Source organism: Dreissena polymorpha, chromosome 2, assembly GCF_020536995.1.
Source record: "Dreissena polymorpha isolate Duluth1 chromosome 2, UMN_Dpol_1.0, whole genome shotgun sequence".
Lineage (NCBI taxonomy): Eukaryota > Metazoa > Mollusca > Bivalvia > Myida > Dreissenidae > Dreissena > Dreissena polymorpha.
Genome location: NC_068356.1, coordinates 16205642 through 16493999, shown reverse-complemented (window position 1 = coordinate 16493999; position 288358 = coordinate 16205642). Strand labels below are relative to the sequence as shown.

Sequence of the window (288358 nt, the reverse complement as noted above, 5' to 3'; positions counted from 1 at the left end):
GGGGAACGCCTGCGTACTACCTCTACCGTCAGATGTGCGGAGGGGTCACAATCTCTGCATGGACGGACCTGGCGAGCACGCACTCCGCTGACGTAATCGCCGACTTACAGAGCGTCTATGCGTAAGTTTTGTTAAACTGGTATTTTCCTTAACAAAATTCCTAAGTTAATTTCCTTATTTTTTTTTGTTTCGCCATTAACCTAAAATGTGTACCTGCTTAATAATACACATTAAATATTTATCAAACTTTATGTCCTTAAAGTTCCCCTAAGGATGTTGATCTATGGACGGGCCTCGTGACCGAGACTGCGGTAGGCACCTCCATTGCCGGCCCCACGATGTCCTGTCTCATCGGTATGCAGTTCGCCAACCTGCGCAACGGGGACCGGTTTTGGTACGAAACGAGCGACGCCGATCTGAAATTCACAACCGGTAAGGCAATTGGTAGCATATGACCATGTCTTGTATCAGATAATCTATGTATTTTCCTAACCATTGCGGTCATATTAACTGTTATTTTGTCCTTCATTATCATACAAACAGCGTTAAAACTGAATGTATGTGCTCTTCATAAGGGTTATTATAAACTATTTCTTTGAAAACCCTGGTATAACGTCCTTTTGTATATTCTCATTTTTCATTTGTACGCCCGTCTTCGAACTGTGGCGTAGTTTCGATAGATTGTCAGCAGCAGTCAATTTTTTTTAATAGACCTTAAAATTATTGCTTGAAATAAGAGTAAACATGTATTAATAAAAAATGGCAGTATGTAAGACAATTCGCTTGGGTCTGATATGGGTGAAGGCTTTGTATTGGAATAAGTAAATATTAATGTCTACATTATTGACACAAATACGCATTTTTAAGAATACACAATATCTTATAATGTTTGTGACTTACCTTTGAATCTCGATGCATTCACCACAAAACGTCACCATCTCTGATGTCGGCTGTGTCCCATGTTGCAGGTCAGCTGAGCGAGCTGAAGAAGGTCACCCTGGCTCGAGTCCTGTGTGACAACCTGGACGTGGCCACCATGCCAAAGGATGTGTTCTCCACCTCCGGCTCGTGGTCAGTATACAGAGGCTTCGTATAAGTCTCGTGTTTAAATGCATATGAGCTGCGCTCTGGGAATCAGGGACTATATGAATGTGCGAATAGGGTTTCCCAGATAAGCCTAAGCAGTCCGCACATGCTAATCCGGACCGACACTTTCTGCCTAGACTGTATTTCCGTGTTGAAGAGAAAAATTAAACAAAAAAATCAATTAACGCGGAAAGTGTCGTCCCTGAATATCCTTGAGGACTGCACACGCTAATCTGTGATTTTATTTAATGCCATGTTCCCTGACAATCGACGCAAGAATGAAAAGTTCAGAAGCGGGATTTTGCATGTGTCCCAATCCAGATTCATTGAGCTGTCTGAGAAAGGCACTGTTGTACTTCCAGCAAAACACGTATGCTATATCTCGGACTCATTCCCACATAATAATAATTATTATTTCAATCAAGCTATTCATTCAAATTACTCCTGAACAAATTGTTGCACTTAAATAACGCTCATTATGTGTTTGGGAGCCAGCGTTGCAGTATTTAAACTGTTAAATCGAATTGGCAATATTTAACTTGTAGAGATACATGTCCGCATACATTATATTTACTGATCTTTTGGCATTTTTGTGAACTTCGTTATTATATCACTTTAATTCATTAATTAAAACAAAGGAAATAACGAGCTCCAGTATCGAACAGAAATAGAAATTTAAAAGGAAAAGGTTTACATATTGTGCTCGAACCACTGACTGTTGGATGAAAAAGTGTTTCCCTTAACCAATCTTCCATCAGGGCTAGAACACTATAGCATGCATTTTATATATGCAATCATAGTATTTAAAAAAAAACTGTAACGGAAACAACAGTCCAATTATTCAATATTTGCGTGTATGACGCTTCATAACACTTTAATTCTCAGTTTGTAATGAATATTACTCATAAACAAATATACATTTTTAGGGTGAGTTAACGTCATTACGGTTATTTCGCTTGCCCGTGTAAAGAATACCTTTAGTTTCGCAATCTGTAAAAAAAGGCTAGGCAATTGTCATTTCTAGACTCTGCGGTCATTTCCCTTTAAAGAGAGTTTAATCGGCATATGCGCTCATTTTCAGGGTTGACTGCTCCACCATCTCTGGAATGGATCTGAGCTTTTGGGCTGACTAGAAATGGCATGACTTCATGTAATCCGACCCTGATCAAATACACGCATGGCCATCTTTCCTGACATCATATGCCTTTAGTTGTTGTACGATTTTACCTATTAGTTGAATGTTGATATGTAATAGCTCTATTAAGTCCATATCATAGCTTTTATATTGGTCACACTCTATAAGTTATGTGGTTCAAAAATGAAAGTTTGACTGACCGCCTTTAATGATAAAAAATGTATTCGAACTTATTTTTCACTTTCTTTTTGATATCTACGATGTTGTCAAATGTCTGCAATAGCAATTCTTCTAAATAAATCAATTAACTTAACAAGTGATGTGTATACATCTTCGTGTGTTTTTCAATAAATAGTTGAACATTATCGAAATTAATTTCAATATCAAATAATTGTACATATTATGAGCCAAGTTATAATGGAAATTCTGGTTTCTCATTAATATAAAAGACATCAAATAAGTTAAAACTAATGGTTCTTGAGAAAAAAGGTAATAAAAGCTTGTCTTATGTAATTGTAATGTAATGTGAGTTGCTTGTATTGTAAATATAAATTAAATATTGTGCAAACATACACAACTCTGTAAATGACGTCATTTTGGCATTTTTATATATATTTGAGTTTTTCTTCAAACTATACATCTTTTTCTGTGTGTCTTACTAGTTTTAAGTGTTAATTTAAAGTAAATAAAGCTCTTCGAAAATAAGCAGTATTTATATATATATATTAACATTATAGTTACACATATTGCACATGTTTTGATATGTATAGTTAATAGCGCTTTAATTATGGTATAAAATATACAAAATATATTTAATGTATATCAGTACTTCGCCACAGGTGGTTAGCGTGTGGCTGTGATAATAATTAGTGAAAATAATATTTTGAATGATAAATAATCATATTATAACGAAAAATCCACTTTTCTGAAAAAAATCACTATCAAATATTTATATAACAAGGCATTCAACTCGAAATCAACCGAAAACAGGGTGCATCGCTTTAAACGGCCACTTCTTCATCAAGTTTGCCTACGGCTTCGGTCCATATACGGTTTGTGGCTGCCTGGCTGGTCACTATAATGCCATAGGGACCTCAGTGGTGTTTACTATATCTTAAATATAAAGAAAGGCAATTTATGTTCTTCTATGGTTTGCAGTGGCGAGTCCGTAAATCGCTTAACGTGTATTCACGCGTTCATAAATCTGCATCGTGGTGTTCCATGTCTACGCGTGTGTTCGTCCTATGTTACAAGATTTTTATTTGGTAAATATATGAACATTACATAGTTACTACATAGATACTCACACTAGTATATTGCCCTTCAAAACTGGTAGATATGAGCCACATTACTCAAGAATAGCATTCCGAATTAGGTCAAACACTTTCAAACCCTAAAGCTTACATTAAACTTTAGTGTTATTTATCAATGATATCTACATATAATCTAAATATGAGTGGTATCCAATTTGTACATTAAAGCGTATTGTGGTCCACCATTCGATCTTTTTTATTTTCCGCTCGAGTAAACTTCAATGAAAACCCACATATCATCTAGTAATCGTGAAGTTTGGATTTTGATTAATGCCTTCTTTAAACAGCAAAATACTTGTATGTGATCTCAACCTACACATGAACTGTCTTTATTTTCGTGAGATATGCAATGTTTGATAACATAGGTCTTGGTAAAATTATTCGATTGGAACATGCAGAGTGCGTCGTGAGATATGCAATGTTGGTAACGAATAGTGCGTTTTGAGGCTGCTTCTGTTAGTCATATGGAAAAAAATGCGACACAGTGCCTTTAATGATATAAAGGGTTATTGATGCTTTATATTTTTGCAAAAATAATAAACAGGTTCAGAAGAATTAAAATTAACTGGATTAAATGCGAGATAATTCAACAACTCCAAACTGGAATAAAAACGCTAACATTTGGCTACATGTCATGATTGAATCCCCGTATCTTTAACATGCCGACGACGATATTAGTTTCATTTCGTTATTGCATAAACATGTATTTTGATTATAAACTTTGGACATTTTCTTGTTGAAGAGTTTCATTTTTCCAGGGCCTGGCAAGGCTTGTTTGTTAATTTAGCTGCTTATGGGGCATTCTAGATACCGCCATGAATGACTGAACATTAAGTCACAAAGAGAAGTGTGCGTAGAACGTTCCATGCGTAAACAACAAATTTATGTTGGTTATGTTGAAACGTAATGCCCTGCATTAACAACATTTTGCAATTCTATCTATCTACATATACTGCCAAACGCCCTTTAGAGCATTATAGGCAGAGGGACATTATTGAGTCCGTTTCCTGGGAAGAACCAGTACTAGGTGTCTATGGAGGAGCTAATGAGAACGCTCCCCGAGTGGGGAGCGAACCTACGAACTCCCGATCGCTAGGCGGACACCTCATCCACTACACCACCGCGATCTTCAATTTCACAAACACATTCAAATTGGATAATCTGCTCACGTGAAATTTAATCAATCCCTGATGAACTCGCGAATGAACTCATAAATATTCACGATCGTACTTTTTTCAACAACATATATTTTCCAATTTTTAAATGACGTCATTGCGCAAACATAAACGATGTTGCTTTCATTCGTCAATCTCGAAATGGCATGATTGTTTGGCGCGATGTTCTACCAAGATGAAACCAAAAGTGGATAAGTCTCTTGTGGTCCTTATAGTTATGCAAGACAGACAGTTAATACACCCATGATATAAAAAATGCTTTCCAATACTTATTTGAAAAATTAACACTGACGACGTCAATGAAATTCCCGGTATTATAAAAGAAATAGTCATGATTCTGCCACACGAAAGACATTCTAATATTTATTCTATATATTGGATCTTCAGAGGGAGGAAATTATTAAAACTTCATACATTTACTCTTTTATTAAATATTTCGGCCAAAGGCCTTCTTCAGTAAACGATTATTAAGACAATTTTACATAGCGTTTTCTTCTGTTGATCATAACGGAAGTAAATACAACAAGAGGGCCATGATGGCCCTGAATCGCTCACCTGACTCATTAAGATCAGATGAAAACTATGACCTCTATTGTCTACACAACGTTTTTCTATGATTTGACCTAGTGACCTAGTTCCTGACTCTAGATGACCCAAATACAATCCCAATCCAGATTTCATCAAGATAAACATTCTGACCACAGTTCATAAATATTGGATGAAAACTGTGACCTCTATTGTCAACACAAGGTTTTTCTATTTATTTGACCTAGATTTTTACCCCAGATGACCCAAATACAATCCCACCCAGATTTCATCAAGAATTCTGACCAAATTTCATAAAGGTTGGATGAAAACTGTGATCTCTAATGTCTACACAAGGTTTTTCTATTATTTGACCTAGTGACCTAGTTTTTGACCCCAGATGACCCAAAAAAATCCCAACCCCGATTTCATCAAGATAAACATTCTGACCAAATTTCATAAAGATTGAATGAAAACTGTGACCTCTATTGTCTACAGAAGGTTGTTCTATTATTTGACCTAGTGACCTTGTTTCTGACCCCAGATGACCCAAATACAATCCCAAACCGGATTTCATCAAGATAAACATTTTGACCAAATTTCATCAAGATTGGATGCAAACTGTGACCTCTACTGTCTACACAAACAAATTGTTGACGGACGGACGCACGGACACACGCACAACGGACGCCGGACATCACACGATCACATAAGCTCACCGTGTCACTTCATGACAGGTGACCTAAAAATATGTGTCGGAGATAAACATGAACAGTTGTGGTTAAAATCCCATAGAAACAAGGGCTGTTTGTAAAACATGCATGCCCCCCTATATGGGCTATAAGTTGTAGTAGCAGCCATTGTGTGAATACGTTTTTTGTCACTGTGAATGGTGGTGGTGGTGGTGTAGTAGTAGTAGTAGTAGTAGTAGTAGCAGTAGTAGTAGTAGTAGTAGTAGTAGTAGTAGTAGAAGTAATAGTAGTTGTAGTAGTAGTAGTAGTAGTAGTAGTAGTAGTAGTAGTAGTAGTAGTAGTAGTAGTAGTAGAAGTAGTAGTAGTAGTAGTAGTAGAAGTAGTAGTAGAAGTAGTAGTAGTAGTAGTGTAGTAGTAGTAGTAGTAGTAGTAGTAGTAGTAGTAGTAGTAGTAGTGGTAAAGTAGTAGTAGTAGTGGCAGTAGTAGTAGAAGTAGTAATAGTAGACGTGGTGGTGGTGGTGGTGGAAGTAGTCCTAGTAGTAGTAGTACTAGTAGTAGTAGTAGTAGTAGTGGTAGTAGTAGTAGAAGTAGTAGTAGTAGAAGTAGTATTAGTAGTAGAAGTAGTAGTAGCAGTAGTAGTAGTAGTAGTAGTAGTAGTAGTAGTAGTAGTAGTAGTAGTAGTAGTAGTAGTAGTAGCAGTAGCAGTAGCAGTAGCAGTAGCAGCATTACAAGACCAATACTTAAGAATGATCAAATGGGAAAAGGTAACATAGCACCAGCAGTAAATATGGGGCTCATGTACAGGTCAGATTTGGAATCTCTGCTGTAAAATGAGATTTTGAATGAATTAAAGGGAGGCAAATCTGTAATAAAAAGAACATGCATAAACCGTAGTTGTTTCCCTTGTTTGAACCATGCTAAATCCTTACAAGTTTGGAAAGAATTGGATGAAAAATTTGGACTTTATTGCATAAACACCATTTTCTCAATTCAAGGGGAGGTAATTCTGTACTTCATGGACCAATAATGCTCATTTTTTGTAGGGTTCGTGTCCTCATTGATATAAAGACACTGTGCAAATTTGGAAAGGATCGGACAAAAAATGTGGAAGATTTTTGAAAGTTTTCACAAATAGGCAAAAACGAATAAACATGCAAAGTTCAACGAGCTCCTGCGGCCATTTTTTTTGACGAATCAAATTTTTTTGAACAACTTTTTCAGGGGAGCCCTCAAAGGTCATCCCTGTGAATTTTTTTGAAAATCTGATGAGCGGTTTCTGACAAGAAGATTTTTTAAGGTTTTTACCATATATGGTCATGGCGGCCATCTTGGTTATGTGATCAAATTTTTTTTAACAATTCTTTTGTCCTATGACCTAGGGATGCTCCACATGAAATTTAGTTGAAATTGGCTCAATGGTTTAGTAGAAGAAGATGTTTACAAATTGTTTACAGACGGACGGACGGACGGACGCCGGACGCTGAGTGATCACAATAGCTCACCTCGAGCTATCGCTCAGGTGAGCTAAAAATATAAATAAATGACGTAACGTTACCCGACGTGAACGTGACGTTACGCGCCAATACTCGGAAGTCGCTACATATTATGAATTATACGCTGTGTCTATATTATTATATAGATATTATACACATATACCCACATATACGCATATACACATGTATATACATATATATACACATACATATACATGCATACACACATACATAGATATATATACATATATATATATATATATACACATACACACACACATATATACACACATATATACATATACACACATATACACATGCATATGTTCACAATGTACATATACATAACATATATAATGTTTATAAAATAAACAGGTGCAAGGGAGTGGTTACAAAAATAAAGACATTTTAGTTAAAATGTTTCATGCCATAAACTTATTAAAAGACACTGTTGTTTTTCCTAACCAAGTATGTTAATAAACCACGCGGGTCTGTAAAGCTTTAATAAGCACGTGTTTGTCAAATTATAAAAATGAAAGACTTAAAAGAAATACGTGCATTTAAGATCGAGACAAAGGAATTTTTAACGGGTACATAACGATGCATATTGATTGCGTTTATATCTGTTTCGTTCTTGTTGACACAGGTGTAAACACGTAATAAATCGTAAGGACTAAACGGTCGTTGATTCCCCTGGGCAATTGTTGTGTCCGCTCGATATTTTATTCAATTGTACATTAGCCGTGCCACCATGTAAGAAATACCATCATGCCAACTATATTTACAGCTCGGTAGATTACCGGTAATGGAGCGTTATACGGCCTATTGAAGCCCTGGGGGGCGCTCTTGACTTACCGGTTTTCTTTTTTCAATAACAATTTTGACTTGGTACCTTGTATTTATGATTGCAACTCGCTCTTTTATACTTAATTGATTTTTACCAAGTCATGAAACCATTTTGCCAAAGAACATTGAAATGTTTTGATAAGTTATTCGATGTTACGAAAGTAGATCATGTGACCGTCGCAAGCGTTTATCTTTCTGGAGCTCTATTCTATGCAGAAAAGCAAATAAAACCGCGTGTATAAAACTTTTACTTGTCTGGCCAAGACTGCTGTCGATGTGGTCCCTGTATTGATGCCTCGTCATTTGCTTTAAGTTTCATTTCAAATAAAAAATGAATAAACATGCAAGTGAAGCGTTTATTTTATAATGAAGGTCGTGTACACATGTAGGTCATTCACCTGTTAACTTTTCAGCAAGATCATTCTAGTAGTTTTATTAAAATAAAATGAAAAAACAAAACAAATTAAATTGTGCGACTTCATTTTAGATCGTGGGAAAACGAACGGCCATAATTCTCACAGCTTAAATTCCTTTCTATTCGATCACCTACAGGTTAAGGGCATTCGAGTTATACCATGTTTTACGTTACTGTAACCAGTGTTTTTTGCCAACCAGTCAGTGCGCATGCGCGGAAAATCCCGAATGTAAACAATAACATTCAACTGGTCTATACACTACGATACAGAAATATTGTAATGCCATGATAGTGGCTGAATCTTAACTTCTTGTAAAAAAAAGTCTAATAAAGAGAGACAACTCAAACTGAACTGATTGTTTATAATTAACCCCTTTTGTTTCAAAACAAATCTATTTTCGGTCGTGGCGACCGTGGAGATATTGACGTAATTCTTTCGTGCGACACACTGTCCATGATGGTGAACAAATGATTTTAAAATCTTCTTCGTCTTCATTATTTTTATCGAGTGCACCGGGATTGTCTCCCATATGGCCATCGCCCCCAGAGAGACGTGTTAGTTGGTTACGGGGGATAGTGCAAGATACAGGAGACACCCCGTTCCAGAGGTGACCCTGGGTCTTTAAGTGCCCGGTGTATAGCACCTAGTACACTGCACCTCGGTTTAACGTCTCATGCGAAAGACGAGTTAGTAGGTTAGGTGCAGCGGGGGATCGAACCAGCGATCTCTGGATTGTGAAGCCAGTGTGTTACCACTAGACCACGGATCCGCTACTTTTTTAAAATCTCACAATGAATGACATATTTATGGCCCGGACAAGCTCATTTATGGCCAGTTTTTCGGCGTTAGCTGTATACGCCAGCTTTTCACCTTAGCCTGACCTTTGTTAGCGTTCAATAGAATTCAAATAAAACTTCCCGCGGCCAAGTACAGATGAATACACTTCATTGACTGCTTTGGCTGATTTGAGAATACGACCAGAACATTGGAAACATGCCCGCGTCTTTGTAACACTGTTTAACTGCGTGTTCAGCATGAAACAATGTTATATCTAATGAAAAGGCTTAAAGGGATCTTTTCACGCTTTGGTAAATTGACAAAATTGAAAAAAGTTGTTTCAGATTCGCAAATTTTCGTTTTAGTTATGATAATTGTGAGGAAACAGTAATACTGAACATTTACCATGGTCTAATATAGCCATTATATGCATCTTTTGACGATTTTAAAACCTAAAAATTATAAAGCGTTGCAACGCGAAACGATTGAATAATTTGGAGAGTTCTGTTTTTGTCGTTAAATTTTGTGAAACTACGAAGATTGCTTATATAAGGTATAAAATACGTCAAGTACGTGTACTCGGCGGAATAGCTCAGTAGGCTAGAGCGTTTTTACTTCAGGACTCTGGCAGGACTCCAGGGGTCACTGGTTCGAAACCTGTTCCGGGCAATGTTCTTTTCCTTTGTTTAATTTTATTCTTGATTTTTTACTGGAGCTTTTACGATCCAATGTTTACATTTATCGATATAAAGCATTTAATGAATAAGTTAAAAAATGCCAAAATCTGTGAAAAGGCCCCTTTAATAGATAGAACAGATTTACACTCAATCTCGACATCAATACAGTTTGTGCGTCCACCTTTTATTTTCAGAAGATTTTCAGCGTGAGAACGTTTGCACTTAAAGGCTATTTTCTCATATTTAGTACTAACTTCCATATTCCTGAAAGTATAGAGAGCAGTGGAAGCGAAGACTTACTTTAATGCATTGCATTTCAACTCGCGAGGTATATCGGGTCAATTTGCGGCCACTGTGTGTGAATGTCAGAGTTTACATTCAGGTCATCGCTGCGTCTCTACCCTATGTGCTGATCGGAGTTCGCGCCCAGGAAAATAATCGTTACATAATAAAGACGCTATAGCGTGAACTAGGTGAACTGGAATTTTCTTTAGACCAGACAGATGTTAAATGAAGATATCCAGCGATATCATATGGTATGTCAATAATAGATTCTTAATGTGTTTTACAGCAATAACATGATAAATATTATTTTTAATTAATTTAACAAGAATTATGCCATCATATTGACTAATGAATTAAGCATGAGCGCAATGATTCTCGATACTGTTAATAATCGAATCAAATAGCAACGCCAGACAAACCACTAAAACAGGTTTGTTCGAAGAACGCACGTATAAATATTTAAAATATATACAGATACTTTGCGTGTGGCCGGTTGACTCATGTTTTAATTTCACTTCCATTCTTCTTTTGGTTTTCTGTTTTGTATCTATACGTTTATGACCAGAAATATGTAATAATGTAAAATAAGCCGCATAAAACTCCGCGTATCATCCCGTATTACGTTTGCTGCAGCTAAGAACTGCACAGAAAAAAAACATTCTCTATCTTTGATCTCATTCATTGAAGTCTTTACCTTTCATTAACTGCAACCACAATCAACGCCGTATATCTTTTTTAAAGATATTTCTTGTTACTTTTGAACTCAAAGTATGACCTTGACCTTGGAGATATCGACGTAATTCTTTCGCGCTACACACGGTCTTATGATGGTGAACAATTGAGCTAAACGGTTTTATAATCTCACAATGAACGACAAGGTTATTGCCTGGACAAGCTTGTTCCGCCAGCCCACCGACATTCGCCAATCTAATAACCATTTTTTTCCTTCGGAAAAAGCGGGTTAATTATTCTACAAGTACACTTACGCCAAATATAGGTAAACATCTTTATTACATTAAAACTACATCACAATTACACAAGAAGAATGTAGGAAATATGTACATGTAACACAAAAATATTTACATGATGACTATTTCAAACAGACATTACAAAAAATAATAAGTGACAAATTATTTATTTTTATTTCAAGCTTGCATTGTGTACATTATTTCAAATACTGTAACTAACAGTACTCTTAACTACCAAAGTGAAGACATGTACATAAAACAAACCTTGGAATTGTTTATTTATAGATAAATCTATTATTATTAGCATAAAAAGGAGTGGATGTTTAAAACATCATTCCTCAACTAAAGTTCCTCTGCTTAACATTCCTGAATGTATTTACACCTTAACAATTGATGTAAGAAAAGCATGTTTAAATGTATTAAAGTATTAAATGACAATCCACCATTGCTAAAACAGAACGTGTTTGGTCAATATCCACTTCAAGCAAACATTGAGCTGTTCTTTGTTACTGAGTGTGTCAAACATAATTGAGGTTCGTGCCTTTGTTAAATTTCCATATATACATACATGTAATAATTTGTAAATTCAAATTATAATAAGGTAAACCTATCTCAGATTATTAACATAAATATGTTTGAACTAAGAAAAGGTCTTACAGCCAAGTTTGCAATAATGTTTCAAGTTTAAAGTTCTCAACATGTTTCTATTTCTTCTAGAGTCTTCCACTTAAGATGCTATGTGCAGCTCGAATTTAGACAGAAGCAACGTCTGTAACTTTGTTCGAGACGTGTTTCAAGACCTAGTTTACAACTTGCAGTCATGGTTATGTCTGGTGTGTTCATCTTGAAGAGCTGGAGCTAGAATGACTGTATCGTCGACGTCTCACTGGGGACCTGCTTCTAGACCTTCTCCGGGGAGGGGTGCGAGTTCTTCGAGGTGGTGATCTGGACACACAGCACAATCAATATATAATTATAAACAAGATTGCCATGAGCAGAGTTCTAAAGGAACTAAGCTGTTTTGAAAAAGTGCCAGCTGATTCATGAAGATTAAATAAATAAGAGGGCCCAGGGTCACTCACCTAAACAAGAGGGCCCAGGGTCACTCACCTAAACAAGAGGGCCCAGGGTCACTCACCTGAGTAGTATTAACATCAAGCAAGGGTTGTTAACGTTGTTTTGCGAAATTTAATAATGGAATATCATTTTTCGGAATTTTCCACAAATTGTTGTCCAGTTCTGAGATTATGAGAAAAGTGTCTCAGCATCTTTGGATGACCTGTTTTGCAAGAACACTTTTAGGTACCGAAAACAACTGTACTTGTTCAATAGATTGAGTGTTGATGAAATAGTTTTTGCTTAATAAAATACAATATGTTGAATTGTTATCATGTATAAAAGTCAGTTATAAAGAAGTAAATGAGTATGAGAATATGTACTAGAAATTCAACATTGATCTTCTTTTAAGGTACAAATTATCACTTGATCTTTCTCATAGGAAAAGTTATCAGATCAAAACAACTGTCAAAACTATTTGTAATTTAAATGCACACAAATCTGTAGCATAAATACATTATTTTTGCAAAACAACTGCATAACAACTTTTCTTTTTAACCTTACAGTTTTGTGTGCTTCTTAAAAGATGTGATACATTGTTGTTTTTTTACTACCAAAATGACAGTGTTTTAAAACAACCTGCAAAATTTTAAGACTCACCTTGCAAAGATATTTCCAATTGAAACATCAATAAAAACCTGCTTAAATCACAAACCTTTGGTTATCACACACAAACTAGTGACTGACTACAAAATGTAGGTCTAAAACATTTCAAGTTGTAATCTATGTTATGAATGGTGTCCAGGAGTGTTACACAATCACAACATGTCAACAATGCATGCACAGGTATAAATGAGTTTCACAGAGTAGGAATCTAGGATAAGTTAATGAAAAGTCAAATAAGATTCATATGTAACAATTCTTGTTGTTTATTGCTTTACCACTATGTTAAATTTCTGCATAAATATAGATAACAATCTGAAGTGATGGATATAATTAATTTGATTAATTCAATAATTATAATCAGATATTTGGGTTGTGGTTAATGTTTCTGAGTCCATTGCCAGTATAATCATCACCATCATCATCATCAAAATCATCATCATCATCATTGTGCACTAACATCCGCATTAAACTATAGTGTCAACATGGTTTTAATATAGTCATTTTAGGAAAACTGCCGCTACCCTGGCGGCCATGTTTTTCAACAAACCATAACCATTTTCGAACTCAGCCAGGCTATCAGTAGAACATATCTTCGGACCAAGTTCCATAGAGATTGGACTAAACATGTGACTTCTAGAGTGTTAACAAGGTTTTACTGTAGCTATATAAGGAAAACTGCCCCGCCCCCTGGTGGCCGTGTTTTTCAACGGACCGGTACCATTTCCACACTCAGCCGAGCTATCATAAGAACAAATGTTCTGACCAAGTTGCTGCTCCCTGGCAGCCATATTTTTCAAAAGACTGAAACCATTTTCAAACTCAACCAAGCTATCATTGAGACAAATAATATGACCAAGTTTCATGAAGATTGGACTTTAAATGTTACTTCTAGAATCTAGAGTGTTAACAAGGTTTTACTACAGCCACATAAGCAAAACTGCTCTGCCCCAAGGAGACAATGTTTTTCAATGAACTAGAATCATTTTAGAACTCCGCTGAGATATCATTAGAACAAATGTTCTGACCAAGTTTCATGACGATTGGACTAAAAATAAGACTTTTAGAGTGTTAACAAGGTTTTACTATAGCCATTGCAGGGTTGTTGTTTTTTTACTAAGAAAGTGAAGCCGATATTCGGCATCTTCCCCTACCAGAATTTTTCCCCCCAAAAATACAATATCCCCTCTAAGAATATCATTTTTCCCCAAAATATAATATTTTGCCCTCAAAGATATTTTTCCTTTGGGTCAGTCGACACTCATCCAATTTGTACCACGATCTCGCTCTCTCTCTCTCTCTCTCCCGACGAACACACAAAACTGGGAACCCCAGTGATTCTAAATATAGCAATGAAATAAATACGTCATGGAAACTGACCGCAATAATCACCTGACTATTTCACTGGATTCGGGCCTTGCGCGAGTAGGGTATTACATCAATTAATTACCAGAAACCAGTCGAATTTTTATCCGGGTTATAAAAGAGCCTAGATGTAAACGTGAAAACAGAATCTGTAGATTACTTACATGTATAAACATTGAAATAAACCATTATTTTTTATTTTTCTCTAAATATGTCTCTTTCGTGCTCTATTTTCCCCTTTTACGCAGCGTCCAGCGTCTTCCCCTTTTTCTAAAAAAAACCCTGATAGCCATATAAGGAAAACTGCCACGCCCCTGGCCGCCATGTTTTTCAACTGACTGGAACCATTTTCGAACTCAGCTGAGATATCATTGGGACAAATTTTCTGACACAGTTTCATGAAGATTTTGAGAATAAATGGGATTTCTAGAGTGTTAACAAGCTTTTTTTTTTATTTGACCTAGTAACCTAGTTTTTGACCTCACATGACCCAGTTTCGAACTCGACCAAGATATCTTTGGGACAAATCTTCTGACCAAGTTTCATGAAGATCAGACAATAAATGTAGCCTCTAGAGTGTAAACAAGGGCAATTGTTGACGACAGACGACGGACAAAAGATGATCTCAAAAGCTCACCATTTCGCGAGATCACGTTGTGCTCAGGTGAGCTAAAAAAGTGACAACTTGAGTATTAACACGTTCATTTGGCATAGGGACCTAGTTTTTAAGCGTACATGACCCAGTTTCAATCTCAGCCAAGATTTCAAATGATCTGAGCAAGTTACTTTAAGATTGGCAAATAAAATTCTTCACTAAAGTCACATTAGGAAAACTGCCCTGCTGGTATTTTCGACCTTAGACCTTGCCCAGCTGCAATGTTTTTTCAACAAACCATAAGACTCAACCATGAAGTCATTAAAACACGTGTTCTGACTCAGTTTCATTAAGATTGCACTAAAAATGTGACTTTTAGAGTGTAAACAAGGTATTACTTTAGCCATATATGGAAAAATGCCCCGCCCTTTGCAGCCATGTTTTTTTTATGAACCATTAACATTTTCAAACTCAGCCCAGATAACGTAAAATAAATGTTCTGACCAAGTTTCATTAAGATTGAACAATAAATGTGACTTGGGGACTGTCAACAAGGTTTTAATTTAGCCGTATAAGGAAACTGCCATGCCCCCCTGGCGGCCAAGTTTTGCAACCAACCAAAACCATTTTTGAACTCTTCCAAGATATCATTTGGACACATGGTCTGACCAAGCTTCATGAAGATTGAACAAGCAAGAGCTGTCACCATAGGATGACTTATGCCTCCTATAAACGCTTGATAGAAGTTATGAGCTTTTTTCGAAACCTAAAACGGACCCCAAGTTCAAGGTCAAGGTCATAGGGGTCAAAATTTGTGTGCGTATGGAAAGGCCTTGTCCATATACACATGCATGCTAAATATGAAATTGTTATCTGAAGCGACATAGAAGTAATGAGCATTTTTCGAAACAAAAATGCAAAGTGTGACGGACAGACGGACGGACAGTCTGATCACTACCGGTATATGCCCTCCTTAGTGGGCATAAAAATGTGACTCTTGAGTGTTAACAATGTTTACCAAACCCAAATAAAGAAAAAATATCCTGCCACTTGGCAGCTATGTTTTGAACAGACCAGGACCATTTTCAATCTCTTCCAAGATATTAATAGAGCTTTTGTTCTGACTAAGTTTCATGAAGATTTGACAATAAATGTGACTTAAGAGTGTTTAAAAGGTTTTACTATAGCCTTATAAGGAAAACTGCCTTGCTCCCAGGCAGCATTGTTTTTCAACCAACCTGAACCATTTCGAACTCGTCCAAGATATTATTGGGACACATGTAGTGATCTAGTTTCATGCAGATTGGAAAATGGATTTGGCCTTTATATTGCAAACACTGTAAATGTTGATGCTGCACGACTCATGATGGACAAAAGGCAACACACAAGAGCCCACAATGAGAACCTTGTGCACTGGTGAGCTAATAAAAATAACACTTCATACTTTTACTTCAATTTGTAAGTTATAACCTCGTTTAGTAAAAGTATATTTTTTACATACTTGCTAAAGATAATTATTTTCATGAAACTTATTAATAAATAATTTTATTAATATTAAAATACAGTTTTTTAAGAATTAAACACCAAAGTGTACATGTTAACATACTCATTTTTTTATTAAAACAAGAGATGTGTTTGTGAGAAACACAATGCCCCCTACTGTGCCGCTTTGATACATGTTTTTTTTACCTTTGACCTTGAAGGATGACCTTGACCTTTCACCACTCAAAATCTGCAGCTCTATGAGATACACATGCATGCCAAATATCAAGTTGCTATGTGAAGGGACATAGAAGTTATGAGCATTTTTCAAAACATAAACGCGAAACCTTAACGCAAAGGACAGACAGACGGACTGCTCGATCACTATATGCCCTCTTTTGGGGCCATACAGAATCTATATTGACACTAATTGATGCTATTGCTGAAACAATATACCTCCTCCTCTCGTCCCTATATCTAGGTGGCGAGGGTCTCCAGGCCCTGCCCCCTGGGGGTCCACCCCTCCGTGGGGGTGGTGGACTGCGGCGTGCAGGACGAGTGGCTGGGCGGGGCGGCAACACAGTCTGGGCAGTCACCTCTTGACCGTCAATCTGACCTGCAAACATGCAGTCGAAATTCATGACATAGTGACAATTGTGAAAGTTCTTTAACAGAAATTCAACAAGAGATGTGTTCGTCAGAAACACGATGCCCCCTACTGTGCCGCTGTACAATAATATTTCTATTTATCATTTAATAAAAATTAAAACCCTTTAATTCGAAAGGGGGCATAATAAAAATTAGGATGTGAACATTTGTATGATACTGAACAAGTATTTACAAAATGCTTGCGCAAAATTTAAGCTTAACCAATTTTCAAATGGGCAGGTAGGGTTCTGCAACCCTCCATTAAGGCCTTGCTTAAGCACTGCAGAAAATATAAACAAGTTTTTATAAGCCATGAGCCATTATATACCTCCATCCATGTATTTAACAGCTTTTTCTGCCTCTTCTGGGCTTCCAAAGTCCACATAGGCAAATCCTTTGGAGAAGTTTGGATGGGCCCTGTCTGGAGGCATCTCCAAGTGCTTGATGGTGCCATACACTGCAAAGATCTCCTGTATGTGCTCCTTCGTAACATTGCGTGTTAGCTTCCCAATATGAACTTTGGTTGGCCGAGGAGTTGGACTTCTCTTTTTACGCTTTGGTGATCTATAAGCAAAGACATGAATAAGAAACAATACTTAACAACGGTGAATAGAGATGAGCCCACTTACAAAATTTCACTGACTGACATTGGATTTTTGTGTTGTTCATTAGATTTTTTCAACAATTGTAAATAAGTTAACAGCTGGATTGATGAAACTTTATTAGAGCATTTCTATCAGCATGTGACATCTGTATAATTTGTGTTGCTTTTTATAACTTTGGCAGACACATGGACATTTTTTTTATTAAAGGTCTAAGGGACTTTGGTCGCTCACCTAAGCCGCAAAGGAACTGATGTGTTGTAAGCAAATTTTGTGCTGTTTGTGTAATAAATGTGGCCTATGACAGACAAGGCTTTTTAACAGGGATGGGAATGAATACTACAATATTATAATACTTTCAAATTGGCCGGTTATTCACATCCTAAATTTGTATTTGAATATTCATATTATGGAAAGAAAATGAGTAAGTACACACTGCATTTTTTGTTTATAGTTTAGACAATTTTCTTTCATCAGTCATTGTTAGGACAACAGCGGCCATCAATTACCGTAACAAGATAATTTGCATACAAGAGTGTACAATGTATCTGGGCAGGGGCAGTGTCTGCAGGTGCTTTGGCTATCAGTTTGCAAGAGTGTTATTAATCAACCATTTAAAATCTATTGTCCAATATAATAGCCATGTTATTCAAATTTAAGCATCAAGCATAGCCAGTTTGACCCCAAGGGCATGATTGAAACATTTTAACATTCTTTTTTCAAGACCTCTATCAACTAAATATTGTTATATAATAGTAAAGTACAAAGCCTGTAACTTTGTAAAAAATCAATGGGCCTGAACAAACCTTACACTTGATGTTCAAGTCATGTAAGATGATTAAAACACAAACAAGAGCTGTTTTAAAACCTAAAAGCAGATTTCAAAACCTAACGCGGACCCTAAGTTCAAATTCAAAGGGGTCACATTTTGTGTACGTATGGAAAGGCCTTGTCCATATACACATGCATACAAAATATGAAGGTTACATCAGAAGCGATATAGAAGTTATGATTATTTTTCCACACCTAAAGGCAAAAGTAGTGTGACGGAAAGTCAGACAGACAGACGGACAGTGCGATCACTATATGGCCTCCTTTGGGGGCATAAAAAATAAAGTCAATATCTGCAAGTGTTTAGGAAACAAGAGCTGTCAGAGGACAGCGCACACGACTATTCGAGTGCTTGACATTATAACGTAAGCCATCATGGGGAAATTGTTCATATTCAATGATTTATTAAACGATCTTTCAAAAACAAGAGGGCCAAGATGGCCCTAGTTTGCTCACCTGAGAGGAGTCGGTTCATTCAATCTTTACCAAATGTCAAACTTGACCTAGATATTGTCCAGACAAACATCCTGGTCAAGTTTTATCATTATTTTATCTGCGAGTCATGATCAATGTACCTATGAAGTTTCATGATCCTAGACGTAAGCATTCTTGAGTTATCATTCGGAAACAATTTTTCTAAGTTGAGTCACCGTGACCTTGACAGCCATTGTGTGAATACGTTTTTTGGCACTGTGACCTTGACCTTTGACCTAGTGACCTGATAATCAATAGGGGTCATCTGCAAGTCATGATCAATATACCTATGAAGTTTCATGAACCTAGGCATAAGCATTCTTAAGTTATCATCCAGAAACCATTTTACTTTTTCAGGTCACCGTGACCTTGACCTTTGACGTAGTGACCAGAAAATCAATAGGGTTCATCTGCAAGTCATGATCATTGTGCCTATGAAGTTTCATGATCCTAGGCATAAGCGTTCTTGAGGTATCATCCAGAAACCATTTTACTATTTCAGGTCACCATGACCTTTGACCTAGTGACCTGAAAATCAATAGAGGTCATCTTCGAGTCATGATCAATGTACCTATGAAGTTTCATGATCCTAGGCATAAGCGTTGTTGAGTTATCATCTGGAAACCATTTTACTATTTCGGGTCACCGTGACCTTGACCTTTGACCTAGTAACCTGAAAATCAATACGGGTCATCTACGAGTCATGATCAATGTAACTATGGAGTTTCATGATCCTAGGCCTAAGCCTTCTTGAGTTATCATCCGGAAACCATTTTACTATTTCGGTTCATCGTGACTTTAACCTTTGACCTGAAAATCAATAGGGGTCATCTACGAGTTATGATCAATGTACCTATGAAGTTTCATGATCCTAGGCCTAAGCGTTCTTGAGTTATTATCAGGAAACCATTTTACTATTTTGGGTCATCATGACCTTGACCTTTGACCTAGTGACCTGAAAATCATGGGGGGGTTATCTGCGAGACATGATCAATGTATCTATGAAGTTTCATGATCCTAGGCATAAGCGTTATTGAGTTATCATCCAGAAACAATTTTACTGCTTTGGGTCACCGTGACCTTGACCTTTGACCAAGTTACCTGAAAATCAATAGGGGTCATCTGCGAGCCATGATCAATGTATCTATGAAGTTTAATGATCCTAGGCATAAGTGTTCTTGAGTTATCATCCGGAAACCATTTTACTATTTCGAGTCATCGTGACCTTGACCTTTATCCTAGTGACCTGAAAATCAATAAGAGTCATCTGCGCGTCACGATCAATGTACCTATGAAGTTTCATGATCCTTGGCATAAGCCCTCTTGAGTTATCATCCGGAAACCATCTGGTGGACGGACGGACCGACATGAGCAAAACAATATACTCCCTCTTCTTCGAAAGGGGGGGGGGGGCATAATGAGAAAACTGCTCCCCTCCCAGCAGTCATGTTATTCAACTGACCGGAACCATTTTTGAACTCAACTCAAATTTTATAAAAATTAGGCCAAAAATGTGACTTCTACTGTGTTCACATGTTTTCACTATATACATATAGAGAAAAATGCCCCACCAACTGGCGGCCATTTTTTCACCGATCCCAACCATTTTCAAACTCTTTCGAGATATCAATAAAACCAATATTTTGACCAACTTTCATGATGCTTTGGCAAAAATTGTGACTTCTAGAGTGTTTACAAGGTTTCTCTATAGCCAAAGAGTTTATAGTTTTTCTTCTTTTTTGACCTAGTGACCTAGTTTTTGACCCGGCACAACCCAGTTTCGAACTCGGCCGAGATTTCATTGGGACAAATCTTCTGACCAAGTTTCATGAAGATGGGACAAGAAATGTGGCCTCTAGAGTGTTTACGAGCAAATGTTGACGGACGGACATAAGACGGACAAAGACCGGTCACAAAAGCTCATCAGGTGAGCTAATAAAAAAAGGAAAAAAAAATATTTAATTTTTTTTTTTTGGGGGGGGGGGGGGGGGGGGGGGCGGGGTTGAGAGGGGGTACAATGTGGGGGTGTGGTAATTTATTAGACGATCTTTCAAAAATAATAAAAAAAGGAAGAAGACAAAATTGGGGGGGTAGGGGGGGGGGGGGTGAGAGGGGGGTATAATGTGGGGTGGGGTAATTTATTAGATGTTTATAAAAAAAATTGGGGGGGGGAGGTTGGGGGGGGGAGGGATTCTGGGTAAGGGCATGGGGTTTTGTTTGGGTGGAATTTATTGTGGTATTCAAGTTAGTGTTGTTTTGTCAAAGTAATAATAAAATGTGATCATAAAATAAAGAAGTTATGGCAATTTAAGCAAAATGTTTATTTATCTTAGTGTAAAAGGGGCCATAATTATGTCAAAATGCTTGATACAGTGGTCTGCTCTTGTTTATAGGTTGAGGTCATGATGGTTAACAAGTGTGCAAAATATGAAAGCAATATGTCAAGGGACATTGAAAATAGTTGGGGTAGTACGCAAACGTTAACATTTGCTGCATATTCTAAGTGGAAAAGGGGCCATAATTATGACAAAATGCTTGATAGAGTTGTCTGCTCTTGTTTATAGGTTGGGGGTCATGTTTGTAAACAAGTATGCAAAATATGAAAGCAATTTGTCAAGGGACATTGAAAATTGTTGGGGCCGTACGCAAACTTTAACATTTGCTGCATATTCTAAGTGGAAAAGGGGTCATAATTACGACAAAAAGCTTGATAGAGTTGTCTGCTCTATGAAACTTTAATATTTGCACGCTAACGCAGAAGCTAACGCTAAGGCAGATGCTTAAGCTAAGGTGAGTAGGATAGCTTCACTATATATATTTCATATATAATAGTCGAGCTAAACAGTGCAGAAAACTGCTATTTTAGAGAAAATTTCTTAGTCCAAGGCCCAATAGCTTTGGATAAAAATCGGACTGGAAATAACTGGAACTTGATCTGTAAGTCTGTACAGTTAATGGACACATACACACAGACTGACGGACATGATAACAGTATACTTAATGCTCCCTATGAGCACTGTATGCTCAGATGCGCTAAAAATGAATGGAAAAAATGTTTAAGACATAACCATGGGTCTAGTTCTATCAAAAGACATGTACATGTTTATTCTTTATTCAAAACATTTTGAAGTAAGACAAGGATATCAGTAAAACTGATGGATGCTCCCCAATGATGCTTTTCAATATATTGTTTAACTGTGAGGAAAAAGTGTGACCTTGAGAAAATCTATTATTAGCCTCAGTGACCTTGACCCCAGTAACCTCAAACATCATCAAAAAGGTAGAGGTCCATGCAAGGTACCTACATCCCAAAATATATACCAGATCAATCAAATATTGAAGGCGCTATGAGAAACTGTAACCAAAGTGTGACCTTGAGAAAATCTTTTACAAGCCTCTGTGACCTTGACCCCAGTGGCCTCAAACCTCATCAAAAGGTAGAGGTCTATGCAAGGTACCTACATGCCAAATATTGAGAGATCGGTAAAATATTGAAGGCGCTATGAGAAACTGTAACAAAACTGTGTTGGAAAAACCGTTTTTTAGCCTTGGTGACCTTGACCCCAGTGACCTCAAACCTCATCAAAAGGTACAGGTCAATGCAAGGTACCTACATGCCAAATACGTAAAAGAATGGTAAAATATGGAAGGCGCTATGAGAAACTGTAACAAAATGGTGACAGAAAAATCTATTATTAGCCTTGGTGACCTTGACCCCAGTGACCTCAAACCTCATCAAAAGGTAGAGCTCCATGAAAGGTACCTTCATGCCAAATATGTTAGAGATTGGAAAAATATTGAAGGTGCTATGAGAAACTGTAACAAAATTGTGATGGAAAAATCAATTATTAGCCTCAGTGACCTTGACCCCAGTTACCTCAAACATCATCAAAAGGTAGAGGTCCATGCAAGGTACCTACATGCCAAATATGTAAGAGATCAGTAAAATATTGAAGACGCTATGATAAACAGTAACAAAAGTGTGACTGAAGTAAGTAAGGAACCCCAAATTGGCAATTATATGCTCCCCATATATATATTTTTGTTTCTACAATGTAATATTTGTTGTATAAACTTCACAGTTAATAGTTTTGAACAAGAGCTTAAAGATCATGTAATTAGATCTTAAAGGCATTTCAAAATGGCAAACTGATAACAAAAATCGTATTTTAATTTGAGTCTATTTCAATTCAATGGGGCTATTTTGCATGCATGTTTTACGTGTAAAACATGTAATAAAAGAAATGCAATAGGTTTTAATTTAAATGCCTGACACTCAATGGAACAAACAATTATACCAGGCAATAATTAGAAATTACCGGTATGTTAATAATAAATTAGAATTGCCAAATCGAATGGTTGTAACCTTATCCCAACCATTTTGAAATCATCCTTTTGATATATTTTTACAACTCAAGAGTAGGGCATTAAATATTTGAATACCAAAGCAAGTGGTTTGATCAGACCATTTGACGTAAGCAAATTCACTGAGGAGGGCCATTTCATAATTGAGGTATTGAAATATTTAGAGTTGTACAATTTATATAGATATAAAACGTCATTTAATTACAGGTTTATTAAATGCACTAAACTTGGATGAATTGTCATATGAAAGGTTTAAAGCAGATGAAATTATTTTGCGCCATTGAGATACGATAAACCCTGCCATCTAGCAGGTGTGTTTGATAAACACATTGTGATGTCAGTTAGAAGCATGACTGAGCCATTTCCATGGAACTTACGACATGTACACATGTATAATTTATGTTGACCTGCAAGTCAGGATTTTGTTTGATCTAAATGATTAGGACGAAAATTTGCTCTAATAATAAACAAGAGGGCCAAGATGGCCCTAGTACGCTCACCTGAGAGGAGTCGGTTCATTCCATCTTTACCAAAAGTCAAACTTGACCTAGATATTGTCCAGACAAACATCCTGGTTAAGTTTTATCATTATTGAACCAAAACTCTTGCATATGGAGTGTTTTAGTTTTTGTAAGATTTTACCTGGTGACCTATATTTTGAGTACCCCCCCCCCCCCCCCTTACCAAACATCAAACTTTGCTTACAAAAATAAATATTATGACCAAGATTCATAAAATCTGAAACAAAATTGTGACCTCTAGAGTTTTTACAAGGATTTTGTATAATAATGAAAATTTGGACAATCTAAGGGCAATAAGTATGGCATTAATTATGTGATATATATATAAAACCAATCTTTGTACCAAGTTTCATGATGATTGGGCAAAAAATGTGATTTCTAGAGTGTTCACAAGCTTTTTTACTATATATAAATATAAATATAAGAAAACTGGCCCCCCCGGCAGCCATGTTATTCAACTGACCGGAACCATTTTCGAACTCAACTTTCATATCAAGGAAACAAATGTTCTGACCAAATTTCATGAAAATTGGACCAAACATGTGACTTCTAAAGTGTTGACATGTTTTCACTATATACATATAGAGAAAATGCCCCGCCCACCGGCGGCCATGTTTTTTCATCGATCTGGACCATTTTCATACTCGTCTGAGATATCAATAAAACCAATGTTTTCACCAACTTTCAGGATGATTGGGCAAAAATTGTGACTTCTAGAGTGTTTACAAGGTTTCTATATAGCCAAATAAGGAAAACTGCCCCCCCCCCCCCCCTGGCAGCCATGTAATTGAACTGACGGGAACCATTTTCAAACTCAACTCTCATATCAAGGAAACAAATGTCCTGACCAAATTTCAAGAAAATTGGGCCAAAAATGTGACTTCTAGAGTGTTCCCATGTTTTCACTATATACATATAGAGAAAAATGCCCCGCCCACTGGCAGCAATTTATTTTCACCGATCTGGACCATTTTCAAACTCGTCTGAGATATCAATAAAACCAATGTTTTGACCAAATTTCATGATGATTGGGCAAAAATTGTGACTTCTAGAGAGTTAACAAGGTTTCTCTATAGCCAAATAAGAAAAACTGCCCCGCCCACTGGCAGCCATGTTTTTCAACTGACCACAACCATTTTCGAACTCAACTCTCATTTCAAGGAAACAAATGTTCTGACCAAATTTCATGAAAATTGGGCCAAAAATGTGACTTCTAAAGTGTTCAGATGTTTTCACAATATACATATAGAGAAAAATGCCGCGCACTGGTGGCCATGTTTTTTCACCGATCTGGACCATTTTCAAACTCATCCGAGATATCAATAAAACCAATGTTTTGAACTACTTTCATGGTGATTGGGCAAAAATTGTGACTTCTAGAGTGTTTACAAGGTTTCTCTATAGCCAAATAAGGAAAACTGCCCCCATCCCCCCCCCGCCAGCCATGTTATTCAACTGACCGGAACCATTTTCAAACTCGACTCTCATATCAAAGAAAACAAGAGCACCGCCTTGCGGGTGCAGACCGCTCATCTATTTTCTTTTTAAAGGTGAAGAGACTCTCATTGACAATCACAAAGGAGGGAGGGGTGGAGTGAAGAGGGGTGTATAGTGTGGGGTTGTGGACATTTATTACATTATATTCCAAAACATAACCTTTAAAAAAAAATATTTGGGGGGGTTGGGGGGGGGGGGGTATAGTGTGAGGGTGTGGTGGTAATTTGTGAGATGATCTTAAAAAAAAAAAAAAAAAAAAAAAAATTGGGTGGGGGTGGGGTGGGGGGGGGGGGTGGGGGTATAGTGTGAGGGTGTGGTGGTCATTTGTGAGATGATCTTAAAAAAAAAAAAAGTAGTTTTGTCAAAGTATCAATCAAATCTAATCATAAATAAAGAAGTTATGGCAATTTTAGCAAAATTTAATAATTTGACCTTGAGAGTCAAGGTCATTCAAAGGTCAAGGTAAAATTTAACTTGCCAGGTACAGTAACCTCATGATAGCATGAAAGTATTTAAAGTTTGAAAGCAATAGCCTTGATACTTAAGAAGTAAAGTGGATCGAAACACAAAATTTAACCATATATTCAAAGTTACTAAGTCAAAAAAGGGCCATAATTCCGTAACAATGACAACCAGAGTTATGCAACTTGTCCTTTTACTGTACCCTTATGATAGTTTGTGAGTGTTCCAAGTATGAAAGCAATATCTATGATACTTTAGGGGCAAAGTGGACCAAAACACAAATCTTAACCAAATTTTCAATTTTCTAGGTATAAAGGGCTCATAATTCCGTCCAAATGCCAGTCAGAGTTACATAACTTTGCCTGCACTGTCCCCTTTTGATAGTTAATAAGTGTTGCAAGTATGAAAGCAATAGCTTTGATACTGTACGAATAAAGTAGACCTAAACACAAAACTTAACCAAATTTTCAATTTTCTAAGTATAAAAAGGGCACATAATTCTGTCAAAATGCCAGTCAGAGTTACATTACTTTGACTGCACGGTCCCCTTATGATAGTTAGAAAGTGTTGCAAGTATGAAAGCAATAGCTTTGATACTTAAGGAATAAAATGGACCTAAACACAAAACTTAACCAAATTTTTCAATTTTCTAAGAGTAAAAAGGGCACATAATTCTGTCAAAATGCACACCAGAGTTATCTAACTTTGCCTGCCAAGTCCCCTCATGAAAGTAAGTAAGTGTACCAAGTTTGAATGCAATAGCATTGATACTTTCTGAGAAAAGTGGACCTAAACGCAAAACTTAACCAAAATTTTCAATTTTCTAAGAGTAAAAAGGGCACATAATTCTGTCAAAATGCACGATAGAGTTATCTAACTTTGCCTGCCCAGTCCCCTCATGATAGTAAGTAAGTGTACCAAGTTTGAATGCAATAGCATTGATACTTTCTGAGAAAAGTGGACCTAAACGCAAAACTTAACCGGACGCCGACGCCAACGTCAACGCTGACGCCAAGGTGATGACAAAAGCTCATAATTTTTTTTCAAAAAATAGATGAGCTAAAAATGTTCTGACCAAATTTCATGAAAATTGGGCCAAAAATGTGACCTCTAGACTGTTCACATGTTTTCACTATATACATATAGCGAAAAATGCCCCACCCGCTGGCGGCCATGTTTTTTCACCGATCTAGACCATTTTGGAACTTGACCGAGATATCCATAAAACCAATGTTTTGATCAACTTTCATGATGATTGGGCAAAAATTGTGACTTCTAGAGTGTTTACAAGGTTTCTCTACAGCCAAATAAGGAAAAACTGTCCCGCCCACTGGCAGCCATGTTTTTCAACGGAACAGAACAACATTTGAACTCAACCTACATATCATTAAGGCAAACATTTTGACAAAGTTACATGAAGATTGGGCATAAAATGTGACTTCTACAGTGTTTACAAGGTTTTTCTGTTTTTTGACCTTGTGACCTAGTTTTTGACCCAGCATGACCCATTTTCGAACTTGATCGAGATATCATTGGGACAAATCTTCTGACCAAGTTTCATGAAGATCGGACATTAAATGTGGCCTCTAGAGTGTTTACATACCAAATGTGGACGACGGACGGACGGACAGATAGACGGATGGAGACCGGTCACAAAAGCTCACCTGAGCAATCAGGTGAGCTAAAAAAACAAGAGATGTGTTTGTCAGAAACACAATGGCCCCTATTGTGCCGCTTTAAAATAAAATTTCAATATATCATTTGGCAGGTTTAGCAATTATCTCCCTTTAAAAGTTTTTTACTTCCCTTGGATTGTATTTTTGACTTTTGACCTTGAACTTTCACCACTCAAAATGTGCAGCTTCATGAGATACACATGCATGCCAAATATCAAGTTGCTATCTTCAATATTCAAGAAGTCATGACCAAACTTTAACGAAGGGTAAAGTTTTAGGAAAGAACAAGAGATGTGTTTGTCAGAAACACAATGCCCCCAATTGCACCGCTTTGAAGCCATATATTTAACCTTTGACCTTGAAGGATGACCTTGACCTTTTACCACTCAAAATGTGCAGCTCCATGAGATACACATGCATGCCAAGTATCAAGTTGATATCTTCAGTATTGCAAAATATATCGCAAAACTTAAACCAAGGTTAAAGTTCTGATGACAGACAGACAGACAGACAGACAGACAGACAGACAGACAGACAGACTGACAAGACAGACAGAAAGACAGGCCAAACACAATATACCCCGGATCATTTGATCCGGGGGCCTAAAAATACAATGATATTTGATTTTGACCTTTGACCTTTAAGGATGACCTTGCATGACTTTTCACCACTCAAAATGTGCAGCTCCATGAGATACACATGCATGCCAAATATGAAGTTGCTATCTTCAATATTGCAAAAGTTATCAAACTTTTACCAAGGTTAAAGTTTTGAGACAGAATGACAGACAGGCCAAAAACAATATACCCCCTCTTCTTTGAAGAAGGGGGCATAATAAAAATCAAAGACCTATATGTATTTTTATAGGTCTTTGAAAAATGTATTTTGTGAAAAAGGACACACATAATAATCTATTATCCTTTTAGAAAGTGATTACCCTATCCCCTTTTTCAAAGATGCAGATAACATTCATTAATAGAGGTATTTCTGGTATTCAAGAACATTGCTTTATTCGTGACGTTCATCAGTTTGAACATTTCAATCTAAGGTTTAACAAGAGCTGTCATAGGACAGCGCGCTCGACTATTCGAGTGCTTGACAGTATAACGTAAGCCATCATTGGGAAATTGTTCATATTCAATAATTTATTAGACGATATTACAAAAATAAAAAAAGGAAAAAAAAATTATTATTTTTTTTTTTTTGGGGGGGGGGGGGGGGGGGGGTGGGGGGCGGGGGTAGGAGGGTATAATGTGGGGTGTGGTAATTTATTAGATGTTTAAAAAAAAATTGGGGGGGGGGGGGGGGGGTAGGGGGTGGTGGGGGGGGAGGGGTAAGGGGGGGGGGTAAGGGGGGTGGGAGGGGGGGTATAATGTGGGGTGGGGTTGATTTATTAGATGATGTTTAAAAAAAATATGGGGGGAAAGGTTGGGGGGGGGGAAGGGATTCTGGGTAGGGGCGTGGGGTATTGTTTGGGTTGAATCCATTGTGGTATTCAGGTAAGTGTTGTTTTGTCGAAGTAATAATAAAATGGGATCATAAATAAAGAAGTTAAGGCAACTTAAGCAAAATGTTAAATTATCCAAGTGTAAAAGGGGCCATAATTTTGTCAAAATGCTTGATACAGTGGTCTGCTCTTGTTTATAGGTTGGGGTCATGTTGGTAAACAATGGTACCATTATTTTTATCATGTTTTATTCAGACTGCGCAAACATGTGACTTCTCAAGTGTTAACAAGGTATCAATTTAGACGTATAAGGCAAAAATTGCCTTACTACATTGTAGTGAATACATGTAAGGACAACTGCCTCACTCCCTGGTGGCCATGTGTTTAAATGAACCAAAACCATTTTCAAACTTGGCAAAAGATTAAGTTACACAAATGTATTTAGGGAGTTTCATAATGATTGGACAAACAAAGACTGCTAGAGAATGGATAAAAACTAACAGTTTCACACTTGCTGGGGTCCACTAATTATTACGCCCAAAGATTGAAATTTAAAAGCCGGTACTCCGTCCAGGTGAAAAGCTTTTTGATAATGCTGTTCTTATTAATTATGCGATAAATTGTGCTGGAGTCATCAATACTTTCACCCCTCTGGCATGAAATAGTCACAGTCCATTAAATGGAGTCTTACATAACATCGTATAAACATAAAGTGAATCAGCTAATGGTGGCAGATGCTGTAACATTTCTTTCCTAAATGGCTGCCCACATGGCGTAACAAAACTGTTAAAATGTGGCATTTTATTCTAGGAGTTTCTCTGCCAGAAAAGCCAAACATTTCAGAAAAAAGCAAATACACTTAGGAGTAAGATCAATGTTAAAAGTAAGTGTGAGTTTCAACTTAGATGGCCGGAAAATGGGACTTGGTTAACAAATGATGAGAACAGTATGCAGTTTAAATATTGAGTTGCACAAGGAATGAAAATGATGTTGTGACAGTTTTCTCGTCGTGTAAGATTTACATTAAGAAATATGAACAGTCTGATGGACCTGTTTAGCTTTGCTGAAATTGCTGATAACAACAAAATTATCTGGTCATAAATGATACAGTACAGCCAAAGCGAAACAAACGTATTTCGCGATCCGTGGCGACAAAGCAAAACGAGTCGATGCCGCGTCAGTCGTTGAAGCCGCGTCAGTATGCGGCGGCAAGTCGCATTTCGCCGCGAAACTTCGCATCTGTCCGCCGAGGCATGCCGCCGTCCGCGACATGATGCCGAGTCGATGCGATCATGAATTTTTATTTTTAAATTATTAGTTACATGTAGTTTACAAATTTTGAAAGAACAATTATAATAATAATTAAAATCATAATAAATTTATTGTGCGCGGATTGTATTAGCATATACATGTAAGCATAGTTAATGTGTCTGGCCAATTATTAAGTTTGTTTCCCGCCCGTGGCGTATGTATTTCACACACAAGCAAGGTCACGTAATTATGTTTTCGCACATACAAGTGGTCAAGGCTCCAGCATATGGTGGATTTATAAATTAATTGCATGTTGATTCCGCTATTATATTTTAGCTGATAAAATTAGCAGTTTGAAGCCACATCAATAATCAAGACGGTGACGACGTATTTGTAGTTTTGTTAATTATCAGCTTATTATAACTATTGTTTGAATATGCGTATATAAACACGTTTTATTTTGTTCATATTATACAGTTAATATCGCTACTAATTACCCGATAATCCCGTATATTCCAGTTTTAAAGCAAATGCTGGTAAATATTTACGATACACAAACATTCTCGATATTTCCTTAAGTATCAAAGACATTTTGGCATTTGTTACTTTTTATAGAGATGATGAAATAACGTCTAATCGTGGCGTTTTTTTTCTCCACTGAACACGCGATTTACGCCTGACGTGATGTTCATGTATTTTTACAACACAAAATACACCCAAACTTTCCAAACGACGTTCTACATGTCTGCATAATTTTCGCGCGCTTTTTATAAAACAAAGGATATTTTAGCACTGTTTATTTGATGCTAGAATTTGCCAAAGGACGCGTTAGCATTAAAATTCGGAAGTGTGTTTCGGATTACAAATTTAATAATGATAATCAAACGAAACATAAACAGTTGCGCGTAATTAATTCTACGCTACACATACATGTATGTACATGTAGGTGGATATCTTTTCACTCGATCCGCCGCGTGCGTATGCGGCGGATTTACTCCGCGAAAGTACGCGAGGTTAATACAGACTCGGCGTCGTTGCGCGGATCGATGCCGAGTGCCACGGCGATACGCCGCGTGAACACACGATTCGGCCGCCGCGGACTAATAATCTGGCCGTGGCGTAGCCGGGGATTATGTTTGTGCCGCTTTGGCTGTACTGTAAGTAAAAACAATGTACAAAATATGTAAAATCACTTTACTTTTATTAAAACCTGTCTGAACTGACAGTGTATGTTAAAACAAAAAACAATATTGAAAAACAAAATGTATATAAAGCATTAAAAAAGCACTGAGCTCAGGGCCCTCAATCTGTCAAATCCACGGCCGCATTCCCCCCCTGAAAAGTATACTTTTTCCCCTTTTTGGGCGAAAAATTCACCATATAGATAGATAGATGTCTCCTGATTATTATATCTCAATTCTATTTTTATTTAATCTTTTCAAACATACTTAATAATGAAATAAGCAATGAATATAGTGCAAACATGTACAAATGTAATAATTAGAGAGTAAGTAAAAAATCCCCTAAAAAGGGAAACGCCGCGAAAATTCCCCCTGCTATGGGCAGCGACCCGCTTCCCCTAAAATGGATTGAGGGCCCTGGAGCTCATAGAATTTTTGCTGGGCAACCTATTTTCAGGAGTTGGATGCCCGTCTGAACATCCATCCATGTACAGTATTAACTAGAGCTTTGTCACAGACGTGACGAATACCCCCACATATCGCATTGACACAGAATATTTTGCTGTTGTTTTCACAAAAAACAGCGGACACCATGCTCAATGTTTAAAACGCACTAAGTGACCCCGTGACCTAGTTTTTGACCAGGCATGGCCCATGTTTGAACTGGACCTACACATCATCTAGATACAACTTCTGACCAAGTGTGGTGAAGATCGGATGAACACTACTTGAATTAGAGAGTGGACAACATGCTGAATGTTTAAAACGCACCAAGTGACCCTATTACCTAGTTTTTGACCCTGCATGACCCATATTCAAACTGGACCTACACATCATCTAGATACAACTTCTGACCAAGTGTGGTGAAGATCGGATGAACACTACTTGAATTAGAGAGCAGATCACATGCTGAATGTTTAAAACGCACCAAGTGACCCCATGACCTAGTTTTTGATCCGGCATGATCCATATTCAACTTGACCAAGACATCATCTAATTACAACTTCTGACCAAGTTAAATGAAGCTCGGATGAAAACTACTTGAATTAGAGAGCGGACACCATGCTCAATGTTTTAAACACACTAAGTGACCCCATGACCTAGTTTTTGATCCGGCATGACCCATATTTGAAAATAGACATCATCTAGACACAACATATGACCAAGTTTGGTGAAGATCGGATGAAAACAACTTGAATTAGAGAGCGGACACTAAATATGGACTGACAGACCGACCGACAGACATGCTCACTCCTATATACCCCCCTAAACTTTGCTTGTGGGGGTATAACAAGATTTCACTATAGCACAAAACAAATAACCCAGACCCATCCATGCCAACTGGCAGCAATCTTGTTCAACAATGGGGTACTTCTTGTAAATTAGTTAATAACAAAGTAAAGAAACCAAAATTGAAGGCCCTTACAAACACATACCATGCATCATGCATAGAATTACTGCCACATGTGTTATTGCCTGTTAAATACATGTTTGCCTTTTAAATATATGTTTACTCATTTATGTTTTAAAAAAGAAAAGCCAGAATGAACAGCCCTAACGTGTATATACCATTCATGCAAATACTGGCCATTTGTTATGGATAATTAATCTAGCCTAATATAAACATCTCATCTTAAATCTGGTTCAAATATTATTTTATTTGTCTGGCACTGTACACTGTATATGTGACTTGAAGAGTGTTAACAATGTTTCACTATAGACGTACAAGGAAAATTGCCCCGCTACCCTGGTTGCAATTTTTTCAACAAAACCATTTTCAAACTCAGGCCAAGATATAATAAATACAAATGTTCTGAGCAGGTTTCATCATGATTGGACCAAACATTTGACTTGAAGAGAGTTTAGAAGGATTCACTATTGCCATAGTAGAAAAACGGTCCTGTGAAACAATTTTTTTAACTCTGCTTACCAGTAGATATCATTCGATCAAATTTCATGAAGATTTGACAAGTCTGACCTCCTCAGTCTTAATGAAGTTTTTATCTACTGACCTAATTGTTGGACCCACATGACCCAGTTTAAAACTTGGGCTGAGGTATCATAAGAACAAATGCTCTGACAACATTTCATGAAGATTAAACAATAAATGTGGCCTCTTGAATGTAAATAATGTAAAAGCTGTCAATTCATGATTCATGACAGAAAAAGGCCCTCATAAAAGCGTGCCATCAGCATGATGTGCAAAGGTGAGCTAAAAAGTTCATGTATCTGTCGAATGTATTTCTTAAAGCAATACTGCTAAAGTGACAACACTTTACTACAGGTTAGTGAACATGAGAAATAAAGCATTTTGCTATAATTTTGATGCATTTCTGTCTGCATTTATGGTCAATTTTGAAAACCTGTTTAGAAGCTCAGACTTGTGCCTTAAAAATATTTGATCATTTGAAACTTTAAATTCATATTAAATGAGCAAGCATGTGAATGTCATGTGCATTTATTATCAAAGCTATATGGGTGCACTCTTTTTCAATTATTTAACAGGTAGTTTGGTAGAATTATTTATGTGGAGCCATCTGTTTGACAGTGACTTAAGGACACAAGTCAACGACATTCAAAAAACACCCTTTAAACATTAAACTGAATGCCTGTGTAAAGAAACAATTTAATACTATTGGACACAGTAAAGAAGTTTACTAAATCCAGAAAAAAACTTACTCTCCACCAGACTTCTTTCGTGTGCGGGCCTGGTCTTTGGGTCTCCCACGCTCTGCGCTGCTGTCAGAGCCACTCGAGCTCGAGCTGGAGGAGTGAGAGGAACCTGAGCTGCCGGATGAGCTGCTGTCAGAGGACGAGGAACGAGACCGACTTCTAGAGGAGGAACTGTAAAAAGTTGACAAATTATTACAAACACACATTGAATCAATGACAATTTTAAGTTAAAGACTATTTATATTTCAGATTTTTATGTAAAATCATAATATTTAGGATAACTCATTATGCAAACACTTAGAAGTTCTGCATAATATTTGACACATTCAAGCCGAATAAGTTGTGATGATAATGTATAGCCTCTGACTGGCAACTGACCTACTGCTACTGTCTGAACAAGATGAAGCGGCCCTTTTCTTCTTTTCTGGTTTCTCTGCTTCTTTGCCTTTATCAGGCATTGTGCCTTACCTGGAAAGCAAAATTTAAAATGAATAGTAAATATGGCATCAGTTTCCAGCTACAATTCATATCAACATTTTTAACATTTGTATTACATATTAACGTGATTGTACTGGCGTTTTCAAAAGAAGAAAATAAATAAGAAATAAAAACAAATGTCACACAACACCAATGTGTGTAAAACACCAGCAAATGCAGCAACATATAAGAATAAATATATTTGAGATTCTTAAATTTGTGTGGTCAATGTCATGTGGTATGCTTAACTTTGCCAATTTTATGTTATTTTAAATTTGGTAAGTTCATAATCTTTCTTTTCTTTAATTTTACTAAATTGTAATTCGGTTGTGATTGAAATTCTTTAATACATTTACTATTCAAATAAAGTCTGGCTCGTGTTATAATTTTTTTTATAAAAGGTACCACTGAACTTTGGGTCTAGTTGCAATAATCTAACTCCCAACTAACAAAAAAGCTCAAAGCATTATATTAGAACAAAACTTTATTAAAGTTATTAATGTTATTGCTGCGCAGATTTTTTTCATGACTTCACGTCACAAACTCTGGTTCATGCCTATCTTTTCTTTTATGGGTAATTAAAAAATATACGTGATAATGAGTTATATTGCATATCCATACAGGGTTCTCAATAACTTTTGAGCCAACAGGCCAAAATAAGATACCAACAGGCCTTCTAGGGGGAGCGGGGGCATGCTCTCCCTGAAACTTGTAAAATTGAGCACTTGATTTCCTGCATTTTGGGCCATTTTATGGCTATTTTAATGGTCAACCAGGCACTTAAATTTGACTCGATTTTGAGCATTTTTTGTGCATTTTAAGAATTTTAGCTTTTTTAACTAACAAAAGATAAATGAAAAAAGCTCTTGGATTGGGATTGAATGGGGCCGAAATTTGGCCCTACAGGAATGGGCAGAAAAGGCCAGATTGTCCGTCTACCATGCACATTTTGCGTGACACTTCTAGCTTGAAACGTAACTGAATTAAAACAAACTTTCACAACAACAAAAACTTTGCATTAACAGAAAAAACACAAGCAATCGGGAACAAAAACTCAACATGTGATGAAAATAACGTCCAAATATTTGACTGCTTTTTGACGCCTTTTCATTGTTGTTGTTGTTTTGCTTAATAGCAAAAAAAGGACCAAAATAACTGAAAAGACAGGCAAAATTCGAAAACTCGATTGCCGATTTTCCGAATCTGAGTGATTTTCATCGGCCAAAATCTGATTTCAAACAGCCGATTTGGCCAGCTCTTATTGAGAACCCTGTCCATAGGCCAAGTGAGTCCCTTGTGTGTTAAGCCAGTAGCGCTCTATCAGTGTTTTTTTCACAAATAGGGGAATGGTGGCAGGGCCCGTCCAAAGGGAAAAAACGCTTCGTTTTTTAGGAAAAGGGGAAAATTAAAATTCACTCTTTTATATGTTATGAAGTTTATTATATGAATACACATGTATGTATGAATGTTATATTCACAGCTGATTTTCTCTGTCCTGTTTCTAAAATATATCCCAATGATTTTTTCAACATTAGTTTCAGACAGTTTAGCCTTCATGCAAACTCTCAGTATTCCTAGCCATTTTGAGTCTAATTGGGACTTTCTACTCGATAAAATGGCAAATTTGAGCATTTTTTAATCAATAAAATGGACCAAATTGGAATGTTTTTATCATCAAATATTGACACAATCAGGGATTTCAATAGATTTTAAAAACAAGGAGTCAATGACCCCTGGCCTGAAATTTTGAGGAGTCAAATTGAAAAATGTTGGGGTCAATTTTGAAGCGCAAAAATAGGTGTACAAGAATTGTGTTTTTGTCTGTTTTATTTAAAAAAAAATAATGACATAATTTGCATACAAAATGATTCATATAAAGGAACACAAGTAATATCATACTCTTTTTATAAGTAATACTATTGCTAACCCCTTAATTCCCCTTATTACTGGTATCAACTTATTTATAATTCATTTAACTGGCATTATTACTACTTTTGTTCACTATAAATTACTTGCAGTTATTCACAAGTGTCACTTCTTAGGTAAATGTATTGGCCAACAAAAATGTAGTTGTTGTTGTTGAATGAGTCGTAAATTGACGTATTTTTTCTAAGTTTTAAAGGGACTTTCTCATTGAGTTTATTTATTCCACTGTGAGTTTTTCATTCTAAAAAATACATGTACCGAGTTGCAATTTAGGTACAAGACTTTTGCAACACGCACGCTTTCCATGCGTGACAGTCGACAGCAACAATTTCGCGCTCTTATTGAAACACGGGTTTTACAAGGCATTCATGTATAGTGATTGGTGTACGCTGTTGATCGAAATTTGTACCAGCAAATAATGTGGCTGTAGAAAAACGATATGCTTCAGTTTTATAAATGGACATGATGAAATATACATGTACTGAAATTGAAGTGTTGCCGCATAAAATTGTAATACGGGTATCGTTTTCACAACTTTCTCGCCAAAAGTAATCAATTGCTCACCATAAAGGTGTGATGATGATGCTCGGCACTGTCTTTAAAGTACTTTTTAAATACCGAATTACAACTTTCACAAACAATTAATCCGAGCCGAGTTAACACAGTTCACAAACGATTGTGTAACGGTTACGATTTAAGCAATTACATTAGTCAATGACGTCACTTGAAATACATTTAAAGTTCTCAATTCGCTAGACGCTACCCGCTAATCGGCGCCACTTCAAAGGGCTGCTTTGAACTTTCATGACCACGTGCTGTATTGTGTAAACTTATTTCGCAAAAAGTGTAACTAAGTACGGTGCCGTGTTCGTTGTCGCGTTAATTGGTCTTTCCAATATAAACAATTGTTGAACTCGCAGTTTGGATATAAGTGTTGACAATTTATAATACGGGCCAAAAAGAAACTTTGAGTGTATGTCAATTAATAGTTGCTCGTTTTGTTTACAAAGCAATTAGTCAAAGGTGTTTTGTTTGAATTATGGATTATGCACCATAATTCAAAGGAATTGTTTTAACGGCATATACATGTGCTTCTAATTTCCCAAATAATGCGCATACGCACTCTTTAAACGATGACATGTTTATTGGAAGAGATTAGATAAGATAAACAAAGCCTGTGGTATCCCCTCCATGTATTGACCGAGTTTCCAATACTGGGGCATGAATGTCAATCAGAAGCATAAAGGGATTTACATCATGGAAATATGGTTAGATGTAAACTGACTGACGCGCGGGTTAAATTTTCGGTGCGTCAAAATAAATGGTCGGGTAAAAAACGAGTCATTTTCAAATTGCTCGCGTCAAACCAGGATTCTGCGTCTATTGAAATCCCTGACAATATATGCAGATACATCAGGCCTTTTCCTGGTCATTTTGGGAAAAGCATGAAATTCATCATATGAAAAGTACACTGATTTGGGATATACTAATTTAATGTAACTCTTTATAATAATTCAAAATCATATTATATTATTAATTTGTTATATACTTTGTTAGTTGTTATGAAATAAATATTTATTATAAGAGAGTTCTTTCTAAAAAAAATAATACAAAATCGGGGAAAAATATATACTCTTTTTTGAGGGGAATGGGGCCGAAATTGCCATAAAAAAACACTGTCTATTGTTCAATGTTGGCTCGGGTACTACTTACAAGTACCCCAGGTACTCTTAAATATACTTACATATACCCAGAGTACGGTAAATATACATAAACGTACCCAGTCGATATTAAGACTGTACCAAAGTTGTATTCCCATCCAAAATCCGATATCGTAAAGTGGTAAAACGCGCTTCTGATTACCGTAAAACGATATTGTTTATCTTAAGTAAACTTCTTGTTTAAAAAAACTGCATCAACATGCTTTTTAAATTCGAGTTTCGATAATATTGAGGCCATTTAACAGAAAATTGACATAAATGTGAACATAATTTATTTTAAAAAATAGCCGACAACGATGTTAGTATACTTAAAGAGTACCCGGGTACATGTAAGTAGTACCCGAGCCGACAATGACCAATCTAGCGCCAGTTACCTTAACGATAAAATATTTTTTTTTTTTTTTTCACGGGCCCAACTTTACATGTTATTAATTACGAAGCACTTTATACTGACTGAAATATGCAACAATATTGAACGCAAAGTGGATGCTTTAACTTAAGATCTGAAATCAAGTTATGCAAAACGTATATTCTAAATGATGCCGTTCGATATTAATTTAATATTTTTTGACAGAATTTGTTTACTTTTTGTGAGCGTCACCGGAAGTTAACCACCGAAATGATACATGTTCTCTGATTGGCTAGTTTTTAGGCTATTGCATATTTTGACTAATAGAATTATTCCTTGCAAGCTACATCCAAAATGGCGACCTCCATGGTCCAAACGAATGATGAAAAAAGAAAAACCGAGTTATTTAGATGTATTGCTGTTCAATTTTTTGAAATGGTACCTATTCGGAGAATTAAATGGCAGGTTGGTTACAATTAATCAATATAGTGATGCTCGAAATATTGCAATCGACTATTTAAATTTTACGCAGGAAGAGTCTATATCCGAAGAAAGCGTTTTCCGAAATATAGATAACTTGATATAAACTTATGTCAATCTATTAGGTTGGCGCAAAGAAAGAAAATAGTTGCAAAATTTCTGAGTAAAGAGTAAGACCCACATCATAAGCTTTATTATCTAAATCGTTTTTGATTGAGAGGAACAAAGAATATACAACAACATATATCAGTTCTTTCCATGACCATGGGCAATTAAACATTCCCTTAGCGGGACGCTTGAATTTCGAAATCAGAGTCCCCGGGGTGCCTGAAATTTTCCGACCAGTGTATTTTGACAGTTATTTCAGCTTAAGATCAAAGCGATATTGACTTAGCCGAAAATTTTGAAAGCCGATTCAGTCTCCGCCAAAATACTTAAATAGTCAAATTTTTACAGGACAGTAGGTCCTGTAAACTGGGAAAAAATACAGGACCTCCTCTTTTTTTACAGGACCTACCAACTACATAAATATAATATGATTATAGGTGCTACCTAATTTACGGGCAAAAGCTTTTTAAGGTTTTTTAATAACCATGTATTTTTAATAAATATATGGACATGATTGTGTTCAAAATATTATAATTGTTGCAAAAATTAAGTAATGCATCACAAAAATCAATCTTAAAACGAGTTACATGTTCCAAGCTTAAAGATCTAGCATCTTATTTGTTTTTTGTTTTCTAGCCACAGGAATTTATAGCTGGTTCGGTGTCTGTGGTATAGTGGATGGGATGTCTGCTAACTGGCAAAGTCACTGGGAGGTCTCTGTATTGATCCGTTAAGTGGGTAATTTATACCAAATTATGCGACTATCGACCGCTAACTGGTATTGTGCGTATTTGATATAAATAATAATAATGTTTAATACATACGCACAATACCTATGAGTAAGCGGTCGATAGTCGCATAATTCGGTATAAATAATAATAATAATAATAATAATGTTCAATGTCAAATATCTCTAAAAGCAACAGACGTAAGGTGTCTTCTGATTGGCTAACACTCAAGGGTCGGTGAAAATTGTACGTTGAAGTACATTACTCTTTCTACCTAGTAGGTCTTGTAGACTTTCGACGTCATGGTACGTCATTATAGACACTAAGTACAGGTCCTACCGAGGAAACAGTTTGTTTCATCAAATGTCTCAATTCAACCTGACAGCTTGCTAAAGCAGTTGCATTTAGCACACAGTACAGTAAAAAACTAGCCATTTTGTAGCAATTCTAAAATCACAGTCTAAACTGCATACACTTAGCTTTTTAGTTACAATTTGAATGCAAATATTCGAATGCATCATGTTATATCATCCACATTTTTTTACTTAAACATTCAAATAACACATAACACAGTACATATATAAAAAGGTATGTGGTATTGTGTGGAGATACAAAACACTTCACATCATTTATTTGCACATAAAATAATAGTTACAAAATAAGTAAACTAAAACACTGTCATCAACCTACATTTCAAGAATATTTACGTATATGAAATTACAAAGTGGTGTCATTGTATTACCTTTTACAAAATTAAAATTGCTTGTTTTGTACTAGCCATAAAACATTTATCATGGATTAACAAGTAACAACAGATTTATTAATTACACAATAGAACGGAAATCATATTAATTGCATTATGCATTTTCTAAACAAGCTATTTGCTACTGTTTAGAATTACACTATCTTACTAAAAATGATCACAGGTACTTAGTGCTTTTACATACTTGTGGTAAGTTTTGTATTACTAGTTTGACAATTATCGGCAGACACTTGTCGATATACAGACAAAATTTGTATGGGAACTTTCATATTTTTTCAGCATAATTGCCTTCAAATTGTTAATTTAATAACCCTTTGACATTGTTTGCACATCTGATCTTATTATACCATAGCTGATTTTTGTTTATAGATAGACATATATAGACTTTTCAAAGTTCTATAAACGTTCACACATGTTCCATCCAAGTAAACAAACAGAACCAATAAAGATCACCACAGATAATAACTGTGTGTATAGCTTGGAAATTTTGATAAATCAGGAATCCCTCCTTTGTTGATTTCTGTAAACCAAAACTGTCAGTTTTGCTGGATAGAATGGCTTGTACAGTCGATCGGGTAGTTCCGGATCTCGGGTAATTCCGAATCAACTCTATGATTTAATTAAAATATTAGTCTAAACGATATTGCCATATCAATATAACTGTGATTTTTGGAAAATGTGATCAATTTCAAGCAATAACACAGTTTTGCTTCTTATTTCAACGGTGTTTTCATTGAAAATCACACTTTGGTAACTATCACAGTCGTGTCATTTTACCGTCGCACTGTCTATCAATAACACGCGTCAACAATTAAAAGACGATTTAGAAGCACATTTCCTTGGTAAATGCTTGTACATTTGGTATGAATTTGTTTATTTATTATCATTTTTAAATTCCTGCGAGTGATTTAAGTATATGTTTATGATTTATGGAAATAAAAGCATGGACATTGCACCTCGTGTACATGTCAGTTGCGGATCAGCTGATTGGGGAAAATCTCAAAACAGTTTATTATTGTTTAAATACTGTGTTAGTAATATTTTAAAGCTCTAGCTACCACAAAAGTTTATAATATATGTATATATATATATATATATATATATATATATATATATATATATATATATATATATATATATATGAAATGAAGAGTGCCTAGTTTCTCATAAAGTTGATACAATGTTTCATTTGAATTATTTAATTATAATACTATTTTGTGACTTCAATGTCGAGAAATACAGAGAATACGATTGAATTTTGTTTATTTTGTCTGTCTTTCTGCCCTAAAACTTTAACCTTGCTCATAAAATGAAACTTTATGGACCTGGTTCTCCAAACTTTACATGTTCTTGCATCTGATTGAGATCTATTATGCAAACCAGTTATGAGGCATTAGGTCTAAGTCACAAGGTCAAGGCTAACACATGCAGTAAGCATTTGTTGAATGCATCTTGGTTTGTTTGTATGTTTATGTGTTTAGTATTTTTAAAATAAGTTATAACATTTAAATGTATAATAGCGGAGTAATAAAAAACCAGCGGAGTGCTAAAATCTGTACTCTAGAAAAAATTTATGGATTAATAAATGATGGTAATATGTTACTAGTGCTGGAAGGAGATTGGTAATATTTTAAATATTTATCCAATTTTTAATGTGCATTTATGCTGTGATTTTGCATTTCAGATAATTGTCAAGTTGGACGGATGGGTCCTAAAAAGCACGGGTGCTCTGCACAGTCATTGGCAAAGAGGCTGAAGCGGATACTTTTATATATTTTTACATTATTGTGATCCTATTATTGTTAAATGTTGCCATAATATGTTATTTACCAAACATTTAACTTGATATCTAGTATTGTCTTCCATTTCTTTACCATTATTATCCCAGAGGTACTGGTTTATGTTGTTGTTGCTTTTTATACTTTTATTACATTATTTTACATTATTGTGATCATATTATTGTTACATGTTATCATACTATGTTATTTACCAAAAAAGTAACTTGATATCTAGTATTGTTTTCCATTTCTTTAGCAAATTTATTCTAGAGGCACTGGTTTATGTTATACTTTTATGGATGCTTTTATATATTTTTACATTATTGTGATCCTATTATTAGCAAATGCATTCCAGAGGTACTTGTTTATGTTCAGTTGTCATTTTTATGCCCCCGGATCGAATGATCGGGGCATATTGTGTTTGGCCAGTCTGTCATTCTGTCCCAAAACTTTAACCTTAGTTAAAGTTTTTTGATAACTTTTGCAATATTTAAGACAGAAACTTGATATTTGGCATGTATGTGTATCTCATGGAGCTGCACATTTTGAGTGGTGAAAGGTCAAGGTCATCGTTCAAGGTCAAAGAAGCTAATCCAAGGAAGTAATAAGCTTTAAAGGGCGATAATTATCTGTACCTGCCAAATGAACAAAAAACAAAGCGGCGCAATAGGGGGCATTGTGTTCCTGACAAACACATCTCTTGTTATAAATACATTTATATAAAGTTCTGTATTTTTTAGGACCTTAGTTATAAACATATTTTCTAGTCATACATAAAATGTTCTAGTCATAAGCATATATGTCATATTTTCATACAGTTTGTACATTATTGTGATTCTATTGTTGTTAAATGTTATTATATTATGTTATTTCCCAAGAAGGTATCTTGAGTTTATCAATAAATTGCTTGTATTGAGTATTTGTGCTTGTTTTATATAACCAATAATACAGAGGAATCCATTTCAAATCAAAACATAAATACTTTCCAACAGCTTTATTCTCCTGTGTACAGTCATACACCCCATAATGTTTTTAAATTGTCAGACAGTTATTAAACTGAAACAAACGAACCTATCTGATGTTTTATTTAATACATGCATCATTTGTTTTGACAGTCAAAATAATTGTTGACAGTCAAAATAAGTTTTGAGATGATCCCTGACCTACATCTTCCAAATAGTCCGAGTGATCCGAAATTACCGCACTCGATTCAGAACTAGCCGACTTTATGCAAGCGAATAAGTTCAAATTGGCATCAGAAATGTATTGATAAGTATTAATAAATTAATATGGCCTGAAAGATGAAATATTTTGCCTCAACAATCCAAGTTTTTTGAAAGCAATTGCTTTATTTTAAAAATATTTACACCATTATTTACGTTAGTGATCCGGAACTACCCGACCGACTGTATGATGCCCAGCTCTTGCCTTGGCAGAACAGCTTCTAAAAACGGAAAACCAAATATATCTTAAAATTTGATCAATAATGCAGACAATTTATAAATGTCTTGTTTTTTGTTGATTTGGAATCTGGAAGATTTGATTTTTTACGTAAGATTGTGGTACGGAAATCCAACGGTATCGGATTTTGTGGTTTTAGGCCTAAACTAATTATAGTGATATGTAACCTTTCGGGATATCGGTAAAGTGCGAGCAGACGAGGTGTAAATACGTTAAAAACGAAAGCTAAAAGACTAAAAAGTTAGATCGGAATATCTTTAAATTTTGTGAATAAATGTGTTTCTGGTGGATAACAACGAAAACTTACCAGAATATTGCTCATGATCACACGTAAAACTTCTTTCTGAGAGCGAATGGAAAATGCGTCACAAATTCTGACAAATAAACAGTAGGGTGTCGTTATTGAAATACCGCGAGAATACTGGAAGAATAGAGATGCCAACTATAATGTTTAAAACAAATAATTTTTTAACAAGCGTTTGTGATTTGTCAGGATTATAATAACAATATGATATTGAAAAGATCAAAGCAAATGAATTCGACAGATATAATTGAGATTCGGCAATATATTAAAGACGGGTTATGTTCACTTAAATTGTGTTTGGTAAAGACTGTCACTATAGATCTATGTAGTGAACCAGTCTTCGGCTTATCCCCAATGAAGAAGAGCATTCAGGGGAGATAATTGAGTAATGACTTAATTCTGGAACGGTTGCGAAGAAAAACAAATAATGCGAGAATATTTAGTGCAATTCGCTACACAATTATGATGTCATTGATATAACTTTTCCCAAGGTATGTATTTACATGTGATTTAGCATATGTCAAAGTGTTTTTGATTTGTTCAAGGTCATAAATAGCATCGCGAAAATATATGTCGCGTGGCAAATTTTTTTGAGACGTATCCATATGTGGTATTCTTATGTAATTTTATGTCTAAATTCCCATATGTATGAACGGTCAACGCCCGCTTCGCGGGCTTTTGCCCGTATTAATAAAATAACACGAAAAGCGGCCATACATGGTACTTGTTTAGTTCGATGAAACATGTTCTGAAAACTATTGAACACATTTATCATTATAATTGCACTATGTACAAAAAGATTTAAGGAGCATTTCATTTTCATTTTGAAAATCCACAACACAGTCTGAGTCATGGTCTTGCACGCCACAATAAACTGCATTCAAAATGTCAGTTTCACTTGGCGAGCTTTCATCTTCATCTTCTTCCAACTCAACATGGCTAGTACTCGCAACAACACTGACACCTTCCTGCATACATGCCATACGTCCCGATCTCGGCGGGACAGTCCCGCTTTTGAGCCCTTTGTCTCGCCGTCCCGATATGAGACGATTTGTCCCGACATTCGTAAACTAGAAATGGCGCGGCAGAGGCCGACGCGTATCCCCACGCCGAATGTTTGACCTAGGTGTGCCCCAGGGTTGGTAATGGGGCCATGCATAGCTGAGATTGACCGTATTGTCATAAAAGAAGTTCATCATCAATTAGAAGTTTATTGGTGTAGAAATGAAGAAGTTATAGTAAAAGGCAATTTTGGGTGGGTGTGACATATGTGGGCAGGGCGCCCCAGGGTTGGTAATTGTGCCATGCATAGTTGAGATTGACCGTATTGTCATAAGAGAAGTTCAGTATCAATTTGAAGTGAATCGGTGTAGAAAAGAAGAAATTATAGTAAAAGGCAATTTTGGGTGGGTGTGGTCTATGTGGGGCGGGGGCCCCAGGGTTGGTAATGGGGCCATGCATAGTTGAGATTGACCGTATTGTCATAAGAGAGGTTCAGTATCAATTTGAAGTGAATCGGTGTAGAAATGAAGAAATTATAGTAAAAGGCAATTTTGGGTGGGTGTGGTCTATGTGGGCGGGGCGCCCCAGGGTTGGTAATGGGGCCATGCATAGTTGAGATTGACTGTATTGTCATAAGAGAAGTTCAATATCAATTTGAAGTGAATCGGTGTAGAAATGAAGAAATTATAGTAAAGGCAATTTTGGGTGGGTGTGGTCTATGTGGGCGGGGCCCCAGGGTTGGTTATGGGGCCATGCATAGTTGAGATTGACCCTAATGTCATAAGAGAAGTTCAGTATCAATTTAAAGTGAATCCATGTAGAAATGAAAAAATTATAGTAAATGGAATTTTTTGGTGGGTGTGGCCTATGTGGGCGGGCGCCCCAGGGTTGGGATTGGGGCCATGCATAGTTGAGATTGACCCTAATGTCATAACAAAAGTTCAGTATCAATTTGAAGTGAATCCGTGTAGAAATGAAAAAATTATAGTAAATGGAAATTTTTGGTGGGTGTGGCCTATGTGGGCGGGGCGCCCCAGGGTTGGGAATGGGGCCATGCATGGTTGAGATTGACCGTATTTTCATAAGAGAGGTCCAGTATCAATTTGAAGTGAATCGGTGTAGAAATAAAGAAGTAAATGTAAAATTACCTAAAAAAATGAGTGATAATTTCTGACGCGGCCCCACCCCAACCGCTATAACTTTTGACCCAGGGGTCAGATCAAAATTCCAAATAGTGCAGGGTCGCACATATCCTCATAGCTACCATGTGTGTAAGTTTCAAGGTTCTAGTGCTTTTAGTGTAGGAGGAGATAGTGGCCAGGACGGACAGACAGACAGACGGACGGACGGCGGAGATAACCACAATATCCCCACCTTTTTTTCAAAAAGCGTGGGGATAAAAACAATGTAAGGTCTATAGGTTCCCAATAAAATTCGCTATTCAAGCTCTGTTTCGCTAACACTTACCCCCGCTAATCCCTTTATTGCCCCCAATTAACAATCCGATTCTACTTATCGTGTGTACCAGTGTTGTTTATGACACCTTATCAGCGATTTATCGGCTAATTATTGATTTCATCAGGCATTCACACCATGGTGGTCTTCAAGATAGTGGTCGCTTATTGCTATCGATAGTTGTATTATAATGAAATAAATGTTGAAAATGTGTTTATTTTTGTATTTGTTTGAAACGGTTTACAAAACAATTGTTTTGTACAATTAACTCTACGTCATTAATGAGTCTTTTACATTCAATGTTTAGTTCATAAATAGCGGGATTATCCGAATGTGCAATATACCAAAATCGCAACAAACAGTCCAATAAGTGATACCCATCCTGTCTAGTGTAATTGGGTGTAATTGTAATAAAAACAACGAGGTGCAATGCATGACAGTTTGACCCTACTCCAATTAAGGTAAAAACCACGAGGTGCTATGCATGACAGTTTGACCCTACTCCAATTAAGCCGCGACAATTGACAAGTAACAAACTGCGCATGGATACATGCTTAAAAAAACATCGCAACAAACAGTAAAAGTGGTACCCATCTTGTATTGTGTTATTGTAATAAAAACAACGTGTTATTATTCATGACAGTTTGACACTACCCCAATACAGCGCCTGACTATTCACAATTCAGTTTAATCTATGTATATAAGAAGAAAACAAAATATGATTATTAACATTAGAGAAAAATAATTCGAGTAAAGCATCCATAGACTTCTTTTGTCCTTTTGTTTTTGTTGGTGTAAAAACAGTTGAGGCGTTGTTGAGAGTTAAAATGAACACAAAGACGGTTTGCTTCCACCAAAAACCTACCTCTGAAATGTGTATGGCCGCGCATTCCGTATGTAACTGATGTAACTGTTCGGTAGATAGTTTACTGTAACCCGTACTTTCAGTGTACTGGATAGCCTCCCCTGCGTTAATGTTTGCCATTGAAATTAATATAATGAGTATTGTTGTCGTAATGTTCTAGATTTTGTACTTTAAAAAAATGAATATATTCTCGTTGTTTGCTATTGTCTTATTTTATAAAACTGTTATTGTTATGTTTTAGATTCCATGCTTCATGTCAGATGTTTAATGTCTTGAATAAAAGTATCAAGAGTATTTGTTAGTACTATACTGACTACAGTAAAGGTGGCATGATAAATCGTTTTAGGTGTCCCGCTTTTGGGTCAAATGTCCCGACAATTTTTTATGGAATGTCCCGCTTTGGACCTAAAAAATTATGGCATGTATGCCTTCCTGTACATTCTTGCGTGCATAATTGACCCGCCTATGTCCATGTGGTCTCTCTGCTGCACACTTGAGAACAATTCAAAATTATGTGTAAATATTATTTTTATATGAATTAGCATTAAAGTAAATGCTTTACAGTTTATATAAAAATTAACAATGAATTTTCAGCAAATTTGTTTATCAGCCAATAATCAATAACTGGGTTAGGATCAAAGCCAGCAACATCTGATGACAACAACTCAGGGAATAATCTAGAATTTACTATCTACCAGTCCCTTGAACTAGCAGATTTTAGACAAATGAGTCCCAGGCCAAAATTAATGAGTCCACCTTGAAAAAGTATGGGTCCCACATTTTGAAATATACCAAGTAATGAAGAAAACGAGTCTTAATCACACTAGCTCAATAACTATATTTTGCATTAAACTTAAAAAAATCTCAAAAACATATCCAAACCAAAAGAACAAATTCAGGTTTATCACTATCTTGTTTGCCTTCACATAGGCTATAACATTATCTGTTTCATAAATGTAACCTGTTACAACATTTCAACCTAATTCAAGTCAATTATAATATTATTGTTAACATCCGAATTGCGAACCTGATAATAATATTGATAATGTCCGAATTGCGAGCCGTTGACTTGTTTGTTTTGGATTTAGCTTCAACACCTTATTTCGGAAGATTTTTTTCTGTATTTTTTATGACTTAGTTACAAAAGGTTAAAGCAGGTTTTTTATCCGGAGACTCTAGAAAATATCATAACACACTCTATTTGAAAGGTCGATTCTAATTGGTTCGTATAATACAGCAGCTGCTTGACTAGAGCCAATCAAAAGTCTTGTTGCCGTCTTTAAGCCTCATTCGGTTAAACTCAGCGTTCATCGCTACACTTTTGACTCATACCCAAGATGGTTCGTACTTATTGTGATTCCCGTATGGGTTAAAGGATTCGTTTCAGCAATGCGTCCGAGTGGACGCACATATTTCAAAACTATGCGTCTATTTTGATATTTGTGCTTCATAGACGCGGGACGCGCATGTAGATTATTCCCTGACAACTTGGTCTGCATTAGGCTGTTTAATGTCGTGTCCTTCATGTTCAATCTGCGTGCTGTTTTCAATTATTAATAACTATCTCGATTACGTCCATACAAATTGATATTTTTATCATTTAATAATCAGATTTATAATTATCTTAATCAGCGACTAGGCTGTCATGATTTAGACCGTCCTGACGAGCATGTGTCATATGGTAACGACGCAAAAAAATGGACCAATCAGGTGCATCGCAAAATTCCGTAGAGAAGAGCGTTGGAACGGAAAGACGCGATCGCTATTTTAATACCGCGGAAAACTTTCAGAGCCTTAAAAACATAAATAATCAACAATTTCATTTTTTTACCGGACAATCGGTCCTGTAAATTAGACCGACAGGCCGGACCTTACAAAATTTTACAGGACATGTCCGTCGGTCCGACCATGTTTGGCGGAGACTGCCGATTTAAGATCCTTTGTCGCTTTACCCAACTAAAAACGGAGCGTCACTGTATTAGAAAATCAATATTGGCCAATGAGAGCTCAGGCTTTGTATGAGCGACAGCAGACGGCAGGCATTACTTGCAGTTAAATCATAAAGACAACTCGTGACATACATGTAATTGCCACAGAAATCTTAGCAAGTTACCGTAATCCTCGTGGACAACGTGAATTTCATGCATAATTCCATCAAAACATTTATTCGACTCGTAAAGTGTTTAAACAAATTTTCTTGAATTCATAAAGCAACTGTTAATATTTGTTGAAATCTCAATAATTAAATTTGTTATCCAAAACCCATTCCCGGGAGTAAGTCGATGTAAACGCGTTTTTAATCCGAAACACACTTTTGAATGTTAATGTTACCGCAACGTTGAAATATTCTTGCTTCAAATAAGAGGTGCAAATTTATTTTGTGTCAGATCTTTTTCTCAATTAAAAAGAGCACAAAAATTATGCAGCATCAGTGCTTTCCACAGGCAATTTAACGCTAAATGGGTTTGAAAGGGGGCAGCGTGGCGCTACAAAAAAGGGCATGTCGCCGCTCCACGCTTAAACGGCCTGGAAAAAACACTACAGTTACTTAGAAGACTGATGATGGCAAGCGGCTGTAATCCTCGTGGACAGCTTGAATTTCATGCATAATTCCGTCAAAACATTTTATATGACTTGTAAAGTGTTTAAACAAATTTTCTTTGAATTCATAATGCAACTGTTAACATTTGTTGAAATCTCAAATGGGAATAATTAAATTTGTAGTCGATGTTAAAGCGTTTTTAATCTAAAACACACTTCCGAATGTAAATCTTACCGCAACGTTGAAATATTCTTGCTTCAAATTAGCAGTGCAAATTTATTTTGTGTCGAATGGTTTTCTCAATTAAAAAGAGCGCGAAAATTATGCAGCATGTACTACATCGTGTCATTTGCATATAAAGCGTGCGTGTATTGAGCGTTTTAAAAAGCACACAACATGTCAGGGGATTGACGCATATTTCATCAAATCTATAAATAGTCACTTACAATTTATTTGATATTATAGAAAATGGTATGGTTTGTGTTAAAGAAATAATTGAGAGCTTTTATCGTAAATATTTACCAGAAGTGATTTATAAAAACAGAATAAACAGGATTTATATCGGTTTATAAATAGAAACTTGAAAAGTAGTACATGTAAGTATAGGTATACAGTAATAGAGTCGGGTTGACACGGATGTATTGGGGAATCGTTCGAGTTGGGATTTTACCATCTAGACTATGCGGGAAAGTTTTAAAACAATTAAACAATATATATTTTTAAACGACTGGGGGATTTTCTTGAAGAGTCATAGCGCACCAAATGACGTCTTTAGAATCATAGATTTTGATGAATTTCGGTAGGGTAAGTAAATCCAGTTCTATAATTGTTTAAAGGCATTTTGAATTAAAATATATATTGGTGTATGCAAAGGAGTTATTACCATGTATGTTAGAAAAATCATGGTTATTTTTATCAGGGCTTTTCACCCTTATATAACAAGGGCTGAAATTTGGCCCCTTCCCAATTGAAAATAAGGTCATTTTTTCCCAAATTTGAATAAAGGAATTTCCCAAATTGTAAAAAAAACACAAAAAAAAACTTTTTTTTTTACTTAGACATATTGGGCATCTCCCAAATTGAAACATATGAGCTCTAATATGATTAAGAATGCACCACAGCGTGTCTTGTAATACTTCTGCACAATGAAAAGACCCTTTTTCAAAAACTTTAAAAAAAACACGGTCTTCCCAAAATGAGCAGTTATCGCGCATGGCTATTTAAAGTCGACGATGCAGGGATTTGTCCCATATTTAGCACTTTATTTACAAATTTCTTTAAAGGTTTGCCAGTGAAAAAGTTTTTGCACCAACAATTATATTAACAAATGTCCCCGAGTAAAATATCCGCCAGGGTTTCTTAAAAAAAATTGTATTAGAGTGGTGAAAAATTTGACTTTACATTCAACACAGGGGTTTTTCTGCCTATTTTGGGAAAAGGAGTCTGACCAAATTGGGAATTTTTTATCGACAAAATTGTCCATTTTGGGAATTTTGGCTGCAATGAAACGGCTCATTTTGGGAAAACATTGTGAATTTATCATGCTTAAATAAGTCAGAGGTTTAACAAATATTTTTTGTTATGTTGACATTTAATGAAGGTAAGCATCAGATGAGTCAGTTTGGTTTGTGTGAATGTGCTGTGAAATGAGGAGCACAGCAGGTTCATGGTGCTGAATCCTCGCTAAACCACAGCAGTGCTTGTTGGTATGATACACATCAGCTTGACAAGTTGGAACATTAATAAACTAATAATCATAAGTAATAAGACACTTTTTTCTAAAAAAAATAAATGTTTTTTTTTTTTTTTTTGGAAATTGGAAATTTGTGTTTAAATTTTGGTTTGGGATCAGGTCAGTTTGCATTGGGAATTCCTCCGTTTTTTTCCGGAGGCGCAGACAGTGCTGAAAAAACCCTGCAACATGTTGATGAAAAAATGATATGACATGGTGCAGTACAAAGATGTTGAGATATGACATGATTGCAGTTCATTTATAAACTTAAATGCTCACTATTACAGCTGATGTATGTCCACTCTGATGCATAGTAGATCATTTTCATTGAACTTTGAGGTTTTATAATTATATCTGTTCTGAAGCTAAGTAAATTTCCAGCTTTATTTGTATCCTTTTTTTTATTGTTTGAAAATCATTGTAAATGTAAAGCATATGATTCATACAGGTAAAAATCTACGTCAGGTAGGCAATCTAAACAGTAATAATAATATTTTCTTCCTATAGTTCCAATTATGGGTAGACTTTCATAAATCTGAACTAAATTTGATTCTATTAAACATGGCTTCAAGTTGACAGCTTTGCAAACATCTCCGACAATGCACTCGTGTAAATATGTGTTTCTTTTCGTTCATTTTGGTAATGATATATGCAAAATGTAATATAATATAATTGTTGATGCAAAAACCTTTTCACTGGTATACCTTTAAAGAAATTTGTAAATAAAGTGCTAAATATGGGACAAATCCCTGCATCGTCGACTTTAAATAGCCATATTTCAATAAATCCTGAATAATAATAACCAGGATTTTTCTAACATACATGGTAATAACTCCTTTGCATACACCAATATATATTTTAATTCAAAAATGCCTTTAAACAATTATAGAACTGGATTTACTTACCCTACCGAAGTTCATCGAAATCTATTGACAACTTTTCCTAGCACATCCAACTTTTCACAGCATATCGGGTTTCCGGGGGTGATAAAGCTGAGAGTTGAATTATTGAAACTATGGCATGATGGTGAATGACGAGTACTAATTAACAATTCAGTTAATCATATGTTAAACAAAGCCAAATTTTACAAATGTGTCATATTGGGACTTATAATTTACCTAAAAACTACTAAAATATATCAAATAAAGAATTTGAAAGTCTCATCCAAATATTTTTATTTAAAATAAGAAGATAATATTTTCATGTTTAGATATGTAGTCGGCATTGGCTAAGCTTTTACATGGCCTTTTTCTCATTACACAATCATACAATTACTAATATTTGACCATTGACTTAAATCAATAAAGTGATTATTTTTGTTCTATGTAAGCAAGTATCATGTGTCATGGTTTGAACTTCAGTGTGAACAGCCTTTAGAAATTGACATGATGGACCAGCAAGCACTGCTTTCCCTCACAGTGAAGAGTCCGCTGTGTCAGCACTGCCCACCCTCTATATTCTACCAGAGGAGCTTCATCAAGAAATTTCTCAGCTTGGTAATTGTAAACTCAGTTCCACTCAGAAACAAAGTGAAAAATGCAACCAGCATAAAACAAGAGCATCCTTCAGGTAGCTCGCAGGCTGTTCTAGCTTTATGCTGTTTGCTCTCATATAGGATTGGAAATGAAGCCTTTATGCTGTTTGCTCTCATATAGGCTTGGGAATGAAGCCTTTATGCTGTTTGCTCTCATATAGGCTTGGAAATGAAGCCTTTATGCTGTTTGCTCTCATATAGGCTTGGAAATGAAGCCTTTGAAACTTGAATGTAGAAAAGCTCTTTAATCTAATATTATTAACTAAGGGACAGCAAAGTGTCAATGTGTGTATCAGCTAAGTAAAGGTATGTTAAAAACGTCATAAGAGTTTATATGTTATCAAATTATATGTTTAGGATTTGAAAAGATTGCTCCTGTTTAAAACAATGTTGATGTTCTTAATTAATGGATAGGTCTTAAATATTTTGTGTCAAATTGTGTACATGATACTATGACTGACTCTGACTCATAATAAAAATGCTTTTATGTGACAAGAGTTAAGTATTAGTTAAATGGGGCACAACAAAAAGACATGGAATTATTGGCTGATTAACATATTTTTATGCTCCCTGAAATAAAATTTTGGCGGAGCATATAGTTGCCAGTTTGTCCTTCCTTACTTACTTCCTTACTTCCATCACACTTTTGCTACCATTTCTCATAGCACATTCAATACTTTACCAACCGCTTTCATATATGGCATGTAGGTACCTTGCATGGATCTCTACCTTTTGATGAGGTTTGAGGTCACTGGGGTCAAGGTCACTGAGGCTAATAATCCAAAAAATGGTTGTTTTGTTTTTATGGCTAATAAATCACTATCAAATGTATTTTCTATGCATCTTTGACAAAGTATGATAAAGCAACCATTATTTGAAAACAATAATTTAGTTTTCTTTAGGTATATTGATTAATTGTTCTTAATTCTGCCAAACATAATTTTCTTTCTTAAATCATCTTGATGCGAATTCAATCTCATCATGCAATAAATTTGTCTTGTACACAGTTTTTATAAGGACCTTTTCACAGATTTTCGCATGTATTGAAATTTGTCATTAATTGTTATAAATGTTAATATTGAATCTAAAATGCTCCAATAAAAAAAACTAGAATAAAATTAAAGCATGAAAAAAAAGTAAACCTCAACTGGGCTCTAACCACTGACCTCAAGAGTAAAAGTCTAACCCCTAGACAATTTGGCCATCTGTGCTCAATGAGTGCTGTATTTTATACTTTATTTAAGCAATCCTTGTAGTGTCAAATATAACAACAACAATACAACTCAATAAATTTTTCGTTTTTGCGTTGCAACGCTTTATAATTTTCAGCTCTTTAAAATTGTCAAATTATGCATAGAATGGACACTTTAGAGCATGTTAAATGTGCAGTATTACCGTTTCCACACAAATATCATAACAACAACAAAAATTGGCAAATCTGAAACAATTTTTAGCTCGACTATTATATATGAAATATATATAGTGGATCGACTATTATATATGAAATATATATAGTGGAGCTATCCTACTCACCCCGGCGTCGGCGTTCCGTGCCGTTAGCGTGAAAATATTTAAGTTTTCGTACTACCCCAATTATTGCTTTCATATTTTGCATACTTGTTTACCAACATGACCCCAACATATAAACAACACCAGATAACTCTTTCAAGCATTTTGTCATAATTATGGCCCCTTTTTCACTTAGAATATGCAGCAAATGTTAAAGTTTGTGTACTATCCCAAAAATTTTCAATGCGGCTTTACATATTGCTATCATATTTTGCATACTTGTTTACCATCATGACCCCAACCTATAAACAAGAGCATACAACTGTATCAAGCATTTTGACAGAATTATTGCCCCTTTTATACTTAGAATATGCATATTATTGATAAATCCATGTTTTAGTTTGCGTACTACCCCAAATATTTCCTATATCCTTTGACATATTGCTTTTATATTTTGCATACTTGTTTACCAACATGACCCCAACCTATTAACAAGAGCAAACCACTGTATCAATTATTTGACATAATTATGGCCGCTTTAACACTTAGAAAATTGAACATTTTGCTTAAATTGCCATAACTTCTTTATTTATGATCACATTTTATTATTACTTTGACAAAACAACACTTACCTGAATACCACAATGGATTCCACCCAAACAATACCCCACGCCCCTACCCAGAATCCCTCCCCCCAACTCCCCCTCCATTTTTATACGCCCGTATAAAATACGGGACGTATTATGTGAAACCCCTTGGCGGGCGGGCGGGCGGCGGGCGGAAGGCATCACTTTGTCCGGACTCTAATTCAAATTGTATTCATCCGATCTTCACCAAACTTGGTCAGCTGTTGCATCTAGTTGATATCTAGGCCAAGTTCGAATATGGGTCATGCCGGGTCAAAAACTAGGTCATAGGGTCAATAAGTGCATTTTCAAAGGGGCCACTTTGTCCGGACTCTATTTCAAATTGTATTCATCCGATCTTCACCAAACTTGGTCAGCAGTTGCATCTAGTTGATATATAGGCCAAGTTCGAATATGGGTCATGCCGGGTCAAAAACTAGGTCATAGGGTCAATTAGTGCATTTTCAACGGCGCCACTTTGTCCGGACTCTAATTCAAATTGTATTCATCCGATCTTCACCAAACTTGGTCAGTAGTTGCATCTAGTTGATATCTAGGTCAAGTCCGAATATGGGTCATGCTGGGTCAAAAACTAGGTCAAAGGGTCAATTAGTGCATTTTACTTTGTCCGGACTCTAATTCAAATTGTATAAATCTTATCTTCACCAAACTTGGTCAGTAGTTGCATCTAGTTTATATTTTTATTGTTTCTTTACATAGACGATTAATTTGATAAACTGTGACATTGGAACAAAGGAAAACAACCGTGAATCTTACTTTGCGTGAACAGGTGTGTGGGGGGTGGTAAATTTAGCCACTTGACGAATAATTTATGATTACGTTTTCTTGTAACAGCATCAGTTTTTAGGTGGAAATCGTTAGTATTATATATATTTATGTGATATTATTTAGTGCTGTTTATATTATGGGCTAAGGTTGTACTTTTTAATGATTATTTTTTTATTTCAATTTTTCCTGTATTGATTTTTTTCAAAATATTTGGTTAATGTAGTATTATATTATGCTGAAAAATATAAGTAAATTCTTGGAAAAAAATCTTTCTTTTGCTATAATAAAATGCATTTAAAACTGCTTGGAAATGCAATCTAGAAGGGTCTGAAAATGATTTAAATCAATTTTTGTCCAGGGGACTTAGCCCCCCTTTATCCCCCTGACAAAGGCGCTGCCCCTTGACCCCGCTGGTGGCCTGCAGAGCCAGACCCCTGGCTTGTTTTCAGGATTGGCAATCTGGTCCTGTTATGACCCCTGTAATAATATCTAGGTCAACTTCAAATATGGGTCATGCCGGGTCAAAAACTAGGTCACTTAGTGCATTTCAAGCATTTAGCATGGTGTCCAAAACCTTCAAACGGGCGTATCTTGTGACAGTTTGGCACTCTTGTTTTTTTCTTTTAAACATCATCTAATAAATTACCCCACCCCACATTATACCCCCATCTCAAACCCCCCCCCCCCCTACCTACCCTCAACCCCCCCACCAATTTTTTTTTAACATCATCTTATAAATTACCCCACCCGACATAATATCCCCCTCTCACCCACCCACCCCCCCCCCCCCCAAAAAAAAATAAATATTTTTTTTAATTTTTTTAATTTTTGAAAGATCATCTACTAAATTATTGACTATGAACAATTTCCCCATCATGGCTTACATTATACTGTCAAGCACTGAATAGTCGAGCGAGCTGTCCTCTGACAGCTCTTGTTTGTTAATTTTGTCAATATCCAAAAGTGTAATAACAATTATTCTTTGCAAACCTGTTAAAGTATAAGTTTCTCTGCAGTTAGAGGACTATGGCAGTGAGATTTGTGATGACCTGTACGATGCATACACAGAACTCCTGCAGGAGACGGATGCAGAGGAAGAGGACCTTTGCTATAAAACATTCACTCTGGTGTGTACACCCCAACACGGTAATCAACCTTTGCTATAAAACATTCACTCAGGTGTGTACACCTCAACACGGTAATCCATCTTTGCTATAAAAAATTCACTCTGGTGTGTTCACCCATACATGGTAATCAACCTTTGCTATAAAACATTAACTTTGGTGTGTACACCCCTACACTGTAATCAACCTTTGCTATAAAGCATTCACTCTAGTGTGTACATCACTACACGGTAATCAACCTTTGCTATGAAACATTCAGTGGTGTGTACACCCCTACACGGTAATCAACCTTTGCTATAAAACATTCACTCTGGTGTGTACACCCCTACACGGTAATCAACCTTTGCTATAAAACATTCACTGAAGTGTGTACATACCTACACAGTAATCAACCTTCCCTATAAAACATTCACTCTAGTGTGTACACCCCTAGAGGGTAATCAACCTTTGCTATAAAACATTCACTCTAGTTTGTACACCCCTACATGGTACCGGTAATCAACCTTTGATATAAAACATTCACTTTGGTGTGTACAGTGTACACCACTACATGGTAATCAACCTTTGCTATAACACATTCACTTTGGTGTGTACACTTCTACATGGTAATCAACCTGTGATATAAAACATTCACTTTGGTGTGTACACCCCTAAACAGTAATCAACCTTTGATATAAAACATTCACTCTGGTGTGTACACCCTTACATGGTAATCAACCTTTCATATAAAACATTCACTTTTGTGTGTACACCCCTACATGGTAATCAACCTTTCATATAAAACATCACTCTGGTGTGTACACCACTACATGGTAATCAACCTTTGCTATAAAACATTCACTCTGGTGTGTTCACCCCTAAATTGTTACATGTATCAATTTTTTCTATAAAACATTCACTCTGGTGTTTACAATCCTCAATTGTTATATGTATCAACCTTCGCTATTAAAACATCCACTTTGGTGTGTACAAACCTACACAGTAATCAATATTAGCTGCAGGAATAACATGGCTGATGTGCTGCCCAATGTGTTGGCAAATGTTACATTATAGAGAACTAAAAATAAATTTTATGCCCCTGGATCGAAAGATCGGGGGCATATTGTGTTGGGCTGTCTCTCTGTCTGTCATTCATTCATTCATTGTGTGTGTCCCAAAACTTTAACCTTGGTTAAAGTTTTGCAATAACATTTGCATGATTGAAGGTAGCAACTTGATATTTGGCATGCATGTGTATCTCATGGAGCTGCACATTTTGAGTGGTGAAAGGTCAAGGTCATCCTTCAAGGTCAAAGGTCAAATATATGGCTTCAAAGCGGCGCAGTAGGGGGCATTGTGTTTTTGCCCTGTTTGTTGGTTTGTTGGTTGGTTTGTGTGTTTGTTTGTGCAAACTTGAACATTTGCTATAAATTTTGCAATATTGAAGATAGCAACTTCATATTTGGCATGCATGTGTATCTCATAGAGCTGCACATTTTGAGTGGTGAAAGGTTAAGGTCATCCTTCAAAGTCAAAGGTCAAATATATGGGTCAAAATCGCTAATTTAATGTACACTTTTGCAGTAATGAAGATAGCAGCTTAATATTTTGCATGCATGTGTTTCTCATGGAGCTGCACATTGTGAGTGGTGAAAGGTCAAGGTCATCATTCAAGGTCAAAGGTCAAATATATGGGGACATGGTGTTTCACAAACACATCGCTTGTTTTTGAATTGTATTTAGTATTACATGTATTTACAATGTACATGTACTGTCATCTTTTTAACCAAGTTTTGTACAATTTTTAGACAAACAACAAGGCCGTCACCATTAAGGAGTCAGTGAATATGATATCATTTGGAACAACTGGTCTTAGTACCTGGCAGGTAATGACACTATGAGCTTCATAAATGACTGTCACTGCTTCAATTCACTTTTAAATAACATACTGTGAAACCATTTATTTTCGTCAGCACGAAATTTCGTAATTTTAAAAAAAAATACTATTTCGTCAGCACATAAATTCGTCCATTTCTGGTATTGAAAAAAAAAACGTCCGATTTGTTTGTAATGTTTGTAATACATGTAATACGCGGTTGCGAAAAAATCGTGCTGGGGAAAGAGGGGTGACACTTGGTAGTCACTTGCAGGAGGTGGGCCTTGTTTGGCATATGCCAATTAACAAGTCTGTTATTTCAGGTGATAGTAACTGTCCCTTATTATTTTATGTCATTGACACGTTCTTTGTTATGATTAGCGGATAAGTTGGACTGAATAACCGTTGACGAGTGTTTTAAACAACGAAGCCAATTGCCAATTAGTCTTTTTCCATTACAATCACGGACAACCAAACACAAATCAATATGTTCTTTATTAATTTGTAATAAAAGCGCAGAATATATTTCAGTTAGGTGTTGATCACACATCGTCATATTTTAATTGCGTTTAATAGTATTGTCTTTAATCCGGATTCGCTGCGTGTTGGCTGTATAATCTGCAACACCCCTGAAAAACACAATACACACAATGGGTAATAAAGTTGTTAACAATTAGCGCTAATCAACACTATTATACCTTAACGATGTCGACGCATTCGATACAGCGTTATTGCATTCGCGTTTTACAGGAAATGTCAGTTGTCAGAACACTGTATAATGTACACCCCTTTGTGTCAAAACCAGATTTAACTTGAGTGTGAATAGTCGACTGTTTCATGTTCTTTGTATCAATACCATCCGGGTATCTGTACTATAAGTGTACCAGTCTACAAACAAGGTGCGCGCTTCCGCATATGGGTAATCGGATGTTCAAAAAATTGATCTGAGGTTTAGCGTTCACGCAGTCAAACGCATTTAGCAATATAACTCGTTCTTTTTTTCACTATTTCTTTACTTGCAAAAAAATACTAGCGGCTTATAACTTACCTTGCAATCTTTTTTTTCTCTCATTTTGCGAGTGTGCCAGTGTTAACTCGAACCCTGTGTATATGCGTGGATTAGGCTGGATTTAAATGCCTCATGCCTACGGTAATTCAGTCTTATTTGTTTCATATGGGACATGATTGTTCGTTAGGATCTTGAATTCCTCCATCGGTCGAAGGACGAAAAAGATGAAAATTAATGTCTGACGAATAATAATGGTTTCACAGTAATCAGATATGCCTAGTAGAGGAGCTTTCAGTTTAACATAATACTATTTCTAATGTTTTTCTGGTAATTCTCATATTGTTATCTTATGTATGGCTGTAGAGCAAGGTTATGCTAACACATTATTTGGGCGACAATTAACGATTCAAATTGTACTGTGAAGCATAATTATATATTCCCACAAACTAAATTTAGGGAGGTATATAGGAGTGAGCTTGTCTGTCGGTCGGTCCATATTAAGTGTCCGCTCTCTAATTCAAGTAGTTTTCATCCGATCTTCACCAAACTTGGTCAGAAGTTGTATCAACATGATGTATAGGCCAAGTTCGAACATGAACCTTGTCGGGTCAAAAACTAGGTCATGGGGTCACTTAGTGCGTTTTAAACATTCAGCATGTTGTCCGCTCTCTAATTCAAGTAGTTTTTATCCGATCTTCACCAAACTTGGTCAGAAATTGTATCTAGATGATCTTAAGGCCAAGTTTGAACATGGGCCTTGCCGGAACAAAAACTAGGTCACGGGGTCACTTAATACGTTTTACACATTGAGCATGGTGTCCACTCACTATTTCAAGTAGTTTAAATCCGATCTTCACCACACTTGTAACTAGATGATGTGTAGGTCAAGTTTGAACATGGGCCATGCCGGGTCAAAAACAAGGTCATGGGGTCACTTAGTTTGTTTTAAACCTCACCATGTTGTCCGCTCTCTTTGTCCGCTCTCTTATTCAAGTAGTTTTTATCCAATTTTCACCAAAATTGGTCAGAAGTTGTATCTAGATGATGTCTAGTTCAAGTTTGAATAAGGGTAATGCTGGGTCAAAAACTAGGTCAATGGGTCACTTAGGGCGTTTTAAACATCACAATGTTGTTCGCTCTCTAATTAAAGTAGTTTTCATCCAATCTTCACCAAACTTGGTCAAAAGTTGTATCTAGATGATGTCTAGTTCAAGTTTGAATATGGGTCATGCCGGGTCAAAAACTAGGTCACAGGGTATCTTAGTGCATTTTAAACCTCACCATGTTGTCCGCTCTCTTATTCAAGTAGTTTTCATCCAATCCTCACCAAACTTGGTCACAAATTTTATCTAAATGATCTCTAGGACAAGTTTGAACATGGGCCATTCCGGGCCTAAAACTAGGTCACGGGGTCACTTAGTGCGTTTTTTAACATTCAGCATGGTGTCAGCTCTCTAATTCAAGTAGTTTACATCCGATCTTCACCAAACTTGGTCAGAAGTTTTATGGAGATGATCTTAAGGCCAAGTTAGAACATGGGCCTTTCTGGGTCAAAAACTAGGTCAAGGGATCACTTAGTGCGTTTTAAAAATTGAGCATGGTGTCCCCTGTTTTTTGTGAAGACGTCATGCAAAATATTATTTGTCAATGCGGCATGTGGGGTATTCGTCACGTCTGTGACAAAGCTCTAGTGGAAGCTGAAAGTTCGCTTTATTTTCAGGCTTCTCAGCATTTAGCAGAATGGAGTATCCAAAATAAAGAGTTATTAAGTGGCAGGTATGTTATTGAATTAATGTCTTTCAATCAAACATTATTATGTCGAATAAAATTAAAGCTGTAAAATATTAATAATTGTCCCATAATAACCAAAAGTCATGTAATGTTTTGTGTGTGTTGTACTGTTAATGGGATCGTTAACAATCCCCAAAACTTGTGTTAGTTTTCTTTGCATCAAATATCAGATAAATTCTTGTAGACTTTTCAACGTACACATTTATTTTTGCTTTTTATGTACGATCCTTAATTCTTATTGCAAAAATGTGTTCACACTTTGATGTTTTGTTGTTGCAGACATATTCTGGAATTAGGGTGTGGCTTGGGGATGCTGGGATTGGCAGTGTGCCAGGAATGTGGTGTACGGACGTACACGTTCACTGATCACAGTGCTAATGTACTCCACCTGGTGGCTGACAACATACACAGGAATCTCAGTGGAGAAGAAGATTGCTTTGATAGTGATGTGACTGAAGAAAAACAGCCAATAGGCACCTGTAATAGTCATATTGCTAGTACTGAAAATGATAATGCTTCTCGTGCATGTAAAAGATCCATCAACATAAAAATGCATTTAAGTAAAGAAAGTGTTATGAGAACTTCCAGTGATGCTATTGAATGTACTGAGGATGACTCTGTGGAGCAGAGTGCAGAGTCTGACTGTGAAACACACAGTAATTGTAATAGTCTACTTGACCTGGAGTTTGTGCTAAATGGACCTCAATGGCATGCTCTGAACAAAGACGTTTATGTGCACACTAGCAGAGATATGATTCAGGTGGGTAGACTTGACTGGGAGAGTGTCACACAGGAGGATGTTGACAAATTTGGACCAATAGATGTGTTGCTGGCTGCAGGTTAGAATTGAAGGGCTTACTCTTTTGAAATAAGGCTTTATGTGTGTGTGTAAAGTGGTGTTCGAGATGAGACTGTGCATTCTGCACAGATTTATCAAAGGGGACGACAATCTGTCTTAACTGGATTTGCCCTTAAGAGACTATCTTTAAAAGTAAAATACCATTAAAAATGAAAGTTTTGTCCCTGGTTAGCCTCTGCCAACTGCACAGGCTTATCTGTGACAACAGATAACACACATGCATTAAGTCCCGTTTGCCTAGAGCGAGGCTTATTTAAAGTTTTCTGTTTGTTTTCAGGCTATTCACACTGATATATCTGTTCGATTTCGGGGGAGTAGAATACCTGGTTTTACAATTAAAATTGTGTTGTCTTGGTCCAGACTGTATATACTGTTACATCACCTGAACTTCAAATGAATTCTTAGTTGTAATTTTGTGTCTTTGTACCTTAAAAGTGTGCTCAGCTGGTAAATTATTTTGGAGCATTTGTGGAAAGTCTATCAGGCTTTCACAAAGAAAAGAGAAAAATAAATAGACCAAACTTAAGCTATTATTGTGAAGCAACTTTTGTCTTTCTCTGTCGCACTTACCTGCTGTGAAATTCAAAGATATTTAACAGCTTTTTTGACATCATTTTTTTCTACTGACAAATAAAAAAATCCTTGTCAAATATGTTACATTTTCACCACAATGTCACCATTACTCTTGCTCCCATATTTATTTTTTACCTTTTTTATTTATTTTTATTTTTTATTTATATTTTTTATATATTTATTTCCTTTAGTTAAGTTTAGTATATGTCTTAAAAACTTTAAGAGGTATTGACATTTTATTTATTGATTTGAAACTTTTTGGTAGGATGATCTGATAGAGATTTAAATTTTGCGCAAGAATCATAACTCTTGATCCATATTTTAGCTCGACTTTTTGACTGTTTGTTGTGCGCGTTAGCTTCTGCGTAATGCGCTGTTTAAGGTAAACATATAACATCTCCATATCACTGTTCCTTCTGAATGTACATGTATTCAGTTGAACCTTAAAACATGTGTTCAGGGTCATTTTGTGAGGTCATTGTCCAAGTTCCATAACTCTAACCAGAAATTTAGCGCATTTATGTCCATTTTCATTCAGGTTAACATATGCATGCGTCTTCATTATTATGCCCCCCTTCAAAGAAGAAGGGGTATATTGTTTTGCTCATGTTGGTCAGTCCGTACACCAGATGGTTTCCAGATAATAACTCAAAAACGCTTACGCCTAGGATCATGAAACTTCATAGGTACATTGATCATGACTCGCAGATGACCCCTATTGATTTTCAGGTCACTAGGTCAAAGGTTAAGGTCACGGTGACTCGAACCAGTAAAATGGTTTCCGGATGATAACTCAAGAAAGCTTACGCCTAGGATCATGAAACTTCATAGGTACATTGATCATGACTGGCAGATGACCCCTATTGATTTTCAGGTCACTAGGTCAAAGGTCACAGTGACTCAAATAGTAAAATGGTTTCCAGATGATAATTCAAGAATGCTTAATCCTAGGATCATGACAATTCATAGGTACATTGATCATGACTAGCAGATGACCCCTTTTACCAGTAATTTTCAGCTCACTAGGTCAAAGGTCAAGGTCACAGTGACTCGAAACAGTAAAATGGTTTCCTGATGATTACTCAAGAATAATTAGGCCTAGGATAATGAAACTTCATAGGTACATTGATAATGACTGGCAGACCCTCATTGATTTTCAGGTCACTAGGTCAAAGGTCAAAGTCACAGCGACAGAAAACGGATTCACACAATGTCTGCCACTACAACTGACAGCCCATATGGAGGGCATGCATGTTTTACAAACAGCCCTTGTATCTCTATATCCACTTCAGATACATGTATAAAAGTAGACATGTGTAAAAGGTCTTGGAACATTCATGGACAAAGACCTTTAATTTTGACAATCTTTTCATCATTAGAAGCTTCCATTATTTGTAAACTTGTTATTGTAACTGAACTGCCAATGCCTTCTTACAATTATACAAAGCATGTGGGAGTATTTCAGGCATGCATATGACAGTCCCTGCTAAATATTTTTTTACTTTTTATACCCCTGGATGGAATGATTGGGGCTATGTTGTTTTTGGCCTGTCTGTCATTCTGTCCCAAAACTTTAACCTTGGTAATAAATTTTGGATTATTGATGATAGCAACTTGATATTTGGCATGCATGTGTATCTCATGGGGCTGCACATTTTGAGTGGCGAAAGGTCATGTTCAAGATCATCCTTAAAGGTCAAAGGTCAAATATATGGCTTCAAACCAGCGCAGTAGGGGGCATTGTGTTTCACAAACGCAGCTCTTGTTGGTTAATACATTTAAAGTTTCTTTGAAGACTATTGCTCTAAACAGTTGCTTGAACATGTTAGACTCTTGTTCACATCTAACTCACCTGGATCTGTTTCTCATCAGATGTTGTGTATGACGTGCGTCTCATTCCTTGCCTGGTGCGGGTGCTAAAGCTGTTCCTGTCCCGTGACCCACACTCCCATGGGGTACCGCCTGTTGCCTACATTGCTGCCACAATACGCAGTGAAGATACCAGAGACCAGTTTCTCATTGCACTTAGTGAGTTAGTAATTTGAGTCTTGATTTGGGTTCCCTTTAGTTGTCCCTGATTAATCTGTATGCATGAAGCCCGGTTTTCCTACAGGGCGTTTTATTAAGTTATGGGAATAAATTTTATACTTAGATGTATGGCCTCTGTTAAGGAAGCAGATAGGCCAGTTTCATTTGATGAAATGTATAATGAAGTAATGAAACTTGCCTAATAATTGATGTTAATACAAACAATTAAGTTTCAAACAAAAAAATACATTAAATGTTGTAGAATTTTAATTTCACATTATGGTACATGAAGCTTTGACAAAACAGTCCTTCCAAATCTGCATTGTTATGGTAACTGTACCAGATTCAAGTTTATATATTCACCCTTTGCATGCTAGGAAATTTGTCATCTGCTAAAAGGTCGTCGGCTGAATTTCTAAAATTAGCATTTTTTTGATTTTTCAAAGAAAACTATCAGAATAGCAAACAGTTTGGATCCTGATGAGACGCCACGTTCATCTTGATCCAAACTGTTTGCAAAGGCCTTCAACATTCGGTTCCAGTACTTTAAGAGTTAATATATGAACTGTTGATAGATCGTTGTAACTGACAAAACATTTCTTGCGTATATTATTTATCATATTTATTATCTGTTGTTGGTTTTTCTCATCCAACACTTATATATTGTTCATGCTTTTCAGGTTCTGCCTCATTGAGTTACATGCCAGTTGAGCCTTCCTCACTACGCTTATTCCACTATGACACAAGTATTCCTATTGAAATTATCAAGATCACTGTGTGACCTAATTCTGATACCTGAAAGAACATATTATCATTACCTCTAGGCTACCTCTTGCTTTGTTAGATGATTTTTAGCTCGGCTGTTTTCGGAGAAAAGCCGAGGTATTGTCAAAGCCAGCACGCCGTCCGGCATCCGCTGTGCTAAAACCTTGACATTTTGCTCTAAAATCAAAGTGCTTCACCTACGAGTTTGAAAATTGATATGTAGATGCACCTTGACGAGTTCTACACCCCACACCCATTTTTGGGTCACTAGGTCAAGGTCACTGTGATCTCTAAAAAAATAAACTGACAAGCTTTCATTTATTCAAAACTGCACCTGCAGCCGAGTGTTGGCACCAGTTATGCGGTGCTCTTGTTTAAAATAATATTTTTTGTTGTTGTTCTATTTCAAGACTTGCTCAGAGTGAAAACAAACTTCTAAACTGATTTTGTTACCATTTTCAGACATGTTCAAATTACAAAAAAAATCTTAAAGTATTCTTAACTGAATACTTTCATGTGATTATGAGAAATGCAAAAGAAAAACTATATAATTGCATTTGATTCTATATACATGTTTATTGACTTGGTTTGTCAAAAAGTTAAAAACCTTTTAGCATGTCCTTTGTGTACCATAGTGAGGCAAACTGTAATTTATGCATCTATTGCTGAAATGTGATACTGAATGATACAATGTTTGTATGTTTATAATTTATGTTTAATTTTAAAACTGATATTGTTCAACCAGCATAGAGGAGTAATTGATTATTTTAAATGTAATAATAATATTGTCTTTAAAGATTTTGTTTTCAAGTTCTTTATGTAAGTGTACTTTATAATCTTATAATATGTGCCTCTTCCAAGAAGGAAGGATATGTTACATGACACCTGTCTATAAATTGATCATTTGTTTATGAATTTCATTTGTTCCCACTAAATATGCAGAAAATGCTTAGCAATACAACCATGCACATTGTATGCCATTATTATTGAAGAGATGAGATAATGGCAGACAGCAGTAAAATACTGTCCACTCATTATAAGTTAATTTTTATAGATGGGGAAGTTAAAAAAAGAAAATAAAAAGCTGTAAATTTTCATTTTGGGCTGGTTTATAAATATAGGGGGTCGACTTCATACAAAATTCCTGCAAAAGAAGAGGGGGTGTATATCATGTTTTACAATCATCTGTGGTACGGAAGTTTTTTTTCGAGGGTTTAGAATGTACAATTTTTTTTTAATGTTTGAATATGCTGAAAGGGACCTCTTCACAGATTTTGCATGTGTTAAAGCTTGTCATTAAATGATAATTAATTTGATATATTTAAACCTTGGAACTAAAAAGCTCCAGTGAAAAACAAGAATAAAATCAAAGAAATAATAAAAAGTACCCACAAATGGGCTCGAACCACTGACCCTTCAAGTAAAAGTTTAGCACATAAAACACTCGACTATCCGTGCTGATAGTGATGTGTATTTAACACATTATATAAGCAATCACAAAATATAACAATAACAATAGATCTCTCCAAATTATTAAATTGTTTCGCGTTTGTAACTCTTTCTACATGTAAATTATCAGGGTTTTTTTAATCTTCATAAGATGCATGTAATAAATATTTTAGAGCATGGTAACTCTTCAGTTTTACTGTTTTCTGATAAATATCCCAACTATAACGAAAGTATGCAAATCATAAACCAATTTTTTCAATTTTGCCAATTTACCAAACGTGAAAAGGTCCCTTTAAATAACTTGTAAGTAAAATGTATGTTGATGTCCTGTTACATTTATGACCATGGTTGTAAGTATTCAATGGTATTATATTATGTTGTGGTGCTTTTAAAATCAGTATTTTTGCGCTGATGGGGTTTGTGTATTTGTTATTATAATTTAATGTTCAGTAATGTGCAAAGAAATAAAAGTATTCAAAAGAAATGTGAACTTCTTTTCAATGTTATATTAAATTTAATAGTACATAATTTTTCAGTTAAAGTATTTATTTGCTTAATTTCATTATAGTATGTGATCTTCAAATGAATTGTTTCACTTTTTAGAATTTTCACTTAATGAACAATCTTTGGCTTGCAATTTACATAATTTTTCAATTCATTTGTTTCATTCCTTTGGTTTATTTTTAGCTAACCTGTCGAGCGCAACAAGCTCATGGTGATATTTGTGATTGTCTTTTTTTCAGCCATTTGCCTTTTTAACACTCCAGACACATTTTTGTCCGGTCTTTATTAAACTTGAATATGATATTTGTTCCAATGATATATTTGCTGAGTTGGAAACCATGTCAAGTGAGGTAAAAAAAAAGTAAGTCACAAGGTAAAATTACAGGGAAAAAAATAACATGCTAAAAGTAAGATTTATAGTCCAATCTTCATGAAACTCGGTCACCACATTTTGTTGTAATGATATCTGAGTCCAAAATGGTTTCAGTTTGTTGAAAAACATTGCCTTCTTGGGGTAGGGCAGTTTTCCTTATATGGCTTTAGTGAAACCTTGTGTACACTAGAAATCACATAAATTGTCCAATATTCAAGAAACTTTGTTAGAACATTTTTTCTAATGATGTCTTGGCTGAATTTGAAAATGGTTCCAGTTTGTTGAAAATCATTGCCGCGAGAGGGGGGGGGGGGGGGGGGGGGGCAAGGAATTTGTTACTTTTATGATTTAAGTAACACCTTGTTAGTTCAATCTTTCTGTCATATGGTAAAAAAATATCAAAATACCTGGTTTTGTGAACTTAGGGTTAAATATATTACAAGTACAGAAAAATGTCACCCCTTTTCAAAAAGTCTTAAGTTATGTAGAACTTATTGATTTAATGACCATTTTACAGATTTCCATGTAATACTTGAATGGTTCATAAACTACATGTATGTTCTACATTGTCATAAGAGAAATACACCTGTGAATATACGCCATATATTTGTCATTGTAGAATCTACTTGTACTTTTTGCAATATTACCAATAATCCTATTCCACAAAAAAAATTGAAAATATATGAGCAGTTGTCTGAGAAAACCAGGCATAATGCACGTGTGTAAAATTTAGGACATGATTAGTCCGTGCAGTCCGCTTCTAGCTGTGACTCTTTAAGAAGTTTTTGTGTAAAAGGTCTATTCTAAAGGAAAATCTAGTTGCAGTTGAAAGTGTCATCTATGATAGGTTTTAGCACATTGCAAAACTAATCAGGAAATATTTTAATAAGCACATACATTAAGCCTGTTTTTCCCATCCACCCCCCTTCCCACTTAATATATTACACTTTAAAGAAAACATTTTATTCATGAGTTTTGATTTGACCTAAAAATGAAATTCTGAGGAAATGTTTTTCGTTTTGTTCATTTAGCTAATTTTTTGGAACAGATGAATTATTTGATCTGAATGGCTGTTACTAACACGTTTAAATAGACAACATACATGCATTCATTTGGATTCTTTAATTACGTCCATTAAGTATATAATGCAGAGTTAGTTTGAAACAAAAAGTCAAATGATGCCGTTTACAAATACATGTATAATTAAGAAAGTTCATGGATACACATGTACATACATTTTAACATAATCATAGAAAACTCCCATTGGTACAATAAGATTCCCTTTATCTCTAATTAAGATGGCACAATTAAGATTAAGGAAGTATATACGTAAATGTTTTCACCTGTATGATAAAAGTACTCGCATACTCAATGGTAAGTGAAGCGATCATACTCGGCTCCATATGAATGACAGAGCAACTCCATCTACACACATGTGCTATCAGTAATCTTACAACAACATTTGCTTAGCTAGATATGTAACAGACAAGGGATACCCATCGCAAATATTTGCACAGCACATGTCACTAAGACTCGTTATTGTAAGCTTGTTTTTAATTCAGTATATGCACATTAAATGTAAACTAATAATAGAATTACAAACATTTCGGAGGTCACAATTTTATTTCCATGAGCTATGTTAATTGGAATATATATAATTTAGAAATGTCAACATTTAATATAGAAAACAAAATGTTTCCTTATGATAATCTACACATTATGATGGTTCCAGTGTGATTGACCCACCAATGAAGAGCAGTTGAGCCCATAACATTTCATCAGAAAAAAGTGCCCTTTATTACTTTTATAATTAGACAAAATGGAAAATACATGTAGGAGGGGGGCCTTGAAATGTATAAAAATTAAAACAAAACAGAGTATAAAAATACTTACAAAGTTACTGTCAGTGTAAGTTGAAACAGCTCACATAATGTGATGTTATAAACTTTAATACCAACATGAGCATGTAATAATGTTAATAAACATAAAACACCAAATGAAATAGCACATACTGGAACACTTTTACAGGAAAGTCAAGAACAGAAAAAAACACTAAATACTGCGTTCAATAAACACAGATGTCCATGGTGAAAACCTTGTTAGTAATGATTCATTGGACAATCTGAACAAGTCTTGGTAAAAAAAAAAGAATTTCGACCTGACTTCGTATAAAAGAAGGTGAATGTCTAGATCACAATTAAGGCAGGTGATGTGGATGTGTTGATAGTGTTCACAGACATCAGCCACCCTAGTGCTAGGCAGGTGATGTGGATGTGTTGATAGACAGACATCAGCCACCCTAGTTGGATGTGTTGATAGTGTTCACAGACATCAGCCACCCTAGTGCTTTTTAAGCCTATCAGTGCTTTTTAGGAAGAATGATTGATAATATATGAAATGCATCATTGTAGGTAAACCAAGAATTTATGCCATCTGAATAAGTCTAAGTCTGAAAGTAGGTCATCGTCATGGTCAAAATGAGGTAAGGGTGTCAAATAACTTCTTCAAAATTATCTGAAGTACAAATACTTCAATAAAATAAAAATGTTATTTTAAAATTATACCATAAGAAAATATTATTTAACATTGGGTTAACAATTTAACATGATATTCTTAATTTAACATGTTATTCTTTAAAAAATAAATGCGTGTACAAATGTGTGTTACATGATCAGAAAATGTGCCGTATTAACATAAAAGGATGGCTAGCCTCACATTCTATATAATTATTATTCTATACACTTGTAAATTATTTATCCATGCAAAGTCCTTTCCATACCCTCCAATACACAAATATATATTTATATAACTGCCAGATTCATATTTTATTGTTGATCATCATAAATACATGATGAATTACTTATCTTTCAATGATATTTATAGAAAATGTAAAACAGTATTTGGCCATACTAGGAGAAAGGCTCTTTATTCTAGATCTATTCAAATATGCATTCAGCCGTTAACTGTTCTTACTTCTCTTACAACAGTGTATTAGTTCTTTCACTGAACAATAAACCCTTGTTGTATTTCTCAGGTCTTTCCCTCAGACTTTAATGTCAAGAGCCATGTCCAAGAACTGGAAGGAGAATGCAGTACAATGTTAGTGAACAGATACTGCTTGGTAATCATGCACAAAATGGGAGAAAAAAAGATTATCAACCGCATTAATTGATGGACCATCCACCGTACCATTTTTTTAACGTAGGCATTTTTTCACGCATACCACCAGTCCATGTAGTATGTATCACAAATGACATTAAAATTACATAAAATGGCTATCTTGGCAGCGAAAAACATGCTATTTGGAAAATACCTTCCTATACCTGAGAAGAGAGTAATATTATGTAAAAATTGTAGAAAAAATACTTGCGTAGCCATTTTCTGTAGTGCAAATTGGTTTTAAATTTTAATAACATAGTTAATGTTTGTAAAAAGATGCTGCAAAATAATTTTCATACAACAAGTAAGGCTACAATAACGTTACACAAGCCTGCAAATGCTTTCGGAAGAACAGCCCAGGTTCATGTTCAGTTGAATTATTGTAATTTAAGCTTTAAAAGAGCCACATATTACTGTAAATTACAGCCATAGCACATTAGAACATCACACAACAATGTTATAATTATCACACTGGAATTCAAAATTGGCATGAGCGGTCTGTTCTGCTATGATTGAATGAAAAGTCAAGTTGCTCCAGAGATAAGGGTTGTGTCCAAAACCATTTCTAAGAACTGAAAAATTAAGAAACAAAAGGAAAATACACACACAGTTGTAGAACTATTGCTTTTTTCTGCATGTGACTTAGATCAAGAAAACGTAAGTCTTGGACCTCCAAATTTTTATTAAACATGTCAATGCAAACATTATTTTAATACTATTGCTATTACACAGATAAAGATAGCCTTAATACGATGATACCCATAATGCAATTTTAATTTATACCTTTTTGGTATAAAGAAATTAAACCTGGGTGAAATGTTTACAAAGAACTTCAGTATTTTCCTGTTGCTAAGGGTCAGTTATGCATTTATTTAAAAAAAAATGTGTGGGGGGGATATAGGTACTGATAATCTCTTGCAAAAGATAAAGGGTGACTGTAAGTTGCTGATTTAAGATCCAGACAGTCAGCAAACCCTCTGTGTATTTGACCCTAATTTAAGGTCATACCTTTTTGTCTTAACTTTGAAGACAAACAAGTTCATTTACAGGTACAATTTAAAATCCCTTGGTCTAAGCATTAAATGTCACTTTTACTGAAAAGCCCACTTTTTCCAGCGAGATTATTCAGTTTTTTTGTCAATTTTAACATTTTCCACTCGCATATATGGACACGGTATTTCTATTATACATACCTCTTCATAACTGATCCTTATTGTTCCATTCATCTGGTTATCTTTAGCTCTGAATTTGTCAGTCAGAGTTTTGAGCAGCACGCAGGCTTGAATGAAGTCGTCAAACTGGATGTGGCGTGTCCCGCGACGATCAAACACCCTCACCACCAGGTCACAGAACTGAGGGGACCTGTATCATACATGTAGCATTAAGTTAAAAGCACATTCAGGGCTTGTTCTCTTCTCATTGGAATAAAGCCCTGTACTGTTGTTGTTTTTTAACATTGTTTTAATAGTGGATTTGGGAAACATTAATAAGCTGTTTTATTTAATGGGGCAGGATTTCAAAGAAAATTTTCATTGGGAAGAGGAATTTGATTGGTCTCTATTATATAAGATGAGAAACCCCTAAGCAGTGTAAATTTTGTCCCCAGCAACATGATTTGAATACACTTTAGCACAAGACCACAGTCTGATGTAAAATACTCAGACTAGATGCTCTGAGACGTGTGGTTTCAAATATATTTTTAGTGAATAACTATACAAGTTTTTATAAATCATGACACACCTAGGGTGTGATGAGATTCGACTTCAAGGGAATGATTTGCATTAACTTTCTAGAGGACAAGTTAACATTGTTACACACCTAATACTTTACCTCTGACCATTGCGGTTCCTAAGGAGTTAAGTTATGTACTGTTTATGTCTATATAAATCAACATATAAATGTGGCCACTTGCCACTCGGGGTAGGCCAGTTTTGAGACGATTTGTGAAGTTTCTGCTTTTAAAATCTTTGTTTATATCTGGTTTCATTCTTATACCGCGGAACAGAATTATTTATCAACTTTGAAAGGGGGTCACCTTGAATAATAACTTTGAAGTTTCATAAAAATCTGCCAAGCAATTTAGAATATGTAATTTAGAAAAAAAACACCAGCAGATGCCGACAGACAGCCACCCAGGGCCCTCTTGTGCCGTTTCCTTTTTATGAGGGATTTTTTACTAACTCTCTCATAACTTCATGTGTACATGTTAGCATAAAATAGCTTTTTTATAATTTAGTATATTTGACACTCAAATTAGACTATAGTGTAATGATAATTTATAAAGTGAATGTCAATATAATAAAGAGGTGAAACTCCTGTTGCTCCAGCAGTATTTCTCTCCCATTTTACACACATACATGGTGCTTTATTTATGGGAAGTTACCATTTTCAGTGCTCAAATAATTATTGAAAAGACCCATTTTCTTCTCTCATCTCGTTACTAAGTCAGCCAATATGTTTAACAGTTTTTGACAGAATGTCTTCAAATAAATACAATGTATGAATATGCTAGGGAAGTCTTTTTTTTGGCTAATGCTGTTTGACTGAAAAGTTCATCATTTTTTAAGAATAAAGCAATCTTTTTTTATTATTAAAGATTTTTTCTTTAAATTTGCATTATGAGACATTTTATCAACTGGAAACCGTGTTGATGCTAAAATCAAGCAGGTGCGGGGAACGTAATATTTCCCATCTAAATCTGTATAAATAAGGCTAGACAACACTTACAATTAAATATCTGTTCAGGGTTACAGGTTGTTGATTTTTTTCCAATTAACATGACATAATTTAACGATCAAACTTACAAGTTGTAACCAAAACTTTGGAACGCTGTTGTAAGTTCTCTGGAATCTATGTTACCAGATCTGTCTGTGTCAAACCTGTAAAACAATGTTGAATACATTTAGTTTATTGAATTGGTTTAAAAACACAACACAAAAATCCAAGTACACAATTTATTTGCACACAAAATCGTCACTAACTTGCTTTATAAAATTCACAAAAAGAATAGATTATTAAATAGACTTTGTCCAAATATGATGAGGAATACCCACAGATGCTGTTTTAATGTAGAATAGTATTTTAGAATGTCTAAGTTGAAAGGGGCATAACTTTTGCAACCCTAAACTGAGAATGATAAAAATAGCACTACAACAACTCCATATGAGGAACAATTGCTGCAACTTTTAATGTTGTACTTTGAAGTCTATAAGAATTCCTTAAAAGAATTCAAAACAAGTTTTGGTCTTTGGAAAGACAGACGGACAGATGTCAACTGATTCTGAAATTAAATTATACCACTTGTTTGTTTTTGCTTGAATATATATGTAGAGAACAGTTTTTTCATGTGAGAAATTACTACCTGTCGAAGCATGACTTCCAGTCCTGAACATACTTCCATAGAGCTGCAAACTCCTGTACGTCTATAGTGCCACTTCTGAATATGAAATGTTAATGTTCTGTGTTTTTACATGCTGGTTATATCAGCACACAAAAAAGTAAAACTTACCAATAATGCAAGCAAATATATTTTGTAATTTAAAATAAAACCTGAATAACTTTGATTCTTTAAATGAAGGTTTCATTGAATACTATATAAATGTATTAAAGTTATTGTTGTTTTTTAATATCGCATTAGAAAGCAATTTAATTGCCAATCACGGTATTGGCAAAAGAATATGATGCATGCACGAGACTTGTATATTACACCTCACCTGTCCTTGTCAAACATGCCAACCATGAGCCGGCAGGTCTCCGAATTGAAGGGAGACCAGTTGCCATTGTGCAGTGCCAGACGAAGCTCTTCAGACGTTATCTTTCCATTTCTGTCTCCATCAACTGACTGTGAAAGACAGAGCATTAACACTTAAGCAATCATCTAGAAAGTTATTTTGCAACCGGAGAGTTTTAAAGCACACCTTTCTGTAACATACGAATGAATGTTAACACTTTATGGATCAATATTGTTGTTCAGATTTCAATAAAATGTTATTCTTATCTTCAAATAACGTTACTTACCAAACTTTGTGTATGCAAATAGTTCCTATTCTTTGAATCAAGCTGGTTAATAACATATACACAAACTATATTTGGATAGGTCAACCTACAGATATCTCAGTGATATTATTGAACTCCCACCAATTTCAAGATAACACAATTCAGCAAATAATATATATGTTCAAGTAGCGAGCATGGAACAAATAACTACAAATGGAGATACCTGAAACCATGTCCAGACTTCTGGGTTGACCCCAGGAGGTGGTTGTGCCTGTCCCCCGTAGCCAGCCATGCCCTGCTGCTGGAATCCCCCATATCCTTGGGGTGCCCGGTACTGTCCTGGTTGACCGTATTGCCCTTGCTGACCATATTGTCCAGGCTGACCATACTGTCCTACAGAAGGTGAACCATACTGTCCTTGCGGAGGCTGACCAAACTGACCTGCTGGACCTTGTGGTCTGTAAACCTTAAGTAACAATAATTGTTATATGTATTGGGCTATCACATTGATCAATATCACTACTATCTCTATTAACTTTACACACAAGTAGCACACAACATTCATAAAAAGCACAAAAAACATTTATTATAAAATTTTGCCACAAAATTAGTTTAAACCTATTTATTTTTTCGCTAAATTGCATCGAAAGCCTCAGGCTTATTGAAATGCTCTCAGGTGTGTTTGCTGGGCCCTTGAACCAGTTATTAGTTCTTTAGGGTAGATCTAAAGAACACTCCCACAGTGGGGATCGAACCCATAACCTCCTGGTCGCTAGGCGAACACCATATGTGCGGAAACCTCACAACATTAATTTGTGATTGAATAAATCATAAATAAGCATTTATTTATCATCATTATCATCAATAAATTAAATAACTTCAATAAAATCAAAGTCATGCAGAGAATGCCACATGTTACTTAAACTTAGTAATATTCATCTTAAAAAAAAAAGAAATTCAATTGGACATCAGATGAACACGGGGTGGAATCATTGCAACCATAACTCTCGTGTTATGTGCGTAAAATGTCGCAATGCAGCTTCCGTTGTGGTGGCTATTCAAACAAGAGCACCGCCTTGCGGGTGCAGACCGCTCATCTATTTTCTTTTTAAAGGTGAAGGGACTCACAATTTCAATCACAAAGGAGGGAGGGGTGGAGTGAAGAGGGATGTATAGTGTGGGGGTGTGGACATTTATTACATTATCTTCCAAAAAATTTTTCGGGGGTGTGGGGGGGGGGATTCTTGGGTGCGATGGTTGGACGGTATTTCAAAAATAAAATAATAAAAATAAATATTTGTGTTTTTTAACCGTTTCAAAAAAAAAATGGGGGGGGGTGGGGTGGGGGTATAGTGTGAGGGTGTGGTGGTCATTTGTGAGATGATCTTAAAAAAAAAAAAAAAATTGGGAGGGGGGGGGGGATTAGGGGAGGAGGGGGGAGGGCACGGGGGATGGTTTGGGTGGAGTCTATTGTGGTATGTCAGGTAAGAGTAGTTTTGTCATAGTATCAATCAAATCCAATCATAAACTAGTAACCTGAAAATCAATAGGGGTCATCTGCAAGTCACGATCAATGTACCTTTGAAGTGTCATGATCCTAGGCAAAAGCGTTCTTGAGTTATCATCCGAAAATCATTTAACTATTTCGGGTCACCGTGACCTTTGACCTTGTGACCTCAAAATCAATAGGGGTCATCTGCAAGTCATGATCAATCTACCTATGAAGTTTCATGATCCTAGGCATATGCGTTCTTGAGTTATCATCCGAAAACCATTTTACTATTTCGGGTCACCTTGACCTTGACCTTTGACCTAGTGACCTAAAAATCAAAAGGGGTCATCTGCGAGTCATGATCAATCTACCCATGAAGTTTCATGATCCTAGGCATATGCGATCTTGAGTTATCATCCGGAAACCATTTTACTATTTCAGGTCACCGTGACCTTGACCTTTGACCTAGTGACCTCAAAATCTATAGGTGTCATCTGCGAGTCATGATCAATCTACCCATGAAGTTTCATGATCCTAGGTGTATGTGTTCTTGAGTTATCATCCGGAAACCATTTTACTATTTCGGGTCACCGTGACCTTGACCTTTGACCTAGTGACCTCAAAATCATTAGGGGTCATCTTCAAGTCATGATCAATGTACCTATGAAGTTTCATGATCCTAGCCCCAAGCATTCTTGAGTTATCATCCGGAAACCACCTGGTGGACGGACCGACCGACAGACCAACCTACCGACATGTGCAAAGCAATATACCCGCTCTTCTTCGAAGGGGGGCATAATAAAGAAGTTATGGCAATTTTAGCAAAATTTAATAATTTGACCTTGAGAGTCAAGGTCATTCAAAGGTCAAGGTAAAATTCAACTTGCCAGGTACAGTTACCTCATGATAGCATTAAAGTATTTGAAGTTTGAAAGCAATAGCCTTGATACGTTAGAAGTAAAGTGGATAGAAACACAAAATTTAACCATATATTCAAAGTTACTAAATAAAAAAAGGGCCATAATTCCATAAAAATGACAACCAGAGTTATGCAACTTGTCCTTTTACTGTACCCTTATGATAGTTTGTGAGTGTTCCAAGTATGAAAGCCATATCTATGATACTTTAGGGGTAAAGTGGACCAAAACACAAAACTTAACCAAATTTTCAATTTTCTAAGTATAAAGGGCCCATAATTCTGTCCAAATGCCAGTCAGAGTTACATAACTTTGCCTGCACAGTTCCCTTATGATAGTTAATAAGTGTTGCAAGTATGAAAGCAATAGCTTTGATACTGAAGGAATAAAGTGGACCTTAACACAAAACTTAACCAAAATGGGAATGCTATTCGATACGAATATTAATATTGTTTACAATTCTGGCAAAATTCTTGAGAAAAATCCGATATCCTAACATCAAGGACTTTACAAAGGTTGGTTTATGTGATGTTGACAATGAACAAGTCGCATATTTTTACGATATTATTATATTTTTGTACAGAAAATCCCGTTTTATATTCGTTTTTTTAATTACTATGCTCATCTACACAAAAATTTGTAACCTCTTCTGAAAAGAAGGCGTTTTACCTGTTGTTTTGAAAATGTTGTGGTCGCAAGCACATGTTGTGGTCGCAATTTATTGTTGTGGTGCTGATGAGAAGTAACTTATATAGAGACAAACGTAAGGAAAGTAATGTAACATTAGATCAAAGGTTGATAATTGTTTTATTGAAAAAACTGTAATAATACAATTATGTTGCATGAAAACCACGCATTACGACCACTCATAGTAAAGATTATTTTAATTATTTATTTTGTATTGCAGATGTGAATTTTCAAGGGAAGACAAAAAAAAGGATTGCGGCTATCCAGTATCAAATGGATTTCCTACAGTACAAAAGTTCGTGGAAAAACATCTTTAAATCGAACGTTAAATACCAGAACGCCTGTTAAAAAGGGTTGTGGAAAACAATTTGGTCCAAATAGTTGTCAGAAAAAAATTCCTTTCTCCTGCATTGTAACGTAGTAGAATATTGTCATCAATCCCCAAAATTAGTGATATTATTTCAAAACCCAAATTAAAAGGCATACAATCAATTCATATTTTGCCAAAGCTTAAAAAAAAATTGGCATTTAATTCACTTTAACAATCAAATATTTCATTAATAAATAATGCCAGTGAAGAAACATATATATATTTATATATACAGTGATGGTGCCCAATTGTTTGAAAGCGGAGCGGACATTAAAGATTCATCTTTGAAACAAATGCTGTTAACAAAACAAAACCTTTTAATGACAACATACACCATCTTTTCTAAGAGGTGTTAGACATATGAAAAGAACACAAAGTAAAAGCGGACTTCATAATATTTCTGACGTTGGTAGCCCAAAATTTCCCGATGGACAATATTGCATTTATTTTGTTCCGAGATGTTGTGAATTGGTTTAACAATAACGATACGCGTGCAATGCGTTACAGTGATACAAGCTTTAATTTGTTTTGGTTGGGCAACCGATTATTTGAGGAAAGCTCATGCGTTTCATGGGTGGACCAAAAACTAGACGCAATTTTTATGTGGAAAAAAGCAGCTGTCTCCTGCAGATTCAAAAATTAATTTAGCCTGTCCATCTGGGGTTTTATTGAATAACAATCCTGTGCACTGTGAACTATCAGGTGGTTTAGATCCTGGTATTATAGACAGAATGATAACTCTTGTAGCCAACAATATGACTGCGTCTTTATTATACGTTATAGTGTTTAATGGAAAAAATAAACGTGGAACAGACACTAACTTTATCGGATTTGAATCCGAAACATTGGTGGAGAGAAAGTTAAAATTATACCTTTATTTTATGCGACATATTACCATAGTTATACGCAGAATTAGATGTTATTAAATAAACTTCTATTCATATTATTTGTTTTGTCCTTTGTTTTAAATTCATGACTCTTGTAAGAAGTGTTCTCTACAAATCATGTGTTTTTTGCTCTTTTCGATATATGTTTTTTAAATACAGGAACATGAAACATTGCTTTTGAAACCATTTAAAAATGTAATTAAGGTCCAAAAATTTGTTTGTTTCCACTTACCCGACCAATCCTAATTTTTCGTTCCGACACGTAATTTGTTTGGTCATTGGAAATCAAGTTTACCGCGAAAAAAATCTTTGTTTGTTTAACTTGATTATTGTTATAAAAATTATGACTGTGCCATCTTTGAATTTTATATAATTAATGTTGCAAACACATTTAGAAGACCTTGACAAGTTGGAAATAACTTGCATAGGTAAAACAATCAAATGAAAAAAGTTTCGCCTTCCTACCTTCCATAATTTTTGGCAATGTTAGTGGAAAGAAGAAAACCTAATAGAAGAGTGTGGTCAAATTTCAACCTTGAATTGCATTTTGATATGTACATTTAAATTTACTAAGTGATAATTTAATCAAATATCAGAGGGGAAAGATGTGAAAGTATTGAGCAAACTTGCATATATTTCAGGGGGTTTTCTGCCTATTTTGGGAAAAGGAGTCTGATCAAATTGGGAATTTTTTATCGACAAAATTGTCCATTTTGGGAATTTTTGCTTCGATGAAACGGCTCATTTCGGGAAAACATTGTGAATTTATCATGAGTCCGTGGTTTAACAAATAAATTTGTTTTCATTTGTTATTTTGTCTTCTTTATAAAAACACATTCAATATTGGCCATGTTCAACGTTTATTCAAGTACTGCAGTTTTGTTTTTCAGTTACAGTTACACTCTGAGATAAGAAATGTACAGTCAAAAACTTATAGCAGATATTTTTGACCAAAACAAACACTGGTTAGTCACACAAGTTACAGCATAATTTTTCTCTGATTTCTGTTTTTGAGAACATCACACAGCTTCTCCAATGTTTTGTCATTCAGGTGCAGGTAAGCATCAGATGAGTAAGTTTGCTTTGTGTGAATGTGCTGCATAATGGGAAGCACAGCAGGTTCATGATGCTGAATCCTTGCTCAACCACAGCAGTGCTTTTTGAAATGATACACATCAGCTGGACGAGTTGGAACATTAATAATCTAATAATCATAAGTCAAAAGACACTTCTTTCTAAAAAAAAAATAATTTTTTTTTTTTTTTTTTGGGGGGGAAATTGGGGGAAAAATTCGGTTTGGGATCTGGTCCGTTTGCTTTGGGAACGCCTCCGTTTTCCTGAGGCACAGGCAGTGCTGAAAACCCCTGTATTTAAGACAGTTTAATTTAATTTCATATGGGACGGTAAACCTGATAAAATTAAGCGAACTCAATTAATTCAATCAGTAGAATATGAAGGTATCAAACTAACAGATATAGATTCATTCCTGAATGCAATCAAATGCAGTTGGGTTAAAAGATATTTAGATAATACCAATATGAGCATATGGAAATTATTCTAGAAAACATATGATGGCAATTCCTTACTTTTTGAATGTACATGTAATATCAACAATATTTTAGATGAAATCTCAATTAAAAACATATTTCTATTGAATGTTCTATCGGCATGGTGTAAAGTTACTCATAACTTAGAAACCAAAATAAACAGTAAAATCATTTTATGGAACAATAAAGACATAACTACTAACAATTAAAGTTTTTCTATAAATAGTGTTTCAAACTAAACATAAAATTTGTAGATCTATTGTACGACTACAGAATAAACGACTTCTATTCTTTTGATAACTTATGCTACATATTCGGAATGCCTACAAGTAATTTCCTGATGTACTACACATTGATCAAAAGTATACCCATACATATTAAAGCTGTTATCAATATAAATAACACACCATGTACTCAAAAAACATTCATAGAAAACAGAATTGCAAAGGAAAACAAAACAAACAAAATATTTTACACACTTCAAATTAAAAACCACAAAAATCTCTAAAGCTCAAACTAAATGGCAAAACCTTCTTAGAGACAAAGAATTTAATTGGAAACAAACATTTGTCATGCCATATATACAACTCTATGGAATCAATTGACAACCTTTCAAGAGAAACAACAATTAAATGTTAAACTATCTCTTTTAGAAATCAGTTTAGGGGTAAATACCTTCAAAATGCAAGACGTTAATAACGCTGTGAACTACATAATTATATTAATGAAATATTTTATATTCAGCATAAAATACAGAAAACAAAAACCTACAATGAACTGTTTTATCAATTATTTAAAACTGAAGATTCAAATTGAAAAAGAAACAGCCCTAAACAATGATACTCTTTATACATTTGAACAAAAATGGAAACGCATTAAACTTTCATAAACAAGTCAAGTATGCTTTCTACCCACTTTATGCAACTCATATTTATTCCTTTTTTTTCTTCTAATCTAAAGGAAACCACAAGGTCAAAAAAGTATATATTAGCATATCTTGTATAACATGTTTGAACATTATTGCTGCTTCATGATTTCATTTTTGTTTTGTGATCATATACATGAATACATTGTGTGCGTATGGAAAGGCCTTGTCCATATAAACATGCATACCAAATATGAAGGTAATATGTCAAGGGACATAGAAGTTATGAGCATTTTTCGAAACCTAAATGCAAAGTGTGACGAAAAGACGGACAGATGGACGGACAGTCCGAGCACTATATGCCCCTTTTTCTTCGAAAGGGGGCATAAAAATGTTATTTAAACTTTTCAACAAATTTATACTATAATAAGTATTTATTTAAAAGTGATATATGTATAAAGACAATTGATTTCAAGTTCAAAATTAAATACTCTACTTGTGTATGCCACTACCTGCTGTTGTGGTGCCCCAGACTGCCCATATCCTGCAGGGGCTCCATACCCCTGTGTCTGGCCCTGGACCTGCCCCTGCCCATAGACCTGGCTTGCTGGGGGAGCTCCTGGCTGGTAGCCTTGCGGCGTCCCATATCCACCCTACAATGGACAAGTTATTATTTTTAAGATGCTTACTCACTTGTGAAAATATCATATTCTATTATCACTCGTGAATTAACATTCATATTCCACCAAATCCAACAAATATCCTATATATATTTATATATATATATATATATTTTATATAGCATGACTGGTGTTCCAGTGGGTTGTTTGCACAGGTTGATTGTGTGATGATGTATTTAACAAGCCAGATGTGTTAAATGTAAACGATATTCAAATACTTTTCCAATATCTGGTCAGTTCATGCCATTCTCATATAAATGCATGCAATAATACATTACTTTGGTGTTCAATTGGGTTGTATTGCACAGGTTGATTGCATGATGTTTCACCAGTAATATTTGTTGAATGTAGATTAGTCTGTATTAAAAAATCTATGTGACATTTTTTATTTTCAAAGTACAGTGGGTTTTTTCACCATTTTGGGAATGGAGCCAGGTCCTTTTGCATTAGGAAAATTTGCAGCGTTTTGACTAAAATTGGGAAATTAATGTTTGTGTTGTTTTGCTAACAAATGCTTCAAAATTGAGGATACAAGTGTGTCCAGTATTATATTTACTAAGGTTGATCTTATATGGATGGGAGATGAACAAAATATTGAGATCTTTAAAAAAAAAAAAATTTTTTTTGGAAACCTTCTTTTGGGAATGTTGAGCTCCCATTTGGGAAAAAATATATACTTTTTTCCATTGGGAATGGGTCTGTTTACCGGACCCGATTTTGAATGAAAAAAAAACACGGAAGTAAAATAATAACTTTTCAGTATCTCAACATTGACACTACAGTCATGTAACTGTCAAAACTTAAGAAGAGAGATTACACAAACTGGATTTTTTGGTATTGGTGTGCATGTATGCTTGCTAAGATATGATTTTGAGGTAGATTTGTCTGCTGCTGTGATTTTATAACTAGTAATTGCTTAGGAAAAGCTTGTGACATGTCATAATTGCAGAATTTAAAAAGAGGGCATAGCAAACTTCTTTTTCATGTATGCCATATGCTTGTTGAGTCATGGGTAATTGTCAAAAAGTTGTTTCATCACAAATATTTTATAAATACATGTCTTTGAATCATTATAACATTTTTTTAACTTTTAGTCTTTATTTTCGGTGCATTTTTTTCAAATGATTATTGACTGTGATAAAAATAAATTATTAATTGTGTTGAGCCGAGGATACCGTAATTGTCAAAAAGTTGTTTCATCACAAATATTTTATAAATACATGACTATGAATCATTATAAACATTTTTTTAACTTTTGGTCTTCATATTTGTTACATTTTTTAAAATGATTATTGTCTGTGATAATAATAAATTATTAATTGTGTTGATAGTGTCAAACCGCCATCTTTGAAATATTTTCTGGATGAACCTTGGTTTCTGGCTATTCCAAATTCAAGATTTGCATACTATAAATAGCCTTAAAACTTAAATTGCAGGGGAGGTTTATTTTCTGTGAAAAAAATGTCAACAAAGGATGAAGTATTGAATATACTCATAAATAAACGATTTGGTGTTACTTAGGAGCACTATAAAAACCATGAACTAGAAATGGCGCGGCTGCGGCCGAGGCGTATCCCCCACTGCAACTTTTGACCCAGGGGTCAGATCAAAATTCCAAATACTATATGCACTGTCGCACATAGCTACCATGTGTTTAAGTTTCAAGGTTCTAGAGCTAATAGTGTAGGAGGAGATTGTGGCCAGGACGGACGACAGTAATAACCATATAATCCCCCTGCTCCAATTCGAAGCGTGGGGATAATAAAAGAGGAAACATTTGATAAGAACATACTTAGGTCTGATGAATTACAATAAATTGACCTGTTTTTGTTGCATTTTTGATAAGCAAAACGATGGTTACGGTGTAAAAACTTTCTCAACAAGGACTTGATCATGTGGGAACGTTCTTTTATGTAATTTAATGTGATCTCTATTAGCACGATTTATCAACAACCCAAGACTCAACAAGAACCTACCATATTTTTTGACTTCACACTTGACAGTGTTGCCAGTAGATCAACAGCCAAGCCTTAGAATGGCTAGTGACAATTTGGGGATAGTAACATTCATTTAATGTAGTTTAAAGCAGTGGTACTAAACTGCTTATGAAAATGTAACATTAATAAAATATATCCTATGATCGTGACGTTACCTATTTCTGATAGACACCTATTTCCGATATTGCGCATGTTTTTGTTTACTACATGACGTCACAGGTAAACAACTTGCAAGCAAGTGCGTTCGACATCGGCGATTTTTTGTGATCTCAACAATTTTGTGAAAATGCTACGAATTAAGGTAACAAAGTTACTGAATACAATTGTATACGTTTTTAACTGGTTTCTGCTAAATACACTAGGGACATAACCAATAATATACCACACTGGTGTTGTATGATGGTCATACGCAGAGCTTCAGATAAGGATTTAGTCTAAAGGGTATTTTACTCTCCGATATTATTGTTAAAGGGTATTTTACTCCTTTGTTTCAGCCATAAAGGGTATTTAGGAATATTGAGGGGTATTTTCAATTTCCACAGAACACTGACATAGAACATGGCATGTTTAATCTAGAAATATTATTATTTGTTATAAATAAATGCAAACAAAATAAATTTAAATGTTGATATGAAGAGACTTTCTTTAAATTATTCAACTGGCATGTTCTTTCTCTGCAGTTTGATGGTCACTTATTATGTCTATTAATACTGTTCCTTTGAATGTTTGCAGAACCTACATTGGCCCAGATACTTTGAACCTTTTTATTAGTGCAAATTTTACAGGTCAGTCTTATTCATGGGCTTTCTTTATTAATGATTAACCAATGGTATTTTCTTTCCTCGATTTCAGAGTCATTGTGACAATGAGATTGCCTTAAATTAGTTTCACAATTCTAGAAGCATCATAAGATTTATTTCTAGTGGTATATAGTAATATACAGAAATTTCCTGCAGGAGCCGCTGTTTGTTTGAAACATTGTTCGTTTCTCGAACCTAGAAAATGATGGTCCTATATTTTGATTTCAAGCTTATTTTGGTTGACTTGCTTTTGATTCAAACGTCAACTTACACTAAACATTCATCTGGGTTATTGGTTTAACCGGTTACGCAGTTTAGTCAATTAAAACTAAGTACCAAGATTATATTGCGTAATGTTACATACTGTTTCAATTTTCTATGCGTTTTTTTTTTAATTTGCAATGCATAAATACGCAGATACGCATCTTATCTGGAGCTCTGGTCATAAGAGTCATATCTCCATCGAACTCATTGAATGGGCAAAAGAGAACAGAATAGTACTATTCGTCCTACCACCTTACTGTTCCCATTTTTTACAGCCCATGGATGTCGGTTGTTTCGGTCCATTCCAAAAGAAATACAACCAGGAATGTTGAACATTCTCCAGACTGCACCACCAATGTGTGACCCGGTACGATGTTTGCAAATTGGCGTGCAAAGCATACACTGTAGCTCTGTCGCCTGTCAACTTGCAAGCATCGTTCAGGAAGACTGGAATTTATCCGTTGCAGAATGCCATTGACGCGGTGACTAGTCTAGGCGATGCCATAGCTGTATGCAGCCACCTGCAAAAACTGGCTTCTGATGCGGATAACATTATCCAACATGAACCTGACATTAACGACGTTGCAAAGTTCTTCAGTGACTTTTCCACTGAAGTTTCGAAGAAAGTGTCAAAACCCCGCCGAAATATCCACAAGGTTGTTGGTGGCAAAGCAATGACGGAAGATAAAGATAAAAAGATAAAGATGACGATGTGACGGACAATGAAAAATTTTGCGTCTGCAAAAGTACTACTGCACTTAAAAAGATGGACAGCAGGAAATTGGAAAATTAATTTGGATTTAAAACTACACAAAAGAGTTCAACATCTTTAATCACAAACTCCACAAACACCATCATGACCAACAGTTTTCCACATAATAAACTCACACAAAGTCTTCAGTCACAAACTTACTTCCCTAGTTTCAACATGTTGAATATCAATCACCACTTTGCTTTCGGAAAGCAACAATGACGATGCAAAAGAGTCACTTGTTATTAAATTACTATCATTGACAATGGAAGGAGTTTCAATGGGAGGACTTGTACTTGTTGAAGATGTTTGTTTATTAAATGATGCTTGCTTAATAAAAATCAACAGTTTTTGTTTGGCCACATTTTTGCTAAGGAATCTTTTTCAAGTAATATTTCGAATTGTGTTTGTTTTCCATTAAGCCGAATCACAAAACACTTAAATTTCATCACAAATATAATAAGCGCCTGAACAACACAGAGAATATCGGGCACATGAATAATGCCGACGTTATCCAAATCGTGGTATAGTCTAAAAACTGGATCGGACTACGCTTTGTTAAAAATCGAAAAAGCTGATGTCATTTGCTTTTCTTCCCAATAGGGAATTTTTTAGTAAATTTTGGGAAAAAAGTATGCTTTTTGCAAATGGAAAATTCGGCTATAAAATCGGGTAAAAAAAGTCTCTTGCAATTTACACTTGGGCTCAATGTGACAGTGTTTTTTTTTCTCTGTTTTGGGAATGGGGCCAGGTCCCTTTGGATTGGGAAAATTCCAGGCGTTTTGACTAAAATTGGAAAATTAGTGTTGTTTTTATTTTCCTTAAAAAAAAGCTCTAACATTAAGGATACAAGTGTGTCCAGTATTATATTTTCTAAAGTTTAACTTATATGGATGGGAGATGAACAAAATATTGAGATCTAAAAAAAAATAATAATAAAAAAAAAAATTCTTGATATATACTTTTTTCCATTGGGAATGGGTCCGGTTACCAGACCCGATTTTGAATGAAAAAAACACTGTGTGATGCATGACAACGCTGGACACACCTAAAATACTGCACACCAGTCAGAGTAGTCAGGAGAAACACTCCTTTTAAATGCCCATGTTGTTAAATTAAAAAGTTTTTTGTTTGTTTTATGTTTCAATTTCAATGAATATTGTTTCTTTATTGAATTTGTTTATAATCTAAGTGCATTTGCACCGCTGTTTCGTAAGTCAGTGCTTGAAATGATGTCACGATCTGACTATTCATGAAACTATTGGAAACCGGTGTCGCACTTTCTGTTTTACAGGTTTTGACGTCGGTTTGTTTTTATTGTTAACTTGCCTTATTTTGGCTTGTTTGTTCCCGTTTTTCATTGTTAATTACACTACGAACATTAATCTTGATGAGGCAGTATCAGAAAAGACAACAATAAACACAGAAAACTTTTTAAGGCGAGTTGTATTGTTAAATTATCGGAAACTGGTAACGCTAGGATACTTCTTACAAATGATTATAAAATAAGGAAGGAAAGTTGACATGGTAAAGGATAATGAACCGTATATCAATCAGTTCTGGTTGAACTTAATGGCAATCTCAGTATAATCTCTGTGTCATTTACATTCAATAAATGATTAATTCCACTGCAAGTCAAGCCTTTTTAGTTTTTTAAAGGTTGTTTCACTGTTCACTATGGCTATTGGCAGTTTGTTTCACTTAATGATACTTACATACTGGTTTTGCTGCCCTCCCCAAGACATTTTTGCCTTTATTTTAAATAATTTTGCTTGACAATAAGTAAGTTTTACGCTTGTTCCAAAAATAATTCGCGAAATTTCAAAATGAATATCTTTCGACAACAATATACAGTAGGGTTGTGTTTAGTGCACACTCTACCAAATCCTACTGGGTTACATTAAACACTTATGTAATACCTTCATATATTTTTAAAACACAAATTATTAATTCGCATGTTACTCAAATTTGTTTTAACTACGAATGAGAAATAATAATATAAATAAACACGCGTTTCTACTACGAATTAAGTACTTAAAACAAAAAAATAAGTGCCTATTCCCGCGTTTTAAAGCTGTTAAATAAGGTAACTTTAGTCTTTACCTCAAAACTATGGGGGCATATAGAACTGCCTTACGATAATCGCATTAGTTTCGCAATAATTATCTTTATTACATTGTTGTTGGCGACCGTTAGTCTCGAGATAAAATTAATTTCATTGCGTCCGTTGAGAATGTCACGATTGTTTATTTAATGTCAGGTTGCTTGTGTCGGTGGGTTAATTTTACAGTGGCTCTGCAAACTCACTCGGAAATGGCAGTCTTTTTCGCGTTTTGCGCATATAAAGCGGATTTCACTGACAGCAGCAGGTGTCTGCCACTTCTCCGTGTGCGCCTTTCATTGGCAAGCTCGCGGATCCTCCGCTTTATATTAATAAATGTAAACATTGGATCTTAAAAGCTCCAGTAAAAAATCAAGAATAAAATTAAAAAAGGAAAAAAAAGTAGCCGGTACCATGACTCGAACCAGTGACCCCCGGAGTCCTGGAGTTAGTCTGAAGTAAAAACGCATAAGCCCTCTCGGCAAATCCGCCGGGTAAACACAGGTGTAAGTATTTTATACCTTATATAAGCAATCTACGTAGTTTCGTAAATTTAAACGACAACAACAGACCTCTCCAAATTATTCATTCGTTTCGCGTTGCAACGCTTTATAATTTTTAGGTTTTCAAATCGTCAAAAGATACATATAATGGCTATATTGGACTATGGTAAATGTTCAGTAATACTGTTTCCTCACAAATATCAAAACCAAAAAAACGAAAATTTGCGATTCTGAAACAACTTTTTTCAATGTTGTCAATTTACCAAACCGTGAAAAGATCCCTTTAATAGTGAACTTTGTACTAAGGAGGGCGGAATATTGAAACAAAGTCATATAGTTCACGTCCAAAAGCTTGAACCAAATCGATCAGAATCGTGTTAGAATCGAAATAATATTATTTACATTATTCTAATATATTCTTCGCACTCGTGATTTAATTCCTACGAATCTATACTCCTTACTGTGGGTTATTCGACAACAAACCATGATAGAAAACCATTATTTCCTAAGTAGAGCTATTCAGGTTACAACTTTACTACATGTTAGCGTAATTCATAACGCGGTAATATTCCTGTCAGATCTACCAATTTATTTTTCGCAATATCTTGCTTAAACGAATGTTAACACAAAGATGGTCAATTTACTTTATATTATTATTATCTGCTAACGTAAATCGTAACATTTTCATTCTTCTGTTACCACGGCTTATTTTAGCTAACGTGGAAGAGCACCGAACTTCAAATGTATGGATCGCGTGTTCGATCACCTGCCCGGCCCAACTACTTGGTGATAAATTGGTAATCCAATCCCTAAGTGTACTTTAAACCTATTTATTTTAGCTCGATTGCACTGAAAGTAAATACTACTTATTTGAAACGCTCTCGAGTCCGTTTCCTGGGCCTAGAACCAGTACTTGGTGTCTTCGTGTGAGATCTAAAGAACGCTCCCAAAATGGAGATCGAACACGTGACCTCCCGGTCGCTGGGCGGACACCATATACATTACATTCTTCTGCGACAATTCTTTCCATACCTCTTATTTAAGTTGGGCAATTTTCAGCTACTTCCATAAGTTTGCGCTCTTAGCACTGGTAAAACAGCTGGCACAGTAAAAGTGTGAGTTGGTTTACATACCACCGTTATGTTACTGAAATACTGTTGAATACGACGAAAACTCCAACTAAACAGACACATAAACACGGTTTCGATCTTTGGTTGAGGTTTTGCAGCAACGAAAATTTCGAATGCAGTGCTTGAGGTGGGTAATGATTTTTAAAATGTGCATACATATATAATGAGACCTGCATTTGACTAAAATCGAGGAAATCTTTTGCATTTTGTTCGTCGTTCTTGCATGCGTGAACACTCTTTTTATTTTTAAATACTTATCAACATAAACACAGTGGAAAGTTTGCATGAAACTTCAAACCAAATTATCCAAAGTATGCATGTCTCAAATCCCCGCTCAAATCGGTTGTGCCCATCGGGTCACATGGTTTAATTTTAAATAGCACAAACAAATCCCATTTAATCCGCATGGTCTAAAAAGTTCATGATTTGTATCCTACATACTAGACGTTTATCTAAGCCGATTACGAACAATGTTGAAAGTATTAATCTTGAGTTAAAAGGCCACAACCCTGGATTTACGGGCTCATCACCGATCAACTGATTTATTTGTTAACATGTAGAGCCAAAAAAAAATCATCCGAGCAAAACCAAAGCAACTAACAAAACATATTTATTTATTTATTTATTTAAGCGAAACGTATATAATTTTTATTAATTTGTGTGTGTGTGTGTGGGGGGGGGGGATTTAACAGAAAATATACGTCACTCGAGTTCTTTCGCTTCCGTTTACACGGTGCCTATACCACGTGTCTTTTTTGGATCTGTGTTGGGAGAATAAAGCGCGACCCAGTTAACATTTTAAGGGTCTCTTTTTAAATATTTTACAATTTTTATTGGAATAAAGTGGAGAGCACGCTCATTCGTAAGAGTTTTATATAGGTATAATGATCTTTTAAAACAGATAAGTATTTTTTTCGTAATGTGCAACCACCCGTTTGAACGGTTCGGTTAGAAAAATGTCGGATTAGTGAGGGGACTTCATATTACAAACGCGCGGTTGCACTTTTTTAATAACCAACCTACCAGCCACAGTTTGTAAATACGTGTAAGTTTAAAATAGGACTTGGGGACAATTTAGGCGGTATGCTATGACGGTTTAAACCGATTTAATGTGATGACTTTTGAACACTTTTTACGGAATTCTAAACATCAGGTTTGACGTCACTTTCTTGACTTAGTTGCTTGAGCTTCTTCTTGAGCATATGGTCTCGGCAACTGCCCTCAAGCGTAACATGTTTTGGGCTGTATTCTTTAGCTCTCCACATGACATGTTACAGTTCTCCATTTCTTCCTCACAGGATCGCCTCCAGGTTATCTTATGGCGTCCAATTCGTCTCTTGCCCTGTTAATTCCAATATAAAGCCGGCCGTGTGTTGTCCTATTGAGGTTTTCGCAAGGTGTGACCAATCTACATAAATTTCATTTTGGCAATATGCTGTTCAATTGATACTGATTTGCCTGTGTCCGTAAGTCGGTGTTCTTCACTTTGCCTGTCCATCTGGCCTTGCGGATGTTTCGAAGGCACCTGTTAACGAAGACTTCGAGCTTGTTGGTTGACTCTCCAGGTCTCAGCGCCGTAGAAGAGAATTAATGTGGCGTTGCTGTTAAAAATCCGGAGTTGAGTGTGGCACGTTGTTTGTTTTCTTTTGCATGTGTTGGAAGCATTTGGAAATCAAGCACACGCCATCCGCAAAGTCGAGATCACAAAATGCGTGTGTAAGGGTCCATTGGATTCCGGACTCCTTTTGGGGGAGGGGGGTTTTCACCCGCATGACTGAGTACTCCACGAGCAGGAAGATCTTCGGTGACTGTAAGCATCCTTGACGCACTCATGTAGTCACCTCAAAATCTTCTGACAGTTTACCGTTATGGACCAACTGGTATGTTCCATCCTCGTGCAGTTGCTGGAGCAGGTGCAATATGTTGGCGGGATTCTATAGTGATAAAGGAGTCTCTGGTCTGTCTGTAAACATTATCGAACTCTTATCGGAAGTCAACTAAGTTTAGGTACAGCGGTGACTCTGAGCGTAGCAATCTGGTCCATACACGACTTGTCTTTCCTGAAGCCAGCTTGGTCAGTTTGGAGTTTCATGTCAACTGCATATTTAAGTCGTTCCAGAATGATGCGGGTTTGTACATTTCTTAGCACTGACAGTAGCACGATGCCTCTCCACTTTCGCAGAGTCAAATGTCCCCTTTCTTTGTTTCAGCTTATGTCTTTTTTTAATCAAATGTGACTCTTCCTTTTGCCCAGACTGTCTGCATTATAGCATGTAAGCTTTTCTGATTGTGTGGCGGAAAAGTTCGTTTGTATTGCTTCTGGTGTAATTCCGTCTGGTCCGGCTGCTTTGTTGTTTTTTAGAGCATAAAGGGCCTGCAGGATCTGAACTTCTATTAGGGGGTTGGTGTTGACTCTGAGTGTCTGCAGAAGGGATATCCGGCCCCCTCATGGTTGGGTCGATTAAAAAGGTCCTTGAATGTCTGACTCATCGTTACCACTGGTTTTACTCCTTGGTTATTGTATGTCCCTCGCTCTCTTTGACTACCGTAATTACTCTATGTTTTCGGACACTCTAAGTTTTCGGACACCCCCTTTTTTAGCAAAAATAATTATGTTTCGTGACTCTTAATTTTCGGACACACGAGTTTTCGTACATAATTAATATCTCTAAGTTTTCGGACAGTATATTTTACAGCGTTATTTTACCAAATTTCGGTCCTGTTTTCGATATCTAATGACACTTCGATCATGGGGGTTTACAACCGGATTAACATCATAAAACGTGGCAGGTGCATGCCTGAGGGCAACGGACCAATACATTTGCATTATTGGGTAAATAACCTTGTTAACCGGTATTAAACATTGGTTTCGCCCGATAGCATAAGCGTTATGACAATTATCAGGGGTAGTGCCAATTAACAAGTTCAATTATCTACCGCAATGGTATTGCCGATTCTCAGTAAAATAGCTGTTACAAATAATAAACGCTTCAAAGTGTGATGAACCGTATTGCAAGTTTTACGACCAATAGAAGGTGTAAGACAACAACTATCGGAAACGAACAAACAAAGAATTCATAGGTTGCTTTTTTATTGCGTTAATTACATGTTCATACTAGCGAGTATCGGTATATCACATGCTCTTCTTTGAACTCGTTGGCCACAGTACAACCTTGTAGTAACTTTCTGTCAAATAAATTAAGCTTTTTTAATTATTTAAAATGCAATGCAAACATAACTGTAATTTATTCTATATGGTATTTTACAAGCGCGTGCTATGACCGGTAGTCGTTGATACAATGGACGCTATTTTCGGACACTTCAATTTTCGGACACCTGTATTTTGAGAATATTTTTTGTATCTAAGTTTTCGGACACGAATACAAATAATTATTTTTAAGTGTCCGAAAACATAGAGTAATTACGGTAGTCTGTTTTGGTTCGACTTCATTGTAGAGAGGATTCTTATACAGAGTGCTTTTTAGCTGTCTATTCTGCTTCTGCTGCCAGGGTGTCGTAGAATAATTTCTCTTCTGCCTGTCATTTTTCTTTACTTCTTTGTTCATACTAGTGAATTATTCTTGGGGCACGTTATTTTCTTTTTTCCATGTGTTGCCGTAGAGCAATTGTTTTATTGTTCTGTTCCTTTTCCCATGTGACTTTTTGTCACGTTTCTTTCCATGTGTCCTTCAAACAATAACAAGATTCTTTCAGTTGCATTTCTTCTGTCATCAAACCTAAGACTTCAAAAACGTTCTTAAGAGAAACTGAGAAGGTGTCCGTAAAGCCTGTCTCTGTTAGTCCTTGTCTGTTAAATCTTGCATGAGGTCTAGCTGCTGCTGTGTCCCTGAAGGTTCCTATCTTGATCTTGATGACTCCATACACAAGTTGATGGTATGAAGCTACATCGGCTCCTATTTCGGATATCCTCTCCTGCAGGCGGTGTCTCCGCTTTCTTGTAATCTGTCTGGATCCTTGCATTGTCATCTGGTGCGATCCAGGTTACTTCGTTTATGTCTTTGTGTTGGAACGCGCTGTCGCCAATGACCAGGTACTAGTAAAGTACAAACGTCTCCGAACAGCTAGCCATTTTCATTAATATCTGCGAGGCCCTGAGTACCCATGATAAGTTCTGATTTTACTAACATCTTCAGATTTTTAGCATCGGATCGTGTCTTTAACTCACACGTACTTTTCAACTAATTAATTATGAATTTCAAAATATGCTATTGCCGCTTAAACGTTAGTTGTTACGCTTACGATTTAGTTATTGCTGCACTTTTTATTTGTAAATATCGAACTCGACTGAAGTTTTCTATTGGGATCACAACATGACGGAATATCCCCTAGCTTAACAACAATATATACGGAACACCCTAAGCAATAGCTTTTCATTATCATTGTGGATAAACTATGAGAGAACTACATGTATATGGATTAATAGCACTTGTTTTCCATTCCGCTTTGTGAAGACATGTTCATGGTATTTAAGAAGAGTGTTCAGAAATATAAGAAAGCCCACCTAAATGTAAAGCACAAGGTATTTTGCATAAATTTGAAAGTTTCGGTTCTAATGCTAACACAAACGACATAGATTGCTATAAATAATCAAATGACAGCAACAAATGAACTTGTGAGGTTCATTTTAAATATAATTTGTTCTGATTGGTGTAGATGCAAGACAATAAAGCCGCCTTTATATAAGGAAATAAACATGTGCCCTCATTTTGCAATTCATTAGGATGGATGGGACGAACAGAAGTCATTTTTCATTTTACGTATGCATTCGCGGATTGTTATTCGATGACAATTGTGTGGCTGCGAGATTTAAACAACGAGAGCGCCGATGGCGTTAAGGTAGTGCACCTCTAATGGGCACATATCCAAATATAATCTAATTAATTATTTTCTTAATCAGCATCATTTCACTGAACTACATGCAAATTTGTAGGTAGGCTTTCCATGCTTTTTAAAAAAATATACCGATTTTTTCAAAACCACCCCCACGCTCGGCTTTTGTCCAGTTTATTTTCACCCCTGGGGTATATAAAAGTTCCATAATTCATTCAAATTTCCAAATATGGGCATGCAGTTGGTGTGTACAGATGCTGTAAAGGTGTTTAAAGTTTAAACAAGATGAAATAAGTATTCTTTTACAGACATTTATTTTTTACAAATTTTTATCTATGGAAGAGCACCATGAAATGTAAGTGATTTCAGCCAAGTAAAAATTGGGTCGGTTAAAAACAAAGTGTCATAAAATTCAAAATAGTATCATTTAAGTCATATTTTAAACTTAGTTTTTACAGAAACACTATATACAGCAAATATACCAAGAACTAGACAGATTTACCGTTTACTTTAAAAAAAAAAAAAAATGCAACATGCATGGTTCGTATTTTCAACAGTAAATCACCCAATTTCGCCATAACGTTGTTTTAATTTTAATAATTGAAAAATGTGCATAAAAATTGCAACATATTTAACAATAAATATAGCTTATATGCCATATTAAATCAAATTACGTTAGAAAATAAATAAAACGCGTCGCAAAAAAGTATACGTCGTCGGCAGGATTCGAACCTGCGCGGGAATATCCCAAAAGATTTCTAGTCTATCGCCTTAACCACTAGGCTACGGCACCTAATAGTAGGCTCTTCAACCTTCGAAGAAATCGCGGGAAATCATTAGAGGTGCACTACCTTAAAAGCATAGGTGCAAGATACAGGGAAGAATGGCGTCACGTGGTATAATGTAGTTCGATATCGCCATCCGCGAGTTTCTCAAATCAATAATTTCAAACAATTACCGACTATTTAAATAGATAATCTTTCCATTTACATCAGTGTTTGAAACGCTTATGAAAAATAATTACCCAAGCCTTTCAAAATTTAAGCACGGACAGATCTGTATCGATTCTTTTCTCTATTCTTTTCACAAATGAAAATAGACGCTACCCTATTCGTCTGCGTCAAGAATTTGTCGTAAAACTTGTGGTAAGCGTTTGATGCAGACGTGCACAACAGATTGAGTTCTGAATACAGATTTCTGAATGCAGATTTTTATAGAAACTCCTCACAGCAGTTACTTCCCTTGCTTCGCCCGGTCAGTAACTTCTAGTATAAGGGAGGCCACTGCGTAGGAGATTGAGATTTATAGTGCAGATAGAATTGTTTTACGAACGAAATTTGTTTTAGGTTATAAGAAGATTTTTTGACATAAAACGGTCTTAGAAAAATTCACTAAAAACGGTGTCAGCAATATTCTTTTAGGCGGGAAAATTGAGCAGTGATGTTTGGCTGATCACCGCTCTTGGTTAAATTGCTCCTAAATATAGGAAATAGTGACAAAAAATAGTGATTTTTGGTACCAGACGATAAGTTAATGTGTCTTTAACATATGGTATATATTTTTATCTTCACAAAATGGACGTAAATAGTGATATTCAGTGGATATTCAGTGGAATTGTGTTTGTTCTTAGCTAAAAAATTTGACATTTTTAGTGCATTGAGAGGGTCCCTGGACATATTGAGCCAATTTAGAATACAAAATAACAATAGGATTAAAATCTCCTCGTCATTGGATTATACATCTGCAATACAGTGATAATATATTAATACCCCATTATGAGTGGTAACGGTAAATCTGAACAACCCAAATTAAATTTCAAAGGACAAAAGCCTCAAACTAAACCAGCTAACAAGAAGCAACGTGCTGATTCAAATAACAGTACAAATACCAGCATGGATGAACTGTTCAATATTAACACGCAGTTAGAAGCTATGACTGAGGGGCTTAGGGAATTGAGGGAGGATCTCAAGAGTATGTTAAAGCGAGAAGAAATAGAAGACTTAATACAGAAAACAGTATCAGCGATAATGAGCAAAATAGAAGAAACAATGTCCAAAAAAATCGAAACCGAAGTTGCTAATAAAACTCAAACATTACATGAAAAACTTGCAGGCCTAGAATTTGAAAATGAACAGTTGAAGCAAACGGTTTGTGATCTAAAGACCAACAACACAAAGGCAATTAATGAGCTAGATATACTTATTGAGAAAAATTATGAAACAAGCAGAGAAGCTCTTAAACTGGCAAACTGTAATGAACAATACTCGCGAAATAATAACGTAAAAATTATGAACATTGAAGAAACATCTCATGAATCAGAAGCCAGTCTCATTCAAACAGTGTCAAATATCATGAAGACAGCAGCAGATGTCAACCTAAAGCCAGAGGACATAGTTGCCATACATCGACTTCCATCCAAGAAGGGGACCATTAGACCGATTATCATCAAATTGAGAAACAACAATGCGAAGTCCGCAATTATGAAGAAACGTACCCCGATGAAAACGAAAGGATACAGGCTTGTGGATGATGTGACCAAGCGTAATCAGGGTCTTATTAGCAGGCTACTTTTACACCCCGAGATAAAGAACGCCTGGTTCTTTAATGGTGCCGTCTTCGGGCAAACCATCTCCGAGGAAAGGGTCAAATTCGATATTTTTGACAATATAAACGACACAATCCGTGATTTCCGGAGTCGGAGCAGGAAGTTTCAAACGGGAGAGAGTGTTTAGACGTTGCCAAGAAATGTCCTACAGACTGTGGATTTTTGTACTTTTGTATACCTTTTAATCGGTATGTAATTTCCTTTTTAGCCCGCCGTATATTATAATGACTATCACAATGATATTGAAAACTTGTTTGTTCTTAACGTAAAATAACATTTGTTCACCTTCTATTGTATACATGTAACGAACTCAACTGTTATTATACTATATAAATTGTAACGTATTTTACCATTTATAAAATGGTTCACTGTACCAATATATTGCCTATATTATTTTTTTCGCAATATAAAACATGAAAAATACAAAAGAAAAACATTAAATTGTTCGCAGCGGTTTTTTTTGCAACGGGTTTGCACTTTAAATGTTAATCCCCATTGCTGTAAACTAATGGATTTGTTTCTCTTGTATAAACATACTGTTAAATTCCTTAAGTGTATCGTGGCTCCCGTGAATAACTGTATTCATAGTAGCAACAGTAAATCTATGCCATTCTTAAAGGTGTGTTACTGAACCGGCTACTACCATCAATACTACCAACACTTTCATGACTTAAAAATATCTATAAAATATTAAATTCTTTTTTAACTTTAATATATCTAAGTATCAATCATCAAATAAAATAAATAAATTTAGAATAAACAAAATCAAGGAAAATTAATATGTACTTGTTAAACATTATCTTGTCAGTTCGTTATAATTGTTCATACGAGAAACATATCAGTGTATGTTTTGTTGATGACCCATGACATGATAACACCCAAATTATATCAATTTACAATAACGGTAAAAGCAGCAGAATGCGGAGGATTAGCAGTCTGGGCTTGTTCAATTATTTATCTTTGTCGTCTTAGTTTTCAATCAGAACACCGTTATGATTATATTTGTTCTCCTTTCTGTTTAATTTGTCTGCACGATGTTCTCACTAAATATTTATGATTGTACAGATACTAGATATAGTCTTCTTACACAAAATACTTTACTTACTCAAACTTTCGGTATTAGATAGATGGGAAATAGCGAACTGACTGGGTTGTTTTTATGCTAATGTATATTTAATCTACGATGTTCTCACTAAATATTTATGATTGTACAGATACTAGATATAGTCTTCTTACACAAAATACTTTACTTACTCAAACTTTCGGTATTAGATAGATGGGAAATAGCGAACTGACTGGGTTGTTTTTATGCTAATGTATATTTAATCTAAAATACCAGTCTTGAAATCTGTGTGACGTATACGCAATGTCCTTATTCCAGGTCATAACATACATGCCTACCCAGATAGTATAGTCTAGTTAAACGTCAATCACACATACTCTATGTTTTAATCTATAGCTGATCTTGTACACATGTTTCGTTGTATGTATAGCTTAGCTTTTTATATATAACTTTACATTGATGTTGTGTTTTATAAAAACCCTTTAAACACAATCCGGTAGTTATTAAATGTAATTGAATGTTTAAGCTCCTTGAATGTTTAAGTAATGATTTAATACAGGTATTTTTGTCGCTAGTATTTCGCATACCTAGGAATGCACTTGATCAGTGTTACTTTGTATGTCTGATGTAAGCCAAAAAGCTGAATATGACTAAATAGCTTTTTTAAGGATCAACGTTTTCCATAAAAGCGCGATATTATTGACCTATAAAATAATGGTAATGATATTTTAAACTTCTTTGAGCAAATTAAACGAAATAATTCATGCTGACAATCTATGATCTATAAACACAGTTTTATTTTCGACATTGTGTTGAACCACTACTTGTTAAACAGAATCTGGCATATCATAACATGCGATTGTATTGCTTTATTGTCTAACGTGTCTGTTGTTTTACACTTAAATTGATATTATGTTTTTGACAAATACTTGTCAAAACATAATCCGGTATATCAACAGCTGTATTTGTATTGTTTTCATGTTTTTTAACTCTTTTATTTATACAAATCTAACATTGATATTGTGTTTATAAATACGTGTTAATCAGAAATCGGTTTATAACTAAATGCATTGTATATTTTTCTTTTTAAATTTGTATATTAAAATAACGGATATAGCATAAATATGAATATTCATTTTATGTATAATCCCTTAAATATACTATGTAGCTAAAACATAGAATATCCATATTACTTTATATATATATACAAAATTAACATTGATATTGTGTTTATCAATATTTGTTAATTGAAACCCGGCGAATCACCAAATGTACTTGTATATGTATTGTGTTTTTGTTTAAACTTTTTTATAATAGATATAGTACAAATATGTATATAGAAATTATGTAAAAACCCCTAAGTATGCTCCTTTGTTAAAACATATCATATACCTATAACAGTGTCACCTTTATAATGAATATACATAAAGTCGAAAAACATGGTACGTTTTTTTTTTAAACGTACATACCGAAAAGTAACATCTTATATTTTTGAGTGACTTAATCACTCAAACTTATATAATACATACTTCAGTGAAATCATTATTAAAACTCATATCCACTTTTTTTGTTTAAAATCCCATTTTGAGAACATTAGATACTGATAATTTATGTCTCATATTTAGGGCAATTTACCTTGCACAAGCACATTCGCTTGTTTGTTTGTTTTTTGTTTTTTTGTTTTTTTTTCACACGTTGTATTTGATATTTTCTTTGTTTTTATGTTTTTCTGTTTGTTTGTATGAAGATAGGATGTTTTTTGTACATCTTTTGTGTAAATGTATATATATTTACAGTAGGGAAACCAACTGGACATGTTTTCAAATAGAAACTAACTGGACAAGCACACACAAATTAGCATTTACATCACCCTACACCTCTTTAAATGATTAAATTATGCACTTTGAATGTCAAAGGGCTAAGCAATAAAGACAAACGCATAAAAATCTTCAAATGGTTAGACGAAAAAAAATATAGTATATGCCTAATACAAGAAAGTCACTTGACACATACTTTAGCACAAACCTTAAAAGATGAATGGGACGGAGACATCTATCTCAGTGGACAACATACTAATAAACAAGGAATTGCCTTTCTGATAAAAAGTAACATAGGGATCACAGTTGATAACCTTAACGAAATAATAATTGGCAGACTAGCAAGTATAGATATCAAAATACATGAAACACAACTAACATTAATCAACGTTTACGGTCCTAACATAGATGACTCCACATTTTACGAAACATTACAATCCATTATAATTAATAACCAAGATAAAAATATTATAATCGGTGGTGATTTCAATACTGTCCTGAACCCAGTATTAGATAAAAAGAATGGAAACCTTTATACTCATCCTAAAAATAGAAATATTTTAAATAACATAATTGAAAACTACAATATGATAGATATCTGGCGTACAGTACACCCAAACGAAAGCAAATTCACCTGGCACTCAAACACAAAACCAACAATATTTTGTAGACTAGACTATTTTTTAATATCTGAATCTCTTTGCAACATTATTGACACATGTAACATAAAACCAGGATTTATGACTGATCACTCTCTAGTTGAACTTAAACTGCATAATATACAACCTGAAAGAGGCCCAGGATACTTTAAAATTAACAACAGCATCTTATTGGATACACAATATCAAACACAAATAAAACAGGAAATATTAAATACAGTTCAAAATAATAAAGATGCAAATCCAAACACCTTATGGGAAGTAATTAAAGGAAATATACGTAACACAACAATTAGATACACATCATTTAAACAAAAAGAAACACACAAACTTGGATCTGAAACCATCAAAACCATTGAAACACTTGAAAAACAATTGCATCAAACAAACACAAATGATACCACCGACATTGAAAATGAAATAACATTTAAAAAACAAATATTAGATGGAATCTATCATACACGTCTCAATGGAATAATACTAAGAGCGCGTGCACAGCATGTTGAACACAATGAAAAAAATACAAAATACTTCGCAAACATTGAAAAACGTAGAAGTGAACAAAAAACTATACACAAATTAGTAGTCAATGGCAAAGATATAACAAACATGACTCAAATACTAGAAGAACAACGTTTATTTTTCGAAACCCTCTATAAAAGAAAACATGTTGAAAAAAACACCCTTTTTAAAAATACACATCATGCTTTAAACGAAGAGGAAAAACAACTGTGCGACGGATTGCTTAATGAATATGAATGTGGATTAGCCCTAAAAGATATGCAAAATAACAAAAGCCCAGGATCTGATGGCATCACAATCGAATTTTATAAAATATTCTGGAATGATATAAAAACACATCTAATTAATTCACTAAACTATTCATTTAACAACGAAAACTTAACTACGCTACAAAAACAAGGTATTATATCACTTATTCCAAAACCTGGAAAAAACTTAAAATCCTTATCAAACTGGCGCCCGATTAGTTTACTAAACAATGATTATAAAATTGCAACTAAAAGTATAGCAAACAGAATAAAAAAAGTATTACCAGCAATCATTTCAAGATCTCAATCTGGTTTCATAAAATGACGTTACATTGGTGAAAACGTTCGTCTTATCCAAGAATGCATAAACTATTTCAACAATTCAAATAATCCTGGTCTAATATTCTTTGCAGACTTCGAAAAGGCATTCGATTCGCTTGATCATTCATTTATGTTCTCTTGCTTAGAAAATATGAACTTTGGTGAAAGTCTCATTCAATGGGTCAAACTATTCTATACCGATATTAACAGTTTAATCATTAACAATGGCTTCTTTTCAAACAGTTTTAACATCGAACGAGGGGTTCGACAAGGATGTCCACTCTCATCATCGCTATTTATTATCTGCATCGAGTATCTATCACATCACATCCAATCAAATAAACACATAAAAGGCATATCACTAGAACCTGACGAAGAAATCAAACAGTCCCTATTTGCTGACGATGCAACTTATTTTTTAAACGACAATTACGATTCTTTCCATAACCTAATAGAATCGCTAACCCTTTACGGAATGACATCGGGTCTGAAACTAAACAAAAGTAAATGTACTGTGCTACGAGCAGGTAAATTAAAACAAAATAATGTCCAATATAACAAAGAAATGAAATTTAATTGGACATCCGATGAAGCCACAACGTTAGGAATTACTTTCACAAATAATGAAAAAGATACAGTTCTTAAAAACATACTACCTAAATTACAGAATTTTAAAAACTGCTTAAAATCATGGCATCACCGTAAACTTACACTTATCGGAAAAACACAGTATTGAAAACGTTTGCACTTCCTAAATTAATTTATGTATTAACAGTCCTCCCAAATCCACCAAATGATATTATTAACGATATAAAATCAGCAATATTTAATTTCATATGGGACGGTAAGCCTGATAAAATAAAACGAACTCAGTTAATTCAATCTGTAGAAAATGGAGGTATCCAATTAACGAACATTGATTCATTCTTGAATGCAATCAAATGCAGCTGGGTTAAAAGATACCTAGATAATGCCAATACAAGTAAATGGAAATTATTCTATCAGAAAATCCTAAAAAAATATGGTGACTCCTTACTCTTTGAATGTAACATCAGCAATTCTATCTTGCATGAAATTGCAAACGAAAACATATTTCTGTCTGATGTTCTATCAGCATGGAGTGATGTCACGCATAACCTAGAAACCCAAACAAGCAGTAAAACTATTCTATGGAACAATAAAGACATAACTTCAAACAATAAGACGTTTTTCTATAAAGATTGGTTTGAACGAAGCATTAAATATGTCGACCAATTATATGACTACAGAATTAAAGATTTCTACTCTTTTAATGATATATGCTACATATACGGAATACCTTCAAATAATTTTCTGAAGTACTACACATTAATCAAAAGCATACCCATACATATTAAATCTGAAATCAATACAAATAATACACCATGTACTCAAACAACATTCGTAGAAAGTATACTTGGAAGAAAAAACAAAACAAATAAAATATTTTACACATTACAAATTAAAAACCCTACAGAAAACTCAAAAACCCAAAATAAATGGCAAGTCCTTTTCGGAGTACATGAACTTAATTGGAAACACATATTTACCATGCCATATAAAGCAACTATTGAAAGCACTCTGAGAAATTTTCAATATAAATACATACATAGAATTATAGCTACAAATAAATACCTCTTTAAATGCAAATTATCTAACTCAAATCTGTGTGACTTCTGCAGTGAAAACATCGAAACTATAGAACACCTGTTTTGGGAGTGCAAACACATCCAGCCTATTTGGAATCATTTAACATCTTTTCTTGAACAACAGCAACTAAACGTTAAACTATCTTTCTTAAATGTAAGTTTCGGAATTTACTCATTGAAATCAAAAGATTGTAATAATATTGTGAATTTTATTCTTATAATGATGAAATTGTTCATCTTTAACATGAAGTTAAAAAAACAAGTACCAAATTTTAATTGTTTTATCCATAGTCTTAAACTTAAAGTCCAGATTGAGAAAGAAATAGCCCTCAGTAATAACACATTACAAAACTTTGAACAAAAATGGAATCGGATTAAATTCTCATGATGTTTGTCCACTTATATACATTTCACTCTAATGTAAGTTTATCTTTCTAAAATATTTTGGTATGTTTTTTTTTCAATCTTATAAGATCATTTTGAATATACAACGAAACACATAAGTCCAGTATGTTTTCTTCCGACTTTATACAACTCATCATTTTCATAACAATTCTTCTATTATTTTTTTCTTTTCTCTTTAAAAAAATACATATTAGCATATCTTGTATAACATGTCTGAACTTAATTGCTTTGTACAATCACTATGTTGTATATATTCATGTATACATTGTATGTATTATATTGAATAAAAAAAAAAAATATTCTTGGAAGAAAACGTTAGAAAAACGTTTCCAAAAAAAATTTGTAAGAATGACCATATACTAAATTAAATAGATATTTCGTCTGATTTTTGATCAGGTAAGGCTTCATAAAGGGCAACCGATGGATGTGGATTTTCGAAATGTGGTATATACCATAAGCATAGGTGCGTAAACGCACCTATGCTAAAAACGGGACAGCCTTCAACAAACAGTTTATGTCTAACGGAATGCAAGTGTTGATATCAAACAATATACTGAAAACGAGTGCACTAAATGAATTGAGTAACGTGTAAAAAGTTCTATTCTTGCACTGATAAAGTTTTTTTAACCTGGTGCAAATGTTGTTTATTTTATCGATGCATACATATATGCCGTTTGCCGACTTCAAATAAGCAAAAAGAGATTGTAAGAGAAAATAGTTAGAACGTTAACCGAACTAACAACTCATAAATAATTATTAGTAACTGATGCTAACATTAATATTAAAATAACTTATTCGCATATTGTCGAAATTAAAATGTTCTACCTTTTTGTTTCATATTTAAAAAACTACAAGAACTCAAATAGGCGAAAATTAACACTACTCGAATGCTGACAATTATTTTTTTTATGATTAATCATCATAAGAAAATGAAACTTACTAAGCCTTACAACGCGAAACGATTGAATAAATATTGTCTCTGTTGTTTACGTTGTATTTTGTTACAATACGTGGATTGCTTAAATAAAGTATACCATGCAAATATTCCTGCACCACCCGGATGGTCAAGTGGTTTAAGCGAAAGCTTTTTTATCCAAAGTAAATCAAAGTAACTGTCCAAAACAACTTAATTACTGGTGAGCCCTTTTTTGACAGTTGCATTCGAGCCAGGGATATGTGTCTTAAATACTGTGTCAACATAGTGAACATTTATGGCAGTTATTTTTTGTTACTAAATAATGAAAATGTACAGTAATTACAACAAACTTTGACGCTTGACCTAACAGAATCACATTGAGGTCGTCGTTGAAATAACAAGGTCTTAAAATAGTTATATTTATTTATAAGATAAAAAAGCTGATCATATGACGTTAAACAATCCATTGTTGCCAATGGTCAATTAATAACATTGTGGATTTAAAAGATCATGACCGCAAATACTAGTGCGTCATTCATCGTTGACTGCCTATGCAATATAAAGGACAATGAATGGATTGCATAAGGCTAACCATACGGTCTAAATCCTTAACTTTGACCCAAATAAATAGAAAGTGTATGGCAGCATAGGGTTGTCTTACCTGACGATCACACACTATATTTGCCAAACGATGTACTACTTATTACGATTATATTCTCCTGTTATGTTTTATTGGTAAATCTACATTTGTCTTATGCTCAATGTACTTCATACCGGGACTGCTTGGTTATCAAAAAAAATACTTTTACCAAAGTTTATCACGTGGCCCGTTAATAGTATAAATTCCTAAAACGATGTGCCCAAAGAATTCCGCAATAACAACAAAAACGCGTCTTTTTAAATAAAAAATACGCTTACGTTAACCATTACACGTCGATTGCCCTATCAACTTACTTGTGCGTGAGAATATCCTGTATCTCACTATGCGAATTACATCTCGGTAATAAATTTAGAACGCATTATGTAACATGTTTATAACCCCATGACTAAATTCAGTGAAACTGAAACATTGATATAATTTTTCGGTACTTACAGTCCAGTGTTTCTAACATATACCGTGCATGGAAAAACATCGTGAAAGCAATCCAAAATTGGGTCGTCTATCCGCGTAAGAAGATCGTTGGAATTATAATTCCGAGAAAAAGCTAGGTTACGTTACTAATCCGACCATATTGCGTTTGTGAGTATGTATCTGTAAAAAATTCCACCATTATGTACTTACCTCGTATTTAAGGTCATCTATTAGCTGCTGCCGTAAGCATGTTCACTTGAAACTTGTAGTCCAGCTACATTAGGAATAGTGTGAGGACCAATAGGTTAACCCATTTATGCCTAGTGGACTCTCCCATCCTTCTAAATTATGGATGTCTAGTATATTTATTTCTATATTTAGAATATTTCGTACAGAAATTCCTCTAAGCAAACAGCGCAGACCCTGATGGGACGCCACATTATGCGGCGTCTCATCTGGGTCTACGCGTTTTGCCATGGCATTTTTTCTAGACGCTATGCATAAATGGGTTAACTGCTCTCTGTACTATGAGTGAAATGCATGTGATTTTGAAAACAGCAAACAATCATAGTAACATCATGAAGTACGCCATCCTTATACATCTTTATATTTTAATTAAAAAATAAAATTTATTGTACAAAGTTTAACAGTTCATGTGGACATGTGATGAAAAGGTCTCAGTTATATTGACATATCGAATATAGCTATTGAACTTCGTAGTTGAAACACGGGTCTTCGATCTTTATTAGGGTGCATAATCAACGGGGTTTTCGGGGATTTAGTTAAAACCTATTTATTTTAGCTTGATTGCATCGAAAGCCTAAGGCTTATACGCTCTCGAGTCCGTACATTCAGGGATTTACACACGGGCTGGACAGAACGTAATCAAACCGTTAAGAACTTTATTTTTGCAAACATTTCAAAGATATTGAAATATTTGCAAAAATCTATATGCATTTATTAAGTGTTTTTCTTGCAGTTAGTGCCGATATCTTAAAGGGATCTTTTCACGCTTTGGTAAATTGACAAAATTGAAAAAAGTTGTTTCAGATTCGCAAATTTTCGTTTTAGTTATGATATTTGTGAGGAAACAGTAATACTGGACATTTACAATGGTCTAATATAGCCATTATATGCATCTTTTGACGATTTTAAAACCTAAAAATTATAAAGCGTTGCAACGCGAAACGATTGAATAATTTGGAGAGTTCTGTTTTTGTCGTTAAATTTTGTGAAACTACGAAGATTGCTTATATAAGGTATAAAATACGTCAAGTATGTGTACTTGGCGGAATAGCTCAGTAGGCTAAAGCGTTTTTACTTCAGGACTCTGGCAGGACTCCAGGGGTCACTGGTTCGAAACCTGGTCCGGGCAATGTTCTTTTCCTTTTTTAAATTTTATTCTTGATTTTTTACTGGAGCTTTTACGATCCAATGTTTACATTTATCGATATAAAGCATTTAATGAATAAGTTAAAAAATGCCAAAATCTGTGAAAAGGCCCCTTTAAGATATAAGAATAAATCATTGAATTATCATACGTCTGAAATCGGTGACAAAATTTCACGTTGCGTGAAACTTAACATGTGCAATGAATGAAGTAAAAATGGGATTTTTGGATAAGAACACATTCTTATTAAATAGAGTAATTCTGATGTATTTCGCATTGCCATAAGCAGCATTAAAATCTGTCTTTTATGCACTCGTTGAAATTCTTAAGAAAAGTTGTTTAAAAAAGTTATTTATGGTGCCTGTTCCATGTGACTTTTTATCATGATCTGTTTTTTAAACAAATAACACCGGGGTTGAACAACTTGTATCACGTGACCGCAAAAGTCAACGCCGGTTGAAGAAACAGTCTGTGATCTTGCACATTAAGGTAAGTTTTGTTGTCTTTTCATATGATTAAAATTTAAGTTTTACAAAAGCGATAGCCTATGACACAGTATACTAAATAAACTTTAATTTGATATGATTAGATTGCCTTTACTGTTTCCACTTTCCGAAAGCACTTCGACACAAAATTCTGCTATGCAATGCAAACGCTAGTTGTGTATGTGGTTTTGATGATTTTCTTAAAAAAGATTGCTTTAACGACTGAATTAGTATGATTTTACTCTTCAATTTAATATATTTAATAACATTCATGACAAAAATAGCGGTGAAATTTGAAAAATATCTTATTATTTTATTTTGTTTTGTTTTGCAAACGTAGGTTGGTATTTCGTGTGCTATTGGTAATGGCAAACTCAGGTTGCGATAATATTCAAAGGATAATGAAACGCACACTGTACACATGTTTGGAAGTCTTCAAACTGATGTTTACTAATACGAAAACATTAACTATACAATACAGTATGTGACTACGGAACTTCAATTGCAGACATTTGAACAGAGCGGGAATATGCTAATCAACCCATTTATGAGAAGCATGATTTCAACATAATCACTTACTTAAAAACCATTCCTCATTGGATTTTTTGTTTTAGTTTGCTTGTCACCAAAGAAGTATTGTAGGCGACACATCTTAACAGCAAGCAGTTAACGATTGTCCGCATTTTAGACCTCATTATAATCTTATGCGTAGTCTCAAAGTAGCAATAGTACGTACTCGTTGCTGCCTATATAAGCATTGGATGCAAAGCTCTGCCACAACAAAGCGTCATTACTGTCGACTTTATACACAAGAATCCATTAATTAAACTAGTCTGTAATCGACATTGTTAGGAGTTATTATACGCTCAATTGCTTTTTATCTGTGATAAATGAAATTCTAACGAAAAATTGGCGGAATTCTTCAATTTCGTTTTCCACAAAACATCATTTTCTTTCCAAGTTGATTTGTGTCCGTTAAAATACTAATGGATTTATTTTTCAAATATTGTGTCGCATCCAATCATATGCGTTTCTTATGCCTTTTGGTGTAGTCATGAAAACTTTTAAAACGTTTTAGAAATATATTTTAACAAATGGTCATTCTTAAATTACAGAAACATGACGCTTGTGTGTGAAATTTTTGGGAAGACATTTAAATCGGAGTGGGGGTTAAAGCTTCATGGTAAGCGCCAAAGAGGGACTGGACGATTCGTCTGTCGTGAAAAAATATTTTGCACAACACAGGCGTTCAACAGACACAGATGTATATTTTTCATATACAACGCTAGGTTCTGTAGGTTTAAAAACTAAATTGCAATTCAACATTCTCACTGCATTCTTAGCGAAAGTATGTTTTTGATAACCTAATTACAAAGCGCTATTTGAAATGTTTTTTTATAGTGTTTTCGAAATTAGACGGCTTAAAAATAACATTTAGTTACTAGTTTCGTGCATATTGGTGTGTCCATTATAGTGTATAGTTTTTAACGACAATAATAGCCCAGATACAATTTCAATGCAAATAGTCACTGAAAAATTAGAAATTACACGGCATAAATCCAGTATACGTAATTGGACCCTTACAAATATGTTTAATGCGTATATTGGATTGTGTAATTCGCAAATACGCGTTTACGCGCCATATCTGGAGCGCTTCTGACGACCATCATTTTGTTAAGTTCCATATTATTATGGATAATATTCTGTGTTTTTTCTGTATTTAAAAGTAATTTAACAGTTCCATTTTTAAAATTAGATGCCGCATTCGTGGTGTTGAAAAGTCGATCCCCTGTGAAAATGCGGCAAAAGGATTTCAACGAAAGATGACCTGAATCGTCACGTCCGGAGGGAGGTAGCTGCAAAGCAATTTACCTGTTTAATTTGCAATGCAGCACTCCGAGAGAAAATTTACCTTCAGGCCCACATTAACACCCACAATGGAGAGAAAAACTGTGTATGTGATATGTGTGAAAAGAGGTACAGGCACCGCAGTAGTCTATCAAAGCACAGATCTGCAAAGCACCAGGCCTAGTCATCTGTTGCATGACGATGGTATGACCAAGAATTATTTTTAACCCTTTTCCTGACATATGTCTTACCAATGTGCCGTGATTATTATTTTTTTTAGTGATAATACAGACTGTAAAACAATAATATATAGTATTACGCGTGATTTTGCATCCGAAACATTGTTTTCATATCGTGTATCTTGTGTTGTTTTGTTTGGTATTCCTGGTTTTTGTTATGATTATTGTTGATATATTTATTATTCTGATTTAAAGACAGTATGATAATGGTTGATCTCATACGAATTATTGTGTTCATTATTGCTCATCTGTGATAACTGTTGATCTCAACCTATTAATTGTGATTTATAGTGATTATCTGAGATTAGTGTTGATCTTATCAAATCATTGTTATTAACTTATTTATGTTGATTATCGGTGACGATTGTTTATCTCACCCAATCCGTTGAAATATACATTTGTAATCTGTGATTTTTGTTTATCTAATGCGAATCAATATGCTTAAAATATATTTGCGGTGATGCATCTTTGTCTCATTTGAATCATTGTACGAATAGTTAACAATTACTTTTAAATTTGTAATGCCTTATCAAGTTGCACATAGGCCAGTTTTATGTTTTGCGCATAAGCCAATCGTTTCTTTTAGAATTTTGGCCGTCGATCTGATTATTACGTGTCTCATTGCGATACGGGCTATTCATTGCAGCAATAAAAACAATTAACTGCAGATTTTTTGCGTATGCCACTATCTCAACCAACCTGCGTTTATCATAATCCAGCTTCAGCAAACTGTGTTTGCTCAACCAACCCGCGTTTGTATATTTTTGAAATAGCAAGAACTGCACAAATAAAATATAAAAACGTCATTTTTTTTTATCTCAAATACAATAAATAAACAAAAATTTAGCATCGTGTGCTCTCATCTTTCAAGCAATATGATTTATTCGTGAATCGAAAGTAAACAAAATATGAAATCAAAATGCGTTTGCATTGAAAATCTAAATTTTGTGTCGAAGTGTTCTTAAAAACTGCAAAGCTTCGAAACAATTGCAATGCGTCTTAATATGCGAAAAGGTATGTAGCATATGTCATAGGCTTTGTATTTTTTTTTACATATTTACATATAAAAAGATGAAAATTAACTGACGGAGCGGGATTCCTGATGCATTTCAACAACCTGCGTTGACTTGTGTGGTCACGTGACAAAAGTTGTTCATCCCCGGTGAATAAGTATTTTTTCACTTAAGTGCAACCGCGCGTTTGTAATGTGAAGTCCCCACACTGATCCGACATTTTTTTACCGTTCAAACGCGCGGTTGCACTTTACTGAAAAAACACTTATTTGTTTTTAAAGATAATGATTCTTACGAATGAGCGGGCTCTCCACTTCATCCCATTATAAATAATGAAATATTTCAAAAGAGATCCTTTAAAATGTTAACTGGGTCGCGCTTTATTCTTCCAACACAGATCCGAAAAAGTCACGTGGTAAAGGCACCGTGTATAAATCCAAAAAATATAAAAAGATGGAACCCAAAAAGTTACATGATGCTGCACCCTGTTTATCATGTAGTGAAAAGGTCATATAAATAGAAATATATCGGACAATATGGTGTTACCAAAACATCACAACATGGTTTCAGAAAACATTATTAGCGCCGAAATTTATTTGAATTAGAGGACTTAAAATAAAATCGGATTCATATAGAACAAATAACTACATTACCAAATATCGCTCTTAAAACAGTTCCAATTTACCTTCGTAATTGGAGAAATTTAAAAGACATTGAAACCTTAAAATTTGTTTACTTAAAAAATCGCCTTCCTAGTACGAGAAGGGTAGAGCATTAGCCAATCATGGACGCTTATCGAAGATGAAAAGTACACTTTGACGTATTCAGAAAACTTTGAAAAAAGCGTTACGCTCAAAGTAATTCCAATCTTCGCGCGTAATCAATTCTGCAAAGAAGTTGAAAACAACGACAGACATCAAACAATTTGTGACAACATTCAAGATGAAAAACAAACAACTTTCGTTTCAAACAAATCACGCAATATGAGATGATGAGATCAAATCGAATTTTGTTTTGAATAAACTATGGTTGCTATGGAAGCATATTTGTGCCACTACTTACCAGATGAAATAATGTGAAAATAATGGCGGATTTCGCGAAAAAAAATTTTTTCTCGAAAACAGATCAATTTTCACGAAAATAAAATAAATTATGTTAACACGAATTTTTGCCTGTTAGTGCTCTAAACTGCCACCACAAAAAGATAAATTAAGTAAATCACTTTTCTCGAAAACAGATAACTTTTCATGTAACCTTGGAAATAATACATTTTCAAAAAAGAGTAAAATAACGGAATACTTTTCTTGAAAACTTTTCACGAAACCTTACAAAATTCGCGAAAGTTGCCAGATCTAAAAATAGATGCACTTCAGAGCCTTTAACGTGAATACCATCTTGGCCTTGTTTATTTGACTTGAGGGTTTTAAACATGAGATGTCAGCATATATGTTCATGTATACTTGTGTACTGTTAGATTGTGTTTTATAATTGCTATGTTTTTACAATTCTTATAGAGCACATATTAAACCACGGTATCTTAAGTGTGGATATTAATTTGTTCAAATTTGGATATTGATTTCAAATTTCTTAATGTCAGATTGACATTACATGTGTAAATATTTGGATATTTTTATATATAACATAGTTTGTTTAAATTTTTCCAGATTTCATTTCTTACACAATGAAAGTGTATATTTTAGCAATAGTGTCAAATGAACAAATTTAAGACAATTGAAGTCATTTTTGATAAGGCTGACAAACATTAATATTGTAAAATTAACTATAAAATACATTTTTAATTCACCCACACATTGCTTGATAGCTGGTAAAAATATTCATGCTAATGAAAGGGAAACTGTGTCCCTTTATGTAAAACGGTATTTTTTTTAAGATTTTATTCTTGAGAACAAGGTTAAAACTTAAGTTTTCTGATTAAAAACTGTATACTTTTAGTAACATTTAATAACATATTAATGTATACTTTTAGTAACATTTTATCAAGCAAATTTCATTTAACTTGGCACAAATGTTCCCCATTATTTGCCTATGTGTCGCGGTTTACACCCAAGTTCCTACCTCCAAGGTCAAGGTCACACTTATAGGTAAAATGTCCATATATGACAATATGATAGTGTTTCGTGTCCGGAGCATAACTTAGTCATTTATCAAGCGAATTTCATTTAGCTTGGCACAAATGTCCCCCATAATTAAACGATGTGTCACGCTCAACACCCTGGTCATTACCTCCAAGATCATGGTCACACTTATAGGTCAAATGTCTATATATGACAATATGATACAATTTTTTTGTGTCCAAAGCATAACTTCGTCATTTATTAAGCGAAGTTTAATTAACTTGGCACATATGTTACCCATTATTTAACGATGAGTAACGCTTAACACCTAGGTCCCTACCTCCAAGATCAAGGTCACACTTATAGGTCAAATGTCTATATATATGACAATATGACACAAGGTTTTGTGTCCTGAGCCTAACTTCGTCATTTATCAAGCAAATTTAATTTAATTTAACTTGGCACAAATGCTTCCCATCATTAGATTATATGTTGCTTTTAACACCCAGGTCCCTACCTCCAAGATCAAGGTCACTCTTATAGGTCAAATGTCCATATATGACTATATGGTACAATGTTTTGTGTCTGGAGCATAACTTCGTCATTTATTAAGCGCATTTCATTTAACTTGGTTCTAATGTTCCCCATCATAAGACTATGTGTCGCTCTTAACACCAAGATCCCTACCTCCAAGGTCAAGGTCATTCTTATAGGTCAAATGTCCATATATGATTATATGGTACAATGTTTTGTGTCCGGAGCATTACTTTGTCATTTATTTAGCGCATTTCATTTAACTTTGTACTAATGTTCCCCATCATTAGACGATGTGTCGCGTTAAACACCCAGGTACCTACATATAATGTCAATGTCACACTTATAGGTCGAATCGCCATATATGATACAGTTTCATGTCTCATTCGTGTCTGGAGCATAACTTCGTCATCTTTCAAGTGAATTTCATTAAACTCGGCACAAATGTTCATCATCATTGTCCATTGTGTTATGCTGAACAGCCAGGTCCCTACCCACAAGGTCAAGGTCACACTAAGACTTATAGGTTAAATCTCTATTTATGGTACAATGTTTCATGTCCTGCCTGCGTCCGTAGCACAATTTTGTCTGCGGAGTTCTTGTTTTTTTTTTGTTTTGCTTATTAACTTTACTTTTTGATAACATTGATTTCACATTGATTGCTATGCTGTGATATGACAAAAAGTCTGTCTTATTTTAAATAAATAATTTCTAAAATAAACATTGTCATTATTAATTTTATTTGCCCTTGCTTGAATTAATCATGGTAATGTGTTTTAGCTCTACTTTTCGACGCATATTGAGTTATTGTTGTCAGACCATTGTAGTTGAGGACATCAGTCTTGTTTAAGTGTATGACTGGTGTCCATTTTTCAACAACTATCAAAGGTTTTCACCTCTCACTTTAAACACTTGCAGCCAGTTGTGTAAACTTTGATAAAAGTTATCATTGGTTATCTTTTTCAATATCTCTGTTTTTTTGATAATTTAATTTTGATTTCAATTGTATAAAAAGATTAACGAGACCATCACATGCTTTGGATATTGTTTTTTTTATGTTGTTAAACTTAACCAAGGTCTTAACCAATTTGGACAAATTTAAGCAGTGTACAAAGATAACCGGCGGATAAGATATCCAAGTTTTATACAATGGGCTGTTGTTAACTATCAAAAGGAGAACACAAACTTGCAAGACAGATAATCCAAAAAATATTTTTGCAGAATTATGACGCATGTTCAACGTAAATTTTTCACTTAGATTTTCATTTTATAATAATAATCTAGCACTGCCCTGAGAAAAGTCGAGTGTTTGGATGTCGAACGGTTCTTTTTAAATATCATTTTGATTACCATCAAACAAATTCAACTAATACAGCCACCTCTGACTTACCTTTGCACTTTCACATACTCGGTGTAGTTGTACCTTAACAAATAGTTAGTTGAACATAACTCTTGATGTATTTATCCATATATACTGGTGTGTTTGAGGTATGTTACTCAAAGGTCAAGGTCACATGAAGACTACTGCATAATGAAAATATAAGTTTGGATATGAAACACTCTTATTGTATGACATAAAAATGCTATTCTCACCCCACATTGGCGGAACAAGGCAAGACAAGAAGTGCGTTATGACAACCCCTGCATTCAAGGTAACACGAGAAAATGACACCTGACAGCCCTCTGACACGACTGCAAGATACAATGATATGAAATTTGACAGTCGTAATGAGTCAGTTTCTCTCGTTTATCTTTAGTCTTTACAGAACCGTATCAAGGCGCACCTTGTGTTGCCTTGTTCATACCGTATGCCCAAACAATTTATAACTATTTGACAGTATAAGGGCAATTGCCACACATGGGCAGAACAGAAGCATTCCACCGTTCATATGAAATTTGGAAGTGTTACGCAAACAGTGCAGTGATCCAGAAATTATATTACCAGACACTCTACCCTTCGTGTAACACTACTTCCCACATGACGATATTGTTACCATATACACCGTAACCTGGTTTGTGTTGTTTTCTTAATTTCATGGTGTTCATATCAAATAAAGCTAGCATTTTGGTCACATATTTAAATGATATTTAAAAGCGAAACTGATAAAATATGTATTGTTTTATTGACACACAATCATTCATGGCAATGACAACGCATACAAAGCCAACAGCTTGTTTAAAACTAGTACTTGCTCTGCTTTCAGATACAACTATATCTATTGATTGACATTTTGTCAACCAAAGCACAAGTTAGCCAGCTTGTAAGGAAGTATCATTACGTTCATTTTTGTTTCATTTCCATGTTAAACGAGGCGTTCAATGTACATGGTTATTGCAGCAAAAAGCTCTGTTCCTTCTTCTCTGTTTCTAGGTGGGTATTGAAGATTCGAATCTCCGACAGCTGCTCTTGCAATTGTCAGGAACTCTTGTGATACACCAAGTTCTGGAGGGCGTTGAGAATACTCCCGTTCCACATACAGTCCACTCTCGTTATCTCGAAGTCGGCGGGAATAAGAAAATATATCGAGATAACGAGAGTTCGAGATATCCGATATGGCGTTTTTAAAGAAAAAATAAGACGAATATTTACCTTGTTTTTAACAAAAATAAACCTTCTAAGTGGTCTAACTAAAGCCGTCACCGTGTGGCAGAATACTCTCTACCTGATATACATGTATACGCGTTTTTACGAGGCATGATTAAATTTAAATGCTTAAAATGACGTTTTAAGTATTACATAATTGCATGAACACATGCGGTTATAATTTTTCTAAACTGTCGAGTAAACATCCGGTAATGTTGCTATTTATAGTAATGATGCAATTGACGTCCAATCAAGACGAGGGTTTTCCATCTGAACATGCGTAAATAGCGTTCCAGAATACTGAACATTTTGTAGTTTGAAATGCAAAGTTCAATCAGTTATAAAATAAAAAATTAGTCTTTCGGCCTTTCGGCAGGCGGTGCATTAATTGCAGTTAATTGATGTTAAAGTGACAGTTAAAGTGACAGGCCTTACTCAAGTTTTAATTGCTAACGACATTACACACGTGTGATCATTGATGCAATCAACGGATCGATTTCCTACCGAACAGTATCGGGAGCAGCCGGGCGAAGCGGGGCGGTGAAGTATCAAAGAAAAATTTTCTCACCTTTTGCCGACACTGGGACAGTTATTTGCACTTCGAGATAAATCACAGTAAATACATGTAAAATCTGGACTCGGGACAAAATTTTATATCGACATATCGAATTATTCGACATAACGAAAATCGAGATATGCGATGTTTATTTATATAGATAAAGAAGGAAAAAAGTTGGGACATTGAGCTTACTTCGACATATCGAGAATATCGAGATATCCGATGTCGACATAACGAGAGTGGACTGTAATTTAATTCCCTATTGTCAACAAGTGGTATTTTACAATCTCTTGCACCATATACTTCTGGCTGAAAGAACACCAACTCAGGTTTTCCTGCACGACATGAAATTCGGTTATTTCGACGAACAAACTTCATTCTGGGTCCGGTTTAATGAGAGCGACCATGGTCGGGCGACTATGGTTGTACCAGCGAATAATCGTCGTGCGACGATAGCCGTGTTTAATGGAGAGCGACGGTCGTCAATCGACCGCGCGTTGTTCGACATATTGTCGAGCGACCGCAGTCTACCCCTCACACCACGACTGCTCGTCGCTTGACGCTTTGTCGGCATTGAAAACCCGTGCAAAATGAACGCGGATAGTTTCGAGTTTAATCATGGCGGCCTCCATGCGACTTGTTCATCGAATGCGAAGACATTTTCGAAGAGAGCGAGTTTTTAGAGATAGGTTGAATCCATTAGACATGTACAATGATGATGAACTTTTCCGTCGATTTCGCTTACCAAGGAGAGAGCTATTGGAGCTCATAGACACCTTTGCTGTAGATCTAGAATACGTTTCCGAAATTTATACAATATTGTATCATCAATATGCGTATTTCCCATCCAATACACGGATGTCTCGAGCAAGGGAAAGTAATACATATCAGTAGTTTAGAAGAAATGCACTTAATTGATTTACCTTAATAACAATGGGATAAATATGTTTTATGATGCTAAACGTCGCGTCATTTATTTTTCTCCCGGCTTATAAAGAGTAGTATTAATACAAGAGAGGAGTGCAAACTGTTCACTGAAAGTTAAAGGTTAGTCCCACAGGAAGGCAATGCGCAAATAATCCCGTGTTTATGTGCACCAATATCATTCAATAAACTGCTCATTAAGGGCAACTTTCTTTGGAACTTATCTTGGCCTATAATTCGCAAATTGTACACGTACGTTGAGATGAATTCAGTTGAAGGCACTGATTTTACATTCAACGTGTCCCGTTGACGCATTACTCTACATATGGTCCGTGCTCTGTAAAAAGGGGGTATAATCCATGTGCGTAAAGTAGCGTCCACTATTAGCCTGTGTAGTCCGCACAGGCTAATCAGGGACTACATTGTGTGCCTAAAATAGACTTTTGTTAAGAAGGCACTTTCTTTAAACGAACAATATCATAAAATCGGAAAATATCGTCCCTAATTAGCCTGTGCGGACTGCCTAGGCTAATCTGGGACGACACTTTACGCACATGCATTTAACCCACTTTTGACAGAGTACGGCTCATATTTATGCTGAACTATATGGAATGACAACATACATGTATATTGATAGCATTCTTTTAAAATTGTAAAAATACACCATGGTATAAAAAACGGCAATACTTATACCATACGCACAAATGATTTATACATGCAGTAAAGTGTAAAGTAAAATGGTGTTGATACTTTGTTACATGTGCACAACTTTAATGTTACTCCAACAATAGCTTCATCACTTCGTGTTCATATAATAGAAACAGTACCAATTTAATTTTGTAATAACAATATTGAATAAGTCATATAACCTACATCAATATTAATAATGAATAATGGCTTTTAGAAGAAAGAATTTGTGGTTACAACGAATGAAGGGAAAGACAGAAACAAATATCAACAATTAAAGGATAAGTATTTTCCCTCATGAATCATTACGTCATTTTTGTAGGTTGAGAAATAAATGATATATTTATAAAGACATCAATAATAAAATTAAATCACAAAAATAATGCTAAAAAACACCCGGATTACTATAATAGTTTCGAGTCATCAATAACCAGACTAGTATCTTAAATACAGACAAGATAAGTGTAAGTAAACTTTTTTGTAATACTGACAGATGCTTCAAATATTCATTTGATTAATCTCCTAGTACCGACAGTACGAATTAATGACGTTTTTTTCAGATCAGATGTGAAATATATCCTGTATAAAAATACCGTTTACTTTAGACAAAACAGCATGGTATCAATAAAGCAAATCGCAGATATGTTGACAGTATTATAAAATATGCAGGAACGAACTCCCCGAAATACAATTTTCTCCGCACCATGTACCTAGATTTCCCATACATATTATTCGAGTATGTGTATCAAGTTGAAGTGAAATTTACAATGGAATATGAATAATTAACAAAACGATCATTGCCCAGATAAAGTGTCATAAGTTCAATCCTATAAAATAGAAATATCAACCTTATTTAGATAGATTCTCATTATATGAATTTTGCAGACGATAATGCAATTTATCAAACCTTTAAGTGCACTAATTATTGGGCAGATTTAGAAGCCAGATATAAAAGAACATTTTAACAAAAATGTCTCAGCAGTATGTCCATATTCATTAGTGAATTCCAGAGCTGATTGCAAACTCGTTATTTGGTTTTAAAGAATTCCGTAGACATCCAGACTCCACAATGCAGTTTTTGCACGCGTTTTCCTCGATCTACGAGCATTATTCATTCGATCCTTCATTCCGTCCGATTTGTCGAGCGCACTAATTCATATTGGTATATGGTGAATATTCATATAAATGTACGGTCTTTAGTACCAACATCTTGAAACTGCGTTGTCAAGTATGTTTGAGGTTCTGCAACTTTGACACGCGAAAGGACATTGTCCAGAGACGCGTGAACCATAGTAGTAGATTTTATTTCATTGCGTCAGATTTTGTATTTGAACTGTGAACACTTAATGAATATTATTACAAACACACCTTTGACGAAGAATCCGCAAGCGAATTCTGTTTAAAAGAATAATATCATATTATTTTAACAAATTTAAGATTTACTTTTCGTGATATGAGTTTTCGCACAATAAATAAAAAAATGTTGATGGCGGAAGTGATAATTTTTTTTTAAATAGCGACTACAACGACCGCAGTCGACTGACCACACAGTCATGCGACCACAGTCGCAGCAAATTTCTCCGTGAACGCGACAATTTGTCAGTTGGCGGCCGACAACCGTCGGTCGACCGCACAGTCGCGCGACTACAGTCGTGTTTTGTAGTTTTTTATTAAACCGGACCCTGGTCTTTACTAATGACAGGAAGAAAACAGTATCTAATGCATTCTAAGTGCACACTATCAGATGTGTCCAGTATTCCGAAATCACTCATCTTTAAAATGGTTCATCCAGACATTTCCACACATTTCTCTAAGACTTCGCAAAAACCTCTTAATTCTGACATTTCTGTTAGATGAAACATAGACGAAGCTTAGGATCCCCTGGTACTGATCTGCGTCTGTCCATCGTAATGCCATTTGCACATCAAGAACAATAGAATTTTCTGTACCGCGGTCACCGTAAACCGGAACTGGAATGCAATTAATTTCCATAATGTAGTCTAAATAAAAGCTAGATATGTACATCGGCTTTTTGTTAGAATCACAACATTTCAGCCACAACACTCTACGGGAACATTGTTTATATAAATTCTCCGCCCTAACCTTCCCGCCTGCCTTAATGCAACACCTTGTGGATCAATGAGTCCTAAAATTAGACGAACCATCTCAAATGAAACTGCAAGTCCATGATTAATCAGGAGTCTTTTACGCATTTGCCGGTAACCAGTATTTTCACCGGAAGCTGATAACTCAAGCAATATTCCTTAAATAATTTCTTCGAGACTGTGCTGACTTTGGCCTCTAGTCAGGCGGTAACGTCTCAAGACTCGAAAAATCGATCGTTCGCTTGTTATTTTTCCATGTTGTATGGCCATAACTCCAAGAGTTTCACGTCTAGAATAACCTCTCTGACGATACAAAACAATAAGCTGTGATGATGACATACCCTGAAGATCGGCGTCCTGAATATCGTATGCGGGCATGATCTGGAATTACCATAAAGAAAATTAGAGATCCATTATTCAAATAAAAAATCCAAAGGTCTAACAAGTGGCTTTCCAAAGGGGGATATTGGTACTGTACCGGATTCGACCTTTGAACTTTAAATGTGACATTGACACTGTATAGACTGTTGCATTAATGCATACAGAAAAATCGCACAACCATTTCTCACCCAGTAATTTCCATTTTTGTGTCTGAAAATAAATATGTAAAAACAGCTACATGTATTTTCGTCAACAAAGATGCATTAACATTAAAAATAAACAATAAAAGGAAACTTACTACTTGCTATATTATGCACGTACACTCCAGTTCTTGGTCTGTAGGATAAAGACAATGTTCACCGATTGAAGAGCATCTATTTTTATATAACTGGCATCTTTCGCGAATTTATATTCATAATTTCATGAAGTTATCTTATTTCGAGAAAAGTTATATGTTTTCGCGAAATCTTCCATTATTTTCATGAAAATGTTATCTGTATGTGTTGGCAGTTTAGAGCACTAACATGCATAAATTCGTGTTATATTTATTTCCGTTAAAATTTATCTGTTTTCGCGAAAAGAATTTCTTTTTCGCGAAATCCTCAATTATTTTCATGTTATTTTAAGTTGTTAAGTGGTGGCACAAATATGCGTCCATAATGATCTTAGCTAACTGGAAAAGAATGTTTATTTATACATGCGTATTTGTCATGTGTGTTACAAGCTCCATTTTACACGTAGAACTAGAGCGTTTTCTTAGTTATCAAGATTTTACAATGTTGTCAAGAAGCTTCGACTTATACAGCAATTTGATATTTATACTTGTTCTTTTAATCATTCTCAATCCATGCTACGGACAGTCTTGCTTGGACCTCCGCCGGATGAGGACTGAAATGCGCAACCCAGCACCAAATTTTAGCCGCCAGTCGTGACGTGTTTGTTTAACAAACGCAGTTCCTTGTTTGTAGTTTTTAAGGACGGTGCAGAAACTAACATGCAGTCCGTGATCTAAATCTGTGAAATGTTGATATGAAATCAATGGGCATCTACCTTTCCTCTCAAGTAACCTTTAAATGGAACATTACAGCCGTAAATCAGTTAGACATAAGCGGCACGTTTCGACGAATGCAGCCCAACTGAACCATATGAAGTAAATGCATAATAATTCGAATGTGGAATTATAAGGTTTCGTGTAAAATGCAATATATTTTCCGGAACACAGCCGAAATCCCACGTGAAATATGCAATTTTTGAAGTAAAAACAATCAAGTTAAAGCTCTATGTATTCGATAAAAAGCATAAACATTCAGTGTATGGTCTTTTCTCAAAAATGACATATTGTTCCATAAGCGTGCATTCCAAATTTTACAATGTTTAATACGTTTATTAAAGAACACATACACTTCAAAGCTATCTCCCGGTAGGTATTAACATTTTGCAAACACGTACGGCGTCAAAATCAATTTAAGTTAATCGAAACTAACATGAAGTCAAGGCTTCATTTACCACCAATATGTTCACAGTACATTCTTATCACATGTATTGGAGTTTACTACTGGTTCCACGCATATGGTCAATGTAATCGGCGAATCGAAAGTTAAAGATCGGCCTTCCACCGATGGAGATGGAGGTACTGTGCTCTTGGAGGGTCTCCTGCATTACTAGTATCTTCTCAAGGAGGATGTGGAACAGGGCGTGGGAGAGAAGACATTTCTTATGGACGCCCACTGATACCCTGAAGAAATCACCTATCCGTCCATCTGGAGCCTTTGTATCACATGCCACAAGTTTATTGTTTGTTAGTGGGAAAAGTGTCAGCGGGACTGAATGGGCATTAAAAGTGTTATATCGACGATGTGAATTTCTAATTTATCTATTTCAATATAAATCTTGACCAAACTGCTGACAATATTTCCCCTACATGCGGTGAAGACTACAGATGTTAACATTCTCATTCAAAATGTTGTTTTAATATGGTAAGTAATTACTAGTAATCTACATGTATTTATACTTTTAATCTGTTCCATTTATACCTAGGATTTCGTTAATTTTAGAATTGCTTTGGGAAAAGCTTTGTTACTCACGTTCAAGAGTCCACAAACAACCCAGAGAAAACCAATCATTACGGAACGTATTTAAACTAATGAACTTTAAATTCATAAAGACGCGTTCATTTTCTAGCACAGCAGTGCGCAATTGTATAACCCTATAATAGCATTATGGACGTTAATCTTGACGCATTCATTTTCTAGAACAGCAGTGCACACTTGTTAAAAATTGTTAAAAGTCACAATGCTATTCTCTCTGAATCACGGACTTATAATAATTACGGAATAGATATCAATCGTTATGTATGCCATAACTTGTATTGCAAGTTTAGACACTGAAAAAATGTCCGATGGTATTTCAATCGTAAAAAATAATTGTTGTAATATTGTTTGACCCAAAATGTTTGTCGTTGAATTTCGATATTTAATTATATAATTATATAAAACAGAGAAACAACTTCTTTGTTTTTAAAAAAATCTATTCACTCAACGTTTCGGTCAATTTAGACCTTCATCAGGAGTAAACATTTTGTTATTAAATAAAGGAAATGATGTCACAATCACATGACGTCAATTGCAACAACGTCAAAGTGTTACATACTATTTGGCGTTAAAATTAACATATAACCAAAATAATATACAACATCATTATAAAAAGCATACAGTTCATATATGCATATGTTATCTAATTAACTAGATTATTAAAGTAGGATCAGTTATGATACAAAATTACTGGAAAAATGCAGTTTGAATGCGAAAATGTTAAATGAACCAGTAAAAACTACCTTAAAACTAGAAAATTAGAAGAGAACTTTAGAATTCATACCTAGGGGAGCTATAGTTCCTAGGTAATGCATCCAAGAACATTATTTTAATAGGCGTTTCCAGTTATTTTGTATTTGTTCAATAGGAACAAAAGAAAAATCATCAATGCTATGTCCAGCCGAATTAAAATGTTCTGAGACATTAGTTAAACAGTCGGGAAAATGTTTAATGTCAAATTTATGGCTATTCATTCTTTGACTACATTTTTGATTAGTTTGATATTTAATTATGTCATTGTCGGCTTTATTTTTGGTCTTACGATTCACCTATTGCTCATATTGTCGATAGCAACATATTTCAAACAGATACTTCCAGTTGCCAAGTATCTACGGTGGCAGAGAGGTGACATTCACTACTCTTATTTTAAATTGCACACCTCTTTTTTCTATCTCGTGGCCGCGACTTACTATCTCGTGGCCAGGAGTTAGAAAAAGAGCAGTGCAAAACTAAATAAAAGAGGAGCGCAATTAAAAAAATAGCGGTGCAGTAAATAAAGGAAGGGTGCATGTAACAAAAGAGGAGAGAATTTTAGCTATCTTGAGATCCCGACTTAGCTAACTCGTGGCCACGAGTTAGTCAGCCAATCAAATTGTTCCACATGGTCGCCCATGGTGATCTTTATACAAATGGAAGTAATTATCAACAAAAGAGGAGATAATTTTAGCTATCTCGAGATCCCGACTTAGCTAACTCGTGGCCACGAGTTAGTTAGCCAATCAAATTGTTCTATATGGTCGTTCATGGTGATCTTTACACAAATGGAAGTAATCATCACAGTATAAGTCCGCTTTGGTCAGCTATATATATATATATATATATATATATATATATATATATATATATATATATATATATATATACATGCGTACAGAATATTTGCAGATGTTACGCAAAATTTGATTGGCTTACTAACTCGTGGCAACGAGATGGCAAAAATTCTCTCATCTTTTGTTACATGCACCGTTCTTTTATTTTACTGCACCGCTATTTTTTTATTGCACTTCTCTTTTATTTAGTTTGCAATTCTCATTTTTGCATCTCGTGGCCTCAACTTAGTAACATTTTAACTTATAAGTGAGATATTCAAGTATGAAAAGTGTTGGGTTTGAAAAGTCTCAAATACACTTACAGGTAAGCGGAAATTTGCCAAAATGCGCGCTTTCGCTGATGAATATTTATATGAGCAGTACATTTATAAAAATTAGTTTTATCCTATTGAGAATAATATTACGTTTCACTTTTTTCAACGTGCATAAAGATGAAACGCTATTCTTACTATCGATTGTACCGGGGGGGGGGGAAGGTTTTAACTTCCCAAATTTTAGTGTCCCACTGAGACTTCCGAAATGTGACCCATTTTTATACAGGAACTCTGATAAAGAGGATCCGTTTTGATGCAAGATTTTTGAAAAACAGACCCATTTGTATACGATACCATTGAGAAAGTGCCATGGACCCATTTCAATACAAGAATTTTGATAAATTGGACCCATTTCAATACTAGAATTTGATAAAGTGGACACATTTCATACTAAAAATTTTTTCTCTTTCATATCAATACAGTATTCTTATTGAATTTTCTAGTATATGTTTATTTGTAAATTTCATATATGTATCATACAAATTTGCCATTTAAAAATATGTGTGTCTGTCTGTCTGCCTGTTTGTCTGTGTGTCTGTCTGTGTGTATGTATGTGTGTCTGTCTGTCTGTCGCATGTTGTGTGGTGAATGAGTGGAGACCGGTGAACGACGAGCAAGTAAAATGCGCCGGTCAATAATATCGTTGCAAAGTAATATATTGAATTGCATAACGAATTCGTTTTCAGAGCACATATTTCCGATTCGAAATGCAAGAAATTGGCCCAAGTGGCTTATGATACAATACGGTGTATTAATAAGGCGCTCAATAACACTGACCAATCCATGCAGCTATATAAAGCGATTTCCACAATGGATTTAATGCAAATTTTATACGTTCTTAATGCCATTTCAACATTTCGACACAGTCCTAATTGGGACAATATCGGTTACTTTTTCTTTGACCACGTAAAAAAATCGTGACCAAACTATGGCCAGGTGACCGCTAAGACACAATTCAAACAGCCAAAATCTTGGCAGCATGAGAGAAAACGCATTAACATTAATCTCTATTCAAACAAAATAAGCTTGGAAGCTTTTGTGAAAATACAAATTTATCAACTCGGATTAATTGCTAACTCACGTGGTCTCGCTGTGATGTGGCGATTGGCATGTTGTCAGAACGGTACCAATATAAAGTTCTGTACTGCAAGGTTTGGACACAGATCCTACTCGCAATCCATTGACGGAAGAAATAATTTGGAAATCTTAAGGTATGAAGAGTTTGTAGTTTTTTCATTGTGTTATCAAACAACAATTATTAAATTTATGTTCTGTTATTACTGTTGCATTTTTATTAAAGGTTGGTATTTTTCTGACTGCATTTTGTGAACCATAAATCAAGTTTAGCACAGAAAGGTATAAAACATTGCTTCATTTTTTTCCGTTTGTTATGCTTTCATCCGTATTTTAACTTTATTTTGTTGTTGTTTTTCCGTATAAAGTGAGTGAAAAACAATTGGCATTAACACTGCGAAGCAAGTTTTTACATGAGCTGAATGCAATCGTAGATTTATACCTATTAACAACGATTTGGCCTTGATATGCGATTGGGATTGAAAACGCATGGTTTAAAAGCAACTCACAATTGGACGCTTCAACTATTTTTGGAGATAAAACTAATTTTAAAATTGTAATAATATTCTTTCTCAATTATAAGAATTGTGTGCATTGTCTATAAGTGACGATGTGATTCTATAGATAATATGTATACGAACAAAATTGAAAATAGGTTTTTGGTGTACCAGTAGATATATATAGTTTCGTAACGAAACGGACTTTCTTAGTAGCAAACTTTTTATCCTCCATTGACAATGTTCTTCAAAACAAATTTTGACTTTTGCTACGTTCATTAAGTGTTTAATTGTATCATACATTTCTGGTACCAGGACGGTTATAAGTAATATAACATCCATCCGATCACAGTAAGTGTTTTCTACCTGAAACTACGTTTATACAAAAGCGCCATAGTATTGACACGGTTGCGTCTGTTGTGCGATAATATGTTATAGAAATGAATACATTCTGCAACACAATTGCAAGACATTTTAGCCCGTCTTTGCTCGCCACAGTGCGATTTTTGGCATTGTTTAACCCATTTATGCCTAGTGGACTCTCCCATCCTTCTAAATTGGATCAATTTATTTCCAAAATTAGGAATGTCTAATATATTTCTTTCATTATTAAGAATATTTCTTACAGAAATTCCTTTAAGCAAACAGCGCAAACCCTGATGAGACGCCGCATCATGCGGCGTCTCATCTGGGTCTACGCTGTTTGCCAAGGCCTTTTTAGGCGCTAGGCATAAATGGGTTAAGGTCTTTATCCATTCGGTTTAAGGTCCATATTCAATATTTGGACTGCACAGGCTAATCTGGGACAACACTTAACGCACATAATGATCCGTAAACCAAGAGCGCGACTCATGGGTTAATGATTTTTATTAGCATTTATGACATAACTATGTAACCTATTGTAAAGATATTGAATATTTATTAAATATAGTCTCATTTTTTTCATAGGTTATTGAGCTAAGTTACTTTGTTAACTATTATATTTTATATAAAATATAAATTGGAGAAAAAATTGTTGTAGAGAAATTAATTCAATTTAATGAATAAATTTATATGTTAACTTGATGTTGAACCTAAAATAACAACTTCATTTTCTCTGGATGATACATTTAATTTCTCTGTTGATATCGAATTCGTGCACACACCGATTCAACATTTCATTGTGATTGTGTATGCTATCTTTTACTACGTCAAAAATAGATTACACGTTTTTATTACATGGATCCATATGTTGTAAAGTTCCATGGTATTGTGTTGGCATCAACATATTAATTTTAAACTATTAATGTATGTAAATATGTTAAAGAAGCCTAATTAATTCGAAATTGCAATAATCAATACCACTTATTGACGTAAGTTTTCATTAATGAATAGTTTTCCTTACTTCTCACGAAATAAGTATGTATTACTGGTCAGTCATTGATATTATGTGAATTAATTGATTTCCTGTGTTTGTGATTTTTTTCTAAATTGTATAATATATACTATTGTAAATAAACGTAATAGTTTATTCTTTCTGCCTTTAAAATCAGTATTTTTCTTCTTTTTTCATATTTTGTTTTGAAATTTCATTGGATGTACACACACATATATTATATTTTTACACGTGATAGTGCTTTATTTATAATTGTCGGCATGAAAGATGATGAACGTATGTTTAAGTCTAAATAAAATGTCTGTTCTGTTCTGTATTATAACAAACGTATACGTGCACTTGAACTGAACCGTATCTTTTATTCGAAACTCGCGCGCTGTGGGTTTTTCCATTTTCTGAGCGCGCGCGAGAGGTACAAACATCGTCATTAATACAGTAATGACCAGTAACGTCGATATCCGATTTGCTTCCCATTCAGTAGTGAATAATAACTATTTAAACGACAGTAGCGTTCCTTTTAGGAAATGTCAGACTTCAAGTCTTTTGTTATTATTACTATTATTAATAATAATTACACATAACAAATCCAACACTGATATACATGTATGTCAGACGTTTTATACAGGATTGAAGTCTAAATACACCGTTTCCGCCTTTACGAATGGGTCCAGTAGCTAGCATCCTTAAAGACATGAACAACAGAATTTTTCAGCTGTATGGGAATGAAGGAACCTATACAAACGGCTTGACATATGCAATATTTCTTCTGAAAAACATTATTCATGTTATTGTTTTTTCGTTATAGATATAGCAAATAAAAGTAATGTATGGTAAAGCTCGTTAGTGATGTGCCTTCTATTCTAAAGGTCTTACTCTTTAGAGAATAATTTTCTTTAATTTTCAGATTAGATTAAAGAAAAGCATCACCATAGAGCTATATCAATAGACATATAACTATCCAACTGATATAGAACGATATATTTGTTCTAGTACTACGAATGGACTGAGGATAATAAGGTTTTTGTTGTTTGGTACTTGTCTATATGATTTTAAATATATTTGAATAGTATAATATATATACGATGGAGTCAATGTCTTGATAGTTTCGTTGGCAAACTTTCATTACAACTGAATGCCCAGGCCTACGCATAGTCCATATAAACGGACTCCCAGAGCCTTTAATTTTTGCTATGGCGGCTCTGGCAGTCCATATGCACCCCTTCATAAACATGTGTGCAGTTCAGCGCAGCGAATCCGTGCGCTTCACTAAACAGACGTCGTTCGAGACAAATTGGGGAAAATAATGAATAAACTTCATAAACTTTATAGGCTGGAGCACATAACCCGACGTGCAAAATATTGGCGTACTGCGACCTAACCAATATTGGGTCAATTTTCCAATATGGCGGATACAGCGTACATAACAAAACTTAAGTCAATAAAATCAATTATTTCTTGCTTTAAAGGTACCATTTAGATAGTTTTTGTGGTTTAGATAGTTAAACTTTAATAAGTTCTTGCAGTTTCAGTGTTCCTTAACCCTTGCATTGTTGATAACATTTTGCACCCATGGACAAGAGAGAGCGTATTGCAACTCGAAGCAGCCCATTGGGCTATAAAGCTTAGAGTTGAATTATTGCAACTAGCCTTCGAACAGGAATTATGCGATTACATAGTTACGTGACCGAAGCTGTTTACATGTACATGCAGCATTATATCGTGTTGCATAATATTCTTACATATTAAACACGATCGAGATTAATTCATCTAAAGAAAAATGATTAAATCATGGTATTTTTTATCAACTATAACGAACGTTTGAGCAGAACAAGTGGTGTTTACTGTTCAGAAATAAAAGAAATTATTGATTCACCCTCTTTTAAAATATGCTACTCAGCTTTTGTTTGTACCTACCGCGCGTGTTCAAATATGGGAAAAACCCAGACTGTAGAGTTCCGAATAACAACTACAACTGTATTGCGTTTTGTCAAATTTGCAGATGAAACTAGGACTAACGTTTTTGGTGTTTGGCGCAGCTTGCCTGATGGTGACTGCTCAAGAAAAGGTAAGCTGAAAGAGTCTACAGTAAGCAATACATATTCCGTAGATAGACCTTGGTGCTCCATTACTTGCTTTTACTTTTCGTTAAACATTATAATTTATATTCACATTAAATACGTAATTATTAGAAAATAAAACAATATGAATAACACGTGTCAGCTGATGAGTATTACATACAGCAATTATATTAGTTGTAACTTTACTTGGGGTTAAGGTTACTTTGTAAGAGAAGGGTTAACGTGTACGTTTTGCAATTGAATTCAAATTCAACATGGAGATGCTTTACTTCGAACGTTTTGTTCTTCGAAATATAATTGATAATTAAGTGTAAGTATAAGTTCAATACAGTCCGGTATATTCTTAGATTAAACTAGTTATGATGAAACAACATCTTGTGTGAAGCCTTAAAATTCAGGAAATATTTCAATTCAATTTTATATTATTTCTTGTAATATCTTTCGTGACAGTAAAGTAACTGATTGAAATTATGTATTGAGTTTCACACAAGTAATGGATGGTATAACAAAAATACACAAAAAGAAATTTTATAAAATAGCTGCCGCACGTGCGGCTGTATTACCATTGCCATAACATGTATAACATTTTATTGCAGGCTACCACCAATGCGCCCTTACCTCAACCGGCTACTGAACAAAATGTACCAGTAGAAACAAAGCCATCACCACCTCCAAGTGCTAAGTCAAGCGACGTACCAGTAGAAACGAAACCATCACCACCACCAAGTGCTAAGCCAAGCGCAGCTACCCCACAAAAGCCTACCCCACCGAAGCCTACCCCACCAAAGGCGCCTGCTAAATCAACTTTTAAACCAACAACTAAACCGAAGCCAACCCCACCAAAGGCGCCTGCTAAACCAACTTTTAAACCAACAACTAAACCAAAGCCCACCCCACCAAAGACTAACCGACCCAAGCCTACCCCAGCGAAGCCTACCCCATCAAAGGCGCCTGCTAAACCAACTTTTAAACCAACAACTAAACCAGCACCCAAACCAACACCAACTCAGCCAGCGACTAATCAAACTGTAAATCCAGTGGAAGAAGGTTTCGATGACGTGGATCTCGATGTCGAATTGACGGAGAATGAAAAAGGTGACTTGAAAGATTTCTGCGGCGTAGCTCTGGGTGGGAGCACGATTAATATGACCGATTTGGAGGAGGCCTTGGGCAAAGCCGGCCAAGTATGCGACAAAATTATTGCCACCGTCGAGGAAAGCTCTATAACAAGCGGCGATGTCGAGCAACTTCTACTTGAAGTAGGTGCTGTTGTAAATTTTAAACGTAGACACGTCTACAAACAACAAGGTGGCGAATAACGTATAAATCTATTGTATTGCACACACCGGACGGTCATGAGTTTGTGGAAAAAGTTCTTGCATACTCTTTTAAAATTCAAACTCTTCTTTCAGCGTACGAAAAGATCATTCCCATTCGCTCTGATGCCGTTCATCACCGACAGTAAGGCATTGATTACATTAGCCTTGGGGGAATTTGTCAAGGGCTGCGCTGCTAAGGCAGGGGTGAAAATCGATGACCAGGTGAGGCATATACAATTTGTATTCATAACGAACGATTCCCTCGAACATTTGGAAGACTAGTTTGTAGCTTTGCAATCAATATATTACTAAATGCATTTCATTAAAATTGTATTTTAACTGACAAGACACTTATCGAGTGCCTTTAGATGTCAATTTTTTTAAAATAATACATATTTTTTATCAGTTATAATGGATGTAAAGTAATCCAGTTTGGTTGTTTGTCTTACAGATCTTAAAGATCGCTCTGCCCGAAGTCATGGGCTTCATTGGATACGCGTGCAGTAAAATGCAGTAGGTCTTTACAGGACTTCCGCTTACCCGACAGGATCAGAACAAGGACCCGCCCCGGCAAAAATCTAAATAACAATTTCTGTCTCTTCTACTTCGAACGTTGCTATCCTTTCGAGTTCAAGTTAATGTGTTATATTGACTGGGAAAAAACAACGTATGACGCCTTTAAAAGGGTTGAATTAAACGTACTATTGATCGATTATCGATAGTTAAGTACAACATGAAAACTGAATCTTCAATATATTGCATGTATCTGTTTTTTTACTAACACTCTCACTTAAGTGTGCCTTTATTGCTATCTATTGTTTTCCTGAAAATAAAAAAATCTTTAACTATTTCATATAATTCTTTGTTTCGTTTCAATAGACAAAAAAAATATACATTTGTATAATGGATGGATTCAGATTTCAAACTATAAGCCGCGCTTTTGGACAACCCAGCTGATTGCATGTGCGTACAGTGTTCGCACATGCTTATCAGGACCGACTCTTTCCGTATGGGTTATTTTCTTGAAAGGAGGTTTCTTCTTAGCGAAAATCTAGTTAAGGCGGATATCGTCTTCTCAGATAAGCTTTTGCACAGACTAATCTGGGAGAAAACTTTCCGAAAATACATTACGCCTGTTGTTTTTTTCTCTTCTTGTTTTGTTCGCGGCTTAAATGAATTCCCATCTTACAGACAAGCAAAAAGAACTGTTCAATCATAACTTTTTATTTCTTACATCGGCGAAAACTGGTGACACGAGGATACTGGTTTGGGCAAAATCACTATCACTAGAAAAATTAAAACTACGGGACGCATGAAACACATTCAGCATTACAATAACCTTCTGTTTTTATCAAAAAGCATTGTGCTCAAATGTGCCATTTACAATTCGCAATGAGACTTTTAATGACGAAAATTGGTCTTATTCCATATGCGCCCATCATATATATAGCCCACTCAGCCTGCGCATCTCTCAGTCTGGTCAGGAGATACATAATGATATCATAACATATTGAGTGGCTTTATAGCGAACAGCATGGCCTGACCTGACTGCGCAAATGCACATGTTGGGTTTAACAAACGCTGGCCGAAACGCATAAGACCCATTTTCGAATGACGCGGCTATGAAGGTTTGATTTTAATGTGTCGAAAAACTGCGTTTAAATCAAATATTAACATACTTTTTTTCGATAGTGAAGAAATATAATCATAATAAGGCATGTGAGGACACATATGATGTGCACTCCCGTAGTATATTTTGTATCTACGTACACCAAAGATTTATAGATTACATTATATTTCTATAGGTATTTGCTTACACTAATGTGTGCTTTGACAATGCTAACAAACATTTCATGCGTTGAATATGCAACTTACAAGTGAAAAAAAAACACAATAGTTAAACTTTTGATTTCTTTTTATTTATTTATTTAGAAAAGTAAATTGCAAACTTTATTTCCAAGTCTGCGTATACGCCGACTACATTTTTAAAAGATATTTCTTGTTATATTTAGTTGCTTTCGGTTTTAGCGATTATAAAGCCTTTTTGAGGTCTCATAAGTATGCCTGTAGTAATTGGTGAACTCATGTCCAAAGGTTTATAAATTGAGAACTGTGAATATAAACAAGCTTAACCTTCTACTAAACTTCTACTAATGCGTTGCTAGTAAATACAAAAGAGCGCCGATATCTGTTGAGAACAAAAGAACGTTTCCCAGAGATGGAGATTGCCGTGCAACTGTACTCTCCCTTGTTTATCGGCAGCCGCATCTATTAATAGCCTCAGATTTATGAATGAGCTGAGCAAAAATACTACGTCACGAAGACGCAGCAGAAACTGGACTATTTTAATCATTCATAAACAATCTCTTCCGCGACACTATGATACAATCATTGTTTATTGATTCTTTTTTATATAAGCTCCGTTCGAAACTATTACATTTAACACGATATTCATATAATGTTTCCATTTGTGAATGAATATAGTTGGAGAACTCAAACCTGTTGCATACATTATAAAACTCTTTCTCTTGCGGATACGGCGCGTGTGGCGTTAGTAGGCTCTCCGTAGATAAGGCGAACCGACTTGCATTTTTAGGTCTACTGCTTATGCCTCCGAACGCAATCGGCTCTATAGTAAGACATGTTTTTAATGAAAATTCAATACTGCTCCAGCAGCTGGAGTTTCACTTCTTTATACTGTCTTAACAAATTTGCGAGATACGGGATACCTCAGTAAAATATAAATCCACTAGATATATCGCGTTTTGTCCTAATCAATCTAACAAATAAACCGAAAATCCCTGTGTATACATTATTAAATATAACAATCCTACATACCGTCTCAGTTTTTTTTTCTTTCTCAGTGATGCGAGAGCAACACGATGAGTGAAACAGTAGCATAGTACACATATCCACACTTCTAAGATATTATATGAACATCATATATCCGGACCAACAACTATTTTGACTAGATACTAACAATAATTATTTTTAAGTCATCATTTGCTTGAAAACGAACATAAATTAATACAAAAAGAACCAATTTGGAGACTTTTATCATTATATAACTACCTCCCCTGCAATAGAAAACATATAAGGAAACTCGCATTCTACGAGCCATTGAAATTCAATATATCTTTCTCCCCAAAAAAAATTGCTGGTGGAATTCATTTTTAATTAAGCTGTATATCCGCATGTAATTAATAAAATACGAGTTATAAAAAGGCATCCCAAAAAAATCTCGCGTTTTACTTAATAAATTACCTCCCCTAAGCCGATGGGACTATCAAAAATACGTATATAAACAAAACGCGTTCTTTACATAAGTGATAATAATGCGCGTGCCCGTGCCATTCGCCCTTCAATTACTTACCAAATTTAGTACAACGTATCTACAATAGGTGCGAATAACTTAAACCTCTGTAAATAAGTAACCAGGATAAATATACCATACATATAATAATATAACATGTATCCTGACTGCCCGACCCGATCCGTGGACTATGGTTATTAGGGTGCCTCCGAGCGGGCCACGGGCGACGAGTCACTCAGACGAATGCACCTAGCCATTTTATCCCGGCCTATGCAATGCGGTGATATACAATCGGACTGTGCCCTGTGAGGATGCCATGGACTGGGGCGGGCTGCTATGCTGCACAATAAAACATAGTAGAACAGCAACAACCACAACAATCTTTGACACAATGACGGAGAGGTACTCTCTCTCAAATTTAACGGTCATCTGTGACCACTATGTAACAATATGGACGAACTTGAATCCCCCTTTTGAAACCAATAATAAATCGGGTTAACAGTATCCAAGTTCCGCGAGACCCCCTCCCCTTTGTGCTGGTCCTCTTATTATTTTTTCCGCTGCATCCAGCACGCAGCAACCGACGACAAAGTATGTGGGGGAGAGCACACAGACACCTCACCTCCACGGAGGCCGCAGAAAGTGCGCACGTAGGTAACCCACTTGAGATACCTACAGTGCAACTCCTATAGATGTGAATATTGTACCATTCATGTATTTTCCCATATGCATAATACACAAATATGTTGAATTGGAGCGTGTCGGCTGTGATGATAGGGCATGCCAACCTTCTCCCCCCCCCCCCCCAAGCAATATGTCTCTGCCGTCGCGACCCACCCAAGATTACCAAAAAAGATGAAGGTATTTATTGTATGTTATTTCTCTTTGAATTGCAGTGATCGGAATCACTAATTGTAGTCCATTTTGTATACTAACAATTGTAATTTCCTATGTAGCTGGATCGACATGTTCCAGACCAGGCCACGATACTAACCGGTCATAATACAATAACACATAGGACTGCTGCCTTTGTCTCCATATATACATTTTAACCAGAAACATCAACGTAAGCGCCCTCCCTAATACCAAATACACTATTACCTCAAACTCAGCCCCTCTCTTCTTTCATCAAATAAATGATCTATCAAAACTAGCCTGACCCTTACAACACCACAGTGCCATAAGACACTTAACACAACAAAAAGAAAGAATATATATAGAAATTGTCTATGCCCCCAACGAAATAGTCATATCGGCCCAATCAAACACACGTAGTCTCTCTCTTCTATCATGAAATACATGATCTTTCAAAATCTAGCCTGTCCTTCGCAACACCATTCAAACAATATTCCAATAGCAACAGAGAGAGCCCACGTCACCACAAGATATGACACAAGGCAGCAGAAATACATATGTACCAATACTAACACCATGTACTAATATGTCTTCCGCGTTAAACGGGGGTGCAGTGTATCGGTGCTATACACCGGGCACTTAAAAGAACCAGGAGCGTCTCTGGAATCCTGCTCGAACGCCCACTTACACCTCTATGGGGCGGAGAGCACAACAACCACACATGGATAAATGAAAACTAAAAGCAAGGCCATAAACTATAATATTAAGTAAAAGCATAAAATATATGATATAACAACGGCAATCTTAGATTATTTATTATAATTTTACCTATCCAATCGTAATAGCAAATATAACATAAAAATAAAATAAATACAGCCCAGCTTGATACATGGTCTGGATGTTCGGCAGGCGGGTGGGAAAGAACGATGGTGACTCCGGATGGGGCTTTGTGGAACTCTTTGGTCGGTTCTTGGCTGATCTGTTGTCGCGCGCAGCAAGAGGGTGGATGAGGGTGCTTGCCTCGAGGGGCTTCAGTGGTCGGGGGTCGGGCCGGGGCCGTAAGTGGGCGCGGGGGCGGGGGCTTGGGCTCGCTCGGCGTGGGTGCGCTCGTGCGGGGGCGGCGTGTTATGCGCTCTGGGAACTGCAACGAGATACAGCCCTTCACGACTGACCGACGGACGTAAATAACCGACAAACAGCTCCACTTCCGCTCCAGACAAATGCACAACAATCACATACCACAGACTTTACACAAACATCTACAGATCACCATCACGGGACCCGGAACACACGGGTGTGGCACTCGCATACTCGTCGCTCGTTATGAGTGGTGTGTGTGGGAGTGTTATATGTGTGTGTTTTGGGTCTTACTCTCCGGGTGATGATGGGGTGTGGGTCGTGTTGAGTGTCTTGTATATGAGTAGTGTGCGGGACACTCCGCGTGATCCGCACCTCATCATCACCATTATACAGTAGAGTGCACATTAAGGTCTCATTGGCCAGCGTGCACTGAACTCTCTTAAAAATAAAAATCATTTGGCGAATACCCGGGCAGACGGGGTAAATTTGACCTACTCTGGCTCAAAATTAACCTTTATCACCTGAAAGGTCACAGGGGCAGGTCGGGCTACAAGGACCTCGTGAAGAGGCCAGTAGGACCTGTAAATAAACTCTGATACACACACACACACACATTTTGAGCAACGACATTAGCTGGTCTCTAATATAGGGTATATGCACTATATATGTACACGTTTTGAGCCAAACATAATCTGAAATAAACTCTAAATCTTTATGTGTACAATAACAACCATGGAAACAAAAACATGAACAAAAACAGTAATTTCTTTCAGCAGGAACAAGAAAAATAAAGCAATATTTTCTCGTGTTTTCAGCGCGAGCGCCGTACGCCAAGGGGTAGCCGCCCCAGCCCGCCAAGCGCTGCTAGCATATTCCGCCGCACATGCGACCAGGTTGAAAGAATCCCGCTTGACGATGGGCTAAGTGCGGCTGATGTTTAATACATGTACACAATAATTGAGCCTTGATCTGTAAAAAGTAATTTCATGCATATGCGTATTGTCGTTCCAGATTTGCCTGTGCAGTCCGCATATGCGTATTGTCGTTCCAGATTTGCCTGTGAAGTCCGCATATGCGTATTGTCGTTCCAGATTTGCCTGTGCAGTCCGCATATGCGTATTGTCGTTCCAGATTTGCCTGTGCAGTCCGCATATGCGTATTGTCGTTCCAGATTTGCCTGTGCAGTCCGCTTTTATGGAATTTTTCGTTTAAACAAATTCTCTTCTTTAGTTTTACGGATCATTTTAATTTTCTGCAACTATATCTATTCATACGACACACGAACACTATCTCAGATCCTAATAAAAAGACGAATGCTTCGGTTATTGTAGGAAAATATGTACGAAATATCTTCGTCACAATCGGCTCGGGGCGCTAATTTGGATTTGCTGCATTTTATGAAATTCGTCTTCAATGTATAATTTTTCTTGCCTATTTTGTGTTATTGTAACATATTTTTTATCAATATATTACAATTTAACAAATATAAAAATCGTATAGATTCGCTTCATCGAACACCCACTGGAAAGTGCGTCCCTGATTCGCATAATTATGCTTTTTTTGTAACATGAGATCATCCTTGAAAATCAAACAATTTACCATAAGCAGATGCGTGAAGTAAGGTAGAGCCACTGTAATGATTTCCCGCAATTTCTTCGAAGATCGAAGAGCCTTTTTACCTGTTTACTTATGGATATCTAATTTAAGTAGATACTAATGTGAAGTTGTCGTGGCCCAGTGGTCAAGTCAATTTATTTGTAATTTGATTTATTATAGCATATAAGCTATGTTTATTTTTAAATAGTAGTCCGGTTTTCCAGCAATAACACAACAATTGCAATAACTACCTGTATATACCAAGCTTTGCATCGAAGTACAAAATGTTCATATTTTCACTAGCGCCATGCGCTCGCGAAAATATAAAAACAATAAACGGTAAATCTGTCATTTTCTTAGTATTCTTGCTGTATAATTTCAAAATATTACCTAAATGATACTATTTTAAATTTTAAGAAACTTTGTTTTAACCAACCCTATTTCTTATTGGCTGAAACCACTTACATTTCATGGCGCTCTTCCATAGATAACAAGATATATAAGAAATAAATGTCTGTAAACGAATACTTATTTCATCTTGTTTTAACTTAAAACACCATTACTGCATCTGTACACACCAACTGCATGCCCGTATATTGAAAATCTGGATGAATAATGGAAGGGGCACAAATAATCTAGACCAATGCCGAGCGTGGGGGTGGTTTTGAAAAGACCAGTATATGTTTTTAAAAAGCATGGAAAGCCTACCTAAAAATTTGCATGTAGTTCAGTGAAATTATGCTGATTAAGAAAATAATACATTAGATTATATTTGGAAAGGTGTCCATTACAGTGACTCTACCTTAAGTTGCATTCCCTTCTAGTGGAATTGCACTGACAAACAACAGCAATGTGATATTTACGTGATACATGGATATAAGTTTCTTATTTTAAACTGATACTTGTCATACACTTTGACACCGAACACAATTTACAAAACGCTTAATTGACTAGTTTTATTGATTTGTAAAAATCAAGTCTGCGCCACAGTAACGCACAATTCTCTTCAAGCTCATTTTATTTAACTCAATGAAACAACACATTCTCTCATCCCATGTCCTTGTCATTTCAGAACAAGGCCCAGGAGCTTATCGACATCCTCGTCCGCTTCAATGCAGTATATGACGTTCTGGATTCTATCTAAACCGGCTGGAAGAACCTACACCAGATATGAGCAAAGTTACTATCGAAATCCAACTTCCTTAATACTTTTATTTTTAAGTGTTTTTTTTTAAATCAATAAAAATATATTTCAATCATATTGCGTAATTTCTGTTCATTCAAATATTCCATAGTCTTGCTTATGCCTATTTAATGTACTTTCTATTCATCATGTAACCACTTCAGCAGACCAATAAAGAACTCCACATCAGCAGACCTATTATAAACTACATTTCAGCTGACCAATTTAGGGCTACATTGCAGCTGACCAATTTAGGGCTACATTGCAGCTGACCAATTTAGAACTACAGTTGCAGCTAACCAATTTAGAACTCCATTGCAGCTGACCAATTTAGAACTCCGTTTCAACTGACGGATTAAACATTCCATTTCAGCTGACTTAATAAAAATTCCATTTCACCTGACCAATCAAGAACACAGGTGGTAAGCGTGTGATCTTAATTGGTTAAAACATCATTTGCAATGAAACATTATCACTTACTGAAGATTTCATACTTGAATCGGATCAGATCGTCGACGAGTAGGTCATGCGAGTTGTGTATCGTGTTATTTCTTAAAATTTGACCTTTGAATTTTGATTTTTTTCCCCCCAGATAAGTTGATTTTTCGTTATAATTTGATTATTTTTCATTCAAAATGATGTTGTTACTAATTAATATTATAGCCACACACTAACCACCTGTGATTTAGAACTGTGCTTGGCTTTCCTAACTAGATATCGGCAGTATACGATTGACGTTTGAAAGATATATGTATGCGCTGGTATATACTATTATGTGTAAGAAAAGTTCGATAACAATTACATAGGATTGTGTGAAGATGAGACATGATGAAAGAAAATTTACATCTTGAAGGAGACTGTATAAATGTTCACTCTAAACTTTTATGCACAAAAATGTCTTACTTGACATGCATAACAATAATATGTAAAAGAGCAAAAATTAACGGCGAAAACATATTTTCTTGGAGTTAAAATAAATTGTCAAGCTTAAATAATATTAAGTTATTTTCATCATTATCTATATGCTATTTCATTAATTACTTACAAAAATATTGAAGCAAACAACAACATTTTTAACGCGGAATGATCGAAATTCAAAATAAGAGACATCGAGTTCAAGCTTATGAAACGTTATCTATGTTTGTGGGAATTCAGGCGTCAACCTCATGGAATAAAGCTCAAAGAAATATGACATTAAATCGCATTGAGACGACATAAAGAGCCAGTCCAGCCAGTGAAAAGAAAACTTACAACGACAAATCAAATGAAATAATCTGACATACGAACCATAAACAGTAAGTCAACCAGTTAAGAATAACCCTGCAAAAACGTTAATTCTATTGACCACAATAATTTCTTTCGCGATTTAGTGTCAATGTGCAAAGATGTAAAAATAAAGGGTAAAACTTATTCTGTATAACAGGTTAGACCAGTCGACGGCATACGCAGTTTTCTTAAAAAATAGCAAATTAAAGTTCACCCTTCGGAAAATTATTAAAAATCATTCAACATACAGAATAAGCTTTTCAAAACATTGTCATGTCATTTGTTTTCCATCGTCAAAAAGTTTATTTGAAAATAATAAAGCCTTCCATAGCCATATGCACATTTCAAAACATAACTCAATCAGTTCCGGTTAACTTTTTGCTGCATTTATCCCCCTGTTAGCACAATACAAAAGCTTTCTTGATAAAACTTTGTTAATTTATTCCTTTACCTAATGTTTACCGAGGACACTTATCATGTTGTTTTTATTGGGGCATTATGGAAAATTATATACAAATTAATCGGAACTGCTGATTATCCGGAACTGGTTGACAAACTGTAAGCTATTATTGTTAAATATAACGAGTATCATGTAAGTAAGTAAGTAAGTAAGTAAATATTTTATTAAAGTGACATGTGCAAACATATACAGAAATAACAACAGACAATTACAAAAAGGCATGCACCCGGCCCAAACGTGCCTATAAGTCACAGAATACATGATAAAACATTAAGCATGAAAACAGTAAGCGATTCAATGGTCAGTAATATAGTCAGTATATCAAGAATGATCGATATGGTCATATCACAAATTCAGACGTCAATCAAAATATATATATTCTTCATTCTAATTAAGCAAAATATATGTGCTAAATTGTCATTAAGTTAAGTAAATTAGTATTTTCCAGCTAAATCACACTCCATAATATGTATCATATAATATCAATATGTATGATAAATTCTTGCTGGTAAACGAGCAAGAAAAAAATGCCACATTACCGTAACGTGTTTTTACGGGATATATAACATGTTTCACCAAATAATTATAAAGACCATACATGTAGCATCCGTTAAATCACAATAAAGTACTCAAATATATCAAAGTTAGTCTTATTTAGAAGAAGATCAAAGAATTTAGAGATACTTTTTATATGGGCTAAATTCTTTGGAAATTTTGAAAATTCTTTCCAAATATTACCAATATAAAAAGTAGTTTAATATTTGACAGCGTCAACAAGTTGGACTAATATCAAAGTAAAACCATGCGCATGTCTTACACGGTAAATACAGTCACAACGGTACAGACAGTCATTACAACAAAGCAATACGTTGAGCGTCAGAAAACAGATCCTTGCATTTCTTGTCCCAGATATATTCAGCAAGTCGATCGGTGTTCTTCCCCTTTGAAATAAACTTGACAGACCAAAGAAGTAACATTGTTAAAACACTGCGGATTATCGCTTCTACTCACTTATTTATATTATCAATATTAAATCGACATGTTTACCAAGGTCAGGGTAAGAGATTTAGCCCTGCTTCTTCGGCATCCTCGGGTAAGCAGGTTACGTTAAATAATAACAAACATAAAAGATGCTAAAAATGACTTTTAACTGAAATAAACTAAAAAAGAGTAATATTACCGAGATCGCGTTGGTTATACAATTTAATTGACACAACGTAAAGGTTATACAGCCTTCTATAATCAGACGAAGTTTAAGTTTAATATTGTGAACATACAAGGTTGAGAGGCATGGTTCCGCATCAGCGATTTAGCTGTGCTGTATGATTTGGCTTATGTATAAACATTCATATGGTGTTGTTCCAATGCACACGTTGAACTAATGGTTTTAAAACTGTATTTTTCAAAATAAATTTCAAGAATTGTAAGCACAAAGATTACGGGCGCCCAATGCGTTTCTTTTTTGTTTTGTTTATTACCGTCCCTCTGCTAGTTATTCGTTCACAAACATTAAATAGCGCTAAATGAGCTAGGTCACAGGTTCTACATGTTACGCCGCTCCTTCATAAGCCTGGTTCGGTGAAAACTGGGTTTAATGCTGACTGCGTAAGGTGTCATCGCAGATAAGCCTGTGCAGTCCACACAAGCTTATCAAGGACGACACTTTCCGTCTGTACAGAATTTTCGTTAAGAAGGACTTCATTAAAACGAAAAATTCCGTAAATGCAGAAAGTGTAGTCCGCAAAGGCTTATCTCGGATGACACTACGCAATTGCATTAAGCCCAGTTTTCCAAAAACGAGGCTTAAATATCATCTCTGAATTAGTGGCTTCACTTCAGTCATTGCATGGTTGTAAAGTAGGTAAAGTTTATACCTAGTTAACTTAAAATTCACTTTTTTGCGGGAAATGTCATGTACAGATGGTACATTTAATACTTGAGTTCCTTACATGTAATACTTGAGTTCCTTAAATCTTCATAATACAATTTTTTTTTCAATAAACGTCATATGTAAGGTACAGAACTGTTTTGTCACGACGCGGTGCCATGCATCAACGCAAACGAGCAAGATCTACGAGATACGTCACTACCGAATGCACGTGCACACCGTGAAAACATTCCTCGAGATGGCTAAACAGTCGATGCCGGTGCGAACCTCTTATTCTAAAATGGTTGGATTTTGGACCACGGAACTAGGAGACGGGATCAACGACATCGTCCATATTTGGGAATATGGTAAAATAAACCACGCACACGTATATAATCGTTATTAAGTACAAAAGTAGTGGTATGCAGCGCCATGTGTCCACACTTGTAAACTGCTTTTGTTTGTAATTATGCTTGTGCAATATAACTTAGGAATGTGTGATTTGTTACAAGATTGTTTAAATGAAAAGCAGTTTCAAAACGGCGATCTTATCATATGAGTGTCGCCCAAAGTTTGATGTCCGTGTCTGGTCGTTTGTGATGTCAGAAAATGCATTGTCACAGGTATATGTGACAGATATCGTCCATTAATTCCAATTAACAACACTATACAATACAAGTATTTTATAAGCTTTTGAACTAAGCAGAGGATACGTGAATTATCACCGCGCTGTCTGGTTCCAGGAAGCCTGGATGAACGGCGTCGCGTGCGCCAGGCCCTGGCGACCGACCGGCGTTGGCAGGACGACTTTATCGCGCACATCATGCCAATGTGTCTCATGCAGAGGAACAACGTCCTTCAATGCATGCCAGGCACAGACATCGTCTATCCGAAACCAGATTCGGGTATTAGTTCTCATGTGCTGTCGTCCATGTGCGGACTGCAAGGCTAATTTGGGACTACACTTAACGCATAAGCAATCATTCTTATAAAATCTGGGACGATATTTAACTCACTGTCAGTCATCCTTAATCATGTAATGTTCCAGGCTACTCTACTACTTTTCGCTGCCGAACTGCAACACTCTTAATTATGAAATAAATAAATAATGGAAATGGGTGGTACCAATGAGATGAGGAACGGTTAACAATTAAAACAGTATCATGTTCTTGTATGTAGCAAGTAGCAGAAAGTGTGCAGACATACTTTCTGAGGCAGTGTATGTAGCTAGTAGCAGAAAGTGTGCAGACATACTTTCTGAGGCAGTGCATCTTGGAATTGGATATCATCATCTTAAAAATAGGGACATAACATTCCCATTATATACAATACAAGATACTTTGATACCGGTAGTTAGAATTTGTTCAATTGTATACTATATGAAATGTATGTGACTATTTGTACGATGATACTATCCAATTCATACAATTATAATATGCTTTTATAAGTAGTCGAAGCATGTTTATAAACCAAAGTTCATGCATAACATGTGTACCGTATTCATGCGTGTATTTTATAGGGTCATATGAGCTGCAGGAGGTTAAATACAACCAGAACCTGGCCAAGGCTGCAGACTGTGTGAAGGGAATCAGCCGACCTGGGTCACAGTTGCTTGCCTGCTGGAGTAATGTGCTCTCAAGGCAGAACCATGGTATGTCTGCACTAAATATAATATGTACTAGATATGAAAAGTTGTTCAAAATTGTAATAGCCAGCTTAACTAACAAGCTGTTCTTTTATCACATAAATATACCAGTTATAACAAGGAACATATATTTTTTTAATCATAACAGCTACATTGGTATTATTGTGAATGACATGTAGGTATGCTAATACTTTAGTTCCATAGAAAATACATATAGAGTTTTGAAATACTTGTACAAACAAGATTTTTGTCACAGACAAAACAGCAGTCCTTTATGTTGGAATAAGAACAGTTACATTCACTTGGTTTAAGTACTCCATGGCAGGATGCAGAATATAGTTTTCAATCATTTCTGTAACCATAACATCCAAATTTTGTTCTGAAAAAAAAACAACAACATACTAAGATAACATTTGTATTCCTTATATGGTAATCTTTCCACATACAGAGTTTCATCAACTTACCAAACAAGAGGCAGATACAAATTACTTCATAAGCAATGTCTACATATCATTCTCAGATTTGTAGTCCAGGCTCTTCCAACTTACCTTGCTAGCAAAGTCTAAATTTGTGAAGCAGAATAATAATAAAAATAATGCTTTGTCGGAAGCCATGGTGGAAATTAATCTCAAATTTGATCTCAACAAGAGATGTGTTCGTCAGAAACACAATGCCCCCTATTGCACCGCTTTGAATATTTTATTTTATTTGGACCTTTGACCTTGAAGGATGACCTTGACCTTGAACTTCCACCACTCAAAATGTGCAGCTTCATGAGAACGCGGCTTTGAAATTTGTTTGGGGTGAGCATATAGTCGCCGCTTCGTCTGTCCGTCCGTCTGTGTGTTCCTCCATCCGTGCAAATTTTTTGTCCGGGCTATTTCTCAGCAACTTATGACCGTAATTCAATTAAATTTTATGGGAAGCTTCACTACCAAGAGGAGATGAACATTTTATCAGGCGGTTCAGGTCGGATGATTTTTCACAGAGTTATGGCCCTTTGAAATTTTCCATTAACTGTACATATAGTGCAATTCTTGTCTGGGCTATTTCTCAGCAACTAATGACCGAAATTCAAATAAACTTTATGGGAAGCGTCACTACCAAGAGTAGATGTGCATATTATCAGTGGGTTCTGGTCGGATGATTTTTCACAGAGTTATGGCCCTTTGAAATTTTCTATTAACTGTACATATAAAGCAATTCTTGTCCGCGCTATTTCTCAGCAACTAATGACCGTAATTCAATGAAACTTTATGGAAAGCTTCACTACCAAGTGGAGATGTGCATATTATCAGCCGGTTCTGGTCGGATGATTTTTTACAGAGTTATGGCCTTTGAAATTTTCCATTTTTTGGGGGGAGCATATAGTGGCCGTTTGTCCGTGCACAATTTTTGTCCTGGCTATTTCTCAGCAACTAATGACCGGAATTCAATTAAACTTTATGGGAAGCTTCACTACCAAGAGGAGATGTGCATATTATCAGCCGGTTCCAATCAGATGATTTTTCACAAAGTTATGACCCTTTGAAATTTTCCATTAACTGTACATATAGTGAAATTATTGTCCGGGCTATTTCTCAGCAACTAATGACCGGAACTCAATGAAACTTTATGGGAAGCTTCACTACCAAGTGGAGATGTGCATATTATTAGCCGGTTCTGGTCAGATGATTTTTCACAGAGTTATGGTCTTTGAAATTTTCCATTGTACATATAGTGCAATTCTTGTCTGAGCTATTTCTCAGCAACTTATCACGGGAATTCAATGAAACTTTAAGGAAAGCTTCACTACCAACAGGAGATGTGCATACCTGACGGTTATGGTCGGATGATTTTTCACAGAGTTATGGCTCTTTGAAATTGTCTATAAACTGTACATATAGTGCAATTCTTGTCCGGGCTATTTCTCCCCAACTTCTGACTGGAGTTCAATGAAGCTTTATGGGAAGCTTAACTACCTTGAGGAGATACGCATGTTATTAGTGGGTTCTGGTTAGATGATTTATTTAGAGAGTTATGGCCCTTTGAAATTTTCAAGTTGCTAAACCATCCATCATATTATTTTGCCTAATGTTATGCCCCTCGAGACGTTTCCTTTTATCTAAATATATAGTGCAATATTGTGACAAAAAAACAACTTTGGGGAGCATAACCCGTCTCCGACAGTTTCTTGTTTTTTTTTAGGATGACCTTGACCTTGAACTTCCACCACTCAAAATGTGCAGCTTCATGATAACGCCGCTTTGAATTTTTTTTTTTACCTTGACCTTGACCTTCCACCACTCAAAATGTGCAGCTTCATGAGATACACATGCATGCCAAATATCAAGTTGCTATCTTCAATATTGAAAAAGTTATGGCCAATGTTAAAGTTTTCAGACGGACAGACGCCCTATATTTGACATTTGACCTTGAAGGATGACTTTGACCTTCACCTTTCACCACTTAAAATGTTCAGCTCCATGAGATACACATGCATGCCAAATATAAAGTTGCTATCTTCAATAGTGAAAAAGTTTTGGCCTATGTTAAATTTTTGGACGAACGGACAGATGCCATATATTAGACATTTGACCTTGAAGGATGACCTTCACCTTTCACCACTCAAAATGTGCAGCTCCGTGAGATGCACATGCACGCAAAATATCAAGTTGCTATCTTCAATATTGAAAAAGTTATGGCCATTTTAGTTTTCTGACGGACAGACTGACATACTGACAGACAGTTCAACTGCTATATGCCACCCTACCGGGGGGCATAATAAAAGTCAATTGCAGGGTAGGAATGTTTAAAATGTGCTATCTTGTTTTAAAGGATTGTTGCTCTGGCACCACAAAGAGTTGGACAATATATTGGAAACACAATCGCCCGTTAAAGGTAAACATTTTTATATTTCAGTAATATTTAGTCTTGTATGGTACATTACTTTTATACTCTAAATACAGAATTCTTATCACTAGTGCATTAAATTGTTGACACAGGGAAATATTGCCGCTATGTAATTGTGTATGCGAACACAAATGTTTTAGTTTTTTTCCTTTTCAGAGATAGAAATTAAAAAGAGAAAACTCTTAACTCCACAGTCCTTCTCAGTAATGCGGTAATCTATAATTATGTACATACACCAGGAGTAGCAGTCAGTGCAGGGCAGCAATAACATCCTATGATCAGAGAAATAACTCAATACCATTGCATGGAAGTTTCTTGTAACTGAATAGAAAATTAATTAAAAAATTTATAAGTTGTTCTCTGTCAAGTGCATTCAAAGAAACTTGTGTTTATTCAGAACAAGAGATCAACCAACACAGCAGTATGAAATGCAAGGTCAAGGTCAAAACTACAGAGACAGAGCAAAAAGAAAATTAAATATTTTACAAGATCAATACATATATATATCTATAGGGTATATTGGTGACATGCATTTTAGTAACGTGTATACAAAAAAGATTTACAAGTTTTGATTTGTATTCCAAGTGGGCACTCGTAATTTATTGCATGATTGGCGATTAAACAGTTAAAAAATCAAAAAGATATTGGTTTTATGTGTTTGTAATTTATTTATTGAACAAACAAATTTTCTTTGTCATTGTTATGCAGTGATACAAAATGAGGTACAAATCCTGTAAATATCCAGTATACAACACTAGGCTACCGTTGTAGTATGCAGCCTGATTACCAGAAGAATGAAAGGACATAACAAGTTTAGAAACAGCAAGTACAATTCAACACGTTCAAATATCATTTTGATGTACAAGTTATGTAATAGAAGAAAAATCAGAAACTGATTCAAACACATATAAAGCACTGTTAATAACAATGCTCTGTGTCATAAATTACTCCCAATATATTCAATTATTATGCAAGTATTTACACGATTATTTGACAGACAGAAGTAAAACTCAAACATTTATGTTAAATAATTATGAAAACTCTTCAAACTCCTGCCATTCCAAATCATTATAATTATTTAAAGTTTATTGAGATAAGCAAATGTCAGCACATTGCCTTGTAAATAAAATCAAAATGCAAGGCTCTGTACACAAGCAGATCTCTTAAATGTGGCACCATGAGAAAAACAAATATAAAAAACCTGCCATTTGAATTAAACACTGCACAGATATAACTAAATTATACAATTCAGCAATTGATAATGTGCAGTGATTAAACATATCATGAATGGAGATATTGGAGATTTCATGCATGTATAAAAACAACTAATAATAATTCTAAAGTTTCAGAAGCACCAACACCCTTCTTTGCTGTTACATTCCCACCACCTTACTACTTTGAATCCCGATTACTGCCTATAGACAAACATAAGAATAGTGCAAGAGAATACTGCACATAGGCATTAATAAACGTCATATCGAATGGATTTAATGTCTTTGCCAAAACAAAACAAGAGATGTGTTTGTCAGAAACACAATGCCCCCTATTGCGGCGCTTTGACCTTGACCTTGAATTTGCCTCACTCAAAATGTGCAGCTTCATGAGATACACATTCATGCCAAATATCAAGTTTCTATCTTCAATAATGCAAAAGTTATGGCCAACGCTTTGATAGAAGTTGTGAGCATTTTACCATGCAAAATCCTTGAAATGCACTGAGTGACCCCGTGACCTAGTTTTTGACCCGGCATGACCAATATTCGAACTCGACCTAGATATTGTCTAGATACAACTTCTGACCAAGTTTGGTAAAGATCGGATAACAAGTATTTGAAATAGAGAGCGGACATGAAAAGTGTGACAGACAGACAGACTGACAGTGGCAAAACTATATACCCCCATTTTATTCGAAAGGGGGCATAAAAATGGCTATTTTATTTATAGTACTAAAAATACATTTTGAACAAAAATATTAACATCAAAAGAAAAACCAAATAGTAAACATTTTATAGTCATTAAACAAATAACCACAATTAATAAATGCAGGTTCTAAATTCGTTTTTTGTACATACACCATGTTATAAATGCTAATTTAATTGCCCAAAAACAATACTGGCAATGGTAATAGTTTAAAAATTTGATAAAGAAAATAACAACACTTCACATACTTGATTTGAAAAAAAAAATATGCCAACACAATCAAACAGAAAAACCGTCAACAAGGCCACAACAGTCTTATTCGGAAATTAAAACACCAATTCAAAGTGTATTTATGTCAGTCTTGTTATAATTGAGCCTCGCTCTGTGAAAAGAGGGTTAATGCATAGGCATAAAGTTTCCACCCACACACTAGATTTTTGTCAAGTACAGTCTTCTTTAAACAAAAAATACAATAAAATGTAAACTGTACATTTATGCAGATGCATGTAACCCGTTTGTCCTAAAGCGCCTCTCAATGTGATGTTTATGAAGGTAGTCAGTCTAGATCTCCTTCATGGCGTGGTTCATGAACTGAGAGAACTCGTACTGATGTCGCTGTTTGTTGCCCGCAGCAGCAGAAGCCTCAGGATTGCGCCCAATGTACCTGAAACAACCACAAAGTTAAAACTGTTAAAAAACCGGAGGTACCCTCATCTTAGTATGGCATCTCATACAAGCACATAATTATCTTGCCCAAAAGCATTCATTTATTAGGTGCTAATAGTACTGAGTACCATTGAAGGCAAAGTTAAGAAGTACTATGTACTTCAAGTAATCAAACCAAGCACTCTATTTTAGTTTATACGTGTGTCAATTATCCCATGCCATTAAAAAGAGCTATTGCAAGAATTTGTAACATGTAAGAACTTACTGCAGAGGTATAGAAATGATAAATGGATACAACTCTGTACTAATCGTAATGTAGAAAAAGATTATGAAAACAAGAGAAGCGTTTGTCGGAAACACAATGCCCCCTATTGCGCCGCTTTGAAATAAAATTTCAATATATCATTCGGCAGGTTTAGACATTGTCTCCCTTTTATAGCTTATTACTTCCCTTGGAATGTATTTTTTGACTTTTGACCTTGAAGGATTACCTTGACCTTAAAATTTGTTTTAGATTATATCCTTTAAAAAAACATTACTTCCCTTGTGAAATGATCTGTACCAGCCAAATGATATAAAATAGAAATTATCTCCCTTTAAAGCTTGTTACTTCCCTTGGATTTTGTTTTTTGACCTTTGACCTTGAAGGATGACCTTGACCTTTCACCAATCAAAATGTGCAGATTCATGAGATACACATGCATGCCAAATATCAAGTTGCTATATTCAATATTGCAAAAGTTATGGCCAATGTTAAAGTTTTCGGACGGACACACAGACAGACAGACAGACAGACAGAGGGACTGACAGTTCAACTGCTATATGCCACCCTACCTGGGGCATAAAAATATTAATTAACCCTTCCCCATTCAGGAGAAAGGTGTAAAAGGCTATGTGCAACCAGCAAAAAAACAGATCAGCATGTCAGAAACTCTCAGTCTGTTCAGGTTTTATGCTGTTTGCTGCTCATCAGTATCTATGGGTTGAAAATGAAGCCTTCACAACTTTAGTCTAGTAAGAGAGGTCTTTAATTTGATTTAATTTTCAAAGTAACAACGAATGGGTCAAATGTGTATCTGATCGGCAAGGGATTAATGAAATGTGCAACCATTTGAAAAAACTGGCTTAATTTATGTGCGTAAAGTGTCGTCCCAGAAAAACCTAGGCAGTCTGCACAGGCTCATCAGGGAGGACATTTTCTGCCTTAACTTAAAAAGCAAAATAAAACAAGGGCTGTTTGTAAAACATGCATGCCCCCCATATGGGCTGTCAGTTGTAGTGGCAGCCATTGTGTGAATATGTTTTTTGTAACTGCGACCTTGACCTTTGACCTAGTGACCTGAAAATCAATAGGGGTCATCTGCCAGTCATGATCAATGTACCTATGAAGCATCATGATCCTAGGCCAAATTATTCTTGAGTTATCATCAGGAAACCATTTTACTGTTTCGAGTCACTGTGACCTTGACCTTTGACCTAGTGACCTGAAAATCAATAGGGGCTATCTTCCAATCATGATCAATGCTCCTATGAAGTTTCATGATCCTAGGCATAAGCATTCTTGAGTTATCATCCGGAAACCATTTTACTGTTTTGAGTCACTGTGACCTTGACCTTTGACCTAGTGACCTGAAAATCATTAGGGGTCATCTGCCAGTCATGATCAATGTACCTGTTTTTATTTCATGATCCTAGGCATAAGCATTCTTGAGTTATCATCCGGAAACCATTTTACTGTTTCGAGCCACTGCGACCTTGACCTTTGACCTAGCGACCTGAAAATCAATAGGGGTCATTTGCCAGTCATGATCAATGTACCTATGAAGTTTCATGATCCTAGGCCTAAGCATTCTTGAGTTATCATCTGGAAACCATTTTACTATTTCGAGTCAATGTGACCTTGACCTTCGACCTGAAAACAATAGGGGTCATCTGTCAGTCATGATCAATGTACCTATGAAGTTTCATTTTCCTAGGCCTAAGCGTTCTTGAGTTATCATCCCGAAACCATCTGGTGAACGGACCGACGGACAGACAGACCGACATGTGCAAAACAATATACCCCCTCTTCTTTGAAGAGGGGCATAATAAAAGCAGAAAATGTTTTCGCTGATTAGCCTGTGCAGACTACACAGGCTAATCTGGGCCGACACTTTACCCAGGTGCATTAAACCCTGTTTTCTCATAGTTAGGTTCAAGTATTTAAGTGTTACTTACTCGACTTTCTTCAGTAGATAGTTCTCCATGGGCCTGTCAGAGTCGGCAATCTTCCTGAGCACGGTCCTCATCCTGGGCTCCACATACGACCAGGCGCCCATGTTCTTGTGCTCCTCCTGCACCCAGGCAAACTTTGCATTTGGGTACCGCAGGATTTCCTGCTTCACCAGGTCAAATGGGAACGGCGAAATCTGAAACAAGGAAGCAAGTTGTTGCCTGGCTGCCTTTATTAACAGAAAAATACAGTTGAATCACCAATTTTTGCAGAGGTCTAATTTTTCGCAATTTTTCGAACTTGCCGATGTGCTATTTTATGACCACTTGAAATATTTACCCATTAAACAATTACCGGTAGTCTGTTCTCCATAAGGTAACCCTTTGTCCATATGTACAGGATTAATTATTTATAAAATTTACATATTTTTTCCATTTATTTACATCAACATTGTCTTATATCAATATTTAAATTACTCCCATTTATATTTGAAAACAGAAATCTTTTGGATTTTATTTCAAATCAAATGAAAGTGTAAAACTTCAAAATTGTAAATACCTATCCAAAAATACATTTTAAAGGACTTCCACACTAATTGTTTTGTACAATTAAATTGCAAATAGCTGTCAAAAATATTTTCTCTATAAAAGTGAACATTATGTTATCCACATGGAAATGTGGGTGTTTTCATTGCAATATGATAACGTTGTAGTGCAGAAAAGATTGATTTCTTGATGTTTGCACAAAGGTTTTGTAAAGTTATGACATAGTTAATAATTGCCTAGCCCAATGACTAGCAAAACTGATAAATTATCAGTTTTCATCTGTCTGAATCTTTAAGCACCTTTCCACTCTGCAGGTCACATTTTTGTCCAATCTACATGAAACTTGATAAGAATGTTATCTTTACAATATGTAAGTCACCAGGTCAAATCTTTAAAAACCCACATAACCACTCTAAAGGCTTATTTGATGACTGCAGCTTAATGAAACTTTGCCAGAATGTTATAGCCATGGAAGGTTTCACTAACTATGTGACCAGGTTAAGTCAACAACTAAGACTGTACCTTGAACTCTGATGAAAGATTTAAAGCCATTATGATCCTCCTATTCATAAAAGGTGATATGAGGCAGAATAACACATGAATTTACATCACAGGCGACCCTTTGGGACATTTTGAACTTTGGGGCATGTTTGTAAAGTTTATTTAGGTTTTTCACCATTTTCAATAGTATTTCAGTCATATAACAGCAGTCAGTTAAGCTACTCACTCTTTCCTTGGTTACCTGATTTAAGTTCACATACTTTTGCCTGTAACTGACAACTGCCCTACTTCAGTCAGATTTCCTGAAGAAATTGTTTTATTACCACTCACTTCAAAAGTAACATGGCCTTGCCAGCCCAGGAATCAAAGACGCAAACCTCAAATTTATAATCCACAATTTCTATCCACTTAGCTCACCAACCTAGATGCATATTTTTTTCAGGAATATCAAGATAAACTTCTGTTAACTACTTTCAAAAAAGTATAACTTTTCCAGAAGTTAAAATCACTCTTAATTCTTTAAAAAAAATTATTGCATAAAACAAGCACCATTCTTACTCACCTGCTCAATTCTCGTAATGGCGATGGTCTCGTCTCGGTTCATCTTTTCCCGTTCTTTCATCAACTCGTAGTACACCTTGCCTGTGCAGAAGATGAGTTTCTTCACGCCCTCTGGCTTCTTGGTGCATACGCCCTTGTCCGGGATCAACCGCTGGAAGCCCGTGCCCTCTATCATGTCTTCAAAGCTTGACCGCGCTTCAGGGAGACGCAACAAACTCTTTGGAGTCATCAGCACCAACTGGATATTGTAGAAAAAGTAATGAAGAGGGGAGAATGGTATTGTTCATGCTTGTTTTATACTAGTAGTAATGAAATTTGAGAGAACATTTTTAATCCCAGAATAGATTTTTGAAAAAACTCTCAACAAGAGGGCCTGAAAGGCCCAAAGTCGCTCACCTGAGATAAAAAGAAATGACCTGTTCTTTGCAGCCCAAGATATCAACGAAACACAATAATGTTCTAACCAAGTTTCATGAAGAATGAACAACAAATGGCCCCCTGGCGGCCATGTTTTTTTAAACAGACCTGAACCATTTTTGAACTCTTCCAAGATATGTCCAAATTTCATGAAGATAATGTGTCTTCAAGACTGTTAACATGTTTTCACTGTTTACATATAAAGATAACTGTCCCACCACCTGGTGCCCATGTTTTTCCACTTATCACGACCATTTTCAAACTCGTCCAAGACATCCACATAGCTAATGTTTTGACAAAATTTCATGATGATAAGGCAAAAAATGTGACTTCTAGAGTGTTCACAAGCTTTTTTACTATATAAATATAAGGAAAAAGACGCCCCCCCCCCCCCCTGGCGGCCATGTTTTTTTACCGATCCAAACCATTTTCGAACTCAACTGTCGTATTCAGGTGTGGAATTGCTGTCTTGTTTGCTTACGCAAGTGAACCGGTCACGGGATGGTTACGGGTTACTAGTATGTTACTTTGTGAGCACTTATGTAATGCGGAAATATTTATTCGACAAACGCTTATTTCTGGTCAGGATGACAATGCTGATTGGTTGTAATTCAATTAACTAAATGTATTGCCGTTTACTTAAATATAATTTTAAAAACATATTATTCAACAGTGGGCTGTTTTACACTAAACAATTCAGAAATATGAAAATGTATCTATTTTATATTTCATTTCATTAATATTGTGCATCATTCATTACCGTTTTATTTTCAATTTTCTGACATTGTTTTAATACATAAAGCCTGAAAATGATTAAATCTTGATAAATGAACTCAGCAAATAAGAAAGGTAAATCTTGACTTTGAAGGTTATTCTGATTCTATCTCCAGAAACTTATAATTGAAATTATTCCTTTATTGTTTTCATAGAGTATCCATTTGATATGTATTAACATATCTTAAATATGATTATATAGAGTGAATTATTATGGAATCTTGTTTTGGTATGAAGTTCCTATTTAAATAATTTAAATTACATATTTTTTGTTAATTGTTAAAAACATGCGTTTAATACTCCTGTGAAATAAAATATATCAATTTTGTTCAGGGCAACTCATGCTGGTTTTCTAACTGTATCAGACACTACCTGGCTAAGAGAGCTGAGTGGTAAAAAGTTACACACTGCAATGATCAATATCTGCAGGGAATTTCTAAAAGATGGCTTATCAGTATTAGTCCCCATTAGATTAATGTGTTACAAACTGATAACAAATGTGACAAAACAATAAGTACAGATTTACACAAGAAATTACAACTGAGCCAAAAATGTCATTATACTAGAAAAATATGCATTTTGAAGTATTTACCCTTTAAGTGTTTTGAAACCAAGGGGTCTAACAAATTCTAGAGCAGAAGTAAAAATAGATTGGGAAACATGACTCAGCAGGTTAAACATGGGAGATAGATACTGCAAAATTGTGTAAATGTTGTCTTTCGTTCAACTATCTCTTAGTTGATAGGCTTACCATAAGTAATAATGACTAAAACAGTTATGTTAATTATGAAAATTCTGTTTTATGAAAAATTCAATAATACAGTTAATGGTACATAATAATGACATAATAAAACCAAACTTTACTACACAGGAAACAAATGTTCTGACCAAAGTTCATGAAGATTGGGCAACTGAATTAAAAAATAATTTTAAAGAGGTTATGAATTAATGGTGTTTTTTAATTTTAAGAATCTATATATTATTGCAAGTTTAATATGCAAAATAGGAAGGATATTAACTTAACATTGTCTTCATTGTAAGAATACATTACAGCAGCACTTTATAACATAACTAGAGTGTTTACAAGGTTTTACTATAGTCATATATGAAAAAATGCCCCGCCCCCTAGCGGCCATGTTTTTCAACCAATCGGCATCATTTTCAAACTCGTCCAAGATATCATTAAGATGAATGTTCTGACCAAGTTTCATGAAGATCGGACAATAAATGTGGCCTCTAGAGTGTAAACAAGATTTTAATATAGCCAAATATAGCCATAAAAGGAAAAATGCCCCGCCCCTTGGCAGCCATGTTTTTCAAGCAAAGGCTACCATTTTTGAACTCATCCAAGATATTATTGGGACAAATCATCTGAGCAAGTTTCATGAAGATTGGACAATAAATGTGGCCTCTAGAGTGTTAACAAGGTTTTACTATAGCCATATAAGGAAAAATAACCCGCCCCCTGGCGGACATGTTTTTCAACCCACGGGCATCATTTTCGAACTCACCCAAGATATTATTGGGATTAATCTTCTGACCAAATTTCATGGAGATTCTGCAATAAATGTGGTCTCTAGAGTGTTAACAAGATTTTACCCCTTGGCAGCCATGTTTTTCAAGCAAACGTAACCATTTTTGAACTCATCCAAGATATCATTAAGACCAATCTTCTAACCGAATTTCATGAAGATTGGACAATAAATGTGGCATCTAGAGAGTAAACAAAGCAAATGTTGACGTTGCACAACAGACGGCGGACAACGGACAAAAGGCGATCACAAAAGCTCACCATGAGCAAGTTGTGCTCAGGTGAGCTAAAAATAAACATTTCCGGGTAAAGACGAAAGCTTTAAGTAGTTTATGGAAACTTACAAATAGGTGAAGATGTAATAAAGTCAAGGGAGATGAAAAAACTGATACAACATGCATACATTAATTTTCTATAAGGCACTTTGTTTTAATACAGAATTGTATCAACCAAGCTTGATCGCTTTTTGAGTACTGTGAAACCATTTATTTTCGTCGGCACAAAATTTCGCCCTTTTCATAAAAATTACTATTTCGTCCGCTCTTAAATTCGTCCATTTCTGGTTTTGAAAAAAAAACAACGTCAGATTTGTTTGTAATACATGTAATACGCGGTTGCGAAAAAATCGTGCTGGGGAAAGAGAGGTGACACTTGGTAGTCACTTGCAGGAGGTGGGCCTTGTTTAGCATATGCCAATTAACAAGTCTGTTATTTTAGGTGATAGTAACTGTCCCTTATTATTTTATGTCATTGACACGTTCTTTGTTATGATGTCAGGTGTTGATCACACATCGTCATATTTTAATTACGTTTAATAGTATTGTCTTTAATCCGGATTCGCCGCGTGTAGGCTGTATAATCTGCAACACCCCTAAAAAACACAATACACACAATGGGTAATGAAGTTGTTAACAATTAGCGCTAATCAACACTATTATACCTAAACAAAGTCGACGCATTCGATACAGCCTTATTGCATTCGCGTTTTACAGGAAATGTCAGTTGTCAGTACACTGTATAATGACCACCCCTTTGTGTCAAAACCGGATTTAACTTGAGTGTGAATAGTCGACTGTTTCATGTTCTTTGTATTAATACCATCTGTGTATCTGTATTATAAGTATACCAGTCAACAAACAAGGTGCGCGCTTCCGCATATGGGTATTTGGACGTTCAAAAAATTGACCTACGATTTAGCGTTCATGCCGTCGAACGCATTAAGCAATATAACTAGTTTTTTTCACTATTTCTTTATTTGCAAAAAATACTAGTGGCTTATAACTTACCTTGCAATCTTTTTTTCTCGCATTTTGCGAGTATGCGAGTGTTAATTTCGAGCCCTGTGTATATGCGTGGATTACGCTGGATTTAAATGCCTCATGCCTACGGTAATTCAGTCTTATTTGTTTCAAATACGGGACATGATTGTTCTTTAGGATCTTGAATTCGTCCATCGGTCGAAGGACGAAAAAGGCGAAAATTAATGTCGGACGAATAATAATGGTTTCACAGTAATTGAAGCATTAAGATTTTTAGACAATTGGACAATTTTACCAATAAAAGATGTATTTTACTCCCATTCTAAAACAAAAGAGTAGAAATGAATTGTCCACAATAAACACAAAATTATTTGCTTAAATGCATCGCATAAAGTGTCATCCCATATTAGCCTGTGCAGTCAGAATAGGCTACACAGAGATGTCACTCTCCGCTTTATTCCCCCTTTAAAGGAAATCTCTTCATAGCAAAAATCAAGGTTAGGAAGAAAGTGTCGTCCCTGATTTACCTGTGCAGACTGCATGAGCTTGTCTGGGATGAATTAGGCCTTGCATTCCCAGAGCAAGGCTCATATGGGTTCAACACTTACTGGTTTTCTGAAAGGCAGAGCAATCTGTCTCCTCAAGGCATGGAAGTAGTTGGCAGGAGTTGTCAGGTTGCCCACAAACCAGTTGATCTCATGAAGCTGCTGGATCTCAAAGTCATCGCTCTCTTTCTACAATTAGATCACAGACTGCAGATTGATTTACTGTATACAGTACCATTTTGAGACTTAGCTTAAATCACTTAGCGGTGGAAATTGTTTTTCACATTTCACAAAAGTATAAGACTGCGGCAATGAATCAGGCTTTTTGTACCGATAGATCATATTGAGGTACAAAGTCAAAGTAAAAAAGTACACCAAAATCACACAACACACCATTGAAATGAATATTCTAATAATCGGTACTTAAAGATCATTGTGATTTTATTTTCATTTTCATGAATAAGTATGTTATTAAATTGATAATATGTTGAAGGTGTTTTTTGAACACTTTTGTTAAAACCTGTATTTTTACATTATGTCAAAATCATAAGACTAACAATTTAAAGGTATTACTACTCCTACCATCAAATTAATTACATAACAAACACATTTAAAACAAACACAGGAATTTGCTTAGAAATAGACCTCTTCACCAAGGTGACCAACAGAAACCAACATCGATGTAAGAAAAGCAGGAACAAAATACAAATCGGAAACATGCTTGCTATATTTATAATTAAAGTGAAATTAAGTGGACAGTTTGAAACATAATTCAATGTTATACTGACATGTCAAAAAGCTTTGGAAAACTATAAGAACAGAGAACACTCAGTGTCTGACCAAGTGATGAACAGTCTAAGAAGAACATAAGGCATTACTATAGCATTAACAACTGTAACAATTTTTCACAAGCACAATACTGCTACTTGATTAAACATGACAGAACATTATGCATTAAGTACAGTGAGTGCCTTCTCTGTGAGATGTGTACATGTATTATGTTAAGTGGATTGCAAGGCTTATTAGCTTGTTTTACAAGCGTCACTAGTTTGCTGTATGGACAAGTGAACAAAAATAAAGACTGAGACCTATTTACAGGGGGGGGGGTATGCGTATACAGGAGCTTACCGCGTTTAAGTGAGAAAGTTGGAGCAAAACTTCAAAGATGGCATCGTTTTAGTGTTTTTTGAGAAGGAGTAGCGGATATTTTCACCCGATAAGCCAGTTTATATTTATATTTCTTTTAAATGAATAAGCCCTTTCTGCTCTATGGTGTTTGTGCTCTCCTCGGTTTTTTGTTTCAATACCGTAGACGTCGGAATAAAAAAGTTATTGAAGCAAAACCGTCGAGAAAGTTGTTGTTTAATTTTTTGACCTTCGAGATGTTGGATGTTGGAATATCATTTTCTCTCATAATAAACAGTATTTGTGCATGTTTACAGTAAAATATAACATAAATCACGATTATTTTTTAATTATCTCGACACGTTTCTATGTCTATTATTCATTTAATGCCGGATTATAACGGGTTTACCCCATTTATGGAACTTAACTTCCTTTTAAGCGCATTTTGGGACCTGACTTTCAAATGACAAACAGCTCCTTCCTATGTTAGAAGGTTATATGCGAAATAACTGTCGTGAATGAATTCCGCATAGGTGCGAATGTTTTTAAGAAAACATTTTCACTTGAGGAAATCAAGAGTTATCTTTTTTCTATTAATTGTTATATTATTAATTTTTATTATTATATGTTTTATCGCGTACTTAACGCTAATATTTAGTGTGTGTAATATAAGACATTCGACGGTATTATTAACACAATGTAATTCTTACCTGTTTAAAAAACAACAACATATGGACATACTTATGTTTGAATATGCATCAAACGGAATACTATGCCTACTAAACCGATTACTATGCTTACTATTTCCTGATATCAGGACGCCAGTTATATATGTTGAGGATGCCAAGATTAAAAAAGACGGCGTAACGAAGTGTGTACCGCTCTAGACAGCGATAGGTACATGAACACACACCAATCAAACAAAAAAGATTACGTCGAAGTACCACGCCAAACAATCACATATACGTGCAACATAAGTGTAATGAAAAGCAGAAAATGGTAAAGCCGGTTCGATATTAGTATAAGGTTGCTGTAACCAAATACTGCCATTTTTGCGATTCGGAATACATGAAGCAATTTGGAATACCTGACCTCTGCTTAGAAGATGAATATCGGTGGATGTTTTTTATGAAAACTTAAATATTTATTGTTTATTTAATACAATGACATTTGACGCGTTTTACCATAACGATACTGATACATGTATGTGACACATTTTTGACGACCTTCTTTTAAACCAGTTCTGAGTTGGTCACTATATTATAATCGCAAAAAGTGATTTTGTAGTGGATAGAAAGATTTGTGCAAATGCAATACACGACATGATTTCAGTAGAAGTGATCAATATATACATGTATTTTTTTTCTTCTCTTTTATACCAATGTGAATACATATTATTTAAGACTGTTGTATTGAGGGAATAAAGCATTGGTTCACTTTGAAAGATTATTTCGTTTGTTCCTAACATTGCCTTCTAATCGTAAGAAATGTTAACATGTCAAATGCCTAACAAATTCATTCCAACCCAAATCTTTTTTTATCATGTATGTAAGTGATGAATACAACTGAAAATATATGCAGAAACATCGTACGAAGAAATGACGTAACACAGATAATGGTTTATTTTCATAAAAAAGTGAGAAACTAGCATCATGACATATACGGAACAAAACGTGTAATTAAGTAGCACTCATAGCAATTATATGTCAGACGTGTCTATGTAGAAATAACAAGGACTGTTTGTAAAACATGCATGCCCCCCATATGGGCTGTCCGTTGTAGTGGCAGCCATTGTGTTAATACGATTTTTGTCACTGTGACCTTGACCTTTGACCTAGTGACCTGAAAATCAATAGGGGTCATCTGCGGGTCACGATCAATATACCTATAAAGTTTCATGTTCCTAGGCAAAAGCGTTCTTGAGTTATCATCCGAAAATCATTTTACTATTTCGAGTCACCGTGACCTTGACCTTTGACCTTGTGACCTCAAAATCAATAGGGGTCATCTGCAAGTCATGATCAATCTACATATGAAGTTTCATGATCCTAGGCGTATGCGTTCTTGAGTTATCATCCAAAACCATTTTACTATTTCAGGTCACCATGACCTTGACCTTTGACCTAGTGACCTCAAAATCAATAGGGGTCATCTGCCAGTCATGATCAATCTACCCATGAAGTTTCATGATCCTAGGCGTATGCGTTCTTGAGTTATCATCCGAAAAACCATTTTACTATTTCGGGTCACCGTGACCTTGACCTTTGACCTAGTGACCTCAAAATCAATACGGGTCATCTGCAACTCATGATCAATCTACCCATGAAGTTTCATGATCCTAGGCGTATGCGTTCTTGAGTTATCATTCAACAAGGGACAAAATTGTCACAAAACCAGGTTTTCATTGTGAAAAAAAAATCTGATAAAGGGAGAAAACTCAAACTGAACTTTTGAAATGACCAAAAAAAATTAACCCCCTTTGTAAGTTTTTTTTTTTTTTTAAATCTATTTTTAGTCGTGGCGACCTTGACATTGGAGATATTGACGTGATTCTTTCGTGGGACACACCGTCCCATGATGGTGAACAAATGTGCCAAATGATTTTAAAATCTCACAATGAATGACATAGTTATGGCCAGGACAAGCTCATTTATGGCCATTTTTGACCTTTGAACTCAAAGTGTGACCTTGACCTTGGAGATATCGACGTAATTATTTCGCGCGACACACCTTCCAATGATGGTAAACAAATGTGCCAAATGATTTTAAAATCTGACGATGAACGACATAGTTATGTTTCGGACAAGCTCATTTATGGCCATTTTTGACCTTTGAACTCAAAGTGTGACCTTGACCTTGGAGATATCGACGTAATTATTTCGCGCGACACACCGTCCAATGATGGTGAACAAATGTGCCAAATGATTTTAAAATCTGACAATGAACGACATAGTTATGGCCCGGACAAGCTTATTCCGCCAGCCCGCCAGCCCGCCAGCCAGCCAGCCAGCCCGCCAGCCAGCCAGCCCGCCAGCCCGCCCGCATTCGCCAATCTAATAACCAGTTTTTTCCTTCGGAAAACCTGGTTAAAAACCATTTTACTATTTCTGGTCACCATGACCTTGACCTTTGACCCAGTGACCTCAAAATCAATAGGGGTCATCTGCAAGTCATGATCAATGTACCTATGAAGTTTCATGATCCTAGGCCCAAGCGTTCCTGAGTTATCGTCTGACAACCACCTGGTGGACGGACCGACAGACCGACATGAGCAAAGCAATATACCCCCTCTTCTTCGAAGGGGGGCATTATAAAATAAAACAAACAAAAAAACACACAATACATTAGCTGTACATGTTTTGTTTGGTTCGTTTATTTATTTGATTTTTTAGTCCGGCTCTGTTGAAGGTCTCTCTTTGCATATTCTACATTTAAATCCTGTGGTCCATGAATGGGAATGGCATTCCAGTCTTCCGCTAATTTTAAATTACAAATTCTGCAATGAAAGATGCACTTATTATCGCCCTTTAACCTTTATCATCTGAAAAGACAGTAAAAGAATGGTTAAAGAAAATTTCATATCAGAATAAGGTCGACACGTCATAAAATATATTTAATTAATTAAAATATTAATGAAAGGGCTGATAAACATTCTATTATCTCGTACATCAGCCAACCCACAACCAATCTTCTTTAAAATCGGTGAATTGATTCAGTTGGTCGGCAGGTTTTTTGTACAGCATTTTTATAATTCTACAGTAAAATGATTAAGAAAACACTTATATTGCACCACATAAAATGCTATAAAACTATAATATTGAAGTACACATATAAACTTTATTATAGATGGGTAGGTATTTCGTGTCAATCTCTTTGACACATGAAAGAGCTGTTGGTCATTTGGAAGTCATGTTATGCTGCTTAAAATACGTATAGATGCTTAACTTAATTTAGATTAAGCAAATTAAAACACTAGGTATTTGCCAAGATTCATAAGAGTCAAATATATACGAAAAGTAAAAGCGTAATCGTGTGCAGCGAGACTTGCTCATATAGAATTGAACCTTGTATTTCTTTCTTTCAAAATAATTTCATGTCTCCGAACTAATATGCAATACGCCCGGTGTTTTTTATATGCGAATTAATGCTCCGTTTTAGATCCATAATTAATGAACGCCTCAATATTTTCAAAACTTAACACCGGATTAATGTTCACCGACATTTTTTCATACAGATTTGATATAAATATTATAGAGCTGAACAAAAAAATACATTAAGACCTGTTTTCCCAACACATGCGCTGGACATAACACCTTTAAAAAACGCAATACCAATTCCAGTACTTGTGCACTTAATTAAATGTAAACAAAGACTGTTGAAATCCGTGCGTGGGAATTTTTCTTGTAACCAAGAGCGATGTCAACGGTCATGAAGCGTTTCATTCCTAAATGTATATGTGCATTAGGTGTCAAAACCAGCATCACCGGATGTAAAATCTATTTTTAACCTGGCATATTATCTGCTGCTGTGTGCACCCGCCAATTAGTTTAAAATGGATTCCGAACCGGTAAGTTCGATTACATAACATCAGAACATAATATCCCTTCCAAAAAGGGCGCTATGCTGCTTAATAGTACATATTTATTGCAAAAAAGTGAAGCTCCACACATATAATGTAGCAGTTTATAACAATATTAGTTATGTTTCATCTTTTGTAACGTGGCTTGAGGTTTCGTATCTTTGAAAAGTATGAAAGAGGTATACATTTAAATAGAGGAAATGTTCTTTAAAACATTCATATAAATGGTAAATTCATTCACGACAGAAAGTTCGTGTATTACCTTCTTACATGGGTATGAGCTGTGTTGGTCATTTGGAAGTCATGTCCCAAAATGTGCTTAAAGGAAGTAAAGTTCCAAAAAGAGGGGTTAAACCAATAGTTTTTGGCAATAAATTAAATATCAGAGAAAAAACGGCGTCGGGAAAATGAAATAATAATGATTTTAGTTATATTTTACCATACACGTGCATCAATACTGAGTATTATAAGGGAAAATGATATTTGTACATCCTTTTTCTCGAACGTCACGTAAGAAGACAACAGATTTGTGGACGTTTTTCCTTCAATAACTTTTTTATCCCAACGTCTACAATCTTGAAACAAAGAACCGAGGGAAGCACAAACACCGGAGAGCCGAAACAGCGTATTCATTTAAAATAATTATAAATACAAAGGGGCTTACCGTGTGAAAATATCCTCTCTTCCTTTAAAAAAACCCAACAAATGACGCCATCTTTGAAGTTTTGCTCCAACTTTCTCACTTAAACGCGGTAAGCTCCCGTATATGCATGCCCCCCTGATTTAGATAGTTTGAATCAATCTGTATTAGCAGTTATATGAAAGGCTTTCATCTGATTGATTAGCTTGTTTACTTTTTGTGATGGTTAATATGCCCCCAAAAGCTGGTTTTTAAACTATAGCAAAAAGGGACTGCAGTTACAATCCACAAATAACATATGTTTGAAACAAGCCAGATTGTTGTCTGAAACAGTCTAACAAAAAAATAAACAGGAATAAGACAGGCAGTGACACATGCCCATACTGGATATAATTGTCAGGGGTTGGGGATCATCTTAATTTATAATAAATAAATACTAGTAAATAAATAAATAGTACAATAAATAAATTCAAAAACAAATTTTCATGATCTTGGACATAGAATTGCGACCGTGGCATTTTATTTAGTAACATAACTGTATATGACACATCCTACGTTCATCAAGGGAATAATACTTTGTGCTAAGATAAGCTAAAAATACAAGTAAAAGGGCAATACTTAACAGGTCAATGCAAACAATAGATGAATAACCATGCAGGAGTACTAATTCCTGTACCTCATTGTATTTTGAATTAAATGTGGCATAGGTCTGAAATACAAAATCAAGCTTTGAATATTTTTTACGAAAATAAAACAACTTTAATGACTAGGTTCAGTGAAAACACAACAAGTAACTTTTTTGTTAAGTATGTGATTGCGATAATCTAACACCATGTAACTTTCACTGTAATTTTAAAATTTGCATATTTAATTATGGCATCAATTAAATAAAACTGTAACAAGTATCCAACTGAATAATTCAACAGGCATCTAAATTGTTTGCTGAACAAAAGAATATTCTGTTTCTACAAAATATGCCAATTTGTAAACCCTTATCATTTCTAAGAAAAACTACAAATGGGTCACATACACTGATGTCCAAAATATGTATATTTTAAAACAAACAATCCACTTTTAAAATCAACAGCGGAAACTATGTAAAAGAGCATTATTCTGCCATTTTAAAATCCCATAATGCTCAACCAAGTTATCAACCTTAAACAGGTACTTAGACTATAGCCATATAAGTAGTATGCAAAAACTCAAAGTGTTCACTGTGATCTTAAATTTAAGCAAGCAAGCAAAATGATTGTTTCAAGTGACACATAATGTTGTTATAATTATTATTTGTGCAAATTTATTTTAAGATTCCATCATGCAAACAAAGTTTTGGTCTGGACATGAACATTTTCTTCCACTATATACTTATAAGGTAAAACTTCACATGTCCAATGTCACCTTGTGAGATAATTCTAAATTCTATAATGCACAACAACGAGTTATTTCAAGAAGATGTTTAAAGATGTCAATGTTTAACTCTATTGTTGCTAGGGTGACCTATATATGCAGCGGACCACAACAATTTAAACAACTTTGAAAGAAGTCCATCAAAGGATCATTCCTGACAAGTATTGTTAATAACTGCCCCGCTGTTAAGGAGAAGATAGGATAGAATATGCATATTTGTTTTAAAAAGGTTCAATTACCGGCCAAGACCCAACAAATAGGGAGGTTTTAAGGATCATATCACCCTTGGAAGGAAGTTGCGCTGACTAAAGCAGGATTGTGTTACAATCAAAAAAGTGGTATACCCCATCTGACTTATTAACCTAGGAAAACAAGATTCATGAAATTGTTACTAAAAAACAAAATCAGTCCGTAAAATTAAATATACATTTGCATAAAAAATAATATAGAATCAACTATAAACAAGAGGGCCATGATGGCCCTGAATCGCTCACCTGACTAACCAAATACAATCCCAACCCAGATTTCATCAAGATAAACATTCTGACCAAAGTTCATAAATTGACCTATTGACCTAGTTTTTGACCCCAGGTGACCCAAATACAACCCCAACCCAGATTTCATCAAGAGAAACATTCTGATAAAATTTTATAAAGATTGGATGAAAACTGTGACCTATATTGTCTACACAAGGTTTTTCTATTATTTGACCTAGTGACCTAGGTTTTGACCCCAGATGACCAAAATACAGTCCCAACCCAGATTTTATCAAGACAAACATTCTGACCAAATTTCATGAAGATTGGATGAAAACTGTGACCTCTATTGTCTACACAAGGCTTTTCTATTATTTGACCTAGTGACCTAGTTTTTGACCCAAGATGACCCAAATACAATCCCAACCCAGATTTCATCAAGATAAATATTCTGACCAAATTTCATAAAGATTGGATGAAAACTGCGACCTCTATTGTCTATACAAGGTTTTTTTATTATTTGACATAGTGACCTAGTTTTTGACCTAGTGACCTAGTTTTTGACCCCAGATGACCCAAATACAATCCCAACTCAGATTTTATCAAGATAAACATTCTGACCAAATTTCATAAAGATTGGATGAAAACTGTGACCTCTACTGTCTACACAAACACATTGTTAATGGATTTTCTATTATTTGACCTTGTGGCCTAGTTTTTGAACTCAGATGACCCAAATACAATCCCAACCCAGATTTCATAAGGATAAAAATTCTGACCAAATTTCATAAAGATTGGATGAAAACTGCGACCTCTATTGTCTACACAAGGTTTTTCTATAATTTGACCTAGTGACCTAGTTTTTGATCCCAGATGACCCAAATACAACCCCAACCCAGATTTCATCAATATAAACATTCTGAACAAATTTCATAAAGATTGGATGAAAACTGTGACCTCTATTGTCTACACATGGTTTTTCTAATAATTAACCTATTGACCTAGTTTTTGACCCCAGGTGACCCAAATACAATCCCAACCCAGATTTCATCAAGATAAACATTCTGATAAAATTTTATAAATATCTGATAAAAACTGTGACCTCTATTGTCTACACAAGGTTTTTCTATTATTTGACCTGGTGACCTAGTTTTTGACCCCAGATGACCAAAATACTATCCCAACCCAGATTTCATCAAGACAAACATCCTGACCAAATTTCATGAAGATTGGATGAAAACTGTGACCTCTATTGTCTACACAAGGCTTTTCTATTAATTGATCTAGTGACTTAGTTTTTGACCCAAGGTGACCCAAATACAATCCCAACTCAGATTTCATCAAGATAAACATTCTGACCAAATTTCATAAAGATTGGATGAAAACTGCGACCTCTATTGTCTATACAAGGCTTTTCTAATATTTGACCTAGTGACCTACCTAGTTTTTGACCTAGTGACCTAGTTTTTGACCCCAGATGACCCAAATACAATCCCAACCCAGATTTCATCAAGATAAACATTCTGACCAAATTTCATCAAGATTGGATGAAAACTGTGACCTCTACTGTCTACACAAACAAATTGTTGATGTTTTTTCTATTATTTGACCTAGTGACCTAGTTTTTGAACTCAGATGACCCAAATATAATCCCAACCCAGATTTTATCACGATAAACATTCTGACCAAATTTCATAAAGTTTGGATGAAAACTGCGACCTCTATTGTCTACACAAGGTTTTTCTATAATTTGACCTATTATGTGACCTAGTTTTTGACCCCACATGACCCAAATACAATCCCAACCCAGATTTCATCAAGATAAACATTCTGACAAAATTTCATAGAGATTGGATGAAAACTGTGACCTCTACTGTCTACACAAACAAATTGTTGACGGATGCACGCACAAGTACGCATGCACATACGGACGCCGGACATCACACGGTCACATAAGCTCACCATGTCACTTTGTGACAGGTGAGCTAATAAAAACAAATTGGTAAACACAGTGGCTGGTGAGTTATGATATGTATATATAAATATGAGTCTGGTTTTTTACTTGTTAAGTTTGATCTAAAACAATGCTGGTGCTGATACCTTTTTTTAACGTTGTTTGTGTAAATGCAGCTGAGACGCATCAATTGATTTCATAATTGACAAATATCAGCTTTTGGTTAGCATTTCATTGTTTTAATTAAAAATGTGCAAATAACATACGGAAAAGGTCATAATAAAACAATTATTGACTAGAGAACCATACATGTAGCATATAATTCTTTAACCAATGGCACTCCAGCAAATAAGTGTATAACTTGACATACGGAACATTTCCCCCCCTTAACACTAGATGTTAAACAAATTGCTCCTATTGTAAAACTCAATAAGATATGTTTAAGTATCATGTATTTGAAAGACAATAGCAGCATAATTGTGTTCCTGTAATTATAGACATTGGAAAAAATAAATAATAAGAAATTCAAAATGAACAAAATGCAGCCTGAACATTGTGAACACAAAAATATTTCATATTTGAAAAAGCCAAGACAAGATGCTTGCAACAAAACTGGAGTGTAATAACACGCTTTTACTCAAAACTAGAAATTAGTAACAGGTGCCCACACAACACAGACATAGAGAATATTATGTGAGTTTTGGATAAAGATCAAGTTTATCATGCGAGGTTTAGAACCATATTACCATGGTTCGCGCCGAGAATGATGAACTTGATCTTTATCCAAAACTCACATAATCTACTCATTCTTTTATTTCCTCCCTTTTTCCATTAATAAGGATAAAATATCATTTTTTTTATGATTTTATATTTCCGTAGTTGACAAAAACATAGTCTTTAATTTTTGGAAAAACTAAATTTCTGATCTAAAAATAGAGATAGTATAAAGCTTAAGTTTATACGATCCTTGTTATACTATCAATTTAAATCTGGTAATAGGATAAAAGTCCATTTATATATTCTACTGTGGACAAAATGACAACGGGCCATAACTCTACTAAAGCATTTGCAGCAAAACTTCCATTCTTTGCATCATATACACATAAAGGACATTCTTTTTTTTACAATGATCAACTAGTTTCTATTAAGCTCATTTAACTGTGCATGTTTGAATGAGGTACATGCAGTAGTTGCAGAGAACTTGAAAACCCAAATTTTGGACAGAATATTTAATAGTCAAAACTGACATCGCTCACAGTTCAGCTAAAACTTTTGAAAGCCGAAATTTCGTTTTAACAGTCATTTACACAATAAAGTAATTTAATTTTACAAGTTTAAAATGCGACGGGCTAAGTTGTTAAAAAGGAGCTGAAAACAAATGCTTGAGGCATATTTAAGGACATAAGGACCGACAAACAGATAAGGGCATTGCTTAATGCCTCCCAATGCTGCTTGGGACATACAAATATTAATGACGTTAAGGGATAAGCATTCATTCACAAGAAGGCAGCAGAGTGTGCAGACTAGCTTACATACCGGGAAATGGTCTTGGTCATCATTGCTCATCTGCAGGAATCGCTCGAGTCTTGCACTTGAATGCTCAGGACCCTGACATACAATAACACGAGGCAATGAGTCAGGAATCTGGGCTGATGAAAAATGTGACGTCATAAACATTATTAGAATTGTCACTGTTCTGCCTTTAATACTCCCACCCGCAACATGTCACTTCGTAAAAGGGCATTTTCAGTTAAGTTTAATGAACTGGTTTATCAAAAATGCAAGCTTCTAACCTATGAAGTTTTATATTGATGCCTCAATTTATAGTCAGGATATTCCCTGGCCAAAAATGCAGCATGAACATTCGCAAGGGCAATAACTGAGAAACTATGAAAAGAAGAGTAATGGAATTCTTATTCATTGTGGTTGCCTTATTGAAATCTACGAACACATTAAATTTCAAGTTGATACCTCTTATAATTTTAAACATATTTTTCAAACAATTTTTATGTATACAAACTAATGAAGGTCAATTGAAGCAAGAATTCTGGCTTTTGTGAACTTAACATCCTCATAATGAAATATACCTATATAGGCAGTGCTCTGTGAAAAATGGGGTTAATGCATGTGCATAAAGTATCGTCCCAGATTAGCCTTGAGGTCCGCACAGGCTAATCAGGTATGACACTTTCTGCCTAAACTAAATTTTTGCTAAGAAGAGACTTTTTTTCCAACAAAAAATATCATAAAAGCGGACAATGTTGTCCTTTGTTAGCTTGTCACAATTGAAATTCTTGTATCTGCCCAAAAGTGTATTTGAAATATGAGTATGGTGTTTTTTGTTGACTAAAATTGCAGCTCTTTATGAATACTTTAGAAATCATAGACAGTAAACCAATAATAGGGAATTTCGAGAAATAAAGAGCGATTCAATAATACATTAACATGCATATCTATGCACATGAATGCCCTGCGAAACATATTACTTGCCTTTGTTTTTACATTTTTACTAAAATACAAGTACCTGAAAAATACCTTATTTTAGAGACTTGAACTTATTAAGTATAAGGACCAGTTGCTAGGTTATATTTATATACTATTTCAATACTGCGGTTCAGGTTTTACACCCAATAATACCGGTATACAATACACTTGTGCTGAAAGTTCAAAGCACTAATTATGATCCAATTAATCAGGGAGTAAAATAAGAAGTGCCCTTTTCAATTACTTATATCCAACAGTATATTTATATATAGCATAAATCTGATATAAACATTATCAATTTTGTTGTTACCATGCCCTCATATCCATGTGGAAGAAGTAGCACAATTCCATTCTGCCTGACCCACTTAGCCTGACCACTGCTGATAAACTGATCGATAATACACTGGGCCGTGTTGGCAAAGTCTCCAAACTGGGCTTCCCATAGAACCAGAGAATTGGGATTAGACATCACATAGCCCAGCTCAAATCCTGAAATACAGTACCAGTCAAATATTGTACGTTAATTGTAAAAAACTGGTAAGCATGTGATCTCTCTTTGCTGTTTTCCATATATTCAAAACAAAATAAGGCTTTTCAGAGCAGGGGCTAATAACCTGATACAGCATAACATTCTATTTAATATTAAGTCTCAGTGCAATTAGGTTAAAAAGGGGCGTAACTTTATATGAAAAGGAAGACTTCATGCACATTTGATTTTTCTTTGTAGATATGTGTGTAGGAAAACCTCTTCTCTAAAGTTTATGTCTATGGACAGACAGACTTTCAGACTTACATTTACCCCTCCATACTTCAAAACGAGGTGAGTACAGTGGAACCCCTCTAAACCAGACGCCTCAGGATCGAGAGGAAATTCCGGTTTAGAGAGGATTCGGGTTTAGAGGGGACATTGACTTTTTTTACTTTCAGACGGTCAATTACATAGCCTAATGTGCAAACAACACTTTCATCAAATTTGCATAGTTTATTTATGTATAACATTCATTCATATTGCATCACATAAGAAAAAAAACACGTCACTTAATCTGTTGATTCAGAAGCAATATCAGTAACAACATAGATCAAACAGTGCACCCTGAAATACAAACAATTTTATACATGCATACATGTGTTTGGTGAATCAAGTTTCTTTTCGCACTGAAAAACATGTACACGGACTTTGTTGCACGATATCCCCGATCGTCGACTCTCCTATCTGATAGATCTCTGACAGCATCTTGAGTGTAGGTTTGGCAACATCTCTTACTCTTTTATCAGTTTGATTTTGTCTTCTAGAGACAATTCCACGCGCCATCACTTAGAAGGAGGTTTGGACATTTTTAGTCTTAGTAATCTTAATTACCAATTTGAAAATCTAAACGAATATCTAAATGCAACTGCTTCAAGAACTCTGCAAATCACCATTTTATATGACACTAAGTTAGCAATTGTAATAAACAACACAAAATTAAATAGCATGAAGATTATTTAAATTTAGCACGGCTTCCTATATCAAAAACAAAACACACCAAACAAAGAACTCTATGTTTGTTTTCAGTAATTATAATCAGTATTATAACATCTATTGAGCGATATGTACATCACAGGACAAGTGTCTCTAAATTGTTTTGCCATTTTAACAGTTTGGAAATTTTTCGACCACCTTTATTAATTTCACCTGTCTTTAATCCGCTATTCACAACTTTTTGACACTAGGTATGAGGTGCAATAAACCGGCTCTGATCGGTTTAGAGAGGTACAATTACGTATGGAATTACCCAATTTTGATCCACATAATGACCGGTATTTGGAATTGAGGGGATTCCGGTCTTGAGGAGATATTTTACGCATGGTTTTATAGGGAAAAAAATGGAACCGAACAATTTGTCCGGTTTAGAGAGGATTCCTGTATAGTGAGTATCCGGTTTAGAGCGTTTCCACTGTATAATAAACATTTCACAACTTCACTTGTTTAAAAAAAAAAAGAAGCAGATAAAGCTGAAGTAAAAGGTTTATGAGCATTTAAACCAACTTCAAATATCAGACCAATGTCAAAGCCCAATACAGTGAGGGGTTTTACCCAGCACACAGTGCTTGTTCTTACCTAGCACTCCGTACTCGGAGAGAGAGCTGTTTTCCACTGTGTAGGGGGCCTGTCCCTTGTAGATGTGGTTGAGAGCATTGTACCTCACCTTGTCCAGCGTCTGGTGATGCAGCACATGGTGACGGTGGCTGCAACCAATATGCACTGCATGCCAAAGCAAGCCTTGACACGCACAAGCTAGATGCATCAAAGTTGAACTTAAGACACAAGTCCAGGTTGCTTTGTTTTTTTAGTAAAATCCTTTAGTAAAGATCAAAGCAATAATATATGTTTTATTGAACATTTCTTTAACAGAAAATGCTTAGAACCTGTTTGGCAGGACATTATACTTTCAAAATGCATACATCCTGCTAACGTACATGAACAGGAACTTTGCGCCCATTGCAATATTATTGAGAACTGATGCATGACACAGACATAAAATAATCACTGTTAATAATGTCAAAATGTAGAAATAAAAAGGGCAACACAAACAGAACTCATATCATAAAATGATCACACATCTCTGAATGCATAAACTATTGTTTTATTTTATATTAAGTGTTTAATCCACTCTTATATGCCATTTTTGTCAAATTCTTTAAAAAATAAGTTAACGCCTTTGGAGCCCTTTTTGATGAAATTGTCTCTTAAACAAACCTCCATATTGCTCCTTCATCATTAACAAAAACGCATATGCACAAAGCATACCATGTCTGTTTACAAAAAAGTTATTTACAAAGCATTTAAGCAATAATTTGATACATAAAACATACATAAAATAGTCCCAGTGCTCCAAGTAGGCCTCAACAGAAGTGCACAGAACCCTGCCACAGAAAGATATAAACCTCCCCGGCTTTACCCCCCCCCCCCCCACCCCATGACTTTTTTTATCTGATCACATTATTATACAGGACATTTCCAACTAACTTTCAATAAATTTATTAAACTTTCACAGTGGAACTAGTTTAATTTGATATAGAGATGACCACACCAGCTTAAGTGCCCCTTTTGACAAATAAGTACCCTAACCTTTTCAAATACTAACTGGAGCACTGTAGTCACATAGTTACCAACCTGAAAGTTCCTCTCTCAACATCCTGCCCACTGAGTCTGACGTGGATGCCCTCCTTGAGCAGGGAGCCAAACGCCAGGGCCTCCCCAAGGGCCCAGTCAACTGTGCGGTTGTTTACCATCTCCATACGCGCCTTCAGGATACGCTTCAACCCTGAAACAGCAATAAAAAGAGATGTTTTTTGGTGGGCCATTAGAACAGTTTTTCTTGTCATATCACTATGGTCAGTAAACCTACTCACATTTTTCCTAAGCAAGCATAGCCAATCTATTGCTTTAAGCGCTAGGTGCACACACTTATGACAGTAACTAACACCTTGAATCAAAGGTTGACGATGAATGACTGTGGAACAAACTTCATAGCCAATAAACCCACATAAATGATTCCCAGGATGCCATTCCAACGCTCTATTAAATGAACAAGCCAGGCCCAGCATGCCACAGAATTAGCCATCATCATAGTAATCTAATATACTGGGCACGTGAAAAAAAACAACATTCAAAGCTTAACCTTAGTCAAAATCTTAACAATAATGTCCCATATCCATACAATCATAAAAGTAATCAAACATTGCTAGAATTATCATCCTCATTTTCTGATATGTCCACTGAACCAAAAACTTATTTCCGAGCTGAAACATAGCTCAAAATCAAACTAAAACATATTTCATCAACCATTCCTACCAGGGTGTATAATCAAGTCCCCAGGTGTACCTACCAGGATGTATCACAAAGGTCCCAGGTGTACCTACCAGGATGTATAACAAAGTCCCCAGGTATACCTATCAGGATGTATAACAAAGTCCCCAGGTGTACTTATCAGGATGTATAACAAAGACCCCAGGTGTACCTATCAGGATGTATAACAAAGTCCCCAGGTGTACCTACCAGGATGTATCACAAAGTTCCCAGGTGTACCTACCAGGATGTATCACATAGTCCCCAGGTGTACCTACCACGACGTATAACAAAGTCCAAAGGTGTACCTACCAGGATGTATCACATAGACCCCAGGTGTACCTACCAGGATGTATAACAAAGTCCCCAAGTGAACCTACCAGGATGTATAACAAAGTCCCCAGGTGTACCTATCAGGATGTATCACAAAGTCCCCAGGTGTACCTACCAGGATGTATAACAAAGTCCCCAGGTGTACCTACCAGGATGTATAACAAAGTCCCCAGGTACATGTATACCTATCAGGATGTATAACAAAGTCCCCAGGTGTACTTATCAGGATGTATAACAAAGACCCCAGGTGTACCTATCAGGATGTATAACAAAGTGCCCAGGTGTACCTACCAGGATGTATAACAAAGTGCACAGGTGTACCTACCAGGATGTGTAACAAAGTCCCCAGATGAACCTACCAGGATGTATAACAAAGTCCCCAGGTGTACCTACCAGGATGTATAACAAAGTCCCCAGGTGAACCTACCAGGATGTATAACAAAGTCCCCAGGTGGAGGGCTGCTGAAGACGCTGCCAATGTGCTGGAGAATGTCCTCCTTCACGCCAGTCTTGGGCAGCACCATGGCCTCCCTGGAGTCAAAGAACCCGTGCCAGGGGGAGTCCAGCCAGTCCCTATAGGACACCGTGCTCTCCTTTTTGGACAAGACGTACGCCTCCTCACAGATCTTGTCATACTTGCTCACCTCCTCCTGTCCAGGCAGAGAAAAATTTGTAGAAATGCAGATATATGGAGGAAAGAGTTATTTGCAAATATTTACCACAATTTTCTGAGTAAACAAAAGAAACCATTAAAATTAATTGCACGCCAGATTTATGGAAGTGGGTCAATGACCTCAAGATATAACCCCGAAAACATGTTTGAAATTTCAGTTGAATTCTTGTTGTAGAAGAGTGATATCTGTACTTAATGCTTAACAAAAGCATTCAGCAGATGCTGCTTAAGACAAATTGGTGAGTTGTATAGCTCGAACTATCTAATGAAAAGTCAAGCTAACAAATCCCTGATCAAATAGGTCAAAAGTTCTAAACATCAGTGAATAAAGTTCTTAATTGAGTCTTGCTGTTGGAAACATGAGCTTTATTCATGGGTGTAAAGTGTTGACCCAAATTAGCCTTTTAATTCTCCACAGGCTTATCAGGGACAACACTTTCCACAGGCTTATCAGGGACAACTCTTTCCACAGGCTTATCAGGGACAACACTTTCCACAGGCTTATCAGGGACAACACTTTCCACAGGCTTATCAGGGACAACACTTTCCACAGGCTTATCAGGGACAACACTTTCCACAGGCTTATCAGGGACAACACTTTCCACAGGCTTATCAGGGACAACACTTTCCACAGGCTTATCAGGGACAACACTTTCCACAGGCTTATCAGGGACAACACTTTCCACAGGCTTATCAGGGACAACACTTTCCACAGGCTTATCAGGGACAACACTTTCCACAGGCTTATCAGGGACAACACTTTCCACAGGCTTATCAGGGACAACACTTTCCACAGGCTTATCAGGGACAACACTTTCCACAGGCTTATCAGGGACAACACTTTCCACAGGCTAATCAGACAACACTTTCCACAGGCTTATCAGGGACAACACTTTCCACAGGCTTATCAGGGACAACACTTTCCACAGGCTTATCAGGGACAACACTTTCCCCTTAATTGGACTTCTACTCATAGAAATTTCTTTAAAAGAAAAATACCATAAAAGTGGACTTCACAGGCTAATCTTTGACAACACTTTACGCACATGCTTAAAGCACACTTTTCACAGAGTGCAGCTCAAAGAACCTGACTTGCCTCATACTCCTGCTGTGTGACAATGCCCTCCTTCATGAGTTTCTCTGAGTACTGAGCGAGCACTGTAGGGGTCTTAGCAATCCTCTTGTACATCAGCGGCTGGGTAAACATCGGCTCATCTATCTCATTGTGACCATTCCTTCTGTATGACACCTGCCAATACATAGGTACACAATGTTTTCTGACGTGTCTGAACAAATCTGTTTCTTCCACTCTTTTATTTTACAAAACATGTAGAATGGAAAATTACGACATCCATGTGGATTTAAAAATCTTCAAAAATATTACGCTATAAATGATTTCCAGAACTATGTATTAAACCAGGTGCTTGTGTCAGATTCAAAGTAATCAAAGCTACAAGACTGACATATGATAGTGAAACAATCTACTATCCTCATTTCACTGAATGATTAAGCAATTTGAAATAATTGTAAACACCCACAAGGTAAAACATAACATCTGTCACATTTCAGAGTTTATATATGATCAATGAGATTACAACATTAATATAATAACCTAGATAAATCAATGTTGCGGATATAATAATTTTATTCACAGCAGTTTCACGCTAAACTGGTGCAATTCAACTCACCAAATCAATAACAACATCTTTGCCAAATGTTGACCTCCATTCGGCAGCGACCTTTGCCACATACATGACAGCCTCTGGGTCGTCTGCGTTCACATGGAAGATGGGAGCGTTCACCACACGAGCCACGTCCGTGCAGTAGGGAGAGGAACGCGAGGACCGAGGGTCAGTTGTGAAACCAATCTGCAGATCATCAATTGGAAGATTGTTAACTTTTACAAAAATGTTAATGAAAATGAATGTATGCCTGGTACTATAGATTTGGCTTGTAAATAAAATAAATTGGCTTCTAAGGGTTCAAATATGGTCAAGAATAAAGAGAATAATTCTGTATTAAGCATCTAATTACACCAGAATAAAACAAGAGATGTGTTTGTCAGAAACACAATGCCCCCTATTGCGCCGCTTTGAAACCATATATTTGACCTTTGACCTTGAAGGATGACCTTGACCTTTCACCACTCAAAATGTGCAGCTCCAAGAGATACACATGCATGCCAAATATCAAGTTGCTATCTTCAATAATGCAAAAGTTATTTTAAAACTTTAACCATGGTTAAAGTTTTGGGACACACACAATGAATGAATGAATGACAGACAGACAGGCCAAAAACAATATGCCCCAGATCTTTCGATCCGGGGGTATACAAAATATATAGCCTTTTATATAAAGTTATCTTCTTATCATATATTTTTTGTAAGAGGATTTCTGATTGGATTTCTGGTCCTGGGTAAACATTAAGAAGACACCTAGTGACTGTGTTTACACACAAGAACCTTGCTCTGGGAATACAGGGCTTAATGCATGTTCACAGTGTCATCCTGGTTTTGCCTGTTCAGTCCACACAGGCTAATCACTGACGACATTTTCCACTCTTACGGAATTTTGTGTTTTTAAGAGTCTCTTTCAAACAAAATTGAATTTAGGCAGAGAGTGTTGTCCCTGATTAGTCTGTGCGGACCGCACATGCATTGCGCACAGTTTTCTCAATAAGTGGCTTACCTGGTTGTTGGCCACAATGTGAACAGTGCCATGTGTGGTATACGCTGGCAAGTCACTCAAGTGGAAAGTCTCATAAACCACACCCTGCCCGCTGAATGCAGCATCTCCGTGCAGCAAGATGCTCATAACCTGCGAACAAGAACAATGCTATACTTCACTACTGAATTTTACTTGCAATCACATGCCTGACAACTAATTAGTCATTTGCGTAACAGAAATAACGGCAGTATGTGTATGATGAAGAAAGAATACAAAAATGATAACATTTTGTATTATGATTTAAAAGAGGACCTTGTTTGCTATTTTTTATTTTTGTTGTTAGTCATGTATATTAAGTTCTATGTTAAAGTACATTGTGTATGATTCATCTTGAGTGTAACTTAGGTAAATACATTGCACTTAAGGAAAACTTTAGATGCACAAAAATAACAGGCAACTTTACAAGAGCACCTTATAACGGGTGCCAACGCTCGGCTGCAGGTGCAGTTTTGAATAAATGAAAGCTTGTCAGAATGTTTTTTTTTAGAGGTCACAGTGACCTTGACCTTTGACCTAGTGACCCAAAAAAGTGTGGCATGTAGAACTCATCAAGGTGCAGCTACATATTAAGTTTAAATGTTGTAGGTGGAAGCACTTGCATTTTAGAACCAATGTTCAAAAGGTTAACAAAATGTTAAGGTTTTAGCACGACGCAGACGGCACGACAAGCTGGCTATGACAATACCTCGGGTTTTCTCTAAAAACAGCCGAGCTAATAAAAACAAGAAACTGTCGGAGACGGGTGATGCTCCCCTAAGTTTTTTTTGGTCAAAATATTGCACTATATATTAAGATAAAAGGAAACGTCTTGAGGTAACAGTAGTTGGGTGGGACAAGAATTTTTTTATAGAAAATTTAAAAGGGCCATAACTCTGTGAAAAATCATCCGACCAGAACCCGCTGATAATATGCACAACTCCTCTTGGTAGAGAAGCTTCCCATAAAGTTTCATTGAATTCCGGTCATAAGTTGCTGAGAAATAGCCCGGACAAAAATTGTTCACGGACGGTAAGACAGACGCACACACGGACAGACGAAGCGGCGACTATATGCTCCCCTCAAAATAAATTTCGGGGGAGCATAAATACACAAAAATATAGAATAATTGTAATACATCGCACTACAATTTGGGGAAAAATCATTCCATAGGTACAAACAACGCTTACCAATTGGTCATACCAATAATAGTTTTTTTCCAAATAATTATAATTGATATTATATGAGATTTTCAAAGGCTTTAAATCCGGTATGTTTGCCAAGATTTCTGGGTTTTGCTAAAATCTCACACATTGCTGTGAACACTCTATTGTTTCAGTCACTACCACAGATTACCTTCTTCCCCTCCGTGTCGCCCCTATAGAACTGTTCAGCGCGTGTCTTTCCCTGCACAACTGGGTCAACGGCCTCAAGGTGGGAGGGGTTGGCCACTACGGCAATCTTGATCTGCTTGTTGGTCACACGGTTCAGTCGCTCCACTGACATGCCCAGGTGGTACTTCACGTCCCCTGAGCCCTCATCAGCCGCCTCCAGTTTAGAGTCGAACTGGCAGAAGATCTTTTCCAGCGGTTTTCGACACACGTTAGCCAACACATTCAGGCGGCCTCTGTGTTAATGAACAGTTAAAGAAAATTTGAAACAAGAGCATCGTCTTGTAGGTGCAGACCGCTCATCTATTTCTCTTTTTAAAGGTGAAGGGACCTATCTCAATTTCAATCACAAAGGAAGGAGGGGTGGAGTGGAGGGGGTTTAGTGTGGGGGTGTGGTCATTTATTTCATTTTCTTCCAAAAATGCAAAAAAAGAATGCAACTTTTTGTGTGTGTGTGTGTGGGGGGGGGATTCAGGGGGCTTGGGGGGGGGGCTTGGGGGATGGTTTGGGTGGAGTCTATTGTGGTATGTCAGGTAAGATTAGTTTTGTCAAAGTATCAATCAAATCTAATCATAAATAAAGAAGTTATGGCAATTTTAGCAAAATTTAATAATTTGACATTGAGAGTCAAGGTCATTCAAAGGTCAAGGTAAAATTCAACTTGCCAGGTACAGTACCCTCATGATAGCATGAAAGTATTTGAAGTTTGAAAGCAATAGCCTTGATACTTCAGAAATAAAGTGGATCTAACACAAAATGTAACCATATCTTCAAAGTTACTAAGTCAAAAAAGGGCCATAATTCCATAAAAATGACAACCAGAGTTATGCAACTTGTCCTTTACTGTCCCCTTATGATAGTTTGCGAGTGTTCCAAGTATGAAAGCGATATCTATGATACTTTAGCAGTCTTGGCCGTAACCCGCTCGACCGACGACCGGGTCGAGTGATTTTTGCGTCGGTCGAGTGAAAATTCTAAGCCGGTAGCCCGATGGGTCGAGTGCTTTTTTCGTGTCCGAACTTAGTAACGAGTCCGAAATAGCTTCATATAGATGCTTATTCAAGACTACATTGGTTATTTCCCTTAAGCACTTATTGATTAGACGCTTATTGAACAGTGTTGTAAGTCGATCTCACGAGACGCTATAACAATTATTATTACTTGGTAAAGAACTTGCGGCAATACATTTATTTATATGTATTTTCTGTGTTATTTTGAGGGCGCATCGCACAAACATCAACCACAAAATGAGAATGAAGGTAGCAACACAAAATATGAACAACAAAACAAAAATTCCAAATGTCATTGAAAAATAATCAGTCTTGGCTTCGTTTTGATGTCTCAAAGTATTGAGAAATTTGATTATGTGCCTGCATTGCTGACTTGCTGGTATGTGCATGTCATACATAATGTAAAAAATATGCAATAAAATATCAAGCACTAACTTACAAGTATAGTTTTTTTACAGATAAAGTTTATTTGTCAAGGAACAAATCCTGACAGTAAATTCAAAGGTGTATTATACTGCATTTTAGATGCTGGTACAATCGGCAAATCGGCGCTAACCATATGTGGCTTAGGCAATAAAGATACTGCTACAAATGTGGTTTTAGATTTAGAATACTCATAACTTTGGGCAGCAAAGTTGCCTCCTTGTGCTACGTTTTTCATGCACAGGTATTATTGCTAGTTTGACATTTTATTTTCTTTAATCAGATATGTGTTTTGAAAATTTATATCATGTTATACAATGTTTTTTTTTCAGGCCACCTTAAGGAGCATACATGATATGTCAGACCTGAATGTTGGAGACTCAGATGATGACCATGATGGAATGGAGATGTCAGGAGACCTTGTGTTAATTTTTTTGTAAGTTATTAACTGTGAATAAAAACAGAATCAAGTGTTTATTGTTCTATGTTTCATCAATACAAACATAGTTACAAATGTAACAGAATTATAACTTTTAATTCGGGCTAGTTAAAATTGATTCGGGCTAGTGAAATTTCAAAGCTGGTAGCCCAGCCAGGCTAGTGCTTAAAATAAATGCCAAGACTGCTTTAGGGGTAAAGTGGACCAAACACAAAACTTAACCAAATTTTCAATTTTCTAAGTATAAAGGGCCCATAATTCCGTCAAAATGCCAGTCAGAGTAACATAACTTTGCCTGCACAGTCCCCTTATGATAGTTAGTAAGTGTTGCAAGTATGAAAGCAATAGCTTTGATACTTAAGGAATAAAGTGAACCTAAACACAAAACTTAACCAAATTTTCAATTTTCTAAGTATAAAAAGGGCACATAATTCCGACAAAATGCCAGTCAGAGTTACATTACTTTGCCTGCACAGTCCCCATATGATAGTTAGTAAGTGCTGCAAGTATGAAAGCAATAGCTTTGATACTTTAGGAATAAAATGGACCTAAACACAAAACTTAACCAAAATTTTCTATTTTCTAAGTATAAAAAGGGCACATAATTCTGTCAAAATGCCAGACAGAGTTACATAACTTTGCCTGCACAGTCCCCTTATGATAGTTAGTAAGTGCTGTAAGTATGAAAGCAATAGCTTTTATACTTAAGGAATAAAATGGACCTAAACACAAAACTTAATCAAAAATTTTAATTTTCTAAGTATAAAAAGGGCACATAATTCTGTCAAAATGCACGCCAGAGTTATCTAACTTTGCCTGCCCAGTCCCCTCATGATAGTCAGTCAGTGTACCAAGTTTGAATGCAATAGCATTGATACTTTATGAGAAAAGTGGACCTAAGCGCAAAACTTAACCGGACGCGGACGCCAAGGTGATGACAATATCTCATAATTTTTTTTTCAAAAAATAGATGAGCTAACAAATAAATAATGTATTCATAGCCTCGTTTTGGGAAAACTAGGCTTAATGCATGTGGGTAAAGTGTAATCCCAGAATAGCCTGTGCAGTAATTTTGGTTGAAAAAGGCATAATTTTTATAGAGGCTATGATGTTCATTCTATAAAAATATTTCATTTGCACAAAAAAACAAGTGCTGTCACCATAGGATTACATATGCCCCCTATAAACACTTTGATAGAAGTTATTGACATGCACTAAATGACTCCATTACCTAGTTTTTGACCAGGCATGACCCATATTCGAACTTGATCTAGATAATGTCTACAACTTCTGACCAAGTTTGGTAAAGATCGGATGACAATTGCTTGACTTATTGAGCGGAAACTAATCTGGACGGATGGACTGATTGACGGTCGGTGCGATTTTAATATGCCTCCAGGACCTATGTTCTGGGGGCATAAAAATACAACAATTTTAATGTTTAAAAACACTTGGTACAAATCTAACTGAAGCATGGTACAAATTCAATACAGTTTATTCAAACCATCTGTTGAGAAGGTACTGACCTGTGCGGCATGCCAATCACGAAACTCTCCACACCGAGGGCACTGGAGCTATCAATGAGGGTCTTCATGGACGGGATGAGCACCTCACAACCCTCCAGACCAAACCGCTTCTCCGAGGACCACTTACGTGCCAGGAACTCCTCAAACCTTGAACAAGATGTGCATAGGCATTATTATTATAGGAGAAATGGGAACACTGGGCTTAATGCAAGTGAGGAAATCTTTGTTTTAAGGAAATCTTTTCTAACAGAATCCAAGTTAATAAGGAGCGTGCCCTCCCTGATTAGACTGTGGGAAATACACAGGCTTATCTGAGAAACACTACACATATGCATTATCTGAAACAACACTACACATATGCATTATCTGAGACGACACTACACACATGCATTATCTGAGACAACACTACACACATGCATTATCTGAAACAACACTACACATATGCATTATCTGAGACAACACTACACACATGCATTATCTGAGACGACACTACACACATGCATTATCTGAGACGACACTACACACATGCATTATCTGAGACAACACTACACACATGCATTATCTGAGACAACACTACACACATGCATTATCTGAGACGACACTACACACATGCATTATCTGAGACGACACTACACACATGCATTATCTGAGACGACACTACACACATGCATTATCTGAGACAACACTACACACATGCATTATCTGAGACGACACTACACACATGCATTATCTGAGACAACACTACACACATGCATTATCTGAGACGACACTACACACATGCATTATCTGAGACGACACTACACACATGCATTATCTGAGACGACACTACACACATGCATTATCTGAGACAACACTACACACATGCATTATCTGAGACGACACTACACACATGCATTATCTGAGACGACACTACACACATGCATTATCTGTGACAACACTACACACATGCATTATCTGTGACAACACTACACACATGCATTATCTGTGACAACACTACACACATGCATTATCTGAGACAACACTACACACATGCATTATCTGAGACAACACTACACACATGCATTATCTGAGACAACACTACACACATGCATTATCTGAGACAACACTACACACATGCATTAAACCCTTTTTTCCCAGATTGAGGCTCCTATCAATCATGAATTGTTGATGTTGACATGAAAACCTGGTTACAAAGGTTTAATTTTGGTCTTATATAAAGATCTTGAACTCTGAAGCGAAGTGTTTCAAGGGAACAGGTCCATTATCCCCAAGTTTAAAAAAATATAAATATGGGCAAGACAGAAATGCATACATATATATGGAAATACAACTTCAACTTTGCATAAGCGATTTTTTATAATTATGAAATTAAATGTTTATTAATAAAAAATGTCTTCCAATATAAAGATGTAAACTAATAAACTTACAATTGTTTATTATTCCTTGATAACTAAGAAGAGAAAAGGGTCCATACATTTATATTCATTAAAATCAACTATCAATAAAAAAACAAAAACAGGTTATGTGCGAACCCCAAATATAAAGAGTGATTATAATACTCTTTGCACTTTGATCTAATAATGCAATTCTTATACCTCTGTGATCTGAGAAGCCTTGCAAGCATGAGACGTTTTTCATCAGCGTGGATGTTGAGTATTCCTGGAGTCTCAAACTTGCGCTTGATCCAGTCTGTCTGCTCACGGTTGTTAATGAACATGAACTCCACACCAATGTGGTTGCAGTAAATGTTCTGTAATATAACATGTATATTAAATAATTTTAAAGTAAAAAGCCCTTCTCATTTAAAAAAAAAAAAATTAGGACGTAAAACACTTTTGAAATGCACATTATGGTGATTTTGGAACCTTTTTTAAATATAGAATAGTCGGTAATTCTTAATAATGGTGTATTTGAAACACTAAAAGAACATTTATACTGTAAACATGAACTGAATAGATAAGAAGGATTTGCATGTCAATGCAATATACCATTTAACACCTTATCATGCTTACAAAAACAAGCAAACAAAGACAAGGCTGAACTTTTTCATTCTTTCTTCATAACAGAAAAACACTAAACAAGAGAGATGTTCGTCAGAAACACAATGCCCCCTATTGGGCCGGTTTGAAATTTTATATAATTTTTTTTAACCTTTGACCTTGAAGGATGACCTTGACCTTGAACTTTCATCACTCAAATTGTGCAGCTTCATGAAAATGCCGGTTATTTTTTTTTACCTTTGGCCTTGAAGGATGACCTTGACCTTGAACTTCCACCACTCAAATTGTGCAGCTTCATGAGAATGCTGGTTTAAAAAATAATTATTTTTTATCTTTGACCTTGAAGCATGACCTTGACCTTGAACTTCTACCGCTCAAAATGTGCAGCATCATGAGAATGCGGCTTTAATTTATTTTATTTTTTTGACCTTGAAGGATGACCTTGATCTTGAACTTCCACCACTCAAAATGTGCAGCTGCATGAGATGCACATACATGCCAAATATCAAGTTGCTATCTTCAATATTAAAAAAGTTATGACCAATGTTAAAGTTTTCGGACGGACAGACACCATATATTTGAACTTTGACCTTATAGGTTGACCTTGACCTTCACCTTTCACCACTCAAAATGTTCAGCTCCATGAGATACACATGCGTGCCAAATATCAAGTTGCTACCTTCAATAATGAAAAAGTTAAGGCCAATGATAAAGGTTTTGGACGGACGGACAGACGCCATATTTTAGACATTTGACCTTGAAGGATGACCTTGACCTTCACCTTTCACCACTAAAATTGTGACGCTCCGTGAGATGCACATGCTTCCAAATATCAAGTTGCTTTCTTCAATATTGAAAAAGTTATGGCCAATGTTCAAGTTTTCGGACAGACAGACGCCATATATTTGACATTTGACCTTGAAGGATGACCTTGACCTTTCACCACTCAAAATGTTAAGCTCTATGAGATACACATGCATGCCAAATATCAAGTTGCTATCTTCAATAGTGAAAAAGTTATGGCCAATGTTAAAGTTTTTTTCGGGCGGATGGACAGACTGACTGACATACTGACGGACAGTTCACCTGCTATATGCCACCCTACCGGGGGCATAAAAACTGTTATATAAGAAAAAGAGATGTCAGTAAAAAACCAGTATCTGCTGCACAGTTCTTCATCACTGCTCACACTTATCAATGACCCATTGTTTGTTGCCTTGGTTACCTTGAGCCTACTGAGAATCTCCCCCAGAGGCAATGCTTTCTCCTCACCGCCGATGTACGTAGAGTCTGGCAGCTGGAACACTCGGTTCATGTCCGCTTGATCTGCAGAGGCATTGTGGTATCTTACTTACTCACAAGTAAAGGACAGTCTGACTTGAGGACACTTGATATGCTCAATTACAATTACAGTAGGAGTATCTGTTCAAGTTTTCTGTTCACATATAAGTTTATTTGCAATTAATGTATGGCTGTAATTGAAGATTTTGCATGCACTTAAATGTCTTCAAATTTTTAATTATTGTTAGCCAAATGTAATATTTGACCTACAGATATGAAAAACATTGTCATACATTAATTATGATACTTCTTGTTCTGCAAATAAAGTGATTTTTAGAAGGCTTATATAAGTCATCCAAACTTCCTGCCCAATCCATGAATTATCTCTGTGTCAAGAAATAGCTTGAACGTTTCTATGAACAAATATGTTGAAACAAGAAACCGTCGGGGACAGGTGATGCTCCCCAAAGTTTTTTTTATCACAATATTGCACTATATATTCAGATAAAAGGAGACGTCTTGAGGGGCATAATTTTGGACAAAATAATACGATGGATGGTTTAGCAACTTAAACATTTCAAAGGGCCATAACTCTCTAAATAAATCATCTAACCAGAACCCACAAATAACATGCACATCTCCTCAAGGTAGTTAAGCTTCCCATAAAGCTTCATTGTATTCCAGTCAATATTGGGGAGAAATAGCCTGGACAAGAATTGCACTATATGTACAGTTTAAAGAAAATTTCAAAGGGCCATAACTCTGTGAAAAATCATCCGACCATAACCAGCTGATAATATGCACATCTCCTGTTGGTAGTGAAGCTTTCCATAAAGTTTCATAAAATTACCGTATTAAGTTGCTGAGAAATAGCTCGGACAAGAAATGCACTATATGTACAATGGAAAATTATAAAGGGCCATAACTCTTCAAGGTCAAGGTAAAAAAAATAAAAAATTCAAAGTGGCGTTTCTCATGAAGCTGCACATTTTGATTGGTGGAAGGTCAAGGTCATCCTTCAAGGTCAAGGTCGTCCTTCAACGTCAAAGGTCAATTTTTTATATTCAAAGTGGCCTTCTCGTGAAGCTGCACATTTTGAGGGGTGGAAGTTCAAGGTCAAGGTCATTCTTCAAGGTCAAGGTCATCCTTCAAGGTCAAAGGTATTTTTTTTATTTATTTCAAAGCGGCGTTCTCATTAAGCTGCACATTTTGAGTGGTGGAAGGTCAAGGTCATTCTTCAAGATCAAGGTCGTCCTTCAACGTCAAAGGTCATTTTTTTTTATTCAAAGTGGCCTTCTTTTTTGGGGGTGGGTGGGTATAGTGTAAGGGTGTGGTGGTAATTTATTAGATGATCTTTAATTAAAAAAAAATAATGGGGGGATTGAGGGGGGTTTCGGGTGGGGGGGGGGGTATGTCAGTTCAGAGTTGTTTTGTCAAAGTATCACTCGAATCTTATCATAAATAAAAAAGCTATGGTAATTTTAGCAAAATTTAATAATTTGACCTTGAGAGTCAAGGTCATTCAAAGGTCAAGGTAAAATTCAACTTGCCAGGTACAGTACCCTCATGATAGCATGAAAGTATTTGAAGTTTAAAAGCAATAGCCTTAATACTTTAGAAGTAAAGTGGATCTAAACACAAAATGTAACCATATATTCAAAGTTACTAAGTCAAAAAAGGGCCATACCCGGTAATTCCGTAAAAATGACAACCAGAGTTATGCAACTTGTCCTTTACTGTCCCCTTATGATAGTTTGCGAGTGTTCCAAGTATGAAAGGAATATCTATGATACTTTAGGTATAGTGGACCAAAACACAAAACTGAACCAAATTTTCAAGTATAAAGGGCCCATAATTCCGTCAAAATGCCAGTCAGGGTTACATAACTTTGCCTGCACAGGCCCCTTACGATAGTAAGTAAGTGTTGCAAGTATGAAAGCAATAGCTTTGATACTTTAGGAAAAAAGTGGACCTAAACACAAAACTTAACCAAATTTTTAATTTTCTAAGTATAAAAGGGCACATAATTCTGTCAAAATGCCAGTCAGAATTACATAACTTTGCCTGCACAGTCCCCTTATGATAGTTAGTAAGTGTTGCAAGTATGAAAGCAATAGCTTTGATACTTAAGGAATAAAATGGACCTAAACACAAAACTTAACCAAAATTTTCAATTTTCTAAGTATAAAAAGGGCACATAATTCTGTCAAAATGCCAGTCAGAGTTACATAACTTTGCCTGCACAGTCCCCTTATGATAGTAAGTGTTGCAAGTATGAAAGCAATAGCTTTGATACTTAAGGAATAAAATGGACCTTAACACAAAACTTAACCAAAATTTTCAATTTTTTAAGTATAAAAATGGCATATAATTCTGTCAAAATGCCAGTCAGAGCTACATAACTTTGCCTGCACAGTCTCCTTACGATAGTAAGTAAGTGTTGCAAGTATGAAAGCAATAGCTTTGATACTTTATGAAAAAAGTGGACCTAAACAACAAATCCAACCAAATTTTTAATTTTCTAAGTATAAAAAAGGCACATAATTCTGTCAAAATGCCAGTCATAGTTATATAACTTTGCCTGTACAGTCCTCTAATGATAGTTAGTAAGTGTTGCAAGTATGAAAGCAATAGCTTTGATACTTAAGGAATAAAATGGACCTAAACACAAAACTTTACCAAAATATTCAATTTTCTAAGTACAAAAAGGGCACGTAATTCTGTCAAAATGCAAGCCAGAGTTACATGTATCTTACTTTTACTGCCCAGTCCCCTCATGATAGTAAGTAAATGTACCAAGTTTGAATGCAATAGCATTGATACTTTATGAGAAAAGTTGACCTAAACGCAAAACTAAACAGGACGCCAACGCCAAGGCGATGGCAATAGCTCATTTTTTTTTTTCAAAAAATAGATGAGCTAAAAATCATCCGACCAGAACCCACTGATAATATGCACATCTCCTCTTGGTAGTGAAGCTTCCCATAAAGTTTCATTGAATTCCGGTCATTAGTTGTTGAGAAATAGCCGGACAAAAATTGTGAACGGACGGACGGACACATGGACGGACGGACAGACGAAGCGGCGACTATATGCTCCTCTCAAATTTTTTTGGGGGAGCATAAAAATGATTTATCAAGCACATACAGTAATAACTTTACTAGTAAAATAACTTTATTTCATTTTCTCATTTAGGCGTTTAATAATGCATCAACTACTTTTCTATTGACTTGAGGACAATCTGTTTACAAAGTTATATGATTAAACTTAAGAGAAACCAATTAAAAGGTAAGTATTCAAGGAGCACATTGACGGCAAATAAAGTATGATAAAAAAAGAAATCAACAGTTATTCAATCAATATGAATAAAATGTAAATGAAGTATCGCTTTAAGTATCCACACTATTGATAACTGTTCTGTAGCACTGAAAAATGTTCAATGAAGTGTGCATGTTTAGAAGGCATTTGAATCAAACAGGAACCATGTATATAAAGTGTTCGTCCTGATTTCTTTCATAGTTCAACAAATTATTTCATGTCAATGTTACTATGTGTCTATATTTAACATAAATACTTTTAAAATGCCCCTGAAATGTGTTAAAAATATAAGTTTGTAACAATGCAGCAGAAAATTGATACAAAGGATGATAAAATCAAAATATTCTTTAAATGTAACAGCAAACCTTACGTCAATATTGCAAAAGGCAGGCAGTATGCAAACAATGTCTGCATCAAGTGACCAATAATAATATGATACATTCTTTTGTGTGCATCTAGACACAATACAGTCACAGTCTACAGGTCCCATAAAAAAACCTAAAATACTTTGATCAAAACTACAGACAAATAAACAAATTTAGTTTGTTGATGTTTTATTGAAAGTGTTATTCAATTACAAACTCTTGTTGGTCAGACAAATAGATAAATTGTGTATGTAGTTCGATTGCACGTATATTGCTGGAATGCAGATAAAATGCAGCTGTAAATAGATAGGTATTTGGACCAACAGTATGCATTAGAAATTATAATACAACATACATGTAGTTGTCCTTCCCTACAGACCAAAAGCAAAATTTAGTGCCTTTATTTTAACACACAATTGACATACATCACTTATTTCTGAATTTTTGAGCTAACAGCATTTTACAAGAAGGTATGTAACATGTACTTCCAATATGCAACATACATGTTCTTACCAGATATTGCTGGAAGGATTTGACAATAAATGCAATCCAAGTAAACTATGATAATGATTGACAACCAAATAAATTATAAGCGGAAAGAAATACCTCATCATGCATATGATGGGTACGTGAATATTATAAAAGCCCATTCTAAGATTGAGTGTTGACAATTTGTACTGTTATTTGACCAAATATATCTATAACAAAAACTAGTAAACTGAAACTGTATTCAATTGTTTCCCTTTTAATGTTCAAAATAACTTCAAACGATCGCCTAGCACTTTAAACGCATGCACTAAATTTGCACTCAAATCATAATAACCACATCAGACCATGTTAAGATTGATACCAACAGTAGACGCTTTTTTCACAATTAAGCATTCAAATTAATTATTTGAATACTTCTTGAGTTTTGTCAATCATCAGATTTCAGATGAATTCAGTAAAGGGTGTTGTAGAATTTGGTATGTCCGCAAGTAAGCTAGTTTTTATGTTCAATGTTGTACAGCACATGATCCCTGAATGAATATGTCTGGATTGCATTCATTTTCTTTCTGGGAAAAGCAAATTCATAACTATTGATTCCTGATAGAAATCATGCAAGAATCTCATACTCAGCTTTTCCAACAGCTATGAGTGTCATTGAGTGAACAACAACAGTAAGGAATTAGACCACTTTACCCTAGAAATGTCCCTTTATTTTGTAAAATGATTTTGTGAACAAGATTGCCAACTTGTCACAAAACACATCCATTTAAAGGTCTGAGTGACTGGGGTCAAAATGACACCCAAGATAGGTATATGTGAAAGCTATCAATGTACATACTTTCAGTACAATTTCCCCATCGAGTTATTAGGGGAAAACCATAATCTTTCAACAGGCTGGTTATCAAGCAAGGCCGAAATTGTATGCCCACAAACATATCACCAAGTTGCATGATAATCCAAATTAAGATGTTGAATTTAGAGAGGATAATTTGAGCATTTTTTGTATATTTCAAGGATCATAATTCAAGGGCCTGGTCTAAAACATGGTATAGATATTATGCGAAGAAACATGAGCACCATGTTTTATGATGATCTAATCAAACTATTTGAGATAGAGAACAGACAAGGTCATAATGGACATGTTTTCTAAAAAATCAAAGGCCATAATTAAGTTAATTAAATGCTTAAATTCATTTTGTTTGTAATCAAACAATAATACTATCGCCACAAACATTATCAAAACAGTTTCATGATAATCCCACGTATATTAGTTGACATAATTAATGGACATTTTTTTCCTGAACACAGCCTGCTGCTACTCCTGATCACAGCCGGCCGCCCACCAACTGCAGGTGTTCCCATAATAAGCCAGGGTCTTAAAACCGGCATATAACAAGAGCACCGCATAATGGGTGCCACGTTGGGCTGGGAAAGCTTACAGATTTTTTTTTCAGAGGTCACAGTGACCTTGACCTTTGACCTAGTGACCCAAAATGGGTGTGGCGTGTAGAACTAATCAAGGTGCATCTACATATGAAGTTTCAAAGTTGTAGGTGGAAGCACTGTGATGTAAGAGGCAAAGTAAAAGTTTTATATTAGAGGTCACAGTGACCTTGACCTTTGACCTAGTGACCCCAAAATGGATGTGGCGTGTAGAACTCATCAAGGTGCATGTACATATGAAGTTTCAAAGTTGCAGGTGGAAGTTCTTTGATTTTAGAGCACATGTAAAAGTTTTATATGAGAGGTCACAGTGACCTTGACCTTTGATCTAGTGACCCAAAAATAGGTGTGGCATGTAGAACTCATCAAGGTGCATCTAAGTATTTAGTTTCAAAGTTGTAGGTGGAAGCACTTTGATTTTAGAGTCAATGTTAAGGTCTTAGCACGACGTCTACGGCGGACGGCTGACGACGAGCTGGCTATGACAATACCTCGGGTTTTCTCCCAAAACAGCTGATCTAAAAATTGTTAGTCACAACATGTTAAAAACAATACTGGTTAGAACTAAAGCCAGATACCACTTATTGTTGTCCTATGCCAATCAACAGAGCTCCAGAATAAGCTTCTAACAAATAACATATTGTACTCTTTATCTTTTGTCTGCTTGTGATGAAAGATTTTATTCTGAATACATGCATACAATTATTAATAAATAAATTATGCATGACTTTGTTACAAACATTAAACATTAAAATGATTAAAATGACTGAGAAAATTATCTTTTCATGAACATGAGAATAATTTAGATTACCCATTATTCTGATTATCCTCACACATTTTGAGTAGGTGTTGGACATTATATGTGAGCAACTTACATGTAGACAAAGTATGGAATTTATCATGTCTTGGTTGCTTGTCATAATATATTGCTCATCTGGAGGGCTGCATTCAAGGAATAGCACTGTTTCAATGGGTTTAAAAACACCCAGGTAACATACAGGTAAGGTTACACATGCTTTTGAAAAAGAGAGCTGCACATTTACAATACATAGGGTGTAGTCTTGCGAGTCTACACGCTAGTTACATCATGTTTATATATACACATAATTTCTAAAAAAAGCAAATAATATTTAAATAAGTTAATGTGAAAAGTCTCTGTCATGATTGCATTTCATTTCCTTTTTTCCCTTTTTTTCAAGCAGACACAATTTGAAAGACAACAAGAGCTGTCACCATAGGATGACTTATGCCCCCTATAAACGCTTGATAGAAGTTATGAGCTTTTTTCGAAACCTAAACACAGATTTTGAAACCTAAACGCGGACCCTAAGTTCAAGGTCAAGGTCACATGGGTCAAAATTTGTGTGAGTATGGAAAGGCCTTGTCAGTATACACATGCATACCAAATATGAAGGTTATATCTCAAGGGACATGGAAGTTATGAGCATTTTTCAAAACCTAAACGCAGATTTCGAAACCTTAACGCAGACCCAAAGTTCAAGGTCAAGGTCACAGGGGTAAATAAATGTGTGCGTATGGAAAGGCCTTGTCCATATACACATGCATACCAAATATGAAGGTTATATCTCAAGGGACATAGAAGTTGTGAGCATTTTCCTAAACCTAAACGCAGATTTTGAAACCTAAACGCGGACCGTAAGTTCAAGGTAAAGGTCACAGGGGTAAAAATTTGTGTGCGAATGGAAAGGCCTTGTCTATATACACATGCATACCAAATATGAAGGTTATATCTCAAGGGATATAGAAGTTATGAACATTTTTCGAAACCTAAACGCAAAGGGTGACGGAAAGACAGACAGACGGACAGACAGAAGGGCGGACAGTCGGATCACTATATGCCACATTTTCTTCGAAAAGGGGGCATAAAAAGATAATTTAACATGTAAATGTACAGCTTTGCAATGAGTTAAAGGTATCAGAGGGTCACTAGTATCTACCAAACTAAATTAAGCAACTGGTCTATATCTATGTCCATAAAATCAGTCGACAGATATAAATATCCAAGTAAAATATCTACAATAAAAAAAATTATTACCAAAAAATCTGATTTAATTTGATTCATGCTTTGTTTTTGTACAAGGAATATCAACAGAGAGACAATATAGATAGAGTCAGTGATGGTTTTATGAAAGATAGTTCCAGAAATAACTGAAGGTCCTATTAGATGGTTCTGCACTGAAGTGCTGCAACACTCAGCTACATACTGACTTCTCTTTTCATAATGCCACATACTGTAATAGTCTTCTTCCAAATGCAGGAAACATTTACTTAGAAATATTCAAGATCAAGAATATCAGAGACACCTTGAGACAGAAAAAGAACTTATATTTCCAGCATTTCAGTACAGTGCCATTCTCAGATTTATTAGCATCCTAAAACTATACGAGTTCTGCTCTAAGAAAATGGAGCTTAATGTATGTTCATAGTGTTATCCTTAAATAGCCTGCAGAGTCTGCACAGGCTTATCAGGAACAACACTTTCCACATAACGATGAGTTTCACAAAGAGACTTTCTTTATTTTAAATGAAAGATACCAAAAAACTCATTGTGATATCTCTGATTAGATTGTGCAGATTACACAAGCTTATCTGGGACAACACTTGCCATAAACCCCGTTTTCCCAGAGCCACGCAAAAATAATAGAAAAGAATAATAAAATAATCAAGAGTTTTACAAGGTGCGCAGTTAAAATACAATCAGTGATTTAACAGTGACAGCTGCAATATGTGAGTGTATCATATCATTGAAAAGTTACAGTGAATCAGTCTGAGGTTTGTTAAGTTTTTCCTCCAGTAGGGAGCCACATGTCTTAGCTTTGTCTGTTAAAACAACACATCCAGCATAGCACATTGCATGCACATCAAAACCAAGCAACATGATAAGAGTCTTTCTGAGCAAACTCAAATGCCCAATACTTAAATGTATCTTACCAAACCTCTCGTTGAATTTGGGACTGTGAATATCATCCATAGAAGGGACACTTATGCCAAGCGGATCTAAATTGCAGGAATGATGACCTTGCAGCTAAGGATACGAACATTCAAAGCAGTCTTTCATAACTTGTTAAAGTCTGTCATTCAAAAATCGAACCAAATACTCAATTCAGCATATCTGAATTTCGTTCAGCATAGCTGAATTTTCTTATAACATCCAATTGTAACTAAAGTAAACAAACAGAATTCTAGCTGAAATCAAATGCTGCAATAAAACTTGTGGTCAAGTCAGTGTTATTTGATATAGGTAAAGAAATGCATGTCTTAGAAGAAGATATATATTTCTTTTACTATACATTTAACAGAAAACAAGTCGATATGTAATAATGCAGAATCATTGCAATGTGTCTTAACAAAAGATGAAAAGCACTGTACACTACACCATAGCTGTGGATTTGTGAAAAAAAGAGTTAAATTTTTAGAAAATGGATTTCAACTTGTGAATTCCTGAACATACTTGACTCAAATCAAAAACCTAATTTATAATGATTTGCAAACACAAAATGACCTGTTTCCTGTTATCAGAATGTAAGAAAATGGGTTTAGCTGGAGAAATACTTTTTTTGATCCTCATTTTCTATGGTCTCCCCAAAAGTTCTGTTTTACAAAAAAGCAACACAACATTTGGAAACGACACTGTTTGACTCATTTTATTCTGCAGCTTACTGTTCACCATTAAGTGTGTGCCTGTCTGTAGACACAGACTTTACGGCAGACATTGTCCATAATTGTTCAATGTACAACTTTTAAACTTGAAAGGATTGTTTGCTACATGTTACACATGGTGTGCATATGCAATGTTTATAATTTTACTTTTAAAAATACAAAAGAAATGGCCCCTTTTCAACTTTGACATTCTATTAAATCATGATTATTAATACACACTGTAGCATCTTAGAAACCGCAAGGTAACATGGTTTCAAATTGATATGTAATAGCATAAAGTAGTCCTTTACGAGTTTTGTTAAATAATGCCCCTGGGGTACTTACACACTAGCCAATCCCTGGATATTACAAGTGCTGGATATCATAGCTTAAAATCTCCCCCCCCCCCCTGACCGAAGCCAAAAGGTCTAGACATCTGTGGCCCTAAACACAATTAGTTCAAATTATGCACAAGTGTAAAAGAGGTCACATAAACCTATTCCAATGAAGGCACTACCCTCTGTGCAGTGATTGTAAAGTTCAAGGGAGAGTACATGTAAATTCTATTTGTTGCTTGTTTTGTGGGTTAAACTATATTTATATATATCTATATTTTTCAAGTCATTCAATTAAACCTTCATGCCATGACCATGAATTGTAAATGCCAAATACAAAAATTTACCATGCAGCTATCAATTCATTTCTTAGTTGTGGGCCTTTGAAATAAGCCATGAGCATGGCTGCTTTTAGAAATAATTCCTGTGACAAAAAGGTTCAGAGGTATTTTGAGATGCGTCTGTAATAATGCTCTAGCATGTACTGGAACAGAAGTCATGTTTTGGTTGCTTGTTTGAGATAATTTTGTTCGCAGTTTTTTATCATCACTGCAGTCAGTTGAACCCTCACACTTTTCCTGAGTAAGCTGGTTTAACAGTACCAAGTTTACATTCACATTCCAATAACTGCCCGGTGCATGGCTAGGATCAGACGTAGGTGGAGAATGACCATCAAAGGGATTTCATAACCAAACAAGTTATGTGTTGTTTCAAGCATACTTTAATTACTCCAAGTTTTTTGGAAACTTAATTTTTAGAATCCCTCTTCTTTAACTAAAATAATTATTTTTTGTGACCCTAACTTCCCAGATTTTTCCCCTTACTTTTAATGACTTAGTGTTTTGGCAGTTGCCTTTTATCCAAAGTCATATCACCGGTATTTGCCTTGATCCCACGACATATAAAACCTGTGTTTTACAACTAAATGACTTAATGACTGTAATAAAACCTGGTAGATTAATACAACAACTCAATGGACCATTAAGTTTGCTTTATTTGGGAAAATAGGCAAACATACTCAATACAGGTTTTTACATAATAACTTTAAGCAGTTACGCAGTTGAAATGACCTTTGTAAAGAAGCCATTAAGATCTGCTTCATGTTTTCACAGTTTTTGTGTCATATCATTTCAAGAACAGCTGATTGCGTTAATTGAGTGCCAATAACAAAAGTATATGAAAACCATCGCCTCGTGTCAAAGATTAATAGACTATAGACTGACAATCCTACGAGCGTGTAACATTCTACCCAATACAAACTCATATGATATGGTGACACTATTGCTATCAGCGGCAAACACCCTCGATGACGAGACAACCAGGAGTATATGTAACTTCATTCATATGTGTGTTACGTAAAATTAACTGTAATGTGCTTTAAAACAAACAGACGTCTTGTGGATCTCTTTATATATAATATTCATATGTAAATTATGGTTTATGTAAATAGTACTTGATTCTATATTCATATATGTGAATGTATATTTGCTGCTTTTTTATATTGTATGTTTCAAAATCACTGAGAAGTGGAAATAAAGAGTAAGAGTATATAAATAACACACTGGAAAGTACATTTATCAATTAATTTTATCAGAAACAATAACAAAATATTGTTATTCACAATCAACCATTCTAATTGTTTTATAATTTATGCAAAAAGTATTAATCTGATGCCGAAAAAATGCATTAAAATAATGCATTCAAAAAGGGCTTCATTATTTGGTGAAGCATGTACATGTCAAAACAAATAAACCAACTACCCATCTGTTTTGTTTTTGAAAAGCAGATGAGATTTAAAAGATTTGATTTCTCCAGCCTAAGTTAGTATATAGTTTTTCAGTCACATGCTGGTTAACTATTGGAGGTTTCATAGTCCAGATGCCCAATGAGTATTTAAAACAGCAGCTGCTACCTAAATTAAAGACAAAACTAATGGTTTAATAGTACAAGAACACAGATGCAACAAATAAAACACAAACACTGAAACAAACATCAACAATCTCCCCAATCCAACTGCCCCTGTACGAGTTACATGTAAAAGAGCAGTTTGCCACCTGCAAAAAGTTTGTAGACAGGTTTTTGTCCAGGAAGAGTGAAGTGTCCAGTGAAGATTACACATTATATCCTGTGTAGATGGGATTATATCATGTGTGTATATGATTACATCATGTGAATATGAATTTGTGTCCTGTGTTGACGGGATTATGTACTCTGCTGATTTTTGAAGATGGGATTATGTCATGTGTAGATGGATTATGTCCTGTGTAGATGGGGTTATGTCCTGCATAGGTAGTATTATGTCCTGTGTATATGGGATCATGTTCTCAGTGGGGGGTTTTTACATTCAAAATCGGGTCTGGTAATCGGTCCCATTCCCAATGGAAAAAAGTAGATATTTTTCCCAAATGGGAGTAAAAAAATATCAATTACCAAATTTTTTAGATCTCAATATTTTGGTCATCTCCCATCCATATAAGTTCAACCTTAGTAAATATAATACTGAAACACTTATATTCTCAATTTTAAAGATTTTTTTTAGCAAAACAACAAAAATCATTTCCCAATTTTAGACAAAAACGCCACACATGTTCCCAATCCAAAGGGACCTGGCCCCATTCCCAAAATGTTGAAAAAAAACACTGAGTTCTGTAAAGATGTCCTGTGTAGGGAGGATTATGTCCTGTGTAGACAGAATTATGTCCTGTGTAAATGGGATTATATCCTGTGCTGATGGGATTAAGTCCTGTGAAGATTGGATTATGTCCTATGTTAACAGGATTATGTCCTTTGAATATGGGATTATGTCATGTGTTGATAGGATTATGTCCTGTGTTGATGGGATTACGTCCCGTTTAGATGGGATTATATCCTTTGATGATGGGATTATGTCCGGTGTTGATGGGATTATGCCCGGTGTTGATGGGATAACGTCCTGTGTAGATGGGATTATATCCTTTGATGATGGGATTATGTTCTGTGTATATTGGATAATGTCCTTTGTAGATTTGATAATGTCCTGTATAGATGAGTTTCTGTCCTGTGTAGGTAGGGTCATATACTTTGATGATGGGATCATGTCCTGTGTTGATGGGCTTATGCCAAGTGTAGATGGGATAACGTCCTGTGTAGATGGGATTATGTCCTGTGTTGATGGGATTTTTCCTGTGTATATTGGATAATGTCTTTTGTAGATTGGAATATGTCCTGCGGTGCGCCAGCTAGGTTTTAAAAAGGACAGGGGGGCTTTTTCGTCAAAAAGGAACTTTCGACGCGCGGTATTTTGTCAAAAGGGCACTTTCGAGCGCGCTGGCTTTTCCTGAATGCTTCCTGTTGCATGTTAATTTATATGTTTTTAATAATTACTAGAATATATTATTCCCATTATTATAAAACCATTTAAAATATAATGTCTACAATGAGAAATCAATTAATTACTTGTAATGTAACAAGAGCACCGCCTTGCGGGTGCAGACCGCTCATCTATTTTCTTTTTAAAGGTGAAGGGACTCTCATTTTCAATCACAAAGGAGGGAGGGGTGGAGTGAAGAGGGGTGTATAGTGTGCGGGTGTAGACGTTTATTACATTATCTTCCAAAAATGCGAAAAAAAAAAAGAAAAAAAAAAAAAATTCGGGGGAGGGGGGGGGGGGGTGGTGGTGGTGGGGTGGGGGGGGGGTTCTTGGGTGCGATGGTTGGACGGTATTTCAAACATAAAATAATAAAAATAAATATTTGTTTTTTAACCGTTTCAAAAAAAATAAATAATTGGGGGGGTGGGGTGGGGGGGGGGGGTAGAGTGTGAGGGTGTGGTGGTAATTTGTGAGATGATCTTAAAAAAAAAAAAAATTAGAGGGGGGGAGATTCGGGTGGGGGGGAGGGTGTGGGGGGGGGGATTCTTGGGTGCGATGGTTGGACGGTATTTCAAACATAAAATAATAAAAATAAATATTTGTGTTTTTTAACCGTTTCAAAAAAAATTTGGGGGGTGGGGTGGGGGGGGGTATAGTGAGAGGGTGTGGTGGTCATTTGTTAGATGATCTTAAAAAAAAAAAAAAAAAAAAATTAGGAGGGGGGTATAGTGTGAGGGTGTGGTGGTCATTTGAGAGATGATCTAAAAAAAAAAAATAGGGGGGGAGGGGGGGGGGAGGGCACGGGGGATGGTTTGGGTGGAGTCTATTGTGGTATGTCAGGTAAGAGTAGTTTTGTCAAAGTATCAATCAAATATAATCATAAATAAAGAAGTTATGGCAATTTTAGCAAAATTTAATAATTTGACATTGAGAGTCAAGGTCATTCAAAGGTCAAGGTAAAATTCAACTTGCCAGGTACAGTAACCTCATGATAGCATGAAAGTATTTGAAGTTTGAAAGCAATAGCCTTGATACTTAAGAAGTAAAGTGGATCGAAACACAAAATTTAACCATATATTCAAAGTTACTAAGTCAAAAAAGGGCCATAATTCCGTAAAAATGACAACCAGAGTTATGCAACTTGTCCTTTTACTAAACCCTTATGATAGTTTGCGAGTGTTCAAAGTATGAAAGCAATATCTATGATACTTTAGGGGAAAGTGAACCAAAACACAAAACTTAACCAAATTTTCAATTTTCTAAGTATAAAGGGCCCATAATTCCGTCCAAATGCCAGTCAGAGTTACATAACTTTGCCTGCACAGTCCCCTTATGATAGTTAATAAGTGTTGCAAGTATGAAAGCAATAGCTTTGATACTGTAGGAAAAAAGTGGACCTAAACACAAAACTTAACCAAATTTTCAATTTTCTAAGTATAAAAAGGGCACATAATTCTGTCAAAATGCACGCAAGAGTTATCTAACTTTGCCTGCCCAGTCCCCTCATGAAATTAAGTAAGTGTACCAAGTTTGAATGCAATAGCATTGATACTTTCTGAGAAAAGTGGACCTAAACGCAAAACTTAACCGGACGCCGACGCCAACGCCGACGCTGATGCCAAGGTGATGACAATAGCTCATAATTTTTTTCAAGAAATAGATGAGCTAATAAGAGATTCATGAATTTTTTACAAAATTTTAAGGGCAGGGGGGCCCTAGGAAGGACAGGGCGGAGGTTCGGGAGGGCAGGGCGGGGCTCCCTCAAATTTAGGCTTAGCTGGAGCACTGGTCCTGTATAGATGGGATTAAGTCCTTTGTAGATAGGATTATGTCCTCTGTAGATGGGATTATGTCATGTGCTGATTAGATTATATCCTTTGATGATGGGATTATGTCCTGTGTAAATGGAATTATATCTTTTGCTGGGGTGATTATGCTGTGTGCTGACAGGATCATGTCCAATGTTCAGTGCAAGCCCAGCATACCTACCTATGCTGTACGAATGCAGATCTAGTTCTTTGGGAACTTCAGAGCATAAATCAGCATCAGCAATCCCTAAGGGATCCAGATTTCCTATATTGTGGCCCCTGGTCTACAAAACAATGTTGACACATTAAATAATTGTATAGCTGGTTTGGGGTTTTATGTACCTGAAATAATACAGAAGAAACTGATTCAATCATATTTTGACATATTCCAAATAAAATTTACAGGGCTCTAGAAGATTGAGGCTTATAACACATGTGGGTAAATTTCTGCTTAGAGAGTATTTTCATTAAGAAACACAAAACACCATAAAGCAGAAAGTGTCGTTCCTGATTAGCCTGTGCAAACTGAACAGGCTTATTTTGGACGACTCTATACCAACACGCATTTAACCCTGTTTTCCCAGAGCCAAGGTTCATATGTTTTGTGCTAGATCTGTGGACAGCAAAGGCTAAAAATTATATCTGGGATCTCTGGATGAAACTTAACTACATGATATTGGGATTAATGAGTTAAATGCTGAACTCTATTTTTCAGATAAAGTCCTTGATATGTAAAGATGAAAACAATATCACTTTATTTTGTATAAATCAGGTATGGTTTTGCAGAGGTTGAAATTCTAACGAGACTTGTTTACAGATTGTTAAAATGACAATTATCAGACTTTTTGTCAAGGATTCAGAAAATAACAGAACACTGAAAAATGTAGGGAGCCAAATAACACTAATGACATCATACATACAAACCCAAAATACACTTTCTTTTATGAATAATCATCATTTGAGACTGGTAAAATTATTTATTGTTACAAATGCAAATTAATTAAATTTAAATAATTTGGAATGTTTCTAATGTTTTCTTTGAATTGTGTAACAACATGTGGATCACTTTTATAAAGTATAAAACTGTATGCAAGTAAAGAATAGTCAGAATGGCTGAGTGGTTCATGTGATGGCCTTTTAATTCAACTTACTATGGTTCCACCACTGCAGGGGAGATTTATTTTACAAATGTTCTAAAATTATATTCTTGTAAATATAATGAAGCTCTACAAATGTGTTGATAAAATCTTGCCATTTAAAGTATTTACTGAGTCAAACTTAAAAAAGTCCCGTATCTGTGAAAAAGGCCCTTTAAATCTTACATAGGTCCAGTTGATGTACAGCCAAAACAATCTTAAGTTTTAACCTTAATCTATTAATCATGAATTGATAATGCCTGCGAGAACCATGTGATCATAATTTAAACCTAGCGTCCATATAGTACAATCATATTAACACCTCTTTTCTGTCAAAGGAGCCATTGCAAAGTTGTTTGTTTTGCCTGTCTTTTACCATTAAATTTGGAGTTCTTTTTGCTTACAAATACTACTGAGAGGAGAATAAACAAGAGATGTATTTGTCAGAAACACAATGCACCGCTTTTTTTAACCTTTGACCTTGAAAGATGACCTTAACCTTTCACCACTCAAATTGTGCAGCTCCATGAGATACACATGCATGCCAAATATCAAGTTGCTATGTTCAATATTTTATAAGTTATTGCAAAACTTTAATATATTAAAGTTTTAAATTTTTTACCTTTGACCTTGAAGGATGACCTTGACCTTTCACCACTCAAAATGTGCAGCTCCATGAGATACACATGCATGCCAATTATAAAGTTGCTATGTTCAATATTTCAAAAGTTATTGCAAAACTTTACTGTAACCTTAAAGTTTTGGTACAGAATGACAGACAGACAGGCCAAAAACAATATACCCCTGATCTATCGATCCGGGGGCATAAAAAGGTTAAACATTATATTTATTAAGAGTTGATTAATAGACCTGAGAAGTGAGATTAACTTAATGTTGTGATTTATAACTTCTTTTCTTGGAAATCTTCAATTGGAAATTCTTGGCAGTTATTTGGAAAAAAATAAACTTTAGAGATGAGGAATGGGGCAAAAGTTCTGACCCAATTAGACATCAAAATCAGATTGGCAAAGATTTAAGATTTATTGGCAAGTTTCGCGCTGTATTGGGCTCGCCAAAAAAACAAAACAACAATATTCATGTCCAAAACAGTATATAAATAATTATTCACAAAGCCTGGATTACAGTTAACAGATTCATGACTTGTATCAGTTAAAGTCCTGTGTTCAAATGGTACACAAAACAGGCTTTTTTCACTTTTCAATTGACATTACTTTAGACATGCGTGAAGTTGAAATTTTTAGGGTCAATGTACTTCTTATTGGGAAAAGTGTAATCGTCCTGAATATTGTTAATAACATTTGAAAAAAATCAGGGATTTGACATGAAATTCACTTTTTGATGCGAGCAATTTGTACTTTTTCCACTTCTTTTGTAGTTATCTGCATTACATCATTTAGAAAATATAATAATGCAAATGTTACCGAAAAGCTAAATCAATAATCATGCTTAGAAACAGTTGCAGAAATGAAATTAGTATGCATGAACAAAATAACTCTGTGCTTATGTATTTTGATACATGGAAAATTCATCTGACCCCTTGCAGTTTCAAGCAAAGAATGATGTTACTGATGGTTTTCAAAATCTAATCATTACAACTTCTGCCCCTTTCATATGAATGCTGCAATCTGATTGGATAATTTGTTCATGTGATCGGTTTTTCATTTTCCGATGAACCCACTTCGTATGCAAATTTAATAATGAATATTCATGGAGCTACTTTCTGGTCATAAACAAGTTGCCAAAATGACGTTATGTTTTTCACGAAACTTAATGGCATTGTTTTTTATTGGTAAATAGCAAAATGACGTTATATTTTTTGCGCGAACTTCAACGATATACCCATTTGACGGAGTTGAAACCGAAACTAAAATAGATTCATACGCTAGATTAAAAACAACTTTTAGGACCATAACCACAATAGAATTTCAGCTTTAAGATCATTTTGAGTTGTAATTATAAGAATTGAATTATCATTTTTCTGCAATTCATCAGTGTATGAACTGTAAGGAAAAATATACCTAATTTAGGCGTAATTTTCCCAACAGTTCATACACCGATGAAATGCAGAAAAATGCTATTCAATTTTTAATTGAAATCCTTTAATATTGTTACAAACAGCCATAAAATAGATAATCCTGCATATAAATTCAGTAAAACAATGATTGCCTCCTAAATTTTTTCCTTTTACACTGTACAAATCTATTTTGAAAAATCTCATACTTAAACCATCTTTGGGGATTTTGGGAATTGATTTGGAACTAGATTTGGGAAAGTGTTTTGAAACTTTTTTCCTTTGGGAATACCACCCCAGAGCTGCTATAAAAGCAGCCAACAATAGTCCTGCAAAATATGTATGACCCGATTTTGGATCAAAATGTTCAGTTCAATCTTCGATACTGACTAGAGATTGAAATGAAAAGCTCTCGCTGTAGAAAATTTAATCCTGTAATGGCTTCCAACTATGTAACAAGTAAACAGTTGGCTCAAGACGTAAACATAGAGAAGGAAAACTATAAATTATGTGAATAATTTTTTTGCGTTGAGAGCTGATTTTTGAAATCGGGAGACAGTGTATGGATTTGATAAGGACTATAGACCCCTAAATTAAATACAGTTTGTTTCCTCTGTGACAAGATAAGCAATCTGACAATGTTTCATCAAGATTGAGTCATAAATGGTGATTGTAGTGGTAATTGTTATTTTCTTGACCTTGTGACCTAGTTTGTTTCCTAGGATAACATGGCCAAATAACAGTTCACATAGTATAATTAATAAGATACCATGAATAAAAGGACTTTTTTTACAAAATGTTCTTTAAAAAACCCACAAATGGCATTAAAAGGGTTTTTCTTATACTAAAAAATAAAACAAAAATACTTGTAATACTCCAAAATATATGTTATACATAAAAAAAAATGTTTTCCGCTTGCAAGATTTGGAACACTAAGATCTTTGGGAGAAAAATCTAAATCTTTTTCTCTAGGCAATTCAGACTGCAAAACTTTGATACATTTATTGTTTGTAAGTTATACAGGTTATTGGAAAATTACAGATAAAAAGCATTTAAACACGTTATGATTTATCTATTTTTAATTATGATGGCATCAAAAATAATAATATTTGTAATATTCATATTTGTTTGTCATTCTTCAAACGCGTGTTTGTTATCGGGTCCCTCTAAAAAGTCAATGTACAGTAATTATTTACATTACATTAATGATGAATATCTACTTGACCTTGGCTTTAATGTCTAACTAAATTCTGCAATAGGGCATTTGTGTATGAGCTGCGATCTAGGAAAACTGGGCTAAACACATGTGTATTACTATTAAGTATCGTCCCAAATCATATAAAAATATTAAAAACAGACATATTCTTCATCGCAGCAAGTATGTTCCCGTCTGCTGCCACTTCATGCTGTTGAAATCAGGAATGTGCAATATATTTTATATTGTATTATCAGAACTTTTTAAACCAGTGTTAAAATATGTTTGGCGCTCATGACTTTCAAAGAAGAGCATTCTGATATGTATGTTGTCACGATCATTTGGTCTGCAAGCTCAGTATTTAATTTTTACATGGACATGACCTCTAAAACATCTTCCTTAATAAACTTAAGTTGTACAAAAATGTTTTAATTATCACCAACAAATAATAACACAGGAATTTTTCCTTCAAAATGATGAATATACTATAATTAAAAATTAATGCATAATAATCAAACCACAAACAGTACACCAGCATCAAGGGGTGTGATTTCCAGAAATTATCCTGGACAACACTGTCCTTTCCACACACAAGTTAAAACTAAATTTTGATAATTTCCAAATATCAAAATTAATGCAGGATAAAAATGCAAAGATGAGTGCAAGAGAACATTTTGTTAAGGAAACAAGAAAAAAAAACACCCCAAAATGTCAGGTAAGATAAACATGTAAATCATTTGTAAAAGCATGTTACAAATCTTACATTTTTCAAAGCAACAATCATCGTAGTAAATCATATTCAACTGTAGTTTATATATTAAATACTAAATAATCATAAAAAATCATAAAAATACTTGAATAACAAGATACATGTTAAATAATTTAATATCAATAAATAGCTGTTTTTGTTTTAAACAATTAAGTCCTTAAAATAAATAACTTTACTTATTGAACAAGATTGGACATAAAGTTAGATGATGAATACTATGAAAATCACCAGTACTTCTTCTAATATAAAAACCATGTATTGTACTGTTTGCAAAGCAAGAAACTGTCAAAAAGCACCATGAGGCAGAACAGCGCTGCTACCTGTTCTTAATAAGTTTAGCTTGTTGTACCAAAAGAAACATGTACAATCTAAAAACACAGAAATCAAATTAAGATTACAATTATTTTTTTTCTTATAAGTTCCAATGATTGGAATAGAAAAATTACATAGAATTATTTATTAACTTTGATGAAAACCTTACCTGGTAAGATCTGATGATGGTCTGCACAGACAGATGATCCTCTATCAACTTGTCAGTGACCGGCTCCTTTGAGGTCAGTTGTGTGCTGGTCTGCTTGGGCACCAAGGTTATCCCTGCCGTTGATGATGACGGAGTCAGGGATGGCGGCCTCACGTGTGCAGTGCCAGGCGCTGCGCCCATGGTCACTTGCCGAAAGTACACATCCCAGGACTATAACAATCAGCAGTAGCAAAAATCAAAACAAGCCCATAATGAGTGTCTTGCATTTACATTATTAGTTAACTGTTAAACCAAATGCATTTAGGAAACATTATTAATTAAGGTTACTTAGGCATATCTCTATAATATTAGAAGCATCAATTCTATCCCAGTCTTTCTTTAACTGAAGGGAAAATTCTTTTTGGAATGTTTATATACAGCACTATTCTTTTTGTTGTCAAATCATAGGTTAAACAGTTACACATAAATTAACACTTAACATATTACAATTGTTTTATTCAGTAAAAAATTATTTTTCCCATCAAAGTGAACAAGGCATTAGATAGTAAATATTTTCATACCGATCTTAAGTGTTAATTGATTTATGTTTAGCTATTTTTATGACATTATAATCAGAATACTAATTGCAGGCCTTTTCCCCTCCATTTTGGAAACGCCAAACTGGATTTTTGGAAATTTCCTGTCTTGAAAAAACCCATTTTGGGAAACAAATTAATCGTAAAACTGGCTCAATTGGGAAAAATAATCGCATGTAAATAGAATTTCTTATATTTCAAAGAAGCCGTTGACTGTTTAATAACGACTATTTTGATAACATATAAAATATTTACTAAATATTATAAACATGTTTGATAAGTGCAGGTTTTTTAAAATCTGATTTTTGGGAAAGGGCCTGGCCTTTTTTGATAAGAAAAAAAAATGGCACAAAACGCCGGATTTTAGGGAAAATAAGGAAAGTCTTAAATAATCAATATTAACATATTTTACTGTTTTTAAAACAAATTCAAGGCAACAGATAATTTAATTTAAGTATGCAATATTTTTCTATTTTTTACACTGGATTAGGTAAACTTAAATATTTAAAGGTTTAAAAAAAAAATTTTAATTGGGAATTTTTTTTCAATTGGGAAAAATCAACCAGATTTGCATTGGGAATGGGGCCAAAATTCGGACCCGTGGCATAGGGCGGAAAAGGCCTGAATTGGTATAAAACTGGTAATTTCGCATTTGAGCTTAATTATTCCTTCTTAACAATACAGTCAGTCAACCAGTTTAGAATCACCCGCCGAAAAGCATTAATTCTTTTGACCACAATAATTTCTTTCGGGATTTAGTGTCAATGTAAGAAGATTATTTTGTATGATAACAGGTTAGGCCAGACAGCATAATGCAGTTTTTTGTCAAAAATAGCCAATTAAAGTTCACCCTTCAGAAAATTATTAAAAATTATTCAACTTACAGAATTAGTATTTCAAAACATTGTCATGGCATTTGTTTTCAATCAGAAAAAAGTTCATTTGAAAATTATAAAGCCTTCTTTATCTATATGCACATTTCAAAACATAACTAATTCAATCAGTTCCGGATAACCTTTTGCTGCATTTACCCCCCCCTGTAAGCATAATACAAAAGCTTTCTTGCTAAAACTTTGTTAATTTATTCCTTTACCTAGTGTACTGGTATACCTTAGACACTTATCATTTTGTTTTTATTGGGGCATTTATATGGAAAATTAAATACAAATTAATCAGAACTGCTGATTATCCGGAACTGGTTGACAAACTGTAGATGATAAACAAGAGACTTAACAAGGCAAATGTTGACGCCGCACGACAACGCCGCATGACAGACAAAAAGTGATCACAAAAGCTCACCATGAGCACGTTGTGCTCAGGTGAGCTAAAAACGCAGGAAAATTTGCTTATTCAATTTGTGTAGATAACACTTCTATTAAAACCTCTAGGACAGATGATATTTCTTCTGCCGCAATTTTTATTAGGTATAATGTGTTTCTATCAAAAAGCTGCTTTTGAAAACCAATGTCACAAAAATCTGAAATTTGCAAGGTATTAGAAAATATTGCACATGATAACCTTTGACTTCCCTCACAATGTCCAGGGCTTTTTTTGCCCGATTTTATGGCTGAAATTCGGCTATGTTCCCAATCCCAAAAAGTATACTTTTTTCCCATTTTTTTTTTGTTTTTTGTTAGAAAGAAGTGTCTTATGCGCACTTTATCTCAATTTTAATTCAATTACATCTAACAAAGTATTATATGATTTTGTTCTTTTCATTTGAATGATTATAAAAAGTAATATCAAATTTAGTATTTCCCTAAGTAATCAGTGGACTTTTCTTGTGGAAAAAAAGGCTAATGAATTTATTTTCCCAATTTCATGAAAATGCCGATAAAATTCCCAATTCCAAAGCCATGGGCGATCTTCCTAAAAAGTGAAAAAAAAACATGATGGCGCGTGTACTTCTGAATCTTTTTAAAGAGCGGCCTTGGTGTCAAACAATTTGTTACGATGAATAATCATTGTGAGTGAAAATTAATTCTATAGATAAAGATGTTAAGATACAGTTTAAGTGATTCACATGTCTGCAGAAGTGTTAGGGCAAACAAAGAAACCATTCTATCAAACATGAAAATGTAAGCCAAGCACAGAAAAATGTGCTTTTAATTCAATATGGCTATATACTGATCTTACAGAAGTATTCTATAGATTTATTTTTAACACTTTTTTCATCTCAATTTCACAATTCCCTACTAGCATGACTGCTGAACTAAATATTAAAAGAGAATTTGGCACACTTCTTGTAATAAACTTCAAGCCTCGAATACGAGTAATGTCGAAGTTGGTTAAACTTCACTTAAACTGAAAAAAGCCATTTATACTTTGTGAACACTTTTTGGATCCTGCTCCCAAGACTTGTACATCTCCTCTACGTAGATGGACGAGCTGCCACTGAGGAAGGGCTCTGCAGCTGCAGCAGTTGCATAATTCCTGCCTTTATTGGTACCAGCTTGTGACGAACAGGCACGACATGCTGTCAGCTTGTACCCCTCCCACAGCTGTGGCCTACTGCCAGCAGTCCACAACGTCTTTAAACGAAACATATTAAAACGTTCTCACGTGAAAGTGTCGTATGTTGTGAAACAAACGCCAAAAAGATTTAAAAGCCAGCCTCGCAGGTGGCTGTTTGGATTCTGACAAGTGACCTTGATGTACCCCAAATCAAACACAAGTACACTTGACGATTTAAATATCCAATTATGGTTCCACTTGAAGAAAGTACTTGCAACTTAATACTTCAGTATGTCAAAATGTTGGTATCCAAACACGTAATGAATTTTCTTTAAAGTGCCACCTGTGGAAATTCCCACCTTGACATTCATGTGTAGCAGGGTCGACTGAAAAGACACAAGATAAAATCATTTACTGATACGGAAATCAGAACATATAACGGTATAACAAACATGTATACAGCATAACGTGTACATTTAACAGACCAAAGGCTGCGAATCAAATCAAAAATGAACAAGATCGTCATTTTACCGTTTGTTTCAACACTTTTTAATACCAATGCGGTTGTTGATATATGACGTCACTTTACGTTGAAAGATCACAGATGATTGGCTTATCAAGGCTAGCGGGGCATTCCCAAAAAAGTATACCGGTCGAACCGGTCCAGGAACAAATGGGAAACAAAATAAAACGAATGGACACATAAATTATCCGTATTTTGGGTAATCGTTCGCGCAAAGACTTGATTAGTTCCGAGCAAAAATCGTTTATATTCTTTCATATTCCTGTTGTTGTTACACGTCCATCCATGATGTATAATTATTTGATATGAATTTCTGACTGTAAACTATATATAGCATGTTCAATTATGTTGAACATAACAGTGACTTTGCAAAATTGAGTGACATACTGGAAATCATTTCCCATCAACTGGAAGTGTTTTACTTGTAATTGAAGTTAATAACGTTACACCTAAACGGATGGTAAAACTACACAAAGTCTGTGGGTCTGTCACTTGTAATGAAAATAAGTTTGGATATAAGGACCACTTTTTTCATACCCAGTGATCCAAACTTTCCTCATCAAGTTATTTGCCCTTGAACATAGCCGACGTAGCCACGCCAAGTAATTAATTGCGTTTGCTTGAATCTCTACCTGCAGAGACACCTTCCAATATTACAATATTAACAGACCCAGACTCACGTAAAAATGATTTCTTCCAAAAATAACATATTTAAATCTTATTTTGCAATATTATTTTCATATATCATATTAGCAGTTTGCAAAATAATAATAATTAATTTCACTATTTCAATAGTTTTGTTTAGTTTTCTGTTCGATCTTTCCAAATATAGGTTTCTTTTCATTTGGACTTTTAAGAAATTTAACCGGTAACCGGAATAAATCTTAATCTTATTAAACTAAAGAAAGCATTATAAACAGGTTATTTGTTGATCGTTATATCTATGTCATCATAGTCTCAGCTTCGCCTATGGTCCCGATCAGCAAGCGTCTTGGATCCGGGTGGGTCTCTCCAGATGCCCAAAATTTCTTGCCCATCGTCTAGCATCTGAACACCCAGGTCACGGTGCCATGTGTTTCTAGGCGCCTGTCCCTTTTCCATTGTGGGATTCATTTGAGAGCTTTTTTTTGTTGTTTTTGATGCAGGCCTATCCATCGCCAATGATGATTGTTTTCTTCCAGGAGATGCTAATTTGGTTGTCTCCACAATTATTCGTTGGGAATCTCGTCTGGTTAGTGGGTCTTGAGGATTTTTCTTAAGCAGGTGTTGATGAAGACCTGGATTTTCTTTATGAGGGTGACACTGGTTCTCCAGGTCTCTGATCCATATGTGTGTTTAGGCTTCATGATGTTATTAAAGAGCCTAATCTTGATGGTGATATAATTTTCTGTCAATCCGTTGTGTATTAATGGTCTACAGAGGGAGTCTCGGTCAACCTAGAAGAACACCTTCTCCTAGTCAAGTAATTTGACATATAGGGGCGAAATCGACTCCATGGATGTTTAAGCATGATGCATAGTGTTGCGATTAAATCCGTGCATGATCTCCTTTTTAAAAAGCCGGCTTATTGGTCCCGAAGATGCGGGTCTACTGCGTCTTTCATTCGAGTTAGCAGGATGCGATTTCCTGGGATGGAAAACAGCGTGATTCCTTTGTAGTTGCAACAGGAACTGAGGTCGCCTTTTATTGAGAGCTTCATGAGGTATCCCTCTGTTAAAATTTCATTTTCTTCCCATATTTTGCTGAAGAGCGGAAAGAATAGCTTCACACTTTTCACGAATTGAGCCATAAGCACTTCTGCCGACAGGCTTTCAGTTATTGCAGATTATCATTTCTTCAATATCTTGATGGCGATGCTGATCTGTCCCTTGGGGAAAGTGCAGCACCTCATTGGCATAGCGCCTGTAGCTGGCGGTACCGCCGGTTGGTTTTTAGGAGCATGCTTGTTTATTACCTCCTGTAAATGCTTAATCCACCTCTTACTCTGCCATTCGTCATTTTCTATCACTCCGCCATGTTTGTCTGTTTTGGTCATTTTCTGGCTTGTAGAACGTTCCTTTTAATCTCTTGGTGATGGAGTACATGTCTTTTGTTCTGTTCTGATGTGCTGCCTCTTCAGCATCTATTGCCAGCGTCTCTAGGTTGTTGCGCTTGTCTGCTCTTATATTTCGCTTGACGTTACCTTTGCCTCTTTGCAATCTTCTTGTGCTTTCACTTCTGCGGCTCGTGTTCGTCTCTTGTTGTTGGCACTTGCTTTCTTTTCTTTCATTAATTTTCTGATGCGTCTCTGCTGATATCCACTTCTTGTGGTTGTACGAATTGGAGCCCTGTACTTCCTGACATGCTAAGGTCATTGCTAATTTACCTTTTTGCCACTCCTGTGTATCGTCTCTTCTTCCAGCAGCTCCTCTAAGACATAAAACTTGTTGGAGAGAGTGACCTTGCACTCTTCTTTCTTCAAGTTGTCTTTCAGGGTAGTGGTGTTTAAACATTGGATGTGTCCCTAGTCAAACTCTTCTTCTGCTTCAGTTTCAATCGGGCGACAAGATGACGATGGTCCGAAGCCACGTCTGCTCATCGCTTGACACGTACATCCTGAAGAGAGTGACACAAATTCCTTGCGATGCACATGTGGTTGATCTGGTTCTCCGTTGACAGGTCTTGTAACACCCAAGTTGAATAGCGTTTCCTTATGTGGTGGAAAACACTTCATCCGATGACCTGGTTATTTTTGGCGCACAAGTCGGCGGATCTCTCACCGTTGTCGTTCATCTCGCCTAGCCCCTACTTCCCTACGATCTCCTTTTATTATAGGTTGTCATTGCCGATTTTGGCGTTGAGTCAGCCTTTAGAATGATTATATTTTATAGCTTTGTGGTAAGGAATAAAAGCCGACGGTTATGTTTCCGTCGATGAAGCCCTGGTTTCCTTCCTCAAAAAGCGAAACATCGTCGTGCCCTTTATTCAGGCTTGTATTGTATGATTATTAATAAGCCCACGTGAGATTTGAGTTACAGAATACTGTAAACATACTATTTCAAAATGAATTATAGCGTTGTTGGTTTAAAGTTTTATTGCACCGAAGATATGTTTAATGAAATAATAGCGAGAACTCATATAGTACATCATTTGGTAGAATATAGTTGACATCCGTACAGGCCTTTACAATTCGTCACAATCCCGTGTTGCGCACGTACTGTCCGGGCTGTTCTAATTTTGCGGGAGTCTGCAACCGTTATCACTTTGTATTTTTTATCCATGTATGTTAATGCACTGGTACTTTACTGGAATATAAGACAATGTAGACGTGAAATTTGTGTGTTGCCGTTGTTGGCAAAGAGTTTGAATAGTCGCAAGTAATGAGCGTTAGAACTGTATAATGTAAACAATTGATTTTCCGCTTTAACTTAAACAACTTCCGAGTCATCACAGAGGCAGGTCGGCACCAAATGTAGTCGTGAAGACGCGGGAACGACCTGTAAATAACCTACAACAAAACACACACTTCCGAGTCTAACATGTTTTGGGCCGTTTCTAGTGGGAGGCGGAAAACTACAACGGGCGAGGCATGGTCAGGGTTGATAACCCCCAAAAAGGGTGAGGGTACGGGTTAGGGTTAGGGGTCGGGTTAGGGTTGGGTTTAGGCTAACCCAAACCCTAACCCGACCCCTAACACTAACCCTAACCTAAACCCGAACCCCCCCCCCCTTGCGCAATACCATACCATGCCCATTCTATACATAGATGGTGACGTCACTACGTTATTGTCACCTCTATACTTAGACGCATCACGCACCTCCATTTGGAGGCATTTATGACTACGACACAAAGAAGTCCGCGGATGAATGAAGAATTTGCTTTATAAGTAAACTTTCATGTTATGATTATAAAGTTTTTTTTGTAGCGGATCCGTGGTCTAGTGGTAACACACTGGCTTCACAATCCAGAGATCGCTGGTTCGATCCCCCGCTGCACCTAACCTACTAACTCGTCTTTCGCATGAGACGTTAAACCGAGGTGCAGTGTACTAGGTGCTATACACCGGGCACTAAAAGACCCAGGGTCACCCCTGGAACGGGGTGTCTCCTGTATCTTGCACTATCCCCCGTAACCAACTAACACGTCTTTCTGGGGGCGATGGCCATATGGGAGACAATCCCGGTGCACTCGATAAAAACGAAAAACACACACACCAGATTATAAAGTTAAGTATTATTTTGTTCAGTCTTACGGTCTTATGTTAGTATCAATTATAATTTTCGTTAGTTTTCAACAATTTCGCTCTTTATTCATTTTTTTTAAACAGAACTTTCACTTTCGGTTGTATAACAACATGTATCCTTTATTGACGAAAGTTTGCAATGAAATAGCGTTTTCAAAACCGCTTATAAAGTTTCAGAAGGTGTGTCTGATGCATATTTTGTTTTGAAAAGACACAATGTCATAGCTATATTGCCGACTAGTATGGGAACAATTTGATATTTCATATTTGCATTGCAAGAGAAGTTCAAATTGACTTGTTCAGTTTGTTAAATTTTGACACCCTTATTATATATTTTTTTATAAGTGCCTGATAGATTTCTTTCTTTAAATAATTGAAATCATTGAAAAATTTAGTAAAAGCACAGCATTGATGTTCTATGATGGTCATTTTTAGTGGAATAGCATGTTACAATAAAACAATTTTAACTATTGTATTCATGAATTTAGATTAGGTGTCATTTTTAAATGGGGGTAGTAATTCATTATATGAGATTAGCTGAAAAATAAATAACACTTTGATGACTTACCATAGTGAAATAAAGTAGCATAGAATATGTTGCAGGTCATAAAATGTAAAACTGAAGTTCAAACTCAGAAGAAGCTTTACAAATATTTTACACTGACAACACTGTTGATTTTCCAAAAAAAATCCTTCCTATCTTCCTGCCCTAGTTTTTTGGGGAAAATTTAAATATTATTAATATCATTGAGTTAAATTATTAAAATATCAATATGTTTTGATTACATTAGCTAATTATAGTATTATATTATTAATAATGAAATACTTTGCAAGGAAAGTCCAATTCTGTTTTAATTAGTCTTAATTAGCTACTAGTAAAATTGAAAATATCAGTGACATCCAATAATTGGTTTATATGCGTGTGAATGCATATGTTTTTTTGACAGTTACATAGTACCCTATTTAATTGTATAACAACAAATAACTATAGTTCCACAACCCAGCCCAAGTTTACACAAACTGAATTAATTCATCAATTGATCCTATTTAATTATATTAAAAACAACATGTGTAACATTTTGAGAATATCCCATGTATTCCTCTAGTATTCCTTTAGTACACCCAGGGTTGGCACCAATCGACCGCCCCCGGTTTTAACCGGCGGTTTTTACCTGTCAATACTCCCAAATTTGTCATTACTGGTCAATACTGGTCGATTAAACTTTACCCCCAATTTTGATTAATATTCCATGCTTAATTAACAATATTGATAATATAAATTAAACAGACATGTTGCCAATAATGTCTTAAGCTATTAATACCCACTATTTTATACCTGTTCATGCAAATAAGTCAAAGTTGGTCAACTGGATTTTTCTGGTTGATTGATTTTTTTTTCAATTCTAATGAATCATGTGCTTGATTCAACACGAACCTGTCAATTACTGTGTATTAGTTGTTCCTCATGCCCCACTGTCCCCAATCTTCTCACAGTCTTCTCGCCTATACAGGTTAGGGCATCCAAAACTGATAATAGGGTCTTAAATGGCACCTTCTTGACACAACCCTTACTTGTCATGTATTCTTGCCTGGATTTCTTTAAGTACTTTTTAAACAAAATAGTGAAAAAATATTTTATTTTCCATTGATATAAAAATTTAAAAAAAAACATAATTAGAAATAATTATTAAAAGAAAGTAGAGTAGACCCACAATTGGTAAACATTATTTGTTGGCAAAATCAAGAACTTTGATTGCTTATTCATTTGAAGACCAATTGAACTTTAAAATATGAAAACCCTCTTAATACAGAAAGGAGACAAGTTAGAAGTAACTATTAAATTAATAGCAAGTTATCTCCTTTTGTGTGAGTGAAATGAAATAGCCTAAGGGCAGATTTGCTTCATTGTCACTTTCAGAGACATAACACTGCATGCATATTATTACCAATTAAGGCTTAGGGGCCAGATTTATGACCCTAGAAACCACACTAGTTCTGTTTGTCATTCTGCCTATCAAATAGATATATCAATAGATCAGTGAAATGATTTATTATTGTTGTTTTTAGGGAAGCCTCAAACAAATTTTACCAATTAAATAGATCTAATTAGAATTGTTTTTATAAGTACCTGAATTTTTTCTTTCATTTATTGAGATCCTTGAAAAATTGAGTAAAAACACAGCTTTGATGTTCTTTGATGGTCATTTAAAGTGGAATAGTTGTGATTTTTAATGAAGAATAATAACTATATCCAAGTTTTAACTGAAACACAAATTATTTTTAATAAATAAATATCATATTGGGATATTTATTTTGAGACAAGTAAATAAAATTGTTATGTAACATTTCAATTATAATGTCCCAATACAGCTAGTGTGAACATTTTACATTGATTTGTAGTACTCAGGTGTTACCTCTCAAAAATATTCTTTAAAAATTAAAGGAAACTCAACGATGAAAATATTTTCAAAAAGCAGGCAAATAATAGGAAAGTTATGTTTTCACTAATATTAAGTAACAACACACACCTACCATTGAACAATATATCAGGCACTTATGGTGCAATATACAAGCATTAATAGGATTAGCAAGTGTATATAACAAGATAACAGCTATTGTATAAAGGGGTACTTATGGTGCAATATACAGGCCCATTAATCAGCATTGATGATATTAGGTGACATCTTTGAAGGGGGATAGTCATTCATAAGATGAGAGTAGCACATTATCATACAAAAACATTTTTATATAGTTTATCACTGTTTTAATTATTATTAATAAATTGCTTTGAATTTACCTTTTTTTAATTCATAAAGTTATTAATTTTTCCTTAAATTCCACAAATTCATTTAATAAAAACGGGTAATTGTGTTTTGTGTTTCTTATATCAATAAGTTTTTATTACATTTGTTAATAAATTATATTATTAATAATGAAATAATGTGCAAGGAAAGTTCAATTCTGTTTAAATTAGTCTAAGTGAGTTATTAGTAAAAAATAAAATATCAGTGACGTCCAATTATTTGATAATAAACATATGAATGCATGAAAAAAATGTTGACAGTTACAAAGTAAATATTTATTTATCATATTTAACTGTTACAAGGAAAACAGTTTCGAAATTAATTTAAATTGGATTTTACCATTTTTCAAGTCATCAATTGACCATATGCAATTGGATAAAAAACAACAAACACTACATTTGCACAACCCTGCCCAGGTTCACTCAAACTGAAATAAGGTGTTAATTGTGTATTCAAAACGAGTCTTGATTACACATTATTCTTGGTTGCATTTGTGTTGAGCAACATGTATAAGATACTCAGTAAGATTTTGAGGATATTCCATGTATTCCACTAGTACACCAACATGCACTTACTAATGATTTACATGCAATCATTACACAGTTAAACCCTCCAAAAAACAATTCTAAAACCAAAAAACCATACAAGCTGCTTCATAGATATTAAAAGTTAATTAAAGACTTCATAAACAAAATAATAATTTTGATAATAAACAAAGATTATACTTCAACCGAACAATTATAAATTTATTGGGGGGGGGGAACATCTGCACTAAAACTAAAATGGGGGGGAAACGTCTGGGGAGGAAACGTCTTTGGGGGGAAACGTCTTGGGAAGGAAACGTCTTGGGGGGGGGGGTCTTGGGGGGGGGGAAATGACAGGAAACCATTCCCAAAATGGTTAAAAAAAACACTGGCATATACATTAAAGGGATCTTTTCACGCTTTGGTAAATTGACAAAATTGAAAAAAGTTGTTTCAGATTCGCAAATTTTCGTTTTAGTTATGATATTTGTGAGGAAACAGTAATACTGAACATTTACCATGGTTTAATATAGCCATTATATGCATCTTTTGAAGATTTTAAAACCTAAAAATTATAAAGCGTTGCAACGCGAAACGATTGAATAATTTGGAGAGTTCTGTTTTTGTCGTTAAATTTTGTGAAACTACGAAGATTGCTTATATAACGTATAAAATACTTCATGTATATGTACTCGGCGGAATAGCTCAGTAGGCTAAAGCGTTTTTACTTCAGGACTCTGGCAGGACTCCAGGGGTCACTAGTTCGAAACCTGGTCCGGGCAATGTTCTTTTCCTTTTTTTAATTTTATTCTTGATTTTTTACTGGAGCTTTTACGATCCAATGTTTACATTTATCGATATAAAGCATTTAATGAATAAGTTAAAAAATGCCAAAATCTGTGAAAAGGCCCCTTTAAATGGAAAACATACAATATTATGTCAAGAAAAATAAAGCTGTAAAAATCTCACCTGCTTGTCTTTGATGTTGCTATTAGCACATTCAGCATTTTCAGTATCTACTAAATAAATATATGAAAGTGCCAAATGTCCAAGATACCATGACGTCTTCCTCAAAATGTTAGATCCTTCGAACTCCATTTTATTTTATCCCTGACTAATCCTCTCACACATTAGGCCTACATGTAAGATTTCTTGTAATGTTCACAGCGTTTATTTTAAATCGTTTACGTTCTCAAATTTCAGCAGGTATTTAATTATAAATATTTATTTATGATTTAGATTTATTTACTATTTCGAAGATACAGTCTTGCAACATGTTTAGTTAGTCTGAGTTACGTGTTTAGTGATTCTTACAAACAATAGACTGACATGAAAAGTGGCTCCTTTTGAAGCACAAACTGCATCCAACTATATATTACAGCTGGCCCGGTTTGATGGGGCCTGTTTTTGATAATAATTAATTACCATTTTTCACTTCCGTGTTTATTATGTTTACCAACGCCATGATGGAAAAAAGTCCGTTTCCCACAATGCTTAGCGCGCATTCACACAGGTCAGTAAAGACCGGTGTGACACAATGATACCATGCCTCGCCCGTTGTCGTTTTCCGCCTCCCGTTTCTAGTAAGCTAAATAGTCTGTACTGTATGGTCTAGTTTTTTACTATTTTGAACGGGTTATTAATTTTTGTCTTAATAATAGACATTTATCAGGCAGTATTTTTGTGAACCATTCTGTTCCAAGCCGAGGCGTTGCGATCAACAAGCATGGCGGCCACAGACCAAAATTCCAACGCTGTCATCCAAGGATTGGCCCGTCATTTAAATTGCCTGGGCGAAGAAAATAAATTGGCTCGGCGAAAAGCACTTGAAAATATTAAGAAAGATACTGTTGGTAGAAAGCCATCGATAGATGAATCAGAAACCAAACCAATTTTAAATGAAATATTGAAACCATTGTTAAAATCATTCTCAGATCCGGTGGAAAAGTGCAGAGAGCTTTCTCTGGAAATACTAAGTCAGTTTCTGCGACAAGTAAAAGACCCAGAAGAATATCTGCCGTTTATAATACCTGTTGTAGTGCAGCGTCTGGGGCAGCAAGAAATAACGGAATCTTCTGAAGAACTGCGGTTTCAGTTGGTTTCATTTATGCAGGAAATTCTAGAATGTTCTGGCAAAAAACTTGCTGTTTACTTGGATGATATTGTCAAAATTTTACAAAGAACAATTTTAGATCCTTATCCAGAAGTTAAGAAAGTTAGTTGTCAATGTCTTTCTATTGTTGCTAAAACAATACCAGAATATTTTCAACAGCAATCAGAATCTCTAGTAAAACCTCTTCTACAATCAATAGCACACCAACATGCAAAAGTCAGAAGCATTGTGGTCTATACAATAGGTTTGCACAAATCTATGTTGTCCTTTTGTTAATGTGTATTTCTAAGTTGTAATTTTAACTTGTGTTTTTCACATATAAACAAACTGCATATATATTTAAATATAAACATATACGCTCTGATTAAAAAATTTAGATGTAAATTTTTTAATACAATTAAGCAAATATTTTACTGGCAATATTCCAGGAGATGCACTTCAATATGGAAATGGAAAATCAGTTGACACAGTGGTTTCACACTTGGCCCAAAGGCTGTTTGATCAGACACCAGCAGTTCGACTAGCAGTAACAAAAGTGGTGGGAAACTGGATGCTTGATTTGATGGATCGCTATTCATTTTGGTACAAGCTAATTCCGCTTCTTCTTACAAGCCTGTCTGATGACCAGCCTGAGATAAGAGACATTGCAGACTCGTTATGGCATGATGTGGGTTAGTATTGAATGATCATGAGTAATAACTCACATTCAGCTATTTACAAAGAGCGGGGCTAAATCTTTTGTAGCAATCAAAAGTTTGCTCTGTCTTAATTAGTGAGAATAGCTGTGTTGATTTCACAGTTAGTTTATACTTGTACACTGATATCTGTCAGTTAGCAAGGGAAATTACTTTGCAAAAGACTGGACAATATGTTATCTTCAATTTGTCTGCTTTTACTAGAGCACATAGATATGTACAGGAAACCGCAACATCAATACTTTTAAAAAGATTTTATGTAATTTTAAACTAAAGCTTAATTAAAGAATAATAAAATTAAATATGCTTATCAAGTTATGGCAATATTGATGACTCATATATTTAAATACCAAATAAAGAAACTTAGATGTATTAACACTGCACTGAATTATTTGCACAATTAGTATTTATACATTTGTATTTGCATCTTATGTGGCAATAATTTGTTAACACTATTACAATTAAGTTAATTAATATCTTACTGTGTTTTTACGGATTAATTAGGTATGAAGTATGCCAATGAAAATGAAGAAGAGCTAAAAGACAAGATGGATTTTCCAAAGCAAGAATACAGTCACTATCCAAATGGAGGTATGGTTTTATTGCCATTTGAAAACCATATTGTTGGTTTATCTTAAATTAATGGTACAATAATTTATAATAAAACAAACATTTTTGTAAAGTTTTAATGAAAACTTTAATTAATTACCGTCTTGAAACTGCTTCAAAATGTGTACTTGGTGCTTTTGATATATTATCTTTTATTGAGCACCTACATTGTAATATATTCTGAATAAGTATTGTGAGTTGTTGTAAAATAAAGTAAAATATATAAAATAAAGTCACCAGAGAATGGTTAAAAAATCATTTTTAAACAAAGCAATAACTCTTATTACTCAAGTTTTTGGACACTATTTTTTTTATTTTATTTTTTTGTGTCCGATAAATTTTGATACAGAAAATATTCAAAAATAACAGGTTTCCGAAAATTTAGAGACACAAATTAAATGTCCAAAATTATAATTATATTGAAATAAAAGCAATAAATCAATGTACAAAAGTGCTTATACTTAAAAAAAACAACACAGCTTTCCTTACACTTGCCTGAAATGATACAGGACAAAAAGGGAAAACATTAAACATACTGCTTCCTTAATAGGAAGATATGATTTAAAATGCTGTTGGGTAAAGCAATTGTTTTTTACTGGTATACATGGTTGTTTACCCAATTACGCAAATGTTATGGTCCATTGCCCTCAGGCGTGCGCCTCCCAGGTTTTATGACCCTAGTCCGTTTGTAAAAACCCATGATCAAAGTGTCACAAGATAAGAGAATACAGTGCCGAAATCTGGCAAAATAGCGCTGTTAAATATACTGTCCGTAAGTTCTGAATGAACTGAATGATGTTGTGAAGACGCAGGGACGACCTGTTAATAAACTCTTAATTACAACAACTGTTAAATAATTAAGAGTCATTAATGATAGATGAAAACGCTCATGCCTGAAGATTAAGAAATAGAACAATAATTATTTTGGCCAAAAAAGAGGGTGTCTGAAAACTTAGTGTGTCAGAAATCTTAGAGTAACAACGGAACCTGCTTTCAATAATACTTCACAGTTCTGTTGAGGATACTGTGGAAAATTTAAAATATGCTGAAGAGATTTCAAAATAAGTCAATATAAATGTTCCTTTGGATGCTCTTTTTTCTGTAAAAGTAGAAGTACTTCACTTGAATAAATTTATCTATGATAATGTCCCATCAAGATGTTTCATAAAATTGTAAGATTGTTGTGATAAAGCTGCATGCCTTTCCCTGGCGTATCTACGGTTTTCGTTAAATGGACTAACTACCAAAGTGAAATGGTATACAACTAAAATTTATATGATTGTGTTCTTCTAATTTGAATTATTATAAAGAGTTGTATTCAACTTATTTTTCTCTCAAATCAGAGGACTTTTCTACATAGAATATTTCCTATCCGAAATCACACTGTTTCGCAAAATTGCCTGCATTCAGGAGTTTTAGCACCATTTCAGTTGCATTTTTTGTTGAACTCAGGCAAGTTATACAGGGCTGTTATGGCCCTCTTGTTTGTGTAAAGTTGGTAAAGTTTAAAGAGTCGTAGTCTGTGTTAAGTAAGATGATAAAAAATAATGTATTGTATGAAAACAACTAATATCCTTTCCTTTTTTTGTTGTGCACATATAAATACATTAAATAACTCAAAGCGTCTGTCTCTCAACCCTCAGACACAACCTGTAAAAGCAAGAGGAAAATAACAAAATACTTGTCGTCAGGTTTAGTAAAATAGGTTACATATCAATTTGTTATTATCAGGCCCTTAGTTTGCAATTTGACCAGTAATAGTTAAAGATTACCCAACCTTGTGCCCAGTTATGGTTTTTGGACTTCTGCGGAAAGTGCAAATAAACATTACCCTTTGGGTGATGTTAATCAGTGTCAGTGTCTTAAATTTGAAGTCAAAGGCATTGTCAGTCCGTCTTTGCCTCTGTTACAAAATTTGTTTTTAGCGAGGGATATCAATTTAACGAATTGGCTTGTTTTTATTTTTTAGTGGAACGTCCCAATCTTGGATGCAGAACCTTGATGTTTCGAAACATGTCAAAAATACTGCCAGCTCTTATGAGAGATATCACTGATTGGGTTGTTGAAACCAGAAAGAAGTCTGCTGCATTGCTGTACCATATACTTTTGAACGGTGAAGAATACATCACACAGCACATGGAAGTCTTGACATCAGGCTTGTACAAAGCCTGTGCTGATGATGAAAAGGATGTTGTTAGCAATGTAAGCATTCAGCTCTTTGCTGAAAGCATTTTGATGCAATAACAGAATTGTACTATGTGAAATATGAACTGTGTGAGGATTTGTATGCGAGTCAATTTTCTTCTTTCCTTTGCCTTTATTTAAACTTAGAAGATTTGACAAAGAAATAGCTTTTGTATTGAAATGTTACCTTGTATCAAGAACTCATTTGGGATTTAGTATGGAGTGTTTCAGAGTCAAGGTCAAGTTCACATATACTAAATGCATGTTCATCAAGTATCATCCCAGACTAGCCTGTGCAGTCCACACAGGCTAATCAGGAACAACTCTATCCAACTAGACTTGATTTTTGTGTAGAAGAAGTTTCCTTTAAACAAAAACAACATACAATTGTCCAAGATTATCCTGTGCTTAACCCTTTGCATGCTGGGAAATTTGTCGTCTGCTAAAATGTCTTCTGCTGAATTTCTAAAATTAGCATTTTCTTTCATTTTTTTCAAAGAATACTATCAGAATAGCAAACAGTTTGGATCCTGATGAAACGCCACGTTCTGTGGCGTCTCATCTGGATCCAAACTGTTTGCAAAGGCCTTTTAAATTCGGTTCCAGGACTCAAAGGGTTAATATTTTCTTCTCAACTACCGTTCTTGAGAATGCATTAAACTGTTGAAATAACATTTTATACTTCTATATCCAGACTGATTTTATTGTTTGTTGTCACTGGGGGTGAAGTTTTTTATAAAATAAGGGATGAAACATAAATTAAGTATCTTACAATAACTACCATTAATTCAGAGGTAGACACAAATTTGTTTCAAGAAATGTTGTCTTTTTATTTAATTTTTGTTTTTACAGTCAACATGATAACAGGACAGTTATCAACATGATGTATTAATATCTATTCTTTAGGCACTAAAAGCAGCAGAGCTGATAGGCTATTTTGTGGATACAGAAGTCTGGAGTAAACTGATTCTTAAAGGTGTGAAGACATTACAGAACCACTCAAGTATCATGGTGCTAGCAGCTGTCATAAGGGGAACGGAAAAATCTAAGCTTATGCCACATTTGAACTCCATATTGGACACAGTCTATACACCAGACATCTGTCAGAGTGTAGTGGTAAGAGGACATTGCCTTGTCAGGAATTTATTTAAATGTCACTAATTTAGTTTGATTGTTTAACATTTTTCCACAATGTGTTTGAAGCATCATAAGTTTGTATGAAAAATAATTAAGATAATTAATTAACAAATAATACAGACGATGGGTGTTTTTAGCTTGACTTTTGAAAGAAAAGGCAAGCCATTCTACTCTACAGTTGTCCTTTTCAGTGCTAGAGTGCTAGAGTAAACAGATTTTGGTCAGCCTGAAGGATTTCATTCAATTTCAAAACATGTATTTCCCCATATTAAAATGACCCATAGGCCATGTTTAGTATCATGTTAAAATGACCCATAGAAGAGTTGCGGGAAATTCACATGGAATATATTTTCACACAAAAAATAAAAACGAGCATTTTGTTTTTCGTCTAATCTATGTACCAGACCACATCTTGCGTTGAAATTTTGGCTATTGCGTTAAGGAACACTGATTTTTTATGTGTTAACTTTATTTTACAAATCATTTGTTGATTTTTATTGTTTATGGGCTTTAATATGCAAATATTTTGTAGCAAAACTCCCGCCTTGGGAAAGCGCTAGGAATGGGTGGAGTCACGGTCGCTGTTACCTAAAATAGCAAACTGGATTCAACTGAATTTCTTGAGATCAAATTAAGTTATTGAAATGAAACTTATTCAGAATACTCTTCCTTAAAATATCTGATGCACACTAACTGTTCTGATCAGTTAAGTTCCTTCTGGTTTTAGGTGAGCGGCTTAGGGCCTTTGATCCTCTTGTTTACATTGTAGAATAATGAAAACACTTTTTTCCAGCCTATGTGAAACAAATGTATACTTTTTAAATGTCTTTATTATATACAAATATATGTAGAACATCTTCAAAAGTACCAAATACTGTACAGTGTACAATTCCCATACTGCCTTCATGCAGGTGCCAATGCAGATGCAGATTCTGTCCTGCATGGAGTCAATGCTGGTTGTGTCTGATACAGACCTCCTCGCATCAAACAAGTCTCCACAGACCATGTTCAATATCCTCCATACGGTATTGGCTCTACAGCAAGGAGACATCATCAAAGACAAGGTTTGTGGATGAATTGTTAATGTTTTAACCAGTTATGTTTAATTAAGCGACCGTTTATGGCAAGCCTGAAAATAATTTCATTATGTGTAAACTTCAATTAAGTTAAAGGCTTTTTGTATGTCTCTTTTCAGTATTTTTTGTGTAACTTTAAAATAAATGTATTAATATTTCTTTGAAAAATGTCCCGCTTTATGCCTTTCTTTGACCTACAGTAGTTTTTGCTGAACGTTGTGAATGTATCTTGAAGCTATACAAGAAGAACACACATAATTCACTTTAATGTTGGTTTTACTTGCAATAACCAAGTTGTTTGGCAATTTGAAATTGAATTTTTACGCAGTTAAATATTTCTTTATATATTCATCACTTCCTTTTTTTATACCCCCGGATCCATAGATCAGGGGTATATTGTTTTTGTCCTGTCCTGTCTGTCTGTCTGTCTGTTGTCTGCCTGTCTGTCTGTCTGACTGTCTAACACTTTAACCTTGGTTAAAGTTTGATAACTTTTGCAATATTGAACATACTAACTTGATATTTACCATGCATGTGTATCTCATGGAGCTGCTCATTTTTAGTGGTGAAAAGTCAAGGTAAAGGTCATCCTTCAAGGTCAAAGGTAAAATATCGTTGTTTTTTTCTTTCCTAAAACTTTAACCTTCGTAAAGTTTTATCATAATTTTTTAAATATTGAACACAGCAACTTCATACTTGGCATGCATGTGTATCTCATGGGGCTGCACATTTTGAGTGGTGAAAGACCAAGGTCATCCTTCAAGGTCAAAGATTAAAAAAAATAAATTCATTTCTTCATTCAATCTGTTACTTACTTCTCATGGAGCTGCACATTTTGAGTGGTGAAATTTCAAGGTCAACCTTCAAAGTCAAAGGTCAAAATATAAAAATCATAAATTTTCATAGCTTTTTTAAAACTGAACACAGCAATTTAATATTTGGCATGCATGTGTTTCTCATGGAGCTGCACATTTTGAGTGGTGGAAGGTCAATGTCAACCTTCAAGGTCAAAGGTAAAAAAATTAACAAACATGCATTTTCATAACTTTTTATGCCCCCGGATCGAATGATCAAGGGCATATTGTTTTTGGCCTGTCTGTCATTCCGTCATTCTGTCCCAAAACTTTAACCGCACAGTAAAGTTTTGCAATAACTTTTGAAATATTGAACATAGCAACTTGATATTTGGCATGCATGTGTATCTCATGGAGCTGCACATTTTGAGTGGTGAAAGGTCAAGGTCATCCTTCAAGGTCAAAGGTAAAAAAAAAGCGGCGCATTAGGGGGCATTGTGTTTCTGACAAACACATCTCTTGTTTTCATCTCAATTACCAACATTCTTGATAAGGCGCACAATGGCATAAATTTGCAAATAAAATCATACAGATTGTTCTGTGCATATCAACTCAGGAAACTGTGCAGGAAATTAATAGTCAAACATTTGTGGTTTGCGAACCGATTTTCCAATAGTAAAAAGGTGACCATGAAATAAATAGCCTTTCAAAACAACAAATATTTAAATTACTTCAGCAATTATAGTCTGGTATGTGCTACTCCTGTTTGCTGAGATTTGAAGATTAATGTTTATCATTTCCATGTTCCTTTTCAAGGTAGCTGTCTACTAAACTGCAATATTTTTAGAATAATATTCTCAATGGAACAATTTGTGGACACAAGTAAAGAATGTTGACCTAGACTTCAAGAATCACTGTAAAACATCACATCATAATTAAATCTAGTGTGAGAACATGGCTGATTTTCCACGTTACAGGTTCTAGAACTGATAGGTCATTTGGTACAGCTGGAGTCCCTCCCATCCCGGCTAGAGCTGTACAGAGTCCATATGAAGCCCCTTCTGGGCAGCTTTAAGGAGACATACCCTGTCTGGACCACCCACTCTGTGGAGAGACTCGTGTTTGATGTGGCTGTCATGGAGGCAGGTGAGGAGAGTGTATGGGCTGGGAAATACAGTCTGGCACTTACTTTTTAGCTCACATGTCACGAAGTGACATGGTGAGCTTGTGACTGTGTGATGTCCGGCGTCCGTTGTGCATGTGTGTGTGCGTGTGTCTGTCAACAATTTGTTTGTGTAGACAGTAGAGGTCACAGTTTTCATCCAGTCTTTATGAAATTTGGTCAGAATGTTTATCTTGATGAAATCTGGGTCGGGAATGTATTTGGGTCATCTAGGGTCAAAAACTAGGTCACTAGGTCTAATAATAGAAAAACCTTGTGTAGCCAATAGAGGTCACAGTTTTCATCCAATCTTTATGAAATTTGGTCAGAATGTTTATCTTGATAAAATCTGGGTTGGGATTGTATTTGAGTCGTGTGGGGTCAAAAACTAGGTCACTAGGTCAAATAATAGAAAAACCTTTTGTAGACAATAGAGGTCACAGTTTTCATCTGATCTTAATGAATTGGTCAGAATGTTTAATCTTGATAAAATCTGGGTTGGGATTGTATTTGGGTCATCTGAGGTCAAAAACTAGGTCACTAGGTCAAATAACAGAAAAACCTTGTGTAGACAATAGAGGTCACAGTGTTCATCCAATCTTTATGAAATTTGGTCAGAATGTGTATCTTGATAACATCTGAATTGGGATTGTATTTGGGTCATCTGGGGTCAGAAACTAGGTCACTATGTCAAATCATAGAAAAACCTTGTGTAGACAATAAAAGTCACAGTTTTCATCTGATCTTAATGAAATATGGTCAGAATGTTTGTCTTGTTAAAATCTGGGTTGGGATCAAATTTGGGTCATCTAGGGTCAAAAATTAAGTCACTAGGTCAAAGTTTAAAAAAACTTGTATAGACAGTAGATGTCACAGTTTTCATCCAAACTTCATAAAGTTTTGCCAGAATGTTAATCTTGATGAAATCTGGGTTGGGATTGTATTTGGGTCATCTGGGGTCAAAAACTAGGTCACTAGGTCAATTAATAGAAAAACCTTGTGTAGATGAAAGAGGTCACAGTTTTCATCACATCTTAATGAAATTTTGTCAGAATGTATTAATTAATGCGATCTGGCTTGGGATTCTACATGGGTCTGATAGAATTTAAGTTGATGTAGCTAGGTTAGTCATGTGAGCTATTCAGGGCCATCATGGCCCTCTTGTTAGATGCAGTATTATTATGGCTGAAACGGTCCCATTGCTGCTTGTTGAGCAATCTAGAGATGCAAAACTATTGCAAATCATGTTACACTGCAACTCCAATATATCACGGTCCGTTATATTGCGTTGTTCAATATATCGCGAATCGGCTATGGCTCCCAAAAATCTGATGAGCATAATCTCTAAATACATGTAACATGCTTTAAAATCTGAGAATTTGAAGAGATACAATCCGTTTCAAAGTTGTATTTTACCCTTTTTTCACCCACCTTAATTTCTGTTTAATCCGACATTCATAATCCTGTTTTAACCAGATTGTTTGCTCTCATTGTACACCTCTCTAGCACTTGTGTACTGCGATAAACAATAATCCAACTTGTCAAACATCACAGGTCATTTTGGGTGTTAACCATTCTCTATTGAATTTGCTTTGAACTGCCGAAACGCACCAGTAAACACATGAAGGTGTATACAATTATAACTGTAATTGTCACAAGTCAATACTGACCTATCTCAGCAATCTTTGCGCTTTAGATACAGTGTAAATTATTTGCTTTTAATTGAGAGGTGAATCATGTCCCTCAGTTTGTCAAACTTTCCATGCTTTTCATGAGGTGAATGACGTCATTTTGTAAATGGGTCTAATTTGTGCATGCTTTCTTGAACAATAACATTTGACAATAGTGTTTCGGATTACAACTTTAATTATATGCATTTAGAATACTTACATGGAATAATGATTTGTGTTATACCAATGAATAACATATGGATGTAACAACCAAATCAATATGGTAAGTAAATAGTGTGTTTTGAGATTGCCAAACTATGCTAATGCTTACATATACATGATGAATAACTTGACAATTTATATCGCGCTCCGTATATATCACGGTCGCGATCTTTGGATCCCTTCAACCGCGATATATTGGAGTTGCAGTGTAGAAAACAGAATTATATAAGAAATGGGTTGGCTGGAATTCTGGATGGCTTAAACTTTTGTCGTCGTTCCTCTGGAGTTGGAGCCATTGGGTTTCCACTGTAGTTTTATAAGACTCATTATGGAAAAACTGGGCTTAATCCATGTACTTTTTTTGAAGGCCCAATCAGGGACAATACGTTCCGCCATAACAGGATTTTCATTTAGAAGAGTCTTCCTATAAAACTAAAATTCCATGAAACGGGAAAGTTTCTTCCCTGATAAGCCTCATCAGACTGCACAGACTAATGTAGGACGACACTTTAAGCCTGTTTTTTAACAGAACAAAAATTATTTATAGTGATATAATTGATGATTAATTGATCTTAAAAACAGATGCATTCTTTGTTTGTATTCTGAATCTGCACTCTATCTTTATGTCTGCACCAAGTGTTATTATTATAAACTAAAAGTATGTGAAATTTACCATGTTTCATTTTATTTTGAAAACTACAGGTATTTAATGAAAGATAAACATAATTGTCAAACCAAAAGTTAAATTTGCTTTCAAAATTATAATTGTAGAGTTATCATTTTCTCGCTCATTAGCATTGTTAAAATGGCTATATGCAGTCAGCATAAAACTGGAACAGTCTGCTAGTTCATTACAGGCTGTTCAGGTTTTATGCTGTTTGCTGCTCATCAGTATTTTAGGATTGGAAATGCAGCCTTTAAAACTTGAATATAGTAAGAAAGGTTTTTATTTTAATTCGATTTCTAAGGGACTACAAATGGGTCAAATGCGCATATTTGTTGTTTTTTAACCCTGCAGGCCCAGTGGTGGGTGACCTCTTAGATGACGTGATGCCAATCCTCACTGCCAATTTTCACCCAGACAAAGAGCCAGAGGTGCGCCTTAAGTTCTTCTCCCTGCTCTCTCACCTCATGATGAACCACAAGACCACTGTGGACTCACAAGAGAGGTGGGGGCACAAATTGAGCCTTTGTCATGAAAAACTGGGCTTAATGCTTGTGCTTAAAGTGGCTAATCAGGGATAAGGATTTCTGCCCTGGATTGGTTGTTATTGAAATGAAACTTCCTTTCAACAAAAAGTTCCTTAAAAGCAGAAAGTTATTTTTCCTGATTAGCCTTTGTGAACTGCACAGGCTAATTTGATATAACGCTTTAGGCAGAAACATTAAGCCTAGTTTTCCCAGGTGGCTTACTGTGTGAATGAAAATCAGGGCTCACCTAAAATATTGCAACTTATTGATAAATGATTTTGATAAACAGATGTTGCATATTAGTCCAGAGTTAAGGTACAAAACATTTATGTTTACAAGGAGTATTAATTTAAATAATTTCGCTTTGCCATAGGACTTATAATTTTAAAGCTTTCTGTCTCAATAATCAAGCATTCAGCCTATGAAAAACAGACACAAAATGCTCACTTTTTGGTCGAATTTGTAGCCATTATTTAGTCAAAATCCCATTTGCAAAAATTTATTAGTATCTTAAATTCCTGTCTCCACGATCTATGTCATATTCCCAACATGATGATTAAAAGCCCTGAAATTTCTTTTGACTTAGTTATACAAGTTGATAACAATCTTTGGATCTTGGGCCCCATGACTATGAACCTTCTATGACTCAATCTTAGACTGATTCTCACAATAGAATAGTAAATAGATAAAAATAAACATATGATGTACATATTCTTTGACAATACAGATTTGCTGACTTTGCCGAGATAGTGGTTCGTGACATGATTCTCCCCAACTGTGTATGGAAGGCTGGCCGGGTTGCAGCTGCCATCAGAACCACAGCAGTGTCCTGTGCCTGGGCATTATTGCAGAGTGGAGTGCTCACTATAGACAGGGTGAGACTATTATACTGACTTCAAAGAAATTACTTGTTATGTCATGAAAACCATATCAGGCATTAAATAGTTTGTTTTGTCCCCTACCTGTGAAACCGGAGGAGACTTATGGTATGCACACCTTCTGTCTGTCAGTCAGTTCGTCACATTTTTCTGGATCCTGGGATAACTTTAAACGTTCTTCATATTTTTTCATGAAACTTGAAACATAAATAGATGGCAATATGGAGATTATGCACGTCATTTCATTTTGTTCCTACATCAAAAATTCTGGTTGTTATGGTAACACATATAAAAAATAATATTTTTTTACTGACAATGGTGGAGTTTCACCGGTACCATATTGCTTGGCAATCTCTTGTTTAACTATATTATACATGTTATATCATGAAAACCGTATCATTCATTAAAAAGTGTTTTTTAACTACACTGTTACAGTGTCTTTATTTATCATTTTAACATTGCATTTATTTAATTATTTTTTTTTAAATAAAACAGACAACAGTGATGACCACATAATCAACAGCTAAATACTAGGAAGTTAGGTGAAAAAACCTAGACAAACAAAGTTAAAAGCAAACAAATATTTTAAAAAGACACACCTTTCTACAATAAATACTTTTTAAATGGCTAAACACAGCCAATCAAATCTTGTCAATTTAGCCACGTTCTGAGGATTAATGCATGGTTCTAAAGTGTCATTCCAGATTCACCTGTGCAGGCCACACAGGCTACCGTAATCAGGGAAGAATCTTTCTGCCTAGACTGGATTTTTGTTTACAAAAGACTTCCTTAAAATGAAAATTAAATATGAGAGAAAAGTGTCAATTGCTCTTGCCTTTGCAGCTTGAACCAGTTTTAGACTACTTCATCACGCAGATGCTGGCCTGCATGGAGGATGACAACAAGGGGACTCGTCTGGTGGCCTGCAGGGTCATGACCCGAACCTTTGACCTGGCAGGGGGGCGGGTCAACCAGGACCGTCTACACAACATGTACCTCGAGCTACTGAAAAGGCTGGATGACAGCAGCGACGAAATCAGGCTCACCGTTGCAAAGACTTTCCTGGCCTATTTGGACTGTTTTGAGAAAGCGTATGATGTTCAGCTATACAGAGCCCACTTGGAGGCGATGTATAAAGGCTTGCTGGTGCATTTAGATGATCCTGATGAAAGGATTCAGGAAGCAATTTTAGGTACATGATCATTTTAGGGAAGTTATTTGAAAGAACAATTAATACAATAAGCATGTTTACACTGGCGAATTTATAATGTTTAGCTTGATTTTTTGAGGAAAGGGCAAGCCATATTTTAATTGCCCTGGCATCGGCACCTCAGCTAGGTTTTATTGGTATACGTAAGCTAGCTCCTAAGAAATGGCTGGAAGGATTGTATTCAAACTTAAAACATTCATACCCCATATTGATATGACCCCTTTGGCCAAGTTAGGTAACTTTTGTTTAAAGTTAGTCATAATTAGTGCTGCAATAATATACCGGTATATTGCGATACGATTTTCATCATACCGGTACGAACATTTTACAAAAATGTATTCACATTTCATCCAGAAAAGCCATCCGAAATAATGATATCAAGGTAAACAAAACAAAGCGGTGTAAATAAATTTTTACGTAAAAATAGCATTCTAAAAAGTGTATTATACGGAGAAGCGTTGTTACACGGGAGCATTTGTTCGATGCTTTTGAACAGATTATCGTTAAATTAATTGCGCACAACTGTAAATGTTTTGCTCAATTCTGAATTGAGCATTATTAAATTTGTAATCCAAATTTCGGAAACACGCTTCCAAATTTTAATGCTAACGCGACAATACAAAATTCTAGCGTCAAATAAAAAGTGCTTTATATTTTGTCTAAATAAAAAGTGCGCGAAAATTATGCAGACATGTAGAATGTCGCATGGAAAGTATGGGTGTATTTTGTGTTGTATTAAAGCGGGAACATCACATTAGGGGATTTACGTGTGTTCAGTGGGAAAAAAACGCCCCGGTTGGACGTGATTTCATCACATCTTTAAATAGTAACAAATGCCAAAATGTATTTGATACTTAAGATAAATTACAAATGTTTGTGTTTCTTGTAATTTTTGAGCACATTTATAGTAAATATTTACCAGAATTTGCTATAAAACTGGAATGTACGGGATTATCGGGTAATTGGCAAGTTATAATTCTGGTACAAGTTAGCAATATATTTCGATATATTGCAATACAGGTTTTTGATCTGACAATATATTGCAATACGGTTTTTGGCGTATTGTTGCAGCACTAGTCATAATTATGGACTTTTGACTAAGTTTGGTTAATATACCAGGTAGTATGAACTTTGTCCAAATTTTGGGCCTTCTTGTACTTTGAAGTTTGTATTTATACTTCATTTGAAGTTTTAAGTTTTTAATTAAGCTTAAAATCTCAGCATTGGTTTAGTGATTTCACTCAAATTTCAAGTCGTTTTACACTTTAAATTTTTACATAATGATTTTTAGCTATATAGACACGTTACAGCTTTTTATGAATACTTCCAATCGGATTGTATTTTGGGTGTGTTAGGTCAAGGGTATTATTAATTTATAAAGCCAAATGGATTACGCTTACATTTTAAAGAACACATTGGGGTATTGTAATGAAACAAAATGGCATAAAGGTCAAGTTGATGTTTGGTAAATAGAGAAAAAATGTTCCTGCTCATAAACTTGAGCAAAAGTTCAGCTCTTGTACTGAAACTAAGTATATGAATGCCTAATATCCAGATCTTGCTTGTGGTGTTTACAATGTCAATATTTCTAAACAAAAAACTAGGGCTTATGTACTTCAGAAACAGATGCTTCTTTCATTTTCAATGTGAATTGATTCATACAAAATATTTAATCTGCATCTATATTGTCTGCTGCAAATGCACCAAAGGTATAAATTAGTTAGAAAAGGCACAACCCTTCAAATAATCTTTTCCTTTGGTTCTGCATCCACCAATTATTATAGGTTATTAGACGTTTCACTGTACAATACCGAGATATATTTGGACAAGCATAATGTTTGACGTCATATTGAACGAGCCGTTAGGCGAGTCCAATATGACTTCAAACTGTGTGCGAGTCCAAATATATCACGGTATTGTACAGTGAAACGGAGGGGACTTATGGTTTGCGCTCCCTCTGTCTGTCTGTCCGTCACACTTTTCTGGATCCTGCGATAACTTTAAAAGTTCTTCATATTTTTTCATGAAACTTGAAACATGGATAAATAGCAATATGGAGATTATGCAAGTCATATCATTTTGTTCCTACGTCAAGAGTTCTAGTTGCTATGGCAACAAATAAATGTTTTTATTTTTTAACTGACAATGGTGGAGTTTCATCGGTAGGGGACAATATTGCTTGGCAATCTCTTGTTGTTTATTCTTTGTCTTGCAATAAAGAAAAACAAGTTGTGCATGGACAAATGAGAATACATCAAATTGCAGCATTTAGGTCCTCAAATGCAAAATTGTGTAATTCGGTTCTGAGGACATGTCCCTCCCAAACACTTAAGAGGCCCTTCACAATTTCCTTGGCAAACCCTGATCACCACATAATTCACTTTAAGGTTTTTTATCTGCATTCACGCACAGTTGAACAATCCTTCATTTCCACATAAAAAATTATTGTTTTCCATCTGCATCTCTTATGGTTGAACACATTTCTCACCAAAATTAATAATGTCGAGGCTTTTTATTTGAGCCTCGTTCTAGCAAAACTTTGCTTAATGCATGAATATAAAGTGTTGTCCCTGAGTTGCATGTGCTGTCCGCACAGGCCTATCGGGAATGGCAATTAGCACCGGAGTATTCCTTTAACAGAAAAATTCAATTAAAGTGAAAACTGAACATGCTAACCTGGGACACACTTAACGCACATGAATTAAGCCCATTTTTCCGAAAACGAAGATAAAATAATGCTTATGTTTTCTATCAACAATCTCAGCCCTCTATTTCTTCCATGGATTGCAGGTGTGCTGAAGAAGGCTGGGAGCCTATTGCCAGGAATGTTGCTCCAGGAGGTACAGGGCAGCAAGCACAAGCACCGCTCAGACCAATACTGTGAGGAACTCATTGCCTACCTCCAGTCCCTCTCCACTACAGCCTCATGAGAGCCTTTGTGGGGATTATCATGTTTGGCTGAGTTTCATCTTGTTTTTTTTTTCATTTTGACCTTATAAAAAGAACTGGAAAGGTGTGTTCTAATTACATGTATCATGTATGTATGTCATATTTCATCTTGGATATTAGTGTTGTTCATGGACAGATGTTGTATTTAAAAAAAGGACATGATTATTTTAATTGATCTAAAATGACAAAAGTAGAAGATTGGATTGAATCTGACATCTTGTTACCAGACAACTCCATACATGTATTGCTGTTTATTTGCTGCACAATATGATTTCATATTTCTTAGTAAAATAAAAAGAGTCTCCAAATAATTATGAGAAACTTTGTTACAATGACAATCAGAGACTACATAAAATATACATGTTTGTTTCAATCTTATAATTTGTTTCATTTGAAAATCACATAAATGTAAATTATATTCCATCAGTTCTTCTTTAAAGGGTACTCTTAAGTTATGTACGTTTTTTGTTCAACATGTAAACATCCATAAAATGAGGTAAAATCCGAAAATTTCTCAAATTATAAAAGCATTCACATGGTCAAGCTGCAAAATTATCAATATTTGTAGATAAACTAACAAATGTTTTATTTATTTGTTCAAATTGTATGTAAGTTGTTTATTGTCTGAAAATATGAAATCGAGTTCCTTTTAAAATTGCATGATTTTATTGTGCATATTTCTAAATAAGTATTTGTAGGAACAATCCTTAACATGTGCTCATGTCTTATTGTAACTAATAATTATAGATTATTAGATGTTTCACTGTACAATACGGAGATATATTTTGACGAGCACACAGTTTGACGTCATATTGGACGAGCCGTTAGGCGAGTCCAATATGACTTCAAACTGTGTGCGAGTCCAAATATATCACATATTGTACAGTTTAAATGTCTAATAAGCTTTTTATTCTATATCCCTTTCTTTGGCTCTTTGTTTCATTTTAATTTTGATTTGAAAATGCTTTAATTGCTTCTATGCTATTTTCAAGACAAGCACCCGTGTGAGTCGATTATAGTATATTCGGATTCTTTTTCTCTGTTACTGCTTTTATCGTTATAAAACAATTGCTTAGTGCACTTGTACTCAACTGTCCAATATTGAAAAAATACAGACTTTTTGGATCCAATACCGGAAAATATTGGACAGTCAAGTGGTACATATGAAGAATGCTGATTGGATGAATTTATTGGATATAGAATAATAATATATTATGTGACATTTTGAGAATGATAAAATTGTATTTAAAAAAACCTACCACTGCAATTAAAACTGAGCTTTTGTGTGTGATTAAATTTATGTGCATTGCACTGCCAAATATTAATCATTTTGTATTAGTTCATTTACATAAATAATATATGGCATAATAATGTTGAAAGTGTCAAAACCATGAAACGGTAAGCATAGATTTGTTGATGTCTCAACTACTGTCAAAGTACTGCCCTCAGTATAATTGTTGGTAATGACAAAGGTCTGTCCGTCTCTCTGCCTGACCCGAGACACAACCATGTGCATGCCATACATTTTAACAACTTTCAAACTTGTACGCATTGTTCTGTACGGTAGGAGTTTGTGAAAAAAACTATTAAGGTTTACAGATTTTATATTTGTATGTAACATAGTATTGTGGTTCCAGTTTGTTCAAATTATGACACTAGGGTAAAAACTGACCACATCCCTGGGGTCACATTGTTCATACAAATTTGTACAGCACAATAAATTTAAACAAGAGTGCCAAACTGTCACAAGATACGCCTGTTTAAAGGTTTTGGACAACTTGATAACATTACCACGACCCATATTTGAATTTGACATACATATCATCTAGATACAACTTCTGACCAAATTTGGTGCAGATCAGATGAAAACTACTTCAATTAGAGAGCGGACACCATTCTAAATGCTTGAAATGCACTCAGTGACCTCGTGACCAAGTATTTGACCCAGCATGACCACTATTTCAACTTGACCTAGATATCATTAAGATACAACTTCTGACCAAATTTGGTGAATATTGGATGAAAACGACTTCAATTAGAGAGCAGACACCATGCTCAATCCTTGAAATACACTAATTGATCCTGTGATCTAGTTTTTGACCCTGCATGACCCATATTTGAACTTGACCTAGATATTGTCAAGAGACAACTTCTAAATAAATTTGGTGAAGATCGGATGAATTCTACTTCAATAAGAGAGCTGACACCATTCTTAATCCTTGAAATGCACTAAGTGACACTGTGACCTAGTATTTGACCCAGCATGACCACTATTTGAACATGACCTAGATATCATTTAGACACAACTTCTGACCAAATTTGGTGAAGATTGGATGAAAACTTCTTCAATTAGAGAGCGGACACCATGCTCAATGCTTGAAATGCAGTAAGTGGCCCCTTGACCTAGCTTTTGACCCGGCATGACCCATATTCGAACTTGACCTTGATATTGTCTAGATACAACTTCTGACCAAGTTTGGTGAAGATTGGATGAAAACTACTTCAATTAGAGAGTGGACACCTTGCTAAATCTTTGAAATGCACCGAGTGACCCCATGATCTAGTTTTTGACCCGGCATGACCCATATTCGAACTTGACCTCAATATTGTCTAGATAAAACTTCTGACCAAGTTTGGGGAAGATTGGCTGAAATCTACTTCAATTAGAGAGCGGACACCTTGCTTAATCCTTGAAATGCATTAAGTGACCCCATGACCTAGTTTTTGACCCTGCATGACCCATGTTCGAACTTGACCTAGATATTGTGTAGATACAACTTCTAACCAAGATTGGGGAAGATCGGCTGAAACAACTTCAATTAGAGAGCAGACACCATGCTTAATCCTAGAAATGCACTTAGTGACCCCATGACCTAGTTTTTGACCAGACATGACCCATTTTAGAACTTGACTTAAAAAATTGTCTAGACACAGCTTCTGACCAAGTTTGGTGAAGATTGAATTTAAACTATTTGAATTAGAAAGCAGACACTGCTGTGGACGCCGTCCGCCCGCCTGCCCGCCAAGAGTGAAACTATAATACGCCCCTTTTTAAAAAACTGGGGTATAAAAAGGAACCACTGTGTGCTATTTGGTATTTAACATTGTAATGTGGTCCTCTACATTTTTAAAACTTTGCACCTCTAATTAAATTGGCCTGGCCAAAGTTTTATTTTAACTTGATACATGTAAACAGTTGCTGCATCAGGGGGTATTCTTGGTCATAAATGTGTCAAAATCTAATTTGAACAGAAAGTTCCTTTATAGCAATAGGTCTTCTTTGCCTGAGCAATTTAAACAAGTGTGACTTGCTCTTGAATATTCAAAATTCGTATCCATCATAAGCATACAAGTTCAGTTGTGTACATGTAGTACTAGTACCCATTATTTTTAACTGGAGTGAGTTTTTATTCTGAAATGAGTATAAAGCAAGTAAAAGTTCCAGTGAATTCAAGGACATGTCACTACTTTATGATACTTATTTTACAATTCATCTGAAGACATTTTATGTATGCTTCTGATGGAGATATTTACTGTTCCATAGAAATTTTAACTGCACTATGTTACTGTAATATATAAAAATACACGAGCCATATAAATGATTGAATATGAACCTGGAAGTGGACTGAATAAATCGCCCCTATTGGTGCAAAAAGGTACCGTGTGCAATTGAAATTAGAATGCACATGGCATCTTTTTCATATTTGTACAGTACAACAAAAATGAAAGTGTTTTCTGTTTTTATGTAACAACATTTCTTAACAAAACAGTAAAAGCATATAAATAAATGTGTCTTATTCTATGCAAATAATTAAAATAAATATATTTAATCAATCAACTTCTATATAAAATATTATGATTATAATTTACAGTATGACTTGTGCAATATGGACACAACCTACAATATACACAATTGTTTATATCAGAATTACTAAACATATTTGTAGCAATAAATCACAACATTATATTAGGAACAGATCAAATATCCTTCTAAAAATGAAACAAGAAACAGTTCAAAACAAATTACAGCGACAATCATTTTCATTATGTCCTAGAATTTATTAAAAACACTTGCTTTTAACTAAGTATTACATAAACTAAGAGTGAAAGAAATGGGATTTTTTATGTTTATCTTTGCTCAGCTAGGAAAAAAGTGCTAAAGGCGAGCTACTTTGATCAACCCATGTTTATTGTCAAATGCATGGTTAACCTTATTCTTGTTTTCAATCTAGAGGTCACAGTTTTTTTTCTCAATCTTAGGCTATTTTGTGAATCTGGGTCATTTACATCCAAAATCTAGTGTTTGTAAATAATAGTTCACTTGGTCCAATCTTAGGAAAAATTTGTTACCATTCTAGAAGCCATTTTTTTTACTAAATCTTGATCAGAATGTTAACTTTGAAAATATCAAGGCAAAGCTCAAATCTGGACCAAGTGTGCCAAAAAAAAGTATAAGTTAAATCATAGATAAACCTTATTTTTTTTAAAAGAGTAATTAGCTACTCAATATGAATGAAACATTGTCAGAATGGTTGTTCTTACGATGAAATCTAGTGCTTTCCAATCTTTGTCAGATTGGGTCAAAAACTAGGTAACCAGGTCAAGTTTTTGGCAATTTATGCACCTTGCACTCAGGTGAGCATTTAAGGGCCATCATGGCTCTCTTGTTACATATATAGTGTTCATATATTACAACTAAATGTACAGTTTGCAAACAAAATAGCACAGATTTGTCTTCATAATTTAAAATCTCTAAATTTGCCAACAGTTGCATTTATTCTGAATTCTACCTTATTATGTGCATCATCTGTAACATTTCATGTGTTTTTACAACTGGATGATTATCCAAAATTAGGCCCTCTTAATGTTTTAACATGCTATTTTTTGTATCATGTAAAGAACAACTGTGTGATTTCTTTTTGAACCTTTTAGGATATTCTTATTGCATCTGAAAATATGTATTTTATAAACTTTTGCATATAAACATTTCATTAAGATCCATGGGCCCCTTCTGAAAATGCAAAATGTAGCTTAAGTGCAACATATGTGACAGTGTTAAAGACAACTATTGAAAAGCACACACACAAATCATAATTATCACTATTTATCTTAGTTGATTTTATATTAACAAGATATGTGTCAATAGTGCACAAATGCCCCTCTCATTCCACTTCTGCCTCAAAACTCCACATACGGTACAAAAATCAGCATTGATCTGAAAGCCATGCAGATAGACTCACACACCAAAAATCAGGAAAGTATCTGAAAGCATGCTGCAAAATGTCCGGAAAAGTGTTATTTTAAAGAAAATTTCTTGGTCCAAGGCCTGTAACTTTGTCAAAAGTCAATTTATCGTAATGGAACGAACTTGATCTGCAGGTACACCCACACACAAGTAATTAGGCTTATTATCTTATTATCATTAAGCATTTAAGAACAAAATCCGAAAACAGAATGCCAGATGGACAGACAGACTGCTATATGGAATGTGAAAGCACATATACTGTATCGAGGATATACCAGTATCCAAAGTAAAATGTATTCTAACATGATACTTGCTGACATTTATCTTCAAACAAAAAGCAAAATACTTGTAAAATGACTGACAGCATGTAAAATATAGTTGTAGCAAAAATTACATTAATTCCTATGAAATAAAATCTGAATCAAAATAATTTTGACCTACTCAGTCAATAAACATTTCATTGTCATTTACAGCGAGGCTATTTAACCCTTTGCATGCTGGGAAATTTGTCGTCTGCTAAAATGTTGTCTGCTGAATTTTTTAAATTAGCATTTTCTTTGATTTTTTTCAAAGAATACTATCAGAATAGCAAACAGTTTGGATCCTGATGGACGCCACATTCTGTGGCGTCTCATCTGGATCCAAACTGTTTGCAAAGGCCTTCAAAACTCGGTTCCAGCACTCAAAGTGTTAACAAAACAAGCTTGTCTTGTTTATTACATTCCTACACACCAGAGCCTTTTATCTGTGTTAATTGACTAATAAAGAACAATAAATTGAAAGTTAGTTCTTCATTCCAGACTATAAATCTATCCAAACTTTCACAACATTAAACAGACATTTTTATACATTTATATTTCGTAGTTTCTAAACTTCCTCAACATCTCAGAAGCTGGTTCACGTTGCCATGGGGTGCTGGGTACTGTCTTCATGCTGTATCTATCTGCAATAGCAATTGTGGAGAGTATCAATAGTTGAAAACAAATATGAGAGTTCTATTTGACTTTCATGAAAAAAAAAATACTTATGATTCCTTGTACCTGTTAATTACAATAATTAGATTGATAATTATTATGCAATCTACATATAAATTAGGATAATCACCTTGATAATTATGATGCATTGTACATTTAAATTATGACAATTTCTTGATAACTTTGATACAATGCACATTTAAATTATGATTATAACTGTGATATTTGTATGCAATGTATATGTAGATAAAGATAATAAACAAGATAATTATAATGCAATCTACATGAATATTAAATAAAAGTAATCTTTTAAAAATATCACCAAACATAAGGCTTGGTGAACATAAGATGATTGACATATGAAACAGGACTGCATTTTTTTTAGATCAATTTTTCACAAGAGCTGTCAGATGACAGCGCGCTCGACTATTCGAGTGCTTGGCAGTTTAACGTTAGCCATCATGGAGTTTGTTCATATTCAATAATGTATTAGACGATCTTTTAAAAAAAGGAAAAAAATAATTAAAATTAGAGGGGGGGGGGGGGGTTAAGAGGGGGTATAATGTGGGGTGTGGTCATTTGTTAAACGATCTTTCAAAAATAAACTAAAAATATAAAAAAATTGGGGGGGGGGGGGGGGGGAAGTGGGGTATAATGTGGGGTGTGGTAATTTATTAGATGATATTAAAAAAAAAATTGGGGGGGTGAGAGGGGGGTATAATGTGGTGTGTGGTAATTTATTAGATGATGTTTAAAAATGTTTTTTTTGGGGGGGGGAGGTTGGGGGAGGGGGAAGGGATTCTGGGTAGGGGCGTGGGGTATTGTTTGGGTGGAATCCATTGTGGTATTCAGGTAAGTGTTGTTTTATCAAAGTAATAATAAAATGTGATCATAAATAAAGAAGTAATGGCAATTTAAGCAAAATGTTCAATTATCTAAGTGTAAAAGGGGCCAAAATTATGTCAAAATTCTTGATACAGTGGTCTGCTCTTGTTTATAGGTTGGGGTAATGTTGGTTAACAAGTATGCAACATATAAAAGCAATATGTCCAAGGATATAGGAAATATTTGGGGTAGTACACAAACTTTAACAAAGATTTATCAATAATATGCATATTCCAGGTATAAAAGGGGCAATAATTATGACAAAATGCTTGATAGAGTTGTCTGCTCTTGTTTATAGGTTGGGGTGATTTTGGTAAACAAGTATGCAAAATATGAAAGCAATATGTCAAGGGACAATGAAAATAAATGGGATAGTACGAAAACTTTAACATTTGCTGCATATTCTAAGTGGAAAAGGGGCAATAATTATGACAAAATGCTTGATAGACTTGTCTGCTCTTGTTTATAGGTTGGGGTCATGTTGGTAAACAAGTATGCAAAATATGAAAGCAATATGTCAAGGGACAATGAAAATAATTGGGGTAGTACGAAAACTTTAACATTTGCATGCTTACGCTAACGGAAACGGAAACGCCGACGCCGGGGTGAGTAGGATAGCTCCACTATATATATTTCATATATAATAGTCGAGCTAATAAATCATCTACAAATTCTTAACTTCTAGCATAATTTGGTTAGTTATTGAAAGACTTGGCCTAGATATTATGTCCTCTAACATTTTCATCTTGAAAACGAAAAAATGGTCAAGCGCAATAACTATGAAGTTCCAGACAAAGCTTGAATCCACTCTTAAGATGTGCGCACAAAAATTTGATAAAGTTCCATGGAAAGTAAAAAGAAAACTCCAATACAAAACAAGAAATGTGTTTGTCAGAAACACTATGTCCCCTTCTGCGCCGTTTTTTTTTTTTTGACCTTTGACCTTGAAGGATGACCTTGACCTTTCACCACTCAAAATGTGCGGCATGTGTTTTTTTCAGAAACACTATGTCCCCTTATGTGTCGCTTTAAATTTTGTTTATTTGACCTTTGACCTTGAAGGATGACCTTCACCTTTCACCACTCAAAATGTGCGGCTCCATGATATACACATGCATGCCAAATATCAAGTTGCTATCTTCAATATTGCAAAAGTATTCATAAAATGAGCGATTTTGGCCACATATATTTGACCTCTGACCTTGAAGGATGACCTTGACCTTTCACCACTCAAAATGTGCAGCTCCATGAGATACACATGCATACCAAATATCAAGTTGCTATCTTGAATATTGAAAAAGTTATTGCAAATGTTAAAGTTGGAGCAAACAGACCAACAGACAGACAGGGCAAAAACAATATGTCCTTCACTATAGTGGGTGGGGGACATAAAAACTGAAAAGAGCAATTTCAGAAAATCCAAATGGCATACATTCCAAGAAAATATAGCTGGTTATGGACAATGGCTAAAATATCATGTTAACAACAAGACAAGGGACAAAATTGTCACAAAAGCAGGTTTTCAATTTAAAAAAAAATCTGATAAAGGAAGACAATTCAAAATGTGCATTGTTACCCCCCTTGTTTCAAATTCAATATATTTTACTCGTGGCAACCTTGATAAGAATTTGAAAAAAAAAGTCTAAAGGGAGACAACCCAAAATGTGCATTGTTACTGATTGTGCATAGTTACCCCCCCCCCCTTGTTTCAAAATCAATCTATTATTAGTAGTGGCGACCTTGACCTTGGAGATATTGATGTAATTCTTTCGCGCGACACATCGTCCAATGATGGTGAACAAATATGCCAAATGATTTTAAAATCTCACAATGAACGACATAATTATGGCCCGGACAAGCTCATTTGTTGCCATTTTTTACCTTTAAACTCAAAGTGTGACCTTGACCTTGGAGATATCAATGTTATTCTTTCGCGGGACACACCTTCCAATGATGGTAAACAATTGTGCCAAAAGATTTTAAAATCTCACAATGAACAACAAAGTTATGGCCTGGACAAGCTTGTTCTGCCCGCCCGCCAGGAAAACCTGGTTAAAAACTCTTTAACGTGGAGATCGAAACTGTTAATAGCAAGGTGACAAATCTTACAATATGATTATTATACAGAGACAATGCTGAAGAACAGTAATTGTGCAATTATGCCATAATGTACCTGTTGCAGTGAACACATCATTCAAGTCTTCACATTTACTGTCGATCACATGTGAATGTGTTTGTTCCATTTCTGCTAAGTGACAAGAACCCTCAAGCATGGTCTCTTTCTTGGGCGTGGCCCAGTGCATGGACTGAAAAAAGGCACACAAAATACAAACCCTTGAAACTCTAACAGGTGATGTCCTAGCTCTCTTTATTTGTAAACAAGTAATGACAATCATATAAATAAAATCATCTGAAAATTTGGATTCTAACAATTTAGCATACAAAACAATTACATTGTCCATATATCATTTATAAAGACTGGATACTGCATATATACATGATATTTATGACTTTGTTAAGCTATCAATATAAATAAATTAAAATTGTGAATCAATTTCTTTCCTCACAGTGTGCACTGCCCCTCTCATGTTACACCATTTGCTGAATGGAATGGAGATTCCAGAATGCCTCCATTTGTCATAATTCTGACGTTTCTCATCATCTGTCAAAACATCTTTAGCGGTTTGTATTCTTTCAAACTCTGCAGCTAGTGAGAAAGTAAAGAGAGTGCTATTATATATAAATGCTGACATATTGAAACTGCAAGTAATATTTTGTTAGGCTCAAGTATATCTTCAAATATCCAACAACATCTTAATGACTTGCTTGGTCAAAATTTACATGAATCTTGTACGTACACAAATTACTCAAATTTACATATGAGCAGAAACTTACTATGATTATCTTAATATTAAACCATGTATACTTTACTTAGCCAATACTCAAGGCCATTGTGTTGTAGGCCACACAAGGAAGCAAATATTTGAAAAGGTGATTAATAAATTAAGTATGTATGTACAACGTTGAAAAGTTACAGTACAAATGTACTCTAAATGAGAATGACTTTGTCATTTAATTTACATACTTGTAACATGCTAAATTGAAATCTTAAACTACAGTAAGCCTAAAGCCCAGTACTGTTATATTATGATTGCTTGAATTACAAACCTTTGTCAACTTCACCTGGGTGTTTATCTGGATGGCAATGGAGAACTCTGGCCCTGTACTCAGCAATGATCTGCTCTTTCTGAACATTTACGCTGACATTACAACTCAGAAATGTTAGTAAGTTCCAGAATGCAAGTACACCAGCTTATTAACCCTTTCAGTGCGGGAACCAAATTTTGAAGGACTTTGTAAACAGTTTGGATCCAGATGAGACCCACAGAACGTGGCGTCTCATCAGGATCCCAACTGTTTGCTATTCTGATAGTATTCTTTGAAAAAAAATTGAAGAAAATGTTCATTTTAGAAATTCAGCAGACGACATTTTAGCAGAAGACAAATTTCCCAGCATTCAAAGGGTTAAATGAGCATCATTCTGGGAAAACTATGGCTTACTGGCATGAGGGTATGCTGGCGTCCCACATAAGCATGAGCAGTCCGTTTATCAGGGATGACACTTTATGATTCAATGGATTTTTTTTAAGGAAGTCTCTTCTCTTTTAAGAAACAAAAGTTTCTGTGGAAAATGTTGTCCCTGATAAACCACATTTAAAGCAAGATTATACCATTTTAATATGTGTTAAATTGTAATATATTGATAAAAATATGTTACAATAACACAAAATAGGCAAGAAAAATTATACATTGAAGACGAATTTCATAAAATGCAGTAAAGACAAATAAGCGTCCCAAACCGATTGTGACGAAGATATTTCCTACATATTTTCGTACAATAACCGAAGCATTCCTCTTTTTATTAGGATCGGAGCTAGTGTTCGTGTGTCGTATGAATATATATCGTTGCAGGAATTTAAAATGAACCGTTAATACAAATTGAGATTCACATCGTCCATGCATGATATACATGCTGGCGAATTCGACTGTACAGACATTTTCGATTTCAGAATTAAATATATGGCTTATTTCACATTTTTCTACACATGTTCTTCTTAACCTTTATTTTAATTTAAATTGAAATATATGTATAATAAGTGTTTCACACATTTTATAAAAATTCCTCAATTTTTGACAAAATCGTATAGTCTCGCTAAAAATAAATGTTCTTAAAGCCAGGCTTAAATGAAGGGGAGAGTCCAATTGAGCTTCTGATAAACATTACAAAACAGATTTCTTTTAGATATTGAATATCTGAAAAATATTAATAGATTATCATGAAACTGTTGTATTTGCTTAACATTTCCATATAAAACAAGCAAATTCGTTGAATTGATATCCCCCACCAATATGCTTCTGGAAAAAAAAAGTGTTATATTTGACACTCAGCTGAAAAAGCATTTTAAGATACAAAAGGCCATAACTCTGTTATTTACAGATGGTGTACAATGCCATTTGGCGTGCATCATCCTCGATCTTATCCATATATATATATACTCATACCAAGTTTCAATGAAATCCCCCAAAGCACTTCCAAGATATGGCTCTGGACACAAAAGTGCCGGACGGACGCATAGATGGACATATGGAAAGACGGACGGACAACGCCAAAACAATATCCCTCCGCCTTTGGCGGGGGATAATAAATAGTTTTGAGCTAAACCATTGATATGTTACCATTTACGTAATCAACAGGTCATCAATTGACCAAAGTCATGGACGTGGCTATGTCATCTCTTAGTTCTTCTTGAATGCTCTTATCTTTTATAAGTACATACGTACAGCTACCCGGAGGGTCAATAGCTGGGAGTTGGATTATTTTAACTATGACTACATCTTTAAATTATAGAAGGGTTCAATTACTGAGGTCAAGCAATTATTAAAGCATTCACGTAAATTTAGAATATTAACATTTGTATTCTCTTCTAAACAATATAAATTAGTTCTCAGTTGAAAGGGAGTTTCTCAAGCAGGTGTACTTTTGCCATTTACTTAAATTACTAAATGAACAATGATCTGTCAAAGTCAGAGCAATGTGAACGATGCATTTCATGGATAACTTACTGATGATAGTTCGTCACATCCTAAGATTGCATAAAAGTCTTCGTCATTGTCTTCAAAAACGTCGATAAGAAGTTCGCTCATGCCTGCTTTACCAACAAAAAATGCAGTCTAATTATGTTGGAATCAATTAATTGTTACAAAATTTAATACATGGTAAGAACCCAGGGGAGGTTATATTACAAATATTGTTTTTATAGCCAGTATGTACAATTATGATTTCAATATATTATTAATCATATTAATTAATTATAAAATATTTTAATAAAAGCATTTCAATTCAGAAAATTGATAGATTTGATTCAAAAATAAAATTCAGTTATATTTAAAAGCTTATCCACCAGGAAAGAGTCAAAATGGCAGACGAAGACTCTGTTTTAAATCCCGCGAAAAGGATCAAATTAAACGACAAAGACAGTGCCGATGGTATTGACATATAGCCGTCATGTATACAAGCTTTTACAAAATATTGTAAATATATGCTCATAGTAATCGAAGTAATTTAGGTTGTTGTAATCTTCAGTGATATGCAAAATATATTGATATTGGGTCAGATTTGTTTGTGCATCTAGGTTAAAAACCACTAAACTAGGTAAATACTTAACGATTTGTGTTTCACCTCGAAATTGAAGATCAGCAGTCAATATGTTATTCATGTTGATCTTTATTTTTTACTCAAATTCCAGTTTTGTTACAATCTGCATTACATTTTAAAGCAGTACAATAGTCTCTGCGCTGTGGTCTCAAGTAAATTATTGTTGGAATTAATATATATATATATATATGTATATATATATATATATATATATATATATATATATATATATATATATATATATATATATATATATATATATACACTGTAACTCCAATATAGTGCGGTCCGTTATAACGCTCATTCCAATATAACGCGGGGGGGTGCTTGGATCCTGTTTTTTCTCCAACCTTCCATTTCTGATTCAAATCCATGTTATGCAACTTCATACATTATTTTCAGAAAATTCAAAGAGGCCAGCGAACACAGCTTGATTGCTTTATCCGTCCGTTTAACTGATTTTAATCGATTAGAGGTTAAACGACACTTGACAGCTAATTGGTGTTAATCTGTTGTGTAATGTCAATAAAGGTGTGAAAACTCGCGAGTCCGTGTTTATAACATGAATTCCCTATCAGAGCGGTTCAGTGCGCTAATTTCAATAAGGCAAGTGCAAGCGGAATAATTATCAAATTAAAGTTATTTAAAACGATTACCTGTTTATGTTTTGTATTTATCGTGTATTGTATTTCATTGTATAAACTATGGCTGTGTAAGTGTGTTATCGTTTATTATATGCTACACATGCTTGATAAATAAAAATATCTGTGTGTGTGTTTAATGTTTCAGTACGTATACGAAAAAGAAATTTAAAAATCTTGCGTTTTATTAACATGCTAACGCAGTGTAATAGTTAACAGAGATGCACTTAAATTTGTGCCCGTTCAGGGTTTTTTTTTACTAAGAAAGTGACGCCGATATTCGGCGTCTTCCCCTACCAGAATGTTTCCCCTAAAAATACCATTTCCCCTCCAAAAATATAATTTTTCCCCAAAATATAATATTTTACCCTCAAAGAAATGTTTTTTTTTCTTTTGGGAAGTCGACACTTATCCAATGTGTACCATGTACAACGATCTCGCTCTCTCTCTCTCTCTCCCGACGAACACTCAAATCTGGGAATCCCAGTTATTCTATATATAGCTCTTAAATTACGTCATGGAAACCGGGCAACTAATCGTATTAATCATGTGACTATTTTACTGGATTCCGGTCTTGCGCGAGAAGGGTGTTTCGTCAATTAATTACCGGAAACCAGTCGAATTTTCATCCGGGTTATGTGAAAGCCAAGATATAAACGTTAAAACAGAAAAAAGTCTCACAATTGGCGTTCATACACGAACAAAATAAAACGTTCGGACTCGGAAAATATTAATTGCGTTGACGCATTTTTTAAGAATGAATCATCAAAAACCGTTGAAACCCAGCAGGATTCGGAGGTACATGTAATCAACATCGATTAATACTGTCGGATTATTGTGAAAGTGAAAGTAGACAATCGGCAGCTGCCGCAACTTTCCCTTCTAATACTGTAGCAGATCTAGATCGTCAACCCATTCATCATGAAATTGAAATCATAATATTGACATCGTTCTCCGGCCCCAGTTGAAAACATTTCCCATTATTAGATCTACACCTGCAACTTTATTTAGGACTTTGACTTTAATATCATACTTGTTCATGTGTTTAAGAACAAAAAGGTCAGAGACATGCCTCTTTTTCTAAAAAAAAACCTGAAGTCTGTAGGTGAGTTATAGACATTGAAATGAACAGTTTTTATTTTTTCCCCAAATATGTCTCTTTCGCGCTCGATTTTCCCCTTTTACCCAGCGTCCAACGTCTTCCCCTTTTTCTAAATAAAAACCCCGCCGTTATCAGAAAGTCCACGGAAAGCACGTTTTTAACATGCTGCGTATGACGTAATAAAATATTTCTTTGTACATGTATCGTATTGCATTCAATCAAAATTTGAATTCGCTCGTCCAATGAAAGCTGTGTCCCATAATGCACTGTACTAATTTTTCTGAAAATGGCGTAGGCATATGAATTTGTTTACGAAATTCGTAAACATATTTCTTGTCATAAATGTTTAACATTATTTTTTCGTAAGTGATTTTGTAATTATATCGGATTATCGGATAAATGTGCACATTAGAAAAGCGATATGTATACTGTTATCGTTCGATTCGGTTTATATGCATGTATTTGCGGATGACAAAACAGCATGACAATACACAGGACCTATATTATAGGCTATACATTACCTGTTTTATAGCCCTCTTAAATAAATAAGCTTAAAACTTATGACGCTGTCCGTTTATAATGCTGTTGCGTGGCTTGGACCCCGTCTTCCGCGTTATATTGGAGTTACAGTGTATATATATATATATATATATATATATATATATATATATATATATATATATATATATATATATATATATATATATATACATAACATTGTTATATTACAGTTTGATTACAGTCATAATAATTTTTACAAAAAATAAAACCAATATTTATATATTTATCATGTAAAACATATGCGCCTATTATATGCTGTGTAATTGTAATTCTGAAATTTGGCTATGAGTAAAGTTGTCTTTCAGAAACTGGAGATAATTTGGCTATAGATGACAGAAAAAACAAACCTCATGGTAACTCTGACATAAATGATGTCGCCAAGGGCACAAATGAAAATGGTAATTGTTTCTTAATCTTAATGTGTGCAGCATGTATATCCAATTTGTTCTTGTTGTTGGAAGAATACTGTTGAAGTATGTGGCACCAGTGCTCCAGCTAGGATTTGAAAAGGGCAGAGTGGGGGGCTATTTTGTCTAAAGGGCACTTACAACGCCGCGCAGAATTGTATCAAAAGGGCACTTTCGCTGGCGTATCTGGAATGCTTCCTGTTGCATATTAAGAATATATTATTGCCATTATTATTGAACCATTCAAATACAATGTCTACAATGAGGAATTAATTAATTAGGATGTAATAAGAGATTTATAATTATCAAATGTATAAAGAAGGGGAGGGTTTGGTCTCGGAAGGGCAGGGCGGGGCTGTGTAAGGGAAGGGCTGGGTGCCCTTCCATTTAGGCCTAGCTGGAGCACTGCGACACTGAGTACAGCAAAACTTGTGTCACTTGCAATTAAGTTAAAATAATGTTCTTCTAAAGATAGAAACACATTTATACTTTTTTTTTACCAATGTCACGCTACATACTGGTAAGTGGTCTTACATATTTTTTTGGTTGTTATGAGTTTATCCATGTTTCAATTTGTAATCAATCAGGAATTGCAAACCAAGAACACAACCCTGACCCTGAGGATGTTGATGCTGCTGAGAACGATGATTCTGCTGATGATGAAGATGACAATGCCAGTGATATCAGTAGCATCAGTGGCCTGTCAGAACTGAGTGGAGAGGAGACATGGGCGGCAAAGCCAGCTGGTATTTAGCTTTAGTGTATTTGCTTGTACTTCTTATTGTTCTGTAATAATTGAATGTATTTTCTGTACTTTAAAGTTTAGAAGATAGGTTAAGTTAAAAAAAGTAAGTCAAACTTATTATTCAATAGACATATTAGGCCTGCAGGGGTGGCAAAATCTAAAAAACTATACTTGTCCACACACAACCATTTAGGAAATTTAACTTGTCCATTGCTGAACTACACATGTCTGTTAATGTTTATATAAATTTTAAACGCATTTATTGATTAATGTAAAATAATGTGGAATAAATCAAAATGAGTATAATTTGCTTATTTTAGTTATAGTTGTATTTCCATGGTACATTCATTATAGGAGTATATGTGTTGTGTACTGAGAAAACTTGTCATAATGCTTGTGCGTAAAGTGTCGTCCCAGATTAGCCTGTGCAGTCCACAGAGGATAATCAGGGATGACACTCCGCTTTTATGACATTTTTCGTTGCAATGAAGTCTCTTTTTAGCAAAAAATCCAACTGTGGCCTAAAGTGTCGTCCCTGATAAGCCTGTGCGCACTGCACAGGCTAATCTAAGATGACACTTTCCGCACATGCATTATGCCCAGTTTTCTCAGAACAAGAATTAAACAATATAAAGACTATCTCAAACTTTTAATCTTGCAAAGCCATGTTTTAATTATCTTAGTTTGATACTTTTATTTTCGTCTGATTGTAAAAATAAAAAAACAGTCTGTACACTGTCTAACAGTCGGGCCGAATGTTGAAAATGCGGCATGCTCCCGGTCTCTTACAGAATAAGGGAGATCACTGCGCGGGAGAGTGCCTGTATTTTTGCTTGATTGCTCCGCAAATAGCACTGACAATGTAATCGCGTGTCTACATCCGGTTTTGTAAAACTTAATTATGGCGTTAATGCAGTGTATTTTTTTGTATTCCTGACCCGACTGGTTGTCCACGGACAACTTAATTGAAAAATATCAGTTGCTCAGACAAGCAAATGTACGACTCAGGCAACTCGAACATTTGATTTCGCCACCCCTGCAGCTTAAAAATTTGCAATTTGTACATACAGGTTTGTTTGGTAACTTAGGAGCACAGCCACATGTCAATTATGTAAATAAAAATAAAAAGAAGCTAAGCCAGACTGGATGCAGACATGGATATTGATAAACTGTCTGTATGTTGGTCATTTAATATGTTCAAAACAAAAACATATAATCACATTATGAGGAATAACAGTATGAACTCATTTTGCTTCATTTATTTCGCTGAAAAAAAGTTGAATGTGGCAATATAACATAATGTCTTGTTTACCTGCAAAAACTTGTCATAAAAAATGACAGCTTTGTTTACTGTAGGTTCCATATCGTGGGTGTACAGATGCATGTCAGATGGAGTGGACCCAAGGGAACTGCTTGGCAAGTTGATGCCTAGGGGTTCCTCGCTGGCAGAGGAGCTTGACGAGATCACCATGTGGAAGCTGATAGTGAGCATAGTCAGCGAGCCACCGCCCCGTCAACGGCTCGACATGTACACCACCCTCGAGCACGCCCAGGAACTGCTGTGTCATTGTAACAAGATCATGGTGCTCACTGGGGCTGGGGTGAGTACCTGATGTGGTACAGGGGTGTCTATGTTTACCTTGATTTTTGTTTGAGTTTGAATGCAAATTTAACAGTATTTCCGTCTTATAACTCCTTGCAGTTCACCTACTAATACAGTTAAACCTTATCTGGTAACCTTTGTACAACACATTTTGAAAACATATATAATAACAATATGCTTTTCATGTTAAGAATATGTTGTACTTTGTTCACTGGACAAGTCTTAAATATATCACCCATGATGATTTAGAGATTTCACACAGAAAATAAGTTAAATTAGATTAACATCATCAATTTTGTCATTTCCAGGTTTCTGTGTCATGTGGCATTCCTGATTTCCGTTCCAAGAATGGCATCTATGCTCGCTTAGCAGTAGACTTTCCGGACCTGCCTGATCCACAAGCCATGTTTGACATCCGCTACTTCAAGCAGGAAAAAAGGCCCTTCTTCAAATTTGCAAAGGTTGGTATAATGTTCCACTCAACAACAAGGGCTGTTTGTAAAACATGCATGCCCCCCATATGGGCTCTCGGTTGTAGTGACAGCCATTGTGTCAGGGTTTTTTTTTAGAAAAAGGGGAAGGCGCTGGACGCTGGGTAAAAGGGGAAAATCGAGCGCAAAAGAAACATATTTGGGGAAAAAATAAAAACTGTTCATTTCAATGTCTATAACTCGCCTACAGACTTCAGGGTTTTTTTTTAGAAAAAGAGGCATGTCTCTGACCTTTTTGTTCTTAAACACATGAGCAAGTATGATATTAAAGTCAAAGTCCTAAATAAAGTTGCAGGGGTAGATCTAATAATGGGAAATGTTTTCAACTGTCTGGGGCCGAGGAACGATGTCAATATTGTGATTTCAATTGCATGATGAATGGGTTGACGATCTAGATCTGCTACAGGAAGGGAAAGGTGCGGCAGCTGCCGATTGTCTACTTTCACTTTCACAATAATCCGACAGTATTAATCGATGTTGATTACATGTACCTCCGAATCCTGCTGGGTTTCAACGGTTTTTGATGATTCATTCTTAAAAAATGCGTCAACGCAATTAATATTTTCCGAGTCCGAACGTATTATTTTGTTCGTGTATAAACGCCAATTGTGAGACTTTTTTCTGTTTTAACGTTTATATCTTTGCTTTCAAATAACCCGGATGAAAATTCGACTGGTTTCCGGTAATTAATTGACGAAACACCCTTCTCGCGCAAGACCGAAATCCAGTAAAATAGTCACATGATTAATACGATTAGTTGCCCGGTTTCCATGACGTAATTTAAGAGCTATATATAGAATCACTGGGATTCCCAGATTTGAGTGTTCGTCGGGAGAGAGAGAGAGCGAGATTGTTGTACATGGTACAAATTGGATAAGTATCGACTTCCCAAAAAAAAAAAAAACATTTCTTTGAGGGTAAAATATGATATTTTGGTGAAAAATTATATTTTTGGAGGGGAAATGGTAGTTTTAGGGGGAAAATTCTGGTAGGGGAAGACGCCGAATATCGGCGTCACTTTCTTAGTAAAAAAACCCCCTGTGTGTGAATATGTTTTTTGTCACTGTGACCTTGACCTTTGACCTAATGACCTGAAAATCAATAGGGGTCATCTGCCAGTCATGATCAATGTTCCTATGAAGTTTCATGATCCTAGCCATAAGCGTTCTTGAGTTATCATCCGGAAACCATTTTACTATATCGGGTCACCGTGACCTTGACCTTTGACCTAGTGACCTGAAAATCAATAGGGGTCATCTGCGAGTCATGATCAATCTACCTATCAAGTTTTATGATCCTAGGAATAAGCGTTCGTCAGTTATCATCCGGAAACCATTTTACTATTTCGGGTTACCATGAACTTGACCTTTGACCTAGTGACCTCAAAATCAATAGGGGTCATCTGCGAGTCATGATCAATGTGCCTATGAAGTTTCATCATCCTAGGCATAAGCGTTCTTGAGTTATCATCCGGAAACCATTTTACTATTTCGGGTCACCATGACCTTGACCTTTGACCTAGTGACCTCAAAATCAATAGGGGTCATCTGCGAGTCATGATCAATGTACCTATGAAGTTTCATGATCGTAGCCATCAGCGTTCTTGAGTTATCATCCGGAAACCATTTTACTATTTCAGGTCACCATGACCTTGACCTTTGATATAGTGACCTGAAAAATCTTCAATGTACCTATGAAGTTTCATGATCCTAGGCCTAATTTCTTGAGTTATCATCCGGAAAACTATTTTACCATTTCGGGTCACTGTGACCTTGACCTTTGACCGAGTGACCTCAAAATCAATAGGGGTCATCTGCGAGTCATGATCAATGTACCTATGAAGTTTCATGATCCTAGCCCCAATCGTTCTTGAGTTATCATCCGGAAACCACCTGGTGGATGGACCGACCGACAGACCGACCGACTGACATGTGCAAAGCAATATACCCCCTCTTCTTCGAAGGGGGGCATAGAAATTAGGGGCACTCATAATACTGATTTTTTCATATATATTTCCATCTGAATATCAGTGATCAGACTTCTACGGAAGCACAAGCAGCCAACAATTTCACCGGTTACTAGCAATCTTTGCACTGGCTACTTTTCCCCGAAATATAAATTTCAAACAGACGCATGCATTCAACCACGTTTTCCTAGACCGAGACTCATGTTATGTTACGTTTTCAGGAGATCTTCCCAGGTCAGTTTGAGCCCTCCACATGCCACAAGTTCCTCAAGCTGTTGGAGGACCAGGGCAAGCTGCTGCGCAACTACACCCAGAACATAGACACTCTGGAGCAGGTGGCCGGCATAAAAAATGTCGTCCAGTGCCATGGTAACTGGGCTACTTACATTTATTGCTTTATTGTAAAAGCTGTCGATACATACTGGTTTGAATAAATTATCATTGAAATATTTGCACATAACTGTAGATGCTTTGTTGAATAATAAAATGAGCATAATTAAATGTGTAATGCGAAACAAGTTCCAGCTTCATTTCAGCAGTGCCCATGTATTTCATGTTAATCTTGTTGATAACCCATAAAATGCATGCAAAACTTATGGTGCATGTGTAATTGTGGATGTATTGATTTTTGCATACACGCTTTCTAGTGCAGAGAAGATTGAGATCTTTTGATTTTTATTAAAAGTTTTGTAGTACATTTAAACAAAATTATACTGCAAACATTTTGAATTGACATTTCATCTTAATTATTTTCAAATCAAACACGCTGTATCTTTATTATTACCGTCTTTTACTATAAGTTATTACTGAAACAGTTATTGTACTGTATACTGATTCAACGGAAAATCCTAACAAAACTGGAATTAGTGTTGGTTGTTATGAAAACACGCTCAGAATGCGATGTTTTGACAACATTGTTTAAAATGTGAGAACGCAACTCTTTGCCAATATTGTCAATAATTACAGGTAAAACTTTGTTCTGAATCTCATTATTGTTTAAATAAAAGGTTCTAAAAAATATAATGGAATATATAATGCAATATAAACATATAGGGCTGTTACACTCTTACAATGTGATTCATTAACTATGACACTAACATAACAGGATGCTAAGATAATGGTTTTTTATAATAAACCAGAGGTTAAACAAGCAGCCATATATATTTATGCAAAATAGAAAATAGCGCTTTTTAGACTTTACAATAATTAAATTATTTATTACTAGAATGGGTTAAAGGCCCTATAAAGGTGACGATCCGTAATTATTTACCGATTTTTAAATATTTTTTTCATATTTTATGTACACAGGTTATCAAAAAACAATATATATATGCTATTGGACATTACCATAAAAAATCAGCAATACAATTTGTTTTGAGCTCAAAATACAGTGTCCTCCAAGTCAAGTGTGTTTACAAACAATCAGTTTATTTACATCACCGTTTACTCGAAAAAGTGAAAGTTACTCCGGTTACCAAAAATATATCGTTGATTTTAATCGTTTTCCTGTTTCACTCACAAAGTAGGTCTCTTCTAAATTGTTAAAACATTTGTAGTGATCTAATAAGTTTCTTTCTGCCTGTAAAAAGTTGGTTAAAATAGAATTAAAATTAAATTTTCTTTCGGCTATTTTTAGCATACGTCACCACTTTGAGGCTACACATCACGTTAGTTGCAAAGATGTAAACATTTCTTCCAATTATGGAACGTGTATTGCTTCCATAATTTTTGACAATGTTGCACCTAAGCTGTGTAATTAGCATTTTTTATGCAAGAGTAAATGAAATCCGGAAAAAATCAAACCAGTTTATATGCATAATAATTGGATTTGTCACCTTTATAGAGCCTTTAAATTTGCAAGGTGAGATAACAAATGACAACAAATTTTGAACAGCAGTCACTAAGAACTTCAATAACAGGAAAATTACGGGACACGGTATATAAAGTGTCTTAATTTTTGGACTCCTAGAAGTCTGTTCGGACTCCTAAATTTAAAAAGTAGGGACTCCTTACTCATATAAGTGAATGTCAAACAGTGATCATATATAATGATAGAACAATTTTATTGTGTCCTCATTCCCAAAGTTTTGGAAATAAACACACACAAAAACTGTTTTACCAGTATGCACCAACTATGGCGCTTGTTTAAAGGTCAATGTCACAATTTTGAAATAGGCTTTTAATGTAGCATCAGTTACTGATTGCTTACACATACATGTACCTCCTATATAGCTTACGTTTGGCATTATTTAAGGAACACTACACTTGTTTCTGTGTTCATTGACATATAGCTGGGGCATCTCTGTCCATCAGACAGTTTTAGCTTTTCTAGTTTTTAGCTCGATTATTATATATAAAATATATATAGTGGAGCTATCTTACTCACCCCGGCGTTGGCGTTAGCGTCTGCGTTAGCGTGCAAATGTAAAAGTTTTCGTACTACCCCAATTATTTTCTTTGTCCATTGACATATTGCTTTCATATTTCGAATACTTGTTTACCAACATCACCCCAACCTATAAACAAGAGCAGACAACTCTATCAAGCATTTTGTCATAATTATTGCCCCTTTTATACTTAGAATATGCATGTTATTGATAAATCTATGTTAAAGTTTGCGTACTACCCCAAATATTTCCTTTATTGCATTTATATGTTGCATACTTGTTTACCAACATGACCCCAACCTATAAACAAGAGCAGACCACTGTATCAAGCATTTTGACATAATTATGGCCCCTTTTACACTTAGATAATTGAACATTTTGCTTAAATTGCCATAACTTCTTTATTTATGATCACATTTTATTATTACTTTGACAAAACAACACTTACCTGAATACCACAATGGATTCCACCCAAACAATACCCCAAGCCCCTACCCAAAATCCCCCCCCCCCCACAAACCCCCAACGCCTCCCCCCCCCCCCCCCCCCCCCCAATTTTTTTTTTAAACATCATCTTATAAATTACCCCACCCCACATTGTAACCCCCTCTCACCCCACTACCCCACCACCCCAGATTTTTTTTATGTCCCCCACTATAGTAGTAGGGGACATATTGTTTTGCCCTGTCTGTTGGTCTGTTGGTTGGTTGGTTGGTTTGCACCAACTTTAACATTTGCAATAACTTTTGCAATATTGAAGATAGCAACTTGATATTTGGCATGCATATGTATCTCATGGAGCTGCTTATTTTGAGTGGTGAAAAGTCAAGGTCAAGGTCGTCCTTCAAGGTCAAAGGTCAAATATATGGGTCAAAATCGCTCATTTAATGTACACTTTTGCAGTATTTCAATATTGAAGATAGCAACTTGATATTTGGCATGCATGTGTATCTCATGGAGCTGCACATTTTGAGTGGTGAAAGGTCAAGGTCATCCTTCAAGGTCAGATGTCAAATATATGTGGCCAAAATCGCTCATTTTATGAGTACTTTTGCAATATTGAAGATAGCAATTTGATATTTGGCATGCATGTGTATCTCATGGAGCTGCACATTTTGAGTGGTGAAAGGTCAAGGTCATCCTTCAAGGTCAGAGGTCAAATATATGTGGCCCAAATCGCTAATTTTATGAATACTTTTGCAATATTGAAGATAGCAACTTGATATTTGGCATGCATGTGTATCTCATGGAGCTGCACATTTTTAGTGGTGAAAGGTCAAGGTCATCCTTCAAGGTCAAATATATGGGTCAAAATTGCTCATGTAATGTCACTTCTGCAATATTGAAGCTAGCAATTTTATATTTGAAATGCATGTGTTTCTCATGGAGCTGCACATTTTGAGTGGTGAAGGGTCAAGGTCAAGGTCAAACGTCATATAGGGGGACATTGTGTTTCACAAACGCATCTTGTTTCCTTTTTTTTTTTTTGAAAGATCGTCTAATAAATTATTGAATATGAACAATTTCCCCATGATGGCTTATGTTATACTGTCAAGCACTTGAATAGTCGAGCGCGCTGTCCTCTGACAAAGGTAATGGGGGCTTTATAGAGTCACTTTGTCAGTCTGTCTGTCTGTCTCAAAATTTCTTCCGATCTTCGCCAAACTTGGTCAGAAGTTGTATATAGATGATGTCTAGGTAACATTTGAATATGGGTCATGCCGGGTCAAATACTAGGCCACTGGGTCACTTAGTGTGTTTTTAACCGAAAGTTTGTCCGGACCATAACTATGTCATTATGCCCCCCTTCGAAGAAGAGGGGGTATATTGCTTTGCTCATGTCGGTCGGTCTGTCGGTCCGTCCTCCAGATGGTTGTCAGATGATTACTCAAGAACGCTTGTGCATAGGATCATGAAACTTCATAGGTACATTGATCATGACTCGCAGATGACCCCTATTGATTTTGAGGTCACTAGGTCAAAGGTCAAGGTCACGGTGACCCGAAATAGTAAGATGGTGTTTGGATGATAACTCAAGAATGCATACGCGGCCAACAGGGCGAACTCTGAACAATATAACTGAAGCAACTAGTCTGTAATCCTTAATCTATAATTATCAGTCCAATGAAACATCATCCTTTGAGTAAAATAAAGTGGATCAGTAAAAAATATTATCAGAATATGATTTTTAGCCGGATTTTTTTCGAAAAAATCTCGGCTTATAGATTGATGTTGTCGGGGGGGCGGGCGGGCGGGCGGGGTGGCGGCGTGCTCGAAAATGTTAAAGTTCTTATTTCATGGTATAACTTTGGTATGCTTGGACCTAGAGCCTTCAAACTTGACATGAAGGTTGGCCAGGATTAACAGATGACCACTGGTCATTTCAAGGTCATTCATTTGAAGGTCAAGGTCACTGTGACCTTCAATATAAAAAATGTTAAAGTTGTTATAACTTTGGTATGCTTGGACCTAGAGTCTTGAAACTTGACATGAAGGTTGGCCATAACTAGTTAGTAACCACTGGTCATTTCAAGGTCATTCATTTGAAGGTCAAGGTCACTGTGACCTTGAATGTAAAAATGTTAAAGTTCTTATTTCATGGTATAACTTTGGTATGCTTGGACCTAGAGTCTTCAAACTTGACATGAAGGTTGGCCAGGATTAACAGATGACCACTGGTCATTTCAAGGTCATTCATTTGAAGGTGAAGGTCACTGTGACCTTCAATATAAAAATGTTAAAGTTGTTATAACTTTGGTATGCTTGGACCTAGAGTCTTGAAACTTGACATGAAGGTTGGCCAGAACTAGTAAGTAACCACTGGACATTTCAAGGTCATTCATTTGACTATCACAGACTATCATTCAAGCTTGGATCATATTTATGTGTCCAATCTATCTGCTAGAACTGGTGTGATAGAAACCTTTTGGAGTGATCATAAGGCTGTCTGGATTTCTGTGTAGGTATGTGAAAGCAAAACAATAAATAGTATTATTTCATCTAAGTTTATTTTCTTACATTTGATAATGAAATTGATGGAAACTTCAAACAATATGTTACTAATTTGCTAATAAAAAAATTGAGATCAAACTTTCCTAATTGTCAATTCAAGTTCATATTTGTGACCTTAAATGTTATTGTTGTTCATGTATATGCATGCATTCAAAACATAACACAAGGTTTGCTCATGCCTTGAAAAGTACTTACATTTCATTTTGACCTTTGAACAATATTTCAGTAATTTAAGTATTGCATTGACAAAAACACGAAAGGTACTTTCCTGTCATTTAAATCAAAAATCCGGCTTCAATGCGGTCATCTCCGACCGCGGAACTCTTGTTTTTGTATATTTTGTATATTAAATATTTTGTTAATGTTTAATTTTGTTGATTAATATAAATATAAGCAGGACAGGGGAGGTAATACACTATTATATTTTTCCTATATACAGTGGAAACAAATGCAATAAGTTAAAATTTCATGTTTAATGAATAGAGGATATCACCCCCCCCATTTTTTTTTAAACATCATGTAATAAATTACCACACCCCACATTAAACCCCCCTCTCACCCCCCACCCCCCCTACCCCCCCACCCCTCCTACCCCACACCCCCCATTTTTTTTAAACATCTAATAAATAACCCCACCCCACATTATACCCCCCTCTCACCCCCACCCCCCCCCCCTACCCCCCAACCCACCCCCACCCCCCAATTTTTTTTTTATGTCCCCCACTATAGTAGTTAGGGACATATTGTTTTTGCCCTGTCTGTTGGTTGGTCTGTTAGTCTGTTGGTTGGTTGGTTGGTTGGTTGGTTGGTTTGCGCCAACTTTAACATTTGCAATAACTTTTGCAATATTGAAGATAGCAACTTGATATTTGGCATGCATATGTATCTCATGGAGCTGCACATTTTGAGTGGTGAAAGGTCAAGGTCATCCTTCAAGGTCAAAGGTCAAATATATGGGTCAAAATCGCTCATTTAATGTACACTTTTGCAGTATTTCAATATTCAAGATAGCAACTTGATATTTGGCAAGCATGTGTATCTCATGGAGCTGCACATTTTGAGTGGTGAAAGGTCAAGGTCATCCTTCAAGGTCAGATGTCAAATATATGTGGCCAAAATCGCTCATTTTATGAGTACTTTTGCAATATTGAAGATAGCAACTTGATATTTGGCATGCATGTGTATCTCATGGAGCTACACATTTTTAGTGGTGAAAGGTCAAGGTCATCCTTCAAGGTCAGAGGTCAAATATATGTGGCCCAAATTGCTTATTTTATGAATACTTTTGCAATATTGAAGATAGCAACTTGATATTTGGCATGCATGTGTATCTCATGGAGCTGCACATTTTGAGTGGTGAAAGGTCAAGTTCAAGGTCATCCTTCAAGGTCAAATATATGGGTCAAAATTGCTCATGTAATGTCACTTCTGCAATATTGAAGCTAGCAATTTTATATTTGAAATGCATGTGTATCTCATGGAGCTGCACATTTTGAGTGGTGAAGGGTCAAGGTCATCCTTCAAGGTCAAACGTCATATTTTTAGGGGGACATTGTGTTTCACAAACACATCTTGTTGTTTTTTTTAAACATCTAATAAATTACCACACCCACATTATTACCCCCTCTCACCCCCACCCCCCCCACCCCCTCCCAATTTTTTTAAACATATTATAAATTACCACACCCCACATTATACACCCCCTCTAACCCCCCCCCACCCCCCCCTTTTTTTTTTTAAACATCTAATAAAATTACACAACCCCACATTATACACCCCCCTCCCTTCCCCCTACCCCCCACCCCCCACCCCCCCCCCCCCCATTTTTTTTAACATTAATAAATTACCACACCCCACATTATACCCCCCTCTTACTCCCCCTACTTCCCCTACCCCCCCACTCCCCACCCCCCCAATATTTTTTTTTTTAAACATCTTATAAATTACCACACCCCACATTATACCCCCCTCTCACTCCCCCTTGATCATGACTGGCAGATGACCCCTATTGCTTTTCAGGTCACTAGGTCAAAGGTCAAGGTCACAATGACTCGAAATAGTACAATGGTTTCCGGATGATAACTTACAATAGGTCAAAGGTCAAGGTCACAGTGACAAAAAACGTATTCACACAATGGCTGCCACTACAACTGACAGTCCATATGGGAGGCATGCATGTTTTACAAACAGCACTTGTTTATCTTTAGATTTTAAAATGACTTGGTGCATTTGTTCACCATCATTGGACGGTGTGTCACGCAAAAGAATTATGTCGATGTCTCCAATGTTAAGGTCAGACTTTGAGTTAAAAAGGTCAAATGCTTGTCCAGGCCATAACTTTGTTGTTTATTGTGAGACTTTAAAATCATTTGGCACATTTGTTCACCATCATTGGACGGTGTGTCGCGCGAAAAGAATTACGTCGATATCTCCAAGGTCAAGGTCACACTTTGAGTTGAAAGGTCAAATATGGCCATAAATGAGCTTGTCCAGGCCATAACTTTGTAGTTCATTGTGAGATTTTAAAATCATTTGGCACATTTGTTCACCATCATAGCACGGTGTCTTGCACGAAAGAATTACGTCGATATCTCAATGGTCAAGGTCACACTTTGAGTTCAAAGGTCACAAATGGCCATAAATGAGCTTGTCAGGGCCATAATATGTTGTTTCATTGTAAGATTTTAAAATCATTTGGCACATTTGTTCACTGTCATTGGACGGTGTGTCGCGCGAAAGGATTACGTCGATATCTCCAAGGTCAAGGTCACTCTTTGAGTTCAAAGGTCACAAATGGCCATAAATGAGCTTGTCGGGGCTATAACTATGTCGTTCATTGTGAGATTTTAAAAATCATGAAGCAAATTTGTTCACTACCATTTAACGATTTTTCGCACGAAAGAATTATGTCGATATCTCCAAGGTCAAGGTCCCACTTTGAGTTCAAAGGTCAAAAATGGCCATAAATGAGCTTGTCCGGGCCATAACTATTTCGTTCATTGTGAGATTTTAAAATCATTGGCACATTTGTTCACCATAATTGGACGGTGTGCCGCGCAAAAGAATTACATCGATATCTGCAACGTCAAGGTCACACTGTGATTTCAAAGATCAAAAATGGCCATAAGTGATCTTGTCCGGGCCATAACTATGTCATTCATTGTGAGATTTTAAAAATTACTCAGTACATTTGTTCACAATCATTGGACGATGTGTCATGTGAATGAATTACCGGTATGTCGATATCTCCACGGTCAAGGTCACACTTGGAGTTCAGAAGTCAAAAATGGCCATAAATGAGCTTGTCCAGGCCATAACTGTCATTCATTGTGAGATTTTAAAATGACTCTGTACATTAATTTTGTTCACAGTCATTGGACTGCGTGTCATGCGAAAGAATTGAGGAGTTCAAAGGTCAAAATGGCCATAAATAATAATGGCATAATAATTCTTTAAAATCGCCTTCAATAAGATGCTCTTGTTTTGTGAAGACAGCATGCAAAATAGTCTGTGTCAATGCGGCACGTGGGGGTATACAAAGCTCTAGTTTATTATCTAGTCTATTCTGAAGTTAGTTTATTGTAAAAGTTGCATCAATTTTCTTATTGAAATTTAAAGAATGTATGGATATTTGATAAGATGTATTGGAATTCTAATTGAACATAAGAACGTAACAAGTAAAAATGCAAATACATGTATAGTGCATTGTATCAATTTTAAAATCTCCCCCTTTCATTACAGGCTCTTTTGCAACAGCTACATGTATGGCATGCAAGTTCCGTTGCCTAGGAGAGGACATTAAAGAGGACATTATGAATCAGGTTGGTTGAGTACTTCCTGAGCTTAGGGTTTGAATTCAATTCTGATGTATAGTAGTGTATGGTTGGAACTGTTATATCGATGGCCCATTTTAAAGGTTATAACAGTAAGAAGTTTCGAACAGAAAGTAATAGTTTGTGCATTTGAAGTTGAGGATCAATTTTGTTAAGTTTTCAGCTCAAGCAGGAAGTTAACGGTCTTTTATTTGTGTTTGCATCTTGATAAAACTACAGATAAAGCAAGCATGCATAGACACCTTGCTTAAGATTCTATTTTTGGAGTGTGTGTGTCTGTTTCTAAAAATAGAAAAAGAGTTTTAATTACAATAACAATTACACGAGTTTAGATCTAGATATTGCACTGATATTTAATGATCAGGTAGTTCACACGAAGACCTAGATATTGCACTGATATTAAATGATCAGGTAGTTCACAAGAAGACCTAGCCTTGGATTGCTTGTGGGCCAGTTGTGTCAAGGTCAATTTCTTTTTTAAAAGTCTGTAAGTTGTGGTAAGTTTGCATGGACCTGATGGTATTGATGAATTGTATTGAATAGCAAGCTTAAAATGGACACCTATATAGCAGTGGTATTTGGAGCATTTAAATGAAAGGTCAATGCCACTGTAATAATATTAGAAAAAGGCTTACTGTAAAAATCTTCAGTTTGGATGGAGATGTAGCTTTGAAATCTTGTGTGTAAGTAGCTGAGATGACCTCGCTTGAAATTTCATTTGAGGCCATTAGGTCAAAGTCTCTGATACTCAAAATAGAAAAATGATTTCAGTTAACTAATTTGATTTTTAGCTCATCTATTTTTTGAAAAAAAATTATGAGCTATTGTCATCACCTTGGCGTCGGCGTTGGCGTTGGCGTCGGCGTCCGGTTAAGTTTTTCGTTTAGGTCCACTTTTCTCAGAAAGTATCAATGCTATTGCATTCAAACTTGGTACACTTACTTACTATCATGAGGGGACTGGGCAGGCAAAGTTAGATAACTCTGGCGTGCATTTTGACAGAATTATGTGCCCTTTTTATACTTAAAAAATTGAAAATTTTGGTTAAGTTTTGCGTTTAGTTCCACTTTTCTCAGTAAGTATCAATGCTATTGCATTCAAACTTGGTACACTTTCTTACTATCATGAGGGGACTGGGCAGGCAAAGTTAGATAACTCTGGCATGCATTTTGACAGAATTATGTGCCCTTTTTATACTTAGAAAATTGACAATTTTTGTTAAGTTTTGTGTTTAGGTCCATTTTATTCCTTAAGCATTAAAGCTATTGCTTTCATACTTGCAACACTTACTAACTATCATAAGGGGACTGTGCAGGCAAAGTAATGTAACTCTGACTGGCATTTTGACAGAATTATGTGCCCTTTTTATACTTAGAAAATTGAAAATTTGATTAAGTTTTGTGTTTAGGTCCACTTTATTCCTACAGTATCAAAGCTATTGCTTTCATACTTGCAAGATTTATGAACTATCATAAGGGGACCGTGCAGGCAAAGTTATGTAACTCTGACTGGCATTTGGACGGAATTATGGGCCCTTTATACTTAGAAAATTGAAAATTTGGTTAAGATTTATGTTTTGGTCCACTTTACCCCTAAAGTATAATAGATATTGCTTTCATACTTGGAACACTCACAAACTATCATAAGGGTACAGTAAAAGGACAAGTTGCATAACTCTGGTTGTCATTGTTACGGAATTATGGCCCTTTTTTGACTTAGTAACTTTTAATATATGGTTAAATTTTGTGTTTCGATCCACTTTACTTCTTAAGTATCAAGGCTATTGCTTTCAAACTTCAAATACTTACATGCTATCATGAGGTTACTGTACCTGGCAACTTGAATTTTACTTTGACCTTTGAATGACCTTGACTCTCAAGGTCAAATTATTAAATTTTGCTAAAATTGCCATAACTTCTTTATTTATGATAAGATTTGATTGATACTTTGATGAAACTACTCTTACCTGACATACCACAATAGACTCCACCCAAACCATCCCCCGTGCCCTCCCTCCCCCCCCCTCCCCCCTCCCCCCCCCTATTTTTTTTTTTTTTTTTTTTTTTTTTTTTTAAGATCATCTCACAAATGACACCACCACACCCTCACACTATACCCCCACCCCCCCCCCCCCCCAATTTTTTTTTTTTTTTTTTTTTTTTTTTTTTTTTTTTATTTTAAGATCATCTCACAAATTACCACCACACCCTCACACTATACCCCCCCCCCCCCCCCCCCCCCCCATTTTTTTTTTAAAATGGTTATGTTTGAAATACCGTCCACCCCCATCGCACCCAAAAACCCCCCCCCCCCCCCCCCCCCCCATGGCCCCCCCAACCCCCCCCCCCCCCGCCCTGATTTTTTTTTTTTTTTTTTTTTTCGCTTTTTTGGAAGATAATGTAATAAATGTCCACAACCCCACACTATACACCCCTCTTCACTCCACTCCTCCCTCCTTTGTGATTGAAAATGAGAGTCCCTTCACCTTTAAAAAGAAAATAGATGAGCGGTCTGCACCCGCAAGGCGGTGCTCTTGTATAATGAGGTTTTGCACTGATTTTATGCGTATAGGATTTTTCAATTTAGACCTTGCATGGGAGTTCCATTTGCCAGGGACCAGTTGGGTCAAGATTATGGTCACTGTTTCGAAAAATAGAAAAAGAAAAATAGAAAAAACTGCATGTGCTCGATTGCTTTAGTTTTATGGAGGTATTAATCTGAAATGTTGTATGCGACATATTTATTATATGTATTATTACTGTATGTTATGTAGCTTACATGCATTTCTAGCCAGAGAATGCATTTGGGACCTCATGGATCAAGGTCAAAAAGAAAAACTATTTTTGAAATGCTTGTTTTGTGGCGTTGCCACAGTTGCTCGTTTCTTAATATATTGTAGACAGATCGTTTTTTTCAATTAACTTTTTTGTCAAATTTAATTTCATTATCCACAATGTATGTTGCCTGTTATGAATTTGGGGAAACTGGTTGATGTATAAACCAGTCTGAAAGCAGCACATTTGATGATGATAATTTCATAATTGTAACTGTTTCTTTAGGTTGTTCCTTTATGCAAGAAATGTGATCCTCAGACACCCATGTCAATTTTGAAGCCAGACATTGTCTTCTTTGGTGAGAGCCTGCCTGAGCATTTCCATGAACAAATGAGGCAGGACAAGGAAGAATGTGACCTACTTATCGTTATTGGATCCTCATTGAAAGTTAGGCCTGTTGCTCTAGTACCTAGTAAGTGATTTTATGATGGTTTTGAAGTTTTTCTAGTAAGATATCTAAAAGAAAATGATTATTGGATGAAACTTTGTAAATGAGCCATGTGAGGATTGTGTCAGACATTGAGTTTTCATCAGAGTCCAAGGTCAGGTGGCTTTTACTAGGATTGTGTCAGACATTGAGTTTTCATCAGAGTCCAAGGTCAGGTGGCTTTTACTAGGATTGTGTCAGACATTGAGTTTTCATCAGAGTCCAATGTCAGGTGGCTTTTACTAGGATTGTGTAAGACATTGAGTTTTCATCAGAGTCCAAGGTCAGGTGGCTTTTACTAGGATTGTGTCAGACATTGAGTTTTCATCAGAGTCCAAGGTCAGGTGGCTTTTACTAGGATTGTGTCAGACATTGAGTTTTCATCAGAGTCCAAGGTCAGGTGGCTTTACTAGGATTGTGTAAGACATTGAGTTTTCATCAGAGTCCAAGGTCAGGTGGCTTTTAGTAGGATTGTGTCAGACATTGAGTTTTCATCAGAGTCCAAGGTCAGGTGGCTTTTAGTAGGATTGTGTCAGACATAGAGTTTTCATCAGAGTCCAAGGTCAGTTGGCTTTTACTAAATTAGAACAAAACTAAATAATGGAATTAAGAAGCACTTACATTATTACGAAAACACACTTGACTATATATTTTGTGTACACATGTACACACAGGCCAATGCTTAAAAAACAAATATTCATTCTCATCTGACAAATAGATGTAATATGCATTAAGTGCATTAGAATAAATATAGGGTTATATGAGCGTTATAGTGCACAATATGTTATTCCGGGACTACTATACTATATAAGCCTTGTTTACTTTACTGCAGCAGTTAGGGGGCAGTAGGAGTCACGCTATGGTTGAGTGGATGATTGTTCAATTTGATTCTTATTGTTGATGGAACTACTTTACCTCATCCACCTAGCAAAAAGTCTGATTTACATCACCTACCTTATCTTCAGTCAGATTCACAACTTCTACATTCCTACTTTGGGGTTCATATCACCTACTTAACCTACAGTCTGATTCACATATCCCATCAAATCTACAGTGCGACTTATACACTGTCTCATTCCCATCACCCAATAACGGACTAGAATTTATTGTAAATGCATGGTATGTTTTTTATTTACATGTAGTTTATGAAAAGGATTTATAATTAAAAGCCTGTTTTTAAAATATATTTTGATTGATGTTGGTTATTGCCAATCTGTGATATTGTAGCCTCCTTACCAGCAAATGTCCCACAGATTCTCATCAACAAGGAAAGGCTGCGTAACCAGAACTTTGACATTGAGTTGCTGGGAGACTGTGACCTGATAGTGGGTGAGCTGTGTCGCAGACTGGGTGAGAAGTGGGCGTCGCTGGCCAGGCAGGAGCCTATGACCCAGATTGACAGGTCAACCATTGCCACACCCCCAGTGTCCTCGCCTTCCTCTCCAGGAAGGGAGGAAAGTCTGACAGAGCCAGAAAGGAAAAATGTGATTTCTGAAAGTGTACGGACAGAGAACAGAACGGTTGCAAAAGAGGAGAAGGGCAGTGCTGACAATAATGAAAGAAATGGTGAAAAACATATATGTACTGAAAGCAAAGATCTCCCAAAATCTGGACAAGAATGTGATGATAGTGGCAACAAATCTAATGACCCAGTTTCCTTGATAACAGAAACCAGTTCTGCTGTTGAAGGAGATCACATAACCAAAAAATTTCAATCCTCGCCAGAAACACAAACTGCTGTAGAATCATCTAGCTTATGCAATAAACTTAATACTGAAACCTCAGGCTCTCATAATGTTGACACAGCTGAATCAAAAAGTGATCTTGGTTCTGAGACTGTTAGTGAAAAGCCATTAGAGACTTGCTCTGTTAGTGATACTCAGGTCCCAGGATCAAGCAAGGACTCTTTCGATGGTCTCAAAAAAATGAAGAATAAAATACCAGTTTACAGTTGCAATATCGCAGATCTGTTGAAAGGTATTTTTGTGGTTTATATATCTTTACACATTTAAAATCTTTATTTAATAAAAGTTTTGAAGTTAATTCTCTTGATCAAGAAAATTTGAAAATATTCAAAGAGCTATATTGCTTGTTACCTCTGTATGTCAACGCTCCTTAAATGCCTCCAGACAACTGATGCACAGTAAACTGTATTCTATTTTTCAGCTGACCAGTTTGCTTCATACCTCCAAACAGATATGTTTTCCCAATGGCTGAGTACAATTTGTCCTATCGGGTGTGGCATGCAGACAGTGAACATGACTTCAGTGATGAAGATCATGACTTTGATGATAAAGATTATGACGATGATGAGGCCATGTCTGATAGTAGTGACTACATTGACCTTACCTCGAGTGACGAGGCAGACTCGCCGCGCAAGCAGAAAACCAAGGAAGGCCCAGATGGACATGATGCGGATTCGAGTATTGTTATAGATTCTGATGGAGATTGAACATGTAGTTAGTGCTTTAGAAAGAAAGAATCTTCAATATCGGATTTTGGAGATAGTTTATAAATGAAAGGGAACTTTTTAGCAGTTTCCCTGTTTGAAGTTTGTACCAGTAAAGGTACCATTGACAAACTGATTTTTTTGGTCAATTTTTCCAATTCAAATAATGTTGTAAATTTCACTTCTTACTGTACCCAGATGAGACTTAATTTTACCTTATTGACATTTAATCTGGAAAAAAGGGTTATATGCATGTGTGTAGTGTTTCCTCAGATTAGCCTTTGCAGTCTGCAAATTAATCAAATCAATTACTGAAGTAATAAAATTGTCCATTAATCAATGAATAAGTCCAATGACAAGAGGTACGCTTGGTTGAAGTCAAATGATTGTTAAGTACAAAATTGTCAAACAAAATGGCAGACATTGTCAGCAAAGTGTGATTATTGTCCCCTATAAACAGTGGTGCCCAATGAGTTGGCATTATAAAACCTGGACAAATGTGCTTATTCCAATAGTATTTTTATATATATGAATTGTGTAAAAATGCTACTCTTTGGAAATGTGAAGCCCAAAATCGGCCTTAGTTATGTTAGGTGAAAAACCTGTATATTTTTACAATATTTCATTAGTGATTGATGTTTTATTTTCATTGGAAATGCATGCATAAATGTATTTACATCTTTGCATAGTAAAGGGGGTAGACTGGACTCACCATGGATCTCTGTCCTTCTATCCATTGACCACAACTTTTATGGTGGGTTTTTTTCCCAATGATATCTTTGACGCTTTCAAAAAGGTGCCTGTTGGTTGAAAAACATGGCTGCCAGGGGGCAAGGCATTTTTACTTAAATAACTATAATGAAAACAAATCAGCACTTTAAAAGTCACAATTATTTCCCAATCTTAGGAGCATTGGTCAGAGCATTTGTTTTAATGATATCTTGGATGAGTTTGAAAATAGTTCCAGTCTGTTGAAAAAACATGGAATTTGGTCCTTATATGGCTATAGTAAAACTTTAAAAGTTAAATTTATAGTTCACTCTTCATGAAACTTGGTGAAAACATTTGTTCTAATGATATCATGGGCTGCCCAGAACAGGTCAGTTCCTTTGTATTTCAGGTGAGCGACTTTGGACCTTGCAGATCCTTTTGTTTATTTTTGGGTAATTTAAATTAAATAATACACAACATAAATCTTATATTCGACTTGTTTGAACGTTATTTATTTCTGTTTCACAATCATGTATGAACTCAAACGTCCAGAAACATATCCCTTAAGTGCACACCCATCGTTATTTCTGTGTGAATGAATCTTCCTCAAATTTGTGAGTAATTTAAGCTTGTATTCCCCTTATCAGAACATATAAAGTGCGTCCAATGATCTGTGTAATGCATTTGTCAAAGACACTCAAAGAATTCAATACATATCCCTTGGGTACAACTTTAACAGATTCTGTTACCAAACTCATCTTTAAAGCATTGCTTTTTAAAAACATTTCTTTAGTTGTTCATATGCCGTGTTCTCAAAATAATATGAACTCATTTTGTGTTATATACCAAACATATGCAAATGGCATTGTTTATAACTCAGGGTGGAAATATTTATTATACTTGTGTACTTGTTTGAAAATGTTGTGCATTTTAGTCCGAAATCTCAAAATGAGTGCTTACCTTCTTATAATGTGTTTATTTTTTGCATTATAAATGTATGAACAATTTACTAATATATATTGTATGATTTATTAAGCAACCCCGTGATGTATCCTTTTTTGAGATGCCTGTTGAATGAAACCTTATTAAATTATGCAAATAAATTTGATCTAAGCGTTGCTTTGTTGTTTTAAAAAAAATCTTTACAACCATAAGGGCATTGGTTTAATATTTGGTGTGTATTTGGTTCGAATCGTGCCCCTATTTTTCATGGAACAAAACATGGTGGGTCTCAACATTTGTTTAGAGTGAAACTTTATAATTATAGAGGTATGTGTTATGTAGCATCATACTGTGGTCCTCATCAAAGTATTTGCAAATCATGCACCTGTGGTTATGAAATTTGCCCCACATTGGTGGTTTAAAAAATCATCTTTAAAATTGCAAGACCCAGAGGTTTGATGGATGACACCAACTATTGTGTGGTTGTCCTCGGCCATTTTGTTTTCAAATCATGTTCCTGGGGTCAAAAGATACTCTCGTTTCATAACCACATCAGTTGGTCAAAGTGTTGATTAAAAAACGCATGGCAAGTTAAAACTTTAAGCCAGTGAAGTTATAATACTGATTATGAGTGTTTGCAATATTTTTGAAGATCAATATTTCAACTCATGGTCCTGGTGTAAAATCGCGGTCACACTTTTGGTAAAATTTAAAGATCTTTATAGCTGAAATGCCCAATGGTTGGGGGGTCCACTGTCAAGCATGTTCAAATTATGTCCACTGGGTTCGAAATTTGCACCTTTGGTTCTCATGTGAGCAACCTAGGACAGTTGGTTCTCTTGTTTCATAACGCTATTTGAAAGAATGTGGTTGTTTTTGAAAATCAATGAATTAAATTGCTAATTACACGTGAGTAAATCTGAATTTTAAAAATTGTTCATTTCAGTTCATTATCAAATCTCGTTTGTGCTACATGTATGATAGAGATGTCGTAATAACCATAACCTTATAATATAAATTAATATATTGTATTAGGATACATATTTTAAAAGAATAACTGCAAATGTACACATTATTTGACACTCACCAGGGTGGTAGAGTGCCATGTTTAAAGTCCAAAATAGACGAAACAAAATGTGCAGTTTGTCATTCGACAGTTGGAAGGGAAACGGAAGCGTGGTCTGTAACCTTGCAATCTCTATCAAAGGTTTTTAAGTGCTGACCAAACAAAATCTTGTCGATTGAATTCTTCCCATTCTGACCGGACAATACATGCATGACTCCACAGTACATGGCTGGACACAGGACAAGGGACTAAATCTCAACACAGATTAGACAATGGTCATTAAGCTTTGTATATGACACATAGACACATAATTATACAACATGAAGTGAAATGACCTATCCTACACAGCCCCTGACTTTTTCATAGTGCATCCAGACATTTGAACTTGTTATAACTAATTTAAAACGTAATCGCCATGTAAAATTATCAGTTAAAATTCAAAACATCCGGGCCTGAGCGAAAACTCGGAAGCTGCATTGGCTCATTTATAAATGCATTTAAAAAAAGAGGTGGCGCCCGTGATAAACGGCCTTGACCTTTCAGTAGTATTGTTGGCAAATCGTTTCGTTATAATTGATATATGTTATCATATTTGTTTAGTTATATGGTATTGTGCAGTATCTGAAACGATCTGGACTATCCTAATTGTGCAGAGCAAGTTATATCTACTGTTATTCGCTTACAAATTCAGCTTTGGTTTGAGCAGTGAATGTATTTTTTTATCATTTATACCCCGCTGCAGAAATGAATCGTGTTTAGACGAAATGCAAAAGATTAGTTAGTCGTGTGACAACTAAATGCCAAATGTTTAAGCCCATCATTTCCGTACTCCGCGCCATTTCTCAGACTCATGCTCTTTCACGAAACTTGCTTCAAAAGTCTTCATAAAGACTTGCAGACGTCAATACTTAGCAAGCATTTTCTCAAGGTCGGGTAACACAGTTAAATGCCAATAGTTTCAGTCTCCCTGTTTGTATACAACATATCTACTCCATCTTTTATGGCCCCGGTAGGGTGGCATATAGCAGTTTGAACTAATCCGTCAGTAGTATGTCAGTATGTGTGTATGTCAGTCTGTCCGTCCGAAAAAAAACTTTAACGTTGGCCATATCTTTTTCACTATTGAAGATAGCAACTTGATATTTGGCATGCATGTGTATCTCATGGAGCTGAACAATTTTGTGTGGTGAAAGGTGAAGGTCAAGGTCATCCTTCAAGGTCAAATATATGGCGTCTGTCCGTCCGAAACTTTAACATTGGCCATAACTTTTTAAATATTGAAGATAGCAACTTACGATTTGGCATGCATGTGCATCTCACGGAGCTGCACATTTTGAGTGGTGAAAAGTGAAGGTCAAGGTCATCCTTCAAGATCAAATGTCGAATATATGGCGTCTGTCCGTCCGTCCTAAAACTTTAACATTGGCCATAACTTTTTCACTATTGATGATAGCAACTTGATATTTGGCATGCATGTGTATCTCATGGAGCTGAACATTTTGAGTGGTGAAAGGTGAAGGTCAAGGTCATCCTTCAAGGTCAAATGTCAAATATATGGCGTCTGTCCGTCTGAAACTTTAACATTGGCCATAACTTTTTCAATATTGAAGATAGCAACTTGATTATGGCATGCATGTTTATCTCACAAAGCTGCACATTTTGAGTGGTGGAAGTTCAAGGTCAAGGTCAATCCTTCAAGGTCAAAGGTAAAAAAATAATTTCAAAGCGGCGCAATAGGGGGCATTGTGTTTCTGACGAACACAACCTTTTGTTTAAAATATATATTCGCGGTAATATGATAGGTCATTAAGATCACGTGCTATATAAATCGCGCAAGATCAAACTCGCGGTTAAACATACAGGTAAAAAATGTAAGCCAAAAGTTTCGAGTCAATGTCATCCCTTAATTTTCAAGGATTTTCATTTATAGTTATTTGCATTTATAAGTGAGTAACATTAGTCACTGGTATAACCTTGTTATTTAAACACGTTTTATATCATGAAGAATTTTGAGATAGTTCAGCAATTTATCAGTATGGCATTAATCATTATATGTTATAGTATATGGTATGTTATTAAAAACTTGGTCTTTAGAACAAGTACTTTTCTAGTGGTAGAATTTTTAAGTTCAATTGTTTATTGTATGAATATAGTACCGGTAGGTGTTATGTTATTATAAAAGTGGTGGTAAGGAACAAGGATTTCTCTACTGGTAGAGTTTTGTTGAGTTTCATAGTTTGCTATATTTTATATATTCACACCAATCATAGTACATTACTTCTTATCTTCTTCTGTACGGTTTCGACAAGGTCTTCGCACCGATACTTCACCGGTGGAACCGGTCACTGATTTATTGGACAAGTAAATTGTGATTGTCTGAATTATCTGCTTATCCTTATCTGTTTAAATGTTTTTAATTCAGCATATTTCGCATTAAAAAATGGCCAATGTAGTGCGATTCAGCGAGGATTAATTCATCTAAAAATGTACAGAAACATACAATCACAACCCATTTGGAACGTGAGATCCTTTAAGTTGGGGTTTGGTAGAATTCGTAAAAGGAAATCGATGTATTTTGCCTGTGGTGACGAGCAGCAAATTCCCAGCCAATTAAATCGCTAATTGCATAAAATGATTGCTTTGAACTTGCACAAGTTAATGCATGCACAAAACACCGACTTCTAGCCGATTTCATAGATACATTTGCATTTTTTTTTAAAAAGATGGAGCCAATGCCAGGGAGATGTGCTAAGAATTGGAGGTGGCGCCAATGCACATTTATAGCTATTTTAAAGTGACATATTTTATGAAATGGTTTCTATTATGTTTACAGGACTTATATTTATTTTTGTTAGTTGACTACTTCAGCAGATTTTATTCGCGTGCGTTTTTACGATAGTAAGAAAAACAACATATATAACCCTGATGAAGATTTGGTGACCTTGGCATTTAATTAAAATTTGGATTAAGGTACACATATCATCGTTTCAAGAATAAGTAGTATGTTAAATGTATTTCGTTAATTATACTGTATACATAAATTGCTGTCGATGAACTATTTTGATAGTTAGTGAATTTTAGTTATTGATTTTATTGAGCATTACACAGTTTATGCCCCCGAAGGAGGGCATATAGTAATCGCACTGTCCGTCTGTCCCCCTGTCTGTCCGTCCGTCACACTTTTGCGTTAGGTTTCGAAAAATGCTCATAACTTCTATGTCGCTTCAGATGTAACCTTCAATATGGTATGCATGTTGTTTATGGACAAGGCCTTTCCATACGCACACAAATGTTGATCCCTTTTACCTTGACCTTGAAGTTAGGGTCCGCGTTTAGGTTTCGAAATATGCGTTTAGGGCTTCGAAAAAGCGTTTTTTCGGGGGCATTAGTCTTCCGATGGAGACAGCTCTTGTTTGTATATATTTTACAATAAGTTTTATTCAGGTTGGTGACTTCTTAATTGAGTTGAAAACAAACTACATCTTATTACTTAAGAATAGGTTCATATTTTGTAAAGATTTGGGCCTTCATATATACGTTCAATAATAAAGTAAATATATCAAATAACAATATCTATCAAATGTACGTCACATGATGATGTCATTGTGATACGACTATTATTTGATATATCGTGCATTGGCGCACCTCCCTATCATTCTCCGCCATCTCCTTAGAATTGGCCCCATCTCTTTTGAAAAATGCATATTATCTATTACGTCGACAAGAAGTCAATATATTTGTGCATGCAGTATCTAATGCATGATGTACGCAATCGTTTGATGTCGTGAGCGATTTAATTGGGTGAACATTTGCTCGTCACATAGGAAAAAAACTAATCGAAATGCTATTTAAAACTCCATCATGCCACGCGTTTTGAGATTCTTACGTTTTAATGGGTTGTGTAGAGCCATGCTACCGTATTTAGCATTGTAATAAATAATGTCTTCATCTGCAGTAATCCAGAGGTCAGTGTCAAGGCAATAGCTTTCGATTCTAGTTAATAACAGAGGATTTCCTGCAGAAGATAATATTGGGAAAATGTGGAAAGGATATTATTATTATTGACAAGATATATGATAAGATTTGGCAGTAGATCGGAAAACTAAATATAGTTTTGACCTTCGCATGAATCCAAGAATAATTTATTTGTGTGGAACACTTTCCGGACAGTGAACAATATTGTTCCTCGAAAGCATTAAAGCTGCTACGGTCACGGATTGGAAAAATTATGATACAGTATTGTTTCAAATGTATAATAACTTTAGTAGACAAACACGTAACTGTGTATTGAAGTATTTAACACGCCATAAACTATCGTGATTTATCAAACAAAAGTATAAACGTACGCGGATGTGGCAAGATGAGTATGGATCTGAACTTGTTGCAATAATCCCACTCCCAGCTATTGACCCTCCGGGTCGCTGGGAGTTGCGACTGGTGACGAGGTTTTTCATGGAAACGCTGCCGCCCGTAATCTAGGGCGGCACTTTAATAGGGAAAATTAGCAGCATTAACTATTTTCTAGCAAAATAAAACACAAACACATAATAAATGTATCCTTAATTCTCAAATTTAAAACAGCTTACTTCATAAGGTATGCTCGCATAATAATGATATGAATCCAAGTTTCAAACACTTCAACGGTTCGAGAAAATGGTGTTATGTTTGCAATAGAAAACGCCGTGTATTCCGAATTTGACAATGTGCTTTTGTATCGACTATCTCCGGAATCCTCGGCAAGATAGATCTCTCGTCTAAGCAACCAATCATGGGCCAGATAGATTCGCTCGCATACTTTCTCGACTTGTGATTCGAACAGAATGGCATCTTCATCCGGTCGATATCAACGCCCAGTGCCTTTATTTCTGGTGTCCTCCATAAGCTCTCTATATATGATAGGTTTTTGTTGAGTTGTGGGTTCTTCTTGCGTCGTGGTTATAGAGATTGCATCTTGAAATCTGTGTGCAAAATGTTGAGTCCATTGTTAAGGAATGCTTGTTATTATTTAATAAACATGCTTCACCGACCATCTCCGGAAACCTCCGTAAGATAGATTAAATCGTCAATTCAAAATTTCGGTTTTCGGTATGATAAAGGTTTATTTCAACTTTTTGTTTTTCGCATTTTTCCATAAAAACACTAAAATTTATGTCGATGGTAACAGGTATTGTGTTTGTTTCATTGCATTAGGTTAATTTAATACGACAATACCACAGGTGTTTAGGCGCGTGGCTATGATATTAATTAGTGAAAACATCATTTTGAATGATAGATATCATAGTATAACGAAAAATTAACTTATCTGAAAAAAAAAGGTAATTTTTCGTTATAATATGATTATTATCATTCAAAATGATGTTTTCACTAATTTAATATAATAGCCACACACGCTAACCACCTGTGCGACAAACGACAAACTTTTATAGACAAACTTGAGACTTAATTTTTTTGGACATGCACCTTGGTTTTATCAAGAAGAAGAGAAGTTAAGAAGAACAACGATCTGAACTAAACCAGTTGATAATTCAATCGAAATCGGATGTGAAACCTTTTGTTTGGTTTAACAAGATCCTATCTTCGTATGGCACAGGTGTCTAAGTTATACGAGCGGTACCTTTAACATCGGTGCCTTTAAATAGAGTGTTTCAGCTGCGGATGTGGCCGTACATAATCCAAGAGGCTGATTGTCATGTGTCTGACATTTGATATGGTATTGTTTTCCTGAAATAGAATGGGATTCGCCATCTGAGTGAACACGATGATTGAGTGTCGGAAGCTGTCTTTGCGTGCTGCGAATGTCAGTGAAATTTTTTACTTACTATATTTGCGCCATTGAAAATATGATTTGTGTTAGATAACACTTGTTAAACTAAACGTCATTGAACCTCATATTAACTGTCTTTATCTAAACACATGAAATCATGTTACCATAAGTGAACCTATTGTTGGCAGTGAAAACGTTTAGCAAACATTCTACGTATGTTAGTTGATACGTTGATGGCAGAAGTATTTCACAGTTGCTTTTACAAACGATAAACTGATTTGTAACCGAATATTTCGCTCGGAAGGTCAATCGAATACTTGATTACATTATTTGTTGATATGCCTAGTAAATAACATTAATAGTTTGTTTCATCTTTCTTTTGTTAGCGCATTTATTCAAAATAAGATGCTTTCCGCCAACCTTTGACTAACATTTTTCGTTATTTAACTACCACAATAAATAAATTCGGAAGTACAATAACCGAGGTTATATAAATATTTCACAACCGATTTGTCAGAAATGACTAACTTACAGATTTGCCACAAACGTAACAAAAATCTCATGCACCGCTTTCACTGGAGTGGCAGTTATACCCATGGCTCAGTTGAAATGCGCATCAATTTGCAATTAGTGGATACCGGTGCGTACGACGATGTCTTGTATGTCAACACTTCAAGTGGTTACAGGTCTGAAGATTCATGCATATCCCTTGAGAAATGTAAGGTATTTCACCGCAGTTTATGCACAGCAACATTTGAATATATAGCATTTAACGAAAATGAAGATAAACACTATTGACTTAAGAAATTTGACTCCTTAAAATTTTCATTTGAATTTTGGATTTTAAAATATAATGAAATGCTCATGACTTCATGCAATTGAAAATAATTAATAAACGAACCACTTTGTGTTTAAAGTTATGTATTACACTTCATCGAGGAGACGTGTTTGGAGTTTGAATAAAATCCCTCGAGAAAAATGGAAGTGGTCGCTTCACAACCTTCATCAACATAATATGCAGAAAACCAACGGTCGAGCGAAAGACCGACAATAACATAATGCCCCCGCACTAAAACTGCGTTTGCGATGGTCACACATTGGCAGAAATAGTGTTAATTTCTGCACACGTTTTCTCAAACAATAAGCAGCGGAGTGTAAACGAAAATATCCGCTTTCCTGGAATTTTCTTATGAAGGAAGTCTTTTCCAAAAGACTGCAAAGGCTAATATGGGACGACGACATTTTACGTACATGCATTACCCTGTTTCCCGGAGTGCGACTGACGACGTAAAACGACGCGTGGCCGTATTGTATTTCCAAATGGATCAAACGCTGAACTCACCCACGTGCTACTTTAATTATTATGTACACATTAAGAAACAATAAATGTCTTTTAAAAAGGCAATTGTGGTAGAAATTAATGCCTAATGCTCGGATCCGCATAATAAACACAATAGTAAAATTGGCTTAAATGGATCTCGCTGCGCAAATGAAGAAATTTAAAACTCATGCGAGAGACAACTTTTACTTCATATTTCTTGCGGAGACATTATATATATATACTTGTTTTCAATAAAGCCATTACATAGGTCAAAAACAGGATTTAATACAATAAGATTCAATAAAACTTAGGAAGTTTTTCTGTTGCTTGAACAAAAACAGCGTATGATGCATTTTAGCTTTTATTAAATTAACGAAGAGATAAAGGTTTGACACAAATATTCACAATTTAGAAAAGTTCATACTTTCACGTGATCCCGATGTTCTTCCGTTAGTTTGGTAAAGTTATTACAATAGTGAGCTATGTGATTTCTAATAGCAATAAGACAAGACGTCAAAAAGGAATAATCGTTCACTCAATATATAAAACGACTTTTGTATAGATCTTTATAAAATTTAGTAATACAGTAAAGGGATGGTTTTTTTTCTATTATTTTAACATTTAATTCGCTAATAAATATAATCGAAAATTATTGTCTTACCGTTTACTTTGTATTCAGCATGTTCAGAATATGAAGTAGTTTCCTTTAAATAGTTTTTACACAAAATGGTGGTCATGCTTTAATAATATCATTTCAATGATTTCAGTCTAATCTGCAAGAATCAAACAGAATTTCGATCAAAGGTATTTAAGCCATGCATATAGAGAATTTATTATATTTTGATGAGAAAGGTATATTTGCATACATAATTTTAAAAAGGATCAAAAATACGTACAGAATTCGACCTATCAATCAGCATTTTAAATGCTGAATAAGATTGTTGATAAGTTATCATTTTATAATATACGAAAAATGAATGTGTCAATATTATTTATATTTTTCTTCACCTTCATAACAATATGCGTTCTACTTAACCCCAGATAATATAAAAATACGCTTATACATTTGACATTTATTTCTTAACGATTTTTTTTAAGTTTCACTTTGATTTTGCTTGATATCCACTTCCTGAAACGGTTAGAGTTGAAGAACTCAAATATAAATTTTTATTGATTGACCGAGAATCAATATATTTTTAAACGGGAGCTGTGAAACAAGCTGCACAGAAAAATTAATTGAAATTAATTTGAGTTAAAACTTCTCCTCGAAATGACCGATCAAAATCTATAAAAGCTGAACAGTTTTAGAAATCTCATTATTGGATGTGCATGTTATGTCTTAATCAAATTACCTTTTATGTGACAACTTACTTTTCCAGACGGGTTCCATTATAATATGATTGCCAAGATCGCGCATAAGTGGGAACATTGTGGAGAATTAAGGACATTGCCGATCATTGGGTCTATGTTCTCTGTCTGAATTTCTTTGCATCATTGGCTTTTTCCATCGGTCGATTGTGAAACGATGCAGACGTGTATCTGAGAGTCATACACTATTTGCTTATTCAAGTTTACATCTTACCACAATAAAGGGTGTAGTTATAAGATACAAGAAAATGCACAAAACGATTATTAATTTATTCGATAAAAAGTATGTACAGTGTACTTTAAACACATGTACATATGACTTTTAATTGTGCTTTGAGACTGCCATGCTTCACTCTTGTGTTAATTGAATAGCTCACAATTTCACAATTTCCTCTATTATTACGTTTATTTCATCTAAGGCTACATTTTAATGCAAGGCGACACTTGTGGGAGTTCAGCTGATTCTCCGGAAAATGATAAATGACGGCTTTTTCTTACCACCTCAGTTTAAGATCATGCTTGCCCTACGACATTTACTTGAGCGCTTGCTAATTATAGTCTTAAAATAGCTATATTGATATTGACCACAAGAAGAGAAAACATATATATGTGGATAACAGGTCGAGCGACTGTGAGCATTTTCATTCAATATCAGTTAAATATTCTTATTATTGTTTGACAAAACAAGCATTAACATTTATAAAAAGGCAATGCCCGCTCTCCAAATCGATTTTCTGTCAACAATCAGTAATACCCAGAAATAATTACTTATGGACGAATCTTAACGACCAAAATACAAAAAGGCATTTGAATGTGTCAAATTTATAATAATTTGGATATTCTTAGTAATTCAGTTTTTCAACGGGCGATAGGTGTTGCTGCCTTTATAACACATGAAGTAAGTATATACGCTCGCGACAAGCTTACCGTGAACTTTATATCTATTCCGGACATAGAGCATAGAGAATATTTTTCCAGTCAATAATTAGAACAGATAACGCTGTCGAATACGTTGACTTATTTTCGAAGAACCGGGGATTTCTGTAGAGATTACGGTCAAAGTTGTAGAATATCGTATATTTAGGTCATAACAATTTTTGAAAAGTATTATATATTTTAAAAAGTGAATCTCTTTCTTCGACACTGTTTTCTGAACACAAGGTGCAATTTTTCATCAAATACACACTGTTTCCACACAATCAATGAAATTTTGCCATTGGAATGTTACTTCTTGATGAAAAAAGAAAAATAATCACGGTCAACTTAGGCGAAATGCTCGTTTAAAAACTCATTTATGCCTAGTGGACTCTCCCATCCTTCTAATCGGATCGGATCAATTATTTCCAAAATTATGGATGTCTAGTATATTTATTTCTAAATTTAGAATATTTTTACATAAATCCCTTTTAACAAACAGCGGAGACCCTGATGAGACGCCGCATCATGCGGCGTCTCATCTGGGTCTACGCTGTTTGCCAACGCCTTTTTCTAGACGCTAGGCAAATGGGTTAACATTACACCGATTCCGCGCTCTAAAAAGTAAATAGCATTATGCAAACAATACTTTAGAAAATATCGTTGATATGTTCATAACAGCAAAAAAGTCACTATTTCAGGACATGACATATCATATGATTTGGCAGTTGATCGGAAAAGCTGAATATATGTTTCGACCTTCGAATGAATCCAGATATGATTGATTTGTGTGGATTACTTTCCGGACAGCGAAAATATTGCCCCTCGAAAACTCCGGAAAGCATTAGAGCTGCAGCGTCACGGATGGCAAAAATTATGATTAAACAGTAAGGTTTCAAATAAATAGGAACTTGATTAGACAAACATGTTACTGTGTATTTAGGTTAAACACTCCAATAAACTACCATGATTGCATCACACTTACATACAAAACGTTTGTGGATGTGGCAAGATGTGTATGGATTACAAATTATCCAGTTGATAATCAATGGAATCGGATGTGAACCTTTTGAAATGGTTTTAATAAAATTGGCACACCTATCTTCGTTAGGTCAAATGAATACTACGGTTAATTACATTATTTGTTGATACTCCTAATTAAGAAAATAAATTAATAATTCAATTATTCAAAACGGTGTGCTTTGAATAATCGTTTTAGTTATTTTACTACACCAAGAAAAAAATTATGAAGTACATTAACCGAGTTCAAATAATTATTTCACAACCGATTTGTCAGAAATGATTTACTTACAGGTTACCACAATCGTAACAAGCATCGCTTTCACATTTGTGGCTCAATTCAAATGCACATCATACAGCTATAAGTGAATAACGGTCCCTGACGACGGCGGCTCTTGCATTTCTACACTTAAAAAATAATACAAACCTGAAGATTATTGTATATCCATTGAGAAATGCCCATAAGCAGGAATTTCAAATTAATCAGAATCCCGCTTTTGATGCAAGCATTTTGCAATTTTCTCAAAATATACTACTACATAAGTATATATTGCATCGTTTTGATGCAAAGATGCCAAGAAGCTAACTCCAAAATATATTTCATATAATACAATTAATGTTTTAACTGAACAACAATATTTGCAAATATCATTTAGTAAATAAACAGAAAACACTCTTGACTTCAGAAATTTTACTCTTGAAAAATTTCAAATTACCCCTTAACAATTTCAAGCGCCTGGTCATTTAAATCATGGTTTAAAAAATCTAATGAAATAGATGACTTCACAATTTTATACCATTCTATAAGGGAGCCATGACCATGACCTAATGAAATGGAACATAGATCAGGAATAAAGAGTCACTTCGCGTGAAATTTACGTCTTACTCTTCATGGTGAGGGCATGCTTGGAGTTTGAAGTTCGATTAAATCGCTTCAGAAATATGTAAGTGGTTCAATTAACCCATGTATGCCTAGCGTCTAGAAAAAAGGCCTTGGCAACAACGTAGACCCAGATGAGACGCCGCATGATGCGCTGTAAGAAATATTCTAAATATAGAAATAATTATACTAGACATCCCTAATTTTGGAAATAAATTGACCCAATTAAGAATGATAGGAGAGTCCAGAGGCATAAATGGGTTAACAAACCTTTATCAACATATGCAGAAACCAACGGACGTAACTGTCAACCAACAATAACCTAAATATACCCCCACTCCAATTTCGTTTGCGATAGTCACACATGACAAAAAATGTTTGAACACGTTTTCTAAAACATTTAAAAGCACATAATCTAAACGACTCTTTCCGCTTTATGGAAGTTTTCGTTTAAAGGAAGTCTCTTCTAGAAACGACTGCACGGGCTTATCTGGGACGACATTTTACGCACATTAAAGCCGATTGTTCCGGGTTGAGTCTGAGATTTAACGATGAGACTGTATAATGCATTTCCACACTGATCACATGCTACACTCGCACATGTGTACTTTTCCTTTAATTAGGATTTACATATTAAGAAGCTATAAAGGTCTTTAAAAAGAATAATTTTGAATAATGCACTAAGATATAAAAGTTACTTATAATTAACGAAGACATGCTTGTTTGACAATTCTATTTTTTACAATTGAGAAATTCCATACATCCTCGTGATCCCGTTTGTCTGTCGTTAGTTCGGTATATTTATTACAATAGTAAGTTTTTGATTTCTAACAGCAACATAATTATTGTTCGCTGAATTTATAAAACGACTTTTGTATATATTTTTTAAATCAAATTTAGGAATACAGTAAAGCGATGGTAATATTTTACTATTATTATTTATTTAACATTTATTGGTTAAACTAATAAATATATTCGGGAATCATTGTATTACCGTCTACTTTGTATAGTTTCCTTTAAATAGTTTTCACACAAAATGCTCGTCATGTTATATTAATATCATTTAGCCTAATCTGCGAGAACCAAACAGATAAAAGATCTTTAAGCAATTCACAAAGAGAATTTGTATTAATTTTTGACGCAGACAGGTTCATTTCCATACATAATTTAAAAAGGAACACAAATATGTACTCACAGAATCGGACTCTAAATCAGCATGTAAAATACTAAATAAGATTGTCGATTAGTTATAATTTTATACTTTAAAGGAAACATACAATAGGAAATATTAATGTGTCGATATTTTTTTCTTCACGTTCATTACAATATGCGTTGCTCAAACACCAGATAAAATAAAATATATAATTGAAATATATTTCTAAAAGATTTTTTTCTTAAAGTTTCTCTTTTGATTTAGCTTGGTAACAGCTTCTTGAAACGGAAATGGTCGAAGAACTCATTATATATTTCTGTGAAACAAACGGTACCCAAATTAATTGAAAATAATTTTAGGTAAAGTTAATCCTCGAAACACGCTGGGTATGCGGATACTTTAATATCAGATAGTACTTCGATAAGATAACAACAAAAGCCACGCGCGAGAGGTTAGTTCATCAGTTTTGTTTTTTTTTAAGTTATATCATAAAGATAAGTTTTTTTAGACAAGGCGCATGGTCGAGTTTATAAATGGTGTATCCTTTCTATTGTAAAGAAAAACATCACGGAAGAATGGTAGATTTTTTCCCAAAAAATAGAAAATTCGGTCGAAAAACAGCATAAACTGGGTGAACAGTAAACAGAGGGGGTAATCACGTGATAAACAAATGGCGACGTCCTTGCCGAGGCAGGTATTTTTCGTCGTTTTATACACCTTTACTACTTGTTTTATTATTTTTTATTCCGCTCACTTTCCAGCCATATAAGAAAGAAAGTTACTGGCTTTTATTTCGAAGTAATATTCGCTCTATATCTCCACTTTACTCGGTGCAAAATTTCTTAGCGGGATGACCTAATTAGGGCTCCACTAAGAAAATTCACACCGAGTAAGTCGAGATATAATTAGACTAATACAACGGCTGAGCTGGGCCGGGCGTGATAATCGGCCCGCAGGGACATAACGGGGCCCGTAACACAACAAATCGGACTTGGAGTGTTTTACTAGAGTTGCGACACCTTAAGGGTTTTCGCGTGATGGAATGAGTGGAGAATGAAATCGAATTAAAATTGAT

General features: G+C 35.4%; 10 protein-coding genes across 24 annotated transcripts in view; 6 read left to right on the top strand and 4 right to left on the bottom strand.

The window, feature by feature from the left end:
• Positions 1-2926, top strand: part of LOC127866032 (peroxidasin homolog pxn-2-like) — a 12306-nt gene extending 9380 nt beyond the window's left edge. The window contains exons 13-16 of the mRNA XM_052406267.1: positions 1-121; positions 263-432; positions 969-1071; positions 2168-2926. The exon at positions 1-121 is cut by the window's left edge and continues 95 nt beyond it. Of these exons, the coding sequence (XP_052262227.1) occupies positions 1-121; positions 263-432; positions 969-1071; positions 2168-2219 (446 nt within the window). The 3' untranslated portion in view covers positions 2220-2926. The remainder of the gene's footprint in view (positions 122-262; positions 433-968; positions 1072-2167) is intronic.
• Positions 2927-11412: 8486 nt separating this feature from the next.
• Positions 11413-38954, bottom strand: LOC127866019 (RNA-binding protein with serine-rich domain 1-like). Of its 5 annotated transcripts, none has more exons than XM_052406252.1 (6): positions 38887-38954; positions 34556-34645; positions 34184-34348; positions 17526-17761; positions 17006-17165; positions 11413-12333 (listed from the first exon to the last, which is right to left on the bottom strand). In XM_052406252.1, the coding sequence occupies exons 2-6, from the start codon at positions 34633-34635 to the stop codon at positions 12228-12230; spliced, it is 747 nt and encodes a 248-aa protein (XP_052262212.1). In that variant the 5' UTR covers positions 34636-34645; positions 38887-38954; the 3' UTR covers positions 11413-12227. The 5 variants fall into 5 exon arrangements, with proteins under 5 accessions (XP_052262212.1, XP_052262215.1, XP_052262213.1 ...); XM_052406255.1 differs by lacking the exon at positions 38887-38954 and adding an exon at positions 38756-38873; XM_052406253.1 differs by lacking the exon at positions 38887-38954 and adding an exon at positions 38676-38798.
• On the top strand, positions 38726-68263 carry LOC127866009 (protein-lysine N-methyltransferase EEF2KMT-like). Of its 4 annotated transcripts, none has more exons than XM_052406196.1 (8): positions 38730-39115; positions 53230-53364; positions 57343-57472; positions 59238-59315; positions 62035-62090; positions 62385-62944; positions 65410-65565; positions 66246-68263. In XM_052406196.1, exons 3-8 carry the CDS (start codon positions 57353-57355, stop codon positions 66344-66346), a joined length of 1071 nt encoding a protein of 356 aa, XP_052262156.1. In that variant the 5' UTR covers positions 38730-39115; positions 53230-53364; positions 57343-57352; the 3' UTR covers positions 66347-68263. The 4 variants fall into 4 exon arrangements, with proteins under 4 accessions (XP_052262157.1, XP_052262156.1, XP_052262154.1 ...); XM_052406194.1 differs by having other exon boundaries at positions 38735-39115; positions 57343-57453; XM_052406195.1 differs by lacking the exon at positions 38730-39115 and adding an exon at positions 44642-44763 and having other exon boundaries at positions 57343-57453.
• A 1500-nt stretch (positions 68264-69763) lies between these two features.
• Positions 69764-88944, bottom strand: LOC127866017 (sorcin-like). 2 transcript variants are annotated; one of them, XM_052406249.1, is made up of 8 exons: positions 88784-88944; positions 83089-83229; positions 76035-76277; positions 75529-75656; positions 75177-75251; positions 74620-74694; positions 73009-73177; positions 69764-71732 (listed from the first exon to the last, which is right to left on the bottom strand). In XM_052406249.1, exons 1-8 carry the CDS (start codon positions 88811-88813, stop codon positions 71700-71702), a joined length of 894 nt encoding a protein of 297 aa, XP_052262209.1. In that variant the 5' UTR covers positions 88814-88944; the 3' UTR covers positions 69764-71699. The 2 variants fall into 2 exon arrangements, with proteins under 2 accessions (XP_052262209.1, XP_052262208.1); XM_052406248.1 differs by lacking the exon at positions 69764-71732 and adding an exon at positions 71741-72387.
• Positions 88945-126913: 37969 nt separating this feature from the next.
• On the top strand, positions 126914-132825 carry LOC127866016 (uncharacterized). Its single transcript, XM_052406247.1, has 5 exons — positions 126914-126997; positions 130732-130797; positions 131407-132069; positions 132223-132351; positions 132581-132825. Exons 2-5 carry the CDS (start codon positions 130732-130734, stop codon positions 132644-132646), a joined length of 924 nt encoding a protein of 307 aa, XP_052262207.1. The 5' UTR covers positions 126914-126997; the 3' UTR covers positions 132647-132825.
• Positions 132826-142809: 9984 nt separating this feature from the next.
• Positions 142810-148926, top strand: LOC127866020 (protein NipSnap homolog 3B-like). Of its 2 annotated transcripts, none has more exons than XM_052406257.1 (6): positions 142810-142975; positions 143898-144117; positions 144493-144654; positions 145269-145400; positions 148212-148274; positions 148684-148926. In XM_052406257.1, the coding sequence occupies exons 1-6, from the start codon at positions 142922-142924 to the stop codon at positions 148761-148763; spliced, it is 711 nt and encodes a 236-aa protein (XP_052262217.1). In that variant the 5' UTR covers positions 142810-142921; the 3' UTR covers positions 148764-148926. The 2 variants fall into 2 exon arrangements, with proteins under 2 accessions (XP_052262217.1, XP_052262218.1); XM_052406258.1 differs by having other exon boundaries at positions 148443-148926.
• Positions 148927-148934: 8 nt separating this feature from the next.
• Positions 148935-211575, bottom strand: LOC127865996 (2-oxoglutarate dehydrogenase-like, mitochondrial). 5 transcript variants are annotated; one of them, XM_052406169.1, is made up of 21 exons: positions 211434-211575; positions 210773-211288; positions 207874-208083; positions 202442-202544; positions 187438-187538; positions 185808-185962; positions 184213-184359; positions 180780-181050; positions 179409-179537; positions 178409-178588; positions 177817-177969; positions 176475-176697; positions 175040-175190; positions 173984-174111; positions 172193-172371; positions 170935-171006; positions 167313-167330; positions 159281-159406; positions 154693-154929; positions 153090-153280; positions 148935-150870 (listed from the first exon to the last, which is right to left on the bottom strand). In XM_052406169.1, the coding sequence occupies exons 2-21, from the start codon at positions 210992-210994 to the stop codon at positions 150768-150770; spliced, it is 3099 nt and encodes a 1032-aa protein (XP_052262129.1). In that variant the 5' UTR covers positions 210995-211288; positions 211434-211575; the 3' UTR covers positions 148935-150767. The 5 variants fall into 5 exon arrangements, with proteins under 5 accessions (XP_052262129.1, XP_052262127.1, XP_052262128.1 ...); XM_052406167.1 differs by lacking the exon at positions 167313-167330 and adding an exon at positions 166238-166270; XM_052406168.1 differs by lacking the exons at positions 167313-167330; positions 202442-202544 and adding exons at positions 166238-166270; positions 196061-196154.
• A 9082-nt stretch (positions 211576-220657) lies between these two features.
• Positions 220658-238190, top strand: LOC127865997 (dynein axonemal assembly factor 5-like). The gene is made up of 11 exons (XM_052406172.1): positions 220658-221332; positions 221517-221759; positions 222288-222374; positions 224362-224594; positions 225483-225692; positions 226625-226777; positions 228561-228729; positions 231656-231806; positions 232556-232703; positions 233550-233898; positions 236707-238190. Exons 1-11 carry the CDS (start codon positions 220702-220704, stop codon positions 236844-236846), a joined length of 2514 nt encoding a protein of 837 aa, XP_052262132.1. The 5' UTR covers positions 220658-220701; the 3' UTR covers positions 236847-238190.
• Positions 238191-240593: 2403 nt separating this feature from the next.
• Positions 240594-249262, bottom strand: LOC127866021 (dnaJ homolog subfamily C member 12-like). The gene is made up of 5 exons (XM_052406259.1): positions 249094-249262; positions 247138-247216; positions 246537-246676; positions 246143-246275; positions 240594-243053 (listed from the first exon to the last, which is right to left on the bottom strand). The coding sequence occupies exons 1-5, from the start codon at positions 249172-249174 to the stop codon at positions 242962-242964; spliced, it is 525 nt and encodes a 174-aa protein (XP_052262219.1). The 5' UTR covers positions 249175-249262; the 3' UTR covers positions 240594-242961.
• A 170-nt stretch (positions 249263-249432) lies between these two features.
• LOC127866000 (NAD-dependent protein deacetylase sirtuin-1-like) lies at positions 249433-273968 on the top strand. 2 transcript variants are annotated; one of them, XM_052406174.1, is made up of 9 exons: positions 249433-249516; positions 252295-252387; positions 252984-253142; positions 254498-254742; positions 255053-255205; positions 257423-257570; positions 266342-266421; positions 269493-269679; positions 270922-273968. In XM_052406174.1, exons 1-9 carry the CDS (start codon positions 249447-249449, stop codon positions 271704-271706), a joined length of 1920 nt encoding a protein of 639 aa, XP_052262134.1. In that variant the 5' UTR covers positions 249433-249446; the 3' UTR covers positions 271707-273968. The 2 variants fall into 2 exon arrangements, with proteins under 2 accessions (XP_052262134.1, XP_052262135.1); XM_052406175.1 differs by lacking the exon at positions 252295-252387 and having other exon boundaries at positions 249435-249516.
• The last annotated feature ends 14390 nt before the right edge of the window (positions 273969-288358 follow it).

Bases quoted from the DNA above. Each gene is read 5' to 3' on its own strand.
- LOC127865997 (XM_052406172.1), top strand. From the start codon at position 220,702: ATGGCGGCCACAGACCAAAATTCCAACGCTGTCATCCAAGGATTGGCC. The intron at 228,730-231,655 runs GTGAGGAGAGTG...TTAACCCTGCAG, and splicing joins TGTGGCTGTCATGGAGGCAG to GCCCAGTGGTGGGTGACCTC. The intron at 231,807-232,555 runs GTGGGGGCACAA...TTGACAATACAG, and splicing joins ACTGTGGACTCACAAGAGAG to ATTTGCTGACTTTGCCGAGA.
- LOC127865996 (XM_052406167.1), bottom strand. From the start codon at position 210,994: ATGTTTCGTTTAAAGACGTTGTGGACTGCTGGCAGTAGGCCACAGCTG. The intron at 202,545-207,873 runs GTAAGGTTTTCA...ATTGTTTTGTAG, and splicing joins CCATCATCAGATCTTACCAG to ACCAGGGGCCACAATATAGG. The intron at 150,871-153,089 runs GTAAGTAACACT...TGGTTGTTTCAG, and splicing joins TATCTACTGAAGAAAGTCGA to GTACATTGGGCGCAATCCTG.
- LOC127866017 (XM_052406248.1), bottom strand. From the start codon at position 88,813: ATGTCTTGGGGAGGGCAGCAAAACCAGTAT. The intron at 83,230-88,783 runs GTAAGTATCATT...TGTCCATTGTAG, and splicing joins GAGGGCAGCAAAACCAGTAT to GGTGGATATGGGACGCCGCA. The intron at 75,657-76,034 runs GTATCTCCATTT...TGTCTTTCACAG, and splicing joins AAGTCTGGACATGGTTTCAG to TCAGTTGATGGAGACAGAAA.
- LOC127866020 (XM_052406257.1), top strand. From the start codon at position 142,922: ATGTTTACCAAGGTCAGGGTAAGAGATTTAGCCCTGCTTCTTCGGCAT. The intron at 144,118-144,492 runs GTAAAATAAACC...GTCTGGTTCCAG, and splicing joins CGTCCATATTTGGGAATATG to GAAGCCTGGATGAACGGCGT. The intron at 145,401-148,211 runs GTATGTCTGCAC...CTTGTTTTAAAG, and splicing joins GCTCTCAAGGCAGAACCATG to GATTGTTGCTCTGGCACCAC.
- LOC127866019 (XM_052406252.1), bottom strand. From the start codon at position 34,635: ATGCCTGATAAAGGCAAAGAAGCAGAGAAACCAGAAAAGAAGAAAAGG. The intron at 17,166-17,525 runs GTATATAATGGC...GCATGTTTGCAG, and splicing joins TGTTAAATACATGGATGGAG to GTCAGATTGACGGTCAAGAG. The intron at 12,334-17,005 runs GTATATTGTTTC...CTGTGTGTCCAG, and splicing joins TATAGGGACGAGAGGAGGAG to ATCACCACCTCGAAGAACTC.
- LOC127866016 (XM_052406247.1), top strand. From the start codon at position 130,732: ATGAAACTAGGACTAACGTTTTTGGTGTTTGGCGCAGCTTGCCTGATG. The intron at 130,798-131,406 runs GTAAGCTGAAAG...ATTTTATTGCAG, and splicing joins TGGTGACTGCTCAAGAAAAG to GCTACCACCAATGCGCCCTT. The intron at 132,070-132,222 runs GTAGGTGCTGTT...CTCTTCTTTCAG, and splicing joins TCGAGCAACTTCTACTTGAA to CGTACGAAAAGATCATTCCC.
- LOC127866009 (XM_052406194.1), top strand. From the start codon at position 39,005: ATGGCGACCTCCATGGTCCAAACGAATGATGAAAAAAGAAAAACCGAG. The intron at 39,116-53,229 runs GTTGGTTACAAT...TTTGAACTTCAG, and splicing joins TTCGGAGAATTAAATGGCAG to TGTGAACAGCCTTTAGAAAT. The intron at 53,365-57,342 runs GTAATTGTAAAC...GTTTCTCTGCAG, and splicing joins TCAAGAAATTTCTCAGCTTG to TTAGAGGACTATGGCAGTGA.
- LOC127866021 (XM_052406259.1), bottom strand. From the start codon at position 249,174: ATGAGCGAACTTCTTATCGACGTTTTTGAAGACAATGACGAAGACTTT. The intron at 247,217-249,093 runs GTAAGTTATCCA...GTAAATGTTCAG, and splicing joins GATGTGACGAACTATCATCA to AAAGAGCAGATCATTGCTGA. The intron at 246,677-247,137 runs GTTTGTAATTCA...CTTTCTCACTAG, and splicing joins CCCAGGTGAAGTTGACAAAG to CTGCAGAGTTTGAAAGAATA.
- LOC127866000 (XM_052406174.1), top strand. From the start codon at position 249,447: ATGGCAGACGAAGACTCTGTTTTAAATCCCGCGAAAAGGATCAAATTA. The intron at 253,143-254,497 runs GTATTTAGCTTT...TGTTTACTGTAG, and splicing joins ATGGGCGGCAAAGCCAGCTG to GTTCCATATCGTGGGTGTAC. The intron at 255,206-257,422 runs GTTGGTATAATG...TTACGTTTTCAG, and splicing joins CCTTCTTCAAATTTGCAAAG to GAGATCTTCCCAGGTCAGTT.